This window comes from Myotis myotis, unplaced genomic scaffold, assembly GCF_014108235.1.
Source record: "Myotis myotis isolate mMyoMyo1 unplaced genomic scaffold, mMyoMyo1.p scaffold_m19_p_18, whole genome shotgun sequence".
Lineage (NCBI taxonomy): Eukaryota > Metazoa > Chordata > Mammalia > Chiroptera > Vespertilionidae > Myotis > Myotis myotis.
In genome coordinates, this window is record NW_023416322.1 from 26,790,020 (window position 1) to 27,060,468 (window position 270,449).

General features: G+C 44.0%; 9 protein-coding genes and 1 long non-coding RNA gene across 51 annotated transcripts; 7 read left to right on the plus strand and 3 right to left on the minus strand.

Annotated features, from left to right (window-relative positions):
* Positions 1-5,117: 5,117 nt before the first annotated feature.
* On the plus strand, positions 5,118-33,770 carry SCYL3 (SCY1 like pseudokinase 3). 15 transcript variants are annotated; one of them, XM_036342417.1, is made up of 16 exons: positions 5,118-5,359; positions 10,247-10,457; positions 12,458-12,643; positions 16,972-17,085; positions 18,964-19,020; positions 20,346-20,448; positions 21,567-21,672; positions 23,324-23,401; positions 24,843-24,982; positions 26,324-26,508; positions 29,367-29,538; positions 30,629-30,673; positions 31,386-31,553; positions 32,234-32,886; positions 33,206-33,273; positions 33,389-33,770. In XM_036342417.1, the coding sequence occupies exons 2-15, from the start codon at positions 10,293-10,295 to the stop codon at positions 33,263-33,265; spliced, it is 2,232 nt and encodes a 743-aa protein (XP_036198310.1). In that variant the 5' UTR covers positions 5,118-5,359; positions 10,247-10,292; the 3' UTR covers positions 33,266-33,273; positions 33,389-33,770. The 15 variants fall into 15 exon arrangements, with proteins under 15 accessions (XP_036198310.1, XP_036198309.1, XP_036198313.1 ...); XM_036342416.1 differs by having other exon boundaries at positions 5,119-5,359; positions 33,206-33,760; XM_036342410.1 differs by adding an exon at positions 6,930-7,106 and having other exon boundaries at positions 5,150-5,359; positions 32,234-33,765.
* Positions 33,160-74,881, minus strand: CUNH1orf112 (chromosome unknown C1orf112 homolog). 9 transcript variants are annotated; one of them, XM_036342401.1, is made up of 25 exons: positions 74,752-74,881; positions 71,415-71,454; positions 70,046-70,134; positions 67,821-67,925; positions 67,238-67,378; positions 65,341-65,506; positions 63,120-63,204; positions 61,400-61,538; positions 58,782-58,862; positions 56,204-56,268; positions 52,414-52,562; positions 51,600-51,729; positions 50,365-50,551; positions 49,486-49,568; positions 49,117-49,168; positions 48,082-48,171; positions 44,195-44,380; positions 42,072-42,194; positions 40,924-41,019; positions 38,231-38,344; positions 36,433-36,537; positions 35,562-35,642; positions 35,016-35,135; positions 33,861-34,096; positions 33,160-33,285 (listed from the first exon to the last, which is right to left on the minus strand). In XM_036342401.1, the coding sequence occupies exons 1-24, from the start codon at positions 74,860-74,862 to the stop codon at positions 33,896-33,898; spliced, it is 2,739 nt and encodes a 912-aa protein (XP_036198294.1). In that variant the 5' UTR covers positions 74,863-74,881; the 3' UTR covers positions 33,160-33,285; positions 33,861-33,895. The 9 variants fall into 9 exon arrangements, 7 of the variants coding, with proteins under 7 accessions (XP_036198294.1, XP_036198295.1, XP_036198299.1 ...); XM_036342402.1 differs by lacking the exon at positions 35,016-35,135; XM_036342406.1 differs by lacking the exons at positions 67,821-67,925; positions 70,046-70,134; positions 71,415-71,454; positions 74,752-74,881 and having other exon boundaries at positions 65,341-65,463; positions 67,238-67,372.
* Positions 74,882-75,000: 119 nt separating this feature from the next.
* On the plus strand, positions 75,001-77,355 carry LOC118672724 (histidine protein methyltransferase 1 homolog). Its single transcript, XM_036342425.1, has 2 exons — positions 75,001-75,138; positions 75,997-77,355. The coding sequence occupies exon 2, from the start codon at positions 76,193-76,195 to the stop codon at positions 77,309-77,311; it is 1,119 nt and encodes a 372-aa protein (XP_036198318.1). The 5' UTR covers positions 75,001-75,138; positions 75,997-76,192; the 3' UTR covers positions 77,312-77,355.
* A 1,753-nt stretch (positions 77,356-79,108) lies between these two features.
* On the minus strand, positions 79,109-121,864 carry CHD1L (chromodomain helicase DNA binding protein 1 like). 6 transcript variants are annotated; one of them, XM_036344038.1, is made up of 23 exons: positions 121,678-121,864; positions 119,518-119,630; positions 116,505-116,611; positions 115,871-115,985; positions 115,338-115,369; positions 110,874-110,955; positions 106,389-106,551; positions 104,943-105,098; positions 104,123-104,215; positions 102,721-102,817; positions 100,524-100,597; positions 98,477-98,587; positions 97,714-97,828; positions 96,973-97,126; positions 95,911-96,076; positions 92,922-93,070; positions 90,701-90,864; positions 89,752-89,957; positions 88,105-88,203; positions 82,907-82,977; positions 80,672-80,786; positions 79,817-79,925; positions 79,109-79,472 (listed from the first exon to the last, which is right to left on the minus strand). In XM_036344038.1, the coding sequence occupies exons 1-23, from the start codon at positions 121,817-121,819 to the stop codon at positions 79,394-79,396; spliced, it is 2,712 nt and encodes a 903-aa protein (XP_036199931.1). In that variant the 5' UTR covers positions 121,820-121,864; the 3' UTR covers positions 79,109-79,393. The 6 variants fall into 6 exon arrangements, 4 of the variants coding, with proteins under 4 accessions (XP_036199931.1, XP_036199932.1, XP_036199934.1 ...); XM_036344039.1 differs by lacking the exon at positions 88,105-88,203; XR_004973353.1 differs by lacking the exons at positions 79,109-79,472; positions 82,907-82,977.
* LOC118673357 (flavin-containing monooxygenase 5) lies at positions 120,954-158,805 on the plus strand. 7 transcript variants are annotated; one of them, XM_036344045.1, is made up of 10 exons: positions 121,209-121,502; positions 127,555-127,728; positions 138,793-138,971; positions 145,602-145,790; positions 149,744-149,906; positions 150,651-150,793; positions 151,698-151,897; positions 153,319-153,671; positions 154,944-155,016; positions 157,350-158,805. In XM_036344045.1, exons 3-10 carry the CDS (start codon positions 138,837-138,839, stop codon positions 157,693-157,695), a joined length of 1,602 nt encoding a protein of 533 aa, XP_036199938.1. In that variant the 5' UTR covers positions 121,209-121,502; positions 127,555-127,728; positions 138,793-138,836; the 3' UTR covers positions 157,696-158,805. The 7 variants fall into 7 exon arrangements, with proteins under 7 accessions (XP_036199941.1, XP_036199938.1, XP_036199940.1 ...); XM_036344047.1 differs by having other exon boundaries at positions 127,555-127,722; XM_036344048.1 differs by lacking the exons at positions 121,209-121,502; positions 127,555-127,728 and adding an exon at positions 120,954-120,976.
* Positions 149,329-166,634, minus strand: LOC118673359. Its single transcript, XR_004973355.1, has 4 exons — positions 166,439-166,634; positions 165,126-165,235; positions 153,317-153,512; positions 149,329-149,813 (listed from the first exon to the last, which is right to left on the minus strand). It is a non-coding gene; the product is annotated as an uncharacterized LOC118673359 (long non-coding RNA).
* Positions 166,635-166,766: 132 nt separating this feature from the next.
* Positions 166,767-186,133, plus strand: PRKAB2 (protein kinase AMP-activated non-catalytic subunit beta 2). 5 transcript variants are annotated; one of them, XM_036344054.1, is made up of 9 exons: positions 167,227-167,362; positions 170,416-170,477; positions 170,608-170,724; positions 172,219-172,385; positions 173,394-173,487; positions 173,727-173,847; positions 177,301-177,434; positions 178,187-178,255; positions 181,344-186,133. In XM_036344054.1, exons 3-9 carry the CDS (start codon positions 170,722-170,724, stop codon positions 181,419-181,421), a joined length of 666 nt encoding a protein of 221 aa, XP_036199947.1. In that variant the 5' UTR covers positions 167,227-167,362; positions 170,416-170,477; positions 170,608-170,721; the 3' UTR covers positions 181,422-186,133. The 5 variants fall into 5 exon arrangements, with proteins under 5 accessions (XP_036199944.1, XP_036199943.1, XP_036199945.1 ...); XM_036344051.1 differs by lacking the exons at positions 170,416-170,477; positions 170,608-170,724 and adding an exon at positions 166,767-166,896 and having other exon boundaries at positions 167,182-167,362; XM_036344052.1 differs by lacking the exons at positions 170,416-170,477; positions 170,608-170,724 and adding an exon at positions 180,246-180,282 and having other exon boundaries at positions 166,934-167,362.
* A 23,490-nt stretch (positions 186,134-209,623) lies between these two features.
* Positions 209,624-222,637, plus strand: ETV3 (ETS variant transcription factor 3). Of its 4 annotated transcripts, none has more exons than XM_036342628.1 (6): positions 209,632-209,761; positions 211,744-211,802; positions 212,383-212,620; positions 213,875-213,990; positions 214,136-214,197; positions 219,023-219,120. In XM_036342628.1, exons 2-5 carry the CDS (start codon positions 211,757-211,759, stop codon positions 214,186-214,188), a joined length of 453 nt encoding a protein of 150 aa, XP_036198521.1. In that variant the 5' UTR covers positions 209,632-209,761; positions 211,744-211,756; the 3' UTR covers positions 214,189-214,197; positions 219,023-219,120. The 4 variants fall into 4 exon arrangements, with proteins under 4 accessions (XP_036198520.1, XP_036198521.1, XP_036198522.1 ...); XM_036342629.1 differs by having other exon boundaries at positions 214,136-214,192; positions 219,023-219,109; XM_036342627.1 differs by lacking the exon at positions 214,136-214,197 and having other exon boundaries at positions 209,624-209,761; positions 211,747-211,802; positions 219,023-222,637.
* LOC118672791 lies at positions 209,661-211,085 on the plus strand. Of its 2 annotated transcripts, none has more exons than XM_036342630.1 (2): positions 209,661-210,768; positions 210,894-211,085. In XM_036342630.1, the coding sequence occupies exon 1, from the start codon at positions 209,699-209,701 to the stop codon at positions 210,602-210,604; it is 906 nt and encodes a 301-aa protein (XP_036198523.1). In that variant the 5' UTR covers positions 209,661-209,698; the 3' UTR covers positions 210,605-210,768; positions 210,894-211,085. The 2 variants fall into 2 exon arrangements, with proteins under 2 accessions (XP_036198523.1, XP_036198525.1); XM_036342632.1 differs by having other exon boundaries at positions 210,922-211,085.
* A 20,031-nt stretch (positions 222,638-242,668) lies between the features above and the next one.
* ETV3L (ETS variant transcription factor 3 like) lies at positions 242,669-249,067 on the plus strand. Its single transcript, XM_036343859.1, has 4 exons — positions 242,669-244,369; positions 244,604-244,772; positions 245,171-245,291; positions 248,375-249,067. The coding sequence occupies exons 1-4, from the start codon at positions 243,996-243,998 to the stop codon at positions 248,833-248,835; spliced, it is 1,125 nt and encodes a 374-aa protein (XP_036199752.1). The 5' UTR covers positions 242,669-243,995; the 3' UTR covers positions 248,836-249,067.
* The last annotated feature ends 21,382 nt before the right edge of the window (positions 249,068-270,449 follow it).

Genomic DNA, 270,449 nt, shown 5'->3' on the forward strand with positions numbered 1-270,449 from the left:
GATTTTAATATAGAAAGTCTGTGACATCTATTAGTATGCATGAAACTAGATTAGTATTGGGCTTTTAAATTTTATGATTTGTGAAATTTAAAGTATGGAAAAGCTAAATTTTCTCTCTTGAGGAAAACTAAGAACAATATTTTGCTCACTAAGATACTTGTTTCCCATTTGTTCCCTTGTTGTTAGAAGATAGATTAGGTAGTAAGAAATGGAAAGACTTTATAATTAATCATGAGTTTTGAAAATAGCTCAATGTTATAATGCTTAAAATTTACTTAAGCAAGTAAAATAACAATAATCTGTAGCTATTTCCTTGAGCACTTGCTGTGGAAGGAATTATGTAAGGCTTTGAAGGGAATGCATAGATCAAAGACAACTTCTGTCCTTGAGTTTTAGATCTCATTGATCTACTGCTCTGTTTATTGGCTTGATTTATATTTAAGAAACAGTAGAGCTGGAAAGAGCCTTTGAAATAACTCAGTCTATCTACCTATTTGAGAAACCAATCACATAAAAATGTTCAATATAATCAACAGATTTTTAAACTACTGCGTATGTCTAAGAATATGATACTTCTGAGGGAATATGTAACTCTGAAATATGATTTGTGTCTTTGAACTTACAACCTAATTGATCTTTCTGAAAACATACATTTGTCTTAGTTTCTATTTTAATCATAGAATATTAAAACTGGAAAAGGCCCTAAAAACAACCCTGTCAGATTCTTTCAGTTGAAAAAACTGTGGCCAGGAGAGATGAAATGATTTGCCCAAGCTTATCTATTTGGCCAGTGACATAATCTGTCTCCCTGCTTCCAACCCAGTAACCTCAACATTAAGCATCTTGCCTTGTTATTTGTCATATGTACAAAGATTAAATACACATAATAAGTGACATTAATAGAAAGATAAAGCAAATATGCTAAAGCTTAACTTCCCACATATAATTTCAAAGTGATTTAGGAAGAACATCATATGAAGTATCTAACACAGTAAGTACTAAAACACGTGTTATTCTTATTACATTAACTTGTTTTATTTTTTTCATAGAATTTACATTAGCTGAACTTATCTTTGTTCATTTGTATGCTTATTGTCTCTCTGTCCCCGTAACCCCCACGATGTGGTGAGAGCAGGGAAGTTGTTTTGTGCTGGTGTCTCCCTTGTCTGTAGGGTGGAAGCTGGCGCAGGGAGTCCTTCACAATGAATAAGGAGCGAATGTCAGGGAAATTGTAGAGTCGTTTAGCTCAGGTCCAGATCCACAGACAGTAGCAGTAGTTAAACATTAGTGTGGGCAGGCATTTTGAAAAACTAAAATAACATTCCTAGGACTATGGTACTAGCCCATCTTCAATCCCTTAAACAAAAAGGGGGGGCTTTATTTGGGCCCCTCAAACAACCCACTTTTCTGTAACGATTGTTCCTTCTTTTCTTAGTGGTCAGCACAGTGCATGGCACAGAAAGGGTGTGTGTTAAATGCCTGTGGAATAAACATAGCCTATAACATGAGGTTACAAGTTCTGGAACATTTATAGTGTCTAAAACACAGGGCAATCTTTCTTACAGCAACATGGGTGTCACGATGTCTGTGGTTGACTTTAAATTTTCTCAGCATAGGCAGTGTGAAGTTCTCTGTGGTTTAATTGGTTCCAGGTATACCATAGAGGCAGCTAGCATTCTAGTAATCAGAACGCACACTCCAGGGGTAGCTAGTAGCATCATACCAGAAAGGCCACGTTCCAGAGATGGAGCTACAAATACTTTAACCACCTTGATCTCTGAAGACACAGATGTTTTACTAATTATCGTAATATCAGAAATGGGTTTTTATTGGCAAAATTAACATCTTATAATCACAATCTACATTAGAAATGAGGTCTAAAAAGAATTCAAGATAGGTGACTTGTTCAACATATTTTAGAAAAGGTTCTGTACTCCTGAATAAACAGTGTCTAAACATTCAAGGAGACCTCCACCTATGGAGATGCCATCTGAGGCCTCGTCCTAGCTCTGTCACTGGTCTCGAAGATTTCTGGTTGCCAAATGCTGATGCTGACGACCACGATGATAACAATCCTGCCCCCCAGCAGTGGTACCTCTGCTGCTCAACTTTCTAGTGCAAAGTGATGGTCGGGCCTCTAGAACTGTGCTCCCCAACATGGTAATCACCAACCATGTGTGACCACTGAGCATGAAAATATGGCTAGTCCAAATTCTAAAAATAAACTTCAGAGAAACCAAGATGGCAGCATAGGTTAATGCCGGAGTTTGCTGCCTCGAACAACCACTTCCAAAATACAACTAAAAGACGGAACGGACATCATCCAGAACCACAGGAAGGCTGGCTGAGTGGAAGTTCTACAACTAGGAGGAAAGAGAATAGCATACCAAGACTCAGAGGAGGCGCAGTGCTGAAGTAAAATACTAAGGTGCGGAGGGGGCTGGCGGCGGAGGGCGTGGTTGTCTGTTTCAATCGGGAGGGAGTCTCCAACTCTGAGCTCCAGATCCGGGCGAGTCTCTAGGGACCCAGACTCAAATGGGACTGTCTGGCTTCAGTCGGAACTCGAAGGCAGCTTTCTCTCTGAGGTTTGCAGCGGTTGCTGGGACTCTGAGAGGCAGAGCCCCTGGGGACAGGACTGAGAGCAGCCATAACAGCTCGTTCCCCGCCCTGTAGATCCCCCGGGACCCGCCCCGCCCAAGCCCTGCACAGAGGCATTTGCGGGATAGCCTTAGGCAAAGGCTAGATTAGCACCGCCCTAGAGATCCAGCACAGAAGTTCTCCCACTGCAGACACAGCTGATTCTCATAGCCAGTTGGCCTGGAGGTCAAATCACCCCCAGTGATACCGACAACAATCAAGGCTTAACTACAACAAGACTGCACACAAAGACCACAAGGAGGTGCACCAAGAAAGCATAAAAAATTCGGAGACAAAGAAACATGACAGAAATGGAGGATATAGAGCTCAAAACCGCACTTTTAAGGTCTTTCAATAATTTTCTAGAAACTGCCGATAATGAGATCTACAAGAAATCTAATGAGACCCTCGATGTTGTGATAAAGAACCAACTAGAAATTAAGCATACACTGACTGAAATAAAGAATATTATACAGACACCCAACAGCAGACCAGAGGAGCGCAAGAATCAAGTCAAAGATTTGAAATGCGAAGAAGCAAAAAACACCCAACCGGAAAAGCAAAATGAAAAAAGAATCCGAAAATACAAAGATAGTGTAAGGAGCCTCTGGGACAGCTTCAAGCGTACCAACATCAGAATTATAGGGGTGCCAGAAGATGAGAGAGAGCAAGATATTAAAAACCTATTTGAAGAAATAATGACAGAAAACTTCCCCCACCTGGTGAAAGAAATAGACTTACAGGTCCAGGAAGCACAGAGAACCCCAAACAAAAGGAATCCAAAGAGGACCACACCAAGACACATCATAATTAAAATGCCAAGAGCAAAAGACAAAGGGAGAATCCTAAAAGCAGCAAGAGAAAGAAACTTAGTTAACTACAAGGGAATACCCATACGACTATCAGCGGATTTCTCAACAGAAACTTTGCAGGCCAGAAGGGAGTGGCAAGAAATATTCAAAGTGATGAATGCCAAGAACCTACAACCAAGATTACTTTATCCAGCAAAGCTATCATTCAGAATTGAAGGTCAGATAAAGAGCTTCACAGATAAGGAAAAGCTAAAGGAGTTCATCACCACCAAACCAGTATTATATGAAATGCTGAAAGGTATCCTTAAGAAGAGGAAGAAGAAGAAAAAGGTAAAGATACAAATTATGAACAACAAATATGCATCTATCAACAAGTGAATCTAAGAATCAAGTGAATAAATAATCTGATGTACAGAATGAACTGGTGATTATAATAGAATCAGGGACATAGAAAGGGAATGGACTGACTATTCTTGGGGGGAAAGGGGTGTGGGAGATGCGGGAAGAGACTGGCCAAAAATCGTGCACCTATGGATGAGGACAGTGGGTGGGGAGTGAGGGCGGAGGGTGGGGGAGAATGGGAGGAGGGGAGGTATGGGGGGGGGGAAAGAGGAACAAATGTAATAATCTGAACAATAAAGATTTAATTTTAAAAAAATAAACTTCAGTTTTGAAGATAGTACAAAATGTAAAGAATCTCAATTTTTCATATCGAGTGCATGTGGAAATGACAGTCTTCTTGGATCTACTTAGTTAAAACAATATTAAAATTACCTTCATTCTGTTTTTAATGTGGCTACTAGAAAATTTAAAGTTACCTATGTGACTCAAATTCTATTTCTATAGGGCAGCACTGATCTAGTACACAACTCTGCCTTCATCAAACTATTAGGACAGATGAAATGCTATTTGTGTCTGCCTCCTTCTAAGTATTTAATACATTTCTGAATAAGGGACAACATTTAGTCTGCTAGTTGCTTTCACTTAACTTGAAGAAACTGTGGGCTCCTTTATCTAAAAGTTTCAGCGACTGTTATCGATTAGAAAGAACCTAAACGTTTTAGATGATGGGATGCTTTGGGTCAGCTGTCATCTGTGAAGTTGTAGACGCCTTGAGTAGGAGTGATGATGACCACGACCATGCAGCTGACAACAGGGAAATTAAGATCGTATTTACACCGAGTTATGTAGTTTTAAAACTATTACGTACATTCACTTTATTCTCACAACAGCCTATTAATTAGAAACCATTAATATTCATTACAGGTCCTATAGTATCCATTTGACTCCACTGAATTACGTGTAACTTCAGACTTCCCTGTGCAGAGCCCAGACACCGTTCCAATGCACCACTTCGGGCCACGCGGCTCGGCCAATCAGAGCTGCGGCTCTCATGACGTCACTCCAATTGCCAGCCCCCACTTCTTTCCGCTCCGCCCTTTTGCTGTTTGTTAGAAGCGACTGGGGGCCATTTTTGATTAGGGCGGAAATTAAATGAAAACTCAGGGTCGAAAGCCTGAACATTACTCTCAAGACGAACTTGCGTATTTAACGGCAGAGCTAATGGAGGAGCCCTGTTCACAGCCCAACAAGCTGCTGGGCGCGGTGAGGGAGTGGCGGGTGGGCACGGCGCCCACACTCAAGATGGCGCCGGCCTGAGCGTCACCCGGCCGGCCGCTCTAGCTCGGTTCCGGGTGCGTGCGCCTCGGTGGTGGCGTCGGCGGGCCGCAGGCTGGCATTCTGTCCGGCTTCCGGATCCGTCTCTATGGTGGCGGAGGGACCAGACCCCCGAAGACTGTGGGTGTAGTGGCCGGAGCCTCACGGGGGAGGCGAGGGTGGTTGGTGCCAACTGGGGGCGAAGAGGGGACCGGAGCCAAGACCCTCGGCCACCGCCCGCTGCCCTCTGGCAGGTAACAGGGCGCCGCGTCCCTGTCCGTGCGGCCCGGGCGCGGGGAGGGGCGGGGAGCGGGGCGGTATGGGCGGTGGGCGCGCGCCCGGCTCGCGGGTCCGCGCTTCGGGGCGAGCTCGGCGCGGCGCCGCTGCCGGTTGAGCCCCGCCAGCAGCCCCCTGCGGCCTGCGGGACGGCCTCTCCGTGGGGCTGGCGGGGGCCCGGCCCGGGGGGAAGCGCGTGGCGGGGCCTCGCGGGCAGGTGAGGGGCCGCCCAGCGACACCGCCCGCCCTGCCCCGAGCGCCCCTGAGCGGCCGCGGCTGGACCCCGTGGCCGGACCCCGTGGCCCCGAGCCGGGCGGGATGGGGCGGGCGGCCGCCCCGAGACCCCGCCTCCACTCTGGCCCCCGAGGCCCGGTGCAGCCTGTCTGTGCGTCGTGCTCTGTATTTAGAATAAAGATGAAACGTTTGTAGGAAAGCACGTGCACCTTCAGAGTCGCCCCGAATTCTGGACTCCCTGGCACCGCCGTTCTTAGGACCCGCGAGCAGCCCCGCCGCGTCTCCTCTCGGCTGAAGTCTGAAGCCGTGGTGGGTCCATCGAGGCTTCGTTTGTATCGGGGACCCCTAGCAGGTCACCCCGAGCTCCAGGCGGGGATGCACCTGAAACAGAGCGGAGCAGAGGACCCCGAGTCACGTTGTCACCAGACGACAAAACGCCGGCCCTGACGGCTGACCTTGGCGCTCACAGCGCAGGCCGTTCGTTATGTTCATTATCCCCGGCTCTCGCCGCCAGGACCCGGAGCCCTCATGTCCGGGCTGATGGGGGAAGCGCAGGGGGAGAGCTGTACCCCAGAGAAGGGGGGTGAGTTGCCCGGTGACCCAGTCCAGAGCTTTGGGGTCCACAGGTGGCCCAGAAACTTGGGGTGCCGCCCGGGAAAGCCAAGGGTGGAGGACGGTGGGCTGATGCGTTTCTCAGGACAAGACTGTGGTGCATCTTCAGGCCAGAAACAGCCTCCGTGATAAAACTCCGAAGCGTGTCGTTGAGGAGGAGAGGGTAGTCTGCAAAGCACTCGTGCGCACAGCACAGGGTCAGCGCGGCCTCCTCTGCCTTCTCGTGGCATATTTTAAAGCCAAAAGAGTTTGTGTTTTCCCCCTCACGCCTCGGAACAAGAAAGAACATTTTAGAAACCCAGGTGTTACTGTGTAACCGTCTCACCTTGCAGTGAGTCCACATGAACCCAATTAAGAATTGCAGTTTTTAAAGCGCTGCTGATAGCAACAGCTTTAGTGTGCCTTAGGATACAATTGTGTGGAAGTTAAGAATTACTGACTTTAAGACATCCTCAAATTGCCGTCAACGGCACATCTTATTTCCCCCTGGACACAGGGTAGAACCCTTCTGTCAGCATTAATCACGTGTTTCAGAAATGGCGTCTTTCTCTTCAGTTCTCTCAAGAAAGGGAGTCATTCCCTTTTAGTTTTTCAGTGATATTTCTTAGGGCTGAGACCCAAAATGTTCACTGCTAAGAAAAATCACCCATTTTAACCTCTTGCTAAAGTGTTTGTGACCCTACGCTGTTAATTATCTCATAGGAGAATTCCTGATACTGAGTCCAAGGTGAATAGATGTTGCAAGGCCCATATTGCCACAAGGACGCATCTGCTGTTTGGAAATGACTAAGTAATCCCTCAGCCAGAGCAGGGCCTGGATCCTGGTGGCCCTCTTATCTGCTGTGGGGATTCATGTGAAAACTACGTAAACAGCACAAGGCAGGTTTTCATTTTCTTGTTGATTTTTCAGGAAGCCTTTGTGGCTACAGGAGTTAGGCCAGCTTCAGGGAGACACTTCAGAGGAACACTTCTCGAACTCATTGCTCTAGTCCGACTGGTTTTGCAGACCAGACGGGAGGTGTTAGAGAAGAGAGAGGAGCGGAGTTCTGCTTATGAAACAACAGCTGGTTCCAAAGAGCACAGACCCCTCAGCTCCCTGAGTGTACCTGAGGCTCCCTGCATGAGGTGGGGCGGGGGATGGATGTAGAATTTGGGGGGAGTAACGTGCCCGTAAGTGCCACTAAGCTCCCCTCCTGATGCCCCCAGGCTTCCTCTGTGCCTGCCAGGTGTCTGCCTCCACGTGGCGTTGGCTTGCCATAGCCAACTGTACCTCATGGCACCCATTTTACCTGCTGATGGACAAAATACCTTTTGTTCATTCAGATTCCTGAGGAGACAACCAGACCACGGGCCCCAGAGATGGCTAATGTGTAGAGATGGCCCTTCTGTGCTGAGTAGACACGTGACCCATTAACTGTCCAAGAAGAGGAGAGCAAGATCCAAGTGCTACCCTTGACCCTCCCTACTCAGCTGGGGTGGGAGTTTTGTCACCGGCTGGGCAGGCACTGCACCTTCTCCGGAATAAGAATTAACATGGTTGCTTTTCTTCATGATCCTACATGCACATTTCTCATCCCCATAGAAAGGGGAATGTTGCATGTAGTTCTTTTAATACTATTTTGTGTTTTTAACGCCTATTCTTTTTTTTCTTTTTTTTAATATATTTTATTGATTTTTTACAGAGAGGAGGGGAGAGGGATAGAGAGTTAGAAACATCGATCAGCTGCCTCTTGCACGCCCCCTACTGGAGATGTGCCTGCAACCAAGGTACTTGCCCTTGACCGGAATCGAACCTGGGACCCTTGAGTCCGCAGGCTGACGCTCTATCCGCTGAGCCAAACCGGTTAGGGCTTAACTCCTATTCTTAGGAAAGGTGCATTGCTAGGTGGGCAGGAACTCAGTGGATTTGTTACAAAGTTGATATCCATCTTTTTTTTTTTTAATTCTCACCCAATATGTTTTTTTACTGATTTTAGAGAGAGAGAAATATCAATATGAGAGAGAAACATTGATTAGTTGCCTTCCATATGTGCCCAGACTGGGAATTGAACCTCAGCCTTTTGGTGTATGGGACAATGCTCCAATCAACGGAGCCACCAGCCAGGGCCTAGCTTCCTTTTTATCTCCAGAAGGTCCCTGGATTTTGAAAGACTTCCGTTTTGGCTAGCCTTGGCCCTTGTCCGTGTGTTCCTTGTACAGTGGTGCACGTGTGTCTCAGACATGTGTCTGGAGTAGCATGACTCCGATAACAGAAGGCGTGTGGGTCTTCACCAAGTAGAGGGACTGTGTGTAATGATTATTTGGTTATATTTATCCAAAGGAGGCAGATTTTAAACTAAAATTTTAAAGGTCTACATAGAGTGTTTGGCCATGCTATCTGTTTGCCAGAATTAGTAAGAACTCTCTATTTTTTAAATTATGGTAAAGCCAGAACTGAAGTCTGCCACTTATTTTTCAGACATGCTGTTTGGCCTATACAGGCATTAATAAATTTTTTTGAGCCAACATTGTAAAACAGGGACATTTCCCCGTAAATACGCTGGCTCTTGCCTCCTCCTGATCAAGGGCACAACCTGGCAACTCTGGGCCTCAGTCCTGGCTGGCACTCAGTGAGGGCGCAGGGCTGTCTCCCAGCAGGTCCTGTGCCCACGCCACAGACCCTGTGCTGCTGGACTGCTGGGCATCACCTGCTGTGACCTTGTGAGCTGTGTCTCTGTTGTAAAGACAGGTCTGGACGGGGCAGGTCCACTGTGCATGTCTGCGTGCGCGGGCATCACCGTGATCTGACACCCTCGGCATAGCTCTGTTCACACTTCAGCATGTTTTTTGTATGCACTTTAGATAGGGATAGGCAGACAGGATAAGTTTCTTTTTAAATCACCTTTACTGAAGTATAATTGACATACAATAAGCTGGACATATTTAAAGGGTGCGGCCGAAACTGGTTTGGCTCAGTGGATAGAGCGTCTGCCTGCGGACTGAAAGGTCCCAGGTTCGATTCCGGTCAAGGGCATGTATCTTGGTTGCGGGCACATCCCCAGTAGGAGATGTGCAGGAGGCAGCTGATCGATGTTTCTCGCTCATCGATGTTTCTAACTCTCTATCTCTCTCTCTCCCTTCCTCTCTGTAAAAAATCAATAAAATATATTTTAAAAAATAATAATAATAAATAAATAAATAAATAAAGGGTACGATTTTACAGGTTTTGACATTTGTAGTCACCCATCACTGTGTTCATTATAATCAAGATAATGTATCCATTCCCCCCAAAGTGTCCTTATACCCCTTTGCCATCCTGTCCCCTCCGGTCCCTCTGACTGGGCCCCCTCACCAGGAAAGCATGGATCTGTTTGTGTTATTACGAGTAGTTTGCATTTTCTGGAATCTCGTGTGTGTGCATGGGGGTGGGGTTAGCATTTGAGATGACAAGTTTGCACTTTCCCCTCATTACTCAGCACAGCACTGAAGAGCAGAGGGACTGCCCTTTTTCTTCTGCTTGTTGTCGTTTGTATTCAGTGCCCTGTCCGTTTCCTGTCCCAGTTCTCCCCTGGGGTTTTACTTGGTCTAAATGAGCTCCCCATTTGTTAACGTGTTTTCATCACTGTTAGAAATAGTCTCTAGTTTGTATTGTTTCCTTTATAATTGCAGTTATTTTAGATATAGAGAAGTTTTAGTACTCCAGTTTTGCAACCCTTTCCCCTGTGAGGCGGGTGTGGGAGTGGGTTAGGGACGGGAGTGACCCTCGTCTGTGTTTGGTTGCCCATCACCCACCCTGAACATCAGGTGTGCGTGCTGGGGGTTGGCGGCAGTTGCTTCACGAACTGTTCAGTTCAAATGCACTTTTTAGAGCTGTCAGCTGATCACTGGCAGCATCGCTGGGACCGTGCCGAGCCTTTACCTTTTCACTGTCAGGTGGCCTAGGTTATTGTAGAAACTGGCAGGTTGGCAAGGCTGCGCCTGGATCCTTGGCTCATGTTGCAGAGACTTGAGGTTTGACCCTGTTCTCTGTTTCCTTTCAGGTCCGTGGCTTTGGGGAGGGGCTGCACGTGGCCCCCCGCCCCAGGGATGGGAGCGGAGAGCAGCGCTCTGAAGAGCTGTGCGCTGAAGGGGCCCCCGGTCACACTGCCCTCGGGACTCGCCGTGTTCCCTGCAGAGCTGCAGGATGGCAGAGTCGCGTCGGTGTTTGTGTACAAGAGAGAGAACGAAGACAAAGTCAACAAGGCTGCCAAGGTACGCAGTGTGGTCTCTTAATAGTTAGTACTTTTTTTTAGAGAGAGGAAGGAAGAGGGATAGATAAAAACATCAATGAGAGAGGAGGTCATCAATTGGCTGCCTCCTGTACTGCCCCCACTGGGGATCAAGCCCACAACCCAGGCGTATGCCCTAATCAGGGATGGAACCAGCAATCTCTTGGTTCCTGGGTCGATGCTCAACCACTGAGTCACACCAGCCGGGCAATAGTTAGTACTTTTTCTATGAAAAATATAAAATGAATAAAGGCCAAGGGAGGTGGGTCATAATCATGGCCTTTAAAAACGTAGCTGTCCTTACTTCATGGGACTGTCCCCAACTTGCATGACATGGTCAAGGACCACAGCGATAGTCAGAAGCTCCAGAAGCTCAGTGCGGTGGCGTCCCATATCAGGTTGTACTTTGTAGCGAGAAGGTTGGGCGGTGACATCATGAGCTCTTCACGGTGTAAGGTGGAGAGCTCACCCAACTCAGCTCAGGTGCTCTAAGTATTGACAGCCTTTCAGTAGTGCAGTGACCGCGGGCCTGGAAGTAATGTTTTAGGGACTGCTATTTTCTCTTCCTGAGGTATCGCAATGCAGCGGGCATTTTAAAGACAATGTTCATCATCCTGTCTCAGATTTGCATCTTAGGAAGAATATTTCTCCCTGAAATTTCATGCTCTCTAGTTTATGGTGTTATATTTCTTTAATAGGATGAAATGATGGCTTTCTCCCTGTCTAAAACCGGCAAGTGAACTCACACTATAGTTAAGAACTACTGCTCTGTGTAATTTAAAGTGAAGTAAATCCGAGGTAGAAGGGTAATAAAAAGTTAAGCCCAAAGGCTTGAGTTAAGTCTCTGTATCCCTGAGTCATAACTTATTCCTGAAACATGGGCCCAGTTTCTCGTCAAGGCTGGCTCTCACTCAGCCCGGGTAAGGATGCATCCTGACCAGTCACTAGTCCCGCTCCTGCTGGGCAGTGAGGTCCTTCCTTACTCAGAGCCCAGCACCAGGACAGCAGGTGGTGGGCCAGTTGTCAGGAACTTCGGGACCAGTGCTTTCAAGGCACTGTCATTAGTCACAGGCACCTTCCTCCCCCAGGACCAGCACTGTTTCTCTCTCCAGTTGGTGCCCGTTAGGAGCCTGTCCGAGTCACATTCAGCAAGGGCACCTTGTGCTCCCTCTGTTCTCTGGAGCAGACGCTAGAATTAAGAAATGTTCCTCTTTGAGTGCTGACTGTGAGCCTTTCCCATGAATCTGTGTGCAGAATGCATGCAGAATTGTGCCAGGGGTGCCCCAAACAGGGTTCTTGCTCAGGATCAGGCAATGAGCGTTTTCTTCCTTCGGTAAAAAACAAGGAGCCACTTTGGACCTAGAATTTTGGTGGGCATGCAGGGTTCAAAATAAACAGAAACGAAAGTGAAATTTATTTTTTCACTTATTAACCAGGTGAACATTTATCAACTGTGTTTCTAGGCCAGCACTGACCAAGTAGCATTCCTTTGGCATATTGTTCTGCCTTGAGCCTGAGAAGAATAAAAGATGGTGCATAAAACCAACAGAAAATAATTAGACCTAAGACAGAAAAGCAAAATGAAGAATTTTCTTTGGAGGCAAAAGTGAAGGAAACTCACCCCTTGGGTCTTCTTCCCAGAGCTGACTCCCCTCTAGTCTGCATGCTTCCCTTTACTTTTCAGAGTCAGGTGGTTGCTTTGGGCACTTTCCAGTTCAGAGCAGTAATTCTCAAGAGGTATGGGCTGTCGGGCTCACGCTGCACAATAGCATTAGACGTCCCTGAAGTGTTATTTAAATGTTGGTAAAGTCGATAAAGTCACAGCAAGTCCAAGATTCTCCTTTGTCTTATTTGACATATGGGGGGAGGGAGGGAGCTGAAAAGGAGCTTGAATGCAAGTCTCCATCTCTTAACTTTCCTGTGTCCTGTATGAATGTGGGTTTGAGTCGTTAACCTCAGACTCTTCTGTTTGTACTTTTAAAGCACCTGAAGACACTCCGGCACCCCTGCTTGCTGAGATTCTTATCTTGCACGGTGGAGGCAGATGGCATTCATCTGGTCACTGAGCGAGTGCAGCCTCTGGAAGTGGCCTTAGAAACACTGTCCTCCCCTGAGGTCTGTGCCGGGATCTACGACATCCTGCTGGCTCTGATCTTCCTTCACGACAGAGTGAGTGGCCTGAACACAGCGGGGGGGTGAACGGTAAATTATGCTGCACATAGAAGTCATAAGTTCCTGTTGCATGGAATTAAGCAGTTAGTGACAGACTATTTCAGTTTACTATTTCAGTTTAGTCTCCCCCAATTCTGGGTAAGTCTTTATCTATAGACTTAGATAAATAAGGCTGCAGCTGTTACTTGTTAATAAAATCAAAACAAAAGTTTAACATCAGGCCTGTGGACCAAAGTTCCTCTTCATTTTCAGCAGTTTTATTCCATTTTCAATTTTGAAAAGAAATGATAATTTCTCAAACACTTGGAGGCTAAATAGCATGCTATTAAACAACGATTGGATTACCAAAGAGATCAAAGAAGAAATTAAAAACATCCTGAAAACACAACAATCCAAAATCTATGGGACACAGTGAAAACAGTCCTGAGAGGTAAGTTCATAGCTCTACAAGCCTACCTCAAAAAACAAGAAAAAAAAAATGGTAATAAAGAGAGCAACAAGAAAAGCCCAGAGTGAGCAGAAGGAAGGAAATAATAAAGATCAGAGTGGAAATAAACAACATAGAGACCAAAAGAACAATACAAAAGGTCAATGAAACCAAGAGCTTGTTCTTTGAAAGGATAAACAAGATTAATGAACCTCTAGCCAGAAACAAAGAGAGAGGACCCAAATAAAATCAGAAATGAAAGAGGTGAAGTAACAGCCGACCCCACAGAAATACTAAGAATCATAAAAAAATTCTATGAGCAATTCTATCCCAACAATCTAGTCAACCTAGAAGAAATGTGACCTTATTCCTAGAAAAATACAACCTTCCAAAACTCAACCAGGAGGAATAAAAATATCTGAATAGGCTCATATCTATGGAGGAAATTGAAGCAGTAATAAAAAAACTTCCAACAAACAAAAGCCCTGGACCAGACAGCTTCACAGCAGAGTTTTATCAAACATTCAAAGAAGAAATAAAACCTGTCCTTCGCAGACTATTTCAAAAAATTCAAGAGGAAGGCACACTTCCAAGTGGGAATAGAGAGACCATACCTCAACATAATAAAAGCCTTATATGACAAACCTACAGCCAACATCATACTCAATGGGCAAAAATTAAAACTATTTCCCCTAAGAACAGGAACAAGACAGGGATGCCCACTTTCACCACTCGTGTTCAACGTAGTACTGGAGGTGCTAGCCATAGTGATCAGACAAGAAGAAGAAATAAAAGGCTTCCAAATTGGAAAAGAAGTAGTAAAATTGTCATTTGCAGATGATATGATATTGTACATAGAAAACCCTAAGGACTTCATCAAAAAACTACTAGAAATAATAAATGAATACAGCAATGTAGCAGGAATCAAAATTAATACCCAGAAATCTATGGCTTTTTATATACCAATAATGAACTCACAGAAGGAGAAACTAAAAAAACAATCCTGTTTACCATTGCAAAAAAAAAAGTAAGATACCTAGGAATAAATTTAACCAAGAAGGTAAAGGACCTATACTCAGAAAATTATAGGATGCTGAAAAAAGAGATAGCGGAAGACATAAACAAATGGAAGACATTAACCTAAGACAAGAAATCATAAAAATCCTAGAAGAAGCCATAGGCAGCAAAATAGCAGACATTTGTTGTAGCAATATCTTTATTGATACAGCTTTAGGGCAATGGAAACTAAAGAGGAAATAAACAAATGGGACTACATCAAAATAAAAAGCTTCTGCACAGCAAAAGAAACCTGCAAAACTACAGGAAAGCCCACTGCATGGGTGAACATATTTGCCAATGTTATCACTGATAAGGGTTTAATCTCCAAATCCTTATGTAAGTTGTATAGGGAACTCATACAACTTAGCAAAAGGAAGATAAACAGTCCAATCAAAAAAATGCCCAAAAGACCTAAATAGACACTTTTCGAAAGAGGACATTCAGAAAGCCAAGAGACATGAAAACATGCTCAAATCATCCAAGAGATGCAAATCAAAACAACGATGAGGTACCATCTCACACCTGCCAGAATGGCTGTCATCAACAAGCGACAAGTGCTGGAGAGGATGCAGAGAAAAAGGAACCCTCATGCACTGCTGGTGGGAATGCAGACTGGTGCAGCCACTGTGAAAAACAGTGGCATTTCTTCAAAAAATTAAAAATGAAGCTTCCATTTGACCCAACAATCCCACTTCTCAGAATATATCCCAAGAAAACAGAAACACCAATCAGACAGGATATATGCACCCCAGTGTTCATAGCAGCTAAGATTTGGAAACAGCATAAGTACCCATCAGCAGATGAGTGGATTAGAAAACTGTGGTACATTTACACAATGGAATACTACGCTGCTGTAAAAAAAGAAGGAATTCTTACCATTTGCAACAGCATGGATGGAACTGGAGAGCATTATGCTGAGTGAAGTAAGCCAGTTAGAGAAAGATAAATATCACATGATCTCACTCATTTGTGGATTATAATGAACAACATAAACTGATGAACAAAAATAGAACCAGAGACAGAGAAGCATTGAATGGACTGTTCAACCTATGAGGGAACGCAGGGGGTGAGGAGGTAAGAGATCAACCGAAGGACTTGTATGCATGCATATGAGCATAACCAATGGACACAGATAGTAGGGGGGTGAGGGCATGTGCTGGAGGGTGGGGGTGGCCAAGGAGAGTACAATGGGGGAAAAAGGAGACTTATATAATACTGTAAACAATAAAGAATTTTAAAAAAATAAAAAAGCAATAATTTCTTAGAGGCAGAGTTTTACACATCTCTTCCCATTCAAGTAGGTTGTACCAGTGAGAGACTCTGTGGCAACGTTTTCAGTTGAGGAATAAAGTGGCCACTCCTGGGTCACTGCTGGGTCGTGTCTAGACGGGTTAGAGTTACTGTTGCTTAGTGGAGTTTACACACTGATGTGGTAGGACCAGCCCCCAAGATTAAAAACACCAGTCACAGGTTAGAAACACTTGCATTTAACTCATCTTAATGTTTGTTTTTAAATTTTTTCCTATTAATGGGAGACTGAGTCTCCAAATATCACTTTGGGTTTATCTTCTCTTAAAAGTGTGTCTGAGATTCACATAGAGGAATTACTCATGCTTCGCTGTGGATATGCCCTTTGATGGAGGAGTGTGTGCACGTGCTGAAGAGTTTGACTAGTGTAGTGAGCGTAAGGTAAAGTCAGCCCTCGCCCTCCTTAAATGCAATGTCCTGTTTCATCCTTGGTGCTCAGGCTTTAATCCGGGAAGTTTGTACGGGTAAAGCGAACCTCTGTGTGCTGGTTCTCCTTCATTTTTTCTCAAATGGAAATGTACCATTCACACTATTCTAAATCTTCCTTTAAAATATATGTACCTTGCGCCTGGCCAGTGTGGCTCAGTGGTTGAGCATTGATCGACCTATGAACCAGGAGGTCACAGTTTGATTCCCGGTCAGGGCACATGCCCAGGTTGCAGGCTCGATCCCCAGAGTGGGACATGAAGGAGGCAGCCAATCAATGACTCTCTGTCATCATTGATGTTTCTATCTCTCCCTCTCCCTTCCTCTCTGAAACCAATAAAAATATATTTTTTAAAATAATAATAAAATAAAATATATATACTTTGGAGTGTTTTATATAGAAGTAGGTACATATTTGCTCTACTGGGTAAAATATTTAAAATGTACTTGTGTCTGGAATGATTTCTAGTTTGGAAAAGAAACCTTTACTTCATCCCCGTTCTCAGGTTCTTCCTCCCTCTGACGTGTTTGTCTGCCCTGCTTGTCTAGTGTGGACTCTGGCTCTGCTGTGCTCTGTGGTGTTTCTGGTCATCCAGAGTATCTCGTTCCTCCTCTTCGGGCGGGATTTTCTCATGCTTACTGGGCTAGGACTTAAGGTGACATGGGTCTGGGTTCCTGATAGAAAGTGGGCAAGAGAGAATTGAGAGATTAAAACAGGAACCTGTGGGAGCCAAGAAACTTGATGTTTAAAGGCATCGGAGGCAAACGCACAGGATGTGAAGATGGGGATTCGGGTTTAGGGATGTGCATCTCCTGACGCCCGTGGGAACGGGATGTGGTATCTGAGCAGTGGCCTCGGTGTCTTATTAACCTGCCAGGCTGGGGGGGAGGGAGTAACAGAAACCCGTCCCTGGCGTCTCCCCTTCCCCTGACTTCAGTGCTGAACAGGCTCCTTCGGCCTCTCATGCCCAAAGTCAGACTTCCACTTAGGATGCCACAAGAGGAAGACTGGCCAGGCCTTTTTCTTGGTGATTAGTATTTAGTTTTTTTAAATTTCTACTTCAAAAATTGGAGTGGCAGTCTTCTTCCTGTTCCTCTTTTCCAGGGCCACCTAACGCATAACAACGTCTGCTTGTCCTCTGTGTTTGTGAGTGAAGATGGGCACTGGAAGCTGGGAGGGATGGAGACAGTCTGCCGCGTCCCCCAGGCCACCCCGGAGGTAAGCGGTGACGGCGCGGTATCAGAACTGGAGAGCGGGCTGGTGTGGTCTCCGCAGGGACCTCCTTCAGTGTGGGGCGATCTTAGGTTTGGAGACGTGACGTTGTTGTCAGTGCTCGTGTCCTAGAATTGTGGGCGTTTATCCTTACGAGGCCACTGGCGTCATTTATTTTCTCCTCATTTTGTAGCTGAGGAGCCTGAGGCTGAGAGTATAATGGCTTAGTCAGATTTTCAGTTTTACGTCCCTCCTCTCTGCTCCTGAAGTTAATGATTCCACGTCATGTTGAACGTTGAACTGACCCGCATGAGTCTGTCTTGGCCGGCGTGACAGTGTCTACACTTATCTTTACAGCTCCTCCCGGATGGTGCTGGCACATATTACATACAGCCTGTTCGAGGCACAATCATCGAGGTTGTCCCAAGTTACACATTATGTCCTAGGAGCTGGACTCAGGGCCTGTGCATCGGAAACCCCCCTCAACCCCCCTCCCCCCAGCCCCCGCGGCCTTGTGGCTGCCTGTGGCGTGTCGTATAATTTGTCCAGCACAGATCTTCTTTCCAACGTCCCTCCTGGGCTGCCAAACCTCTTTTGAGTCTTCTTTCTTGTTTTCACCATGCTGCATGTTGCCAGGAGACTCACTCTTTCTGAGAAAAGAAAGCCCACCTGTCGTAACATCCCCACTGAAGCCTTGCCACCCCCTCACCTCTACCCACCGTCCCCTCCGTGGAGCGTCCGCAGGGGCCTCACCCAGTCCTCACCTTCGTGGGCTCTCACTCATTCAGGTGCCATTTTACCACAAGGACACTCTGATTATCATTCTTGCCCGTTGATCACTTCCTCCCAGACTTCACCTTATACTCAGCATGTAGTGCCTTCGGGGACAGATTCCAGACTCTTCCCCCAGCCGCCCTCGGGCTCCATCGCCGCTCACACTCCCTTGCTGAGTCCCACCCTGAGTGGTCTCAGGTGTGCGGCGCCCTTCCCCTCTGGCTGTGGCGCTGTTGCTGGGCACCCCCTTGCGGAGGGCTCTCTGGGAGATGTGAGGCGCCACAGTGTAAGATAGCTCAGTGTCCCTCCCCAACATGAGTCCCTCTGTGCCTCTGGCCCTCTGCTGTGTGACTGAGACTAGTTCATGTTCTGGGATGAGCGCACCTGCAGGGGGCAGCGAGCTGATTGCCTTCAGTTTCTATTCCTGGTGCCCTGAATGGTGGGAGGGACTTACGAATTTTTGAAAAATAATCTTTATGTCAGTGAAAGAATGTACTGTTCTGTGATTTTGGTTTTCTCTTGATAAGATCCTCAACTTTTTAAAAAATATATTTTTATTGATTTCAGAAAGGAGGGGAGAGGGAGGGAGAGATAGAAACATCAATGATGAGAATCATTGACTGGCTGCCTCCTGCAAGCCCCACCCTGGGGGTTGAGCCCACAACCTGGGCATGTGCTCTGACCAGGAATCAAACTGTGACCTCCTGGTTCATAGGCTGATGCTCAACACTGAGCCACGCTGGCCAGGCAAGATCCTCAACTTTTATAGCTCACGTGGCAGCGAACCTTACAACTGACTCAATGCAGTGAGAAGATGGGTGACAGATCCCCCTGCTGGGGAGCCTCTCACTGGTTTATGTCCTTGCAGGAGGGAGAAGGTTCTGGGTTTGTTTCCATGTGGGACAGCAAGGGTGTCTGTTAGACCAGCTGAAGGGGGACGATGGAACTGACATTTTTTCAGTGAGGAAGTTGAATGTGTATATTTGATGGGTGGCGGTATTGGACGGTGTCGTGGCTACTGTTTCCAGTGCTCGTGGCTTTTGTCGCTTGATGTCATATGGTTCACCAAACATCCACATGAATCCCTCTCTGTACTTTATTTCTGTCTAGTTTCTGCGGAGCATTCAGTCAGTGAGAGACCCGGCTTGTATCCCTCCTGAAGAGACGGTAAGATGCTACATGCCCTTTGTGTAGCGAGTGTGACACTTCACAACAGCCCTTCTCTGCCCACCCCTTCCTTTGCTGAATTACAGAGGCCGAAATTCCGGTGGCCTCGAAGGCTTCTGAGGGTATCTCATCACCAGCAGACAGCCTTTTCTTGACACTCGGCTGACATTTTGGTCCTACAGACACTGGTGACATTGCTTAAAGGTGGAGGGAGCTCACTGATAAGTGAAATCCAAAGAACAAAATAAACAGACAAAAATAGAAACAGACTCATAGCTACAAAAAACAGACTGACAGTTGCAGGTTGCCAGAGGGGAGGGGGTCTGGGGGCTGGGTGGAAACGGTGAAGGGATGAAGAAGTACACATTGGTAGTTGCAGAATAGTCACAGGATGTCAAGTACAGCAGGGGATACAGTCAGTGGTATTGCGGTAACGATGTATGTGCCAGGCGGGTACTAGCAATATCAGGCATCACTTCGTGAAGTATGTGATTGTCTAACCATTGTGCTGTACACCTGACAGTAATACAGAATAATGTGGAATATAAACTGTAATTTAAAAAAAAGAGGGGCCTCAGTTTGGACAAGATAGCTTGGCCTGTCTAGCCATCACTTAGGAATCCGAGATGCAGACAAGAGTGACCATTGCATCTGTGTGCTGGTGAAGGAAACTGTCCTGACCTGTGAAGTCGAAGCAGCTGCTCTCTAGGCTGTTCTCATGACCACTGTAAACAAATACTGATCCCCAGAGCACGTCTGCAGGTGCTTTACAGGAAATGCAAACCCAACTAGAAAAACAAACTTAAATAGAAACCTAAGACTTGAGAAAAATCAGGGTTATCCAAATCAGTGTTATGTGTTCTTCTGATGATAGGTGGGTTTTAAATCAATTTAAGGGTTCTAACTAGCGGGGGAGAGGTGGGGAATAGAAAATATCATTGGGCATCTTAGGTAGGTAGCAGTGTTTAGTACTGTTTTATAAAACTTTTATTTCCATTACGTATTTATACGTATGTGTATACTGATGATAATCTATAATAATAAAAGCGTAATATGCTAATTAGACTGGACAGCCAAACGACCTTCCAGAGGGCCAAGGCAAGCCGCCATGGCTGCAAGGGCCGAGCTCCTTGCACGAATTTCGTGCATCGGGCCTCTAGTGAATAAAATATGTATTGTTTACTCTGGGTTGCTGTCAAACCTATTTTGAAAGCCACAGCCATTAAGAGCCTGTAAACTGGAGTGTGGCAGCCTCTGGTTAGCTCTGAGTGTAGTAAATGCAAAACAGGGAGAGCAGTGGTTTTAATGGCCTCCCCTGCTTCTAGGCTCCAGAATTCACAACTCTGCCAGAGTTGCACGGGCACGCACGGGACGCCTACGCCTTTGGGATGCTGGTGGAAAGGCTGCTCACGGACATGAAGGGACAGGGTGAGTTGGTATTTAACTGCTGCAGCCACAGAACAAGTGGGACCACCCCCAGCCTGCTCTGCGTGGGCTCAGGCCTCCATGGCACGGAGGACCCTATGCTTGCCAGTGGCCTGTGGGCAGATCTGAGCAGCAGAGGAGAGAAGCCAGCCCCAACAAGAACACAGTAAAAGAACCTCAGTAGGAAGCACCTTGAACTCCAGCTGTCAGGATCATGTTACTGTCTTATTAACTGGTGTCGGTGGTGATGGTCTGACCTTTCACACCGGTTGGCGATTGCTGGTTTGAAGAGTTTGAAGCAGCCAGTGAGTGGTTACAGACTGTTATCTGTAACAATCAGATGAGCAGAGTATGGTTCAGAATCTCTTTCTAAGTCAGGCTCGACATGTTTTATCTTTATTCTTTCAGAATCCTTTTGAATTTTTTCATCTTGCTGTAACTGACTCATGACCTTTTCCCTTTGTTGACCGATAAAGCCCAGACTACTGAACAAGCATTTTCCCGAGTCCTCTCATGGCAGGCTTGGCAGCTGTGTCCCTGCCCTGCAGCCACTCCAGGCCTTCAGGGTCTGCCCGTTAAACCCCCCAGTGGCTTGTACCCCACTGCTGAGGCTTCGTGCAGTCCTAACCCAGCCTCTGCCGCCAGGCGGATGCCGCAACCTGGAGTTGCAGGCACCGTCCCGGTCAGCCCTAAACTGTCCTGGCCTCGGCACTCGAGAACGGAACCCTCAGGCCTTGGCAGGCACCCCTGTGGGGAGTGGATCCTGCCCTCCACGGTCAGGAATGGTGACAGTATGTGCCGTCCGTGGGAGAATTGAAAATACCGTCATTCACGTAACTCCATGTTCTGTGGATGAGCCGCCCCAGTTGACAAGGCCTGCACCTCCTTAGGCCCGAGCTGAGTCAGACAATCAGGAATGAGGGGGCGAGGAGGGGAGGCACCTGGGGGTGGCAGGACAATTCCCTGCACCTGCCAGGGAGTTTGGCTTAAGGGCTGGAAGCTGTTTCTGTTTGTTTGGGTTTTACAGGTTGGTTTTTGCTCCTGTCAGTCTCCAGCTAGAGAGGCCCTGAGAGGAGGGAGGAGCCTTGGGAACTAACTCTTGCTCTGGATTTCCGTTTCAGCAGACGCTCTCCTCAGCTTCCGACAGGCCTTGCACTCAGCTCTGCTGAACCCCATCCCACAGCGCCGGCCAGCGCTCTGCACCTTACTGTCCCATGACTTCTTCAGGTGAGGGGCCGGTGGGACGCCTGTCCGCTCTCCGTGAACCAGGGGGGGTTGCGTTGTGTCCACTGGGGAATAGGGAGGTCAGGTCACCTCTCCGGGTCCTGTTGTCAAAAGGCCGGGCCAAGGCATTTTAGCTGAATCCTTAGAGCAGTGGTTCTCAACCTTCTGGCCCTTTAAATACCATTCCTCATCTTGTGACCCAACCATAAAATTATTTTCATTGCTACTTCATAACTGTAATGTTGCTACTGTTAGGAATCGTAATGTAAATATCTGATAAGCAGGATGGTCTTAGGCGACCCCTGTGAAAGGGTCGTTCCACCGCCAAAGGGGTCGCGACCCACAGGTTGAGAACCGCTGCCCTAGAGCATCTGGTGGGGAAGAAGGGAGGCTGCGGCCTGGGCTCAGTTGTAATTGAGAAAGTTAATGAGCATGGCCGCACCTCCTGCCGCCACTGTGTGGTCAGGGTGAGTTTGCTGTTGAAATTTTCTTGTTGGGGCTGGAGAGGAGCTTACTTTTGTTCAGGCAAAGATTGTTTCTGTGTTTAGTAAGACGGGCTGGGGCCGTGGTGGGCTGAGGGACGGGCACAGGGAACACTGTCGCAGGCTCAGGTGTTTCCGAGCCTCTCAAGGTTGGTTTGAGTTTTGCGCCCTTCACTTCTTTATTTCCATGAGCTGCTCAGGTTAATGTCCACGTTCATGACTTTTGTTAGCAAAGCCAACCCTGTGTCAGTTTTGAAACTAAAACTCCTCGTTTGCAGTCGGACCCCGAGAGAAAAGGAGGCGAAGGGAAGCTGATGCTCCCCCAGGGAGCACTTCCCTGCAGGACAGGGTGGGAGCAGCTGTTACTCAGCCAGAGGGCAGTTTCCTTGTAGTTACTGGGTTTTGTCATTTGTTTCCAAGAAACTGCCCAAATCTTTTCCCTTACAGGAGTGTTAGCCAAGGTGTCGCCACGTCCGGCGGGTGATCCATAGTCATATTGTACTTACCCTGATGCAAGGCCATGCTTCACAGGACGAGGTTCCTCATCACTGTGCGTGCGACGTCCTTAGAACTCGCACTAGAAAGGCAGCGGCAAGGGAGAGACTCACACCTGCTCCTCCCAGAGCCGGGGCGGCGTCTCCCTCGGAGGCGTTAGACTCGCTAGGACACCTGGGCTTTTTCTCTGCTGCTGAGCCCTGGGAAGCGGCTGAGGGTGAGCTGTGGGGCCTCGTCCCAGGCCCCTGAGAACTGACCACGCCTCGCCCTCTTCCCTGCCTGGCTGGAAGAGTGACTTACTACGTCTACCGCAGCAGGAATAATAGGCTTCTTTGACGTGTAGAGAAAGCCCCTCCCCACCCCTTGTTCACAGTTTTCGCTTCAGCACAGGCTTGAGGACCATTTGTAATGAGAACCGTTTCTCCCCAGTAGCTCCTCTGACCACATCCCATTGGGGCCTGGATACGGTGTGTCCTCCCACAGGTCTGATTCTCAGTGTCAGGTTTCCTTGTTCCGTAGCATTTGTCTCAGGAGCTGCTTAGTTGTAACGGAGCCTTTTAAATGGTACAGGAGCGTGTTCCTTGTTGAGTTTCTTACAGTGTCGTCTGGTTGTGCTTCAGTGTTTGACATGCCTTCTCTAATCTGTTGTCCCGCATTTTTTCCTTCTTGGCATGTAGGAATGATTTTCTAGAAGTTGTGAATTTCTTGAAAAGTTTAACAATGAAGAGTGAAGAGGAAAAAACTGAATTCTTTAAGTAAGTTCAGAAAGTTAACACTTAAAATTCAGTAACTCGGGCTAAGTCCGTGGAATCGGTGGGTCACACATTTGGTCTGTTACTGAAGGTTATTGGTGTTGCTCCGAGTTAGGCTTCCTGCTGGGCCCTGCAGCCTAGATCTGGTGAGGGAAGCAGGTGAGGGACCGCTGCTTTAGCCTGACCCTAGGCAGTGAAGGCAGTAAACGTGAGGCTCCGTGTACAGAGGCACTGCGATAAGAAAGACCTAAAAGGTAAAATTGCAAGCTCTAGTGACCGTCACCAAGTGAATTGGGATCTGGGCTGAGGACCTCATGTGCAGGAAATGCTGCCGGGATGGGCAGCGTGTCCGTGGGACTCCAGAGGAGATGTGCCTGGGCTCCTGCCGGTGGGTCTGAGCGCAGGAGAGAAGGTTTAAGGTGAAGAGCTGGAGATGACTGTTCGGGTTCATCAGCCTGAAGGTGGTGACACTCTCCCAGAGAAGGTGGGAGCAGGAAAACGACAGTGGGTCCAAATTGTAGCCCCGGAGACCCAACCTCGTCAGGAGCTGGAAGGGAAGGAGTGGCTGACGAGCGAGACACGAGACAAGGGACCGGTGGTCGCGGGAAACTCAGCAGGAAGGAAGGCTGGGCTTCCCGGGAGAGGAGCCTGTCAGGAAGTGGGGTCGGCAGGAAAGCACTGGCAGCTCCTCTCAGGAGCTGCTTCCCCCAGTGAGCGGGGCAGTGACCTCGGAAGTGAAGGCAAGGGGAGGAGGCAGACGTTGGGTAAAACCGCCTGCGTAGTTGGGAGCAGGGAGCACGGAGAGCCGCTGAGGAAGGGAATGGAGTTGAGGTGGATGTTTTTAAGGCGGGAAGAGGAGGGGAGGGGCAGTTAAAGCTGCAGGCATGCCGGGGGCAGGAAGGGGAGGGAACTTGGGGCGGTGGCTGGTGGGTGGCCTTCAGTAAGAGGAGACCCTCACCCTTTGGTACCTGGGAAGGCGGGAGGGATGAGTAGGGATGTGGATAGTGGCCTATTTCCTAGTAAACTGGGAGGCAGGATCCGAGGAGGCTGATGGAATAGCGGGGGCATATTAACATTAATATCCTTCCTAACCAAGGGCTTTTACATGTGCTGTTTGAATCTGGTAAGTTTAGTAACAAAAGCCTGTGCTTTGTTTCCTGTGGGAAGTTTGGATCCTCTAACATCCTCCATCTTTTACATCAGGGAAGCACCTTTTATTGACTCAAAAGCCCTGGCTAAGGGGGGGGACGCTTCTGCTGTTGACGAGGGCAGTGTGCTGGAACATTGCCTCGCTCGGCGTGGAGGTCTGAGTGCTGATGAGCTGGCCTTGCCTCTCGCCTGCATTCTTCTTCCTGCCTGAGAGACCGACCTCGCTCACTTGGGGATGCATCAGCCCGATGGTGTGGGGGTGCCCCGTTCCCAGGCTTCTCTGCCCCGCCCGCAGGTTTCTGCTGGACAGACTCAGCTGCTTGTCGGAGGAGCTGATCGCCTCACGGCTGGTGCCTCTGCTGCTGAATCAGCTGGTGTTTGCGGAGCCAGTGGCTGTGAAGAGTTTCCTCCCTCATCTGCTTGGCCCAAAAAAAGGTGAATTTTTTTCCAAACTGTTATTGGTCATTGAGGAATGTGGGGATTATTAGTCCGTATTTGAGCAGCGAGATTACCGCACGGTGTCGTTAATGTTGCTTCTAGGCCTGGGGAGCAGTATTGGTCCCTGACTCAGACCTGGGTCCCAGAGCCCACAGCATAGACATGGCGTCTCCTGGAGAGTCAGACCCTGTGGTCAGCAGGATATCGCACACGTGTGCACACACATGCACACAGGACTAGCATATGAAAAGCACGTCTTCAGGGACTTGCGCATTTGCAGTGACTTCCAGAGCAAAGATGGAAAAGCACTGAGATCACTTTACTTCTTGGGGCTCCAGGTTTTTTTCGGATTGTGAAATGAGCCTATTGCTTTGAAACTTTGTAACTTTATCAGCACTGTAGATGGCAACATATCAGAGTATAGCTTTAATATGACTAGAATTTTGAGTTGGGGAGAATCCTGCTTTTAGAATTTATTTTCTTAGTCTAAATCCAAGCAAACAGTGTTGCAGGTACTTAACTAGAGTTTCCTTATATTCTCCTTTGATGTCATTCCCTTAGCCATGAACTGTTCGCTAGAGCGCTTCGATCCCATTATTCAGATCTTAGGTGGGGGTGTACTTCTGAGTCACCTGGGGAGCTTTTTAAGATTTTGTCTGTGCATGGTCCCCTGGTTCAGGGGTATTAGACATATTTTAAAGGTTCCCACTTCCTCAACCAGAACAGCTCTCCAGCACCAAGTCTGGTGGTTTCAACACCTTCAGCAGATAGGATTGCAACAACAGTATCAATCTAATGTAGCATATAAAATTCCTCACTGAGTAAGCATAAATGTATAGAGTTATTGATTCCGGATTCTATTAAAAGCTTTCTTTGTAGTACATTAAGAATGACACAGCCCTAGCTGGTTTGGCTCAGTGGATAGAGCGTCGGCCTGAAGGGTCCCAGGTTCGATTCTGGTCAAGGGCATGTACCTCGGTTGCGGGCACATCCCCAGTGGGGGGCATCCAGGAGGCAGCCGATCAATGATTCTCTCTCATCAATGATGTTTCTCTCTCTCTCTCTCTCCTTTCCTCTCTAAAATCAATAGAAATATTTTTTAAGAAAGAAAAAAAAAATGACACAGTATGTTTAAAACACTTCTGTCAGATGGAGTGTATTTATAATTCAGCCTTGAGAGGAAATTCGGGTCCACAAAGCTGCCCTTTGGTTTGGGGCCTGAGGACTTAGCGAGTCCTGAGTGTGTCCGGTTCTCGGCTGAGTTTGTGAGTCATGCTTAGCACCCTTCACTGAAATGGCAGTTTGTGTTTCATCCGTCCCACCTCTGCTCTGGGGTAGACCATGGGCCCGAAGAGACCCCTCGCCTGCTGTCCCCGGCCCTGTTCCGCGCGCGGGTGGTCCCCGTGCTGCTGCAGCTGTTCGAGGTGCACGAGGAGCACGTGCGCACGGTGCTGCTGTCTCACCTGGAGGCCTACGTGGAGCACTTCACTCCGGAGCAGCTGAGGACAGTCATCCTGCCGCAGGTCAGAGGCCGTCGGCGCCCGGGGATCCTGGAGCTGGGAGGCCAGGGCGTGGGCACCGCGGGTGCTGGTCAGCGAGGCTGAAGAAGGGGCTGTGGCTTTCAGAGGAGAGCACAGGAGGCCCTGAGGCAGCAATTAGGTTGAAATTAAAGCTACGTGGTGATCCCATTCGCAAAGGCCAGTCGGTTAAACTAACGGATTTGCTCTGAAGCTGAGAAAACGATAATTGTTTGCTAATTCTTCGGGGAAGAAGAGCCAGCATCCTTGGTGCAATGCTTTGTGAACAGACTGTTCATAATGAGTATAAAATAATGATAACTGAGTGGGACGGATGTTGAGATTCAGGGCTTTTCAGCCTCTGGCTCAGCCACCACGGAGCCTCGTTAGGATTTGCCCACTTGAAGGCTCGGCTTGTGGGTTTCCTGAGTGATGAACAAGTGACTGAAAATGGTGTGGCTTATAACAGGAGACTCCTCTCGGCTCTGGAGGCAGAAGTGCAAACAGGTGTGGGCAGACCCGAGCTTGAAGGCTCCAGGTTCCAGTCCTCCCTCCCAGCTTCTGTGGCTCCTCGGCCTTTCTTGGTGTTGACTGTGTCACTCCAACCTCTGCTTCCGTTGTCACGTGGCCTTTTTATAAGGACCAGGCATTAGGTGTCGGGCCCACTCTAACCCAGTATGACTTCATTTTAAGGTCACATTCTGGGGGGACATGAATTTTGGGGTGACACTATTCAACTCAGTCTGCAGTTTTGTTGGTTTCCTTTCCTGTGCAAAAACTTTTATGTATTTTTTCTTTTGTTGCCTGTGCCCAAGGGGACATATCCCAAAAAATATTACCGAGAGCCAAGTCAGAGTTCACTGCCTGTTTTCTTCTAGGGGTTCTATGGTTTCAGGTCTTACATTTAAGTCGTTAATCCATTTTGAGTTTATTCTTGTGTGTGGAGTAAGGAGGTGATCTAGTTTCATTTTTTTGTATGTATCTGCCTAGTTTTCCCAGTACCATTTATTGAGAGACTGTCCTTACCTCATTGAATATTCTTGCCTCATTTGTCATAGATTAATTGACCATATAGGCATGGGTTTATTTCTGGGCTGTTTTGTTCCATTGATCTATATGCCTGTTTTTATGCCAGTGCCAGGCTGTGTTGATTACTATGGGCTTGTAGTATAATTTGATATCCAAGAGTGTGATACCTCCAACTTTCTCATAGGGTCCTTTGTGAATCCATATAAATTCTAGGATTATTTATGCAAGTTCTGTGAAAAGTGCCATTAGTATTTTGATAGGATTGCATTGAATCTGTGGATTACTTTGTTCAGTGTGGAAATTTTAATCTTAATTTTCCTTACCCATGAGTGGTTGTGGTTGTGGACCTTTGAGAGGTTTTATGCTAATTACAGAGGGAAAGGGAGATGGGGGAGCTTAAAGGGGGTAAGGAGGATAAATGGTGATGGAAGGAGACTTGACTTGGTGAACACACAATACAATGTACAGATGATATGCACCTGAGACCTATATAATCTTATTAACGTCACCGCAGTAAATTCAATAAACATTAAAAACGTCCACAGCACAGGCCAAGGCCAGTGGCTTATGAGAAACAGGCTTATGAGGTTTGGGTCCGGGCAGAAGTTGGGTGGCTGGAGCCTCTCGGAATCAGCAGGGCGAGCCATGAGCCAGGTTGATGGCGACTCAGGCATAGTGCCTGTGCCCGAAGGCTGAGTTGGGGGAGGGCTCAATGCAGGAACAGTGGCACCTGCCAGGACCTGTCTTGGAGAAAGCTGCCTCTCCAGCCCTTGCCCTGAAGTCAGTTGTTTCCCGAGTGTCCCTGGCCCTTTTTGAGCTGCTGTCCCCCTGCTATAACATAGGGTAAGCTGTTGTGAGGGGGGCTGAGCTCTGGTGCCAGCTGAATCCGCCTTTCAGGTGTGTTGTTGGTGGAGCTGTTTGGGTGGTGCTTGGTAAGCCAAGCCACCAGGTGTTTGTGCTGGAGCCTCTTGACCATGTGGGCCAAGGTCAGCCTCCACATGTGCCTGGCTTGGGACCACCTGGTGGGAGCTACAAACTGATCTGCAATTGGTTGATGCTTGTGCAGTGAGAGACTGTGCTGCAGACAGGCCACTGCCACTAGTGCCAGGCCTGGGACCCTTTGGTGAGCACCATGATTGGAGCTGAGGGCAGACGATCACCTGTGCCAGGCTTGTGGCCACTTGGTTGAAGCTGTGTTCCAAGTCAGCACTGGTTGCAGCTGATGCCAGGCTTGGGGCGTCCGATGTGAGCTACCGTGCAAGTTGAGGCCAGTCGCAGCCTGTGTCTAAGGCTTTGGGTAGCGTAGCAGCTGGTGCAGGGCATGCTGAGGCCAGCCCGCTTGTTCGATTTGTGGACCTAGAGATTTTAGGAAAGTCTGCAGCGTGAACTGACACGGGTCACGTGTGTGGAGGAGCTGCTGGAAGAGGTTCCCCGGGGCCGACTTGGGTGGAGTTTCAGGGCCTCACCAGGGAGGTGAAAGGTGTTAGCAGGCTAATGAGACTCAGATTTGCCACATCCATAATGATAGGACTTCTGCTCAGCTAGTTGTCAGGTGGTCCTTAAGGGTGGTGGTCTGTAATTTAACTGTAACTTTGATGTGGTTACAGGAGGAGGCGAGCACAGCATTTTCCTGCCCACAGGTGGCCATTACACCTTCCGTCGTTTTTAAATCCACTCTGCGCTGGATTGGGAGGGGAAATGTTGGTCCTTAACCACAGATAGTATGCCAGCTACGGCCCCAGAACATGTGTCTAAGAAATGAAATTCATCTGAGCAAACACAGCCTGATTGCAGGCAGTGTGGTTGTCGACACTCACTACCCTGTCTGCTCCTAGGTGTTACTGGGCCTGCGTGATACCAGCAGCTCCATTGTGGCAATCACGCTTCACAGCCTGGCTGTGCTGGTCTCCCTACTTGGACCAGAGGTGGTTGTGGGAGGACAGAGAACCAAGGTCTTCAAACGCACTGCCCCAAGTTTTACAAAAACTACTGACCTTTCCCCAGAAGGTAAGAATGATTTAAAAGCCCTCTTTATTGTGTGAAGTATTGTTAGATTTTTAACATTGTACAAATGAAACAGGTGGTTGTATGTAGTCATGACATAGAGAAGTGTAGGGAACAGCTGGTAATTTCCTTCCCAGCTCCTTCTGGGGACAGGAAACCAATTTTAATAGCTGAGTGGGAAGCCTCTCATCCCTTTCTCAAAAGCCACAAAAAGACAAATGTGTATTTACACACACAGCTTTTTATTTTTTAAAATATACTAGTATTTTATTGATTTTTTTTTTTTTTTTTTTTTAAGAGAGGAAAGGAGAGGGATAGAGAATTAGAAACATCGATGAGAGAGAAACGTCAATCAGCTGCCTCCTGCACACCCCCTACTAGGGATCAAGCCTGCAACCAAGATACATGCTCTTGACCAGAATCAAACCTAGGACCTTTCAGTCCACAAGCCGATGCTCTATCCACTGAGCCAAACTGGTCAGGGCTACACACAGTTTTTTTTAATACATTTTGGAAGGAGAGGGGATAGAAACATCAGTGATGAGAAACAATCACTGATTGGCTGCCTCCTGCATGCCCCCTACTGGGGATTGAGCCTGCAAGCTGGGCATGTGCTTTTGACCGGAAGTGAACCCAGGACTCAAGTCCACAGGCCAGTGCTTTACCCACTGAGTCAAACCAGCTAGGGCTTCACAGTTTTTTTAAACGATGAGAAAAACTGTCCACAATTGTACGGCTTGTTTTTTGTTGTTGTTTTGTGTGGGGTTTTTTTCATGTAGCAGTTTATGAGGGACCAGCCTCCAGGTCAGCATAAACTCGAGCTCGTCTTTGTGAAAGCTGCTTTATGTTCCATTGAGTGTAATTCACGCAGTGATCTCCCTGTTGATGGCTATTACACCCATTTCTGGCTTTTTAACCCCTACCCACATATTGCACTAGACGGCCTTAGAAATAGTGTTATTGCTATAGGATCATGTCTGGGAGTAGACTTACGGAGTCACAGGAATATGTGTTATTTAAAATTTTAGTAGATATTGTCAGTTTCCATAAATGCTTTAGTAGTTAAGTTCTTTTGACTTTGTTGGCCCATTAGGTGAAAAGCTGTTGGTGTTTAGGTACTTCAAGAAGCCGTATTTCCGTATGTTCCCACTGGACGTTACCTGGGAGGTGGCAGTCATTTCTGGTCTTTAGAGGCTGTACAGGGTTGCTTCCTGCTCCTTATGTGACCCTGCGTAGGAAGGACAGTGACATCGTGAAACTGGCTAATCCAGTCCTCCCTGATAGTTGGCAGATGCAGGGAAAGTTATTAGAAAAGAGCCATCAGATAGACTAGGCTCTAATTTGATGCCAAGATAATTTTAAAGCAATTCCTGCTTCCCAAACCTTTGAGAGCTCAGACGAGACTGGGTCGGGGGGCTCTGAGAGGACGTAGAACTGCTGCCACCTCTACAGCTGTGACGTGCACTCATCAGACTGGGTGAGGTCTGTGCTGCCAAATAGCAAGTGAGAGGTTGGCAAAGGAAGTAGCCAAAATTGTGTTTGAATCCTTTTGAGCAATGCCAACTCTTGAGTATGAACTTTCTGGCTTTACAGGCTGTAGCTTTTCTAACTAGGTGTCATCCTAAGGGTTCTGTCTCTCTAGTCCAACTGCACCAGGTGGACACTCAGCCTGTCCTCACACACCCCTAGGACAGGCAACCCAGTCCAATACTAGGTACATTTCTCCCTGCACTTTATCTTTTATTTGTGTTAAATATACCCGTTTCCCTTAACTGTTGCTCACCTACCATGTGTGCTAGAGCAAGACAGTTTACCGTCCCTCACTGTTTGGAGTTTCTGTTTATCTTCAGATTCTCCCACGCATGTGGCCTGCAGCCAGCACAGGCAGACCTCCCCCGGCTTGGAGAGCCCCTCCAGGGTATTCCCTAAAGGGTTCTTTCCTGACGACAGGCCCATCGGCAGCAAGAAGCACAAACAGCAAGATTCCTACACCACTCTTCCCCAGACAGGTAGAAATAGTAAGTTTATACAGCTTTTCCATTGCTCGGGTGAACGTTTTCTTGAGTAGTAAGTTTAAATTCTGAAAATTAAGGGCACTTTGGGAACAGTTGAGACTGACTACAAGAGAAGTCAGCTCGGGTGCCACCTTGCCTCTCTAGGCCACAGGGTGACAAACTACCTTTGCTTACGGCTGGCAGAGGGGCAGGTCAGCACTGCTTGAATCTGTTACTACAGACACTTTCTTTACTTTGGACTTTTGAGCCTCAGTGTAGCATTTTCCAAATTGTATCAGAGCAACAGCTCTGGGAGATGACAGGTATGCGCGAGAAAGGTGTGGTGGTTCAGGAAGCCCAGGGACAGGCTGTAGTCACTGCACAGGCTTCTCCAGGCCGAGCACAAAGGCAACTGTTCAAGGGAAGGTACGTTGACTGAGGCAGACTTACTTGGCCACACACACAGTTTGAGGGTGCACATAACTGACATTGCAAGGGTAACATCGGCTGTCTTCACACTTCTATGTTTGTTTATAGATAACTGTGCCCACAGCATTTGTTTATTTAGTAAAAGAAACTCTAATTGTTGCTTTTGTGGTTTAGTGTGCAAGGATATTTCTAAAAACTTACACTGTACATTTCCCTAAATATATTCTTGATTTTAACCAACATTTAGGAGAGTAATTCTTGCACATGTCCCACAGGCGATCGATTTTCTCAGCCCAGGACATTTCCCATGAATGGACTTTCAGACGCGAAAGATACCTCAGGAGACAGTGAAAACTTCCTGCCAAGTCCCCAAGTGTCAGAGGAGTGGCCGGACTGGAGCGAGCCGGGGGAGCCTGAAGGGAGAACTGTGAGCACACAGGTGTGGCCTCCAGAGCCTGCCAGGTCCCCGCCCACGGACTTGAAGGTGGTGCAGACGGGGGACGACCTTAAGCACAGCAGCCTCCGCGATGCAGTGAGCCCGGGAGGTGGAAGCTCTGGTGCCTTGGGGGAGCACAAGGCCATTCCCACTTCTCTTCCGCTCACAGAGGAGGCCACGCCTTTGGCATCAAGCCAACCCCAAAAGACCAGTCCTAGCCCAGCCCGGCCCCCAAAAGTATCATCACGAGAACGGCGCCCTAAGGTTCCATCAGAACTTGGTTTAGGAGAGGAGTTCACCATCCAAGTGAAGAAGAAGCTGGCGCAGGACCCTGAGTTGGACTGGTTTGCTGACATGATCCCCGAAATTAAGCCTTCGGGTGCTGTTCTCGTTCTACCCGACCTGAGGACAGAAACCGTGATCCCCAACACAGATGGTATCTCACCAGGGATGCAGTTTTCCTCAAAATTTGCTGCAGCAGAAATGACTGAGGTAAGGATTCCCTTGTGGGTACCAGCTGCCTTGTCCCCTCCTAACAGACACCTGTGCCCAGTCAAAGCGGCAAGTAAAGTCACTTCCTGTTACCGTCTTTCCTTCCCCAGAAAAATGCAGCAGTGTGGCTAAGTGTTCAGTGGCACTAGTAAATAGTCACCTTTTTACTTGGAAAAGGGAGAAGAGCAGGTGGACTTCATTGGATTAGATGGTGCTTAGAAAGCAATTTTACTTATTTGCACAAGGAACTATAAACTGCTGACCTTTCGAATGTGGAGACGCTGTCCCAGCAGCTGCCCTTGGCTTTATGTCGTTGCAGGCGGAGTCTGAAGGCTGGGGAGATGCCGGGGAGCTGAACTGGGGAGACAGCAGCTGGTGACAATGGCTGTGAGTTAAACTCTAGGAAAAAGGATTCCTTTTTTAAAAAAAAATCAAACTAATACCTCAAAAGCAGGCTCTGCAGACAAGAAAACCCCAAAGCATCCTGTTTTTCTCATACCAGGAGCTTTTCCAGTCTGTGCCAAGGAAGCGAGAGACCCTGGGTGTGGCCCTCAGCTGGGGAAGAGCCTGTGCCTCCAAGGCCGGGTCATTCTGGAAGTAAAGGAAATAAACGCAAGACCTTCCAACTGATTAGCTTAATTCTGTGCCATTTCTTTACCGGTGAGAAGAGTGCGCTCTATTATGAAATGCAACACCTGGAAAACATTTACTATGAAGGACGTAAATGACTTTTAAATCGCTAAGGTTTCCTTCGGCAGCTTATTTATTTGTTTACAGTTATTCCCACATATATTATGTGGACCAAAGTTCTTCATAAGAAATATTCCCCATAATCCTGTTCTCTAAACATCCAATAAAGACTATTTTCACTAGATGCAACTTTACAGAAGTTGTTTTATGTGTTAGAAAATGTATAAACATAATTTACATAAATATTTTCACTTACAAACTACATTGTAGAATGATAGTCATACCCAGTTCTGTCTAGTGATGGTCTGGTCCGGTCCATTCAAGTTTCATCCTGGAGCCCGCGGCGTCTCAGCTCGCCAGTCTTTTCCTGGAGCAGCTGCATCTCTGTGGGGAGCCAGTCGGGAGCAGGGGACTTCTGGAGCAGTGACTCGATTGCCTCCAGGGCCCCCGCTGCGGCCTGCAGTGCTGACCTGTACTCTTCCTCCACAGGGGGCTCGTGGCGGGCTCTTTTGGCACAAGGCTGGCAAACGAGAAAAACGTGGTGGGAATGTCCTACCTGTTCTAAAAACTGCCAAGAACTCTGTCGCGGACTAGAGCAAAGCTTATTAGAACAAGTTCTAAAACTAGTCATTGGTTCACAAGAGCAGCAGCACCGTCCCCTGGAAAGACACGCGCAGGTGTTTTTGTCTGTCAGTGACGCAGGAGCTGACGCCTCCCCTCCAGCACTTCAGTGAGCAGCTCTAGACACACCCAACGTGTCCTACCACAGAGCCCGTTCGATTTATGCTTCCTTTCATGTGAATGCCAAGTTTATAACTACCGCCCAGGAAAAGGGGTTGAGGGCCCCCTTATGCTACTGATAGATATTTAACTTTACAGACTTCAGGCTTAAGAGTCTTGAAAACAAGTTATTAAAACTTACAAGAACGTTGTTGTTCTTGTGGGTTGCAATTCCTAATATACTGTCAGTACTCAAAAAACAACATAAAAAAAACATTTTAAATATCCCTAATGGATACTTAATAATAGGCAGATGTGATTTTGAGGCACTGCCAAAAGTTATTCGGCTGATTTAAAGAACGAGGCAGGGTGTCTGGTAGATAAACACTCTGGAAGGTAAGTTCTCTGGTTTCCTCTCTGGGTCACAAACTGGGAAAGAGGCAGCTACAGGTAACAGGTGTGTCGACAGCGTATTTGGTATGATGTTCAAAGCTTACTCTGTAGTCCTGTTTTTAGGTGTTCAAAACTTTTTAGGGGGGGAAAAATTATTTTTTAGAGAGCATTGAGCATAAAACAGAACTTTACATGTCTAGATCTACTTTTTATATGCAACATGAGAACAAGAACCTACTAGTTTGTTTTGCTTACTCATTAAGTACTAAGAGCAGACTTTCTCTTAAAAAAAAACTTGACCCATATTGTAATGCAATAGCCCATACCTGTGAAGATGACCACTTTGCTTCCTCTGACGTAGCTGTTGCCCAGGATCCCCAGAAAATCCCCTTTTCCTGTTTCACACGCTCCACTCTAGCAGCTCCCGTCTCGTCTGCAAATCCCGTCTGCAGAGATCATGAAAGGCCAGGTAAACAGCCCGGGTGATAAAACTGCTCCCGGTGTTAGGTGACCGTGGTTTAACTATCATTCTCTGAGGCTTCACCTAACACGGTCCCCATGAAAGTGACAAAGGATGCACAGATGTGGGAGCCGTAGGATTGAGTCAAACTAAAAAGTCTGTGTCCTGGTCTGTCAGTGCAGAGAAACCGTGCCTCAGTTACGTCCGAACCACAGCGGTGCACATTAGCATCTATCACGGTCACTAACAGTCGGGGTCCTCACTGCTACAGGCAGTGACTCCACGTGTCTGACTTCTGTGATGTGTCACCACTGTGCAAAAGGTGAAGCTAGGGAGATAACCTGTTTAAAAAGTCACCCGATAAAGAACAGTGACACCATTGTTTTGATTCTGTATAAAATAAAATAAATACCTTCTCCAGAAAGGACACCACTTTGTTCTTGGTTTCTTCAGAACTGAGGCACTGGGGGACTATCTCTTCATTACTTGTTCCCTATTAAACATTGATAAGAAATTTTAATATATTTCAGTAAGTTGAAAAGACACATGAGTTTTAGGGCCACCTTACTCAAAAAAGCATTTTAACCCACTGTATGCCATAAGCGTCTGTAGATGCAAGCGGCAGACCTTCCCCACACGCCACAGGCGTCTATTAAAAATATTGGTCCTAAGTGGCAGCCCTGGCCAACTTTAAAATCATTTTTTGTGAGAATTTTCAGCTGAAAATATTCAAGAACATCCGAATTGTAATATATTTATTTTTATAATATTCATTGCAAATTGATTTTTTTATTAAATTCAAAATATTGTGGCGTGTGGGGATGGTTTCTGTTTTGGATGCATGGTAGTTAACTGGTTAAGAGAAAACAGTGCAGGGGACACTCAGGAGATGATTAGCTCGTAGTTCTTTCAGGTGCCTTAGAGCAATACCCCATTCTGCAATGTATACAGTGGGAAGGAGCCGTCCACGCCAGATCACCTTCTCCACAGAACCAAGTTAATAGGTCTGTGTTCATCAACCTGACCCCAGGATAGTTTGAGGTGGTATGTATTATCGACCAACCCAAAAACTGCATCGAGGAGACTGCCCGGATTAGCAGACCTGGTTAGAATGCCTGTTGGGTTGTTACTACCCACAGGCCCTTAGGAATCACTTCTTGATGCCTCATCTTTAGAAATATCTCCTGCAGCAGAACATTTTACAACTAAGATGCGGAAGCAGCTCATCACTGTTCTGGGGTGTCTGAAATGCTTTGCAGGTCACAGCCATAGGTGGGTCTTACCTCTGCAAACTGAGTAAATGCCTCCAAGGCATGTTGTTCTATCAGCCAGTTCCTGTCGGCCAGCAGCAAAGCAAAAATGGAACACAGGTTGGGCACAATTTTGTCCTAAAGAGAGAACCAAGCAGAGTAAATGCAATATGCGTAATGTTGTATTAAAACACATGCTGGTCCTGTCACTCCTTTGCTCAAGTTTTCCATTTCGCTCGTATAAATCAGGGTCCTGACCTTGGCCGGCAAGCCCGCCGCCTCTGTTCATGACATTGATGCATCCTCAGTGCACCAGACAGACTCCCAGGTCAGAGCCTCTCTACCTGCCTTTCCCCTGCTCCCTCGGCTTGTCTTAGTGTCACCACTGACTGTACCACCCCACTTAGAGCTGTGCCCCATGTCCACATGCTCTCTTCCCTGCTCTTCCCCCACCCCCCCACCCCCAGCACTCACACCATCCCATACACTGCACATGTCACCACTTCTCTGGTCTGCAGTCTCTCAGTGGGGGATTCGTTGGGTTCATTATTGAATCCCCAGTGATTAAAACAGTGCCTGATACACATATAGAAACTCAGTAATTTTTTTTTCTTAAATGAATATATGAATCAATCTTATCTAATGGTTTTAAATGCCTCTCGTTTGCTGATGAATCCCCAAAATTTCTTCAGGCCTTAACTTCACTCCTGGAAATAGATATATTTCTAGAAACATACAAGGTAATTTCTGCTAATAAAAACATCTGTTCTGCCCTGGCCGGTTTGGCTCCGTGGATAGAGCGTCAGCCTGCGGACTGAAGGGTCCCAGGTTCGATTCTGGTCAGGGGCATGTACCATGGTTGCGGGCACATCCCCAGTGGGGGGTATGCAGGAGGCAGCTGATCCATGTTTCTCAGTGATGTTTCTAACTCTCTCTCTCTCTCCCTTCCTCTCTGTAAAAAATCAATAAAATATATTTAAAAAAAAAATCTGTTCTATAGGTCCTGGGCACATTATGGTCCAAATGCAGACGCATTCTTGGAAAACACTCTAATTCTAGAAAGATTTGGCTACTTTTGCCCACAGACTAGAAAACAAACTGACAACAGCTATACTTATCTCTTGAAACACAACCTGATGTGATGGAAACAAATGGAGCAGCATCATTTACCTGGGAACAAAGGAGATAGTCCCTTAGAAACTAACCAGGTAAATTTTTGGGTTGCAAAGATTTTAATCAACCTGTAATGTCAATTATGGTTTTGCTCCATTTACATAAAAGGTCCTCATCAGTGAGCTCGTCTCCCCTGTGGAGGAGGGAAAAGTCAATTGTCTGGAACTGCTGGGTGGTGACGGCAGCAGCAAGGAAGGTGAGGCTGAGGAGGACGATCTCCTTCAACAGAAGTGCACTGCCAGGCCCTCCCAGGATGATGCCATAAATACACACCCAAGTGTCAACTACATATACTTCGCAACATATCCAAAACAAACAGGCTCCCTTTCATGGGTATAAAACCAAAAGAGTAACTTGAGTAAGTTACCCAACTTCCTCATTATACACTATGTTTTCTTTGCTCAGAAACTTTGTGGGCACAAAGAAAATCTCAGACTACGTGTGTGTGCGCGCGCGCGCGTGTCAATATATATTTTTCTGAAAAATAAAATGAGTTCTACTTTGATAGTCACTCTCTATTCATAAAACACATTTCCCCCCCCCCCAACTTTCATTGTAATCAATACAGAGAACTGAAGAAATCAAAAGCCTAAAAATCCCTTAGTCATTCATTCTTGCAGCGTTTTTGTAAAAACGAGAACAGAATGAAGAGTTTTACCTGGATAGCTGGAGATATGAAAAGTTTTCCTAGAGAAGACACAAAATCAAGGACTGCCAAGCGAACATGGTCTGGAGGCTCTAATTTCAGAAGTGAGGCCTGCAGAGTTACTACCTAAGAGGCAAAGACCAAAGAACAGTTATTTTGCAGAAACCTCCTGACTATGATTTTGATGGGCGTTTGGGAGGGGAAACAAAGCAAAACCCACAACAGCCAAACACTCCACAAACCCTAAACTTCTGAATAAAACAAATTGAGTCAGTTACTTCAGCATTCTTCCTACCAACCACTGTGTAAAAAAAAAAAAAAGTTCCTGAAAAAGTATATACCAGTGCTCTTCCTTCAAACCTTTAAAAATTATTTTGTATTTTAAATTCTAGTAAGAGAAGTTCTTTATTATTAGCAGGGGATGGTCAGTATTTTTAGGCTTTGCAGCAACATGTGTTCCCTGCTGCATACTTTATTGTATTTTATTTTATAAACCTTCAAGAAAGTAAAAATCCTTAGCTCTTGTGCTGAAAGCAGGGCAGAATCTAGCCAGGAGATTTGCCAACCCCTGATTTAAGGGAACAATGAGAGAAAGTCTTCTGTAAAACGGAAAATGCCTAAATGAACAATTACGTTGAAATTTTATAACTTTAGTTATTTGGATTTTTTTAAAGGTAGGCACAATTATATTAAAATTAGCATTTGATTTTTCATAAAAGAATAATAGAACCTTCAGAATCAACAAATTCAACATGTTGCATTCAGTATAATTTGAGTGAATGATTTTTACCACATTCTCATTATTATTCAGTAATACATTACATATACAGAAATTTTAACACATTTCGTACGGCTCAGGAGTTTTCTCATGTTTCGCGCGCCATCTGTTAAGGACCGCTCACGAGTGTTCTCGTTTTTCACGCCCATGGAAAAAGGAGCGAATCTAGATACTTATGTAAATTTTGTTTGGTCCCTCTTCATAGAGGAAAATGTTTTACGCAGTACCATACGTTAAAAAAGTACTAGGAACTTTAGTTGTTTAATTGTTTTTGTAAATAAAAATGTCATAATTATTGAAAAACAACACCTAAAGTGCATTATGATGATTTAAATAACATGTAGTTTGCCCAAAAACGTGTGGTCCCTGGCGTATATCTTAGAGATTTCTATGCGGTACGCAATGTGTTAAAATATACCTAATTAGCCCTAGCCGACTTGGCTCAGTGGATAGAGCGTCAGCCTGCGGACCGATAGGTCCCAGGTTCGATTCCGGCAGGGGGCACATGCCTGGGTTGCGGGCTCCATCCCCGGTGGGGGGTGTGCAGGAGGCAGCAGATGTTTCTATCTCTCTCTCCTTCTCCCTTCCTCTCTGAAATCAATAAAGAAGTATATTTAAAAAAACATATATATATATTTATATATACCTAATTAGACCTGGCCTATGTGTCTCAGAGGTTAGAGCGTCTGCCCACGCACTGAACTGAAACGTGCCAGGTTCAATTCCCCGTCAAGGGCACACACCTGGGTTCGCTCCCAGAGTTGGGAGGCAACCAGTCAATGTGTCTCATATCAATGTTTCTCTCCCTCCCTCTCTCCCACTCTCTCTGAAAAGCAATGGGAAAACATCCTCAGGTGAGGATTAACAAAAAATAAAACATATACCTAATTAGCAAATATTTAAATTTCTCATGTATACAGCCACTCACCAGAGCTTCCCACGTCTACTGCGCCAGGATATTACCTTCCATCATCCAGCCTCCGGAATAACCAGGGACAGTCTTATTTCATAACAGCTTTTCTTTCTGTTTGTTTCTTGTGTGACTAAGCACAAGCCAACTCTTGACTTGGTGGATCATTCTGTCCAGTCTGGACTCATTCCAGAGCCTCTAGAGCAGGGGTCCTCAAACTTTTTAAGCAGGGGGCCAGTTCACTGTCCTTCAGACTGTTGGAGGGCTGGACTATAGTTTAAAAAAAAAACTATGAACAAATGCCTATGCACACTGCACATATCTTATTTTGAAGTAAAAAAACAAAATGAGAACAAATACAATATTTGTATTTGCATGTGGCCCACGGGCTGTAGTTTGAGGACCCCTGCTCTAGACCACTTCAGATAAGATGAAGTCTTTCCTTCTCTCTCCGCGCACTGGCCTAGAACCTCCCAAATGGGGCATAACTGAGCAACACCCCAGGCTCCCCCGACAGTAACCCCAGTTCTGCCTGTCCCAGACATGCATGCTGGGGTCAGAGAAAACTCAGCATTGTCTTTCTTCAAAACCATCTTATTTCCTTGAAGAAACAGGATTAGCCTTCATCCATGTTGGTTACAGTCCTGGCTGCCAGGGCTGTGAAATGCCTTTGAAAGTGCTAGGAATGCAGGTCCCACACTCTGACTCAACCACAGGGATTTTCTGGGCAGTTAACAGCAACAGGAAAGTTCGGCCTCTCCCCGATCAAGGAGATAAGGATGACAGATAAAGGCTGGATTAATAGCCCAACAGACTAACAATCCACCACTAGAAGGAAGAAGCAATGAGGAGACATCCCTGGACAAGCAATTTGTGGCTGCTATGTGCAACTCCACAAGAAAGGTAACAAGCAAACTGCGCAAGAAATCATTAAAAAGGAGTTTCTAGAAAGTTATTTTAAGTCACCCCAGTTTAACAACTTCCTCAACAAAGTATCCACTTGCTCACTATTCTTACCTGACTGATCAGCTGAGGATCTAGAGTTTGAATGAAAAATCCCAACAGTGGAAATAAAAGGCTGAGTGTCCGTTGAACATAAGGTTGACCTGTTACCTTAAATAAGAAACAAAATAATCTTGTTGAAAATGTTCAATAACATGTGAATAGCAGCCTTTTAATCAGCATTTACTCTATATCTAGGTTCTTTCTGTTTATCAACTCACTTATGCCTTACAGATCTCTGAGGCAGGTACTCCCCTCAGCTTACTAAGGACGGGGGCAGGTCACACCATCTGCTCACAACCATGTCGCTAGTAAAAAGCAGAGACATGATGCAAACCCAGATCTAATTACTTCCGTCTGCCTCTGTACTTGGATATCCTCAGTCTTAAAATTCCACTCCTCTCTCCATAACTATCTGTCATGATATTGTAAGCTATGTCACCAGCAGAGAGGTTAAATAACCTGCTGAACTCAAGTTTTAGGTCATACATAGAAGATTTATTCAATTTTAGAAAACAGGTCTTTTATGAATATTTATTGAGTGATTTGTGAGGACTGGGGGGAAGTACTTGTTTAAGCGAAAATATGCAGATGGGAAATCTGACCACACAAACTTTATGTTGAACCACCTGCAAAACCATGTCTATTATTTCCCACAAGTGCGACTGTTGCTTTCTGCTTTCACAGGCGGGACAGCCAAAGGTCAACATTTATTTCTACTCAGTCAAAGAAATCAAATTTCATATTTAGATTTTTCAAACTGCAATAACGTGCAGGACACATATACTATTTCCAGCCCACTCATCGCTAGGCTTTGTCTTTGCTGGGTCATCCATCTACCTTTAAGCCCAAAAGATATTATTAACGGAGAATCACAAAACAGGCTAAACTAACCCAAGAGAGAAGATAATAATAGGGTAAGAAATTAAAAAAAAAAAAAATGGGTCCAACTGGTCCTAAAACTGTTACCTGGACTGTCACCATCTTGACTAGGTTCTGGCTTTACTAATCTAATTCAATCGTACAAGTAAGTTGTAATCACAAGCTTTACCCAGCACCTAAAGAAATGAGATCCCTTTTACTCTACAGGGAAATTTCAATACTATTCTCTTCTGTCGATACATTATTTTTTCTTCAGGGAAATCATCAGTTGTGTTCCTTACCAGATTAGTGTTTAGAAAAGCCCAAAGCTGACTTCCGGCTTCCATAAGTGCAGTTTGTTGTCCAATATCCAGAGCTTCGCTCGCAGAATTCTTCACAGCAAGCAAAGCAGACAGCGCCGTGTTCTACGGAGAGACAGGAAAAGGACCTGGGTTTAGACACCAGCCTCATGGAACTGAGGCCAATTACCTAGAGGTTATGAGTTACTCATAACTCTTCATAAAAACCCATGTGCAATTATATTCCTAAGACCCAAAGCCATCTTTTCAGCTATTTCTTTAATATATTTTAATAAAACTAATTTTCCTTAACATAGAATCATTAGCTTCATTTTTTAAAATAAACCTTTTTCCTTTTAGGTTAAAAACTTACTAAGATAATAAAAAGAACATTTTATCTTAAGTTTGATACAAATAGTCAGTATGGCCAAGCTAATTTATAATAGTCATCAACTTAGACCTGGTCAGTGTATTTCAGCTGGTTGGAGCATCGTCCTGTACACTGAAAGGTTGCGGATTCAATCCCATCAGGGAATGCACAGAAAACTGACAGACGTTTCTCTCTCACATCAATGTTTCTCTCTCTCTAAAAGTCAATAAACTATTCTTTTTAAAAAAATGTAAGAAGAAGTAGTGCACTATCTAGAATAGGGGTCCTCAAACTTTTTAAACAGGGGGCCAGTTCGCTGTCCCTCAGACCGTTGGAGGGCCGGACTATAGTTTAAAAAAAAAACCATGAACAAATTCCTGTGCACACTGCACATATCTTATTTTGAAGTAAAAAAAACAAAACGGGAACAAATACAATATTTGCATTTGCATGTGGCCCACGGGCCGTAGTTTGAGGATCCCTGATCTAGAATCACAGACTAAAAACAACCTTTTCTTGATTCACTCTTAATTACATATTCCACCTTAGCCCCCCAACCCTCCCCGCCCCCACCAGGTGTGGGCTTGGTTGGGTGTGAAGGCCATGAGAATGGAACGACAGTAACAATGCCTTTCACCCATTATATGTCAACAACCCCTTAATTTTATGTAATTACCATACAGCTCTTTATTTACAATTTACCCATTTCTTTTTATAAATAAACAGGTTAAGTAACCTGCTGAACTAAAGTTTTTGGTCATACATAAAAGATTTATTCAATTTTAGAAAACAGGTGCTTTTATTTTACCCAATACAAAATATTTTTTGTCTTTACTATAGAAACTAGTTGCCCAATAAATGCAAAACATGAACCACTTAGCCTACTCCTAACTAGGTATTTAATAGTTCTGCCAAATAAAGGCACATAAATATGTTTATTTCCTTTAGATACATGCAAATGTCATTATAATTGTGGTCAAGTGCCATAAAATAGAGCGTATTAGAACATTTACACTCAGAAATGAAATATAAACCCCTCAGAAATCCTGAACTTACCAGTCCCCAACCTTTTGAAGGCCCTGTCCCAATCCTTGCTTGTTTTTCTTCATCTTATCACAAACTGATAATCATACTTACCAGTTATTTTACTACCTTGCTAAGCTAGAATGTAAGTCCCTGAGAGGAGGAATTCTTGCTCTGCTCCCTGAGATACCCAATGCCTAGAACAAAGCTTGGCACACAAGAGCACTCAAAATAGGTTTGAGTAAATGAATGAGCAAATGAACACTAAACTGGAAAATTCAACTCCATGTATTATAATCCATTCTTCAAAATTGTAATTATTACTTCTTACAGATGAACTTCTTTTTTATTGCATTATTTTAAGAGGGAGCATTCTAAATAGAAAGGTACATAAAGGCTCAGAATAGGTATACATAATAGGGGTTGTATCCTGTCAAACAGAAGGACCTAGAGCTGTGTCAGCAAAAATACTAGATAAAGGAATTTCGTAATGTGTTTCACAATGTTCAGTGTGTCTTGAGCTTCAGACACTCACCCTCCATATAATTTATAATTTACATCATTCAAGACAGGATGTTTCCCAGAGCCTTTCACAGAATGTAGAAATCTGAAAATCTCACAAGTTTCTAACCTGAGGGCCGAGACTGGTCCATCTTATAACAACCCACCCATTCCTAAAACGGTGCTCACCAACCACTACTGAAAAATCAAATCAATCAAACTGATTACTTGCCAGCCACTCGAGTTCCCCCACAGTGCGACTGCCACCAAGCCACCTCCTGCTCTGTGCAGCGCCTATTCTGACAACCTCATGAGCAGTTTGCTTCCTTAGCTCAGCGGGGAAAGCCTGGAAAGAAATATGTTGCCACAGAGGCAGATTTTCCGCTTCTTTTGGGGCAAATTTCTGGATAAATTCCACCTGAAATAAATTGTTAAAGAAACATGAGTAATTTAATATATTATTTAATATATTTATTTTTAAAGTTTTTAATTAAACAGTGTTATCACAAGGTACCAGATTCAAGGTTAACTAAAATGAACACTTATTATTTTTGTTGTTGCATTTGTCTCCATCAGGAACATTATGAAAATGCACTGAGAATGTTAAAGAATATATTTAAGAATATATTTCCTTAATAGTCAGGTCAGCTATTTTATAAGGCTCCTACCCAGTAAGCCTACTATTTTTTTCAAATATATTTTTATTGGTTTCAGAGAGGAAGGGAGAGGGAGAGAAAGATAGAAACATCAATGATGAGAGAATCATTGATCGGCTGCCTCCTGCACTAGAGATGGAGCCTGCAACCTGGGCATTGCCCTTGACCAGAATCGAACCTGGGACCCTTCAGCCCGCAGGCCAACGCTCTACCCACTGAGCCAAACCAGCTAGGACAAGCCTACTATTTTCCTACGAATTCATACTATCATCACCTTATACAGTTAAGTCAGAAGTAATATTCCCAACACAGCAACAGGAACTTAAAGAAGCAAAGGTCGTAGAGTCAGTTTTCCAGTGGGAACGGGCTCTGCTCTACTTGAGACAACGCAGGACTAGCTTGGCATGTTATGGGTGTTTGGGAAGTTCTTTAATTTCTGAATCACTGTTTCTTCATCTGTATCCCTTGTACAAGGCTGACATGAGGACCAAAACAGTTTGAGTGCCTGATATAAAGCCCGGTCCACATTACAGTCTCCAAAAATGTCTGTACCCTCCGTCCTTCCTCTAGAGGAGTAGCCATGTCTTAGGAAAAAGAGCTGAACAGGGCAGAAGTGACACTTGGTCAATGCTCACTTCAAACCTCACAGCTGCCATCAGAATAAGCCTCAGTATCTCAATGTCAGGACCAATGAACACTCCCAAGGACTTGAAGAACAGGGATTCAAATTCAGATTTGTCCTTTAATTGTTAACTTTTTTTTTTTTTTTGCTAATCCTCACCCGAGGATATTTTCTCCATTGGTTTTTAGAGTCGAAGGGAGGGGTAAAGACAGAGAGAGAGAAACATCAGGTGAGAGACACATAGATTGGTGGCCTCCGGAATGAGCACAAAAGGTGCCAGGCATGCAGCCCGCAAACAAGGTATGTGCCCTTGACCCAAATCAAACCTGGGCCCCTTCAGTCCACAGGCCAACGCTCTACCCACTGAGCCAAGCTGGCTAGGGCTATCTTTTAATTGTAAATTTTAGCATAGTAACTTGCTCATAGCAGAAAATCAGTATTTGATAACTGAAGGAAAAAATTAAAAACCCCTCATTTACCCATAACATATATCTGATAGCCTCAATTATTGGGGAAAACTTAGAAAATGGAGATGAAAGATGTCTAAAATTAGAGTTTATCTCCTTTATTTATAACAAAGCTTCTAGACCTCACTTAGAGCCAATTTGTTGTGAGTTGTATTATTCTAAAAGTTAAAATTTCACAACAACCCTGGAAACGAATACTTTTATTCCTATTTTCTATGTGAGAAACTGAGGTTAAGAGGACCTTTTCCCTCCCCCCATGAAGAGCAATGTACCAAGAACCTAGGACAAGGCCTCTGACAGGAGAGTGAGGAGAGGAAAATTCAAAGGGACCTGAGCAGACCCCTAGGCTAGAGCTGGGAGGAAGGACAGCGTGACTTCTCGAGTGCTCACGGTCGGCCTCAGGTGCTTCTGCCTTGAGGAGGCTAGAAGGTTGGTGCGGTTCTCCCAGGGCCCAGCCAGCCTCTCTAGGGCAGGAAAGAAGACTGCGGACTCAGGCCAAATACTCTAGGGCAGTGGTTCTCAACCTTCTGGCCCTTTAAATACAGTTCCTCACGTTGTGACCCAACCAGAAAATTATTTTCGTTGCTACTTCATAACTGTAATGTTGCTACTGTTATGAATCGTAATGTAAATATCTGATATGCAGGATGGTCTTGGGCGACCCCTGTGAAAGGGTCGTTCGACCGCCAAAGGGGTCGCGACCCACAGGTTGAGAGCCGCTGCTCTAGTGAGAGTAACTCCCTGCGTTTACTGGGCACCCCTCCAGTGCTAGTGTCTTACAGATATTACTAAGTCCTTACAAAACTTTTCAAAACTTGTTATATATCTCCACCACTTTGTAGACAGGGAAACTGAGGTTCAGAAAGGATGACCTATCCAAGGTCATACTAAACCAGGATTCAAACAGAGGCCTGTAACCCTTTCGCTAACCTAGTGTTCCCAAGCGTGTATCCCTGTCAGATTCATATAGGAATTTAACAATAGTAACAAAAACAAATTACTAAGCCTCACTTCATAGCCACCACTCCATACCAAGATGAAGGTTGGGAACCTGTTTTTTGTTGTTGTTGTTTCCTTTCTTTATTGATTAAGGTATTACATGTGTCCTTATCCCCCATTGCCCGCCCCCTCATGCCCTCACCCCCCTGGGTGTCCACTGGTTATGCTTATATGCATGCATACAAGTCCTTTGATTGATCTCTCCCCGGAACCCCCACTCTACCCTACCTTCCTCAGGCCCTCCCAAGTGGCCAGTCAGAGGGACTGCCCGAGGCTACCAGGCCCTGTAACTGCAGAGCCTCCTCCATCACAGCTTGTTTCCTCACAACCTCAACAGCTACGGCCATCCTACTTTCGATTTCCCCTGCATGTTAAACTCATTTACTGAAGAAAAAAGATACCATTAAGGGCATAAACAATATTCTAGCTCTTCAAATTAGTTACAGAGGCAGGAAACATAGAACCATTTCAAGTATCTTAAATGCACGAGAAACAAGAGGGAAGATGTTTCAGGAAGAGAGAATTAGAACTATTATCTAACTTGCAGCAAAGGCACTGACAAACTTAAGTCAGGCTCCTCTGAGCCTTCTTATGACTAGCCTTCGACCTTGGGCTGTCCCCTATGCTGGGCCTGCATCATCCAGTGTCAGCAGGAATCCTGCAGTCAGTTTAAAAAGAATCTCTCCCCCTTGCTATCTGAGCACCTGGTCTGTGTTCAGCAAGAATCTTGTCAAGTCAGTTTAGCAAAACTCACCCGCCCCGACGTTTCATCTCACTAATTCTGACGTCCACTTGCTCCCTGACTCTGAGCCTCACCTGTCTGTGCGGAATTCAGAACTGAGCCAGCTGCACACTGAGGTCTCTGTCTCCTATCGTGACAGTTCCTGAATAAAATCTGCATTTACCACTTTAACTACTGTGTAGCTCTGGTTTTTCTTTAACATCAAAATCTAAACTCACCTAAAAGCAATAAGCAATGATACATTAAAAAGTGTGTTCTTAGTGCCCTGGCTGGTATGCTCAGTGGTTAGAGCATCAACCCATGCACCAAAGGGTCATGAGTTTGATTCCTAGTCAAGGGCACACACTTGGGTTGCAGGTTCAATCCCCAGCCCGTCAGGGTACACGTGTGGAAAGCAACCAATCCATTTGTGTCTCTCACATCGATGTTTCTTTCCTCTCTCTCCTCTTTCCTCCCTTCCACTCTCTCTAAAAATCAATGGGGAAAAAGATCCTTGGGTGAAGACTATTAAAAAAAATTTTGTTATGCCAACATTTAAACACAGTATAAATGGGGGGAGGAAAAAGTTTTAAAAAGAGTCTGAACCCAATCCTCAGCAGCTGCTCAAAGACGTGACAACAAGGACATTCTTGCCTGGTGGGGTGGGGCCATGAAGAAGAAGAGACGCCGCAGCAGTATCGACAGCTTGGTGAGCTGATGGCATTCTCCAGGGCAGGACTTTATCTGGGAAAAGACAGGAGATTGATTGGCCTAAAATCTTATCTTTTATAAGCTTTTATATGCCAAGTGTTAACAGTAGCTCTTTCTGGGAGATAAGATTATAGGTAAGTTAATTTTTTTTTTCCATGAACGTAGATTACTTTTATACTGAAAGAAGTATTTTGATGTTATATTTAAAACACCACTTTGGAATCTTGGTTTCAAATTATCATTTGATGACAATCTCCTACTCAAAAACAATTCATGGAATGTTTTCAGATCTAAGCACAACAGTGCAGAGGTGGGTATAATTCTGTAAGATGGAACCATAATTAAAAGATTTATAAACTCAATTTTCTGGAAATCAATTCCTTGCATAATATACTAAGGCCAGGGGCAAAATAAATAAATAAATAACGAATAGGGCATGACCATCTTCAATGGAATGTATCAAACATCTCAGAATTAAAAGTAAAAAAGGTCAATGTGAAAAGATTAAATCATCACTAAATCATTCTCTCTTTGTAGCCATCGACAAAGCATTGCTTCTTTTCCCAAAAGGCATTAATCACTATCACATTTAGTCCCTCTTGACTAAAAGAGATACAACAATTCAAGAGTTAGCTTGTCTAAGTCATATTAGAGAGAGAGAGAGAGAGAGAACTCTTGGTCATCAACATTAAACTCTTCTCTCCTGATTTTCTATTTTGCATTCAATTTTAAATTAATTCTCAACCTAGTCTTTATTTCTCAGGACAATTAATGGAACTCCATAAAATTTTGAAAATATGAGACAATTTCCCCAGTTTTACACTGTTTCTAGTCTATCTCTCTCAACAGCATCAACAAACTGTCAAAATAATTTAGCTGCCATGTATTTCTCCGTTCAATATCCACTTTCTTTAGATTAGCGTATCTCCAAAGGAACTTCATGGGCAGTGGTTGCATTAGGCCTGCAATTCTACTCACCAGGTGAGCCACTATGGTGACATGGTGCGCACAGAGCTCAGCAGTCCCATATCTGCAATGTACATAAAGGAGGGAGTCTTTATACAATTACCGAGAAAAGCAAGGAGACGAACTTCCATAAAGCACCAACTATTCTAAACCGCAGTTATTCCCAGGATCAAGGACTATCACGACATTCAAAGCCACCTAAGCACTAGTCGTCTATGACTTCAAACATAGAAAGGAGAGAGGAACCCGGTTCCTAACTGAGTGCTGTGATAAGAAACCAGAGTTATTGAGACAGAACTTTTCTATAAACGTACAAATCTAAAATAATTTACTGTCGGTCACGACTATAAACCAACCCAAAAACAAAGCAGCATGCTGTACCGAGCAAGGAAGCACCAGGCGTCCATGGCTAACAAGGAGGAGATCATGTTAGCACTGAGCACCGCACTCAGCAGAGCGGCATCCTGAGGAGAAACACAGTCCGGGTAAGTTACCACTCACGTTACACTTCTCAAATGAAACAAACCCTCACGACACACCCAGCAACAGATCTCAAGGGAGAGGCTCTATTTCCTAGAATCTGAAGGAGCCCATGCTGTCTGCCCGTCTTCAGCACCTATCATATCGAGCATTGTGCTGGGCTACGGGGATTCAGAACTGGTTTTAATTGTGGTAACTCAATCTCTGGGATCCACCAGAATTCTCTGAGTAGCTGAAATCATTAAAACCACATAGTAACATATAAGCCTATACTTTTGTTTCTGCCTTTAACCATCCAAATACAGTATTTAATATGGCTGATATGCCCACTGTAAAATATCTTAAATGATACGGATACTTAAATAATTTCTAAAAAATTTTCCCAAGAATTTCAACATCTTTTCTAATCTAATTCCACTTAAAAAAAATCTTTATCATACCAAAGATCTACAGGAGACTTAGTGCTGCATAGGACTCTATACTTCTTTTCTTTATGAAACTGAGGCAGATAAAATCCACCTTGCAGTCTTTCTATACCTTCCCACCCAAAAATGTTTCCTCAAATGTTTTAGGATACTACATCTGAATACTGTTGGGCTCTAGGATTACATTTTCTAGGACACAACTGAGTTAAAGAATAAAAGGTGTAAGCTGAGAAAACAACGGTCAAAAGAACATACATTAATTATTCCCACTTTTTTCTGTATATAAATCACAGTTTCAGTGAAACAAAAAATGCAAAAGAGCAACCTTGGCTTAGCCAACAAGTAACACACTTACCAGTTCTGGAAACAGCGAGGGATGAAAGGCAGTAATGAATGCACACAGGTGAACACAGACATGCTGATACAAGGGGACGGCAACCTCCACGTGCCCTTTACCCTCCACTCCCTGTAAATGGACAGGTAGAGAGAGTTCACCAGAACACTGCTCAAAACTGCAGAAAATGGCTTTGAGTAGAGATACCCTGCAGGGAAATTGAGAATATGGAACCCAACATTATTAACATTTAATAATTAGTAGGTATAATAATATAACATATCATGGGTTGTTTTAGCAAAGCAAAATGTCTCAAGAGGTATACATTTCCAATGTGTGAACATGTATAATAAAAACAAAATACAGTCACTATTAGAGAAAGTCCTTAAAGGATAAGAATTTGCCTGGACATTTTGTATCACTGACTTAAGTGTTTATCACACAACTAAACTATTCAAAGACAAAATTCATGAAGAAACTTTATTTTTAAATAGCTAGATAGCATATATAAACTAGAATATTACTGTTCAGACAGGGAGAGGGCATTTTATGATTGAAATGGTTTAGGAAATCTTCGTAGAGGACTTAAATTAAAAATACAAAAAGATATAAATAGGTAAAGACAACAAAAGCATGAGTACAAGGTAAACATGAGTAACAAACAGGTCTGACAGAAAACAAGCAAAAGGATGAAGAGCAAAAGTAGAAATTGGCAACAGAATGGGATGACCTTTCAACCCAAAGCTGAGAAGTCCGACATATCAGCTTTAGTTTCGAGCACGGAATTTTGGGTTTGAAAACAGGGAGCTCAGAGCTGGGGGTTAGGGAGACTGACGAGGCAGTGGTACAAAGAATGGACTAAAATCGGGTGAAAAATCCAAGAACAGCAATAATCCAAGGGAGGAGGATGGATACAAGTGAAAATTCCCAAGAGGTAATGTACAGTGTCTAGCAGTCTCTTCATCAGAGCTCATTGGCATGTTACTAATTACATCGCACCCATTACACTCAATGTTCATAACACTACTAGGCAATACCTTCTAAAACACTGAACAAAATTAAAATAGCTTTAGTATCTATAGATTCATATATTTTATATGTGTATTTTTATAAACTAGCAACATATGAATGAGGTCTACAGTAATTATTAACTAGAATATCTGACACAACAAAAAACGTAATTTCAAGATCTTTCCACGCGAGAGGGCATTCTAAACCGTCGTAACATGACAGGGTCGAAACAGCACATCTGCTACCTGGACACAGCTCCTGAGACCCGGCTCTCGGTGCACCACAGGGTCTGCACGTCCAGGGGCTGAGAGGGCAGCTTATCCATGATGACAACCAGCAGGAGACACTGCGGGAACTGTAGTTCGCATGGCAGCTCTTATAGCAGTAAAAACACATTCATCGTGTTACAACAAATTGGTAAAAACATATTGATTCTACATCTTTTCAGCAGAAACCTGATGTGATATGTAAAGAAATTAGAGGCATAATTTCTTTAAATGAGAAATATGTTCCAAGAAGAAAAAAGAGAAATTTTAAATAAAACGTTTGAAACTTAAAAAGATAATTACATAAGGGAAGGGAAGGCTGTCTCTAACATGTCATCTATTTAATAAAAGCCCAGCAACCATATTGGCAGAACTAGAATGACCACTCAACCAGTCACTATGAGGTGTACTGACCACCTCTCGGTCCCTTTCCCCGGCCAGCAGGCTCCGATCGCCAATGGTGATCGGGCACCCAGGGTGGGTGGTGGGGGATGCGGGCGGTGCCAGGCCAAGGTTCCCGTGCCTCTGGTGGCCCCACACACAGAAGGCAACCTGCAGTGAGCAGGCAGGAACAGCTGACTTCTCGGTCCCTCCCCCGGCCATCAGGCTCCCATCGCTGGATGGGGAACCAAGGTGAGTGGCAGTGGGGGGCGGGGCCGGCTGCCAGCAGCTGGGGAAGATGGCCCTGATCACAGACTAGGTCTAGGGACCATACTTGCGTACAATTTTATGTGCTGGGCCTCTAGTAATTAGTAAGAGCCGTTTTAACATTAATTCTGTTTTGAAGCTTTACCTAATTTACTGTCCAAAACCACGTTCATGAAAGGCTGGAAGGTGAGAAGCTGAGTGATGAGTGGATCCAGGGTAATTAGGAAAGTGCCCGCTATCTCCTCCCGCTGGGCTTGAGAAATCCCAGCAGCATACAGGCTGGGAGGAAACTTGCTGGAAAGGGAGGGAAACAGTTATTAACAGCTAACTTCTAATTTCAGGAAAAGGTAAATACTGCAAACAGATGTTCTAGCAGTGAAAATATATAAAAAATAAGTAGCATGCGTTTTATTAAACAAAATTTAGACTACGGAAATGACACTATAACTATGAAGAACCTCAGAACTAAATAACAAGGCTCTAACAAGAAATTTAGAATCTTAGTGAAATCTTTGTTGTCATTTTAATACCCATTTTGACAATGATGTCTTTTAAAAATACTGCAAAAATATGAATTTAAATAACTAGTAAAAACATATGTAAAAAGATTTCTGATAAATTCTGGCATAATCACTTCTATTAAACATTGTTTTAAAGTAGATGGAATGCTGAATATACTATGAATTAATGCTCAGTTTCTCAGGAGCAAGAGCTTTACAATAACTAAACTGGATGAAGATATGTATTCAGTATTTTTTGCCACATTATCTTAATTGTGGCACACTTTAAATGTAGGAACACCCTGTCCTGCAGGGGATAAATAACATTTAAAAGGGTCCACTTAAGCCCAGGTCGGGTGGGTGGAACGTTGGTTGGAACGTTGTCCCATACACCAAAAGGTTACAAGTTCGATTTCCACGCAGGGCACATATGGAAGGCAACTGATTGATGTTCTCTCTCATCAATGTATCTGTCTGTCTGTCTCTCTTCTCCTCTAAAATCAATAAGCATATCCTCTGTGAGGATTAAAAAAAAATAAAAGGATGGGCTTAAGATAAACATCAGGGTCTCTGTAGTATGACAGAAAAAGCACCCTCTACCAGTGATTTCTGGATCATTCATTTGACCTCCCTGAGCCTCTCAGTTTCTTCACTTGTGACACTGATCTGGAGTTGTGAGGATTAAATTATAAGTAAGGTGAAAGACATATATAAATAAAAGGTAATGAAACTCCACAGACATGAACTACAGCTACTGAGCATCAAAGTGTTTGCATTTCAATCAAATAATGTGTTGTCAATTTATTTATTTGACAAACCTTTACTAAATGCCTATGGATAGATGCCACGCACTGTTACAGGATACAGCAGTAAACAAAATACACAAAATCACTGCCTTTATGGAGGGTCCATTCCAACGAAGGGAGGCAGTTAACCAACAAGGGAGCAAGCAAGTTCATAGCATAGCAGGGGGAATAAGTGCTGTGAAGAAAACACAAGGTATGGTGGACAGGAAGCTCTACTGAATTCTATTTGAATATTGAGTCATTTGAGGGTCTGCACAGAAGTCAAATGATCTAATTTATGTTTTGTCACTCGCTCTGGCTACTGTACAGAGAACAGCCTAGAGCAGCGGTTCTCAACCTGTGGGTCGCGACCCCTTTGGGGTCAAACGACCCTTTCACAGGGGTCGCCTAAGACCATCAGAAAACACATATATAATTACATATTGTTTTTGTGATTAATCACTATGCTTTAATTATGTTCAATCTGTAACAATGAAAATACATCCTGCATATCAGATATTTACATTACAATTCATAACAGTAGTAACATTACAGTTATGAAGTAGCACCAAAAATAATTTTTTGGTTGGGGGTCACCACAACATGAGGAACTGTATTAAAGGGTCGCGGCATTAGGAAGGTTGAGAACCACTGGCCTAGAGTGAAATGAAGGTGGAAGCAGATAGTGGGCTGGATGCTCCTTTCCAAAAATCCAGGCAAGAAAATAATAGTGGATAGGACTGGATGGTAAGTTAAGGTGGGAAAAATGGTTGCATTCTGTATACACATAGTGAATATATGTATTTATACTAAAGATGAAAATAAGAGAGTTTTGCAAATTAACCACATGGAGGGTTATGAGAACAAAGTTAAAGGTGACGGCAAGAATTTGGAGTCAGATCAATGCAAAAAAGGAAGCTGCTATTTAAACTAAAATGAGGAAGCCACAGAGGTGCAGATTTGGGGAAGATGGAGGGAAGGTGAATGAAATGGGTGGGAAACAAGAGTTTAGTTTGGGTCAGTTTAAGTGCAGTTACATTAAAGGGAGATATGAATTTAGTCTTGAGACCAAATGACCACAGAGAAGGGGCCTGCGGACCGGGGAAACCCAACCTAAAGAAGCTGGGGAGAAGAGGAACCTGCCGAACCTGCTGAGGAAGAGCAGCCAGTGAGATCCGAAGAGAACCAAGAAGGAGGGGTGTCCCTGAAGTCAACAAAAGGAAGCGTTCAAAAAAAAGGGCGAAGCACTGCTGACAGGTTGGTAGGTGAGGCCTAACACTGACCACTGGATGTAGCAACATGGAAGTCACAGATGACCTGACCTTGACAAGAGTTGTTTTGGTGAAGTGGTGGAATAGAAGGTCTCACTGGAATAGGATTAAGAAAGAAAGGACAGTTGACCCTTGAACAATGCATGGGTTAGGAGCACAAATTCCCTGCACTGTCAAAAGTCTGTGTATAACTTCTAACTCCCCAGAAACTTTACTAATAGCCTGCTGCTGACTGGAAGTATTACCGATAATATGAACAGTCAATTAACACATATTTTGTATGCTATATGTATTATATACTATATTCTTATAATAAAGTAAGCTAGAGAAAATGTTAAGAAAATCATGAGAAATTACATTTACAGTATTTATTGAAAAAAATCCACATATAAGTAAGTGTACCTGTGCAGTTCAAACCTATGTGGTTTAAGGGTCAGCTGCAGACATAGTGGAGTAGGCAAAGCTTTCTAGTTTTGTTGTAAACATTTTTCGAGGAAGAGAAATGGGAAGGAATTTGGTGGATATAGAGTTGAGAGAGTTTGTTTTGTATTATTCTTAAGGTGGAAAAAATAACAGCATGTTGGTACATTCATGGGAATGATACAACAGGGAGGGAAGGCTGATGATGTGAGGGGAAAGGGGATAATTGCTAGAGTGAGGTCCCTGCGCATGTGAGAGGATGGAATCCAATGCACAAATCGGGGGGGGGGGGGGGGGGGGGGGGGGCGGGTCTCATAGAGTTCATCCACGGGAACAAGGGCCTAAATCTCAGGGCTAAAGGCAGGCAGAGTGGCTGTGCTGGGAGTGTATGGAAGCTCTCTTCCATGTGCTTCTTTTTTCTCAGTGACGTACAAAGTGAGGATACTGACTGACGATGAGGAATAGGTCAAAGGTGCTGGAAACGGGAAGTCTGAAGAGGGAGTGGCATGAAAAAGGTTTCTAGGAGACTACACGGATCAGGCAGAGCTGAGAGGACCTGGATAAGTGAGTTGACAGATTATTTTAGTGTCAAATTAGGGGCTCTTCTGAGGTAACTGTCAATTTCAAATATCACTTAGCCCCTATCTAACGTAATACCTTCCTGTAATTCACACAAGTGTGTGAATAATCTCTTTCTTTTTGGCCTTTGGTATTTATCAACACACTAGTTATTCACCACTTGGTATAATGTACTAGTTAAGAATAGAAAGATATGCAAAACCCACATGGAATCTATTTTTTTAAAAGCTGTTATCTCCAATTATTTTAAGCAAGCAGATAAAAATTTACTAAATATTAAGAAAAATTACTCTGTTTTATTTTAAAATGATATATACTTAATCTTTGCCTGATTCAAATGGCATTGTTACATTTTAATAATTACATGGCATTCTTCTTACCTGTGTATCTGCAGATAAAGCTGGTGCAATGTACAACAAGAATCAGAGAGGAAAGGAAGAAATTCCTAAAATAAAACAACTATATTCATTCTTTATATACAATGTACCTTTCTAATACACATCTCTCACGAGGACATGCAAAAAGTAAAATAATATCCTGCACAGACAATAGTGTGGTGAAGGCCTGGGGGGGGGGGGGTGAGGAGGGGAGGGCAGGACAGGATGGAGGGGTTAATGTGGGGGGAGGGGAACATCTGTAATCCTTGGAACAATAAAGATAAATTTTTAAAAAATAAAAGAAATTTGCCAAATAAACAATAATGATAATATCCTCGATGTGCCACATTAAAATAAATTCTTGCATGAGAATATATAGGAGGATTAAGCTAAGCATCTAAAATTCTTTACTGTACCCTAGCTGGTTTGGCTCAGTGGATAGAGCGTTGGCCTGCGGAGTGAAGGGTTCTGGGTTCGATTCTGATCAAGGGCACATGTCCGCGTTGCAGGCTCAATCCATAGGAGGGGGCATGCAGAAGGCAACTGAGATCAATGATTCTCATCATTGATGTTTCTATCTCTCCCTCTCTCTCTCTGAAATCAATAAAAATATTTTTTAAAAAAAAATTCTTTACTGTTAAGACTATCAGCAAAATGACAATTAGCAACTATCACACACAGAGCACTAAGTGCTCAGCAGACATATTGCAAGGACTTTATGTACATCAGTTTACTTAGTATCAGTGCCTCAAAAATCCCAAGGCGTGTCATTGTCCCCAGAACACCAAGCTGAAGCTAAGGTATCCAGTAATGTGATCAAGAACTCCGTTAAAAACCAGCAAGGCTGGGCTTTAGGTACAGTTGTGACTGCTACACCCATTATGGTAGGCTATCTCTTAGAAAGTTAAGGAATTACTTCTATTGTTATAGGACATAGAAAAACAGCTGATGCTTAAATTTTAAAAATTAAAAAAAATCCCCTGGTAGAAAAGGATTAAAAAATGGCATAACTAGGACTTCTAGTCAAGATGGACTTCTAGTCAAGTGGAGTAGGTAAATGCTGTGCTCGTCTCCTCCCACAACCACATCAAAATTACAACTAAAGTAGAAATAATCATCATTGCGAACCACCTAGAGACTCGTTAAACTAGTCTCCTACAAGTAAGGATATAAAGAAGCCATGAGGGAAAAAAAAAAAGAAGCCATGAGAAGATTGGTAGGAGGGATAGAGGCGCATCAGGCAGGTCCCACACCCCCTAACAGGAGAGAACCTGAATAGACATTTCAAATCCCAAGAGTACAGATGACCAACAGACATATGAAAAAATAACATCACTAATCATCAGGGAAATGCAAATTAAAATGGCTATCATCAATAAATCAACAAACAAGTGTTGGCAAGAACATGTAGAAAAGGGAAACCTTGTGCACTATTAGAATTATAAACTGAGGAAGCTACAATGGAAAACAGTATGGCGGTCCCACAAAAAATTACAAATAGAACTACCAGTTGACCCAGCAATTCTACAGCTGGATATTTATCCGAAGAAACCCAATACATGAATTCAAAAAGACATAGCACCCATGTTCATTGAAGCACTATTTACAATAGCCAAAATATGGAAGCAGTCTAAGTATCCATCAATATACGAATGCATAAAAAACTATGATGCATATATACAATGGACTATTGCTCAGCCACAAAAATGAATGAGATCTTGCCATTTGTGACAACATGGATGACTGAGGGTATTATGCTAAGTAAAATGAGTCAGAAAAAGACAAATACCATATGAATTCACTTATATATGGAATAAAAATAAAATAAAAGAACATACAAAATAGAAACTCATAGATACCAAGAAACATTTTGATGATTGTCAGATGGGAGCGAAGTTGGCGACTGGCACTTATAAAAGTCGTCTTGGGGATACAAAGTATAACATACTAGCAAAGTATAACTAGTATGGCAGCAGATGGGGGCTAGACTTACCAGGGTGATCACTTCATAAATTACATAAATGTCTAATCACTATGTTTTATCCCTAATCTCTGTTTTTTTTAATCACTAATATCTACTACTAATGATATTTCTTTAACTGGCTGCCGTAAGCACTCCCTGCTCATCTCTCCAAACAAATAATCTCCCTGGATGACTACTCTATTCTATCCACATATCTTCAACTATCACTGCTCTCCTGATGACTCCCAAATATGCAGGTCTTCTTAAAATTATTATACAGTTTTAAAGATATGAACATTTAAACTCTAAAACCTAATTTAGAAATATGATAGAAATAATATATAAACCATATTTGAATACAGATTTTCTGAAAATTAATTTGAGATTACAGAAATAATTTTATTCATGTTTATATTAAATAATTTTTCAGATAATTGAAGAACAATGATGATAGCCACTTAAATAATTTCACAGATGCTCAATATTTCACAGTTAACAATACTAAACAAACAAAAACCCAAAAAATATACTCTTGACAAAACAAACTTCAAAAGATTGTCCTGACAGGAATGATAAAAATATGCTACCTTATAATTTATTTAAAAAAATAAGCCTTACCTTAGTGTAGTGTAGAAGAGAGTTGGCAAGGAAACGACACAATTTGAGTATTTTCTGAAATAACCTGTTGTCAGCAGTATCCTGATTCAAAAAAGGAAATAAGAAAGCATATAAATAAGAATAGAATATGGAATTAGCTTAACTTGTAAATGAGACCATTTTTTCTGAAAAGTCTATACTAAAAAGTCTAATACAATATTCTCATTTTGAAAACGAATTCAAGACTTAATAGAGAATGAGTATCTTGTCAATTTTAGCGGCTATTATGGAATGAACAACGTCCCCCAAAATGATATGCTGAAGTCCTAACAGAGAATATAATTTTATTTGGAAATACGGTCATTGCAGATTTAATTAGTTAAGATGAGGTGATACAGGAATAGGATGTGCCCTTAATCCAGCTGACTGGGTCCTCTAGAAAGATACGAAGACACCACCATGTGGAGGCAGAGATCAGTGTTACACAGAACGCCAGCCACACCAGAAGCTAAGGGACAGGCACAGAGCACACTCTTCCCGTGTCTTTGAGAGAACAAGGCCCTGCTGACACATTTCAGACTTCCATCCTCTAGAACTGAGACAGAATAAAAGTTGGTTTTATTTAAGCCACCTAGTTTGTGGTAATTTGCTACTGCAGCCTAGGAAACAAATACAGGGACTGACACATCAATAATCCCTCCATTAATAGCACACAACAAATTAACTCTAGTGTTTTTAGCTAGACATTTTTTAAACCACTACCTGGAAAACTTTAATAGTTTGATTCTTGAATAAATACCAATAGTGAACACGAGAGGGTGCTGCTGATCAGAATTTAGAGTAAAGAACACAGAAACTCTACAGACCATGGCAAAGCTCCATTTCAGCCAATGGGTAGTGTAGGGATAGTCAATATCAACCCCAAATGTTCACAAATAAGGAAAAACATGAAAATATGCTTGGACATTAGGAGAATTTACAATTTAAATTCCCTGGTTTTCACCTGCAGACAGCTGATATGAGCTGAACTTATATAATTTAGTACAAACAGCCACCTGGCCAGGCACCCTCTGGTCTTCTCTTTTCTCTTCCACTACAGACTATCCTGTTGCATGGACTTTCCATGTTTCACTCCTGTCCAGGAGCCTCCGTCTAACTTTACTCTCCAAGCACTAGCTGTGGGTGCTGTGGTGTCAGGATAAGCAAAAGAAACTGGGTAAAGAGGAGGTTGGGGCTGAGGATACAGATATACGTGATAGAGGTGGCAGAGTGGACCTTCCTACCATGACACTGGATGCCCAACCAAATGCCTATCCATTCAATAAGGTCAGGGGAAACCACAAAGTGTACACGAATGAAGTGGGGGTGGAAAAAATAAAAGGGAAAAGAAAGAAGAGATGTAAGGGGGTGGGGAGCAGAGGGTGGATAAGAGAAAAAGAAGAGCCCTAGCTGGTTTTGCTCAGTGGATAGAGCATCAGCCTGGGTTCAATTCCAGTCAAGGGTACATGCCCGGGTTGCAGGCTTGGTCCCCAGTTGGGGACGTGCAGGAGACAGCCAATCAATGATTCTCTCTCATCATTGATGTTTCAATCTCTCTCCCTCTCCCTTCCTGTCTGAAATCAATAAAAAAAAAAAATTAAATTTAAAAAAATAAAAAGAGGGAAAGAAGAGACGAGGGGAAAGGTCAGTCCCTTCCTAAGCTACCTCTCACCTCCTTAGCAACTCCAGAACTCCTTTCCACACTTCCATCCTCTGCTAGCAGCTGTCTTCCCAGATCATCCCTGCCCCAGCAGTTGCGACCAGTATTTAGGGACTAGATGAATCCTTATACCTCCTTCCCCATAGGTACTTGGCAGGGAAGAGTATAGGTACAAAGAATCCCCTATGATAGCTTGTAGTGCTACAGCTAGAGGAACATGTTCCTGTTACTCTAGGAAGAAATATTTAATTCATTTTTCCATTGAAATATGTAACTGTTAGGCCCCGAATACTATTAATCCTTTAATTTAGGGCTTTATGAGTTAAATAAAATTGAAAGGGCTAATCTGAGAATAAAAGGCCCTAGGTATAACATTGTCAGAGGAAAAGGAACTACAATTACCAGTAAGCTTAGGGTGAGCAAATTAAATTTTTAGAATATAATGGTTCATAAATGGGATACCAATTCAACACTACAACTTTTGAAATAAAAATAAATGCAAGCGTCTATCAATTTTAAAACACACACACACACGAGTTGTATATTGCCTTACTGCAGGCTGCATGGGATTGGTGAAGAAAAGGCTAGGTGTGGCTCTATCAAGGCAATCCTAAATAAATATAGGACTAAAGAATTAGACTTTTGTTTTAGGGTTCAAAAGAATGAAAGAATGGTGAGGAGAACGACCAACCAATAAGTAAGTAAAGAGGAGGGACAGATGGAACCTACAGAGAATGAGAGCAGACAGGAGCCTAATGCAATGTTCTGGGTGAAAAGTGATTATGAGCTATAATTTCATCTAATAAACTGAAAAATAAACAAACACAAATGAAACAAATTAAAACCCTCAGAAGTAAAGTGATCCATAGATTCAAACTCGATTCAGTAACTGCCAAAGGAAGTAAGAGCCACCATCTAAGTGCTGTGGGAGCATACGTACCTGTGCCCTTGACTGGGCCATCTGCTCTGCTAACTGTAAACAAGACTGGAAGGAGCACAGAATGTCTTCACACAAGCTGGTGATGATTTCTTTGTGTCTCAGCTGACTCTTTATAACGGACTGGTGCTTAAGGCTCTGCCTAAATTAGTAAAAAGAGCAGTCACCATGAGTAACTTAGGACCATGAAAATATGAAGGAATATGTAAAAAATCAGTGCACACATATGAGACATGACATAATTAAGATGTGCCGACTTTATCTATTAAGCAGTTATGTCAATTTAAGTTACTACGTATTTTATTTCTCCATGTAAAATATTAATTGAAGTCTTACTCTGTGCCAGTCACTCTGCTAGGCTCTGGGGATACAGAAGTGAAAGAAGACACAACCTCTGCCCTGTCTGCACAGAGCGTGTGAGCCAGCCCGAGGGAGACCATTAATAATTAACTATGGCTGTGATCACTGTGAAGAAGGAAAAAGCCAGTGTGCTACTACAGAGAGGTCTATTCTAACTTCTTAGGGTGAGCAAATCAAAAAATGCTACCATGAAGACATAGTACCTAAGCTGAGAAATGAAAAATAAGCAGGGGTTAGCAAGGTATAGAGAACAAGAAGGAGCATCCCAACAGAGGAAGAAGCCATGACAAGGTTCTAGGACAGGAGAGTCCAGTACGTTTGAGGAACTAAGAGCAGAGAGAGAGCAGCGGAGATGAGCTGGTGAAGAAGGCAGAGCCCAGAGAGGATTAGGTGGTTACTCTTAGTAAAATGGGGAGTGATCTGATTACATTTGTAAGAGATCAGTCTGAATTCTGGGTAGAAAGTGAATTGGAAGGGGTTAAGAGTGGAAGTTATTTGATAATGGTGATGATGATGATACAGCTAATTCATTGAGCACCATGTGCCATGCACCCATTCTAACCATTTCACCCTTATAAACTCAACTCCATTACAACCACCAAAAAAGTGCCACTGTTACTACTCCTATTGTCAGATAAGCAAACTAAGGTTCAGAGAAGTTAACCAAATTGCCCAAATGTCCAGGAGGAGTAAGTTATTTCAGAATAGACTCAAGCAAAATACAGCATGGCTCTGAGCTGACACTTCTGACCTCTGCTGTTACTTGGTAAGTTAATGACCTGGTGGTACAAAAGCACCCAAGACCTGAAAGTACTACAATGTCCTTTAATACAAAGAATTACGCATGTGTGTAAAGTGGAGGTTCTTAACTGTATCTCGTCTGGCACCTAAGAAACTGATAAACACTGTGCGCACTCTCCCTAGTAATACTACCCTTTGTAATGCTCTACTTAAAAATCACTTTATAAATGGAATTCAAGTTGAACAACTCAAAAGCCTATAATGAAGGGATTATATATTCAGCTCTAATTATAATTACTAATTTATCTCAGCCTGAAAATAGGATACTTAATAGTCTATTGAACAATAGTAACAGCAGGCAAGTGGTTAAGGTTTAGTCTGACCATGGTCCATTATTTCAGAATTACTAGCTAACTAGGAAGAATTTTTTTTTTTTAATTGTAGAGGCAGCAGGGTCAAGTCCAATTTGGTTTGGGAGCTATATGTAGGATTATCTGGATTACCAGACAGCAGGGTCAGTGAACATTATATACACCTACAGGAACTGTTTTAAATGCAATCTGATATGAATAATAAGATTTAAGATATGGAAAATTACAAAAATAAAAACAAAATAACTTACTTAATTATAAATTTCCAAGTATTTGCATGAAATGCATGGTCCATACTGGAAATAACAGAGCAGATGTCCAACAATGAATGAATAACTACAAAGAAAGATAACAAAACTCTTAAAACATTCAGATGTCATGAGTATCATCTACATTTAAAATTATCTACTGAACAATTTGACATTTGTTAAAATAGATAATGCAGGCCCTGACCAGTTTGGCTCAGTGGATTGAGCATCAGCCTGCGGACTCAAGGGTCCCAGGTTCGATTCCAGTCAAGGGCATGTACCTTGGTTGTGGGCACATCCCCAGTGGGGAGTGTGCAGAAGGCAGCCGGTCGATGTTTCTCTCTCATTGATGTTTCTAACTCTCTATCCATCTCCCTTCCTCTCTCTGAAAAACCAATAAAATATATTTAAAAATATATATAGGTAATGCAGTTTGCAAAAATTGTGTCAAAATAATTACTGAAAACAAGGGGCCCGGTGCACGAAATTCATGCGCGGGTACAGTCCCTAGACCTAGCCTGCGATCAGGGCCATCTTCCCTGGCTGCAGGAAGCCGGCCCCACCACCACCACCACCACCACCACCACCACCACCACCAAGCCCCAGTTCCCATTTGCCATCGGGTGATTGGAGCCTGCCGGCTGGGGGAGCCATCAGCCGTTTCCACCTGCTTGCCGGTCCCACCTCCATTGCAAGTCGCCCTCTGTGTGTAGGGCAACCGGTGGGGCAGGGGCCTTGGCCTAGCACTGCCTGCGTCCCCCGCCACCCACCCCCAGTTCCCCATTCGCCATCGGGCAATGGGAGCCTGCCGACCTGGGAAAGGGACCGAGAGGTGGTCAGTGTGCCTCATAATGACTGGTGGAGCGGTTGTTCTGGTCATTACGCTGTTAGGGTCAATCTGCATATTACCCTTTTATTATATAGGATAAGTGTCACATTTTTAAGATTGTTAGAAATTAGGGAAAATTAACTTTTGAAGATTATACCTATCCATGACCTAAACAAAACTAAAATGTTTAATGGAATAAAGTTGTACCCTGTCATAACTGAAATATTCTATATGTATATTTCTATTCTAAAATGACAAAATGAACCTAAAGAAAGAAAACCTAACGAGAAAGAATTAGAACTAATTTGCACAGTTCTCATATAAGGCCCCTACTCTGTCTGTGGCAGATTATTTATAAAAATGGCCACAATAACTTCCCTTTGTGTGTCCACACTCTTGGGCAATCCCCTTCCACAGACTCTGGGCTTAGCCATATGATCCTCTTTGGCCAACAGACCAATAAGTGTAAGACAAGCAGACTTGAAAAGTTCTTATGTACTGGGGGTTGCCCTCTTTTGCTGCTCTTGGAAACCCTTAGACCACATCAGCTCAGAGCCCGGCTAGCCTGATCGATGATACGCTACATATGGCTGGCTCAGTACTTCTGCCTTTTCCAATAGCCAGACTGAGTGAGGCCACTGACCACACACACAAGTGAGCCACTCCTGCCAAGTGGAACAGAGAAAGCTATCTCAGCTGAGCCCAGCCTAAACTGCTGACTCACAGAGTCATGAATAAATAAAACAGTGGTTTTTTATTTTAATCCAATAATTTTGGAGTGGTTTGTTATGGAATAAAAATTACCTAATATGCTGCACAAAACCAATTTAGTATCTTCAGACTGAACTGATGAATACAATCTTTGGGTATTGCTTTCCAAACTCTGGGTCATAACTTATTAGTGAGTGAAGTCAATCCTTTAAAAATTAAACAAAATATAACAAAATATATCACATGTAATATGGATTGTATTTCATGTATAATAAATGTGATACACATATACACACTGACAAACATACCCATATATATAATTATATGTGCTCTGAAAAGGAATGCAAACTACATTTCATACTATGAGTATAGTTTAAAAACTCTTTAAAGCCACTGTCTTTGAATCTGAACTACTTCAGAGGGTATAAAGTTGCATACCTTTTTTTTGTTAATCACTGTGGGGAAATTACCTATGAACATTAACTGAATATATAAATCTAATGTTAAGACATCAAATCTCAGTTTTAAATTCTAAAATTTAAAAGATTAAAAATTTATCTGGTAGGATTTTTTCCATGTAAGATATCATGAATCATTAAAACAATGGTAGGTTCAATAATTTAACTGATATACAGGGTCCAGTCAGTTCACATCATATATTGGGTAATAAGTTTCTTTACTCACCAAGTACCATATTCAAAATGTCATCGTTCTCATCAACTCCAGGGTCCATGCAGACCATATCCAGCAGTTCCATTAGCTGCTTCTGAAGAGAATAGGCCTCCTTGAAAAGAGCCTGGAGAAGGTCTGAAACGAGGTGTAAGCGCCCAGAATAGACAGATTCACTATTCTGCTCAAATAAATAAAAATGAGAGAAGAGGCAAATCAGAAAAAGCTCAAAAGCCAAATTTACTTTCACTCATACTAGCAGAGGTCATCATTAATGCTTTTCACTGAATCACATATTCATTCATTAAACAAATGTTTAGTGAACATCCATTAAATACAGTGTACTTCATGCAAGAGATGCAAGCATGTGTTAAATGATATGACTTCCAAGACCCTGCAAATACAGAACTAAAAGGGAGATAAATAACAGTAGGTCAAGTGCATGACAACGTAGAACCCTATCACCAAAGAGAAGCTTTAATTAACTAACACTTTTCATTCACCCAACAAATAGCAGTATCAAAACTTCCTGGGATGCACAAATCATAGGCCAACTTTTATACTTAAAGCTGCCTCGGGAATACCGAGATGAACTAACAGGGGTTAATGTCCTTTCACGACACCTAATCATTAAGGAATTCATCCCCAACACCATAACAGAACTATTTCAGGATCCCTGTGACCCAACACAAATCCTATCACTTCTTTCTTTATACAGAGGAAACATGATAAAGCAAACCAAAGGCAAAAACCCACTTTTTATTACTTCCTTATCGTCACTTATTTTAAAAGATTTACATACATGCTTTTATTTCTATAACAAAGTCTATTCCAAGAATACAAAATTTTATATATAAACTAGAAACTCCCGAAATTCATGCACGGGAGGAGGGGGGAGGAGTGTCCCTCAGCCTGGCCTGCACTCGCTCCAATCCAGGAACCCTTGGGAGATGTTTGACTGCTGGTATAGGCCCAATCACTGTGGGATTGGGCCTAAACCAGCAGTCAGACATCCCTCTCGCAATCCAGGACTGCTGGCTCTTAACTGCTTACCTGCCTGCCTGCCTGATCGCCCTAACCACTTCTGCTTGCCAGCCTGATGCCCCTAACTGCTCCCCTGCTGGCCTGATCGCCCCTAACCACCTCTGCCTGCTGGCCTTATCACCCCTAACTGCCCTCCCCCACCAGCCTAATCACCCTTAACTGCTCTCCCCTGCCGGCCTGATCACCCCCTAACTGCCCTCCCCTGCCGGCCTGATTGCCCCCTAACTGCCCTCCTCTCCCGGCCTGATCACCCCTAACCACCTCTACCTCTGCCACCGTGGCTTTGTCCAGAAGGACGTCCGGAAGATGTCTGGAAGATGTCCAGTCTGATTAGCATATTACCCTTTTATTAGTATAGATACTATTGTACTCAGCCCTTTTTTTTTTCAGTCTAAAGTTTTACATATTTCTCCTTTTTCCCCAATTGACCCCCCCACTCCAGCCATTCCCACCCCAGGCAAGCCCCCACCGCCCCAGTATCTGTGTTCATTGTTTATGCTAATACGCATGCATACAAGTTCTTTGGTTGCTCTCTAACCCCCCTTCCCCTTCCATTTGTCTCTAGATCAATCTATTCTTGTTCATCAAATTATGTTGATTATTATATCCCACATATGAGTAAGATCATGTGATATTTATCTTTCTCCAACTGGCTTATTTTGCTTAGCATAATGCTCTCCAGTTCCATCCATGTTGTTGCAAATAGTAAAAGTTCCTTCTTTTTCATAGCGACATAGTATTCCATTGTGTTGCTATGAACATAGGGGTGCATATATCCTTTCTGATTGGTGTTTCTGGTTTCTTGTACTCAGCCCTTTTGCCCATGGATCCTAGGCCACTGAAAGTGAACCTGGGCCCATTTACTCACCTTACAATGTACAAAGGTACTTCTGATTACACGTAGGACTGAGGAGGGGAGACTCTGAATATTTTCTAGAATGATGGACTCCTGTGTGGCACAGACATGCTGAACACATCCTGTAAGAGCTCCTAAAACCTGCACCATTGTCTGGGAATAAGCAAAGACATTTAATTCAGAATATATTTTTTGTGTATCTAAGAACTATCAGACTGAGTGCTAGGGTAGAGCAGTGAACAAAATGGACACTCTGTACCTCCATTCATAGAACTTCAGTCTATCAGAATTACAAATACTGGAACATTTAGCTAACCATTTGGTTAAAAAAAAAAAGTTGGAATCCTAACCCATATGCTTTGAAATTACAGGTAAGGCATGCTATCTCAAGTACTTGTCTTTCTTTAAGAGTTTAGATGTTTATTCAGCACGAAAATTTTCAAAATTTATGTTTCTGTATTTATATCTTTAATTCTATAGACATAATTCCAGTACTGGGGCATCACATAAAGAATACAAGACTAACTCATATCAGTATAAAAATCTCACACTCTTTGAGCTCCCTGTCTCCCCTTTTCTAATAAATTTGACATACTTGTAAAATATTCCTTAGCGTCGTCTGGATTTCTAAGTTTTGGCTTGTTAGCTCTCTGGCTTGACTGGTTAACTCATACATCATATCATCAAATAATTTCACAGTCTGTAAAAACAAAGCATGTTATTACTATAAACAGAAATCACTAGAAAAGGAAAGATATCTTTTAAAAAATGAGATTTATTTTTGCATCAGTAACACCCTTGGGATATTATCTAGCTTAACAATTGCACCTAATTAAGTTTAGAATATATATGCTATATATACAGGGAGGGGCAAAAGTAGGTTTACAATTGCATGTGAAACAGCATTTATTCTTGTATTATTTATTATTGTACTGTTTTCCATATGGACAACTGTAAAACTACTTTTGCCCCACCCTGTATAATATAGTAATTTTACAGTACAGTTGCTTAAAAAAAGAAAGACTTCAGACAGAAATTGACTTATTTTCCATTTCTATGGTTTGAATCTAATAACAATTAAAAAATAATTCATAGCCAGCACCGGTTTGGCTCAGTGGATAGAGCGTCGGCCTGCGGACTGAAGGGTCCCAGATTCGATTCCGGTCAAGGGCATGTACCTGGGTTGCGGGCACATACCCAGTAGGGGGTGTGCAGGAGGCAGCTGGTCGATGTTTCTCTCTCATCGATGTTTCTGACTCTCTATCCCTCTCCCTTCCTCTCTGTAAAAAATCAATAAAATATATTTTAAAAAATAATAATAATAATTCATAGTTCATTTTTTGGTGACGTCACAAACATAAGTGCTACTCTTGTCGTAATAAAAGATGATGGTCTTAACCAATCAACATTCATATGGGCATTTATAAGGATAATTCCTGATAGGGTAATGAACTTGTGCTGAATCTCCTATTCACTTGTATTCTAACTAGTTTCCCTTTTCAACCAACTCAAAATACAGTTCCTGGGCATAGTATGTGACCTCAGAACTAAGTATTTTGTCTGTGAAAAGTTAGCCACCTTAAGATCTTAATACTAAGATCTTTCTAAACTATTTAAATGACCTACCATTGCAGGAATAAGCACACCGGCAACAAGACCAGGTAATTAAAGAGGATAGTTTCCCACTGCTTCCCACAGGCCTATTGATGCTCATCCTGTTTTCACGTACACAGCAGCTGACCTTTCCTGCTGGTCAAGAACAAATTCTAACAGCAGCTGACCCTTCCTGCTGGTCAAGAACAAATCCTAACAGCAGCTGACCCTTCCTGCTGGTCAAGAACAAATCCTAACAGCAGCTGACCCTTCCTGCTGGTCAAGAACAAATCCTAACAGCAGCTGACCCTTCCTGCTGGTCAAGAACAAATCCTAAGAAGCTTTTCAGATACAGAATAACCATGTGAATATGAGTAAAAGGAATTCTGATGGTTATCTGCCTCAAAGCTAAACTTAGAACTCCATTCCAATAAGAGAATAAGTTATCGTAAATATATTTCATTTTGGCGCCAAAGTACCTTTAATTCTCTCAATCAAAAAACAAAACAAAACATGGCTTTTCAGAGAAAAAGTATATCAGACATCTAAAAAGTAATAATATAGTCTGTAAATACAATGTTTTCTCTTAGTTATTTGATTTTACCAGTATTCCAGCCTTTTTTATCCTAAGACTTCTTTAATAAACCGTGGGTCCATTTCTTCAGACAGTGCTATTTAATAATTACTAATACTAGTAAACCCTTCAGAGAAGACACAACAAAGGGACTCACTACCTTTATCATCCATCCCAAATTTTCATTTAATAGCATTAAAATACAAGAGCATTTAAAACTAACTACAAATAATTTAAATTCAGTTAGTAAAGGATCCATATTATCTGAAAATAGTTTTTCATTGCCTACTCTAACACAGGGTGGGGAAACTTTTTTCTGCCAAGGGCCATTTGGATATTTATAACATCATTCTCAGGCCATACAAAATTATCAACTTAAAAATTAGCCTGCTATATTTGGCCAAAACATTTAATTAACTCACCCCTAATGCCCTGACAGGGCCAAACCAAATGACTTTGAAGGCCTTATGTGGCCCTCGAGCCAGGCATTCCCCACCACCATATTCTCACATGAGATCTATTTTTTACTACTTTATCTGTATGACAAATATGTTTGATATATTTTTTAAAAAGCCACAATTAAGAATGCTCTAAAACAGAGGTTAGATTTTAACAGGCTTTGTTTTATATCCTGAGTATTAATAGTACTGTACCTTTGGCAGCACTTGAGAAAAGAAAGTCTGTTCCAATGTCAGGTGGTTCATATGAGGTAAAAACATTTGTACAATGGTTTTCAGAATTTCTATAAAGCAAAATAGTAACACGTTTTGTAGGAATATTAATCACGTCAGCCAACAAAGATCACTGCTCTTTCCAAATGGGGACATATGTAAGCACAATCAACAGAAAGCGTTGTACAGCTTCAAATGCCATAATCTGTGTAGAGAAAATATTAAAGTGAAGTAATAACAAAAAAAGGGAAAATATGTCCAGCATTTGACCACTTAATGGATGTGGGTACCTTTACTGAACAGGATCTGTAAATGATTCTTCAGAGGTTATTTAAAAACCATAAAAAATGTTTACAGAACTGGCCTGGTCAGTGTGGCTCAGTGCTTGAGGAGGTCACAGTTCAATTCCCGGTCCAGGAACATGCCTGAGTTGTGGTCTCATGCAGGAGGCAGCCAATCAATGATTCTCTTTCATCACTGATGTCTCTCTCTCTCTTTCCCTTCCTCTCTGAAATCAATAAAAATATATTTTTTGAATGTTTACAGTGCTTTAAAATTAAGCATAAAGGTCTCAAAATAGTATCCCAATTTTATTATATGTAAACATGTACATACAAAGAATAATAGGTAATCTGGCAGGAATGTACAGAAATGGGATGAGAATATTCTCTATTAAAATCTTAACCATTTCAGATCCATAGGTGTCTTCTGGTTTTTTTTCTGTATGTTTCATATTTTCTACAATGAATATGTGTGACTCATGCTCAGTATAAAAAATAATTCTGTTCCTAACATAGATTCAAAATTATAAACAAATATTCCACAACCATTCTAATTCAAAATAAATGTAAACTACTGTCTAGTCTTTACTCTTCACCACCTCTCCTGGCTAAATAAGCAAATCACATCAAATAAGGGTAATGAAGACAGATAAAGATGAGAAAGACAACTTTTTCCAAATGACAAACGTGTCATCACCTAAATAATCAGCTTTCTGTAACCTAGAACCTATTTTCTAAAGCTACTTCACATGTTAGAGGCTGAAAGCAAAAGACTGCAAGTTTGTTTCATAGAGGTTAACCACGGTTTAACAACTAACATTTAAAGTTTGCATTGTGCTTACATACACATTATTAAACAGAATATATTTGCTATCTATCAAAAATGGGATTTAAAACTTTAAGTACTGTAATTAGAAGTAATTTGGGCATTTTAAGTAATTGAAAGTTACAGAGACTGTAACAGGACAATAGGAAATGATTCGATTTGAAGGGAATACAATGCTGTATTGATAAGTATGATTCACATCTTAACATCAAAATAAATCATACAGTAAGATAGTTTGACTTACGAATATGCTCAATCCAACTGTCAGAATGTTGATACATGGAGTAAAATAATTAAGGAAAATCATACTATTAGGATGTTCACTACTGAAAACAAATTTAAAAGGACCATTCTTGAAGTTTAAGCAATAATCAGTAAGAGACTGAAGCTAGACTCAAATTACTGGCATAATTTTGCTTTTAAAAAGTTAAAACTTGCCCTGGCCGGTTTGGCTCAGTGGATAGAGCGTCGGCCTGTGGACTGAAGGGTGCCAGGTTTGATTCTGGTCAAGGGCACGTACCTCGATTGCAGGCTCCCAGCCCTGGTCAGGGGATATGTGGGAGGGAACCAATCAATGTGTCTCTCTCACATGGGTGGTTCTCAGTCTCTTCCTCTCCCTTCCACTCTCTCTAAAAATCAATGGGGGAAAAAATATCCTCGGGTGATGATAAAAAATAAATAAACAAAAAGTTGAAGCTTTTAGATTAAAAAAACAATTGCTCCAGGGATATTCTTGCCTTTTCAAGCTATTAGATAAAATATCTTTGACAGCTGACAAACAATGCCACAATAAGCCATGGATTTCTGGTTTCTCAGGCAGAAAAGAAATTTCTCCCTCCTCAGCATTTCTATAGTACTTTATCTGTAGCTGCCTTAAGTCACTCACCACTTTCTATCTTCTTTTCATATTATTTTCATACCTTTCTTACCAACCTTACCAGACTGAAACTCTTCTGCACATAACAGAAGCCTACAAAATATGTCACAGTACATTATCCTAACAGTAATCAAATTATAAAACATAGACTTATAGCCCGGCCAGTATGGCTCATTGGATTGAGCATCATCCTGTGCACCAAGAGCTCAATGGTTCAATCCCTGGTCAGGGCACATGACCGGGTTGCAGGCTCGATCCCCATTGGGGGATGTGCAGAAGGCAGCCGATCAATGATTCTCTCTCATCATTGATGTTTCTATCATCCTCTCCCTTCCTCTCTGAAAGCAATAAACACTTTTTCAAATAAACAAAACAAGATGATTTTCGTTAATGATAAAGTACTCTTTAGAAAACAGGACAAAGTAATAAAAGTGTTGCAGATTGGGTTTGTGGGAATTACCTAAAGTTGAGGGCTCTGAAAAGGGCCGAATAAGGTGAAATTTGAGCCAAGACCCGAATGATGAGCTGCACAAAAGGCTGGAGAACAAGGGAGGCTGAGGGAGCAGCAAGCATGAAGACCTCGAGGTGGGGAATTCATGCCTTCGTGGACAGAATGTAGTGAGCTAAGCAGGAGGAAAAGGCAAGGCTTATATTACATGGGGCCTTACGGTAACTTGGCGGGGGGGGGGGGGGGGGGGGGATGTGTTTAAAAAGGAAATGACAGGTCTTTCACCCACAACTATTTTTGGAGAATGGATTATAAGAGGACATAAGGAAACTATTAACAACAGTCCAGGTGATGGATGTTTAGAATAAAATGATAGCAACTGGGGATGGAGTTAAGTGGATGCAATCAAGATACAGCTTGAAGTCAGAGACAAAAGAACTTGCTGATTAGATGTAAGGATTCAAGGTTTGCGAAACCATTTACAGTTAAGTCCTCACTTAATTTATCAATAGATTCTGTGATTTAAAGAAATACAAAAACACTTTTTCCATTCCTATTTTCTAATGAAATGACTTGGAATGAAATCATGTTATTCTAAGACCTGCTGTATTTCAATGAAGAACACTGGGGGAAGAACAGGTTTGGGTCTTTCTGAATGTTAAGTGTGAGATGCAAAACCAGGTGGGAATGTTCACTTTCAATTACTGAGGTTCCCCTGTAACAGCGGTTCTCAACCTGTGGGTCACGACCCCTTTGGGGGTCGAACGACCCTTTCACGGGGGTCGCCTAAGACCATCGGAAAACATATCTATAATTACATATTGTTTTTGTGATTAATCACTATGCTTTAATTATGTTCAATTTGTAACAATGAAATTGGGGGTCACCACAACATGAGGAACTGTATTAGAGGGTCGCGGCATTAGGAAGGTTGAGAACCACTGCCCTATAAGTTTGAGGGGAAGAAGAGGAACCATGTTCCTTATCTTTGTTACTCCAAAGCCTGCCATCCTGCCTGCTACACCCAGTTAAGGACCCAGGACATGTCTATGAGAAGGATAGCTATTTCGTTTCCCAAGTCAAAATCCTGTGGGGTTTTTTTTTCAAGTCCAAATCCTTGAGGATGGGGATTCCTTATCTGCACAACGACTAACAAAGGGGCTCTGGTACCTAGTGGGAGTGTGCCACTGCCTAGAGTCCTAGACGAATGACGTCTATGGGATGGCAACATTTGTGTTTGGCTTTAACTGTAAACATTATTTATGCAGGGTGTGGACGCTCTCAAATAAAGGTCATTTTTCCTCTTCAGTGTAGTTTTATGTTGAAGGTGAGCGAAAAAGCATTAAAAAAAAAAATTACCTTTTACCATGAACGGCCAGGGCTCGAGGCACACTGACAACCACAAAGGCACGAGACTACTAAGGAATGGTCCGCACCTGGGCAACCCAGGCTGCCAGCCCCTCCACCCCGGCAGGTGGAACCAACAAGCCGCTCCTCCCAGCCAGCGCTGCAGGACAGGGGGTGGGCGAGGGAGGGAGCAGCACTTCCACACCCCCCGCCTCTGCAGTCCTCACAATCCCGGGGAAGGTGTCGTTCAGATCCGCCGCGCATCTTAGAGCTGACACAGCTCAGAGGGACTCTGCCTCATCCCGCTTGCAGCGGTTCTCAACCTGTGGGTCGCGACCCCTTTGGGGGTCTAACGACCCTTTCAAAGGGTTCGCCTAAGACCATCCTGCATATCAGATATTTACATTATGATAACAGTAGCAACATGACAGTTATGAAGTAGCAACGAAAATAATTTTATGGCTGGGTCACAACATGAGGAACTATTGTATTTAAAGGGCCAGAAGGTTGAGAACCACTGGCTTAGAGTCAGGTCTCGCCTTACCGCTCGGGTCCCAGTCCTTGCCTCTCCCACTCTCCTGTGCAAAAGTCGTGAGGCGCACAGAAAAACTCCCCGGCACAGAGCAATGGACGAAAAGGCCACTCGCACCTCCACCATCGAGGGGCAGAGGGCACCTCTGCGAGCCCGAGCAGTCCGTCCCAAAGCCAGGCATGCCCTGGCTCTCGGGCACACGGTCCCCGCTCGCCCGCCGTCCCCTCGCGGCTCCATCTCGCTCACCGACAAAGAACCGGGAGATTTCAGGCCGCGGGAACGCAACACGAGCTGGCGGCGGGTGTGGCCCGGCTGAGGGGAAAGAGGCAACACCTGCCGCCCACTCCCCTCTGGGTGCAAGCGACAGCGAAGGATATGAGGAGCCGAGGCAGGACAGTCGGCAGCTCCCGGCGGCACAGCTCCTCGGGCCAGGTGCTCAATTCCTCCAGGGGGACGGCGCTCGCCGAGACGGCGCCCTCCTGAGACATGTTTTTGCCGAGGAACCAGCTTCAAATACGTCCCGCCACCGCCGAGACCGGAAACGCCGCCGTCCCGGCAGGCCTTGCTTGCTCTCCGACGACACCAATACCATAGAGAGTGAGCGGGCTGCGTTCCTAGTTGAGCCCGGGCCTTGCGCGGCTGAGAAAAACCGGGCCTCTCTGGCCCGCGGAGGACTCGACTCACTGGTGCACGCTTTCAGCCCCGAGCATCTGGCGTGACATGAGGTTTCTACACGCGGCCGTGAGCTGGGAACTGGCGGAGCTGTGAGTATCCCAAGGTCTAGATTACTGTATTTGTTGTTACGTTGAGGCGCTTTGGGGAGGTGAAGGCCGTAAGTCCCCAGATTTGCTACCGTCGATCCCAGGGGACTTTGAGATTGCACATCTGATGGGGTTGGATCCGGTTCCTGTCCACTTCACCGTGTGATCCTACTTTGTACGTCTTGTTGAATGGGAACAGAGACCCCACCTGCCAGAATTGTACGATCTGAAGCAGGTCTAGTACCGTGAGAGTCTCGGTAAAGTTGCTTCTACTGTCCACAGGCCTCTCCAACCGTTCAGTGTCCTTACTGTGTGTTTGTTCTGCCGCCAAACTGACCTTTACTGATTACTCCAAAATCACCCACTCCCATGCACTTAGGGCTGCTGATATCCACTAAGTGTTGTGAGGTCATTTGCATGAACTTGCACCAGAGTAGAACCGTGCAGGTTTTTACAGGGCTACACATTTACCAAAATAAACTCTTGATTTCCTGTTACTTGAAAGAGGAACAGACTGGGTGAAGAGATGCTGTCAGTTTAGTAGGTAAATATGTTTGGACAGGGTCATGACAGGTGACGGACACCAAGCAGCTAGACTTGTCAGTTCCTTCCCGAAAATATGGGACTTTGTTTTTTCTAGTTGTTGCTGCTGCAGTTCTATTATTTGTTTTTACTCTTCATTCTCTAATCCAGCTTTTGACCCCTGCAGGGTTGTGTGTTTCCAAATCTCCTTATTTCCCTCAAAACTTGTATAGAAAAAGTAGCTAGCTGAGGGGATTGGGATGATTACTGTTTAATATTATATTTTAAGGAAATGTGTCATTTTGCTATTTACTAACGATTTTATTTTTTTTCCTCCAGAGTTAAACGGAAAGAAAAGCAAAGACCTCTGGAAAGTCATTTGGAAACATCTCTAAATATTTTAATTGTATAAGCCACTACAGAGAAAGTGACCCAAACAAAACTACTTAAATAACTGAAACAGGTTCATGTTCTGTGTCATCAATTCTATCCAGAAGCTGAGGAGTCTCCCTTTGAACTGAAGGATTGTACGAGGATGACCTTCCAATTTAATTTCACTATAGAAGACAATCTAGATAATGAATTAACGCCCCCTGGAGATGGAACTTTGACCCCTAATTCCTCAAAAGAGTCTTCAGTCTCAGAAAGTCAAAAAGGTAAACACAGGGACACAAAATGTTCTACAGAGCAGTCTGTCTTGCCTCCGAATCACTCGTGGGGACCTACGTCAGTGGGACATGCAGCTCCCTCCCAAGACACATGCAACTCACTCCATGCAGCTCACAGTTCAGGGAACTTAGAGCCTCATGAAAAACAGCCTTGCTTGAGACTTGCCAAAGAGCATGCTGTACCTAAAGATTTAAAGAAAGTGTTAGAAAATAAAGTCATAGAAACATTACCAGGTCTCCAGCACGTTAACATATCAGTAGTGAAAACCGTCTCGTTGAAAGAGAACTTCCCTGGAGAAAACATCGTTTCAAAGACCATTTCTTCTCACTCTGATCTGATTACCGGTGTTTATGAAGGAGGTTTAAAAATCTGGGAATGTACCTTTGACCTCCTGGCTTATTTTGCAAAGGCTCAAGTGAAATTTGCTGGGGGGAAAGTGTTGGATCTTGGCTGTGGATCAGGGTTGCTGGGTTTAATTGCACTCAAGGAAGGGGCCAAAGAAGTTCATTTTCAAGATTATAACAGTTTGGTGATTGACGAAGTAACTTTACCTAACATGGTGGCTAACTCCACTTTGGAAGATGAAGAAAATGACGGAAATGAGCCAGATGTGAAAAGATGCAGGAAATCAAAAGTAGCACAAAAACTAGGTCAATGCCGGTTCTTTTCGGGGGAGTGGTCTAAGTTTTGTAAGCTTGTAACCAGTGAAAAACATTTTGAAAAATATGACCTCATTCTCACCTCAGAAACGATTTACAATCCGGATTACTATGATACTTTGCACCAAACATTCCTTCAATTGTTAGGTAAAAATGGGCGGGTGCTTTTGGCCAGCAAAGCACATTATTTTGGTGTAGGTGGAGGTGTTCATCTCTTTCAGAAGTTTGTAGAAGAAAGGAATGTATTTAAGACTAGAACACTTGAAATAATTGACGAAGGACTAAAAAGATTCCTAATTGAAATGACTTTTAAGTATCCCAGTTAATGTCCACAGAGTGTCCTAAGTAAAATAAACAGAATAACTAAAAACTTGTTGAGAATGTTTAATTTCTGCTTTGCTACTTTTTATAATACAATTAGCAAGGGTCTTATTTTTTAATATGTATTTTTATTGTTGATGGTATTACAGATGTCTCCCATTTTCTCGCCCTTTCCCCGCTCCTCCCAGGCCCTCCTCCCTCCCCCCCAGGTCTTCACCATCCTATTGCCCATGTCCATGGGCTATGCATATAAATCATTGGGTTTATCTCTTCTCGTCCCCCCCAACCCCACATCAAAGTATGTCAGTCTGTTCCATGCCTCCATGCTTCGGGTCTTATTTTGAGAAATTAGGATTCAATAAAATATATTTACTGGACATCTGTTAACTAGGTACTTTGTATAGCATCTTGCTTAATATCTATAACCTTATGAGGCATATAGCATCCTCATTTTAATAATGGTCACAATAGCTAAGAGTTCTCAGTGTTTACTATGTGCAGGGCAGAAGAGCTTTATATATACTAACATTTAATATTAATAACAGCCCTGAATTAGGTTCTGGTTCAGGTTATAAATAGTACTTCCATTTTATAAAGAAATTGAGAGTCAAGGAAGTAATTAAATCCCCATCACATTTCTCACCTTGAACCAGAATCTGAACTGATGTCTATTTAAAAGCTTTTCTTTTTTTTAATTTTTATTTTTTTTTTTATTTCAGAGAGGAAGGGAGAGGGAGAGAGAGATAGAAACATCAATGATTCGAGAGAATCACTGATCAGCTGCCTCCTGCACGCTTCCTATTGGGGATCAAGCCCGCAACCCCTGGCATGTGCCCTTGACCGGAATTGAACCTGGGACCCTTTGATCCGCACGCTGATGCTCTATCTACTGAGCCAAACCAGCTAGGGCTTAAAAGCTTTTCTTACCACCCCAGTGGTCTCAACCTTACCACTGCCTGTTTTTCATCACAAATATTTCTTAGCACCCTTGTATTATTCTGAAATGGAAGTCACAGTTAAAGAATCTTATTTACGCCCATCATTAAAAACTGTATATATTATACATAAATCCCTAATGTGTGTATATATAGTCATATTATAAACATATCATGTATATAAGTTTAGTTAATATCCATTATCTCATATGGATACAAAAAAAAAATAAGAGAAAAAGAAAACAATGTTTTTTTTCCTTCTGAAGGGAACTTTTAGGGTGTACTTTCTTTAACAACTTTTATATATACCAGGGGTGGAGAACCTTTTTTCAGCCAAGGGCCATTTGGATATTTATAACATCATTCTTGGGCCATAGAAAATTACCAACTTGAAAATTAGCCTGCTATATGTGGTCAAATATTTAACTCACCCCTAATGCCTTGGTAGAGCCAGACCAAATGATTTTATCTTCCCCCCTCCCTCCAATGATTAGATAGTTGTCTTAACCCCATCTACGTGTATCCTTCCATTGCCCATTTCTGTACAAGTAGTAACCTGTTTTAATCAGTGTACCTATATAATGAAATTTTATCTGTCAGGCAAGACTTGCTCTTTCCTTTTCAAACCTTTCTCTTTGTTGTTGAAGGTACAGTGTATGATATTTACTATGTATATATGTTTATTTTTCCCAAGTAAATTCTACAATCATTCTGACAATTTAAACAATTCCTTTGGTATTTTGGTTGATATTATATTAAATATATAGCTTAAGTTGGTGGCAATTAGAACACTTAGACTATTACATATTCTAATCCAGTCTGACAGAGGAGAAGAAATCTAGATTGGGGGAAAGAAAGCAATGAAACCATCAGAGATAGAAATTTTATTATTATTCAAATAGCTATGCCAACTGGGGCCCTGAGAAGCTGCCAAAGGACTTTCCCAACTAACGTATACATCCCTGTATTACAGGTACCAATCAAAGCAACACATCCAGAACAAAATTAGAATTTAAAAAAAAAGAGGCCCACCTTTCAGATCCCAATTCCTTTCAAAATATTCTATTACAGTAGTTCTGAGCAAAACCCTTAGCTAGCGGCTGAAGGCTGGGGCTGGGCTGGGGCTGGGCTGGGCTGAGCCGGGGCTGGTTCTCAGGGCGGCAGCTGTCCTGAGGAGGAAGATGAGGACTGTGAATGAGGGGCGGCAGCCTTGTTTCTGGGAAAGTAGTATCTGGTAAGGACAGTCAAGGAAGATGCATCTCATCACTTTAAAATCAACTTTACTAGAACTACTAGTTGTCTAGTTTAGACATTGTTGAGATAACCACTCCAGAAGTAGACTGCCTTTAATTCCCTTTCACCATATTACAAATCCTTCAGATGTTGATAGTACTTATTATTGCTTTTGCTCATGTACTAGAATGCTTTTGATACTGCTTGAATTATGCAAGAGTATAAAACATGACTTCTCTACTAAGTTTTTATAGTAACTTAAATACCTTGAAAACCAACACTGAGTGAATAATTTTCCCTTTTGAAGTGGAAGGGGTCACTATTAGAGTAACAAAAGGATACACATAAGTTGGGATGCCTTTTGCAGCCAAGTATTTCCGTATAAGTCGCTCAGTACCATACCAGTTGAAACCTTTCGTAGCATGCCCAATGCGTGGGAGATGGACACTTGCTGTTGAAAAGAAGAAAGAATAGATTATGATGTCTTCCTTCATCAAAAATGGATTGGTGGATATATATATATATATATATATATATATACACAAAGGAGAAAATAATGTTTACTCTTAGTCTCTCTGTGGTTTCCAATGGACCAAACGTACATAATCATGGAGCATCCCACTCAAAGCATACAATTATAACATCAAGAATATTCTGGGGAGGGATGTAATACGGAAAAATAATTCTGTTGAACACAAGGACTGACCTACAGGTAGGCCCTGGAAAGAAGTAGGTACAATGGAAACAGAATATATGATCAATGGTAGAGATGTAATCAAAATCAGCAAAGGTTCTTTAACTGGTCAATCAGTTCAACAAACTCTGAGATATACAAGGTTTGGAAACAACACTAAACTATGGTTTTTGACAGAGAACTGTCTGCTGATGTGGACTGGGACTCTCCAAGAGAGGACATTTCCCAACTGCATATGACCAGTTTACTTCACCTCTGGTGCCTCCTTCCTCATCTGCGGGACACAAGTCCCGCAGTGGATGCAGATGGTACACAGAGATCACAGATACAGGGATACAGAAAAAGGGCTTTACAAGTACAAGATGACAAGGTGGTACTTCTCTCGCCTCTCACATCGGGACTTACCTTTCTATGTATACTGAACAGGTTCTTGACATTTCTCACCCCTTAAAAACCGTATCACAGAAATCCATCTACTCCTGAGGACAAATGGAGGAGCTCACCTTTCTTTTTCTTTGCTGCTAAAGAAATCTTCTTCAGGCCCTCTTCTAGGGCTGTCATCTTAATGCCGGACAGGACATTGGAGCGATCACGGTGCTGAGCCACAATCAAGGCCAACTAGGAGAAACCATCATTAATAGCTGACACGGCATGAGATGGCTACACAGCCAACTAAGTGGCCTGCCGTTGGAGGGGGTGTGAGCAGTCCCCCAGTAGGCATAGCCCTATATGGATCACTCAAGATAGCTCCACCTCTTCTGAATGCTCTGCCTGAGTAGCCATATACTACCAAATCTATGATTTCACACCCCATTGTAATTGTTTTATCTTATTTTGTGGCAACTTTATATAAGCTTTTCTTACTCTTTTTAAGATATGTTAAAACCTGACGCCCAGCTGGCGTGGCTCAGTGGTTGAGCGTCGACCTATGAACCAGGTGGTCACGGTTCAATTCCCACTCAGGGCACATGCCCGGGTTGCGGGCTCAATTCCCAGTGAGGGACATGCATGAGGCAGCCAATCAATGATTCTCTCTCATCATTGATGTTTCTATCTGTCTCTCCCTCTCCCTTCCTCTCTGAAATAAAAATATATTTTAAAATTAGAAGAAAAAAAAAAAAAACCTGAGTCCAAGACATGTTGGCCTTTCTAAATGCTCTCAAGGATAAAGAAGGAATTTTCCAGAGTCTTTGGAGCAGAAAGGCCTTTCGAGGTTCTTGTACTCCAGCCCACTAGCTGATGCTCAGGTAAGCTCTGCAACCACCAGGATAAGCTGTCATTCTATCTCTGTTCACAATGCCAACTATCTCCACCCTCCTAATCAAAGAGGGGTAGAGCTGGAGAGTGTGTCAAGGCAATATCTGGGACTTACACCAGTAGTTACATCATAGTCTTGATTGTACTCACTGTAAACAGTTTTTTCTGAGTCACTGGCTTCCGAGCTTATGCACAACCACTGTGTCATTCTCATTTCTTAGCATTTTAGAAATGACTAAATGACTAAACAAGCAGAAACCACTTTGTTGTTAGGCACACAGGCCATTAACCTCAAGAAAAGGTCCCCTCAGCCTACTTTCTAAATGTCTTGTTTAAGTCAGTGAAGTTTTCGTTTTTTTAATCCTCACCCAAGGACATGTTCATTGAATTTTAGAGAGAGAGAGAAGGAAGAGAGAGAAACACTGATGTGAGAGGAAAAAAAAATCGATTGGTTGCCTCCCACATGTGCCCCAACTGGGGCTTGAACCCATGACCTTTTGGTATATGGGACAAGGCTCCTACCAACTGAGCCACACCAGTCAGGGCTAAGTCAGTGAAGTTTGGCCCCAAATTTGAATGAATTCAGGCCCTGGAGAAAGCTAAGTTAGTGGTAAATAAAACATTTTACAATAATTCCAAATGACAGGCAAGTGGGAGACACTTCTGATACAAAAGAAGAATTTTAATGCAGGCAGAGGAAATGTGGATTGGTTCTTCTTGGCTTATGACTGGCTAGAAAACAAGGTCTTTTATAGAACTTTTCATGTAACAAATGACAAAACGGTCAAGAGTTTTTTTAGTCATGTTTTCCTATTCATTCAGCAAGTGTTTATTGAGCATTTCCTATTAGCCATACTGCATGCAATATTGAGGATAAAAAGACAAAATTAAACTCTGCAATTAGGAGGGGCCTGTCCTCTATATCACTGGAGAGAAGGAGGAATTGGGGGATAGTGTTCCAGAAGCTGTGATGAACAGAAGCACGGGGGATGGCAGAGTGCAGCAGAAGGTGAGGTTCAACCTGCTTAAGGGCTGAATTGTGTCCCCCAAAATTCGTATGTGGAAGCCCTAACCCTCAGTACTTCAAAATGTGACTGTATCTGGAGAGAAGACCTTTAAACAGGTAATCAAATTGAAAAGGTCTTTAAGGTGGGGCTAATCCAATCTGACCGACATCCTTACAGGAAGAAGAAATCTGGGCACAGAGGAAAGACCATGTCCTCACATGGCATGAAGCCAACCACCTGCAGGCCAAGCAGAGGAAACCACCCTTCCCAGCACCTTCATCTTGGACTTGTGGCCTCCAGAACTGTGAGAAAATAAGTTTCAGTTTCTGAAGCCACCCAGCCTGTGGTACTTTGCGGCAGCCCTGGCAAACGAATTACAGTGACAGAGGCCAGTGGGAGCAGGAGCGGTTTCAAGGGGAGGTGATAGGAGCCATATTTTAGCTCTGATCTGAGATGTGTGTTTGTTCCACTTACCAAGTCTTGCCCTTGGTTTCTTGACTCTCTATCATCAATAGGAAATAAAAGGACACCTCCCAAACTCAAGTCTGCGGTAAAAGAAAAAGGAGCAACAGAAAGATCATTAAGTTCGCTGCAGGCTGAGTTCAATCGGGTTTCAAATTTGCCTTTTCTCACTCGCCTGGACCCAGCCACTGTCTCAGCTGGGTACTCCCTTTTTCCCCCTCAAAAACATTTTTTCTACTTTGTATTTATTTTACAAAAGTTTACTACTGACGTTATTGAACACCCTACTATTCCAGGCATTGTGCTCTAAGCCTGGGGATTCAGACATGAACGTGACGACATTCTCTGTAAGTGCCCTAACTTCTGTGTTCAGTCCACGCAGAGGCTTCTGCACTCCATTCAGGAGCACCAGGGCCTTTGGGAAGCGGAGCCATTTTTGCCCAATGTTTATGTCTACCACTGTCATAAAGAGATGGCTTCGTTCCCCAAAAAGCTCAAGTTTTACGAAAAATTGAGATCCTGGCACAGTACTTTACATATAAAAAATAATACTTTTTAAATAGAAATTACTCAGCTAAGGTAGATTAACATATTTCTTTCCTGGCTCATGTACAAGGTTTTATTGTATAAAAAATACTCTTCTTTATTCAGAAATATAAATGGAATCAGTAAGAACTGAAAGAAAAGTGCCTGTTAAATCTGTTCAAATAACATCTGATAAGTTTGAGCTCTCTAGGTAGAGTCCATAATTGAAATAATTCACGTAAACAAATTGGCAATTCAATTTTTGATTGCTTGTCTATAGGAAAATAAAATCAAGGAGATGAGTGTTACCTTTTAAAATTCTCTGCAAGCAATTAAAAAGGTGCATTTTTTGGTAAGACTCAGAACAAGTCACCTGTTTCTTGGGCAAGGACTTAATACTCATGTTTGGCTGCAGAGGGCCTGACCATATTCTGGAACTCACAGTTAGCATTAGGTTATAAAGGTATTTTTACATGTTTTTCCCCTACTCTGTGGCCAGAATGTTGAAGTGAGGAAGACTGTCAGAAGCACGTTAAGTTTTTATTATTTTCTTCCCATCCTCCCACCCCACCTTCCTTTTGGGCAGCCATCAGCTTTTTCTCTATAAATATGGATGTTTCTATTTTGTTTTTGTTTATTCATTTTGTGGGTGTGTGTTGTTTTGTAGATTCCACATATAAGTTAAATCACACGGTATTTCTCTGTCTGACTTATTTAACCTAGCATAGTATCCAGTAGGTCCAACCATGGTGTCACAAATGACAAAATTTCATTCTTTTTTATTGCTGAGTAATATGTACCACATCTTTCTTCATTCATCTACCGATGAACATTTTGGTTGCGTCCATATCTTGGCTATTACTAATAATGCTGCTATAAACATAGGGTTGCATATCTCTTTTCAAATCAGTGTGTGTTTTTTCTTTGGATAAATACCCAGAAGTGGAATTGCTGGATCACATGAAGGCTCTATTTTTATTTTGGGAGGACTTTCCATACTGTTTTCCATAATGGCTGCACTAATTTATAATCCCACCAACAGTGCACAAGAGTTCCATTTTCTCTATATCCTAACTAACACGTATTTGTTCATTTATTGATGAGAGCTATTCTGACAGGTGTGAGGTGATACTGTGGTTTTAATTTACATTTCCCTGATAATTAGTCATGTTGGTCATCTGTATGTCCTCTTTGGAGAAATGTCTATTCAGGTCCTCTGCCCATTTTTTAATTGGATTGTCTGGGTGTTTGTTTTTTAATCCTCACCCGAAGATATGTTCTTATTGATTTCAGAAAGAGAGGAAGGAAGAGGGATACAGAAACATTGACGTGAGAGAGAAACATCAACTGGCTGCCTTCCGTACGCACCCTGACTAGGAGTCGAACCCACAACCTTTCAGTGTTTGGGATGATGCTCCAACTGAGCCACATCGACCAGTGCAAATGGGATTGTCTGGAGGTTTTTTTGGTGTTAAGTTGTGCGAGTTCCTTACATATTTTGGCTTTTAATCCTTTATCGGTGTATCATTTGTAAATATCTTCTCCCGTTCAGTCAGTTGTCTTTTCACTTTGTTAATGGTTTCCTTCGCTATGCAAAAACTTTTTAGTTTATTTTTTTCTTTTGTTTCCCTTGCTGAGAAAGCAACAATAATAATAGTTTACTGCTTACGTTTTCTTCTAGGAGTTTTATGGCTTCAGGTCTTACATTTAAGTAAGTAATCTATTTTGAGGGGTTCATTTATATGGTATAAGTGGTCTGATGTCATTCTTTTGCATGTATCCATCCAGTTTTCCCAACACCTCTTATTGAAGACAGTCTACAAACGTATCCATTAAGGGTTATCTAATTTGATGGCATATAATTGTTCAGAGTAGTCTCTTATGATTCTATGTATTTCTGTAGGTTCAGTTACAATTTTTCCTCTTTTATTTCTGATTTGAGTCTTCTTTATTTATTTTTTCTTTTAAACATATTTTTATTGGTTTCAGAGAGGAAGGGAGGGAGTTAGAAACATCAATGATAAGAGAGAATCATTGACTGGCTGCCTCCTGCACGCCCCTACTGGGGTTTGAGCCTGCAACCCGGGCATGTGCCCTTGACTAGAACCTAACCAGGGACCCTTCATGCTGCAGGCTGACGCTCTACCCACTGAGCCAAACTGGCTAGGGTAAGTCTTCTTTATTTCTTAGTCTCACTAAAGTTTTCTCAATTTTATTTCTTTTTGAAATGATAAACAGATTTGTTAATTTTTTTCTATTGTTTCTCTGGTCTCTAATTTACTTCCATTCTAATCTTTGCTATCTCCTTCCCTTCTGCTAATTTTGGGCTTAATTTGTTTTTCTTCTCTAGGTCCTTGAGGTGTAACATTAGGTGGATTATTTTCGATCTTTCTAGTTTTTTAATATATTCATTTATCACTATAAACTGCCCTCTCAAACTGCTTTTGCAGCATCCCATAGTTTCTTGTATGCTGTGTTCACTTTTTTGAGATATTCTTTGGCTTTCCTTTTAATTTCTTCTTTGACCCATTGGTTGTTCAGGAATGTGTTGTTTAGTTTCCATGTGATTTTCCAGCTTTCCTCATGTTGTTGATTTCTAGTTTTATACCACTGTAGTCAGAAAAGATGCTTGGTATGATTTCAATTTCCTTATTTTGCTTGGTATGATTTCAATTTTCTTGTCTTGCTAAGACTTGTTTGGTGCCCTATCATATGATCTATCCCGGAAAATGTTCCATACGCACTTAAGAAGAAAGTATATACTGCTGCTCTTGGATGGAATATTCTATACGTGTTAGGTTTGTTTGATCTAATGTCTGGTTCAAACCCATCATTTCCTTGTTGATTTTTTTATCTGGAGAGAGCATATCCATGGCTGAAACTGAGATATTGACATCTCCTATTATTATTGAATTGTTGTCTATTTCTCCCTTCATATCTGTTAATATTTGCTTAATATCCTTAGGTGTGATATGTACTTAGGGTACATATATATTTATGACTGTTCTATTTTCTTGATGAATTGATCCCTTTATCATTATATAATGACCTTCATCATCTCTTATTACCATTTTTGGCTTAAAGGCTATTTTGTCTCATATAAGTATAGCAAACTCTTCTTTCTTTTGGTTTCCACTTAGATGGAATATCTTTTTCCATCCCTTCAATTCCAGTCTGTGTGTTTTTAAGGCTCAAGTGGGTCTCTTGTAGGAGGCATATAGTTGGGTCTTTTCTTTTAATTTTTTAATCCATCCAACCATTCTGTGCCTTTTAATTCATGAATCCAATCTATTTACATTTAAAGTAATTACTGATATATAAAAATAACTTACTAATACCATCTTATTAACTGTTTCCTGGTTGTTTTGCATTTCCACTGTTTCTTCTTTTCCCTCTGTTTCTGCCTATCTTTCTAAATTGGTTATTTTCTATGCTGGTATGCTCTTTTTCCCCTTTCTTTGTTTTTGTTTTTGTTTTTATCTGCTCTAGGTTTCTGCTTTGTGGTTACCATGGGGTTTACATAAACTTCTTATAAAAGGAACAGTGCATTTTAGGCTGTTAGGACATGCATTCCATCCTAGATTCATATCTCCCTCTTGGTTTCAAACAAGGATCCAAACAGATCCTCCTCCATCTGCACCTCTAGCTCTGACCTCCTCTGGGCTTTTCTAACTGCCCAATCCATATCTAGACCTGGGTTAATTGTTTCAACACATATTAAAAGCCATCTTCCAGTAATCTGTTTTAGTAGAAAGAGTATTTTACTCATTCTAAGTCCATTCTAGAGAACTGAGCAGAATTTAAAAAAAAAACAAACAAAAAAAAAAACGATCTCTGAGAAATGTGAAGGGCCCTTCTCTATTGAATAAGGTCGTTTAGCCTCTCAAGTTCTTTGGGAAATAATTTTACTCTTTTCGCCACTTTGTGATTTCTGCTCATAAGAGGAGGTGCCCTTACCCCCTCTCTATGCCAAGGGAGAATACTGTTCAGACTTCCAAATCCCCCGGCACCAAACAGCTTCACCCCCTCCTGTGCTCTTTATAAGACAGCCTCCTTCCCTTCAGCACCCAGCTTCTGTTAGCACTTTAATGGTGTGTCTGATTTCTCTCCCATAGGCTCTCACACTTTCATGAGAGATTCCCTTACTGCCGTGGTCGGCAAACTGCGGCTCGCGAGCCACATGCGGCTCTTTGGCCCCTTGAGTGTGGCTCTTCCTAAGCCTTAGGGGTACCCTAATTAAGTTAATAACAATGTACCTACCTATATAGTTTAAGTTTAAAAAATTTGGCTCTCAAAAGAAATTTCAATCGTTGTCCTGTTGACATTTGGCTCTGTTGACTAATGAGTTTGCCGACCACTGCCTTAAGAAGATGGGGTGAGTTGGATTAAGCAATGAAATCCTAAACTTTAACAAGCATGCAGGGATCAACATTTATCAAAGCAGTTGCACATTCATTATCCTCATTATAGTCCCATTATTCACAAATTATAATTGAGAAAACAGGCACAGGGAGGGGAAGGGACTGCCTCAAAGTCACATTACAACTAGCTAACTGATGACAGAATTCAGACTCCTTATCCAGCTCTTCCGACTCCTTATCTACTGCTTTTTAAACCCACATGATGCGTACCCTAAGTGTCCTCTCGTAATCCATCCCCAGCCCTTCTCGCTGCTTGCTCCTTACCTTTCATTCTCCCAGCCAGCTCATATACTTTTCTTGGCTCAGCGGATCGGTTTTCCAGAGCTGTGAATAAACCACCTCTGCCCCAGTGGCCAGAGTCATCTGACAGAAGAAAGAGAACATTTTCTTCTATAGGAGGCAAAGTCCAGTCCACAATTAAAAAAAAACAACAAAGTTACACCAAATAGACTTCTAGAACAGTGGTTCTCAACCGGTGGGTCGCGAACAATGAAAATACATCCTGCATCTCAGATATTTACATGACGATTCATAACAGTAGCAAAATTACAGTTATGAAGTAGCAACGAAAATAATTTTAGCCGAACAGGTTTGGCTCAGTGGATAGAGCGTCGGCCTGCGGACTCAAGGGTCCCGGGTTCGATTCCGGTCAAGGGCATGTACCCTGGTTGCGGGCACATCCCCAGTGGGGGGCGTGCAGGAGGCAGCTGATCGATCTCTCTCATCAATGTTTCTAACTCTCTATCCCTCTCCCTTCTTCTCTGTAAAAAATCAATAAAATATATTTTAAAAAAAAAGAAAGAAAATAATTTTATGGTTGGGGGTGACCACAACATGAGGAACTGTATTAAAGGGTCGTGGCATTAGGAAGGTTGAGAACCACTGTTCTAGAAGGAAGTTTCTTCTTCCCTTTGAAAAATCAATCTAATCTCCTAGGAATACCACAGGTTGGATTTCTCAAATATGTTTAGATTTTCTCTAATATACCCGGCCATCATAACAGGAAAGCATCGAAAAAATTAGTGTTCTGAAAGAGCAAAATCTCTGTAGAACTTCTGTAATTCCTGGGAGATGACCAAAGAAGAGTGGAGAGTTGACGTAACAAAACAAAGAGAGTTGTAGCACTAGTACTTACAACAATACGTGACTCCCATTTTACAGGTAAGGAAGAGGAAAGGTTAAATGATTCATTCAAGCTGGTGTTAACATAGCTGGTTAGTACCTTGCATTTAGAGTCATTCATTCATATTACAAATATTTGTTAGCATGTATTACGTGTCAGGCATTGTTCTAAGCACCAGGGTTATAGCAGTGGACATCAAACCTTGCTCCCATGAAGCTTATTTTCTAGTGCAATCAAACAGTCAAATACATAATGTCAGATGGTGATATGTGTCATCAAATAAAATAAGGTAGGAAAGGAGATAGAGAAATGGAGGCGTGAGGAAGGGGTCTGTTCTGTATAAGGCAAGCAAGGGAGATCTCTCTGACACACAGACATCTGAACAATGCTTGATGGTGGCTAACTGGGGAAAGAGGGTTCCAGGCAGAGGAAGTAAAAAAGTGCAAAGATTGTGAGGGGGAAACATGCTTGGAATTCTGCTTTTACTCAAAGGATTCATTTGTCTTATGGATGTTGCCTCCTTTCACTCTCTTAAAAACCTTGTGAAGAGAATACTGTAGATAGTATCATCCCATTATACGGATAAGGAAGTTGAGGCCCAGGGAGGTTGGGTTACTCAACCAGGTAAACGAGAGACAAGAGTCAAATCCAAGTCTCTTGACGCTAAAATTCACACTTTTTTTTGACCACACAAGACTGCGCTAGGCCAGGGTTCTGCTTCCTCCTCCCCAGTTCTTAGCACCATAAAGACTGAGGCCCCCACCCTGAGCCCGCACCATTTCTCCTACCTACGCAGTGCACGATCACAGCATCCTCCGCACCGGCCTGTGGGTGGGTGACATCACCACTAACATACTTGATGGAGGTCGAGTCTGAATCTTCATAGTCCAGTTGGACTGAGCTCTCTTCTTCCCCGTCCTCTAGATTCTCAGGTTCACTCTCCTCGGAAGGCAGGCAGGAGGACTGGTAATTATTGGACTCCCACCAGGCCATCCTTCAACAGGCCAGAGAGAAAAGGAATTTAATCAGGCAAATCACCATTTCCCGTGGAGCACGTTTTGTATTGCTATTCACAAACATTTGAGTGCCAAGTGGAAATGCAATTAGAAACTCACCCTGATTTGAGTTTTTGCCCATCTGTTAATAAACAAGAAGGCTTACCCATTAAACTTGACTGCTTCCTGTCTATACTGCAATAATGAGCAGCCACCAGATGTCCCTGTTCTTAAGAACATGACTGAAAGGGACTGTGAGTAAACTACTTTTTATTAGCTACAATAAGATCTTAAATTTTCTTGCCTCAACTGAATGTATCTTCTCTGCCTAGGCACTCAGGACTTTTCACCTCCGCAATCTGTTTAGGTTAAAGTTCAAACATTATAAAAATATTGTTACCAGTAGGAGCTGCCAGCTTTATAAAAGTTTTCTGCAATTTTTCCCCCTGCAATTTTAAAATGATGTCCTAGCCCCAGCGGGGTAGCTCAGTTGATTAGAGCGTCATCCCAATACACCAAAGTTGCGGGTTCAATCCCTAGTCAGGGCACATACAAGAATCAAGCAGTAAATGCGTAAGTAGAACAACAAATGATGTCTCTTTCTCTCTCCTCTCTCTCAAATCAATCAATACTTTTTTTTTAAAGTGATGTTCAACTGTGGACTCAGTATACAGTAGTGATTCTTTTACCAACTGTGATCCTCAGCTTTACTGATTAATGCAGTCAAATAACGCCCACATACTTTTTCTTATGTTCCACCTCTTCCTTTCTCCTCTTCTTCTCTTCTATTAGTTTCTTTCTCTTGGCCGCTGCTTCTTGTCTTTTCTTCCTTCTCTCCTCCAGCTCTTCAGGACTTAGAATCCGCTTCCTCTTGGCAGAACCCTCCACAAGGCCTGGCATGAGAACCTGTAGGAAGAACAAGATCTATAACCAAGAAGTTTGTGGGCTGCCTGTTCCTTCATGAGTTTCGTTCCTCCCGAGAACACACTCTGTATGGCAGCAACATGCTTAATATTTCACAAAACGCTGCATCTCCACGCCACTTCAATTTACTCTTCCATCACACATCTCAAAGGCATGGCGACCAGGACACTGAGCTCTGAACTCAGCCAAAGGACTGGCATGGTTGGTAAAGCTATACGTCATTTTGATTAATTTCATTAATAATCAGGCACTTCAGAAAAATCACTTTTTAAAAATGGAAAGCATACCTTGCAGGATGCCATTTTAGGTTTAACCATTTTTTTAATGAAAATCCTCATACAATGTATTGTATTTCTTTCTTAAACAGAATATTTCAACATCATGATTGTCTTAATTATAGCTAGCATTCAACGAGTACATATTAAGTGCCCATAAATAATATGGACATTAGAGATATAGTGTGATTGCGCTCCTCTCCTACTGACATGGGGTCGTGATCATCGAGAGAAGGGTATGTATATCGCTGTAACCCAGTGATTCCAGGGGTGGCTTAAGTGGACAAGCTGCTTTCACCTGCAGTAAGAGGCAAAATAAATTCTCCTTCCTAATGTTTTTTTATGCCAACTTTTTACATAGTTTTTATATTACAGTACAGTTAATCATACTTATATTCCTTGTTTTTAGTGATTATGTATATACCTTATTGCTACATTAGAAATAAACTGTAAGAAGCTGCAAAAGCATGTCACTTCGTAAAGATTAGAGAGCAATGGAAGCATCCAGCCTAGAAGGTTACAAGTGGTTCATCCTACAGAGGGTGCAAGGACTACACACACGAAGGCCATCAATGCGAGGTTAAACACCACCTGCCAGCTGGAATTTATGCAGCAATGAGGAGTTTAAAAATGTATGTAAGAGAACACTGGTTACCCCTGACTCTTAGCCAGGGCGTATGAGTGAGAAGACATCAGATGATGCCTAAAATCTCTACAACACAAAAACAAGCCCAAATCCAAGACATTCAGGCAATGCTGAAATTTGTTCTTCAGACAAGATTGTTTTATAATATTTGAACACACTCCTTCTCTGCTGGATAGTTTCCTTTGGGGAGAGAATAATTTTTTCTTTGGTATTAATTTTCTTCAGTTTTGACTTGTCAAACTTCACTTCAGACAAGTCAGGCTTATCACTCATCTTGACTAAAAGAAAGACTGAAGGCTTGAAGGCTGGAGAAAGGCAGACGGCGAGGGGGAGACCACTCCACACACTGGCCAAGGTAATTATACTTATATTTCAACAAATGCTTACAATTTATTTCTTAATAAATCACATCCAGCCCAGCCGGTGTTACTCAGTGGTTGTTAGGGCTCATGAACCAGAATGTTAGGGTTCAGTTCCCAGTCAGGGCACTTGCCCGGGTTGCAGGCTCGATCCCCAGTAGGGGCATGCAAGAGGCAGCCGATGGATGATTCTCATCATTGATGTTTCTCTCTCCCTCTCCCTTCCTCTCTCTGAAATCAATAAGAATATATTTTTACTACCAAAAAAAAAATCACACCCAGTATAATTTTTTATTCACTTAGAATGAAAAATTGAAAGAACTTATTCTTTTATATAAATTAACTAGAGCTGAAACCGGTTTGGCTCAGTGGATAGAGCGTCGGCTTGCGGACTGAAAGGTCCCAGGTTCGATTCCGGTCAAGGGCATGTACCTGGGTTGCGGGCACATCCCCCATAGGAGATGTGCAGGAGGCAGCTGATCGATGTTTCTCTCTCATCAATGTTTCTAACTCTCTATCTCTCTCCCTTCCTCTCTGTAAAAAATCAATAAAATATATTTAAACAAATAATAATAATAAATTAACTAGAGGCCTGATGTATGAAATTCGTGCAAGGGGCTCGGCCTCACAGCCGGGGGCCGGGCTGCGGTGGCTGCCTCAGCCCTCACAGCCCGGGCTTTGTCTGGAAGGATGTCCAGAAGGTGGTCCGCTGTCGGTCTAATTAGCATATTACGCTTTTATTATTATAGATAGTCTTACACTGCCTTTATTTCGGAGTAACGGGCCCTCTTGACTAGTTTTCTCCAAAAGGATTTTCTGAAGATTCACCAGTTGCTCAAATGATTTTCTGTCTTCTTTGCTGGGCTCCTTAGAATAGTCTTTCCCTTCAAATAAGTACATGTGATTTTCTAAGAATATAAAACATAAAAAGAGAAACGTTAGATATTTATAGAAAATTGATTAGTTCTATTCAGAGCAATAACCAGGGTGAACAAAGAACAGCCTATATTCTAAATGAGCCAAGACCAGGTTGTGATGAAGGTGCTGCATTTCCGATCCCACTGACACCGATGGCTCTGGATCCAAATGGAGATCTCACACATTTATTTTTCAAAGGCGAGAGCATGGCTAAAGCCCTTTTGGTCATCTCTACATGGTCCGTGAGTACCTTCATCCTGTTGAGTTTTGAATCACTCATCACTCATTCATGCCACACTATTCCTCAGCATAAACCTCCCGACATTAGTAACTAAGAACATATTCTGAACACATTTTTAATACTCAACTCTTTCCCCCCTTTTCTGTAATATTAAAAAAGCAAGTGGCAAACTGATGAGAAAAATGAGGAATCATAAACATAATCCCTTAGATTTACGGTAGTCTTTCCAGATCTCAAAAAGCATTTTCATGAGCCTCACCACAATCATGGTGTAACTAACCCCTTCACTTAAGAAAGGGAAAATGGAGACAGACCAAGACAGGGATTAAGGGACTCCCCAATGTTTACTGTTAATAAATAAGGCAGAATTTTCTGACTCTAAGGCCAGTGTACTCTTTTCAGTATATTACTGTGTCTATAGGAGAAGAGATAACAGGCCAATTACAATAACAGCAATAGTGTAATCTTGAATTAGCATGTTATGCTATCAGGGCACTTTCACATCATTATCACACTAGATTTCTACAATTGTTTAAAAGAGAGAAGCGGACATTAACAGCACCATTTTACAGATGGGAACACAAAGGCTCAAAGAGGTTGGGTGACCTGCCAAGATCATGAGTCACTGATAAAGGAAACTCATGACAAGACTAGCAACCACAGAGAGGTGAAATGATGATTCTAAACTGAAGTGTATTTAATAGTATATGTCACCAAAGCATATATTTTCACAGCATTATGAAATCAGCTATGTTTTCTCTAGAGAGTACAAAAGCAAAATATTTTTATTCTCCAGAGATCAATTGCTTCACACGTACACCCAAATACAACCATCTGTAATTCTAATTGGCACCTGCTAATTAAATCAACAGTGGGCTTCCAATGAGGTGCTCTATCAACATGTGGAAACAAATAAAGAGCTGAAAAAAACAAAGAGCCGAGAACTGTCAAATATGATCAACATACGTAGCTTCATATTACAGGCAATTCTCAACTTACAAACATGCTGGGCTGCCTGACAGAGTAATTGCTTTTTGGCAGTTGGACAACTTAGAAGGGGCAGACATGCCTTGGCTGCATTATGGCTAAAGGTAGGAAGGAAGCAAGTGATGAAAACTCAGGGTCATACAGAGACAAGAGAACCCAAGACCAGAAGTCACATCAACCCTACTCCCCACCAAAAAGGAGGAGGCCCCGTCCAGTAAAGACACTGGCCCTGATCTCTGCACCCATGGGATAAGGTTCTCTTGAATTAAGAAGCCTAGTTAGACTCTCAAACCTCTCACCCAAGTCCACGCTGAATCCTTGTTGCCACTGGTACAAAAAAATAAAGTCCTTTCTAAACAATCATAAGACATCAGGGAACACCCTTACAAAGCTACTATGTGAAAAAAAAAAAAAGAAAAAAAAAACTTCAAATCAGAAATTCAAATATTCAGAATAGAAACAGACAAATGTTAACCAAACTCAGAAAAAATTAAGAGAATGACCAAATCATCTCATGATTTACATGTATTGCTTCGTTAAAAAACTAAAATGAATTGGTGCCTGCACCTCGTAGGGTATTGTGAAGAGTAAATGGAAAATTAGGTGTATAAAGCACATGACAGAGTACACACTTTTGATTGAGCACAGAGCACTCAGTGATAACTGAATAGTAACTTAAGTTACTGAATAGTAACTTAAAAAACATACTATTCAGAAAAGGAATCACTATATGGAAAGCACCATACTAAGGACAGTCGGATTTACTAATAAAGAAGACGATGCTTGCAACCAAGGGAGGAAAAGTACAAACTAAGACCCTTGAGGTTGATACTACATAAGCATCAATATCATTACTTTGATTCAAAGTTCAGCTATAAGAGAATAGCCAGCCCTGACCAGTTTGGCTCAGTGGATAGAGCGTCTGCCTGTGGGCTGAAGTGTCCCAGGTTCCATTCTGGTCAAGGGCATGTACCTTGGTTGTGGGCACATTCCCAGTGTGGGGTGTGCAGGAGGCAGCTGATTGATGTTTCTCTCTCATCCATGTTTCTAACTCTCTATCCCTCTCCCTTCCTCTCTATAAAAAAATCAATAAAATATATTTTAAAAATAAAAATAAAATAAATAAATAAATAATAAAAAGGCAATATCATTAGTTGCTTTAACAATATTTTAAAAAGAAAAAAAAAAAAAGGTAATAGCCAGATAATGCCCAGTCAGTCTGGAAAGAGTTCCTGGACCAAGTCAGTCTTAAACAGTGTGCCCAAGATGAGAACAGGCTGGGTAGGAAAAAGACGTCCCAGAGAGCAGTACTGAGGACCTTCCGCAGGGGTCCTCAAACTTTTTAAACAGGGGGCCAGTTCACTGTCCCTCAGACCGTTGGAGGGCCGGACTATAGTTTAAAAAAAAAACAATGAACAAATTCCTATGCACACTGCACATATCTTATTTTGAAGTAAAAAAACAAAACGGGAACAAATACAATATTTGTATTTGCATGTGGCCCGCGGGCCGTAGTTTGAGGACCCCTGTTCCATGGGGACTCATCTCGTGTCCTAGCCTAGGGGGGCTGTGCCCCTTGTGCTGCTCTCACCCCCGACTTACTTCCTTCCTCTTGCTCTCTGCTTCCTTCCTCTGCGGTCGGCAAGGCATCAGACACCCACTGGCCATCTTTTGTTTCTCCCAGGATAGACTCCAGGTCTATTTCATCCACGGTGCTCCCCTCAGAGGACAGCAGTTTATCCAAACCGAATTTGAGTATCTCACCCAGCTTGAATGGAGAAAACAAAGTCCAGTCAGTTCTCGTGAAGTCAAACACCGGGATGTCAGGGATTTGCCAAGTGACACCGGGTATATTCCTTCCCTGACGGTGGGCCGTTTCTTCTCTCCCCATGATAAGAAACCAACAGAGCCATTTAACAATTGAATGATGGCTAAATAGAAAGTATGATAAATGATGGCCAGAAATGTTGATTTTGACAATTCTCATAATAAAAACAAGTTATGAGCCTCCAATTATTTTTTTTGAAGAATAATAGTAATTTCTTGCATTACCATTGCCTTCCTGACCGAGTCCTTTTCATAGGCATTCTCAACAGCCACAGAGAAGTCAGAGACCCTGTTAGAGCTAAGAGGTTAAGATATCTGCTCAGAGCCACAGAGTCAACAAGTGACAAAGCCTGGATTTGAGCCCAAGTCAGATGGATCCAAAGCACATCGTTATTCTTTATTCTGCTGCCTTTCTATATCATATTCATTTCTAGCTCCTACAGCAGCCTGCATGCAATAGGTACTAGAGGAGGAAGAGTTTGGCCAGAGACCAAACGTATAGTTGAGGAGAGTGGGTGATTAATGCTAGTCTTTTAAAAAATATTTTTGTTGATTTATAGAGAGAGAGCAATGGAGAGGGAGCGAGAAAGAGAAACATCTATGTGAGAAACATCAATAGGCTGCCTCCTGCATGCCCCTACTGGGACTGAGCCCACAAACCGGACAGGTGTCCTGACCAGGAACCGAACCAGCAACCTTCTGGTCCATAGGACAACGCCCCACTCACTGAGCCATACCAGCCAGGGCGATGCTCGTTTTTTCACTTACATTCTCATCCACAGAGAGCACTGACTACAAACCCTGACATATTCTGAAGTGAAGAACAACCTACTATACCTGGAGGTCAGCATCAACTGCAGGCTTCCGGGCTCCCAGGGTAAAATGCCCTCCCTCCATGATTGCGCTGGTGAGCTGCAGCTTGGAGGCGGCTTTCCTACAAACTATCTCTTCCACGGTGTCTCTGCCGATCAGCCGAATAACCTTAACAGACCTGTACAGAAGTCAAAGGAGAGGAGTGTGCTACCGGAGTCTGCAAAGATGGTGCAAGCATACAAGGCTGATGCACCGAAAAGGACATAAACCCAAAATGCCATGTTTGGGGCACATTTAAAGGGACATTGTTATCCGTGGACAGAGCCACTGTTAAGAGAGATCTGACCTCACATAGGATCTCACTAAACTTTTCCAAAAGAGTTAAGGAAGGAATGATGAGACGGTCAGAACTGGGATTCCTTATCTGTGGCAGATTATCTTCAGGTCAAAGGGTAAGACCCATCTTTTTGGCTTAGTTCCATAACACCACAAATTTTTTAACTGAGTTAGACCCTAACTCAGGCACGATGAGTTAAATAACTTCTGAAGGTTCCTTCTAGTCCTTTCACAATTTGATTTTGCTCTGTTTAACAAAGCAAGTCTTGAGTGAGAACGTGCCCTGCCCAGTCAGCAGCAAACCTGGGCTAACCCCTAGCAGTCTCTCAGCCTCCAGTCTGGGACTATCACAGGATTACCACCTTCCTCCCCAAACCAGACTGCTGAGTAGCCAACAAGTGGAAACACGCCGCTGCTTAAATCTCTTACTTGTTCTGGCCTATTCGGTGAGCCCTGGAGGCTGCTTGCAAGTCATTCTGAGGATTGAAATCACTGTCAACAAAAATAACGGTGTCTGCTGCCGTTAGGTTCATGCCAACTCCACCTGAAAACAATGCACAAAGGAGAATGATCGACAGTATGAGGACCAGAGACTAGAAAAGACACAAGGCTACAGAGGTCAGATTGATAAACTGAACTGTCAAAATATCGGGCTTCTTCCTTCAAACTCACCCCAATCTCTAACTCCAGAAACTTGCAGTGTTTTCAAACTGCTCCCTGAGCTCCTAGCGCCTGACTTGGGAAAATTTAACGACGGAAAGTAACAGAATGAGGGGAGTAGGAGAAAGCAGCACAAGTGGACACGTAAGTAGTGGACAGATTCCGATTTCATTTCACAAATTCATGGCTGGGGAGGAGAGCTACCTCTGCTAAATTAGGAATAAAACTGTCCACAAAATTATTGAAATCTGGGGCAATCCCAGGTCAATGGTTAAAGCAGATTAGAATCACTCCCTGACCACCCCAGGTTTCAGCCTTACTTCTCTAATGAGATGACAGCTAAGAAAGGCTGGCTGCAATAGAAACCATGCCAGAAGGCCAGTACCTTGGTAAACTTATGGCAGCGACCTAAAAGTCCCATTTTTTATACTCCTCAGGACTGACCTACACTTTCAGAGAAATAAGGAAAAACATACTAAGTGCTGAGATGTAAAAGTCCTTATTTGCCTTTGTCAATGCCAATGTGACTTACCTGCCCTGGTACTCAGAAGAAATACAAAAATGGGCTGCTGTCCGAAGTTCTTAATGGCCAGGTATCTCTCCTCGCCTCTCACGGAACCATCCACACGCTCGTAACTGTAGCCTTCACATGCGAGAAGAAAACAGATACTAACCCTTTTCAGATACTCGAATAAAGCACTGTCAGCTCAAAACCAAACGCTAATTTTGTCCCTTTCCCTACACAAGCATGCCCCAATTTTAAGCGAATCCCACAGGCAAAATTTAAAGTGTAGGGGTCATTTTATTGTCTTACCAAGGAACTTTCCATAATGTACTCCTCCGGCTCTTTTAAATACATGCAGTTGGTAAGATATACTTGGCATTCCTGGACTCAATGTTCAATCCTGACTCTCTCTCAAGCACACTGAGGACCATGCTGTGCAGCGGTTCCCCGTTTGGCTATGACATAACTCTCAGTTATGTGAGCGGCAAGACAAGCGCTTGGGAGCTGATGAGTGAGCCTGCCAGATGGCTTCCGGCTTCACCGCAGACCCATGTTGGAGAGGGGAATTATGTGCCCACGCCATGTTTACAAACCTGGGGATTCCTCAATGTGCCAATGGCATTTCCTGCAAGTGTCCACTGGACCGGTTTACAGTACCTGGGGGGCATCAAGTGGCTCTGGGAGACTGTCTATGAGTTCTTTTCCTTTTTTCTTAAATAATTTTTTTATTGTTCAATTATAGTTGACATACAATATTATATTAGTTTAAGGTGTACACCCCAGTGACTGAACATTCTATAACTTACTAGGTGACTATCCCAATAAATCTTATACCCAATGACACCATATATAGTTATTAGAATATTATTGACTACATTCCCTATGCTGTACATCTCCATGACTACTGTGTAACAACCAATTTGTACTTCTTAATCCCTTCACCTTTTTCACCCATCTCCCCATCCCCCTCCCATCTTGCAACTATCAGAATTGTCTGTGTCTATGAGTCTGTTTCTGTTCTGCTTGTTCATTTGTTTTTTAGATTCAATTGCTGACAGATAAGTATTTGTTGCCATTTTATTGTTCATATTTTTTTTTGTTCATATTTTTTAATCCCTTCCTCCTCCTCCTCCTCCTCCTCCTCCTCCTCCTCCTCCTCCTTCAAGAGCCTTTAACATTATATAATGGTTTGGTGGTGATGAACTCCTTTAGCTTTTTCTTGTCTGGGAAGCTCTTTTAATGTCCTTTGATTCTAAATAACCGCTTTGCTGGGTAAAGTAATCTTGGTTGTAGGTCCTTGCTTTTCATCACTTTGAATATTTCTTGCTACTCCCTTCTGGCCTGCAAAATTTTTGTTGAGAAATCAGTTGACAGTCTTATAGGTAACTAGCTATAGGAGATGCCTTGTAGGTAACTAACTACTTTTCTCTTGCTACTTTTAATATTCTTTGTCTTGCCTGTCTGGTGTGGCTCAGTGGTTGAGTGTTGACCTACGAACCAGGAAGTCATGGTTTGATTCCAAGTCGGGGCACATGCGTGCAGGAGGCAGCTAATCAGTGATTCTCTTTCATCATTGGTGTTTCTCTCTCTCCTCCTCCTTCTCTCTGAAATCAATAAAAATATCTATTTTTTAAAAATTCCATTTACCTCTTTCTTGGTTGCTATGTGGGCTCTCTGTAATTTCAGTACCCATCTCTTCCACTGACCTTGAACAGGTACTCAACTGTTGAGTTGAATGTTGCAGGACCCTGATAGCTCCCTTCACTAAAACTATTTATCATACATTGCAAAAATTCTCAACATTTCTGCAATACACATTTTCTCCAGGACCCGTATTTGTAAATCACATCACCGATGGGAATGTGTGTTTATTTCTGCCCACGTGTTTGCACCCTGCTGTCAATCCCTGCGTCACACACTTTTCTCCTGACTTTTAATCTGCCTTTGCCTCTGAGTAATGTTCTTCTATGCTTTCCTCTGTAACATCCCCACACCCTCAATTACTCTTCATGAACCTATCTGGGCCGTTAAGTCCGAAAAAGGCTGGAGAAATGTAGTGGCCATGGGACGTCACCTCTATAATCCATGTAGTCCTGGAGAATATCCAACATCTGGGTCATTTGGGAGAAAAGTAAAACTCGATGGCCCCTGGCAAGAAAAAGAAAAGCTTCAAGTGAAATTTACCAAAGAATGCAAGTTTATAAATAAATGAAATGCTGAAGCAGAAGTATAAATGTCAAGGTCATTTACAGAGATTTCCTCTGAAATGCTAAATGCCTTATGGAAGGACATAGGTCCAAACGCAGCCATATCCTTCACAGTAGTTCTCAAGGCAGAGAGGGAATACCCCCAGGGGCATGTGTCAGTGCACCATCGAGTGTATGCAGCCCTAGGATAACCAAGGTGCCTCGCTCTGTAAGATCAATTTACCAAGTGGGAAGAGAATCTTAGTTTAACAGCAAATAAAAGACATTAGAAGAGTAAGATGCAAAATGCAAATGCACCAAAAAAGCAGAAAGCACTGAAGAGTTTGGGGTCAGCCATCTACATCTACTTGAGGGTGTAAAGTCACTATCCTCTCTTTAGAGCTATGCTGGTTGAAGTCTATCGAGCATTAGAGAAGCAAGGGGCAGGGGATATCTCATAAGATACATGAGAGAACTTACGTATAGGGAGAGGAGTGAAGAGAGGAGGAGGCAAAATGGGGTAGGCCAAGAATGAAGTCAAGCCGAGAGCCCCATGATATCAGTTATTTTAAGCTGTCATACACAAAGAAGTATGGCACTGTCAAAACAACATTTTCATTTCATCTGAGCTTACAATGGGTACAACAGGAAGAATTACAAAGAATTCCTTCAAGACTCTAGCCCCAAATAGGAAAAGGCATTAAACTTGAAGCTGAAGGCCTCAATTCTAATCCCATCTCTACCAACTGTTGACTGGCTGACTTTAGACAAGTCACACAACCACTCTGGGTCGGTTTCAACACCTATGAAATAAAATGGTTAGAGAGAAGATATTTATGGATCCTCTCCAACTCTAACACACTCACAATATATATATATCAGAGCCAATAGAATATAAAAAGACATGCAATTATTTGACTAGCACATTCCTAATGGTGGGTGCTTTTGCCAAATCTGAGTTTTAGGTTGGTTCAGGCCCACTTGGGGAAATAGTCCCAAGAACTTCTAAATTCTTTGGAAGCTAGGACTTCTCTAGACTACTCTGTCCCTCTGGAGACTAGGACTAGGAGGATCAGGTACCGGCTGAACATCAGGCTACTGATCACTTAGCTGAACTTTTAGAGGCTCCAGAAATGACCTGGTCTCCCAAGGCCCAATTCATGTCTCTGAGATAGAACCTCCCAAGATTTTGCTGACATCACAGGCTCGGCCAGCTTGGCACAGTGGTTGAGCATCAACCTATAAACCAGGAGATCACGGTTCAATTCCCAGTCAGGGCATATGCCCAAGTTGCGAGCTCGAACCCCAGTGTGGGGTGTGCAGGAAGCAGCCGATCAATGATCTTCTCTCATCATTGATATTTCTCTCTCCCCCCCCCCCCTTCCTTCTCTGAAGTCAATTTAAAAAAAACATTAAAAAAATAATAAAACATCACAGGGTTAACAAAAGTAAATATTTATTAAGCCTTACTATGTGCCAATTCAATACAAGGTACCAGCAGGCAATTAAAAAGAAATGCTTGACGTTATCTCTGTCCCTGTGGAACTAAATATAGCTTGAGTGATTTGGTTAATATACACCAATTAAGGCAGTGCATGGCCAAGTACTAGATTAAGACCCTAAGTCAGTGATGGCGAACCTATGACACGAGTGTCAGAGGTGACACGCGAACTCATTTTTGGGGTTGATTTTTCTTTGTTAAATGGCATTTAAATATATAAAACAAATATCAAAAATATAAATCTTTGTTTTACTATGGTTGCAAATATCAAAAAATTTTTATATGTGACACGGCACCAGAGTTAAGTTAGGGTTTTTCAAAATGCTGACACGCCGAGCTCAAAAGGTTCGCCATCACTGCCCTAAGTGCTGTAATAATTCAAGAAAGGAAAGGATGATTATGGAGTTGATGGGGTAGGATGGGAAGGAATGAGGGTAGGAGGTGTCATTGCATAGGTAGAACCTGAATCAGGGTCTTGAGAACTGCAAAACTGGAATTAATCTCAAGAAATCGGTGAGTTCCTGATTATACTAGTTTTTTAACAGTCACCAGCTCAGAGCACAAAACATGAGCCTACCACCTACCTAGAATATAGGTATGCCAGCAGCTTATCCAGCAGGTGAAGTTTCCCACTGGCCTCAATCAGGTGGTCTCCAATTTCAAAAGGCTCTGGTTCCACACCTGGACAAGAGAGAACTCACTCTCAATCGTGTCTCCCCAGTCAGGCCAGACTCCATGAATGGTGAAACCCATGGCCAGGCTACAGCAAGAGGCCCAGCTCCTCCCAACTGATAATTGGCCCACATCTCATCTCTCTCTGAGGCAATTTATAATTGTTTGTTTGCACGATCACCTCGGTGCTGCTTAACATCTATCACAGAGCCTGGCACACCCAATATGCCTAACAAATGTTTATCCAAGGAACAAACTGACTCTAGGATACTGAGGCACAGGGAGATGCTAAAGGCCAAAGAGACCCAAAATTAATATCTTGAGGCTTTAACTCTAGAAAACAAATTAAGAAATAGGCTTAGTTGTAATCTCTAGTTAAGTCTCAAGTTGGGGAAGGCAGTGAGGTTAACCTGGAGGGCTGCTTTCAAAATGTACATGTTCCCAACACCCGCCTCCTTGGAAAAAAAAAGTTCTGATATGCACCTAATTAAGGTGCTGTGACGTTTTTAAACAATGCATAGTGCTACTTGGCAAAGACCCCCTTAAAATTACTGCAGCAAACCTTCTGCATTGTTCCTATCCCTACTAGAGCCCCCACAGACACAGAAGTCCTGTAATTGTCCCAAAGACTACCCATTAGATCAGCAGTTCTCAACCTGTGGGTCGCGACCCCTTTGGCGGTCAAACGACCCTTTCACAGGGGTCGCCTAAGACCATCCTGCCTATCAGATATAAGAGAAAGTGCTGCCCCGAAACCCACGTGAAGAACACGGAAGATGTGATCAGCTGTGTCAAAGGTTTTGAGAGATTAATTAAAATGTGAACTGACAATCACTGGTTGGGCCACATGGAGATCACTGATAAGCTAGGAAAAACAGTGGTGAAAGGCTGACAAAGTTCAAGACAAAGGGACATCTTGTTATATAAATATTATCAGATGAATCCAGGTTATAAGACATCCCCTAAAACAAATGGCCTTGATTCTTTCATTGCCAATTTCATGAAAGACAAAAAATGGCCACCACAATAAAAGTGAGAGATATTTCTAAATTACAGGAAAACAGAGACATGACAAATGCAAGCAAGATCTATGACTGGGTCTTGAATTTAAAAAAAAAAAGTAGTCATCAGTGATATTATAGAGGACAACTGCAGAAATTTGAATATGATCAATATATTAGATAACATCAACATAAAAATATTAATAAAGTGGAGGGAAAATAGACAGTAAATACAGGCAATTCTTTTGAAGAATTCCGCCAACATGGTGGCCACAGAAATGTTAACAGAGTAAGTGAAAAGACACTGCCTTACCATCAAACAAATATGGGTGATCCACACACTTTCGAAGCTGGGATAAGACGTTTTGAAGTTTAACTTTCTTTGCCATCTCATTTTCAAATGCATCTGGAATTTTTAGAGAGAGAGAGAGAGAGATGAATTGCTGAACAGCAAAAAAGGAACCAAACATATGTTTCCATATATAATCTTATTCGTTTTAATAATATGTCTTTCAAACCTATATTAACCTCCCAAATTTCATTAAATCGCATCAAGAATTAACAGCACGTCCACAGGAAGTCTCCTTAACCATCGTTTTGTTTTAAGAAGGGCACTAACTATAAATTGAACTCAGGAGCACTTTGCTATTCTTTTGAAAATTCTAAATTTCCTTCTTTAACTGCTGCTCAGGAGCCAAGGGATGAGAGAGAGAGAGAGAGAAAGAGAGAGAGAGAGAGAGAGAGAGAGAGAGAGAGAGAGAGAGAGAGAGACTGTTCCACTCCTATCTCTCCCGTTCACTCCCAATTCCTCCCAATGAATTTGATTCAACAAAAACGTTTTGAAATGTAAATATCTAAGAGGGTGGGAAAATTAAAGGCATGACTGGAACACCTACAAGTGTTTGCAATAAGGAAAACTGAGTGTGGGAGAGGTGGGGGAGGGAATTTCACAGCTGCAGCAGCCAACAAGTCTGAGTTATACCGAAGCTATTCCTTCCAGCCAGTTTCACTGTAGCTGACCTGAATATATTCAGAATACAAAATTCCAGCCCATCGTCTTGCTGTACAAAGTGAGTGTGATTATACAATATTTCCCTGCATGAAGACCACACAGGCAAGTGCCCTCTGATTACCTAGGTCTTTCATCAAAATGGCCTTGTAGTACTTTTTCTGCAGTGCCGACATGCCATGGTATATCACTACTTCTGTCTTCTTGGGAAGATCCGTAGCTACCTCAGATTTCACTCGCCTCAGCAGAAACGGCTGCAAGAGTTTGTGTAGTTCACTTGCTGTGTAAGAAAAAAACACCCAGGAAGTGTGGGATCGACGTAAGACCAATTGCTAGAGAACATACAGCAATTTTTTTTTCTCTCATTTTCATGCCCATTCTGCATTCTAAGCCAATATGGTAATTTTTCAGTGTTTCTTCCTTCACTGGGTTCTTCCCAATTCCTTCTGAAATCATTACCAGCTCTGAAGAACTAGAAATACCCAACAAACTTGATTCTTACTGATAATCTCATTGATCAGCATAACATCTGAGAAATGCACAGGCCAAGTAAGTAGTATTTCCCCATTTTCAGAATGACGTGAGGCTCAGGAAAATTAAGCATCTTATCCAAAGTCACACAGCTAGATGCTACTGTTGCTAGCATTCAAACTTAGTTCTTCTGACACCAACTCCCTTGTTCCTCCCCTAAGTGTGGTCAACTTCAAAATTAGCCAAAATTGGCATTACACCGCATGTACAGTTGCCACATACAGCAAATGAAAATACAAGACTTCAGTTAAATTTGAATTTCAGATGATGTGTTAATACAAGTATGTCCCATGTATTATTTGACGAGGCGTCATATATTTTATCTGGCAAGCCTAAACATGAGCAACCAACATCAGAGCAGGTTCCTCAAGGAATCCTCAGCCTGAGGGGTGGGGATTTTTGTGTGAGAAGGCTTTCCAATTCATACTCACCGAGTACACTCACACCCACTAGTAGAACGCCTACCATCTGTTTTGAATAATCGGCCTGGCATAAGATCATAGGGCTATACAGATAACTCTATGAGGCAGAGGTGCACAGATGCGAGGAAGCAGCCCACAACAGGCAACTGTATGAATGAGGAAGGCTTTCCTCCCTCACTCCCACCGCACAGCCATCCCAGACTTTTCGTCTCAGTGCAATGTTGATAGAAGAGCCAATGTTGTGGAACGCTGAGCAGCAGTGGAGGGCTATCGCACCCATATACTGTTCTGCCTCAGGAAGTAGCACAGAAAGTTAACAAGTCCTTACAGAAATTATATGTCCAAGTCTGACTATTAGCAGACACTTCCTATTTCTTCCAAAATTCACCCAAAGAAGCCCTCAGGTAGAATCATGTTACAAATAGGAGAGTCATGAATAGCAGACAACTGGGAACAACATGAGAAATCTACCAACATCTGATTTTGGTGTGGCTCTTTATCTTCCTGGAAGGTATCCTCTGGTTATTGATTCTTTCTTTTCTATCGATAACCTATTTGCACTAGGCCAGTTTCTGGGTCCAGACCTCTTGGGAACAATTTGTCAGAAGGGCACTTGCCTGACTCAAACTCTTTCTCAATATTCTGGTAACGCTGAACAAAATCTTCCACCTGCTCCTTGGAAAAGAGATCAGGCTCCACAAAACTGAGGAGGGAGTAGAGCTCTTGGAGGCTGTTCTGGATGGGAGTACCGGTCAGCAGGAGATTGAAGACTACTGAGAACTCAAATACATAAAGAAATAGAGTAAAAAATCTATAATATTGGAAAGCAAGGCAGACTTAGCTATCACAACCTTTACTCGTATATAAACAGAGATATGATTTAATGGAATGGCCACAGGGACATGAAATCAAAAGGCTCAGGTTCAAGTTGCATACTATCTGTTTGACGTAGGAAATAACACCTCTTCAGTTTCAACTATTAAAAGGGGATAGGAATTGTGATGGAGATACCATTGTAAGAATGTAAATAAAATCACTTTGTGAACTCTGAAGTACTACATGAGTACTCAACATGGTCATTATTATTCCATGTATGTGGGGATTCAAGCTATATCATCACCGATGTGGGGGAGTCCACTGAGGCACCAGAGGTGCACAGCATATACCCATGCAGTTTGAAAAGCCCAAAGTTATAGCAGCAGGCCCCACTGCTATAAGCACAAACAAAATCTATACTAAAAGAACGTCCTTTTATAAAACTTCACAGTGCATCACACGTAACACATCAAGACTTCCGGACATTTCTAGACACAGGGTCATATACAGCCCAAAATGCAAAGAAAGTCTGTCCAGTTTGAGCAAAGATGATAACACCAAGAATAAGTGACTAATGAAGTAAAAGTTTAGGAAAAACAGCAACTACAGACCTGATGGTCAAGCAAAAAACAACCTCAAACCTCACATTACCAAGAACGTACACCATTTGAATTAAATAGTACAGCAAAATGGGACAGCCATATCCTATGTATGTGTATTGTTTTAATTTTTAAAATAGGTTATTATGCAAATATATGTTTGGGTGTATAAATATATATATATATATATATGTGTGTGTGTGTGTATATATATATATATATATATATGTATATGGCAAAGGATATGGTAGTAATAAATACCAAATGTTAATAAATACAGAGGAGTAGAATATTTGGGGGTTTTTACTTTCATCTTGTCTTCATATATTTTGTTTTGGGAGAAAGTCATAAGAAGATACTATTTTGTCATAAGAAAAGGTAATAGATGAATTAACACAATCAATTAAAACTGACTTGAATATGTTTTGCTTTTTTTGGTAATCTTTTTGTTTTTTTTGTTTTTCTGAAAACAGCACCTTAGAAAGGGAGGAGTTACAATAGTGCCCTCTTATGGACATTCTAAGAACAGCACCCTAGTAAGAAATTCTGCCAGTCTATGAAATCCCTATTGATAGACCTAGAAGGCTCTCGTCCTGCAGGGAAAAGTTGCAATAGTGCCGTCTTGTGGACATTCTTAGAACAGCACCCTAATAAGAAATTCTGCCAGTCTATGAAATCCCTATTGATAGACCTAGAAGGCTCTCGTCCTGCAGGGAAAAGTTGCAATAGTGCCGTCTTGTGGACATTCTTAGAACAGCAACCTAGTAATGAATTCTACCAATCTGAAAACACACCATTTTTATTTAATTTTTTAAATATATTTTTATTGATTTCAGAGAGGAAGGAAGAGGGAGAGAAAGACAGAAACATCAATGATGAGAGAGAATCATGGATCGGCTGTTTCCTGCACGGCAGTGGGGATCGAGCCTGCAACCTGGGCATGTGCCCTTGACTGGAATTGAACCCGGGACCCTTCAGTCCACAGGTCGATGCTCTAACCAATGAGCAACACCAGCTAGGGCACAACACTATTTTTTTAAAAATATTGTTGCCAGGCCAAGGTAGCTCAGTGGTTGAGTGTCGACTTATGAACCAGGAGGTGTCAGTTCAATTCACAGTCAGGGCACATGCCAGGTTGTGGGCTCAATCCCCAGTAGTGGGTGTGCAGGAGGCAGCTAATCAATGATTCTCTTTCATCATTGATGTTTCTATCTCTCTCCCCCTACTTCTTCTCTGAAATCAATAAAAAAACTTATTGTTGAAAGTATTACATATGTCCCCTTTTTTCCCCCATTGACCCCCCTCCAGCCCACCATCTTTCCCCCACCCCCGACCTTCACCACCCCATTGTCTGTGTCCATGGGTTATGCATAAATGCATATAAGTTCTTTGGTTGATCACCTCCCACCCACCCACCCTCCCCAGGCTTCCCTCCAAGATATTGTTTCTTTTTAAAATGTCTAATAGTGTCCACCCATTCATGCCTGGTCTACTTTTGGGGCAAAGTTTTCATAGTATTTCAAGTATGGGAACTGGCCAAAAATAAGTTTCCAATAACCAGATCAGATTTTTGCAATGTGTGTTCACCAGGCAAAAGGACGAGATGACCTAACAGATATGAGGTCACAAAACCAAGGCTGTTTGGTCACTACAATCAACTTACACTATCACATAAGTTAACATTTTTATTTAAAGTAATGTCTGTTTTGGCATCAAAACTTATAAATGGGTAAAAAAAAAAATCCAGAGACAATTCATTTGTGTACATATATATATTGTTAATCCTCACCCAAGGATATTTTTCCACTGATTTTTTTTTTTTTAAGAGAGTGGAAGGGAGGGGGAGAGACAGAGAGAGAAACATGGATGTGAGAGAGACACACAGATTGGTTGCCTCCCGCATGCACCCTGACCAGGGCCAGGATCGAGCCTGCAACCAAGGTACGTGCCTTTGACTGGAATCAAACCCACAACCCTTCAGTCCCTGGGCCAATGCTCTAACCACTGCACAAACTGGCTAGGGCTATGTATAATATCTTGTAAACTTTTTTGTGCAAAATATTTTACAAATATTTTCCATGTTATTAAATATCCTTCTACCTAATTTTTCATGGTAAACTTACTTTGTAAATGTAGTATATGAATATAGCATAAATTATACAATCAATTATATTTCACATTTAGGTTGTTTCCAACTTTTTATAAACAAGCTGAAAACGTTATTAGGAAGGAGAATAAAGGCAGTAACCTCCCCACTTCTCAGCCCAATCAGTACTAGTAAATGTATTTTTTCAACCAATGCGTTAACTGCAATTGAAACCTCACCTAAAAAGAATGCATGATGCCCTAACCGGTTTGGCTCAGTGGATAGAGCGTCGGCCTGCGGACTGAAGGGTCCCCGGTTCGATTCCGGTCAAGGGCATGTACCTTGGTTGCGGGCACATCCCCAGTAGGGGGTGTGCAGGAGGCAGCTGATCGATGTTTCTCTCTCATTGATGTTTCTAACTCTCTATCCCTCTCCCTTCCTCCCTGTAAAAAAATCAATAAAATATATTTTTTAAAAAAGAATGCATGATGACAGAGAACAACTTCCTTACTTAATCGCTGAGGCCAGCCACAGAACTTAGTTTCCCCACTCCAAGCGTAGTGTTCTTTTACTACACCTGCTTTTCTTCTCCCCTTGCAAATCAGTAAACCAACTTGGTAGTGTATAAAGCAGTCTCTTACACGATTAGGCACCAGCATATGTAAACCTCTTGGGCAAGAGAGACACTGTTACAAGTCCCTAAAAAGAAGGCAAAGGACAACGAAGCAGCAAGGGACTCACCACAGGAGAGCAATCTTGTGACTGAGCTAATGATGGATAGTGGCCATATCTGCATGAAAATGCTAAAAACTGTGACTTTCAGCCAGTAAGTATAAAATCCAGGCTTCTCTTCCAATGACCTCTAGATTTACTAACTGCTCACAGGACAGGGACCAAACTTCAAGGACGGTCACAGAAATTCGCACACGTGGTCTCATGAATGAACAAGGCTTTACTTGATTACGGAGACGGGCACTTCCTATGCACAAGCTGCCCCACTGGGTCCGCGGGAGACAGCAAACCTCGGGCCGTAACAACAGTTCTCATCTGCTTTGCCAGAACAATGGTCAGAGATCAAGAGAAGGAAATGAGATCAAGGGTGTCATACTCATGAGTATGACCAAGACAAGAAAGGCTGACGGTAATATTCAATGGCATGAGGTCAGTCTCTTTGTGACTCTGTGTGAACTGCTCAATTTTTGTTACCAGGTAGGGGAAGGGGGTACAATAGATCAGATGTAGTATCTGCTATTGCAGACAGAAGAATTATAATAAAACTTTTTTTTTAAAGAAACTGCCCCTTTAAAGAGAGGGTTGAAACATTTCCAAAAATACAATGTATTTTATTGGTGTAGAAACTTATTACTTCTTCACTGGATAGCCAGATTTTAGAAAACATCTCCTCTGTAAAAGACTAGAGGAAGAAGAAGTGAGGCCGTATTAAGTACCTGCTGTCACCCACGAAATGCTCATTCAGCTCTGCAGGAATGTGACTGAAAGAACGTTTTCAACGTAACTGGCTCTATGCAAGCCTAAACTGATGTTGTTTTTTTTTTTATAAGGAAGTTATATTAAAAACTAAAACTAGCCTGTGAGTTTACCTCTGAAAGTGTCTTATGCAGCAAGGAGCTTTGATTTTTCAACCTGTGAGCTTCATCCACAACAAGAACGCTCCAATGGAAGCTGTGAGAGAAAAATCCAAGCTTTCAGTTTTGTGGAACTCAAACACATATCTCACATTCAACAGTCTCACGACACAGCTGTGGGTATTGTTGGGAAGATGACTATTAATCCCCATCTATTAGGAACACACTCAAATCGCCTTCTTATCTGAGAGCCTACCATGTACATGTGACAATATCCAGATAAGGTACTTAAAATAAAAGGAATTTTTCCCAAGATAGGAAAGAGCCAAAGACAGAAAGCAAAATGAAACATTTAGGACCACCTACTGTGTGCCGGACACTGAGCCTGGCTCGTTATGTATGTTACTTAATCTATCAGAATATGGTGAGTACAGCAAACCCTCGATTTTGCAGACCTTGATTTAATGGACTTCGGATTTAACGGACGAAATTTCCAGTCCGTATGTCACATGTGAAAATTAACACCCTGTTAATTTTAAAATGCTTTTAACAAAGATTTGCTTGTAATTAAATTAACAGAGATTTTTTTTTTGTTTTGTTTTGTTACTAATTCACTGTTATTTTTAACAAATTTTAGCAAATAGGCCATGTGTTGGGAAAAAAACACTGTAGTAATTTTGCCGACATAAATAAATATTACATATCTACAACTATCGTCTACATATTTAAATCTAAGAGTCACCACTCGCAAACAATGTTCAGGGAATGATTAGCACGTGACCACATGCAGAGTAGTTGGCTCTGTTGTCTCCTGGCGTGACTCTGCAGCAGTTTTAATGAAGTTCTGACATGTGCTCAGCCACACCTCAACCGTGTGCATTTGTTTACTCGTGGTGGCTGGTGAATGCACACATTTACTCGACCTATTCATTATAAATTTAAAATGACAGTAATTTTATAGATAACTTTTCGGTGAACTCAAGCTTTTCAAACATACCTAATTTTAATTATATAAATGTGTCAAATAAGTAAAAACAGATAAATGAACTGATTTGTCAATTTTTTATCATACGCATTTGGAAAACCTACTTTATTATATAACGGACTTTCAGCATTAAAGGACACCGCCCCACCTCACCCAAATTAGTCCATTATAGCAAGGTTTTACTGTAGACATTATTGTTGTGCTCATTTTACCAACAAGGAGACTGAAAGCTCAGAAAGACTAGGTGACTTGGTCAAGGTCATAGAGGCAGAGCTGAGATTCAGACTGAGAAGAAAACAGACAATGGTGTCACAACAGCTAAAAAAAGTATGATGTTAAAATGAGGAAGTGGTGAATAGGACCAAATGTTATGGATGTCTGGAAGATACATCCTCTGGGTTGTTACAATGGAAGTCACTGGCTGCCAGAGCACATTTTGTAGCATAGCATGGTATAACAATTTCCCCCCCACAAACAATTCAAAATATTTTTTAAAGGTATGTCTGCATATGTTTCCAGCTGCATTATTTAAAATAGAAAAAAATCATAATAGATCCAATTATAGGTTATAAAATATTATACAGCATTTTAAATAATAAAGATGATTATGTTGCAATAAGATAGGCCTATATCCTTTTTCACAAATGTGTAAACCATTCAAAAGATAATAAAATGAAAGCTATAAGATTTTTTTAATATATATATATATATATATATTATTGATTTTTTACAGAGAGGAAGGGAGAGGGATAGAGAGTTAGAAACACCGATGAGAGAGAGACATCGATTTAGCTGCCTCCTGCACACCCCCTACTGGGGATGTACCCACAACCAAGGTACATGCCCTTAACCGGAATCGAACCTGGGACCCTTTAGTCTGCAGGCCGACGCTCTATCCACTGAGCCAAACCGGTTAGGGCTATAAGATTTTTTTTAACTCTTTATTTTGTTTGTAAACATTCTGGAATTCCATTACATTAATTTAGACTTAAAAAAACTAAATGTATATACAAGTAAAACAGAATATTGGAAAGATCGTGGGCATGGGAATAAAAATCCCTAAAAAATTAGAAAAAGACCTTGAGCAGAGGTTGGCCTTACAAAAGGGAAGCCCTCTTCCTCTGAGGCTACAGTGAAAAATCCAGAAAATGGCACAGAAACAGACACCCAGTACCATTCACTTTCTGAGGGTGGTACAGGTGGAGAGAGATTGGGGGTCCAAAGAGAACACAGGAATTGGGGTCATTCCCACTGGAAAGGATGAGCAAGGGATGCATTTAAGGATTACCAGGAACAGAGTCTAGCTGAAGTTGGACACTGGTCATAGATAAGGTGTGAAAGTGGCCACAGTATAAAGCTGTGTGCCTGAATGAATTAGCATTCAAAACAGATTAGGTCCTAGTCCCTTGTGAAGAACCAGATATTTAGGTTTTTACACACAGCAAGCAGGCACCCAATAAAAGCTCGCTCAATGCAACGGGCTACAGGGAGATGGATTTGGGCTCAGTAAAAGGAAGCAGGTAACGGCACTCATCAAAGGATACTGAACGATGCTCCATGGAAAGCAAGAGGTGGAGGAAATTCTAGCTCTCAGGGATTGAATAAGTCTGTTGCCTAGCATAAAAATTTTTTCCTATTTTTCATATTGTTACATGCACAGTCTTAACTCCCCATAATAAACCTCGTTAGGGCAGAGATTACATTACACTTCCCACGTATTCTGAGTGTGCAATACAGTAATACAGTGTACCCTTGCCAAATACAGGGTGGGGCAAAAGTCGGTTTACAGTCATTTGCAGAGAAAATAATGCAATGATTAGCAAATAAGAATATAAGAATAAACTGTGTTTTGTGTACCCACAACTGTCAAACTCCTTTTGCCCACTCCTGTTATCAAAAGAACATATCTGTGTATTGGGGATTCATACTATGAGTCAACGTTACAAATGTCCCTTCATTTACTTAGGTTCTTCAATTCACCTGGAATGGATTCAAGACAGACAATCTGCCTTAGAAAGGTTGCATTTCTGCTGAACAAGGTGAGACTCCAGTGCACCTAGATCCTCCGAGAAGCACGCTTCAAAGAAGGCTCCACAGCACTCGTGCTGGGTCTGGGTGTCGAGCTCGTTTAGTGTATATTAAAACTGTTCTCTACAACTTACTAGTGGGTAGGTTACCTGATCTCATTTCCTCAGCTATCAACTAGATGGTAACATCCCTTGTAGGGTTGTCATGAGGACTAAATAGGATGATGGACATAAAGTACCGAATACCATGTATCCCTCAATCTTTTCATTGTTTGAGATGCCCCGTATATTGCCTTGTATTATGGATAGCTATATATCTTTTATCCCTCTCCTGGAGTTAATGTCCTCTTAGGGTAGCTCTATGGCTTATCTTCCTGGTATTGCTCCCAGAACAGTGTCGTTCCAGAGGAGAAATCTTCGACAAATATTAAGTTGGATATTAATAAATAAACAAAAGAGAGGCAAAGCATGTCCTCTCCTAAAGAAAAATAAGATCACATGCTCACTTAAGTGAAAAGTGAAACAAAATACTGGGTGGGAGTCATTTTGAAATCTATGACTGGGCCTTTAGTATTTCAAAATAAGATAAAAAAGAAATTCAACTCTAAAGAACCTGAATGAGAAATAACATTTAAAATATTGATAAGCACTTTGAAAACAAAAGTTTCAGAATGTTAAAGATGCAAATCCCCACCTAACCACGTCATAACTACACATGCAACGGAGAATGCGAAACTGTCAACATACATTCTTTTCTTATTCGCCTAAAGCTTAGCTCTTGTTTAATTTATATTGTAACTGTTATCCTGACCCTATACTGCAACATGTCAGCCTTATTATCAGGTGGTACTAAGTTAAATCTAAGTTTCCTGTACTTCATGAGCACATATGAAGCCTGAAAACTAATTCATTAGAAGTCTTAACACTCCCTTTCTAAAACGTTAATTTTGTAGGCTCAAATCAGTCACTTCCTATATTATAGGAAAATCTCCAAACAGCAGTCCTGAAGGTGTCTATGCAAGTTGCAATTGAAAGAATCTAATATCTGTTAACCTCTCACCAGGCACATCTTATTTCATTTAATCCTCACAACAGCCATCCAAGGTAAGAGAGTTAATCATCCCCATTTTACACATGAAGAGTCTGAGGTTCATGGAGATTAAGTAACTAACCCAAGGACATACAATCTAGGGAGCTAGATTGTAGGACTCCTACAATGCCTCCTCTTATATAATAAAAGCGTAGTATGCAAATTGTCCCCTCAACCAGGGCACAGGGTGGCTGGGGGAAGGGAGGGAAGCCCTGGCTAGCAGCCAGTAGCCGCTAGGGACCCTACCAGTGCACAAATTTCATGCATTGGGCCTCTAGTTTGTAAATAAGACTCATGGAAGACATACAGGAAAGAAGAAAAGACATGAGTATCATGATACATTTAACACAATTTCTGAAGAAGTGTAACATACTCACGATCTTAGAAATGCTGCATCTTTCAAAGAAATCTGAAAATTTAAGGAGAATACATTATAAAGGCTGGTACTAGTATAACTCTGAGATTAATAAGAGTTAAGTCTTATTCATTCACTCAGTAAAAAGAGTTATGAACATAATTTCTAAGTTGCAAAGGAGGCAAAAGGAGGCAGTACGTCCTGCTTACAGTGACTCGGTCTTACCATGAAGAACAAGGACTTAAAAGGGACAGGAACTAAGTGTCCTCCATTCCCATCCTCAAGTAACAGAGACCAGGCCTCAGCCCACAAACCCTTTCCCCTGCCTGTCTGTCTGCCTCCTATTCATCAATCAAGAAGCAGCTCCAGTGCCACCTCCCTGGGAAGCCTTCCCCTTCACTTCTTTGGTCACACCCCCACTCTGACAATCTAATTGAACTAGACTGTCCCAGAAAAATGTGTGTTCTCAAAAATCATTAAATACAATTCCAATGGATTTTACAACTTCCAGGGTCCCAAGTTAAGAGTTCTTGCTGTAGAGGAACAAATGGGTACCTCATAGGTAGTCAGCAACACATGAAAACATGGCTTCTGTCTTAGGTCTGGCTGTAGGTTGGCTCTCTCCTCTTTGTCACCTGTATATGTTACACAGGAAAGACCTGGAGCAAATCTGAATCCAAGAAAAGAAGCAGATGAACACAAACACAGAGCCATGGGAAAGGGCATGCATAGCTGGAAAAGTACATTTCATGGAAGGACTGCAGATGTGCAGGCCTCAGGATGCCCTGCAATCCTATGCAGAGTATCGGATAAGTTCTTGTGTACACAGGTGGGAGGGTCTGAGGAACATCTAAAAAAAAGGGTCTTGTGCTAACTCTAAAAACAAAATATTTTTTTCCATATTGGTTACTCCATATGTCACTATGAAAAAGATGGTTTCTCCTTTAGTTCAGCAAAATTTACTAAAAATGAGGACTGACCTTCAAATTGCCAAATAGTAACAATAACATGGGACCCTCCTCCCATCAGATCCTCAGTCTTTGTCTACATTACCTCAGGTTAGAGTTTTCTGGAAAAAAATACACTCACTGTTTAGGGCAATTCGTTGTTTTATCACACTTCACACATCACTCAGAAAAAAACCTTAATCAATGCAAAAAATAAAATTTCAGCTACATCTGCTCTGTACCTTTCTATCTCTTCTTTCCAGTTGCTCAACACAGACAAGGGACAAAGAATGAGAAATGGTCCTTCATCATTTAATCTTCCTGCCAAGTAAATGAAGAAAGCAATAGTCTGAAACACAGAAAAAGAAGGCAGTGTTGATCACATTTCCATATGAGAAACGACCACAAAGTTCCCACAACCTTGTAGAGAACACAAATGCTTACAGAACACTTGGTTTACAAAAACATGATGTACACATTAGGAGAGGCATCCATTCCTAGAGTGAAATCATGTAAGCTTCAAAATAATTGCCAAAGAAATCTGTGGCACTCAATCATATCAACAGTTAACAAGCAATGGTGCTCGATATTTATGCAGTTGAACCTCTAATGCAAAGAAAAAAATCGGGAAACACAACAGAAATCAATGAAAACGATGCAAAGAATGTACAAGAGGTCAGGAATACTCCGAAAACATACAGCAAGTGTCAGGGTGTGACTGTGAAAATGACCAACCACGTGATGGCCTCTGCTGCTTCCCAGGTTCTCTTTCCTGCCTAACTTCCTCCCTCCTGTCTGAATTTATAGAGCACCTTCTACTTGCTAGGCTACTATGCTGAGCTCTGGTATATAACAGTGAACAAAAGAGATAAAACTACTAGCTCTCCTGCTGTAGACATTTAGTGTGAAAAACAATAAGTACTGCCTCATAAGCTTAAGTAGGGGTATAAAACGAAAATTTTTGTAAAGCCAAATTTTTGTAAAGTGGATATGGCTGTACACACTTTCGACTAGAAAAGTTTCTTTAGAAGACTGCTGTGATATACAGAGAAAATAGCTCTCTTTTATAAAACAAAAAGTCTGAGAAGCCTCCATCCCCACATGCTAAACTGTTTCTGAAAAAAACCTATCCTAAGGATATAATCCAAAATACTGAGAAAGCCAATACCCAAAGGTGTTCCCACTGAGGTTAATTTAAGTAGCACAACAAAAAAGGAACTCGCCGAAACTGGTTTGGCTCAGTGGATAGAGCGTCGGCCTGCGGACTGAAGGGTCCCAGGTTCGATTCCGGTCAGGGGCGTGTGCCTGGGTTGCGGGCACATCCCCCAGTGGGAGATGTGCAGGAGGCAGCTGATCGATGTTCCTCTCTCATCGATGTTTCTGACTATCTCTCTCCCTTCCTCTCTGTGAAAAATCAATAAAATATATTTTAAAAAAAAACACAAACTATAAGTGCACTATAATTTCAACCATTGTAAAACATACACTACTATTTATGGCTATGGTTAGAGTACTGTGGTTATGGGTTGGTAGTTTTTTTTTAACTGAAATTACATTAATTTTATAATAGAAATAATTTTCTTTTTTAATTACCTATCACTTTCCAATCCAGATTGTGCTCAGAAAAATCATCCCATAAATAAGTACTTATTGGATTAAAAGCACTCTGTCTAGCTTTTGCTGAGGATACTACTTACAAAAAACTTACCTTTTGTAACTCTAAACCAGATATATCTACAAAATTAATTTGGATTATTTAGTGAATTATACCAAACATTTAAGAAAAAAAAACAGTGACAATTCTACATAAAATTCTAATACTCAACTCATCCCATGGGTCCAGCTTTCCCACAATACCAAAACCAGACAAAGATATTACAAGAGAAGGAAATTACAGACCAATATCCTTCAAGAACACAGATGCAAAAATGCTAAACAAATTTCAGCATGACGAATTTTAGCAAGAGAGGTGCAGTGCTTTCAAGACTGAAATGATGTTGATGAATTTGGAGGTGTAATATTTTTGGGGCACTTAAATGTAGAACTACATGAACACCCTGGGGAAAGGCAAAGGACACGTGAAATTTGCTGGCTCTGAATTTGCTGGAGTCAGGACAATGCCAATGTCCACCGCAAAGCTGGCTGCAGGGAAGGCCTTGTACCTGGTCCAAGAGTCTGTCAGCCTGGCTCCCAGAGACATCAGGAAACCTATCTTTGTTCTCGTTCACAACTCTCAATTTGGGAATATACTAGAATCAGATGTATCTGCCTAAGAAATATCCCCATATGACCATACTTGCAGGTCATATGGTATTCTGAGTAACCCCAAGATTCATGAGGTGTACCTGCCTCAGTCCCCGACACATGGTCAGGCTAGTCTACCTGCAGAACTGCTCCAGCTTGATGCTGTGTATGTGAGGTTAGAGCTGGAGGGAGCACTGAGGTTCCAAAAGGACTAATGAGACCTTCACTCATTCTGTGTGTTCATTGGTGAGACCCGTACCTCTACGGTTTCTGATCAAGTTGCCGCTGCTGTGTCCTGACTGCACTGGCTTTCTTTGGTATCCTGTAGACAAGAAAACCTTCTATAGTATAGAAGGGGTCGCCTAAGACCATCGGAAAACACATGTATAATTACATATTGTTTTTGTGATTAATCACTGTGCTTTAACTATGTTCAATTTGTAACAATGAAAATACATCCTGCATATCAGATATTTACATGACGATTCATAACAGTAGCAACATTACAGTTATCAAGTAGCAACGAAAATAATATTATGGTTGGGGGTCACCACAACATGAGGAACTGTATTAAAGGGTCGCGGCATTAGGAAGGTTGAGAACCACTGTGCTAGAGAAATGAGAAGTGGTCCTCTACTCACTGGGGAAGGGAAATTAATATTAGAAGTGATCCAGCTAACTTAATTCATTAGAGTATTGCTAAGGAAGACAGAAACAATTTGATCCCTGAGACAGGTATATTTGCTTTACAAGAGAAAAACCCTGCCCAGGAACTAAAATAAGGGTAGTGACACAGTTCAAAACTGTCCCCTGATCAGAAAAGTCAGCTCCCATGTCAGAATCTCTAAATGAAGGTTCAGGCATTTCACCACCTCATATAAAAATGCATCCTAGTAACTAAAGATAGTAATGAGTTGTAAGAAGGTATTTCGGTGAAGGTGAGACCACCCTGCAGTGTCAGTGGGGAGCCAGTACTCTCACCCTCAACCAGAGGGTAAGTGAGTGACATACCTGGCAGGTCTTTCCCAGGCCCATCTCATCTCCCAGGATGCAGCCATTCTGACAATGGAAGCGCTGGGCTAGCCAGTTGACTCCCTCCAGTTGGTAAGAGCGTAGGTTAATCCCTAGAAATAAAAAAACACAGCCAGTGCCAACGGCAAATATTTCAGCACACACACACACAGGCTACATTCTAAGACTTCAACTGAAGGATATGGCCTAAACCCCTACACCCCCAACATTACTGGCCATATCCTCTGCTGGGAAGTTACAAATATGTAAACATCTGCTGACTTCCAAACTACTTTTTCAGCAGATGCAGCCACCATTATATTCAAAGCCCAGTATTATGGGATCCACATGACAGATGAAAAAGTCAACTTGGGAGTTGGCCTCTAATACTGCCTGACTCTCATGCTAGTGTCCATTCTAGGAAATGAGGCATTACTGATGCAACATAACCACAAACAACAACACATGAACTGTACCTGTGTCTGCTTGCTTAATTGAAACCATTTGAATTTTGCAAAAAAAATAAAAATAAAAAATAAGTAAATAAGAAAAGACTAGATTAAATTAATGCTTCAAGAGAGACACAGTGCTTTTAAGATTGAAATGATGTTGCACAGAGGGTGTTTAACAGTGTGCCAGGGCCAGAGGAAACGTCTGCGATCCACTGTGGAGCTTCTGCTGTCTCTCCTCTCCCCCTTGGGGAAAGAATATCCAATTTCAGAAAACAGCTACATTCTGGGAGAAGGGAGGACCCCAAGAATACTGCTAACGATGAACAAAACTGTAATTTTCTGCTTTGAACTCACGACCTTTAAAAAGAAACTAGGTCATATATGCTAATTGTAGAACATCTGGGGGGGGGGGGGATGTTATTTTTATTAAGCACTTACTAAATACCAGGGAGAGCAGTAAACACTTTATATAAGTTACCTCCTTTAATACTTATAATAACCCCATGTAGTCAGTATTATCTCCACTTTGTACGTTAGAAAATTCAACTAATCAAAGAAGACTAAAATGTGAAAGACCAACATGGCTTCTGGGAAGATAGAGGTTTTCTTTTCACCATTCCTCTTGTTAATGCAACTAAAAATCCTGAATGTTACAAACAAACATAAGTCAACTCTGAAAAGGGGGAGAGAAGAGGCAGCCCAGCTGGTGACCTCAGGACCCAAGGAACAAGGTGATGAGTTCCAGGTTTCCTTTTGCCTCATACCTCCCAGACTTGGAGGCGAAAAAATTAACGACCCAGAAATGCCTGGACTCTGCCCCTAGGAGATCATATGAGCCCTCTCCAATACCCGCCTCGAAAGCGGTGTCACAGGAGGCCTTGTGGAGACTCAAGACCTTTATCATTGTCCAGAGGTAATGAGACCAACTGGGGAGCCACACTCTCACCCGCACCCAGAGGTGAGGGGGCGCCCCCTCCCTACCCTCGGGCGTCAACAGAGGCTGAAAGGTTTGTTCTTCGTTGAGTTTGGGGAAGGAAGGGCTAGTAAAGGTAAGAGGGACAGTTATGTGCGGTGATGAACTGATCAACTTGGCTTGGATGCATATTTTAAAATACAGCAGGGGGGAGGAAAGGGAGGGAGCTAGCTGGAGGGGAGGAGTGAGTGGGGGGGAGGGAATTTGCCGCGGGTAATTCTCCAAGAACTGCGCATGCACAGTAAATAAGAAACCTGCAGCTGGGAGCCGAGTTCTGATCGTTTCACGGAACTAACGACGGAAACCCCAAGAACAGGCCTGCAACCCCAGCGGCACAGAAACTGCGAACCCCAGCCCGCGGGCGTCAGGACATCCGCCGCCTCCTCAGAGGAAGGTCTCCCCATGAGGACAAGGCCTCACCAAGCTCCCCCTCCGCTGCGCCCCGTGCCGGGGGCCCGGAATCCCTCTCCAGCTGCGCCCGCCAACCCCGCGCGCGGCACCGGCGGGGCCATGGCCACCTGGCCCCAGGAGGGGCTCCTGCCCGCCCGGCCCCGCGGCAGGTGCGGGAAGGGAAGGGAAGGGAAGGGAAGGTCCTGAGTCCGCAGGAAAACAGCCCCCAGGACGGTCCCCTCGCGGTGCGGCGCCCAGCACCGCTCGTGGCGCGGGGTCCTGACCGGGGAGCGGCGCGTCCCGGCGAGGTGTCGGCCGGGCGGAAGTGCGCCCGGGGCCACTGACCTGTCAGGCCCCACCGCCTCAGGTCCTCCTCCTGCACCCGCGCCGCCGCCCGCGCCGCCTCTGCGCGGCTCTGGGTCTGCAGGGTCTGCAAGAAGCCGGGATGGTCGCCCTGGCGGGTCGCGGCGTCCGCGCGCTCCTCCATCGGCCCGGAGCGTTCCGCCGCGCGTCTCCCGCGTCGCTTCCTTCCCGACGCAACTGGGTCCACCCGCCGCCAGGGGGCGCGTCCGGCGGGCGGGCCGCAGGCTGCGCGCTCCTGTGCTCCCGGTGGTGCTCACGCGCGCTCCCAGCGACTGGCGGCCGGAAAACGCTCCCCCGGGGGGTCAGCATGTGCCGGCCATTCACCTGCTCAGGTTGACTGCCCCCGCCAGGTGCTCGGCTAGGCTCTGGGGCTATAGAATTCAATGAGACGTCGTCCCTGCTGCCCTCCCGCGATTCCCGGCGAGATTGTAAAGGCTGGAGTGCTGTCAGTTGACACTAATCATAAATTCCTTTCGGCCCTGAATTCTTAATTTGCTTCCTGTTGACTGTAGGCCATAGTTAGGAAACCCCCCCCCCCGCCCCCCAATGGTAGTCAAGTCACCAAAGCTTGTGCTACAATGGATTTCTCAAGTGAATTATGGGGAGCAAGCTGAAGCAATGTGTTGTGAGATTAGGGGTCACCAAGACTCAACATGAGCTTTGAGTGGATTTATGATGTGGTAATTTATGATTAGTAGTGTACCACCAATACAAATATTATAACAACCACGTAGCTGCATTTATTGATGCCGTTAGAGGCTCTGCCCTAAGGCCTTAACATGTGTTTGTTTTCTCATTTAACCCTCATAATAACCCTATAAAAGTCCTATCATTGTCCCCACATTACAGATGAGGAAACTGTGAATGGTCATTGGCAACGCTGGAATGGGGAACCATGTTATTCTCTGGATAATGTCATTCGAATACTCTTCTCACTTACATTAATCGTGATGCTTCTGTCTTCGGTAAACTCAGACTGAAGTTGCACTTTACCCCATCCTCACCTACCCTCAAAATAGAAGGGAGAAATTAGTTGTGAGCTACAAAAGAAATGACTTTGGGTTGATTTATAAAAACTCAAACACAAAGCACTGTTTTGGGAAGCTAACTTTGTGTCTTTTTTATTTATTTTTGTTTTGTTTTGTGTTTTTTTCCTTAATTAAATCTTTATTGTTCAGATTATTACATTTGTTCCTCTTTTTTCCCCCTATAACTCCCCTCCTCCCAGTTCCCGCCCCACCATCCGCCCTCACTCCTCACCCACTGTCCTCATCCATAGGTGCACGATTTTTGTCCAGTCTCTTCCTGCATCTCCCACACCCCTTTCCCCCCCAAGAATAGTCAGTCCATTCCCTTTCTATGTCCCTGATTCTATTATGATCACCAGATTATTTATTCACTTGATTCTTAGACTCACTTGTTGATAGATGCATGTTTGTTGTTCATAATTTGTATCTTTACCTTTTTCTCCTTCTTCCTCTTCTTCTTAAAGGATACCTTTCAGCATTTCATATAATACTGGTTTGGTGGTGATGAACTCCTTTAGCTTTTCCTTATCTGTGAAGCTCTTTATCCGACCTTCAATTCTGAATGATAGCTTTGCTGGATAAAGTAATCTTGGTTGTAGGTTCTTGGTATTCATCACTTTGAATATTTCTTGCCATTCCCTTCTGGCCTGCAAGGTTTCTGTTGAGAAATCAGCTGACAGTCGTGTGGGTATTCCCTTGTAGGTAACTGAGTTTCTTTCTCTTGCTGCTCTTAAGAGTCTCTCTTTGTCTTTTGCTCTTGGCATTTTAATTATGATGTGTCTTGGTGTGGTCCTCTTTGGATTCCTTTTGTTTGGGGTTCTCCGTGCTTCCTGGACTTGTAAGTCTATTTCTTTCACCAGATAGGGGGAGTTTTCTGTCATTATTTCTTCAAATAGGTTTTCAATATCTTGGTCTCTCTCATCTTCTGGTACCCCTATAATTCTGATGTTGGTACGCTTGAAGCTGTCCCAGAGGCTCCTTACACTATCTTCGTATTTTTGGATTCTTTTTTCATTTTGCTTTTCCGGTTGGGTGTTTTTAGCTCCTTCACATTTCAAATCTTTGCCTTGATTCTTGCGGTCCTCTGGTCTGCTGTTGGGAGTCTGTATAATATTCGTTATTTCAGTCCGTGTATGTTTAATTTCTAGTTGGTTCTTTATCATAACATCGAGGGTCTCATTAGATTTGTTGAGGATCTCACTAAGTTTATCAGCGGCTTCTAGACAGTTCTTGAGAGACCTTAAAAGTGTGGTTCTGAACTGAATATCCTCCATTGACAGTTTTGTCCTGTTTCTTTGTCTCCGCATTTTTTATGCTTTCTTGGTGCACCCCTAGTGGTCTTTGTGTGCAGTCCTCCTGTAGTTAAGCCTTGATTGTTGTAGTTAATACTGGGGGGATTTGACCTCCAGGGCAGCTGGCTGTGAGAATCAGCTGTGTCTGCAGTGGGAAAACTTCTGTCCTCTAGGGAGGTGCTAATCTAGCCTTTGCCTGAGGCTATCTGGCAAATGGCTCTGTGCAAGGCTTGGGCGGGGCGGGTCACACGGGCTCGAGATCAACAGGGTGGGCTGGAGAGAGCAATTATGGCGGCTCTCAGTTCCGTCCCTAGAGGCTCTGCCTCACAGAGTCCCAGCAACCGCTGCAAACCTCGGAGAGAAAGCTGCCTTCGAGTTCTGACTGAAGCCAGATAGTCCTGCTTCTCCCGTTTGAGTCTTGGTCCCTAGAGACTCGCCCGGATCTGGAGCTCAGAATCTGAGACTCCCTCCCGATTGAAAGCACCAACTGCGCCCTCCGCCGCCAGCCCGCTCGTGCGCACTCCGCACCTGAGTATTTCACTTCAGCACTGCGCCTCCTCTGAGTCTGGGTATGATATTCTCTTTCCTCCTAGTTGTAGAATTTCCCCTCAGCCACCCTTCCTGTGGTTCTGGATGATGTCCGTTCCGTCTTTTAGGTGTGTTTTGATTTGGTTGTTCAAGGCAGCAATCTCCGGCGTTAACCTATGCCGCCATCTTGGTTCTCTCTCAATTTTGTGTCTTGAGTCATTTTGTAAATACTGACTGAGCACCTACCATGTGCCAAGTGCTCTGTCAGCACTGGAGACAGAGGCCACTCGTCACAAACTTAATGTAAGCAAATCAAATTAAGCTTATATTTTAAAAAGGAGGAGACAGGCAAAGGAGGAAACCCAAGCAGTGATCAATGTTAAGAAGGAGAGCCCTAACCGGTTTGGCTCAGTGGATAGAGTGTCGGCCTGCGGACTGAAGGGTCCCAGGTTCAATTCCAGTCAAGGGCATGTACCTTGGTTGCAGGGATATCCCCAGTAGGGGCTGTGCAGGAGGCAGCTGATCGATGTTTCTCTCTCATTGATATTTCTAACTCTCTATCTCTCTCCCTTCCTCTCTGTAAAAAATCAATAAAATATATTTTAAAAAAAAGAAGAAGAAGGAGGAGGAGGAGAAACAGAGTCATAGAATAGGACTACATTGATTTCCTACTGGGGTATTTTCTCAAAACCTTAAGATAGATTTATATCCTTTGCTGGCTTCTCTTGAGGGGCTTCTGTCCTAAGTAGCTGTTGTAAATGGATTATGAGTCCTGGTGCCTACATTGGACTTATTTTCTCCCTTCAAGACTTTGTGGGTAGACATCTACTAAAGCACCAATATTAACCACCTGCCACTCAAACCAACGGGTGTTTATTATTGTCAACTTAACGTACGCTTGTTTTAGCCTTATACTAGAGATGGGGTCCTCGCTGTAAGCTAAGTGTTCTGTTGGTATATTGAGTCTGGCATCTAAAATATAGCTAAGTGCCCGGTTAGTGTGGCTCAGTGTTTGAGCATCAACCCATGAACCAGAAGGTCACGGTTCAATTCCCATTCAGGGCACATGCCTGGGTTGTGGGCTTGATCCCCAGTAGGGAGCCTGCAGGAGGCAGCCAATTGATGATTCTCTCTCATCATTGATATGTGTGTCTCTCTCTCCCTCTCCCTTCCTCTCTCTGAAATCAATAAAAACATATTTTAAAAAATAAATCAATCAAAATAAAATACAGCTAAGAGAAGTAGCTGAGAAACTCCAAGTCAGTTAGTGAGATGATGCCTCTAAGAGTTTTATTTGGATGCTGTATGAAAAGAGTATATAGAAAGGGACAAGGTAAAAGCAGGGAGACCCTGAGGGAAACTACTGTGGGAGTCTGGGCAAGAGATGACAGTTGTTGGGCCAGCCTGGTGGCAGTGGAGGTCTGAGTAGTGGTCAGATATTAGATATATTGCTAAGGAAGAGCCTGTAAGATATCCTGATTGAGCATCTGAGAGAAGTAGAGAAATCAAGGATGATTTCAGGGATTTGACCTGAGCAAATAGTAGAATAGTTTCCATTTATGGATGGGGGAAGACTGAGAATGAGGAGTTTTGAGGAACATCAAGAATTCATTTTTAGACAGAGTAGCATAAAAAAAGTTATTAGATATCCAAGTAGAGATGGTGAATAATCAAATAGATTAATTTGAAGTTCAGGGGGAAAATATATAAATATGGAAGTCATGATTATAGAATGGACCTTAAACCTTGGTACTAGATGCCACACCCTAAGGGAGGACAGGAATTATAAAAGAGACAAAGCCTTGTACACGAAACTAATATTTAGAAGTCAAGAAGATGAGGAAGAACCAGCAGAAGAGACTAAGAGCAGCTTATGTGATAACTAGAGGCCCGCTGCAAGAAGATTCCTGCAAGAATAGGGCTTCCTGTGGCTGGAGCGAAGCAGAGAAGGGAGCAAAGCCCACCGAGGGCTTTGCTCCCTTCTCCGCTGCCTTGCTCCCTCCCGTCTCCGCTGCCTCGGCTCCCTGCCTTCTCCGTGCTTTGCTCCCTTCTGCAGCAATTGGCTTCCTTCTACGCTGTCTTCAGTCTTGGCTCTGAGCCTGCATATGCAAATTAACTGCCATCTGTGTTGGGTTAATTTGCATACTCATCCTGATTGGCTGGTGGGCGTAGTGGAGTGACACCAATTTGCATGTTTCTCTTTTATTAGTGTAGATATGAGAGGCAAGAGTGTGGTGTCCCTGAAGCCAAATGATGAGGAGTTACAAAAAGAAGGGAGTGGATTGTCTGTGTCAAATGTAAAGATAAGGTAGAGAAATAACCACTGGATTGGGTAATATGGTGGTCATTCATGACCTCAACAAGAACAACTTCTGTATATTGTGGAATAAAAAGCCTGACTGGAGTGGATTTTTAAAAGAGAATAGGAGGAAAGCAAGTAGAGGCAGAGTGTCTCACAACTCTTTCAGAGAGTTTTGCTATAAAAGGGAGCAGAATACTGGGAGCAGTAACTGAAAGGGGATCTAGAGCTAGTGGGAGGTCTGAAGGACAGATGTGACTGCTGCCAGACCTATGAGCTGGACCCAGGCCAGAACGGAGATTGCTTAACACACACACACCCCTTAGAAACGGTCTGATCATAATTGAGATTCATTCTGCCCCTCCCCTGTCTCCCTCTACATGCTGGTTCCTGGTCATTGTCCTGACCAGATCAAGCATGTAATTTCCTGTATATGGTACCCTTACTATCCCCCCTTTTATCTTCTATAATTCTTTGAGGCCTATCAAATGGTACAGAGACTTGTTTTGTCTTGTAGGCCACCCAAGACACACCTCATATGTAGGTTTCCCGTAATAAACTCTACCATTTATGAAACTAGAGTGACCAGCCTCTTTCCTCAGTTTTTCCATACCCTCTGCTTATGGAGGCAGTTTTTACATTCTTGGGAATTTTCCCTGGGTCTGCATGTACTAACAGGAGGATTCTTTTGTTTCCACATCATTGATATTAGAGTATGTTGAATGCTCATACGAACAATCCAGTAGAGAGAAGAACGGATGCTGCTGCAGGAGTGCTGTCCATGACTGAGCAGAGGTGTGACCAGTGCACAAGTGGAGGGGTTGGCCTCGGTAGGAGTACGGACAGTCATGCACTGGAACATGCAGAGGACAGACTTGTGGTGAGTGTAAGTACGTGGAAGATCTCTTCTGATTGTTTTAGTTATCTAGGTGAAATAAGAAACAAGGTCATCAGATGAGCTTTAGGAAGGAGAAGGAGTCTTTGGAGGGTTGAGGAGGGAAAGGTATGAAATAGCTGTCTGGGGAAGGGGGAGAGTGAAATGATTAGAGAAATGTGGTAGCATTGCCAAGCAGCAGCAAGGGACACTTGAAGTTTATGGTCATGAGACCAGTCAGCATGGTGTGTGTTAGGTGCAGGAGGGGAACAGTTAGAGAACTGGATCTTACCAGGGTTGGATTTTTGCCAGATGAGTACAGCAGAGAGTGATTACACTGACCATATATCCGGTGTCTCGAACAGAAGTGAACGAGGCAGATAAGATCCCTGCATTTATGGAGCTTAGATTCTAGTGATGGAGACAGACAAAAAGGAAGGGGCTAAAAAAATAAGTTATCCGTATTAGTATTAGTGCTAATAAGACAATAAAACAGTGTGATGAGCTTAAGAACAGGGTGGGATGCAGCGCTTGATGAGTTGAGAAACATGTCGTGAAGAAAATGACATTTGAGCTAAGATCCAAATGATAATCAGGAAGAAGAGTGTTCAAGGCAGAGACCGGAAGGGTATAGACATTGAGGCAGAGTTAGCAAGGAAGTAATAGATTTTTAGGAAGGAAACTAAGATGGCGGCATAGGTAAACACCGGGAAATTGCCGCCTCTCACAACAATTGAAAATTACCGCAAAGGACAGAGCAAACATCGTCCAGAACAACAGGAAGGCTGGCTGAGTGTAAATTCTACAACTAGGAGGAAAGAAAAGCACGCTGAGAGCCAGAGGAGCTGCAGAGGTGAAGTGCAGAGGTACAAGTGCAGAGGTACAAGTGCAGAGGTACGGCGGCTCGCGCGCACGCGCGCTCGCTCGCGCGAGGAAAGGGGGTGGCACCTGAGGACGCGGCTGTCTTTTTGAATCACAAGCTCCCGACTGCTCTGAACTCCGGTTCCAGGAAGTCTCTCGGGACCCAGGACTCATACGGGGAGAAGCTGGTCTGTCCGGCAGCGGGCGAACTTGAAGGCGGCTTTCCCTCAGAGGTGCTTGCAGCAATTAGCGGGTCACTGAGACCCGCGACTCCGGGCAGAGAATCAGCCATAGCTCCTTGATCCGCCCTTTGATTCCCTGAGACCCCGCCCCACCAGGCTGCAGCAGAGGCTTTTGCATGTGAATGTACCTAACTGGAGCCTAGCCAGGCAGACCCGGAACTTCCAAGAGAAGGCCCAAGGCCCCGCAGCGGCTTGCATTGCTTCACAGCTGAGCCTCTTCCTGGCTCCTGCTGTGTGGCCTCAGGCAGAGGCTGAATTAGCACCTCCTTAGATCCAGGAGCCACTGTACCCAGTGGTCAGAGGGGGACCATCCAGATTGCAACTCCTCAGATCCATAAGGGACACACTCAGGGAGCAGACTCAGTGAGCACCAAAGCCCCACTGAAGCAAGTCTTGCCCCAGAAGGGTGTCTTCAGCACAGAAGTTTTCCCACTTTAGACACAGCTGATTCTCACAGCCAATTGGCCTGGAGGTCAATTCCTCCTAGTGATCCTACAACAACCAAGGCACCAAGAATGCACCAAGAGTGTCCACCCCAGGTAACTGGGGAGGCTGAGCTACTGGGCCCTACGGGACACCTGGCGCACAGGGCCACTCTATCAACACAGGGAAGCTGCCAAAATGCGGAGACAAAGAAACAGGTCACAAATGGCAGAAATGGAGGAAAGCAAACGACTGGATATAGAGTTCAAGGCCACGTTTATAAAGTTTTTCAAAAATTTTATGGAAACCGCCGATAAATTTAATGAATCCCTCAATAAGTATAGTGAGACCATGGAGGACATGAAAAAGGACCAACTAGAAATTAAGCATACACTGACTGAAATAAAGAATAAATTACAGAGATCCAGCAGCAGACAAGAGGATCCCAAGAATCAAGTCAAAGATTTGAAATACAAAGAAACAAAAAATACCCAACCGAAAAAGAAAAAAGAAAAGAGATTCCAAAAATATGAAGATAGTGTAAGGAACCTCTGGGACAACTTCAAGCGTACCAACATCAGAATTATAGGGGTACCAGAAGGAGAGAGAGGGCAAGATATTGAAAACCTTTTTGAAGAAATAATGACAGAAAACTTCCCCTACCTGGTGAAAGAAATGGACTTACAAGTCCAGGAAGCGCAGAGAACCCCAAACAAAAGGAATCCAAAGAGGACCACACCAAGACACATCATAATTAAAATGCCAAGAGCAAAAGATAAAGAGAGAATCTTAAAAGCAGCAAGAGAAAGACAGTCAGTTACCTACAAGGGAGTACCCATACGACTGTCAGCTGATTTCTCAACAGAAACCATGCAGGCCAGAAGAGAGTGGCAAGAAATATTCAAAGTGATGAATAGCAAGAACCTGCAACCAAGATTACTTTATCCAGCAAAGCTATCATTCAGAATAGAAGGTCAGATAAAGAGCTTCACGGATAAGAAAAAGCTAAAGGAGTTCATCACCACCAAACCAGCATTATATGAAATGCTGAAAGGTATTCTTTAAGAAGAGGAAGAAGAAAAAGGAACTCTTACCATTTGCCACAGCATGGATGGAACTGGAGAGTGGATAAATACCACAGGATCTCACTCATTTGTGGAATATAATGAACAACATAAACTGATGAACAAGGACTGATCCAGAGACGGAGAGGCATTGATTGGACTGTCGGGACTTGGAGGGAAGGTAGGGGAGGGTGGGGGTAAGGGGGAAAGATCAACCAAAGGACTTATATGCAAGCATATAGGCCTAATCAATGGACATGGACAACGGGGGGGTGAGGGCATGAGCGGGGGGGGTGGGGGGGTAGAGGGTAACATGGGGACAAGGACACATATGTAATGTCTTAATCAATAAAAAATAGATTTAAAAAAATAGATTTTTAAATCGGTGAGGGTACACTTGAGGGGACTTGTCACTGATTGGTTATAGGGCTGAGAGAAAGAGATATGTTGAGATTGACTAGCAGAGCCTTGGATAACTGGGTGGATATTGATACCACTGCTGAGACAGGGAATACAGGAGATAAAAGATAATAATTTCACTTTTACGATGGGTTGAATTTGTACCTAAACAGTGACTGGCACAGAGTATGCACTCAGTAAGTATAGTTGAATGTTTGAATGAGGTGTCTGTTGAACAATTCTGAAATCCAGGACCTGACTGTTATAACCTCACTGTACAGAGAGGACATTTCACAGATGGGCAAACCAAGGCACCAAAAGTTTAGGCAACTTGTCCAATTTTCCTAGTGCGCCCGTGTTAACTGCCAGAAGAGCGTCCTGCCCCAACTCCTTTTCATTCTTTGTCCAGGTTATATAATCATGGTGTTCATATTAATTCTTTATTTTATAACTTCACTGAGTGGGTACACACCTGGCAACAGCAACTCAATAGGATTAACGGTAATCAAATCACGCTAACGATAGGCCTTTGTATCTGCCAATCCCACCAAAGCAAGCCTGAGGAAGCACAGATTGGCGAACAAGTATGTTTGCTATCCATTATGTCCCTGACCTGGTGGGTCAAAGTAGGATGCCAGCTGGCAACATCTAGTCGGTTAGATATGGAGCTTGAGTAAAAGCTGTGGCCATGGGTGAAAATGTGTACAAACCTCTCTTTGAGTACATAAACTTAGACCTTTGGGTTCAGGTTAGGATTAGGTCAGTGCCCTATGGTGGAGCAATCACTGTACTGGAGTGAAAGAGAGTTGAGTTTTTTTCTGCCCCAAAAAGGAAAAACTGTATTTTGACATTTGACATAATTATACATTTTTAGCATCAAATCACACATTAATTTAAAATGAAGAGCCCTGACTGGTTTGGCTCAGTGGATAGAGTGTCGGCCTGCAGACTGAAAGGTCCCAGGTTCGATTCCAGTCAAGGGCATGTACCTTGGTTGCGGGCACATCCCCAGTGGGGGGTGTGCAGGAGGCAGCTGATCGATGTTTCTCTCTCATTGATGTTCCTGACTCTCTATCTCTCTCCCTTTCTCTCTGGGGGAAATCAATAAAATACATATATTAAAAAAAATAAAATAAAATGAAGAAAACCAGGGAAATATATTTAAAAAGAGTGCCCCTTTAAATATATCAACAAAGTAAGTCTGCTTTATAGGGCTCTTACTCAGTCTCATCAGAAAATTGCCACTCCCTTTTATACCAAAGGTAATGCTTTAACACTAGAATATTATCAAGTAATCTTGGAGGACAAAATCCAGAGATTGTAAACTATCAGCTGTGCACCAAAATTTGCCCACAGTTCTGTTTACTAGTATTTTCCTTAACTAATGCCTTTTGATTATCAATCATGCCTTGCCACCAAGTTAGTGAGACCCAATTTTATTCTTTGTTGGGTTTTTTTTGTTTTTTTTTTAAATATATTTTATTGATTTTTTACAGAGAGGAAGGGAGAGAGACAGAGAGTCAGAAACATCGATGAGAGAGAAACATCGACCAGCTGCCTCCTGCACATCTCCTACTGGAGATGTGCCCGCAACCCAGGTACATGCCCTTGACCGGAATCGAACCCGGGACCCTTCAGTCCGCAGGCCGACGCTCTATCCACTGAGCCAAACCGGTTTCGGCTCTTTCTGTTTTTTGAAAAATATTTTTTTATTGATTTCAGAGAAGAAGGGAGAGGGAGAGATAGAAACATCAATGATGAGAGAGAATCATTGATCGGATGTCTCCTGTATGCTCCACCCTGGGGATAGAACCCGCAGCCTGGACCTGTGCCTTGACTGGGGATCAAACTGTGACCTCCTGGTTCATGGGTCAGCACTCATCCACTAAGCTACACCTGCCAGGAATCCACCTAGTTAATCCCAAGCTTTTGAGTTTTCCAGTTAACTTTTGTGATGTATTTCCACAGAAGGAGCAGGACATCTCAATAATAAAACCAGGAAGCTAAACGTTTCTATTGACTCATTCTACAATGAAATATTGTTAAACAACGTGATTTTGCTCCCAGAGGCTCTGAGTCTAAGATCTCTCTCCTTCTCTGGTTGGCAAGATCCCAAACCCATATTATACCCTAACCCCACAAACTTTGGGTCTTAGGTTTGACAAATGAGCACACTTGTTGCACACATGTCTGTATTCTGAAGCACTGTTATGAATTTGATGAAAAGGAGTCCTCCCTGCTCCATTCCCCCAAACTGGTCAAAATTGGTATGCACAATTGTTCTTCATAATCAAAGAATTGTTTTTTTAAATATATATTTACTAGAGGCCTGATGCATGAAATTCGTTCAAGAGTAGGCCTTCCTTCCCCAGCTGCCAGCACCAGCTTCCCTCTGGCACCTGGGATCTGAGCTTCCCTTGCAGCCCCCGCTTGGTCCGGAAGGTCATCCGGAAGGATGTCTGGTCTAATTAGCATATTACATTTTTATTATTATAGATTGATTTCAGAGAGGGAGATGGAGAGAGAAATAGAAATATCAATAGAGAGAATCATTGATTGGCTGCCTCCTGCATGTCCCCCACCGGGGATGGCGCCTGCCACCTGGGCATGTGCCCTGCTCCTGGGCATGTGCCCTGACCTGGAATCAAATCGTGACCTGGTTCATAGGTCAACGCTCAACCACTGAACCACACCAGCCAGCCGGGTCATAACCAGAGCTTTAACAATCAGAGAATGCTTTTGGAAGGCCTATGATACATAATAACTTATAGTGGGAATAATAACAGCTACCCTATAATAATGTGTGAAAATTAAATAATTTTTACAAGGAACTAAACACAAATCTGAATGTCCAGGGTATTGTGAAGGACCAAAAACTTAAGTTGGGAATGAGCCTGGTGATCACCCAAGCATCTGCCTCTCACCTGTGGAGACACAGGACATTGCGAGTTATACCTCCTATTGAGTTCCAATCATAACCTCATTTTCTTGGGGAATCCACATCCAAATATTCCACAGTGTTTTTTCTTACATGCATGACCCATAAATACAGGAAACACACACACACACACACACACACACACACACACACACACACAGTGTGTGGAATATCTACTCGTGGATAGTTGGCTTTGGCAGACTGTACTACTGTTCCTACCATTCCCTTTCTCCCTATTAAAATGATTGTACATCCATGCCTTCACCATGTGACTAAAGTGCCTTCCAAAAAGCAGAGTCCATGTGATTTGCCTTGGTGAGTGAAATTCAAGTGGATGTGATGTATTCTAGTCTCGTATATGAACTAAAACCTTAAATGTGCTTGCTTAGGCTGTTTCTACCCTTTGCCATGAGAACTATACAAAACCAAAATAGGGGTCATGCTGGTTAAAACCTTGCCCAATCTTTCCATGTCAGAATAAACTCACCTCATTAAAAATAAACTTTTAAAAATGTCATATATATATATATATATATATATATATATATATATATATATTAATCCATAATATGGTATCTCAGAGTCCTTCCCCATCTTGAAGAACATTCATTAAGTTATTTCAAAATGTTTACTATTAATGCTAGCTAACACTTGTTGAACTCTATGTGCCAGGCCATGTGCTGAGCACCTTGCAACAACCTCATTTTACAGATGAGAAAACTTAAATACAAAATGTTAACTTGCTTTCGGTTAGAAAACTAACTAGTGGTAGAGTACACACAGTCTGGCTCTATCATCTAAGTTAAACCCCAAACAATTCTGCAATAAACATTTTTTTTGTTTTTACAAATCTTGCAAGGGAATTGATGGATAAAAGGAACTTACGATTTTGATAAAATTGTTCCACATGAAGGCTTAATCAATTTATCTTCCACCCACAGTGGAACGCCTATGTCCATCGCTTTCCAATTCTGAATATGACCAATCTTTTCGTTTTATTTTGTTTTGTTTTTCTGTCTGAGAATAGACATCTCATTGCCTAAAATTTGGTTACACATCTAAATGAAGATCTTTTCATAAACTGATAGGCCATTTTTAATTTCTTCTTTTAAAAAAATATATTTTTATTGATTTCAGAGAGTGAGGGAGAGGGAGAGAGAGAGAGATAGAAACATCAAGGATGAGAGAAAATCATCAATTGGCTGCCTCCTGCACATCCCACACTGGGGAACAACCCAGCATGTTCCCTGACCAGAAATCAAACTGTGACCTCCTGGTTCATAGGTCGATGCTCAACCACTGAGCCATGATGGTCAGAGTCCATCCTTTTTTTTTATAGCTGAGTAATATTCTATGGTATATATGTACCACATCTTCTTTATCTACTCATTTATCGATGGGCATTTGGGTTGCTTCCATAGCTTGGTTATTGTAAATAGGACAGCAGGTGGGAATGCAGACTGTGGAAAACAGCATGGCGTTTCCTCAAATAATTAAAAATGGAACTGCCATTTGACCAAGTAATACCACTTCTAGGAATATATCCCAAGAAAACAGAAACACCAATCAGAAAAGATATGTGTACCCCTATGTTCATAGCAGCACAATTTACCATAGCTAAGATTTGGAAACAGCCTAAATGCCCATCAGCAGATGAGTGGAGTAGAAAACTGTCATCTGCACAATGGAATACTACGCTGCTGTAAAAAAGAAGGAATTCTTACCATTTGCAACAGCATGGATGGACCTGGAGAGCATTATGCTAAGTGAAATAAGCCAGTCAGAGAAAGATAAATATCACATGAGCTCACTCATATGTGAGATATACTGCTACACATAATTTGATGAACAAGAATAGATCCAGAGCCCTGACGGGTTTGGCTCAGAGGAAAGAGCCTCAGCCTGCAGACTGAAGGGTCCCAGGTTCGATTCCAGTCAAGGGCATGTACCTTAGTTTCACAGAAGTGCCCAGTAGGGGGTGTGCAGGAGGCAGCAGATCGATGTTTCTCTCTCATCAATGTTTCTAACTCTCTATCCCTCTCCATTCGTCTCAGGGAAAAATCAATAAAATATATATATTTTTAAAAGAATAGGTCCAGAGACAAATGGCAGGGGAGGGGGGCGTGGTTAGAGAGCAATCAAAGGACTTATATGCATGCATATTAGCATAACCAATGGACACAGACACTGGGGCAATGGGGACTTGCCCGAGGTGGGAATGGCTGGTGGGGGTGTCCAATCGAGAAAAAAGGAGACATATGTAAAACTTTAGACAATAAATATTAAAAAAAAGAAAGATAAATACCACATGATCTCACTCATTTATGGAATGAATATAAGGACATTATAAACTGATGAACAAAAATAGATATAGAGGCAAAGAAGCATCGAACAGACTGTCAAACTATAGCAGGAAGGCAGGGGAGGGTTGGGGGGGGCGGCAAGAGATCAAATGAAGGACTTGTATGTATGCATATAAGCATAACCAATGGACACAAGACGGGGGAGGGGCATGTGCGGGGGGGGGGGGGGGGGGATAGAGGAGGCGGGGGGAGGTCAATGGGAAAAAAAGGAGACATATGTACTACTATTTGTAATACTTTAAACAATCTAAATAAATAAATAAATAAATGCAGTTCAACTAGAGTGTTGTAAAGGCAGAAGTTAGGCAAAAAGAAAAGGATGCAAAAAGAAAGGAGATGAGAAATGGAAGGACTTGTGACTAAATTAGAAGTAAAAATGTCCTCCTAGCCCTAGCTAGTTTGTCTCAGTGGAGAGAGCATTGGCCTGCTTACGAAGGCTCCCAGGTTTGATTCCAGTCAAGGGCATGTACCTCTGTTGCAGGCTCCTCCCTGGCCTAGGCCCTGGTCAGGGCTGGTGCAGGAGGCAACCAATCGATGTGTTTCTCTCACATCGATATTTCTCTCTGTCTTTCCCTCTCTCTTCCACTCTCTCTAAAAGATCAATGGGAAAATATCCTTGGATCAGGATTAAAAATATATCTATAATAATAAAAGGGTAATATGCTAATTAAACCAGACGTCCTTTCAGATGACCTTCTGGAAGAAGCCAGGGCTGTGAGGGAAGCCCGGGTCCTGGGTGCCAGAGGGAAATCAGTGCCGGCAGCGGGGGTGGGGGTGGGGGTGGCAGGGCGAGGCCTACTCTTGCACGAATTTCGTGCATCAGGCCTCTAGTATATATAGATTTATCCTCCTAAAGGGGCAGTATGCACAGTGATGGAAAGCTCAGGCTTGTAGTTAGACTGCCTGGCTTGCATCCCTTCCCACTTACTTGCGAAATGGGGATAATGATAGTATTGCCTCAGGGTTGCTGAGAAGGTTGTGTCCATTCCCATTTAGCCATTTGAACCATTCCAGGTAAGCCCTTGAGAAAAGATAAGCATTAACTCCATAAACAATACCTGTAAGGTGAGACCAGTAAGCCAAAACCCAGGGCTGCCATTGGCATCCAACCATCTCGAGCAAAGTTGACTCAGAGTAGTAGAAGATGAGCAAAGACGGATTGCATCAGCCATAGCCTTCCTCCCCAACAACCCATCAGAACAGATTCCTGGGATGGGCCCTGATTGCAACCCAGCGAGTGAAATTATATTTGAAAAATTTAAGTTACATTTTAAAAGCAGATATGTGGTGGTTTTAAGTCCACATGCAATGGCATAAAACACTTTTTAGAAGTATTTTTGTTTTATTGAAATTTCCAGCCTGTGCTTTGGTCTTCTCCACCAAACTACAAGCTCCTCTAAGTGGGAACTGTAATCCACTCGGCACCCTAGGCCAGCACCCAGCTCAGTGAGTGGGTATTTTAGAGTAAATGTCCGTCAGTACAAAGAACCGAAGATCCAATCTGTGAAGTGGGGGTCAGGCTGTGGGGCGGACGAGGGACCGGGGCCTGATTTTTTGATTTTATATATATATATATTTGATTTTTTACAGAGAGGAAGGGAGCGGGATAGAGAGTTAGAAACATTGATGAGAGAGAAACATCGATCAGCTGCCCCCTGTACACCCCCCACTGGGGATGTGCCCGCAACCAAGGTCCATACCTCTGACCAGAACCGAACCCGGGACCCTTCAGTCCGCAGGCCGGTGCTCTATCCACTGAGCCAAACCGGTTAGGGCGCGGGACCTGTTTGTAACAGATCTGAAAGATTGGGGTTCTCCACTTACAAGCTGTTGGAGCAAGACTTGCTGTGGGGAGGGTGACGGTTCCCCTGCAGCAGGAGGAGTTTGTCGCTTTAAGGGGAAAACCAGGAAGTTCGCAGCGGGTGCGGAGGGGCGGGGAGCGATGGAGACACCAGGCCTCGCTCCGGAGAGAGTGGTCGGGAGGGCGGGCAACTGCACCGACAAACCGGGAAGTTGCAGGACTAATTATTTCGTCTGCCCGAAGCAGACTTCGCCCGCCTTTCATTCCCCGCATCCCTCCGCCCTACCCTCACCGCCACCCGAGAGAGGGAGTGGGGGCGGCTGACGGCGCGGGGTGCGGGCTGAAAGGGGCGGGGCGGCGCAGCCCCTCCCAGTTGGCTGTTGCTGTTGTTTGCACTTAGTTGCTTTATATTTCGGTGGAAACAGTCGAAAGTGCAGTGGAGCCTCCGGATTGCAGCTGACGCATCTGCCGCATCTGCCGGGTGCAGGAGGAAAGGTAGTGAGACCGCCTGTGACAGCTGAGCTCTCGGCGCCCGCATCTGCCGGGTGCAGGAGGAAAGGTAGTGAGACCGCCTGTGACAGCTGAGCTCTCGGCGCCCGCATCTGCCGGGTGCAGGAGGAAAGGTAGTGAGACCGCCTGTGACAGCTGAGCTCTCGGCGCCCGCATCTGCCGGGTGCAGGAGGAAAGGTAGTGAGACCGCGTGTGACAGCTGAGCTCTCGGCGCCCGCATCTGCCGGGTGCAGGAGGAAAGGTAGTGAGATCGCGTGTGACAGCTGAGCTCTCAGCGCCGGGCCTCCGCTTGGAGGCGCGGGGCTCCCGGGCCCCGGGAGTAGCCTTTCCCAGCGGCGGAGACCAGACCGCAGACTCTGGCTTCCCCCGGAGACACCTGTTGCTGCCAGTTTTGTGTGGATGCCTTGGGCCAGGGTCTTTTCTTGAAAGGTGTTCACTGCCGTGTGCTTTCTGTCTTTTGTCATCCATTCTTCAGGACAGATTAGGGGGGACCCAGCCCTGCGAAGTGCTCCCGAGACCATGACCAACAAAAGAATTGCCGTGATTGGGGCAGGTGTGAGCGGGCTCACGTCTATCAAGTGCTGCCTAGACGAAGGCTTGGAGCCCGTCTGCTTTGAAAGGACAGATGACATCGGGGGGCTCTGGAGGTTCCAGGTAAGTCTCCGGGGGTTAAGCATATGTGGGACCCTCACTGTAAGTTGGTACATGAGATATTTTATCTTGTGTCAGGGAATATGATGGCCTTGACGGTGACTTAAATCTGCGACAGTTCAGCCTGCTGACCTCTTCTTAGCAGCCATCGCCTCTATCCAGGTTCCTCTTTCCCCAGGCTGGCAGCAAAGTAGAATATAGGCATCATTTGTCTTTCCTTTACTGATGTCCAGAAAAATGGCACAGAGATCATTTTCGGTTATTGAGTTTTGCTGCTGTCCAGAAGAGGGTGGTGTGAGGGGAGAACAAAATAACAAACAGAAAAATGTAGCCCTGACCGGTTTGGCTCAGTGGATAGAGCGTGGGCCTGCGGACTGAAGGGTCCCGGGTTCGATTCCGGTCAAGGGCATGTACCTTGGTTAGGGCACATCCCCAGTAAGGGGGTGTACAGGAGGCAGCTGATGGATGTTTCTCTCTCATGATGTTTGTAACTCTCTATCCCTCTCCCTTCCTCTCTGTAAAAATCAATAAAATATATTTTTAAAAAACACACAAAAAAACAGAAAATGTAAAGTGATGAGAAATTTTAGAGTGGTTGTTCCTAGTCCATATTAACAGGTAAGTGATGTAGATTACCTGCTTACAACAACTCCTCCTCCTCCTCCTCCTCCTCCTCCTCCTCCTCCTCTCCCTCTTCTTTCTCCTCCTCCTCCCCCCATCTCTTTTTTTTTTTTTTGAATTCTGGTTCACTTTAGATAATTCTTTCAAAATCCTAGTCCTTCCGTAGAATATAAAATCTGGCCACCTTCTCTCCTTTGAACTTATACTTCACTGGAGAAATCAAATCAGTAGATCAAAGTCCTTGTCTTCAGAAGAAGGCAGAGGACACCTGCAACTGGACTTTCTTGTCTTTGCAAATATTCAGTTTTAGAGTTGAGTTGCTTTAATATGCACACCCAGCCCTGTAACTTGTTACTAAAAGTTAAGGTATCACCTACTTACACGATAGTTAAGCTTATTATATGCCAAAGAATATTAACCTCCTTTCCTGATCTCCAAAGTAGCATGCGTTGGGTTTGTTTTTAAACTCACTTTCTAAACCAGCGAATGGTTTTGGGGTATCCAAATATGTTTCCTATTTCATAAAAGCTAACAGTGTTGACCAGCTATGTAAAAAGAAGTGGCTTCAGAGAGAAGGTGAAGTGATACTGGAAGCAGAGGTCAGAGCGATGCCATTGCTGGAAGGGGGCCACGAGCCAAGGAATGCAGACAGCCTCTGGAAGGTGCAAAAGTCAAGGGGAAGAGCCTATCGGCTTCCGTAGGATTGGAACCCAGCCTGCTCCTGGACTTTAGCCCAGTGAGATCCATGTCAGACGTCTGATCTTCAGAACTATTGGAGATTACATTTCAGGGGAAGTTTACACAGGAACTTGGTATTCAGTGTTGAATGCATATCCCAGGAATGAGTGGGAGCGCTTGAAAATTTTGACTCTCGTTTAAACCTTTCTAGAATGATGGTCAGGGTTTAATCACATCTTGAAACCATATTCTGAAGATCATGGGAAACTGGAGGATGTGTTGCAAGGAGAAAACAGGGCTGTAAAGATAGTATGGTCTCGAAGCCCAAAGAGGCCCATTATTCAGAAAATACAGTTTGAGAGCAGACTAAGGACAGGACATGCTTTTTTTTTTATTTTTTATTTTTTATTGTTTAAAGTATTACATGTGTCTTCTTTTTCCCCAATTGACCCCCCCCCCCCGCCACTCCTGCCCCAAGGGCAAGCCCCCACCGCCCCAGTGTCTGTGTCCATTGGTTATGCTAATGTGCATGCATACAAGTCCTCTGGATATACCACTATTTTTTAAAAAATCTATTTACCAATTGATAGACATTTGGATTGCTTTAGTTTGGAGATGTTATGAATGTGGCTGTCCATATTTGGGTGTTAGAAATAATTGACATACACACTTTCCTGTAGACACATTTTCATGTCTTGTGGCAATGACTAGGACTGGCATTACTAGGCCAAGTGGTAAACTCATGTTTAAGTTTATAAGGTACTGCCATGTTGTCTTCTAAAGGGCAGTTCCTCAGACTGACATACCTCGATGTGGGGTTGGGGAGATGAGAAGAGACAAACCAAAGAACTTATATACTTACTAGAGGCCTGATGCATGAAATTCGTGCGGGGTGGTGGTGGTGTGTGGAGTGGGTGGGGTCCCTCAGCCCAGCCTGCACCCTCTCACAATCTGGGACCCCTCACTCTTAACGGCCTGCCTGCTCATTCCCTACTGCTTGGCTCGCTGCTCCTTAGCGCTGCTGCTGAGGCAGGAGAGGCTCGCCCCACCACCCCTGCACTCACCAGCTGTTGTGAGCCCTGAGGGTGCTCCCGCTGTGGGAGCACACTGACCACCAGGGGGCAGCTCCTGTGTTGAGCATCTGCCTCCTGGTGGTCGGTGCGCATCATAGCAACCGGTCATTTTGGTCGTTCTGCCATAAGGGTCTCTGGGCTTTTATATATATAGACTAGTGGCCCAGTGCATGAATTTCGTGCATGGGGGCGGTGGTTGTCCTTCAGCCTGGCCTGCACCCTCTCCAATCTGGGATCTGCTGGGGTCCAACCCCAGCACGTCCAGGGGTTCCCAAAGGTGAAGAAGGAATGACACAGAGGCAGCGTTCAGGTGATCATCATAGCCGGGTTCTCTTGTCAGGGTCTCCAGCCAGGTTCTCCAGGTTCTCCAGCCAGGTTCTGTAGCCATGTTCCCTTGCTAGGTTCTCCAGCCAGGTTCTGTCCAGGTTCTCCAGCCAGGTTCAGTCACCAGGTTCTAGTCAGGTTCTCTTGCCATGTTCTATCCAGGTTCTGTAGCCAGGTTCTGTCTCTAGGTTCTTCAGCCAGGTTCTCTCGCTAGGTTCTGTGTCTAGGTTCTGTGGCCAGTTTCTGTCCAGGATCTTTTGCCATGTTCTCTCCAGCGAAGTTCTTCTGTCTCTAGGTTCTGTGTAGGTTCTGTGTCTAGGTTCTGTCAGGACAGGACATGCTTTGATTTGGTTGCTGTGCCTGGACCCTGACCCCCTCTGGAAGTTTGCTTCAGTTTTGACCATTCTCTGGTCCCTGGAACAGGTTGAGATGTTTTTAACACCATACAAGATTAGCCACCTTGGTGTTCGACTTCAAGTTCCTGGAGGCAGACACAGACTGCAGACCCTAAAACCCCCCTCACCCTGCCTCATTGCACATAGCTATTTTCCCTTACCCCTGTATAATCATCCAGCTGGCAGGAGAAGGGGAGGAGGAGTTTTTTCCCCAGGACATGAAGCCCACTACTCACTCCATATTGCCAGCAATATTAAATAAATGCTGCTCATTTGTGTGTTTTTTAAGTGGCTTCATACATTCCTTACTTGAGGAGCGGTACAGTTCTTTGCATCTGGGCTCTGTCTTTGGGGACTAACTCTATTTAACAATAGTCCTTATTAGTTCATGAGCGGATACCCCTTAGAAAACCACATCCCCCACGCCTCTGTCATAATTGGTTTTGGGCATGGGCTGAAAAGGTGGTTCATTAGTATGTAGTAATCAACAGAACATGCTATTTTTGGTATCCAGCCACAACTTAGTGTAGAGGTTAACAGCATAGTCTTGGTTCAACTCCTATATCGGCACCTACCAGCAGTGTGATGTTGGGGAAGATCAGTAAATCTCTCTGTACCTCTGTTTCTTCATCTTTAAGAAGGAGATAGTTTTTTTAAAAAGGAGATGATAATAATATACACTTCATAGAGTTATTGTGGGGATTAAATACATGAATAATTGTGTCATTCTTTAATAACAATGCCAGTTGTATAGTAAGTGCTGCATGCCAGTTATTATTCAGTAGGCCTGGAGTGGGGTTCAGGTAACTGACTTTTATCTCCATAGTCGTCTAACCTTATTCTTTGTTAAAGACTTGGGATTTTTTTCTGATTATCTTCTTGGCAAAATTTCAATGCCTTATAAACTACTTCCTTGAAAATAAGCTATATTTCATCATAACTATCTGACTTACATTAAGACAGACCACATCTGTGTCTATATATATATATATATATATATATATATATATATATATATATATATATTGCAGAAATATCTGTTCTTTTGTGACAGGTCCCAGGGATTTAGTATGATTATTTTTCTTCTCAAATACCACCACTTGCATTTTCTTTTCTCTATTCCATCTGCCAAACAGAAGGAGGATTCACTACTTGCCTCCTTCTTGTTATTGTTGAAGCTTTATAGTAATAACTAGAGGCCCAGTGCACAAAATTTGGGCACTCGGGGTGGGGGGTCCCTCAGCCCAGATTGTGAGAGGGCTCAGGCCAGGCCAAGGGATCTCACTGGTGCAGGATCAGAGCTGGGGAGGGACGTAGGAAGTTGGCCAGCTGGAGAGGGACCATGGGAGGGCTCTAGGGCATGTCTGGCCTGTCTCACTCAGTCCCAATCGGCTGGACCCCAGCAGCAAGCTAACCAACCGGTCGGAGCATCTGCTCCCTGGTGGTCAATGCACATCATAGCAACTTATCGACCAGTTGACTATATGCCCCCTGGTGGTCAGTGCATGTCATAGCAAGTGGTTGAGCAGCCTTAGCATATCATTAGCATATTAGGCTTTGATTGGTTGACTGGCTGACTGGACAACTGGACACAGCATATTAGGCTTTTATTATATAGGATTATCCCTCTTACCCATGGGGAATACATTTCAGGATCCCCATTGAATGCCTGAAACCACAGATAGTACCAAATCCTATATATAGTCTGTTTTTTCCTATACATACATACATACCTATGATAAAGTTTAATTTATAAATTAGGCACAGAAGAGATTAACAATAATAAGAATAAAGTAGAGAAATTATACTGTAAAAAAGTTATATCAATGTGGACTCTCTTTTAACATATCTTACCGTATTGTACTCAACTTTACACTTAAAGGAATCACTTTATGGCTTCTCTTTGGCATGTCAGACTCGCCAGCATCACTACTCTTGCACTTTGGGGCCATTATTAACTAAAATAGGGTTCCTTGAGTCCTTGAACACAAGCACTGTGATACTGCTGACAGTCGATCTGATAACCAGGATGACTTACCAGTGATTAACTTGTGGGGAGCATATACAGCATGGACATGCTAGACCAGTGGTTCTCAACCTTCCTAATGCCACGACCCTTTAATACAGTTCCTCATGTTGTGGTGACCCCCAACCATAAAATTATTTTCGTTGCTACTTCATAACTGTAATGTTGCTACTGTTATGAATCATAATGTAAATATCTGATATGCAGGATGTATTTAGGCGACCCCTGTGAAAGGGTTGTTCAACCCTCAAAGGGGTCGCGACCCACAGGTTGAGAACCGCTGTGCTAGACAAAGGGATAATTCATGCCATGGGCAGGTTGGAGAAGAACAGAATGAGATTTCATCATGCTGCTCAGAACAGCCCAAAATTTAAAACTTAGGAATTGTTTATTTCTGAAAGTTACCATTTAATATTTTCAGACAGCGAGTAACTAAAATCATAGAAAGCAGATAAGGGGAGGGGGGTACTGCATATATAAATTCTCAAAATATTAATTTCAATCAATTCTTGATCTCATCACTAATGTTAAGTAAGACTGATGGTGGAAAAGTACATTCTTCTAACTCACACTTGCTCCAGCATAAGTTCCAATTTCACCTCATTTTTGCTAACACTGAGTAATTTTGTCTTTTAAATTAATAAAAAATGAGGTAAAATGGGGACATATACTGGACAGAACTTAAGTTAGTACAATGATTCCTGGAGAGCAGCCTCATAAGTATATGAAAACCCTCAAAACTTACCTAGGCTTTGAAATATATAAAGTAGTTAAGACTAGCCCTAACTGGTTTGGCTCAGTGGCTAGAGCGTCAGCCTGTGGACTGAAGGGTCCCAGGTTCGATTCCGGTCAAGGGCATGTACCTTGGTTGTGGGCACATCCCCAGTAGAGGGTGTGCAGGAGGCAGCTGATCGATGTTTCTCTCTCATCGATGTTTCTAACTCTCCCTCTCCCTTCCTCTTTGTAAAAAAATCAATAAAATATATTTAAAAAAATAGTTAAGACTATTACTCAGATGGGCAGTTCTCACTTGGAATTTCAGGTCATTGCAATTAGGTGACAACTGATACTGGACATCTGCTATGGTCTCTTTGCTCAAGTGTTTAGAACCCCACTGGGATAACTAGAACTTCTGGGAACTGGCTCTATCTCATACATTCTCTTCATGTGACCAGCTTCCTCACAGTATGGTAATCTCAGGGTAGTTGGACTTTTTACACGACTCCTGACTTCTATGAGAACAAGCTTTCTAAGAGACGTAGGCAGTGGCTGCAAGACTACTTATGACAGTTTTGGAAGCCATTCAGTATCGTCCCAACTGCATGCTGTTGGTCAAAAGCAAGTCATAAAGACAGCTCAGATTCAAGGGGAAGAGATTACACAAAGGCACAAATACTTGGAGATGTAGAGGTGTGTGTAACTTTAAAAAAAAAAAAGCTTTTGAAGTGTTTATTGACTGTTTATAAACCATGAAGTTAATTCTCAAGTGGCTACGAATGCTTCTTATTTACTGCAGGAAAATCCTGAAGAAGGAAGAGCCAGTATTTATAAATCAGTGATCATCAATACTTCTAAGGAGATGATGTGCTTCAGTGACTATCCTATTCCAGATCATTTTCCTAACTTCATGCACAACTCCCAGGTCCTGGAGTATTTCAGGATGTATGCCAAAGAATTTGACCTTCTAAAGTATATCCGATTGAAGGTAGGGAATTTTGTGGGTACCTTTGTGTTTGAGGTTGTTTGTCAATTACATGAACAGTGTGGTTTCATTTACCAGTGCTTACCCATAAATATTGGTTTGATATCAATGTATCTATCCTATCTGGACAAAGACTGCACTCTTTGTCTTCTCTGTGCCTGAAAAATATTCACAGAAAGGTCTTTGGCTGCAGCTCCAGCAAGCCACCTGCCAGAATGTTTTCATTGCCTGCATTTTATACTATTTGATTGCAATAAAACAAATGAGGGGGAATGTTTTTCCAGTCATAGAGGGAAACTGACAGGTATGGGAACTTTAAAATCCTCTGGTTCTACAACTTGTCCACTAGTGCTTAGCCCTTTTATACTTTTCTGAAGTATTTTCCAATGCATTATTTTATGTAATCACAGCAACGCAGTGAAGTGGTCATTGGGAAGTTACTAACAAAGCAAAAAAGTTAACTCTGGTGAAGAGGGAAGAACACTGAATTGGGCAACAAAAACTTGAATTCTAGTCTTTGTTCTATTACTAATCATCGTGTGACCTCAGAAAAGTTCCTAAACTTCCACGTGTCTTAATTTTCTTTTCCGTAAAACAAGATGCTTGTACTAGGTCACTTGTTTCTTCCTGCTGTAAAGTCTTCCATACCTTTCTATAGTTTTTAGCCACATTTACACATAAATATGCAACAAGCCTGAATCTTCTGCCTTTTTTTCCTTGGATGAAAATGCTGCCAGAGGAGTACATGAGTGGGAACCATCGTTGTCGGGTTCCTGGGGCACGGCTGAACTAAACATTTTCAGAAGCCTCCATGGGAGGATGAGTGGTGGCAGTAGATTGTATTGGCACAGAGTTACATTCCTCTGGTTCCAATGTCCCTTTTCCCCAAAACCAGTCCTGGAAGAGGGGCAGCTGGAAGTTCATCAGAGCTGGAAAGAGAGTGAGCGTCCAGAGTTTCCCTTCTGTGTTGCAGCTGTGTCTGGTTCAGCATTCAGACTAGATTATAGTCCATTAGTCTATGTGTGGAGTCCAACATGGCTGTGGGCCATGTGGGTGAAAGGTAGCTCAGTCCAACACCAGCAGCAGTCCCAAGAGGCCTAAGGCTAGCGAGTGTGTGTGTGTGTGTGAGAGAGAGAGAGAGAGAGAGAGAGAGAGAGAGAGAGAGAGAGAGAGAGAGAGAGAATGCTAGAGTGAGCCAAGTGCTCACTTCTTTGTTTAGAAGTTTAAATATTTTAGGTTTTGTGCACACTTCAGTGGCCATGCTCATCCTGGCCAGTTACCTGTTTCCAGGTGTGATTGATAGGCAAGTATTTCCCACATCACTCAGACCCTACTGGGCACATATCTTAACTGCCTCTGTCTAGTCCCTTCCCCCATCAATGAGTGGGGAACAGGTTAGGACAGTGTTGAATGTAGCTTTTTGGCATAGCCATATAAATGGCATGCCTATATCTTTTGGCCTCCCCTTTCACCTCTTTCCTGTTAAATAATAACCAAGTTATTACAACGGTATCAAAAACTCTTAGAATCTACTCTCATAACAACTTTCAAATACTGGTATACCATACAGCAATGTTAGCTATAGTTACATGTAGTATATTACATCCCTTGTACTTATTTATCTTATAACTGGAAGTTTGTACCTTTTGACCATCTTAATTCAATTCCCCTATCCCCACCTCCCTTCTACTTTCTGATCATTCTGCTAAATCATGCCTTTTTCTGTTTGACAACAATAATAAAACAGCAACATCCAGTGATAACTTCCAAAGTAAGTCATTTTCAGCCCAGTAGTACTTCTCTTTGCTTGTTTAAACACTTATTGAACATGTTTGTTACCATTCTAAGTAGTGAAGATACAAAAACGAAAATAAAACAGAACCCAGTGATTGCACAGTCTAGTTAAAGAGATAGAAAAATGAAGAAAATTTTTTATTAGAAATGTAAGTAATAAAAACAAAAAAAATGTTGACCTTAAAAAGTTAGCCAGATATTTCTCCAGCAAAATGGGTTTATTCAGGTACAACAAAGAGTTGCAATCTGGAACAGGCAACCATGGTGGGCCACATGCAAGTCTGCTAAAAAAGAGAGAGAGTGAAAGAGAGAGAGAGAGAGAGAAAAGGAACTCTTTTATAGAGGGGAAGAAGAAATTGGGAGGGCAGTTACAAAGAGTTCTCCCTTTTATGCTTCATGATTGACACAGGGCATGACAGATCCCCTCCCCCCACTTCCCACTTCATTTTGAATAAGATTTGTATTTACTTTTTTTTTTTTTTTTTTTTTTTTTACAAGTGTTACAAAGCGATAAATGCTATAGAGATCTATATATCACAGCTCAGAGGAGGGATGTTTAACTCTTCTGGGCATCAGTCATCAGGCACCAGGGAAGTTTTCCTAGAGGAGATAATTAAAGGCTGAAGGGTGAGCAGGAATCAGTCAAATGAAAAAGGTATTATAAAGATGATCCAGACAGAGGCACCAGCATGTGCAAAAGCAAGAACGATAAATAGTGCAAGATGGCTAGAGTATAAGGTGTCGTGTCCCTAATAGACATGGTCATAGACCAGGGGTGGGCAAACTTTTTGACTCGAGGGCCACAATGGGTTCTTAAACTGGACCGGAGGGCCGGAACAAAAGCATGGATGGAGTGTTTGTGTGAACTAATATAAATTCAAAGTAAACATCATTACATAAAAGGGTACGGTCTTTTTTTTTTTTTTAGTTTTATTCATTTCAAACGGGCCAGATCCGGCCAGCGGGCCGTAGTTTGTCAAAGGCTGTCATAGACCCTAGAAGCACATAGGAATACATTCTTAATGTTTCCTTAGGCTGGGTAGAATAACAGTTATTTGTTTGTTTGTTTAAAAACAACAAATTAATACCACTTACTACCCCATTTCACAACTTCTTCTTTTATAGTTATTTGTGAAATAGACATTTATGGGAGCCACTGAGATGTTTTTCTACTCTACTAAGAATGGGAGCCCTATAGCTCAGTCACAAGTTTAAAGTTAGACAATGAGAACAAGGCTTGGGGTAAGAAGACATCAGAGTCTCAGGATGTTTGGGGGTCAGAGGAGGAATAGGCATTTATTACATAGAGCAGTGGTTCTCAACCTTCCTAATGCTGCAACCCTTTAATACAGTTCCTCATGTTGTGGTGACACCCAACCATAAAATTATTTCTGTTGCTACTTCATAGCTGTAATGTTGCTACTGTTATGAATCGTAATGTAAATATCTGATATGCAGGATGTATTTAGGCGACCCCTGTGAAAGGGTCGTTCGACCCCCAAAGGGGTCGCGACCCACAGGTTGGGAACCGCTGACATAGAGTATCTTAGAAGCACAAGAGAAGTCTAAGCTTTATTCAAGTGTTGCATTGCCTTAGGGTAGTGATTTTCAGCCTTTTTTCATCTCCTGGCACATGTACTAATTACTAAAATTTTGCAGCACACCAAAAAATATATTTTTTGCCAATCTGACAAAAAGTAGGTATAATTTCAATTCATTCACACCAGATGGCTATTGTTGTGTTGGCTGTTGTCATTCATTTTTTTACTTGACAGTCTCAGGGAAAAGAGGTCAGTGCCTCTGACTAAATAGTCAGGTATTGCATGTTTTAAAAATTCTCGCAGCACACCACTTGAAAATCGCTGCCTTAGGGCATAATCCAAGAGACCTAGTAATCTGCACTTTTCTAGAAGCTGAGAAGAGTGCGTCATTAGCCTGCCAACTCTATTTTATTTAGCCTCTCTCATGGAAGCTTTCTCGCTCTGACCACATCTCACAAAAATGTTCTTACTTGTGGAGTATGGAAATCAAATACCCCTGCATGAGCCTTCTTGTGTGATATCAGCCCTTTGTGTCACTCTGCAAGGAGAGTCAGCTCAGGAAAGATGTCCACTGCAGAGGCTGTGGTTACCGTCCCCTGTTGCTGTCACTTTCCTTTTCAGACCAGTGTGTGCAGTGTGAAAAAGCGGCCCGATTTCTCCACGTCAGGCCAATGGGAGGTGGTCACGGAATCTGGAGGGAAAAAGGAGATGAATGTCTTCGATGGAGTCATGGTTTGCACCGGCCATCATACCAATGCTCACTTACCCTTGGAGAGCTTCCCTGGTGAGTAGCCTACCAGGAAGAAAGACCCTTGACCCATACCTGCAACCATGTCCCTGAGCAATGGGGGGATTTCATTCTGAGTGATTCTGACCTTGGGATGAAATAAGGCTCATCCTAATTCTGTATGTCCTCCTAAAAGATGTTGGGAGGTAGAGATAATGGTAACTTGGAGACTAGGGGAAAGTTATATTTAGTTTCACAATGACTTTAGTTTTTCTAAGAATCAAAAGAAAAAAAGGTGGAGTTGATGTGTATTAGGATTCTCAGCAATCAAGGAAACAAACAGAAATACTGAGTTTATAAGGAAGAAATTAAAGCTTAAGGAAAGAATTTATTACTGTTTGGGGCCTGGAATTTTAGGCTCAAGAGCGGTCTATGTATATTCTAGAGTTCATAAAAATATATAGTCCAATTGAAATGGGAGTAGGTATTTAAAGAGGATGAGAAGACAAAAGAGAATGGAGGTTTTCTGAAGCCATTTGTATATCTGAGTCTACCAGTCCAAAGTACAAACATCCTGGTTGAAGCAGACTATTTATGATACAGAAGTCACAAGGTTCTGCCCCGAGGCGATGGGGGGGGGGGTGGAATAGGCAAAAATATTCAGAAAGGCAAGTGTGCATCTGAGTAAAGGGAGAACATGTGGAGAGTATATGTTTTAAACTCTACACACTGCAAAAAAAAGATTTGTCAAATGATATCAGATAAACTATCACCTGATAATTATTTTCCCTTATCTTGCAGGAATTGAGAAGTTCAAAGGACAGTACTTCCATAGTCGAGATTATAAGAATCCAGAGAGTTTCACTGGAAAGAGAGTCATTGTAATTGGCATTGGGAATTCTGGAGGCGATCTGGCTGTGGAGATTAGCCACACAGCCAAGCAGGTTTGAATCAGCAAATTATTTACTTTGCTTCTCCAAGAAAGTATATTAAATTGTACTTATGAGAGGTGGTTTGTAAATCAAACATCCTATATAATAAAAGTCTAATATGCAAATTGACCATACAGCGGGAACGACCGGTGGAATGACCAGTCACTATGACGCACACTGACCACCAGGGGGCAGATGCTCAACGCAGGGGCTGCCCCCAGCCCGCAGGTCCCAGGCTGGCCAAGGCAGGTGCCAGCGGGGGCCCCACAACCACCCCGATTGCCCTGTAAGTCGCCCCACAAATTGGCCCTGATCGCCAGCCAGGCCTAGGGATCCTACCCATGCATGAATTTTGTGCACTGGGCCTCTACTTTTAAATAAAACTATAAATGTCAGAGTATCAAGGACATTTTATTACAAGAATTCTTGTGCTATAATGCTTTTGTGAAGAGAAAACATTCCTTTCTTTTTTTCCTAATCTACTTTTTATAAAATATGTTTCTATTGATTTTAGAGAGAGGAAGGGAGAGGGAGAGAAAGATAGGAACTTCAATGATAACAGAATCATCCATCAGCTGCCTCCTGCATGCCCCCTACTGGTTAGGGCTTGATCTGGATCTTAAAAATAATAGGTTTTGGAGCATTAAGAGGATAGGGGCTTTTCAAGGAGGTGTGATGACATTAAACAAAAAGCAGTGGTGATTAAGAGCAAGACATATTCTTGGTCAGTGAATACATCAATTTAATTGTAAGCTTAGAATCTGAGAAGGAAAATAGCAGGACATAAAAAAAGATTGTGCAGGCGCTGAAAACCCAGACTAATGAGTTTAAAGTGACTCTTGAGGAAAACAGGGTACTTTTAAAGGATTATGAACCAAAGAATGGTAAAAGCAAATAATTTTTTCCTATGCCCCAGGTTTTCCTCAGCACCAGGAGAGGGGCTTGGATCCTGAATCGTGTAGGAGACCAAGGATATCCTTTTGACGTGTTGTTCAACTCTCGACTTAAACATTTTTTGTCGAAGATTTGTGGTCAATCATTAGCAAACACATATTTGGAAAAAAGGATGAACCAAAGGTTTAACCACAAAATGTATGGCCTAAAGCCTAAACACAGGTATGTTCTCAGGATGGGATCAAACTCACAACCTGCGTCTGTGCCCTGACCAGGAATCAAACCTGCCACCTTTTGGTGTATGGGATGACACTCCAACCAACTGAGCCACACCAGCCAGAGAGGTACTAGTTCTTTTTACATGATGTCCAACAACAACAAAATCGTGGTAGAGAGCAGTGCATGAATCATTCATTCATTCATTCATTCGTCCAACAAACATTGAGCACCTCTTACAAGCCAAGCATTATACTGGGCATGAACTTACAGATATTAGAGATCTAATAGTAAAACTAATACAAATAATAACACCTTACCTTTTTAAGGACTTAATATGACAAGCACAGTACTAAATGAGTAATATGCATTATCTCACAACAGTCCTATAGATTGGCGTTTTCCCTCCATTTTACAAACATTGATATTTAGAGAAACTATCCCAAGAGCACACAAGAAATAAGTGGCAGATTCAAGAAGTGGATTTTACCTTAAATACTCTAATGGTTAGACAGACAATAGGATAAGATGGAGAAATGCATGGCATGCTATGAGGGCATCAAGGATGGAATCCTCACACAGCCAAGGAAGGAGAATGAAAGCATTTTTAGACACTGATTTTAAATCCAACTTTTTTCCCCCTCCAACTTTTTATTGTTCAAATGTTCAGATTTACTTCATACAAAATAGTAAGGATAATGAGCACCACTACCTTTTACTTAGATTCACTATATTTGCTTTCTCTCTCTCCCCCTCTCTCTAAAGATAGATCCACACATGTATATCATACATACTACATACATACATATTTTTTCTGAACCATTTAAATAGTAAGTTGCAATCATTAAGACACTTTACCCTAAATTATTCCGCATACGTTGCCTGCGAAAAAGGACATTCTCCTATATAAACATGAGACAATTATCACACTTGGAAAATTTAATATTGATAAAATATCATTATCTAATATATTCAAATTTACCAAGTTGCCCCAATAATATATATTTATAGCTTTTTTTAAAATCTAAAATCCTATCAGATATTGCATTTAGCTGTCCTGTCTCTTTAATTTCTCTTCATTTGAAATAATTCTCCTTTTTTAAAAAGATCCAAGCCAATTGTTTTGCAGAAAGTCGAGAAACCATACATGCACTCTCCAAATAAAACCATTCTTCCTTCACTTCTCTAACATCTTTCCTTTCAGTGCCATCCAGGGTACAACTTCTGCTCTGAGATCCTGATCTGTGCCAATATCCATTAGACCTTTCCCAAATTCCATGGATAGACCAAGATGGAGGCCTTTGGCATCTTGTTTAACCGCCTCCATCAAAACGGAATTTTACTTCCATGTTATTGATTTCTCTCTCCCTCCCTGCCCCCATGATCATTCTTCTTTCTTTATTTTTGGTCTTCATCACTACTCACAGAGCTCTGAGTCAGCATCCAACAGTCAATGATGACCTGCCAAATCGTATAATTTCTGGCTTGGTGAAGGTGAAAGGAAATGTCCAGGAATTCACGGAGACGGCTGCCATATTTGAAGACGGCTCCAGGGAGGATGACATTGATGCTGTGATCTTTGCCACAGGCTATAGCTTCGCATTTCCTTTCCTTGAAGATTCTGTCAGGGTAGTAAGAAACAAGATATCCCTGTATAAAAAAGTCTTCCCTCCTAGCCTGGAAAAGCCAACTCTTGCCATTATAGGGTTGATCCAGCCCTTGGGTGCCATTATGCCCATTTCAGAGCTCCAAGGACGCTGGGCCACTCAAGTATTTAAAGGTAAGTAACCATGCAACTTGACTACTTAGTAATTACTTGTAGTATGTTTAATTCTATTTATGTTCTTGCTTTTATTTTTTTAGTTAAAATTTTCAATGTTGTCATAATTGCAGGGATCCCCATTTTCACCACACTTCCCTCACCTCCACCGCTCCCCTCCCCACCCCGCCTTCCCGCTCTCCCTCCCTTCCACTCTCTCTGAAAAGCAATGGAAAAAAATATCCTCAGGTGAGGATTAAAGAAAAAAAATAATAGTAAACTGATAACTTAAAATAAGAAGAGGAAGATAAAAAAATGTGGTGAAAATATAATACGTATCCGAACGAGTAAACACTGCAAGAACAGTATCAATGAATTAAGAAAGAATTGTACCACAGGATATTGTATATGTTAATAGAAGTTTTTCTTTATTTTTAATTTTTTGCTTTTGATAAATTGGCTGCCTCTCCAAGGCAAGAAATATACCTCCTTCCCATAATGTTTCTAGTTAATAGAAGTAAAAGTTATGGTTGTACTATAAGAAGCAATTTGGAAATCAACTCTCAGAATATGTTTCACAAGCTTCATAAGGGACCTCTGCTTAATCTCAAGTGAAGCATTTCAGTGTTCCCTCATCAACTTACGAATATAAGTAATAATTCCCAAATGAGAAAGCACATGGCAAAATACAGGAGTCTATTTCTTGAGTGTTGAATTTCTGAGTCTCACATTTTAAGAGGGACACCAGGAGAATAACTGGCGTGTGCCCAGAGGATGGCAACCAACATGGCAGAGCATGTGAAACCTATGATGTCAGGAACTGGTGCTCTGCTGATGATGATAAGATTTGAATTAGTTATGACAGTTGTTTTCAAATATTTGAAGGCCTGTCATATAAGATTAGACTCCGTGGCTTCAAAAGGCAGAGCTAAGTCCAACGGTGCAAGTTGCATGGAAGTAGATTTGGGGATCAATAAAAAGAGTATGTTCCAGCAACTAGAGCAGCCACGCAATTAAATCATCTCCTCAGAAGGTAATGAGATCCCTGTCAGCAAAGTATCTTAAGCAAGTATCTTCCAAAGACAAAGTAGAATAGAGAATGCTACTGTTGTTAATTTATATTATTATATTATGGTGGTGCTAGGATAAAGTGATCAAGTGAAGGTTTAACCTCCTTGAGTACAGAAAACTATCCTGTATTTCTTTGAATTCTCCAAAACACAGTAATTGTTAATAGGATTATTGTTCCTACTGAGGTAGCTTTACACTTACATCTTTGTTGTTTCTCTTTAGGGCTAAAGACATTGCCCTCACAAAGTGAAATGATAACAGAAATAACTAAGGAACAAGAGCAAATGGCAAAAAGGTGAGAAATTCTCCCAGGGAAATATGTGCTTAATTTTTCCATTTAATAAGAACAATATTGTACTATCTTTATCTTCATTGTGTTTGTTAGTTGAAGGATTTAGATTGTATTGCGAAGGAAAAGGAAATAATAGTTTGTGACAACAGAATGAAGAAATAGTACCAAGTGGTTTAGATATGGATGGGAAAGAAGAGACAAGCTTAAGAAAAGTGTTTTAAATCCTATATGTAGGGCCTAAAAGCAATTGTCAAGTAGGAAAAAACCCTTGAAGAGAAAATGGTTTTTATAACTATTATTTGAAATGCTAAGTAGAGCCGCCAGAGAAAGGAAGAGTGAGAATGAATTGAGTGATAGATATGGTTGAATTCCAAATCCACCGGTAGGCTTACAAAACTGCAGAGGCCACTATTCTCACTGGCTCCTGGTATGAATAGTCTGTGTGATTTGCAAAGGCGGTAGCATCAGCCAGCTGCTTAGTGCTTGGGCGGACACAGTAATTTGAGCAATCTGAATTTCAGAACTGAGCTTATTCACTGGTCAATTTTATTTGGACACAGTGGAAGTTGATGGTTAAGTTCCTAAAATTTTGTGCTCAAGTCAGAGGCACAATCATCCAAGCCTAAAGACGTAGTTTTTCTTGAATTGGTTATACTAGCGTACCTCTTCCCTACGTTGGAGGAGAAAGAGTTTTTATTTAACCCTGATACCCTTTCCAGGTCTTCTAGTTTCCTCTTTCCTTTCACTGCCAAATGTCTGCAATAAATATTCTGCATTGTATGCTCTAAATTCTCACCCTTTCCTCCTCCGAAGGTCCCTGCATTGTAACTCCTTGCTACGGCTCCCTTCAAAGTCATCCATGCCCAACTTCATTTTCCTTCCTGAGTTTGACACTTTTAAACATCTCATCCTTCTTGGAGTGCTTGCTTTCCTTGCTCTTCTGGTACTAAAATATCTTATTTCAACTTTTCTGTTCCCCTTACTTTGACTTATTTTTGTCTGGCCACCTGACTGAGCAGTCCCTAAGGATATAATTTTCCCTTTAGTGAGGGTCCGTTATGTACATACACTAAATGGTTTATATGTATGAGTTTATCTATCCCTCATAACAACCCTACAAGGCAGGTACTAGTGAATCTCTTTGTGAAAGATGCATGAATACTACAGCTTGCAACCCAGTAGAGGATAAATGTATGTCTATAAATACTTGAGCCAACATAACATCCGTAAGGAACACCTCCCAAATTCTGTCCTGTCTTATCTTCTCTTCGAAACTTTAGAATCTGTCAGTTCCTGTGGAATTTCATTTACCAGTTCTACTTCAAATTTATTTTCTATTTTTTCCCCCTGTCCTTGTTTTGGAGTCTCTTAATAAGCCCATCTAATTTCAATTCATTTGACTTGGCTTTTTCTCTTCCTTTCTGTCCCACTGCTCTTTGTTTTATTTTTATTCTAGAAAATAAATAAAATAAAATAAAATAAAATAAAATAAAATAAAATAAAATAAAATAAAATAAAATAAAAAGAAAGTTACCAGTTAGCTCTCTAAATCTCAATCCTTCCACACAGGTATCATCATTACCACATTTTCCCTCTAAAAATCCCTTTTAGCTTTTCAAATCTGCACGTGGTGTAATCATCCCACCTGGCTCTATTTGGAGCGTTACTTCCTCTTGTGGAATAAGTCATCCGCCCCCCTCCTTTCAAGATTCTGAATTAACGTTGGCCATCCGAAGTTGTGCTCTGTGGACCCCATTACCACTGCCCCCATGAAACAGTTGAGAGTCCACAACTTCAGAATGTTTATGATGGGTTCTCTCTTTCTGATAAAATCAGAGTCCTCTGTATCTGGAACTGCTATACTTGCCTCTCTCTATCCATCCTTGTTTTCCACAACATTCCTCCCCTACTGTAAGGCAGTGCCTACAGATATTTTGTACTTACATCCTACTCTCATTCCTGCTTAATTCCTTCACCCTGCTGTCCCCCTGACTTGTAAGACTTTCCTCTTTGTTGTCAGCTTGTTTGTATCTTCCACATCCTTCGAGGACTTATTATGGTCCTATTTTAACTACCCTCTTCTACATTTTTATTTAGCAGTGTAAGATCACATGATTTTCCAAAAGTCTTATATTCTATGTTTCATGTGTGTCTATCTTATATTCTTGTCCTTCAGAATAGAGACAATATCTTATCTTTCTTCTCTATTTTCCATATACCTCCTAGTATACAGGATACTAATAACAGATACTTAGAAAGCACTGATTAATTGACTGACTGATTGGCTGATTGACGAAATTGTTGATAGGCCATGGCTTTTGTCTTCTCTGCTTCAGGTATGTGGAGAGTCAGCGCCATACCATTCAGGCAGACTATATGGACACCATGGAGGAGCTTGCTGAGCTGGTGGGCGTTAGGCCCAATCTGCTGTCTCTTGCTTTCACCGACCCCATCCTGGCATGGCAGTTATTATGGGGACCCTCTACTCCAATCCAGTATCGTCTACAGGGTCCCGGAAAGTGGAGTGGAGCTCGAAAAGCCATCCTCACCACAGAAGATCGCATCAGGAAGCCTATGATGACAAGAGTAGTTGAAAGCAGCGATTCCATGACTTCAACAATAACAATGGCCAGGTTTATGCTAGCCATTGTTATCTTTGCTATCATGATAACCTATTTTTAGCTGTCCCATTGGGGAGCTGGATCTAGAGATGCCTTCAGAATCTGACAAGATTGAACAACTCTTGAGTTTCACCTTGCCCAGAAATCTTTTATTTCTCTTTCCAAAGCATTAATCCTCTTTCCTCTTTCCCCTACAAGGAAATTCCAGCTTTTCATTCATATTGACTTATCTCCCTTCTTCTTATGACCCATCATATTTTCCTGCCAGCCATCCCTAGTCTGTGAGCTCTGATACTCTGTTAGTCATCTTTTTATGTCCTTAGCAGAATTATTACATGATGGGTGCTTAATAAATGTTTGTTGTTATCAAATATTATGGTGGGGAGCAGAAGTCAATATCTGTATAAGAAATGGGTGACTCCATGTAACTCAGCTTCTGATAGGATTTCGTTTTCTATCAGAAGCTCAATCTTTTGTTTGTTTTTAATATTGTAATTAAATGTGTTTCCTGGGGATAAAAAGAAATAACGGTCTTGTAACAGTTGTATATACCTAAGATATATACACACTTAAACATTTCGTCTCATTAGCTATTCACTAGTGTATCTGATATCTGGTCTTTTTGACTCTTTTTCCCTCAGCAAAAGGTCTTTATTATCTCAATGAAGAAACTACCTTAAACTTTCTAGGCTCATGGGTCATTCCAATCATCTAGCATTTGTCAGAAAGTTCAACTTTGTTGGAAAACTTGAGATTTTAAATTAGCTGTCCTATCTTTTTTGATCTTAGTTCTCATGTTAGAATCCAACAAGACCTTACCTTGGGAAACATGATACGTAACTGCCTACTGTTGTAGTGTGGCCTAACAAATGTTATTTGGTTTGTCTCCCACCACTCCTGTGTTTTCTCTTCCAACCCTTCTCACACATAAATAAGAAGTATTTGAAAATGTCATTTCTACATTAAATTAGAATTGATATTAATTAACTATAGGGGCATTCAGAGGAAAGGGTGGTGTGGAGGAAGTAAAGAGTAAAGGTGATCAAATATATGATGATGGAAGAAATTTGACTTTGGCTGGTGGGCACCGATGATATAGCATAGAATTGTACACTTGAAATCTATTTAATTTTATTAACCAATGTCTCCCCAATAAATTTAATTAAAAAGATGCCTGGCAAGTGTGGATCAGTGGTTGAGTGTTGACCCATGAACCAGGAGGTCACCATTCAATTCCCAGTCAAGGCGCATGCCTGGGTTTTGGGCCCAATCTCCAGTAGGGGGCGTGCAGGAGGCAGCCGATCAACTATTCTCTCTCATCATTGATGTTTCTCTCTCTTCCTCCTCCTTTCTCTCTCTGAAAAAAAAATTTAATTAAAAAGGAAAAATAAATATAAAGTCATTCTGCTTATAACAGTTCTCCTTGTATCATATAGTGTAGTTCTGAAAAACAGCAAATGAAATGAAAAGCAAGGACTCCAGCTCTGACCAGTGCCATTGTTGATTCTGTTTTCTAATCGGTAGAAGTTATGCTGTGTGTTTGTCTCACAGAGAAGTTAATTAAGTGTTAGCTGTTAGGCACACTTAGTTTCATGAATTAAGGTACTGCGTATACTAGCCAGATGTATGTTCATAAGTAACTGTTGTGCAATACATTTTGGGATCAATGCCTATTACTCAGCAAAAGATAAATTTGAAAAACTGAAAGAACAACATTTGAAATTATTATCTTTCCCAATATAAATACACATAAGAGAACCAAAAAGTGAGAATCACAACTTCTTTCTAAGCATATAATTATTTGGACAATTTCCTGCCCTTTGGCCTAATTTACCTATGACAATGCCTTTTGGTAATTAGAGAATTAACAACCAATATTACTTCGTAGGTCTTTTTCCTTCCCTAATCCTTATGATGCTGGGGATTTATAATCTATTAAAATGGACCTAGTATCTTTTAATCTGTAGATTACTTCAAAAGTAAATTGAAGGTTGCTTGTTATTTTTTTATTTCTTTCTTTTAACGTGTCAGTGTTCCTCTTTCAGCGAGTAAGTTTGTGAATTAATAGTCCTTTCATAATATAATTCCTAATTATCAGCAACAACACCCTAGTTTGCTTTGAAAACTTTTTTATTCTAAATTCATTAACTGTCTCATTCTCCTTATAATTTGAAAGGTTACAAAAAAAATCACTGGTTAACTTCTAAACCAAGCTAAAAGTAAAATATGAATAGGAAACCGAACTCAAAACAATTCAGTTACTACAAACCCATAATAACTAATAAATATGCACTAATATTCATCAATTTATCATATCTTGCAATTATACAAAATGGTCATATTATTTCTCCTATTAGATTATACAATAGAATGCATCCATATAGAGCCAAAAAGTATGGACATGCTCAAAAAGCAAACTGATGGGGTATGTCAAAGCCACACGGAAGCCCACTGAAGGTGTCCCCAATGGTCAAATATGTAACAATTTAAGCAATAAAATAAATCACCTGATACTAGATTATAAAAAATACCCATGAGTCTGTATTAATACAAATCTCTATATACAAAAGGCTAAAATGCAACGTGTCCCCGTGGGAGTTTGACTGGGAGACCAAAAGTTCTATTGCTCGCTATGATGTGTGCTGACCACCAGGGGGAAGCACAGAACAAAGGAAGGCCCTGGCCAGCAGCTGGCAGCTGGGGAAGGGAGGCTCAGGCTGACAGCTGGAAGGTCCCAATCAGCCCTGATCACCAGCCAGGCCTAGGGATCCTACCCATGCACGAATTTCATGCACCGGGCCTCTAGTGTTTTAATAAATTATTAAGAGGGGAAGAATACACAAATCTCCAACCCAGAATTCCAAATAATTTATGTAGACACTCTGCCTTTGTCAGACTATATATCACTTGGTTCTCTCACCTGTTTCCTTCTTGAGCTAGTAAATTCCATAGAGGAAGATACTTTGTAAGTAATCTGTATGTTGCTAGTGCTGCCTAAAACACATGACCTGAGTTCGGTAATGATTACTTAATTGAATAAATAAATTTGACATAAGAAGTAAAAGTATGAATGTATTTTTAAAGGATGAAATAATATAGTGAATATATCTCAACATAAATAAATACACACATACATAAAAAGTATTATTGAAGAGAGTAAGGAGTGCTTAACATTTTGCAATGTCTGTGGGGCAAGACTGTTCTAGAAAATATTCTGGAATAGATCACTGATCTGAGTCAGCACGTCATCTCTAATGTCCTGTTTGGTTTGAAACACAAATGATATGTCCTGTCTATAACTTATAGGCATACCTTAGAGATAGTGTGATTTCAGTTCCAGACCACCATAATAAAACAAGTACTGCAATAAATTGAGTCTTAGTCATTTTGCTGGTGGAGGGTCTTGCCCTCAATTTTTTAAAAAATGCAACACCTCTGAGACTCAATCAAGCAAAGCACAGTAAAATGAGGTATTCTGTAAATTCTCAAACACACATCTACTACTCCTTCTTGCCTGTGAAAGTCAGTATCTTGAGGAGAAACTAAGATGGCGGCATAGATAAACACCGGGAAATTGCCGCTCCCACAACAATTGAAAAATACCCTAAAGGACAGAGTGGACATCACCCAGAACAACAGAAAGGCTGGCTGAGTGTAAATTCTACAACTAGAAGGAAAGAAAAGCACGCTGAGAGCCAGAGGCGCTGCGGAGGTGAAGTGCAGAGGTACGGCGGCGCGCGCGCGCGGGCAGAAAGGGGGTGGCACCTGAGGACGCGGCTGTTTTTTTGAATCACAAGCTCCTGACTGCTCTGAACTCCGGTTCTGGGAAGTCTCTGGGGACTCAGGACTCATACGGGGAGGAGCGGACTCTCGGGCAGCGGGCGAACTTGAGTGCGGCTTTCCCTCAGAGGTGCTTGCAGCCACTACCGGGACACTGAGACCCGCGACTCCCGGCGGAGAATCGGCCGTAGCTGCTTTCTCTGCTCTTTGACTCCCTGAGACCCCGCCCCACCCAGGCTGCGGCAGAGGCTTTTGCATGTGAATGTACCTAACTGCAGCCGAACCAGGCAGACCCGGAACTTCCAAGAGAAGGCCCAAGGCCCCGCAGCGGCTTGCATTGCTTCACAGCTGAGCCTCTTCCTGGCTCCTGCTGTGTGGCCTCAGGCAGAGGCTGAATTAGCACCTCCTTAGATCCAGGAGCCACTGTACCCAGTGGTCAGAGAGGGACCATCCAGATTGCAATTCCTCAGATCCATAAGGGACACACTCAGGGAGCAGACTCAGTGAGCACCAAAGCCCCACTGAAGCAAGTCTTGCCCCAGAAGGGTGTCTTCAGCACAGAAGTTCTCCCACTTTAGACACAGCTGATTCTCACAGCCAATTGGCCTGGAGGTCAATTCCTCCCAGTGATCCTACAACAACCAAGGCACCAAGAGTGCACCAAGAGTGTCCACCCCAGGTAACTGGGGAGGCTGAGCCACTGGGCCCTACAGGACACCTGGCACGCAGGGCCACTCTATCAACACAGGGAAGCAGCCAAAATGCGGAGACAAAGAAACAGGGCACAAATGGCAGAAATGGAGGAAAGCAAACGACTGGATATAGAGTTCAAGGCCACGTTTATAAGGTTTTTCAAGAATTTTATGGAAACCGCCGATAAATTTAATGAATCCCTCAATAAGTATAGTGAGACCATGGAGGACATGAAAAAGGACCAACTAGAAATTAAGCATACACTGACTGAAATAAAGAATAATTTACAGAGATCCAACAGCAGACAAGAGGATCCCAAGAATCAAGTCAAAGATTTGAAATACAAAGAAACAAAAAATACCCAACCGAAAAAGAAAAAAGAAAAGAGATTCCAAAAATATGAAGATAGTGTAAAGAACCTCTGGGACAACTTCAAGCGTACCAACATCAGAATTATAGGGGTACCAGAAGGAGAGAGAGGGCAAGATATTGAAGAAATATGACAGAAAACCTTTTTGAAGAAATAATGACAGAAAACTTCCCCTACCTGGTGAAAGAAATGGACTTACAAGTCCAGGAAGCGCAGAGAACCCCAAACAAAAGGAATCCAAAGAGGACCACACCAAGACACATCATAATTAAAATGCCAAGAGCAAAAGATAAAGAGAGAATCTTAAAAGCAGCAAGAGAAAGACAGTCAGTTACCTACAAGGGAGTACCCATACAACTGTCAGCTGATTTCTCAACAGAAACCATGCAGGCCAGAAGAGACTGGCAAGAAATATTCAAAGTGATGAATAGCAAGAACCTGCAACCAAGATTGCTTTATCCAGCAAAGCTATCATTCAGAATAGAAGGTCAGATAAAGAGCTTCACGGATAAGAAAAAGCTAAAGGAGTTCATCACCACCAAACCAGCATTATATGAAATGCTGAAAGGTATTCTTTAAGAAGAGGAAGAAGAAAAAGGAACTCTTACCATTTGCCACAGCATGGATGGAACTGGAGAGCGGATAAATACCACAGGATCTCACTCATTTGTGGAATATAATGAACAACATAAACTGATGAACAAGGACTGATCCAGAGATGGAGAGGCATTGATTGGACTGTCGGGCCTTGGAGGGAAGGTAGGGGAGGGTAGGGGTAAGGGGGAAAGATCAACCAAAGGACTTATATGCAAGCATATAGGCCTAACCAATGGACACGGACAACGGGGGGGTGAGGGCATGAGCCGGGGGGGGCGGGGGGGTAGAGGGTAACGTGGGGACAAGGACACATATGTAATATCTTAATCAATAAAAAATATATTATATATAAAAAAAAAAAAGAAAGTCAGTATCTTACCACAAGAAAGAAGGAGTGGTAGATGTCTTCCTTGGTCGTCACTGCTGCCTTGATCCTCACAGCTGCTTCTCCCTGCTTTCTCAAACTCCCACCTTCTTGAAGCACCCGCTATCTCTAGCTCAGTGGTTCTCGACCCTCCTAATGCCGCGACCCTTTAATACAGTTCCTCATGTTGTGGTGACCCCCAACCATAAAATTATTTTCGTTGCTACTTCATAACTGTAATTTTGCTACTGTTATGGATCGTATTGTAAATACTAGCTGATTAACACAAAAACATACTTCTATTATTTTCCAGTAGGTGGAGCTGGATCACAAGGTTTTTAGCTCTGTGAGATCTCAGCATTGTCTGCCTTGACCTCTCTCTGGTCAGTGTAGCCAGGATGCCTTGGGGTGGGCTGGGGAATCCCTACACTCCTTTGTTGTTTTATAGTCGTTTTTGTTGTTGTTGTTGTTTTACATTCAGTAATGGAGACCTCGGTCCTCTGCCAGGGTCCTCCCTGTGTTCTGGTTAAAGAGTGTACCCTTTGCTTAGGGAGAAATGTGATTCTGCAGTATTAGGTGTGTGCCCTTGGGCACGCAGTTAATGTGGTCTACAACCTGACATCAAGGGCAAAGGGAGGCAACCTCTGGGAGGTTAAGGGTAGGCGGCCAGGCTTTGTGGCTTTGCTTCGCTGTCTGAATTGCCAACAGCCCGACAACTGTGGCCGCTCTCCCTTGGTGTGTTTTTGCCCAGGTCTCTGTGCTCAGCTGCAGCTATTGCTGCTCATTCCTGCAGGAGTGTTCATGTACCAGCCGTGGGCAAACTATGGCCCGCGGGCCAGATCCGGCCTGTTTGAAATGAATAAAACTAAAAAAAAAAAAGACCGTACCCTTTTATGTAATGATGTTTACTTTGAATTTATATTAGTTCACACAAACACTCTAGCCATGCTTTTGTTCCGGCCCTCCGGTCCAGAGTTTAAGAACCCATTGTGGCCCTGGAGTCAAAAAGTTTGCCCACCCCTGATCTCTGCTCCTCCCAGATGAATGGTGTGTCGGTGACAACCAGATTCCTCTCTCCCTGGATGAGCTCCTGGCTACTGGGCTGTGTTTCTGGCTCGTATTGTCAGTGTAGGTAGCTAGTTCTTGCTATGAGGAAATAGCTAGTTATTAATATAAGGAGAAATGCAAAGGGGAACTAAAAAAATCTTAATAAACTGGGAAGCAGAAGCAGGTAACAGAGCAGAATTCCATCTAGTTTACTGGTAAACACTCATTCACACACTCCAGAGAACCGCCCCCCCAAAACTCCCCCCACTCCTCACCAGGAGACTTAATTCTCGGAACAGGATAGGAAAAGCTAGCCTGGGAACAATCAAAAAGGTGATCAGATTGGATAGAGTGGATAGAGGACATGAAACCCCAAGAAAACTTACTGGGAAGAGGGCCCAATCCAGGCCTGGAAAAGTTAGGAATTTGGGCTGGATAGTGTGGTTCTTTGTTCTTTACCTAAACCTAGAAGATATATGGAGGATTAATAGGAGCCTGTGGCAGTGCTTTAGAGCTCACCCTCTATGTCCCCCAAGGTGTATTAATTCCCCTTAATCCTATATAATAAAAGCCTAATATGCAAATCGAGCAAACGGCGGGACAACTGGTGGAACAACCAGTTGCTATGACTCACACTTACCACCAGATGTTCAACGCAGAAGCTGCCCCAGCCCGCAGGCCACAGGCCAGCCAAGACGGGTGCAAGCGGGGGATGCACAGTTGCCCCACTGGTTGCCCCACAAATTGGCCCTGTGACAGAAAAAGACATTTGGAACAATCTCTTAGGTGGTCTGTGTAACATGTGTGAGTGACAAGGGTTGGTAGTACGGAATGAGACATCCATCTATAATAATAAAAGCGTAATATGCTAATTACCCACAAAGCTCCAGCAGGTGGGACTGTAGCAGCAGCGGTAGGCGGGGGGCGGGGCCCGGGGGCCAAGGCCCTTGCACGTGCATCAGGCCTCTAGTATAATAATAACACAAAGTAAGAATTGTTAAATACCATTCATTATCAGTAAAAGCCTGGATTTGTCCCAAATCCAGGACTATCTTTGCCCTCTTCTGCCTAGTATTTATTCCTCGGTTGTTTTTGTTGTTGCTCTCTTTCTTGAATTTCATTTCTTCTGGGGTTGCTCACTGCATATACTGTTTCTTAGCTTGGAATAGCTTTCCCCTTCTTTTTAGGTGGGCATTTTACTAATTTAAGGTTATTTCCTAATCACCCCTTCCCTGGGCCCCCAAACTGACTGCTCCCTACAGCACTTAGGGGTTTTTGTTTTTTTACTTATTGAGGCTCAGTGCACAAAATTCGTGCACTAGAGAGGTGGGTCCCTCAGCCTGGCCTGAATCCTCTCGCAGTCCTCGACCCCTCGGGGGATGTCTGGCGTAAGCTGGCAGTCAGACATCCCTCTTGCAGCCCGGGGCTCTTGCAGTGGAGGACCCCTTGCTCCTTACCACCTGCCTGCAGTGGAGGTGGGAGAGGCTCCCACCACCGCTATCACACTCTCCAGGTGAGCCCAGCTTTTGGCTGAGCAGCACTCCCCCTTTGGGAGCACACTGACCATCAGGGAACAGCTCCTACTTTGAGCGTCTGCCCCCTTGTGGTCAGTGGAGTCATAGCGACCCATCATTCTGCTGCTCGGTTGATTTGCATATTACGGTTTTATTATATAGGGTTGATTTTTTACAGAGAGGAAGGGAGAGGGATAGAGAGTTAGAAACATCCATGAGAGAGAACCATCCATCAGCTGCCTCCTGCACACTCCCTACTGGGGATGTGCCCGCAACCAAGGTCCATGCCCTTGACCGGAATGGAACCCGGGACCCTTTAGTCCACAGGCCGACGCTCTATCCACTGAGCCAAACAGGTCAGGGCCAGCCCTTAGTTTTAACCTCGAGCAATCCTGCCGTCAGTGGGAAGCCCGGGTTCTTATTCCCTCTAGGAACCCACCTCTCCGGGTCGCCTACGACCAAGAAACCGCTTTTGGCGAAACTGAGGCCAGGTGAGCGGCCGGGAAGAAAGCACCGGTCCTCCGGGTACTGAACACGGGAGACTGGGTGGCAGCCCGAGTGACGTTCGGGGACCGCGTCCATCCGCACGCGAGGCCCGGACTCAGCGAACCGCTCCCCAGGGCAGTCCCGCGCGCAGAGGCGCCGGTGCGGCCCCTGGTTGACTGCGGCGGACGCCCCGCCCGGCGCCGGAGGCTGCGCGCGGCTGCCCACCATCGAGGCGGCAGCGCTAGAGAGGCCGGCGGGCACGGGCACAGCGCGGCCGCAGGGAACGCGCGCGGGTGGGGCGGGCTGTAGCCATTTTAGGAGGAATCCCGGATTGCTACCCGGGCGCGGCTTCAATTTCAATAACTTTATTGGTGGCCTTTTCCTCGGAACACCCATCGCATCGGCGGCCGGGTAGGCGGGAGCGCGTCGCGGGCGGGGGTCGGGGTGCGGGCGTGAGCGTGGGGATGCCTGGGGGTTCCCGACAGCGGGATTCCTGGGCTGCGCGCAGCGAGGGAGCGAGGCGGCTGGAGACGGGTGCGCACGGCGTTCCCGGAGGCCCGGGAGGGTAGCGACCCCGAGCCGGCTTCCCTGCGGCGGGGATTCCCTGAACCGGAACCCCGGGCGAAGGGGCGGGGCCGGAGGTGCCCCTGACGCGCCGCCGGGGTGTTCCCCGCCCCGGGTTGTTCCCCACGACAGGTGGCCCCCGACGCGAGCCGCAGCCATGGGCAACACCGCCAGCGACCGGGTGGCCGGGGAGCGCCACGGCGCCAAGGCTGCGCGCGCGGAGGGCGCCGGCGGCCCGGGCCCGGGCAAGGAGCACAAGATCATGGTGGGCAGCACCGACGACCCCAGCGTCTTCAGCCTGCCCGACGCCAAGGTGAGCGAGCCCACGCCCCCCGCGGGCGGCGATCCTGCGGCGGCCTGGGCGCCGCTGGTCCAGGTGACGGCGTTTGTGAATTCAGGGGATTTTCCGGGGGTGGAGATGTTGGATGGCGATTCCTCTTGCAGTGCTGCCTCCAAACAGAAGTGAGATTTTTCTCGTTTTCCGGCCGCTCTGTTGGCCACTTTTTTAGGATGACAAGGAGGACGCTCGCCCCCTTATCTTTGATTCTCTAACAGGAAGGTGTCCTCTTCCAAAGTATTGGTGATTATATAGGTTGTAAGCGCCGGTGGAAAACTCCAGTGTCTCACATTTGCCCCGAGGTGGGGAAACGAATGTCATGTTTACCCTTCCAGGAGCTCAGCACTTCGGGTCCTTTTCCCTTTGGCTTGGCGGTGAGTGGCAACCGCCTGCTTACTTGAGTACTTTCTCCTGGCAGTGGGGCTCCATCAAGGACATCGCTGCTCGGTTTCTGCCCCATACTCTGGCCGTCTGCAGTGACTGAGGTTGTGCTTCTCTCCTGCCCAGCTGCTCCTCAAGCGGCAGAGCAAATAATTCCAGGCTTTCCCCGTTTCCCCGTAGCAGTACTTCATAATGCTACCATGGCTGAGAAGGACCACCCACAGCTGCTCCGGAGAACTTGCTCTCCGTTCCTAGGTCTTTCAGGAAAGCAGTAACCTGTGTTCACTCTACAGCAAGGACCGATGGAGCTGACAGCAGTATGATTACCATCCAAATGCTTCTAATCACTTTTAGAGCTGTCAGCATTAAATGCATTATGAAGTTAAAAAAAATGGAGAGATTGAGGAGATTGGAGTGTGTTTGAAGTTTCTTATTTCTTCAACAGAGAATGATCTGCCTAGTTGGTGGCGCATAGAATTTGGTTATTTTCTTGGATCCCAACTGAGAACGTCATCAGAGAAAGGAGGACTGAGGGTGATTAAAGGGACCATTTCTTGGGGTTTCTTTTCTGTTCCTTTCTTCTCCCACTTCTGGACTCCTTCCTCATCATTTGGGCTGTCCATCCAGCCATCAGAATTTACTCATTCCAGGTTTCTCAATGTGATCTACCTCCCTGTATTTTTCCCATTTTCCTACATTGATGACTCAGGAATTAAGAATAGCGTTTTTGTCAAACTGTGAGTGTGGTAATCGGTGTTCCTGGATTGAAGCCAGGTGGCTCTATCTGAAATGGAGCCTATTTCGGATCATTCTTTCCCTTCCCTCGGTCTTGCCATTTGTGAAATAAGAAAATTGGTTCAGGTCATTCCTAAGATCTCTACCAAATCTAAAATTTTACAGTTCTCAAGTTACTGTCTTCTTCCCTCAATGTTTTACTTGAACATTTCATACTGTAATTCTAATTGTCTCTTTCCCTGATGACTTTGCTGACAATTTAACTTGGAGTAAACAGTCTTTCTGCTAGTCAGCTGTACTCATATCTACCACAGAAATGTCATGTCATACATGGAAGGGCTTTCTTCCAAAGCTAGGCATATTAATAGTTTGTAGCTTTCAAATTCTAAATCGAAAATCCTAAATCATAAAAGTAACTGATAGAAACAGTGGCAGTGGGGCCTACATTGGTTTGAATGCCAACCTTCTTCAGTTCTCAATTCTGTTTGCACATGAAAATCAGCTGATATTTGTTTAAACACTTTATGGAAAATTTGAAACATTTTCCATGTTTCGAAGTTTAGGAAGAACAATGTAATGAACTCCTAAATACCTGTCACCCAGTTTAAACAATGATCACATCATGAATGAATTTATATAACCTATATCCATTCACTCTCCCCACCAATTATTTTGAAGCAAATTCCAGACATGTCATATGTTATTTTATCTATTTTAGGACAGATCTCTAAAAATGAGGGGTGTTTTTTTTCTTTGTTTAACATTATTATATGGGAAACTTAAAAGAGATTCCCAGGCCCTATCTTTGAATCAGAATCTGAGAATTATTCTTAGACATACGTAGACATTTTGTAATTCTAATGCAGCTTGTCAGACAAGAGTGCATTGCTTTAAGAATATGGAGACCAGGTTTTCTCTTAAGCCATTTATATAATGTGCAAGTGCCTTCATTTCTCTTTCTCTGTTTACTTCAGATTATACAGCTACTGGTGACTCAGTGCAGTTTTGAGGACGATCGAGAGGCAGTGTGGAAGGTAGACTGCCGCAGCCATTTTGAAAATAAAGCCCAAATGAATAAGCTAGCCCTTTAAAAAAAAAAAGACAACATTACTTTATTTGATAATCTCCTTTTAAAATATGTTTTATTGATTCTAAAGAGAAAGGAAGGGAGAGGGAGAGACAGAGAAACACCAATGTGAGAGAGAAACATTGGTTGGCTGCCTCCTGCACACCCCCCAACTAGGGATCGAGCCTGCAACCTGGGCATGTGCCCTGACCAGGAATCCAACAGGCAGCCTTTCAGTGCATGGGATGGTGCCCAACCGACTGAGTCACCTGGCCAGGGCTATTTGGTAATCTTTTCACTTGATACTGTACAGTCTATTTTCTCTACTTACCGACGTCATTTAAGCCTATGTAAAGTGGGGCTCAGCAAACTTTTTTCTGTAAAGAGCCAGGTAGTAAATATTTTAGACTTTGCAGACCATATAGGCTCTCACAACTACCCGTTTCTGCCACTATAGCATGAAAACAGCTGAGAGATACTAAGTAAGTAAATGAATACTAAGTAAATGAATGAGTGTGCTATTTTCCAATAAAACTTTATTTATAAAACATCTGGCTTACTGGCCATAGTTTGCCAACTCTCCTTCAAAAGGATGGTGTGTGGAGAGACTATTCTAAGACATGTCCTCTACCTACATCCAGCTAGATCCCCGCCAGAACAGAGATTGCTTCCTGTAAATCCGCTCAGAGATTGTTTGATTGACCCCTCCCATAGGTCCCAGGTGTACTGGTTCCAGAACAAGTCCTTGCCCTGCCCTGGGCAGGCACTAAGGCTATTTCACCTTATCTAGGGCGGCTCCTGCCCCAGTACTCCTATCCATTTTGCTCTGTTCTATATATTTCTTCAGTGCCTGCTGCAGGGCTTGGAGTTTATCCACATTATCTTGCTGAAGCCCAAGATGAACCTCATGTAAGTTCCCTTAATAAACTCTGATGTAATGATGGCAGCACTGTCAACCTCTTTCTTCAGTCTCTCAGTCCCAGGAAATTTCCCAACGTGGTAATGAAAAGAAACTAAGTAAGGAGTCCATATTTTTCAGAGCCCGACAGACCTCATTTGATACTGGAACTGCTTTTGTTGAAGGAAGCTGTGTTTTTGACCTGATGTTTCTTGAGGCTCCGGAATTTTCATTCCTACTCCTGAAATAATTAGTATGGTGGGTAAATAAGAGTTCATAACCAATTCTCAAAACTTAAGAAAACAATGATCTGGTTTTTATGTTTTTAATGCCCTTTGTAACCTATTAGCTAAAATGGAGTTTATGAATTATTTATGAAATTCAGTATCTCTATCTTCCATTGCAACTGATAATTGAGAGCTGTTCATACTTGCACGTGAAAAATACATGGCGAATGTAATTATTTTTTAAAGAACCACTAGAGGCCCGGTGCACGAAATTCATGCACAGGTAGGGTACCTAGGCCTGGCCGGCGATCAGGGCCGATATGTGGGGTGACTGGGGATGGGGGACCTGCAGGCACTCGCCTTGGCTGGCCTGGCACTGCCCACTCGCTGGCCCCGCTCCCCACTGCCAGTGGTTGCCTCCCTCTGTGGGGCGATTGGGGGGGCCCCCACTGGCACCTGCCTTGGCCAGCCTGGTATCGCCCGCTCGCCGGCCCCACCCTCTGCCACCGGTTGCCTCCCTCTGTGGGGAAACAGGCGTGGTGATTAGGGGGCTCCCGCTGGCACCCTCCTTGGCTTGCCTGGGGCCTGCGGGCTGGGGGCAGCTCCTGCATTGAGTGTCTGCCCCTGGTGGTCAGTGCACGACATAGCGACCAGTCATTCCTCTGGTCGTTCCGCTGTTTGGTCGATTTGCATATTAGGCTTTTATTATATGGGAGTAGAGGCCCAGTGCATGAATCCATGCAGGGGTGGGGTTTCTTGCCCTGGCCAGCTATTGGGGTGGCTGGCCTGGGGGAGGGACCTCGAGAGGTAGGCCTGCTGGCCCAGGGGAAGGACCACGGGAGGTTGGCTGTGGGAGTGCATTGACCACCACGGGGCAGCTCCTGCATTGAGCATCTGACCCCTAGTGGTCAGTGCCGTCATAGCGACCGGTCGACCAGTCGTTAGGTCACTTAGGCTTTTATATATATAGATACTTCATTTTCACATTTTTTCTCTTACGCACTCAGAAGCATATCATAGTTGCCTGCCTGTGAGTTAATGTGGTAACAGGAAACAGACTTGGAAGTTAGGATGTGATTTGGGCAGCCCTTGAGCATAAGCCATTTATTTGACCATATTGGTCCTAGATGAGTTATTAGCCTATAGCCGTGCTCAGCAAACCGCGGCTCGTGAGCCACATGCGGCTCTTTGGCCCCTTGAGTGTGACTCTGCCACAAAATACCGACTTCTGCGCATGGGCCACGAAGTTTCAATCGCACTGTACGTGTGCATCCACACGTGGTATTTTGTGGATGAGCCACACTCAAGGGGCCAAAGAGCCACATGTGGTTCGCGAGCCGCGGTTTGCCGAGACGCAGTTTGCCAACCACTGGTCTATAGTATGTTCAAAACCACACTTGCTCATTTCAGGGCTTATTGATTGATCCTTAGCAGAAACCTAGCACCGCTCTCTGCTCTAGGGACGAGAGTGACCTTTTAAGAATTCCTGGGTCACAATTTAGGGATGACCTAATCCTTCTTACAGCTCCCTGGGGACAAAGAGTTTGTATCGTGGCAGCAGGATCTGGAGGACTCCGTAAAGCCCACACAGCAGGCCCGACCCACTGTTATCCGCTGGTCTGAAGGAGGCAAGGAGGTCTTCATCTCTGGGTCCTTCAACAATTGGAGCGCCAAGATTCCACTGATTAAGAGGTGAAGACAAGTCTCTTGATTGAGTCTACAGAGTCCAGGAGTAGAGACCTGGCGGGACTACTCTCTACCTGCCAGGGACTCTTGAACATTTTCTGTGACCAGTGACTATATCTGCGACTTTTTTTATTTTAATTTCATAGTGAGTCAGAGGTGTTTTACTACTCAGAGGTATTTATAGTTTTGTGGGCACATTCTTTAGGACTGTATTAATTCAAATCCTTTCTACGCTTGTAGGAAGTGTTTTATATAACTAGCTGAGTCTAGTTGCTCTGACTTCTGCACTAAAACGAAACACACTGTGAAGTTCTAATGTTATTTGTTGCCTCCAGGGCAATAATGAATTATTTAACTGGTTATCAGAATGGCCTACCTATCAGTATGTAATTTTCCAAAAGATCCTCACCAAAATATGGAAAGGGTACCTTGAGCCACTTCCGTATCCTGAACCTACCTGCTATCTTTTTTTTTTTTTTAATATATTTTATTGATTTTTTACAGAGAGGAAGGGAGAGAGATAGTTAGAAACATCGATGAGAGAGAAACATCGATCAGCTGCCTCCTGCACATCTCCTACTGGGGATATGCCCGCAACCCAGGTACATACCCTTGACCGGAATCGAACCTGGGACCTTTCAGTCCGCAGGCCGACGCTCTATCCACTGAGCCAAACCGGTTTCGGCCCTGCTATCTTATTTACACTTGTGAGGGGTCTGTTCTGCTGAAGCAAAATACTTGTACTAAGGTGAACCATTTGGGGAGATGAACATTTTTTTATTATTCTTTTCCAGACATTAGTTAAGAACTAAAGTTATTGGGAGGGGTTGGCAAATACATGCTGAACATGATATAGGAAAGGAAACTGGGTTTATAAATTACCTCAGAGGCTATAATCACCTAGCAGTGTAGAGGATAATTGGTATGATATTTTGATGGCCTCATGGTTTTTACATTTACTTTCTGTCTTCTGATAAGAACTTGGCCTGTTTAACTTTCTGTTTTCTTCTGTAGCCATAATGACTTTGTGGCCATCCTGGACCTCCCTGAGGGAGAGCATCAGTACAAGTTCTTTGTGGATGGACAGTGGGTTCATGATCCATCGGAGGTAAGGCCTTGACCTCCAAGGGTAAGCACTGACTCAGTCTCCTCCTAGCTGTTATTCCCCTGGGTGTCAAACTTCACTGCTGTCAGGTTGCTGGGCAGCAACTCTCCTGCACTGGAGGATTTATCTCCTGACAAAAGGTGGAGGTGGCGAGTATGATCATTTTCAAAAAAGAGGAGAGTTGAATGGAAGAGATGGATTTGAAACAGGGACTCATAAATTTTTCCCATTCACTGTTTCAGCCTGTGGTTACCAGTCAGCTTGGCACAATTAACAATTTGATCCATGTCAAAAAGTCTGATTTTGAGGTGTTTGATGCTTTAAAACTAGATTCAATGGAAAGCTCGGAGACATCTTGTCGAGGTAATTTTGTAGTATTTGTTCTTTCTTGATGTTTTTCTTATAATGCATGTTCCTTCCCAAGAGTGGTTTTTATTTTTTGTAAAGAATTTTTGTTGCGTTTATTTGTGTGTTTTATTTTCATTTTCTCTTCAGGAATCTTCTAAATTATATACAGGGTGAGGCAAAGGTAGGTTTATAGTTGTGGGTATGCGAAATACAGAGTTTATGCTTGTATTATTATTTATCGTTTTTATTATTTTCCATACAGTGTAAACCTACTTTTTGCCCCATCCTATGTAATTCTGTAAGCATTTTGGTCCCATGCTCTGAGATTAAAAAAAAAAATCTCAGTTTAGAGTAGTTGATTTCAAACTTAATCAGGATCTGCAGTAAAACTTTGGATTTACATTATAACCCAACACACACACACACACACACACACACACACACACACACACACACCTCTACTAGTATAATACAAGTCTTGCAGAACAGTGTTTGCCTTTTCTACATATGATGCACTCTGTTTTCTATTTTATCCTTTCCTTTTTGGCAAATAATGGGCTATGACCTATAGTTGAAAAATCCATTTCTAACAATATTTCAAGTTTTTCATTGACCTTTGGCCCGGGGCTAGATGTTGTCTGGTTTGCCTCCAGTGTTATAGGACCCTACAGGAATGGCAGTCTTTGGGGAAAGAGGGGTTTCAAAACCCCACAATTCTTGTGTGTGTATGTTAACTGAAGTTTTGTGTTTCTTTCTTTCTTCTTCTTCTTTTTTTTTTTTTTAAATGCCTTGGAAGAGTAAAAGGCCTGTATCCTTTTGTTCTCCCAATATTTTTTCCAAGGAAGGCCCTCATCTCTAGGTGCATTTGCTGCAGCACCAGATGGGTGACTTGCTAACCACACTCAGTTACCATTTTGTTACTTTACAATAAAGGCTATGGCTGCCTACAGAACTGTGTGCAGTTTCCAGTGAGCGCACTTTTCCCTGTGGGCGCAAAGCCTGCCTCTGCTACTGACTAGCTTTGCCATCTTGGACAAGTCCTTCAACCTTTTTGGTTCTCTGTTCCTTATGAATAAAATTGGAGGCTTAGATTCTCAATGATTCTCAATTGAGGAGACACAGTACCTGAAATGGGGCATATTAGAATCTCAGGGCACAAAGTGTGGCTGTGAATAAAAAGGGTTTAAAAATACTGAATTAAACTAAAAAAAAAAAAAAAAAAAAAAAAAAAATACTGAATTAAATCATGAGGCCACTTGTAACTAAATTTTTGTATTTCATTATTCTGACAAAGCAGCCAGTAAATACTAGACATATAGTCATAATTATATAGAGAGAGGACTAGCATACTTTTGATATTTCTTTCTTCCCTCTTTTACCCAATTTCCTGATCCACTGAGGTAAAGTTTAAAATACATTTTATTAGGAATCTGCACTCAGTGAACATCTTGCTAAGTACGTACCTTTGGGCAAATGACTTAACCAGTTTGTTTTTTTAATTTTGAATGAAAGGGAAATAAAAACTTTCTAAGTACTTCCATGGGGTGTTTTGTGGATCACATGACAAAATTACAGTATTCTGAAAAATTTCAAGTTCTACATAGTTTTAAGATGTTTCTTGATATAACAATATTATTGCTACTCTTTTGCCTCTCATATATTCAACTGAAATATGAGTTCTTATACTGGTTATTTTTTCACTAGAAACTATAAACATATTAAAATTTGTTAAGCAAACAGTTATAGTTCTCTTTATTTTTATATATTTTCTTCTATTCTGGTTTATACTTTTTTTGTTGTTGTTAATCCTCATCCGAGAATATTTTTCCATTGATTTTTAGAGAGAGTGGAAGGGAGAGGGAGAGTCAGAGAGAGAAACATTGATGTGAGAGAGACACATTGAGTGGCCGCCTACCACACACACCCTGACCGGCACCGAAGCCCACAACCGAAGTATGCGCCCTTGGCCAAAATCCACCTGGGACCCTTCAGTCCCCAGGCGGATGCTCTATCCACTGTGCCAAACCGGCCAGGACCATTATTCATTTTTTTTCACATTCATAAAACTTACCCTTAAAGTGTAAGGGTAATTTTTGTATATTCAGTAATTTTTGTATATTCACAGAGTTGTGTAACCATCACCACTGTCTAATTGTAGGGTATTTTATCACCCCAGAAAGAAATCCCATAACTATCAGCAGTCCCTAGCAACCACAAATCCACTTTGTATCTATGGATTTGCCTGTTTGGGACATTTCATGTAAATGGGATTATGCAATAGGTGGTCTTTTGTGTTTGTCTTCTTTCACTTAATATGGTCATCCATGTTGTAATATGTATCAGTATTTTATTCCTTTTATAGCCGAATAAAATTCTACTGTATGAATTTTATTCTACTGTATAACATATATATAGTTATATATAGATATCATATATAGATATATATCATTATAGTTTCTTTTTCCTAGGGCTGAGTTGTGACTTTGCCAGGTACTGATATCAAAATTCATAGTTGTCTCTGCTTCAAGTAATTCAGGCCCAGAGCTATGGATTACTAGAACCAGTTTCGGGAACTTATATCATTTGTTTTGTTTACCCATTCATTAGCTGATGGACATTTGGATTTGTTACTGCTTTTAGTCCATTATAAATAATGCTGTTTTGAACATTTGTGTTCAAGTTTTTGTGTAGACATATGTTTTCATTTCTCTTGGGTATATACCCAGGAATATAATTTCTGGGTCATATGGTAACTTTATGTTTAACCTTTGAAGAAACTACCAAACTGTTCAAAGCAGCTGCACCACTTTACATGCCCTCCAGCAATGGGAACAGTACAAAGGTTCCAATTTCTCCACATACTTGCCAACAATTATTGTTCTTGTCAGTCTTTTTTATCATAGTCATCTAAATGCGTGTTAAGTGGTATTTTATTGTGGTTTTTATTTGCATTTCCCTAATGACTACTATATTATTAGTAATTTTGTCCTCATTGTTGCAATCATGGTAATATAAGTAATCTTAGAGTGTATAACCTTGTCTGTTTTTTTGGGTGGGAAAAAAAGAAGAAATCTAATCTTCTTATACTGTTTTACAGTTACAAGGCATTGTCACATTTGTTTTCTTATTTGAGTCCTTTAAAAACATTGTGAAATAGGGTAGAGATTCTTTTTATTTTATGAATGAGGAAACTGACAAATGGAGTACTTCTTCCCAAAACCTGCCTCTTTTCCCCTCATCGCCTCCTGTGTCCTCCATATCATGTTGCCAGGTTGAGGAACTTCCTAATTTATGTTCAGGATAACTCAGACTTTTTCTTGTCTGCCTTACAGTGGTAGACCCAACATGTCACAAGTTTATGATTCGTGACTTCTATGTATTTATTATTAGATGCCATGATGATATTTTTTTCATGCATTTTTACTAGTTCTCTTAACTTTCCCTTATATTTGGATAAATGTCTTCCAGACCTTTCCAGCTCACCCCCAGGCCCTTATAGTCAAGAAATGTATGTGTTTCGATCTGAGGAGAGATTCAAATCCCCGCCCATCTTGCCTCCTCACCTTCTCCAAGTTATTCTTAACAAGGACACTAATATTTCTGTGAGTATCCTGAGAGTATTGCTGGGGCATCTTGAGGTCACTGGGACCATTTGAGGTAAAGTTTACTGATCCTAGAGGTTGGGATTATTACAAAGATGTGTAAAGAGAAAACATCACATATATGGGAAAAAAAAGAAATCTAATCTTTTCATATTGTTATCATACATATAATTATATATAGATATCATATATAGATACATATATCATTAGTTTCTTTTTTCTAGGGCTGAGTTGTGACTTTTCCAGGTACTGATATCAGAATTCATAGTTGTCTTCTGCTTCAAGGAATTCAGAGCTATGGATTACTAGAACCAGTTTCGGGAACTTATGTCATTTGTTTGGGGCACATTTATCATTTGAGGATATAGAAAAGAAGTGTAAAGTGTTCTTTTTTGTGTGTGGTTTTCATATAATTTACATCTCTAGTCAATTCACATGATTCCCATTAAGATTACTGTTGCCTCTTAAGCCTGTATCTTCTATGTGTGTTGTGGGCAACGTTTTTGTCTTAGCTCTATTAAGGAAGATGAATTGATGCTGAGGCTTAGCATTTCTGTCCTGGACTCAGAATTTTCCTGATTTCCTGTAATGAGACTGTATTATTGACGTATACAAGGATGAGTGCAGTATGTAAAAGGAACAATATATAATAGTTTAGTTTCTCAACAATCCCAAAGGGCTTGGAGGAAGAATAAACTGCCTGCTTAAGACTGTGCATTTAACCCCACTTAGGGATTTTTTTTTTCTCTTAGTGTGATCCAGCCTTGCTGCCTGAACCAAATCATGTTATGCTGAACCATCTCTATGCGTTGTCCATAAAGGTAAGTGGTGGGGCTGGCTCTTCACAGAGCTCCCCAAGATGGATTTCACTTTTATATCCCACACATAAGGGTAACACATGTTTTCCAGTGATTACTTGCTCTGCTACTTCACTGAAGCTGAGGCTGGCAGTAACGGTCAAATTATAAGAAACTTATTTTTTCCCCAAAAAAATAAGTTTTTATTGATTTTTTAGAGAGAGAGGAAGGGAGAGGGACAGAGAGATAGAAATATCAGTGAGAGAGAAACGTCATCCATTGGCTGCCTCCTGCATGCCCCATACTGGGGATTGAGCCTGCAACCCAGACATGTGTCCTGATCAGGAATGGAACGGGTGACCGCTTGGTTCCTGGGTCAACACTCAACCACTGAGCAACACTGGCCAGGCATATAAAGAAATAACTTATTTACTTATTTTTTTAGGCCACCAAAAATTTTTGTTGCCTCCCCCTCCCCCCCCCAAAAAAATTGGGGGAGAGAGAGAAAGAACTTTTTTAAATAGTGGGTGGGGTTTTTTGTGTGTCTTGTTTTTTTGTGTTTTTTTTTAAATCTTAGTTTCAAAAAACTCTGCACAGCAAGAGAAACCGCCAAAACTAAAAGGCAATCAATGGAGTAGATGATTTTTGCAAACAACAGCTCCAATAAGGGGTTAATATACAAAATACTTAAAGAACTCATGCAACTCAACACCAAACAAACAAATAATCCAATTAACAATGGGCAGAGGACCTGGACAGACACTTGAAAGAAAACATTCAAATGGCCAACAGATATATGAAAAGATGTTCAACTTCACTAGCTATTAGGGAAATGCAAATCAAAACTACAATGAGATACCACCTCATACCTGTTAGAATGGCTATTATCAACAAGACAAATATTGGAGAGGTTGTGGGGGAAAAAGGAACCCTCATTCACTGCTGGTGGGAATGTAAACTGGTATAGCCACTATAGAAAACAGTACGGTGGCTCCTCAAAAAATTAAGAATAGAGTTACCATATGACCCAGCAATCCTTCTTCTGAGTCTCTACCTGCAAACTTTGAAAACATTCATTTGCAAAGATCTATATATACACATATGTTCATTGCAGCATTATACATAGAGGCCAAGACATGGAAACAACCAAAGTGTTCTTTGATGGATTATTGGATAAAGGATGTGAGATACACACACACACACACAATGGAATACTACTGAGCCATAAGAAAAGGTGAAATATTGCCATTTGTGATAACATGGATGGACCTTGAGAATATTTTGCTAAGCAAAATAAATCAGTCAGAAAAAGCTAAGAACCATATAATTCTTACGTGTGGAATATAAAACTGAAACTCATAGATACAGACATACGTGTTCTTAGCTTACCCTGTGGGTAGCTATAACCACTGTATTACCTACTTAACTAAGTTTGAGTACATAGCACTAAAATTCCACTTGCACAAAAATCAAGTTTAGCTTCAATTCAAAGAATACCTAAATGTGATATCAAAGCCCTCACTTTTTAAAGGTGGACACAGCTGCTTTCAGGTGCCTCATTCATAGATACCCAAGTGGTTGCATCTCCTATATTGGGAGAAATGTGACCAGATTTGCAATGTCCCCTCCAATTCTTACAGTCCTTCTTAATTTCTCTGCTGTTTTAGAGTCTAGGTTGGAGATAGTCATTCAGTCTAGTCATGTCTTTGTGGTTTGGCTATTGGAATAAAGTTTTGCTCTACAGTTACCAGATGGTCATCACCTGGGGAGTTTGTAAAAATACAGATTCCCAGGCTACATCCCAGGGATTTTGAATAAGTGCATCTAGGATGGGCCCTAATCATCTTTTTAAGCTGCTTATATTTCTTAGATGTGCATCAGATAAGGGAAATCATTGATACAGCTTCTTTAACAGGTTAATGACTTCTTTCACAGGTACTTTAAAAATATAACAGATTTTATTTTTTATAATAACCTTGTGTGGTAAGTATTATTTTTAACCCCTGTTTTATAGATAAAGAAACTAAGGCTCAGAGAAGGTCATGTTGCCAGTAAGTACCAGAGAAAGGACTGAAGTCCAACCCTATCTTCATTCCATATTCTTTCCTAGATATTACTGTGCCAGGTCTTTCCCAGTAGGTCTTTCTCTCACTGCCCCTCATTTCTACCAAACCCTTCTTGGAGTTGAACTTTTTACCTGCCTTGCTTATGTCATATTTAGGCTGGGATCAGCATTCTCTGGTCACAAAATGTTAATCTGGGAAGCATTGATTGTGGACAAACAGTATAGGGGGAAATAGGAAGATGCACTGGTTTCTCAATTGGATCTGCTTGGGTTCTTTGGGATCTGACTGAACTTTTGCCTCCTGTTACTGCTCCTTAACTATATCAATGGATGTCCACAGGCCTGTGCTCTTCTCTTGTGGTACACAGCCTGGGAAATTGTACCTTTTACTTTTCACACTGGTCTTGAGTATTGTGATTCACCTTGGCCTTGACCCAGATTGTTTAGGCTGTTTGGAATTAATCAGTTGGATTGGGTGTCTTTCCTAGGAGGATTTTGGGGTCTACTTTATTCAAAGATAGAAGGGGATTCCTGAGTCCCCTCTTGATCAAAGAAGACTTTTTAAATGGAAATTAGACCTGCTGCAGGGCTTGAAAATGGTTTTCTAAAAAGATCACTGCCCTTTCTTCTCATTGCATTTAAGATTCCTTCCATAAATGGATTGCCAGGGTGTTTCTTTCTTTTTTTCTTTGCTAGATTTAAACCCAATATTCACATTTAAAATGGGGAAGGAGTGAAATAGGAGACTAATCTTTCTTCAACACCAGCACCTATTATGCGTCAGGTACTATGCCAGATATTCTGATGTAAACCTCAGAGCCACCTTAATGGGAGGTATTATCCTTTTAATGATGAGAAAAAAGACTTACAGACATGAAGTAGATTATTCAAGGTCACAGAGTAACAGTAGGATTCAGGATCAGACTTCAGTTGATTTGACTCTAAAACCAAACTCCTTTTATAATATCAAACTATGTCTCTTAAAAGCGAGCAACTGTGTACCACTTGAACTGATGAAATAGCTGCGTATGTTTCTTTTCCTTGCAGGACAGTGTGATGGTCCTTAGTGCAACCCATCGCTACAAGAAGAAGTATGTCACGACTCTGCTGTACAAGCCCATCTGAAGGGACCCCTTTCGGCCTCCCAGGCTCCAGAAGCAGTTTCCTTGCCTTTCTGGACTAGACTCGTCTGACCTGAGACTGGAAGGCTGATTTGCTTTGAGGCTGATATGTGTGTTTCAGAGCCTCTGAGTAGGATGCTCTGCTTTTGCATTTGATTGAAGATGCGGGGTTTATGAATTCATGGCGTTCATTTTAAGAAAAAAATTCATATATGTATACGTATGAGAGGAAGGTTAGTGGACGCCTCCTAGCTAGATGTATTCTCTCTGCCTCTAGGGATGCACCAAGAGCTGATTGGGGATGCTGCAGGAAGAGCCTTCATTATAGGAAGCTTTTTTTACTAAAATGAAGAGCAAACTCAGTATCCTTGATGGGTGGAGAGTCTATCACTGCTACCTTGGCTCTCCAAGGGATGGACTTGTGCCCTACTCGGGGCTCTACTTACAGCTGCCTCCTTTCAGGGGCAGCTTTTCTTGCATGGGTTTTCTGTATTCCCAGAGTATATGGCACAACACAGTTGCTAGTTGGTTGGTTTGTTTTGTGGTGGTCTTTTTTTTATCCTCACCTGAGGATACACTCTGGGTTTTTTATATAATACCAGATGCCCCACAAAAATCCTTTTTTCCTCTCATTTACGTTCTTGCTTTGATAACCTCTTTCAGATCCTATACATGACCCTCCCCTAACACAAAAACTCACTGGGTAAATGACTCCTTTCAAAGTCTGTATGATATCTGACCCTCCTCAGAGACTAGGGCTGCCAGAAAGTCCTTTTTAGCCCAGCACAGGCCAAGGCTACTTTGTTATCACTTGCTCTAACTTCTACTAAGGAAAATGGCTCAGCATTATAAGAAAGGCAGGAAGCCCTGGCCAGTGTTCTCACGAAGGGTCATGGGTTTTATTTCCGGTCAAGGGCACATACCTGGGTTGCACGTTCAATCCCTGGCCCTGGTTGAGGTGCATGTGGAAGGCAACTCATCGATGTGTCTCTCTCACATCGATTTTTCTCTCCCCTTCCCTTCCACTCTATAAAAATCAATGGAAAAAAAGTATCATTGGGTGAGGATTAACAAGAAAAATAAAGGCAGGAATGCAGAAGGTCTACGTTCTTGTTTTAGTTTGATGCCACAGCTTGGGCCGTATTGGCACATCCCTATGGGTTTTCCTACCTGGCCTGGCCCTGCTCCATGTTCTCTTTCTCCGAGCAGACAGCCTTGAAGGTGGGAGTGAGCCAGGGAAAACTTTCATGTCTTTCATCCTTGAAAGATTTTTATGTGCCTACATTTTTCTTTAATTAAAAATGCCTTTTCATTGGTCTTATGAGACTTCATAGGAGAATTCTTGATAAAGGGTTCCCAAGATTTTCTTCCCTAGTCTAGTTCTTAATCTTACAGTAAGTAATGTAGCTAACCCTGTGCACATCATTACACTAAATACTGCTCTAGGTACAGATTTATTCAGGCTCATTTGATGCACCTAAAAGGTAACCTCAACTTAAGATGTGTTAGGCCAAAAAGCAAGAAAGCACCCTTGGTGTTCTCAACCATCATTTTGTACTGCCTCTTTTCAAAAAAACATATTTGATAATGAGGTGGGGTCAGTGATTTCCATTTGTGGAATGAAAAGTAGCATTCAATCTATTCTTGGGGTTCAAAGATAAAGCATATTTTCCAGGTATCTGTGGCTCTTCCATTACAGGTAAATGCACGTCAAACATTCAACACCGAAGGAGTCCAAACTTGATGCTTGAGAGACTCCTTGACTGCTCAGGTGAGCCCAGCCACACTGAGGGCATCCACAGGTCAGTTTAGTTACCTCCTGCTTTCCCATACAAAGCTGAAGGCAGTTATCTTTGGGTATGTAGACCTCTTAGATCCCCATATGAGGCAGTAGGGTCTGGTGGTGGTGTTTTGCTGGGAATGCAAATTGCTAAGTACTTTGGTGGTTAATTGCTGAGAATAAATACTGCTTTAGCCACTTAAGGCCACTTTCTGCAGCAAAAAGCTTTTGTGGAGAACTTTTATACTCCCAACCACTTTTTGAATAGTGTGCCATTTAAAAAAAATCCAGGCCAAATCCTATTTTAACCAACTCTTAGGATCTATGTCATCTTCAGTTAATCTAGAATTTTGTTTTTATCTAACACCCATTAAATAAGTGGGCCAATTAGGGGGATTCAGAATCTTGGTGGTTAATAAAGGATTTTGTTGCACTCACATTTCTGGTCAACAGTATTGAAATGTAATTGCCTATGTGTTCATGTATGAAGATTTTTGTTCCACACAGGTATGTCAGTCGAGGGGGCAGGAAAAGAGATCCCTTCAATTTCTTTCCGGCCAAAGGCTTTGATGAATTGGGTCTGGCTTCAGTGACAGTAGGTTTTGGTGCTGGTGACCTTCACATCTTTCTAATCAGGAAAGATGCCGAGGGCGTCAGTTTCCCAAATTCTGAGGTAATCTCTCAGCCAGATGTGACAGGGGAGCCTAATAGCTGGTATGGAAGGTGTGGGTGAGAGGAACTGGATGATGGCTCCTTGAGTATTGTTCCTTTTTATACCGCTAATACGTCCCGTGGCCCTGGGAAGCCGTGTCACGCTCTGTCCCCAAGAAACTGTTTTAGAAGGTAGATAGGGAGGGAGGAAGGTAGCCCCAAGTATAGCCACTCATTCTTTTGTATTGGTTAAAGGAATAGTTTACTTTCTGCAGAATAGAGTTTAGCAGATTTGATAAATGAATAAAAGCAAGAAAAAATATTTTTAGCTCTTTTGGGAGGGACTATAGCAGTTTCACAAGAGTCAAAAGAATAAGGAAGTAGCTCTCAGGAGGATTAATCCTTAAAGAACTACATCGTGGTTTTGGGATTATGGGGGGGAAAGAACGACTGAGTTGAGGAGTAATACTAGAAAAATAAAGACTTGAATAACTGAGAACTATCCTTTTTTAAAAAAATTAAATCAGACACAACATATTGGTGTCTTTGGATTTCACTGTATAGAATTTACTATAAAAAACATCATTCCTTCACCTCTTGTTCCTGTTCTCTATCCTTTTTTTCTATATTCTGATGCAACTTCATTTGTCAGGCAGACTTTATCAGGGTCTCAAGTCAAACATTACCTAAAATAAATGTTAGGCATCTTGCTGGTATGGAGAAGGTTCAAGTCATGCTTAGCGTTGAATGGGATTCAACCACTATCAGCAACACCCGTGAAGGGCACACTTGGCCTTAATAGTTTGGCTTTTTTTAAACAATGCTTACATGGTAAAGAAATCCTATAAAAGAAGAATCTAAGAGAAGTTCCTGAGAGAATCCCACAAACCCTGGCCTACTTACTCCCCTCCAGTTATTTCTAGTCTCTTGATGACCTACTGAATCTGAGATAAAACCTTTGAAAAGTATTGGTACTCCATGTTTGCTGCTAAAATGAAGTTAAACTTTGAAAGAAGTGTTACCTCCAGACTGGGCTTATATTATTGTGGGCTATAAATGAAGGTGACATACTAATGGTAGAATTTCCTGCTTTTAACTGGGGAAACAGGGCTTTTAAAATTTTGACCTCAACTAAAAATGATATGCAATAGTCTCTGTGTGTGTGTGTGTTTGAAATACATTCTGTTCTCAAAGGTTTCTAAATCCTCATGTTCTAGTGATTTGGGGCATGGGCTTACTCGCAGATACAGTTTGTTCCTACATTATTCTGACTCATCCTTAAAGCCAAGTTCTTGCTGTCTTCTGCCAGGGACTGCTGATTCCAGTTACCAATGGGATGGTGGACCTGGGAGGGGACGGGGTTAAGGTCTGTCTTTTAAAAGTCTGGACCTAGGCATTTGTCTCTTCTTAAGCGCCATTCTCAATTGGAGCTTGAAGGGCTGTGATTTCTGCAATGAACCCAAACTTTTGGAGTAAAAGAATTTATTTTTAAATTTAAATTATAAGCAGAAAGAAAGAAGAAAAGAAAAAAAATTAAATCTGCTACTTATGAACTCCAATTCTTAGTAATGGAATCTCTCTAGGATTCATATTTGGGCTTTGTCTTGATTTGCTTTTCTCAATTGAGCTTTGAAGTGAGTAAGTTTTGTTAAAAATTGAAATTTTTATTGGTTTTAACATTAATTGGAAATGGATTGTGTGTAGTACAGTACTTTTGCAGTAAGATTGGTGTGAAAATATACTAAACACTGGATTTTGTAGTCAGGTTAAATGGTCAAGGGATACCTACCATTTCAATATCAATATCAATATGTATTGATCATCTTACTTTTCTGTTTTCGTCTACAGAGCACTAACCTTAACCAGGTTCAGGTTTTAGAACAGCCAAGCTCACTGATGTTATTAATTCTAATTCCACACTGAGCCCCCTATGTAAGACTTGTTTGAATAATGGTAAATTGGAGGATGTTGGTTATTGTTATACTGAAGCATTTTGGATTAGTGAAGTTCTGTCATAAAGGGGAAATAATACTATAATTTGAAAAGAATTAAATATGTGAGTCCCTTAAATGGTGCTTTTTGTAACCTTTAGTGCTGAGGTGCAGAGCTGCTTTTCAATATTTCATAGAGGAGTAACACACAAGAATGGGTTTGAAAACTTTTCTCCAAATGGATTTTGTCACTGAACTCTGATGTGTCTGAAAGTTGTGATGTTGCACATACAGAAATTGTTTTTCTCCATAAAACTGTTGAATAAAAGTATTATGCAGCAATATTGAATTCTTCATTGATTACTGATTATATTATCAAGATCTGTCTGCTGCCTTGGACGATGTGGTTCAGTTGCTTGGGCATCACCCGAACCAGTACTGAAAGATTGCTGGTTCTATTCCCAGTCAGGGCACATGCCTGAGTTGTGGGCTCGATCCCTGATAGGGGTGTGCAGAAAATAGTTGATTGCTGTTTTTCATATCAGTGTTTCTCCCTCTCCCTCTCTCTAAAATTCAATTTTTAAAAATCTTAAGCCTGGCCCATGTGGCTCAGTAGTTGAGTGTCTACCCATGAACTAGGAGGTCAGGTTTTGATGCCTGGTCAGGGCACACGCTGGGGGTTGTGGGCTCGATCCCCAGTAGTGGATGCACAAGAGGCAGCCAATTAATGATTTTCTCTCATCATTGATGTTCCTATCTCCATCTCCCTTCCTCTCTGAAATCAATAAAAAGTGTATTTTAAAAAAGAGATCTATCTGCCTTGGTAGTCTCAGGACCTAAAGAATGTAAATTGCCACACAGGCACATTTAAATGAGAGAATTTACAGGGTAGAACACAAGTGATGTCATCTTTACATCTGCCACTTTTTCTTTTCTTTTTGTTCCGGGGTATGCTGACATTAGCTAGAGAAGTGCAAACCCTATGATTTAATTTTCAGCACTTTCTGTAAACTGTACACTTAGCCATCCCGGGGTGGATTAGCTCAAGTCCTAGATTAATTTTTTCACCCTTGGTACACATGCGTATAAACTATGCAGATTCCATAAAAATACTGATGCCCAGTCTACTACCTTTACCTCAATTAAATGAAAATTTCTGGTATGGGGTTCAGGCATCTATATTTAAAATCCCCAGATTACTCTAATATACATCCGGGGATAAGAACCACTGTCCTTTCCCTGCCAGACATATACTTCATTATACATGAAAACAGATTATATACTTCATTCTGACAGCAAATCACTCCTCAGATGGCTTTGTTCAGGGCCATAATTATACCAGGGTAATTTTTGTTTTTCTTTTGTCTTATTTTTTTAAAATATATTTTTATTGGTTCAGAGAGGAAGGGTGAGGGAGAGACAGAAACATCAGTGATGAATCATTGACCAAGTGCCTCCTACACGCCCCCTACTGGGGATCGAGCCTGGGACCCTTTAGTCCAGGGGTGGACAAACTTTTTGACTCGAGGGCCACAATGGGTTCTTAAACTGGACCGGAGGGCCGGAACAAAAGCATGGATGGAGTGTTTGTGTGAACTAATATAAATTCAAAGTAAACATCATTACATAAAAGGGCACGGTTTGTTTTTTTTTTTTTTTTTAGTTTTATTCATTTCAAACGGGCCAGATCCGGCCCGCGGGCCGTAGTTTGCCCACGGCTGCTTTAGTCCATAGTCTGATGCTCTATCCACTGAGCCAAACCAGCTAGGGCTAATTTTTATTTTCTATCTCTTTGTTTCACTATGTTTTTCTTTTTTATTTTTTTATAAGTATATTTTATTGATTTTTTACAGAGAGGAAGGGAGAGAGATAGAGAGTTAGAAACATCGATGACAGAGAAACATTGATCAGCTGCCTCCTGCACATCTCCTACTGGGGATGTGCCCGCAACCCAGGTACATGCCCTTGACCAGAATCGAACCTGGGACCTTTCAGTCCGCAGGCCGACGCTCTATCCACTGAGCCAAAGCGGTATCGGCTTCACTATGTTTTTCATATCTGGCCTCTGGACTTTTCCAAAAGCAACACAGCCAGTCTCCTTTATATTTGCTGCTCTAAAGATTTAACTGAATTAAATTTTGTTAAGGGGGAGAGGAGAAGGACACTGTGGGAGTAACTAGAGGGTGAGAATAGGGTGAGTTGAAAGAAGTGGAGACACATAGTAGGACAGGTAATGAAGGCCTGTGAAGGAAACAGACTGAAACAGTGAACCTCAAACCTTTAACAGCAGATCAAGTTATGCCTGCAGGCTTTAGGTAGAGAGTGGTAGATGTCATGTGACCCAGCCTGTGGCAGAATGGTCTACACTTCATGTACCCTGGTCACGGAAACAACAAATGGCACCAGAATTCTTTTTGGTGTTCCAGTGGTCTCTAACTTGACGAGGCAACCTCTTCAAACTGGCTTCTGTGACCGTTTGACATGTCCTAACTAATCTTTAGGCACAATAAGATATTCTCGGTTCACCTTGTATGTTTAGTCCCCCAATCCCAAAGCAGGCATTTCTACAATGAATCATAATTTTTTCATGGGAAATGGTATTCAGAAACCAAGCACTAAATATGCTGTTTTTAAATTTTTTAAAATCTATTTTTATTGATTTCAGAGAAGGGAGAGGGAGAGAGAGATAGAAACATCAATGATGAGAGAGAATCATTGATTGGCAACCTCCTGCACGCCCCACACTGGGGATCAAGCACGCATCCCGGGCATATGCCCTGACTGGGAATCAAACCCTAACCTCCTGTTTCAGAGGTCGACGCTCAACCACTGTGCCACACCGGGCTCACTGTTTTTAGACCCTGTCAGTGGGTATCGTGAGGTGATACTGATATCTCCAATTCCAGCCCAACACCATAGGGTTCTTCCTCAACTTTTCCCTTTTTCCAAGATGATAACCCTGATTCCTGACAATATCAACTCTTTTTACTAATTTGCTCTATCCTACAAAACACACAAAACGGCTTCACAATTATGCTAATTCCACTACCAACAGTAAACCTACTGCCCTAGCCGGTTTGGCTCAGTGGATAGAGCATCGGCCTGCAGACTGAAGGGTCCTGGGTTCAATTCTAGTCAAGGGCACATGCGTGGATTGCAGGCTCAATCCCTGGTGGAGGTCATGTAGGAGGCAGCTGATCAGTGATTCTCTCTCATCATTGATGTTTCTCTCTCTCCCTCTCCCTTCCTCTCTGAAATCAAAAAACAAAAAACAAACTAACAAAAAAAAAAAACACCCAATCAACCTACTAAGTAAAGCTCAAGATGTCTTTAAGATGGACTCCACTATGGGTATACAGACAAAAACTACCTTCAAAATTTACTTAATTATATTCTATGTGATGTTATTATCATTTCATATATAATTAAATTCATTTGTTCGGCTTTTGTTTTTCAGTTTTAAGAGCTTTTTCAATCTCTTGGAATATGTAAAACATTAACATTGTTTAAAAATAAAAACTGTAGTAAAAAATAAAACTAGAAAAAAGCCCCTCCCATCTCTATATCTTATACTCCATTCCCATGCATCCCTAGATAAAAAAAATTTTTTCATTATTTTCTGACCTATTCTTCCTGTAAAACAAGCATATCTATTGCTCCTTTTCCTTGTACAGAGGAGTGTATACTGTGTACACACTCTTTTGTACTTGCAGTTTTCACATAAAAAAACATTCTGAACCATATCCGTTCACAGAGGTATTTCTCATATTTATGGTTGCAAAGCACTGCACTGTGTGTATTAACTGGCCATTCTTAAGTGGGGGAAGTGGGATCCAATCATTAGGAAACCATTAACCCTTGTGATCAAACCCTCATTTCACAAGCACAGACAAGCCTTAGGAGGGGGAAGGTGATTTTAAGAACCAGTGAGAGAGTCAGAGGGTGGGGCTAAATCCCTAAAGAACCCACCTGTGGGAGAATGCTACTCAGCCCAATGCCTGAACCTCCTTCCTCCGCTCCAGTTGGCCCCAATGTATAGGGGGAAATTCAATTCCCTAAGAGCAGCCACTGTTAACAGGATATAAACCAGAGCAGAGGCTTATTTAACATCCGCCACTGAATCTGACCAGTACTAGTATACTTAAGTCTAAGGGACAAAACCTGTTCTCCTCGCCCCTTTCCCACCCAATGAGTCTAAGACCCCTCTCTCTAGGGTCCAGACGCTTAGCTGTTGGGTGGTGCACAGACGGGGGCAAGAGAGCGCCCGCCGGGTCCCTGCACTTCAGGAAGTGTAAAACTAGAGGGCTGGGTGCGCAGGTAGGGGCTTCTATGGCTCGTTAGCCTTTCTCCTGCCCGGCAATGATCCTCGGGCTCGAATGTGTGGGACTATCCGCGTTCTGAACCCTAAAACACTAGACAGTTGCTTTTGCAAACCCCGCTTGTAGCCAGGAGAGAGGAACAACTTTTTTTCTTCGGGCTTTCGTCAGTAGCTCGTTGGACATTTCATTTCAAGGACCCCCGAGGATCACCCGGTGCTGCGCGGATCACTGTGTGCCGCACTGACTTGGCCACGAGGGGCGCTGCCTTTTCTCAGTGGATGCCGGAAAGGAGCGCCTGGCAGGCGGTTCGGTTTCCCGGGATTACACCCATCAACGGGGAGCGGCGCGGAAGCCGATGTTCTTTACTGTGGGGTCACCCGGGATTCGGGGAGGTCCTGGGCCGGCAGGAGGGCCACACTGCCCAGGCCTCGAGCACTGGCTGTGGATGCTCTGCTTTCTGTCTCTCGCGTAAAGATCCCCTAAGATTACTGGAGGGGTCGCGCAGTCCCTTCCTGTGTCCCGAGAGCCCGGGCTGTGTCAGGGAAGCAGGGACGGGGGGGGGGGGGGGGGGGTAGGAAAGGAGATGAGGGAAGCGGGAAGGAAAAGGAAGAGGTGCAGCGGGGAGTGAGGAGGGGAATCCCAGGAAGTCCCACGTCCTGTTCTGAAGTCATGAGAGCACGCAGGACGGTGCGGGGAGGACAACTGCAAAGGAAAGGAGAGGCATATTTTTTCATTCTGGCAGGAATTTTGCCTCGGGGCAGGAGCCTCCAGGGATCCAGGTCTTTACCCTGGCTGCCCAAACAGTGTTTCCTCTGGAAGCACTTCTCCAAGAGGCACTGGAATGGAACTTGATTCCTGGACAGTTTTTTTTATTTTATTTTCTTTTCCCCAAACCCAACTCTTACTAAAGCAGACCTTGTCTGGGCCCTGTGCAGGGCTGTACGCTCCACTCTCTCCAAATGTCTAGGGAAGAATGCCCAGGTAGCCACAGCAGCAGGGCTGGGAGACCTGGCTCTGGGTAGCAGCTGCAACACTTTCCACCAGGGGGCGCTGGCCCAATGCACAGCTACTCCCTATACCCCTGGCTCCACAATGCTGCCCCCACCACGTCTGACCCTGACCTCAGCCCACCCGGTGGTTCCTTCCCACGTACTTGCCCCTTTGTCTCAGTTTCTCTCTCTTCCCACCGCCCCATGCCAGCCCCAAGAGCCCTGAAAAGGGGACCCCAGCCTGAATTTGAGGAGCAGAGTGGGAGATGAGGAAGGGAAGGCCCGAGGGGCTGGCATGGGCAGTGTGCAATGTGACAGTCACCAGTGCGGTCTGCTCTGCTCCCTGGGGGCTGACTCTTGCTCTTTTCCTGATGTGTTTGCTGCTGAGGGATCCCCAGGGGCTCATCTGGAGCCAGGCAACGGGGCAAACTGGGTAAGGGCAGAGGTGAGACTCAGAGAAGAGTGAGGAGTCCGCCGTGCCTGCGAGGCCTTTTCTGGGCCAGAGCCACTGGAAAAGGAGGCCACTCCTCACAGCCCCATCCACAGAGTTTATGAGCTTCCAATAGCAACAGCTCAAGAGCAGGGGAAACTGAGGCACCAGAGAACAAGGCTGGCTTCCAGGAACCCTCCCTTCCTGCACCTAATCCCTGGATGTCTCAGGATGAGACCTGTGTGGACTCCACCCACACGGCAGCTCTACTCTAGGGCTATACCTGGGTTCCCCCAGGGGCTGGAGAGGGTGGTACTGCTGCTACAGGCCCCTTACCAACCATGTGTGTGCCCAGGCCATGCCCCCCTAGCATACACTCCCTACTGGGTTAGGGAAGACCGTCCTGAGACATTCCCCCTCCCAGCCTACTGCTGGACAAGCCAAGGGACAGGTAACCAGCAGGCAGGTCAGCATAAAGTCTCTCTCACCCCACTGCTCTCCAGCCCTCCTTCTCCCTCTGCCTCCATCTGACCTTGCTCTCTGGGCCTCTGAGGCCCGAAACCATGAACCTGAATAGTAGAGGTCAGTGGGAGTCCCCAGCTGACCAGGGAAACAGGCTCCTCCCCTGAACTTTGGTCTTGCTTAGTATCTGGCCTCAGGCCAAGAATAAGGTTTCCCCTCCCCAAGGCAGACTTCCTGCTGGCTGTAAACGGGAAATCCCAGAAGCTGAACTCACAGCCAGGCCAGGGCAGGGAGCTCTGTGCCCTCCTGCAGGCAGAGGGGGTACCAGGTACTAGGGCTCTCAGCCCTAGGAGAAAAGGCTGAGGGCTGGGCTAGGGCATACCAAGGAGGAGGGACTAGGGGATGAGAGAGGGGACTGGGGAGAAACCAGGGGATAAACCCAAGATGGAGCATTCTTGTGTATAGGGGTTTTATTATTGTCTGCCAGCTCAAGGGAGGGGATGGGGGCTGGGGGAAGAGTGGAAGGAGAGGTGGGGGCTGGGGAAATGTAAAAGGAGGGGGTGAGGGCTGTGGGGGAGAGTGGAGGGAGAGAAGGGGGCTGGAGGAAAAGTGGAGGGATGGGTGGAGGCTGAGAGATAAGGCAGTATGCCAGATTTGTCTGTCAGGACCAGAGTGGGTGCTGCCAGCCCAGAAGAAAGGGATCATGATGGGCAGAGGTGAGGGTGAAGACAACTGGCAAGCCCATTTTCGCCCCCACCCCCCCGCCCAATCTGCTGGGGTAGAAAGATGGGGTATGGAGAAAAGAGGGAATGGGGCAGAGGGGTGGCCACGACACCGAAAGCAAAATCTCCACAGGGAGAGAAGGTAGCAGAGTGTGGAGTGGTGCTGGGCATTAGAAGGATTATTCTTGTCCTGTTTCCCTAGTGATCTCTTTCTGGGCCCCCTCACAACAGCTGTGCTGTGCTCTTCCTCAGCACTCCCGCAGATGGATTAGGGGACCATGCCCAGAATCCCAGTCAGGGGCAGGAAGCCAAGTCTTCCTTGCAGTGAGCACCACCCCTGATCCCCATTCTCTCTCCCTCTTTTGCAGCCTACTGGCCCCCCTTGGCCAAAACTAGGCCTCCTTCTCCTCCTCCTCCAAAAAGCTCTCCCAGACTGACCCCTCCACACCCCACTCACTCCAAGGCTCCTCGTCCTCACCACAATGAACAAACACCTTTTTCAGTTCTGGATGTTGATAAGTGGTCTGAGCACTGTGGTTTTCTGGGTGTGTCTCAGGTCTCTCCCATTAGAAGCAACTCCAGAGCAGGAACTTGGACTGGTCACAAGCCAGTCCTCAGGGAGGGGGTTGGAAAGCTGCCAGTACATGTTTACAGTACACAATCCTAATTAAATGGCCCCCATCTCTCCATACTACCTATCTAAACCTAACCTTTGCATCTCCCCTTTCCTCACTTTCTTCTTAAGCCCAAGCCATCAACTTTCCCCACTTCCTGTTCTTTGCCAAGAGTCCAGCCCTTCTCGCACTCACCCAGACTAGAAACCTGGAGTCTTCTTTCACTCTTTCCTCTGATACCCCAGATACAGGCTCATATCAAGCCCTGCCTTTTCCAGGGCTCTAGTCCCAATCACCTCACTTCGAGTCAACAAGCATTCCTGAGCACCTTCCAGGGGCTGGCTGATGTCAGGTACAGGTACACAAAAGGTGGGTTAGACACCAGCCTCAGAGGCAGTCAGCGCAGTCTAAATCAGACTATAAAAAGTGTTATACTAGCTGGCAGTACAGAGAGCTTTGGAATCAGAGAGACTAATTCCCACCTGGGGGATGAGGAAGGTAGTTTGGACTGTTTCTGTTTTTCTTTCGTTGAAAGGATGAAGTTCTGGCTCACAAGTGACTGGCTGGGTGGCCTTGAGCAATTTTCTCAACCTCTGTGTCTGTTTCCTTAACAACAATAAGTGAATGATAAAAATCTTTGCAGGATTTGGGTAGGATCAGCTAGAACAATAGCAAGCATTTATTAGTTCTTCTTAGGTACCAAGCTCTGCCTTAAGTGTTTTACATTTATGTAGTTTGTCATTTTAACCTGGCAACCCCCCTATGAGGTTGGTGACATTATCATCCCTATTTTTAGATGAAGAAACTTGGGGAGGTTAGGTAAATTGTTCAATTCAGCCCAACTAAAAAAGAAGAAAAAAAAAATGGAGTTGATGCAAGACAGTGTTTCATAATCTAATCCTACTCACCCATGCAAGTTTATCTTCAAAATAATTGTAATAATAGCTAATTTTTTTTTTGAGCTCTACTCTGTGCCAGGCTCTATGTCAATTACTTTACTTGCATTTAGTCCTTAGCCTAATCCTGAATGACAGATATTATCATATTATGAGACAGTTGAGGATTGGAAAGGTTAAGCAATGTTTAAAATAACACAGCTCGTTCCCTGAAGAGCCAGGATGAAATCTGAGTCTGCCAGCACTCACCTGTGGCTCAGCCTGTCGTGTCACCTCCTAGACTCACACAGTCATTATTGCTTGTTCTCCCTTCTGACCTTGTTAACACTCCCATCCACCCTCCACATCACCTGACTTGCCTCTTCCCTTCTTCAGATTCCCACTCACTGTTCAAAGCCCAACTCAAACACAACTCTCTTGGGAAGCTCTGCATGCTAATTCATGCAAGCCACCCTGGCCTCTCCTCCTCCAGACAAGCACATAGCACGTTCGTGATATATATTTTGGCACCTGCTCATATTTAATTGACAGTGTGTTTATATGTAATTTGGGATTGTCTTCTAATTATTTAATGTTTACAAATCTTAGATCCCCAATCAGAGTGCAAAAATTCCTTGAGGGCAAGAACCTTGACTTTCCCTTCACTTATTCTGTCTTCTCCCCTCATCAGCTTGCAGAGTGCTGGACACACAGAAAGAGTTCCTCCAGTAAATAGACACTTAAAAGAGCACTAAGAGGCAAGAATTCCCAAGTTATTCATCACCTTCATATCTTATCATATGGTTGTATATCTACACAGGATGTTACCCTGGCTGGATGCAGCAAAAACCTCACCTGAAGGCAGCTTTCCCAAGGGTTTCTGGGAGCTAGGGGTCCTTTGAGGACAGATCAGCCAAAGGACAGCTTCACCCACTGACAATGTGTCGAGTCATTGTCCTTCCCTCCTCCTTTGTTCTCTCTGAATGACAGTGCTGAGAGATTTACCTAAGGGGAGGAGAAGCATAATGATAGGGCAGGGAGGGCATATGGGAGCTGCCACAGCACTCAAGCCCAGGGTATCTCACCCTCCTGTGTCCCTGCAGTAACCACATAATCAGGCCAGGTTTTGTAGGGAGACAATCCACACAGTGGCATTCAGAGGGATCTTGAAATTCTTCAAGATATTTGCTGTCGTCATCTTGAAATTCTTCATCATATTTGAACATTTTCATTTTGCACTGGGCCCAGCAAATTATGCAGCCAGTCCTGCATATAATTCCTTCCACAACCCGGAGCCCAAGCAGATGAAGGTGGAAACACAGACTGGGGCCAACAGCCTGGACTCCTTCCTGGCTCTGCTACTTATGAGTGACAAGGGACTCATGGGACCAGTTGCCAGACCTCTCTCGACCAGCTCCCAGCTGTGTCACAGTTCCACAGTTTCCTCATCTATAAAGTGCAGATTCCCATAGTGTTTCCAGGAGGGTCATATAAGAATCTGCATGTAAAGAGCTCCCTGTAGCGCCCAGCACATAGGAATCACTTGATAAATGGCAGTGTTGTGGATGCTACTGAGATTACTGCTGAGGCAGGAGACACAGATGGGAGTTAGAAACACAGATGACACTAGAAAGAGCTGGAGGTTTGGGCCTTGGGACCAGGTGCCTCATACTCTGATTCAGAGATAAGAGTCCTAAGAGTCCAGGATCTCCCTCCATTATTAATTCAACTTTCTCTTCCTCCACTTTTCTTATCACACCTGTCCTGCTTCCTCAGCAGGGCTGTGTGCTATCTCTGGGAATTTTCTTATCGTGTCTGGAACATGAATATGGAAACTTGGCACAAAATATTTGTCCCTAGACCTCTCTCTCTCCCCTTTCCAATGAGCACCTACCACCTCTTCCAAGAGGCCTTCGCTGACTAGTGCCTCTCTACGCCTCTCCTTGACTCCAGGACCAGTATTAAATTGCAGTTGCCCATACCTTGCTTAGCCGTAGCTTCTCCCACCCCTGAGTAGAAGCAGATACCATTTCCCCATTAGAATAGAACTGCCTGAGGACAGACAACTGGCCCCTCTGAAATTCTCTCAACATCAGAATGTCTCTTTCTGAGCTATGAGCTCTGTACAAGCCCACTTCTCCGTGCTCAGTTGTCATTTTTGTCAAAGATAGGGGAACATGCCTGCCCCTTTCTCACCATCTCAGGGTGATGGGAGGTAACTCAGAAAAACAAGCTGAACCTCTGGGAGTCAGGGTTCCAGAGAACTGCCAGATAAACATTACTGACATGTGCTCTATCCTCAGCAACAAGGCTAGAGGAAACAGCATGGTGCAGTAGAAAAATCCCTCAGCAAGAGAGCCCAGGGGAGCCAGGATCTGAATTCCAGCTCTACTACTGACATGTTAGGTCCTGAGCAAGAAACTTCTCCATTGCTTAGTTTTCCTGATTTTGGGTCCTGAGTCTTGGGGATGATGTCAACACATCCTAGACTGTGTATATGGCTGGCTCCTCCAAGATACGTTGGGCAGAGCTTTTATTTGTGTACTTATGATTGGAGGAAAATAGAGCTGGCCCTAAACTCAAGTTCTGGAAACTGTTTTGCTGTCTTCCTTTTCAGTCCTTTTACCCTCTTCCAATATTTGGTGGGAGGGGAAAAGAAGGCCTCCTCTCCCAAATATTTCCCTAAATGTTTCTATGCAAACATGAAATAATTTTAATTAGTAGAGTCTACTCTTGTAGGAGTGAGATTAGTTTCGGTTAAGTGCCTTCCTAGATCAATTGAACTTTAGGCCTTTAATCAGTAACAGTGATGTGACTGACTGTATTCCATATTCCAATAATTATCTCTGTGAATATTTTGATGGAGAAATAATGGGGAGCCCTGAAATTCCTTGTGCCCATTCAAAATATTGCAAATAAAATATGCTGCAAATAAATCTTTTTTTGTTCTCATTTGGTTCTGTTATCTATTGCTATATAATAAACCACCCTAAAATTTAGCAGCCTAAAGCTGGAGCCATTTTGATATATGTCAGAATTTAATGGGTCAGGAACTTGGACAAGACTTAGCTGGGTGATTACTCTGCTCCATATGGCATAGACTACAGCTACCCAGTAGTATTCAGATGGTGGCTCAGCTGGGCTGGACAGTCCAAGATGACTTTTCTCAGATGGGTGGTATCTTGTCTGAGATGGTGGAAAGGCTGGACTCAGCTGGGTGCCTTTCCCTTTCCTTGTGGTCTCAAGGTCTTTGTATGTGCTTTCTCTTAGAAGGGGGACTGGACTTCTTTGATGGTAGTTCAGGGTTTACAAGAGAAAAAAGTGGAAGCTGCAAGTCTTCTTAAAGATTAGGCCCCAAACTCACACAGTGTCACTTCTGCTGTATCCTGTTGGTCAAGTCAGTCAAAGCCCAACCAAAATAAAGGAGGAGGGGGAAAGGACCCCACCTGTCCAGGGAAGGAGTGTCAGAGAGTGTGTGGCCATGTTTAATTCATCACAAAGGTGTGTGGGAAAGGAGACCCGAGATGAAAAAGGCTAGGACAATTGCTTTATATGAAAGTTTAAGTTTCAGACACGGCTGAGTTCCCTGAAGAAGGTAGTAAACATCTCAGCCTCTGAGATATCTGCCCTCTCTCCACCCTAAACCCAGCCAAGACTGATCAGGTCCCAAGAGTTGTTCTTACTGGATAATTCAAATCCAGCCTGTAATCTAGAACCCACTCTACCCAAACACCCAATCCTCTTCTAGGATCCCCTACTTCCCATCTCCAAACAACTCCTGTCTTCTCCTTTGCCTTAAGGAATTCGGACCCTGCACTCCTTAGTCTTACTACCTTACAGGACTGGTTTCTCTAACCAGCATCATCACCATCTTCCATTTCATGGATGCTTACTTTGTGCCCGGGTCTGTGCTGAGTACTTTATTATGACATTGACTCCTTGCATCAGGTTTACTCTTATTTTACAGATGATGAAATTGAGATCCAAAGAAATTATGCAACACACCTAAGTTCAAGTGGTCCAACTTAAAAGCAGGTTTTAAGCACAATGCTAAACAACTCCTCATCACTATCTACTGTTTAAATAAACCACCCCATGTGAGGGCATTTGCTGGGAGTGGTCAGAGAGAGGTCAATGGAGGAAAAAAAATAATATTGTAATAGCTATGTATGGGCCAGGGGGTACTTGAAATATTAGGGGGACTACTCTGCAAAGTATATGATTGTCTAACCACTATGTTGTGCACCTGAAACTAATCAGAATAATATTGAACGTGAACTATAATGGAAAAAAAGATGGAAAATTATATATGTTTCTCATCATCATAATAAATAAGTAAACAAACAAACAAACAAACCACCCCATATCCTTAAACCTGGATCTTATATTCTAGGCTCCCACAGTCAGTCTGAGGGGCTAAAAGCCTCTCAACATGCTAATTAAGGGCCTTTGTAGAAGGGTCCCTAAATCCTTAAAGGAGGGAACGCACGGAATATCTCTACTGAAAAGTTAGACTCAAGATTTTTTTTTTCTTTTGGTCTTAACTTATGTCATGGTATGTGGTCAGTGGTGAGACTAAATCTATACATGATATCATAGGAAACTGGTTACAGAGAGATAAAAGAGAACTAAGCAGGAAGAGGGAAAACTGAACAGTTCATTTGGCAGTATAAAAGCACCGTCGTTACACCTCTCTTAACTGGAGGTCACGCTCCGACTACCTCAATTCTGTGGAATGCAGCACCAAATCCAGAAGTGAAAGAGGCCTGTAAGCACCCAAAATAGCTGACACGAATCTCCTGAATCAAAGCCAGATCCTTAGGGTTCCATGCAGACTCTTACTAGTTACACACTGAACAAAGTATTTTGAGGTTGACCTGGCTTCCCAGCCCTTGGCTCTTGGAGGACAGGTGGGTGTGGGTGAAAGCCTTGAGACGGAAGCATTTTTGAGCCGAGACAGAAAACAACCTAACAGCAAAGGACAATAGGACTCAAGAGTAGACACAGTATTGTGTTGTATGTCACTTCACTCTAGAAAATGGATTATAATGCCTCATTGTATGGTGCCTGATGGTTTATCAAGCCCTTTCGCACACATTATCTCACTTCATCTCCACAGCAAGCCTATGAAGTAGGCAGCCAAGGAGAAGATAAATATTCAGAGGCTTAGTGACTTTTCTATGATCACACAGATTTGTGAGTAGAGCTGGGAATAAACCCACATCTTATTATATCTAACACAGAGCCCTTTCCCTCTGCACCATGATGCCTCCTTTTTCATAATGATGACCATGAGTCATCGAGAAAAGGTCAGTTTACATCTAGTAAAGTCTGTTGAAGAAAACAGGGAAGTCGGCAATACATTTTTAAAAAATTTTCATAAAAATGATACAAATAGACAAAGTTTGGCATTTAGGGTAAAGTTCAGTTTTCTATTCTCAGTTACATTATAAATTATAGTCATTTCCTTTTTATGCCTAATTGCCATACAGCACGACAACGTTGATGTACCTCACCCCAGTGTGTCTGCTGAACTTTCTGGTACCTGTCCTCCAAGGGCCAAGGGCTGGGAAGCCAGGTCAACCTCCATCTCTATTCTACCACCTTCATTCTGTTCCCTCCTCTCTCTCCTGAACTTTCATAAACCTCCCGATTAGGATTCCTGCCTTCAGTTCTGACCCCTCAACTTTATCCTCTACTCACAGCATTTTGACCTAGCCAATAGAAAAAAGTCACAGATTGGAGGGGGGTTAAAAAGGTCACAGATCTTAGCAGCAACCAAGGCCTCTCTCCATGATCCAACCCCTGCCAACCTCCACATCCTCCTTCTTGCCCCTCCCGACTCCCACAACACCAAAGCCTTGTAGCTACTAAGTTTCTCCTACATATCTGGTGGCTTCTGCTCTTGTTATGATCCTCGCTTTCTGAAATGCCCTCTGTTCAGTCATCTACTTGATTAATTTCTGCACATCTTTAAAGGGTCAAGCTTAGCTGTCACCTAGACACCTCTTCTTGGTGTCCCTGCAATAATACCCTATCTCCATACCACAATGCACCTATCCTTGAAGGTATCAATTAGGATGCCTGTGGTTTGGGGTAACAAAATTCCACACCTAAAGCTGCTTTAAAGAGTAAGGGCTTATTATCTCTTTACCAGTAATCTTGAAGTAGATGGTTTCAAAGTTGGCTCAGTGATGTCAGGGTTCTAAGCTGGCAGTTCCACAATTCTCTTGGCTCTTCCACAATATGGTTACAGTGTCTCCAAACTCATGATGACGTCCAAAATCAGGAAAGATGTATTAGTTTGCTAGGGCTTTCATAATAAAGTACTATAGACTGTCTGTCTTAAACAATAGGACTTTATTTTCTCATAATTCTGGAGGTTAGAAGTTCAAGATCAAGGTGTTGGCAAGTTGGTTTCTTCTGAGGCCTTTTTTCATAGCTTAGATGACCCTCTTCTCCCTGTGTCCTTACATGGTCTTTCCCCTGTGTATGTGTCTGTGTCCACATTTCTTTTTCTTTATAAGAACACCAGTCATGTTGAATTAGGGTCCATGCTAATGGCCTATTTTAATTACCTCTTTAAAGACCCAAACACAGTCACATCCTGAGGTACTGGAAGTTAGGACTTCAACATGAATATTAGGGGTGACACAATTCAGTTCACAACAAAAGAAGACACAGGAATAGGAGTTCCACTCTGGGAATCTCTCTTTTCAGGTGAAAAATCTTTCCTAGCGCCCTTCCAGTAGACTCACAGAGCAGGACTTAGTAAAATGTCCTTTTTCTAGTTTACAAGGAAGTCTAGGAAAACATTTTCACCTATTTACTGGAGAAGGGCCCTGCCAGCTACAAAGAAAGAACTGAGAATAATAATTGGGTGAGTTACCAAACTGTCTGCTGCACTACGTTTCACATTGTGTCAAGGTTGTCTGCTTATGTGTCTACCTCTCCCATTAGATTCCCAGCTCTCTGAAGAAGAGACCAGCATTTCAATCATCAGTGTACCCTTAGTGACTAACTGTTTCTGGCTCATAGAAGGTTCTCAGCTAGTATCTACTAAAGAAATGAAAGAATAGTATTTAATGAAGTAGATGAACCTGTTTATGTTATGTTTGATTATAACATGAAACTCTGTTCAAATGTTTGGCTTAGTCTGTGATTCACAGCTTTAAATAATTGTAGGGAATACTGCTAATGGAACTGTTATTACAATCAGAGGAGACCTAGCTCCATGAGGTTTGTCTCCCCAACGTCTGGCATAGTGCATGGTATTTAGCAACTGCTACATGAAGTGTTAGGAAATAAATAATGGATGAATGAATAATTATAATATTTAAATGCTTTTAAAAAATATTACATAAACTTAAGAAGTTATTATGTTTTCTGGAAAACCCTTCCAGAACTGGGCATCCATTCTGCTCTGTTGGTACTTGTAAAGGTGGCATGTCACCAGGTATTTATATCACCTATTTCTATTGTATTCTATTTTAATAAAGAATGCTCCTGCCCTACCCAGTTTGGCTCAGTGGACAGAGCCTCAGTCTTCAGACTGGACTGAAGAAGGGTCCCGGGTTTGATTCTGGTCAAAGGCACAAGCCGGAGTTGTAGGCTTGATCCCAGTAGGGGGCGTGCAGGAGACAGCCAATCAATGATTCTCTCTCATCACTGATGTTTCTATCTCTCCCTCTCCTTTTCCCTCTGAAATCAATAAAAATATATTTTAAAAGAAAAAGAAGAATCCTGACGAACTTGGCCAATGGGCCCATAATAAAGAAATTTCATCTAAAAGTAAAGATATATTCATAAGTGTAAAGTGGATCTGTTTAAAAGGGTGTTTGATTTTGGATCTGTGGAGTTTCAAGGCACATGTCACAAATCCACACAACGCACTGCTGGATTTCAGCATGTCACTTTTGCTCCACTTATCTGACCTTTCACGTTCTACAGAATAGGGAAAAGCAAAATCCCTACCTAATGAATGGCGTTAGTTGTGGGGTAAGTGACTGATTTAGTGATGGTTCCCCAATTTCTGGCCACCCCCCATACTAGAGAGACTCTCGTGATTCTCATCTAATGCCTACTTCCCTCTCTGCATCAAGGTGAGAGGATGCAGGAAGTTATAGTGTGAATTATGTAGAGTAAATGAGGAGCAGGGAAGGCAAAAAAATAATCAAAGTTGTCGCAAGTAACGGGGTTCCCAGAGGCAGTGTATTTTGGCACCAGGAGACAGTGTAACCGAGAGCTGAGCCTCCTCTCATTCTATTTCAGACCCAAGGGACCCACACTTCCCTCAACACAGTTCAAGTAATGAGGCTCAATTCAAATGCTCAGGTTCAATTAGTGCAGTGATGGCGAACCTTTTGAGCTCGGCGTGTCACCATTTTGAAAAACCCTAACTTAACTCTGGTGCCGTGTCACATTTAGAAATTTTTTGATATTTGCAACCATAGTAAAACAAAGACTTATATTTTTGATATTTATTTTATATACTTAAATGCCATTTAACAAAGAAAAATCAACCAAAAAAATGAGTTCGCGTGTCATAGGTTCACCATCACTGAATTAGTGTTTCAGGGCTTCGGGGGCAGTGTCAGGGCAAAGTATTTCCCACGAGAAACTAGCACTGCTCGGGACCAGATTGGCATGTAGGGGCAGACGAGGACTTGGTCTGTAACCAGCATCTGCATAATGTAGAAGCTGGACAAGATGGCGTGTGCGCGCACGAGTGTGAGTGAGTGTGAGTGTGTGAGTGTGAGTGTGTGTGTGTGTGTGTGTGTGTGTGTGCCTCTGCAGTGCATGTTCTCTATGCCCCAGGTGCTTTCCTGACAGCCAAGAGGAGGTATATGTTACGGTGTTTTTCTTCCAAGCGTTGAGTTTTTCTTCTCCTAAAATATTAGCAGCCCAGATTTTTGCTGCAAAATCAAGACCTGTTATTATAATGATAGTTATTTTTAAAATTGTGCCAATAAACCTGGCCTTAAAACATTATTGCAAGCACATTAACCAAGCTCATTACAATAATTTATTGTTAAGAGAAAAAATATCCTGGCGGTACATGTATCTAGACGTTCCACCCTCTGAATTGATGCCAAAATATGACAGATTCTCAGTTCCTTATGATGTCCAACTACTGTACCTGAACTCCCACTCCTCTCTCCCTGCTGCCAGCATAATGACTAGCTTTACTTTGATGCTCTCTGCTTTCCACAGTAGCTTTAACTCTCTGCCAGAGTCTCATGCACTAAAGCACACTGCTATTTGGAATCTCATTACCTGCAACTCCACTAACTGGCATCCCACAGATCAAAGGCACAATAATTGAGGAGACACTGCAAGATCCTGCAGTGACTTCTGAACGATTTAGAAAATATTATGTTCAGAATAGTTTAACATTGGCATTTTAATGTATTCTGCAGAAGTGTTTTTCACGCTTGCTCCAATGAGAGTCTCTCTGTCAATAAATTATACAATAAAGCATTCTAATAAATTAAGATGATATAGACAGGCTGGCATGAATCACAGACCAAAACCAACCAAATAAAATTGACAAGAATTCATGTAATCAATGTAAAGTCTGGCATTTAGATTTCAAAACTACTTAACAGAAGAGACCTGGGTTAACAGTCTTTGTACGAAAACTATGGGAATTTTTACTATCTACTCAGCAGTGTACAATGGCCTCTGAAACAGTCAATCCTATCCAAGGCCATCTTACAGAGAATTTTGCTAGTCAGACCAGGTCTGTAGAGGACTACGTACAATTATTGAAGACACATTTGAATAAGCACAGAATTAAAGATGTTTCTTCTAGCAATTCCTTATGAAACATCCCATCAAATAGCCAATGGGCTGTCACGTGGAAAAAGCATTACATTGAATCTGCATAGCCCCAGTGCCCAGAATTAGGAATCATCGGTAGATGTGTCAATGGAACACATTTCAGCTCCATATAAGGAAGAACAATTAGGGTGATCTGAACATTGAACTTGGATGAAATCAGGAGGGGCAAAGAAGACATCTAAGGTATGGTAATTTCTCAACTTTGCCTGGGTGGTAGGTACTTAAGTACTTGGTTTTGTTATTGCTCTTCAACACATATATTCTCATATATTTTTGTAGGCATGATACATTTTACAATGCAAAACTAGGTTGATTAGGTGTTGGGAAAAGCAGTGAACTCCTTGTCATTGTGAGGGTTCAAGAGGCTGGTGGCACTTAGTGAGAGGATAGGATAGATGACCTCTGACATTCATTCCAACTCTAAAATTCTACAAGTCCCAAAATACGTGAGTAATTACTAAAGTAAAATTTTTAAAAATATTTTAAGGTGATTGACTTTTAATTAATTTTATTCAAGACCTTATTCCATTATTCACTACAACCATTACTAGCATTTGTTAGACTATGATTATCAAGTCTCTATTACAGTGATTATCATTTTATTGGCTATTATATAATGAGAACTAGATAGACACAGTATCTGACTTCTTAGGATTACAAATGACGTAGACAGTCATAAAGAGAACACAGTGAAAGCCAGATATGAACAGTAAATAAACACAAAAGACAGCAAAAAGTTTACGTGGCAAACAGGTCAAGGTTTCGGGTCTTACAAGAGGAGGGAACAAATACAGGACCTTGAAAAACACATCCTACATAAGTTAAAAGAAGCTAGCCCCCTGTTCCAATTAATTTTAGCAGGCTTCCTAGAAGAAGTGAGCCTTCAGAAAGATATAAATTCTAGCAATCAAACATTTGGTTAGGGGAACCTTGCTCCTAAGCTGCCAGGAAAAAAAAAAAAAAAAAAAAAAAGGCCAACTATCTTACGTGGCCATTTCCTCAGTAAATACTGTCCCATGCTGTTCTTTCGTGATCTCTCCACTACCCTCTCCACTGCACCAATGTGAGATGGGGGAACCAAGACCTAAAAAAGGGAAATGAGAGGAAGGGGTATTTGTGGACTGTAATGGACGTGGAATCCGGGAGAGTCCTTGAATCCCCAAGTCACCGCTGAATAAACAGCAGCCTCTCTGCTCCTTCTGGTGGAGCTGTGACTTTGGACAAAGTTACTTCTGCTTTGGACTCACTTAACCTTTAATCTGGGGATCCCCACACATGTTACTGACATTAAGTCCTTTACCCTCACAACAACCTTGAGCTGATGGGAAAAATAAACCAAAACACAAGATCATATGAGCTTCTCAAGTCCAATGTGGTAAAATGCAACTAATACTTACTAAAAGCTTATTCTCTTATTATAATTTACCTTCACTTTAGGGAAAATTGAGTCACAAAGCATAGAAATAAGTCCAATTTTTGTGTGTCCTGATCCATTCTTCTTTTTTTTTTTTAAAATCCTCACCCAAGGATATTTTTCCATTGATTTTTAGAGAGAGGGGAAGAGAGAGGGAAAGATAGAGAGCAATATCGATGTGAGAGAAACACATGCCCCGACCTGCACAGGCCCTAACCAGGGCGGGGGCCAGGGCGACGCCTGCAACCGAGGTATGTGCCCTGGACCAGAATCAAACCTGGGACCCTTCAGTCCGCAGGCCAACGATCTATCCACCGAGCCAAACCGGCTAGGGCTTTTTCCTGTCCATCTTTAAAGAGAGAGGAAGGGAGGGAGGGAAGGACAGACAGACATCGATGTGAGAGAGACACATCGATTGGTTGCCTCCCACAGGGGCCCGACCAAATCTGGGGGATAGAACCTGCAACCCAGGTACCTGCCCTTGATCAGGAATTGAACGTGTGACCCTTCAGTGTGAGGGCCGACACTCTAACCACTGAGCACACCGGAAGGAAAGAAATTGGTCAATTTTAATACACTCTTCAGTTTTTACTTTATCAATATAATGTTTTAATGTTACAGTATATTTCTTTCTGGGAGTTCTTATCACAGGCATTTTATGAATAGGGAAACTGAGGCACAGCGTGATTGAAATGTATTGCCTCTTGGTAGGCCTTATAAAATAGTGCCTAGATGGAAAACTCAGGAACCCCATTTTTCAAGGCAAAATTCTTTTTCCATTAGATTCCTACCCAAGTTTGAAACATTAAATCCACTCAAAGTTAATGAAATGAGGTGGTAGCTGCTGTAAAGTTTGCGTTCTTGATACCAACCACACTGTAGGGTCTGGAGTGACAGCCAGAGTAATCATGATCCTTGACCTCTGTAAAAGGGTTTCATCCTTTACAAGCATTCCACAACCGCTGTTACACTCTGTCCTCATCCAGGACATCAACAGTGTCCCCCTTTTACAGATGAAGGTGAGGAGGCCACAACTCAGAGACATTAAGCAACTTGTCGAAAATAGAGATAGCAAAGGGCAGAAGTAGGAATGAAACTCAGGTTTTCTGAATCCAAGGTCAAAGAGAACACAGTTTAGGGGAAAGAGGCGACCAGCTTTTTGCTGGGAGACTCAGAGGAGACGGAGGGAGGTGGGAAGTAGCCGGTGCCAGTAGCACATACGCCCGTGTGGCACAGAAAAGGAAACTGTCATCATTAGGCATTTCAAGTGATGACACAGAACTGCCCTGGGCACTGCAGGGATCTACAGGCTGCAGCTCCGAGCTCTGAGAGCCCGCAATCTAAGACAAACACACTTAGAAGAACAAAGATATACATAACACACAAACAGTATCTGCTGCAGTAAATCAACCACAGTGATCTACCACGAGGGTAGAAAGGCATTTCTATCACGCACTGGGGTGGGCAAGGGCAGGTTTACAGTTGTAAGTATGTGAAACACAGAGTTTATCCTTGTATTATCATTTACTAATTTGTAATTGTTCATGTGAACAACTGTAAGCCTACTGCTGCCAACCCCTGTATATGGCCAGGTAAGTTTGGAATGTGGAAAATACAAGTTCTTAAATGAAAAGAGGAGAGATACAGAAAAGCAAGCCAGGGAAGAAACATACACACACACACCAAGCCAGGAAGGGTTTTTAAAGGAACATTAATTTTAGATGTTCTTTCTCTCTCTCTCTCTCTCTCTCTTTTAAATTTCAGAAGCAATGGAGTAGCTGTGTTGCATCAAGAGCTGAGCTGGGAGAGGGAGATTTGGAACAGAAACTTATCCTAGGCCTATGGAACAATTATAAAGATGGGTTGGAAGTGGGGCAGCGGGCAGTGTCAGTGGACAAAGAAGGCTTTGAGCAAGTGGAAATTCAAGAGAGATTACAACCTGTCTTGACTCCTAGACTGTGCCTAAGTGTTTCCACCCCAAGGCTTTCAGAAAGCTCACGCTCTCCCTATTCCAGCAACAGAAGAATCTCCGCATTGTGAAAGCCCCTCGGCAGCAGATGAAGAAGGCAAACAGTGCTGCGGTAAAGGAGATAGCGGATAGGGACCTCGGAGACAGCGGGCAAGCAGTCCCCAGCCATCTATCCACATCTCCCCAGATACTACCGTCACAGCAGCTCCTAGTGCAAAACCCATGTATCTGGACCCACCAATTGGGAAGGAATTTCCAGTTGGCTTCATCAAACCCAAATCGGCCTGTTGAGTTTCGGGTCAGGGATTAGATTCTTTTCTTCAATATATATATATTTTATTGATTTTTTACAGAGAGGAAGGGAGAGGAATAGAGAGGTAGAAACATCATGAGGGAGAAACATCGATCAGCTGCCTCCTGCACACCTCCTACTGGGGCTGTGCCCGCAACCCAGATACATGCCCTCAACCGGAATCGAACCTGGGACCCTTCAGTCCGCAGGCCGACGCTCTATCCACTCAGCCAAATAGGTTAGGGCAGGGATTAGATTCTTAATGTAGGAATTATGTTGAGCTCTCTGGCACAGAAACATTTCCCAGTATACCAACTCAGACTCCAGCCAGGTAGAGAGACCTGTTTGCCTGTTAATTGTGTTTACTCAAGTTGTCCTCTCTGACTCTAATTAATCAGAGAAGCTGCAGCCCAGAACCGCTGGGAGACGGGAGGGAACGAATAAGAATATGCATACAGAGTCCCTATATGCTGGATTCTGGCTCTTTGCAAAACACAGGGTCCTTGGAGGGTAAGTGCTGGCTCGAACCATGACAATTTGAGCCCCGAGCCAAAGGCTAGGAACTCCAGACTTTCAGCAGAAGAAGCTGCTCACCCTGGTTTCCACGTTGACACAAGTATTAAGACGTGCCTGGGTGGTATGAAAATTTGAGGGGTTTTTAATGTAATGACTTTTAATTATTTTGGGGGGGCCAACATTTGTCCGTCTGCCATTTCACAACGTGCCATCCTCTGCTCTAACCGCTCTACATGTATCAACACATTCCATACAACCAGCTGAGCCGATACTATGGCTATTTTGCTCATCCGGATGAGAAGTGGACACAGAGAGGTCAGGTGACTTAACCAAAGTCACACAGCTCCTTGATGAAGGCATCAGGTCCATTGGTGATAGGATCTATCACCGATGCTATTACCCTTTCTTTCTAAACGGGCAACTTTCAGCTCAGAAGGGCCCAACGTGCTGGTTAATTTATCAACAGCTAGAGAGTGGCCAGGAGCGAACCCCAAACTGGAATTTTCCTAACAACTTACCCTGCCGTCTCCACGTGCCCGGTGGCCTGCGCGCGTTCTCGGAACAACGGTACAAGACGAAGGTGACTGCTTTGTCCCAGAGCGTTGTTCCGATTCTCTTCAATTCCATCTCTTCTTCTTCCCTTCTAATCTGTATTCCTTATCCTAACTCATTTAACCTTTCATGACCCCCACTCTCCCTCCTGCCTGCCTCGGGGGTGAAACTAAGCCTGGACACCACCCAGCCCTCGGGGGCCGGGGAAGGAGATACAGCTGAGCCGCTCGGGAGCCTTGACCCCCGAGCCCGACATGCTTTGGACAAGTGACTCGCCATTGCTTCCGCGGGAACAGGAGGTGGAGGGAGAAGAAGGGGTAGATGTTAACTGAATGACTGAGGTGGACTCTCAAGCTGCTTAGATATGGACACAGTCACACTCATGTGTCCGTTTCTCAGTAACTGAAAGGGGTGGGGGGTGCCGAGAACGCCCTCTGAGTCTGGGGTCCTCTGCCCATTGCGCACACGCTCCTCCCGGCGGTCGGGGCGGCCTTCATCCCGGCGCCTCGGCCCTTCCAGGGGCCTCTGCGACCCCCTCCCGCGACCCACGGGCCGCGCCTCGCCTGTGCGGGGTTGGCCGTCAAGCGCCACACACCCTTCGTGCCGCCTCACACACCAGCCCGCGACCCGGCGGGGCCGCGGCTAGGTCGGGCCTCCCGCCGTGAGCGTGCGTAACGTGCCCCCGCAGCGTGACGCACGCGCCGCTCCTGGGCGGCTTGCGTGAGCCGGGCGGCTACGTGGGCTTCGGGGCCGGAGCGGCGCCGTGGGCGGAGTGCGGGCGGAAGTCGGCGTCCGCGGACCGCGATCGGGAAGGGAGGCGCGGCCGGGAGACCCGCGGGGAGGGCGCCGCCTCCTCCCCGCCCTGTCTGCTGAGGATGGAAGTGACGACAGCAGCCGGAGAGGTCACTTCCTGCTGGGGTGGATGAGGAGGAGCCGGCGACGCCGCGGAGGAGACCGGACCGAAGACGGACCTTGCCGGGGAGAGGTGAGTCCTGGCCTCGCCGCCCGACCCCTCCGATGGACCCCCCCGAGTCTCGGCGGGATCGGCCTCCCTGGGGTTGGGGATGCCCAGCGGGCCACGTCCCAACCCAGCTGGCCTCACCCAGGACGTGGGGGGGAGGCTCGGGGGAGGGAGGGCGCCCGGGTGCCTGTGCGGCGATGGGGGGACCCAGGGCAGCGTTCGTGCCACGGGGCTAGGGAGACCCTACCGGGAAGCCAGCGGAAAAGAGGCTGTGCGGGCCGCGAGCCGAGCCGGGAGCCGCAGCGCCAAACTCTGGGTGCTTCACTCTTCGGGGTGCTTCACTCTTGGGGGGTGGTCGGCGTCCGAGGCAGGGCGCGAGGGGCCTCGGTGGGGTTCGCAGAGCTGGAACGAGTGGCCCTCCTTGGACAGGGGCCTCGGAGTGAATGTATGAAACTCTGCAGAGGCGCCTCGGGGCTCCTGGGAGGGGAACCTTTATGGGGGAGACCGGGGGGGGGGGGGGCGGATCGGGAGCTGGGGTGTCAGGACAGAGCTCCCTGGTCCAGATACTGTTGCATCGGGGTTGGGGCCCGAGTCTCGGAGGTGGAAGGCCATTGCTGTGGCCGGATAGAGGCCCTGCGACCCGACGGAGCCACCCCGGAGGAGCCGGAGTCGGAATCCAGGGCAGCTTCCTGCAGCCGCGGGGAAATTCGTGTTTTTCCTCCCTCATTGTCACGGAGATGGAAGCAGCTGGAGAGGAAGCGCCTGCCTGGGCTCCGAGGCCTTGTGATTGTGTATCGTGTGTCTGTGGCTGCGTGTCCCTGTTTTCTTCCTTTGGGGTGCTTATGTCATCCTCTTTCCCTCGCCTGACAGACTGAAACTTGCCGGTTTTCTTAATGTGTATGGCGTGGGGGGGAGAATTCAAAGGATCTAGAGGAATCCTGGGTTGGGTGAGATTTCCAAGACTGGGAATTGGTCCCCACGCCACCCTGAGGCCATGGAGGCACCTCCATTTCCTCCAGGCTCCCGCGGAGGTGGGTGCTGAGGGCCTGTCATCCACCCTGGGGAGCAGGGAGGGTAGAGCTGCCCCTCCTGCCCACATCTCTCTCTCTCTCTCTCTCTCTCTCTCTCTCTCTCTCTCTCTCTCTCTCTCTGGCAGTTTCACCCTCCCCTTCTTTTTGCGAAAGGATTGACTGATACAAAGCTACGTGCTGCCAGGAACAGGAAATGCATGGAGGTGCTGGGAATCTGGATGGAGTGAATTCAGATCACACTAAGACTCCCTCCACCTTTTGGACAAAGGCTCTCAGAAATGCTTGTGTTCCCCCCCCCCCCCCCCCCCCCCCGCTTTCTATTAAAGGGAGAAAATGTAATTTTTTTCTGTCAAAAAGATTTTGGTATTGTGTGTGTTTCTTGTATAGAGTAACTGTACACACACTGTGTTTACTCTGTATCCGGGAGTGTTTTCCAAGGAGGAGGGGGCAGTTTCTGACTGGGAGTTTTCCTTCTCCCATCTCACATAATTCAGTAAAATAAATCAAAATCAGATGTTCTTTCTTGAGTGGCAATCAGTTGGATTTGGATTTTTTTTTCTTCTTCACTCTTCTTTAAACTGGTACATCTGGGTGAGCTCAAGCGTGTATATCTTGGCATCTGGACCTGTCCAGCAATAGAAGACAAACTGACTTATTTTGGCTGCCTCTTTGGACCCATTTATCTGGTACCCTTACTTTCCAAAGGGCTGATGAGGAGGAAGAAAGCAAATATTAAAGGGAGTGTTTCCCCTAGGTAGTTTAAAGTCAGGTGAGAGATAATCACGGCCTTTGAAGCTGATGACCTGAGGACCATCATTTGATGACTTGAAGATTAGCAGTTTGGAGGGGACATGTTTGACAGAAAGAGGATTACATAAGGAGGAAAAGATAAAGAAAGGAAGTTTGGTGGAAGGCTGTGCCAGAAATCTTAGGAAGATAATAAAAAGTAATTGATGTGGCTTTATATTCTCTCAGCAGGAGGGCGAAAATGAAAGCGGGCTGTAGCATCGTGGAAAAGCCAGAAGGAGGTGGAGGTGAGCAGAAGTGAATCATCTCTGGTCTACTTGGAATGTCCCTCCATGGTTCTTTTTCTCTCCACTTGGGCTCTGTCCACAAATGCCAGGCCATGACTGACAGCCTCTTGACTGGGTGGATCCTGCTAGGACAGTTGTAGGCTTGTTTCCTATGTTTGTATATCTAACATGTCTGGTCACAACATTTTTATCCCAAGCTTTAGAATCTCTCTGTTAGAGAGACAGTTCTAATCTTGGGGGTAAGGGTTTTCAGCTGTATTTCCCTAAAACATTCATTTATTTTTCCTATTTGTTCCTTTTGGAACTTTCCTGCCTTCATAGAAAGTAAGTTAAGTAATGTATGGAAGGGTAAGAGATTAGGACACCTGGGTGCTGCTACCCAGCTCTTATCAGATTTGGTGATTGTCATAAGGAAAGATAACCTCTCTCTGCTTTCCTCTCCCCAGCTGACCGAAGGGGTGTTTATAGTATACTTGCACAGCACTCTAGAGATTCTGAGCATTGGAATGTGAAGTCAGAGATACTGGAATGTATGTACCTAGCTCCTGACAACTTTGATCTTGCCCTTTTCACATTAAAGGGTATCAGTTTCCTGATTGGGCCTATAAAACAGAGTCATCCCCAGGCTCCCGGCAGATCCAGCTGTGGCACTTCATCCTGGAGTTGCTGCAGAAGGAAGAGTTCCGCCATGTCATCGCCTGGCAGCAGGGAGAGTACGGGGAGTTTGTCATCAAGGATCCAGACGAGGTGGCCCGCCTCTGGGGTCGCAGGAAGTGCAAACCACAGATGAATTATGACAAGCTGAGCCGGGCCCTCAGGTAACAGAAAGGATCCCCAAATCCATGCTGTCAGTAGGTTGAAAGGAGACTAAGCAGTGTGATGAGTGTTAGGTAAAAAGAGTATCAGGTGACAAGAGACTATGTTACCTAAGTAAGTAATGTGTAGTTTTCAACTGGGAGTAGAAGAGCTGTTGAGTCTGAGTAGCAGAGGCACAAAAGGAGAAAAGGCATGTCTTTGGTTATATGCAGGAAGGAATTCCAATGTTGGCACTGGCTTCTGAAAGACACTGATTCTGTTCTGTAGTGGGTGAGAGTGTGTGGTAAAATGTGGACTGTAGCTCATTTATAATTCAAAAGATTTAGTTTAGACTTTCCCTATTGGAAATCTATTAGAATTTCTCTTCTTTAGGTTTTTCTGGAAGAACCTAGAAAAAGAGTGAAGCAAACTCATAGGAGGATTCACTGAATGGTACTGACCTAGCTACAGTATTTAAGAACCATATCTGTGAGTTCAGTTGTCAGTCCATTAGTTGCTCCAACATGTCCAAGATTGATCTATAAGTTTTCTTAGCTTCTCTTTTCCACTTGTCAGTCTTTATATTTCATAACCCTTAGCCCTCCAGGGGCCAGAAGGCAGTTTATGACCTGTGCTAATGAACAGACGCGAGGCTAAAGGTTCCGGATACATTGAAGCTCCCTGAATGAAGTTTTTTCATTCTTAGTGACCCTGAATGTAAAATGTGGGTGGCAGCTTTGCTGGAACCTCTCACATCACCTTTAAAAGTGAAGCAGACCAAGTTCGGTGCTGTTTTCCAGATCAGGCTATACCATTGTTTGACCTGCCACCATAAAACAGTTCCACATTCCTTCATCTGTGGCCTCTAGACTAGCCACATCAGGTGTCCCAAGATACTTGTCTGGCCCCAGCTGGGTAAGGCAGAAAAGAGAAACTAGCTTAGTGACATATAGTGGAACAGGAAGGAAATGTACTATTGGGTTGAAGCTAGAGAGAGATGGAAACGAAAGGTGGTTGGGGCTAGGATAGGTGTTCAGGATCTTAAAATGAGATTGTTTTTGTAAAGCTCTGGCCAATGTTCAGAACTCAGTTGAAAATTGAATGAAAAGTAAGCTCCTAGGTCTCCCAACCCTAACCTTAGGGGCAAATCAGCAAAAGAATGATAGTGATGTTTGCAAGTAATACTTAGAACAAGAATTGTTGCTCTTAGCGATTACCTAAGTGTACTAACCGTCCGTAGGTGGAAGATAGATTGACATGCATTTCTGTTTTTACAGATACTATTACAACAAGAGGATCCTTCATAAAACAAAAGGGAAAAGGTTTACTTATAAATTTAACTTTAACAAGCTGGTGACGCCCAACTACCCGTTCATCAACATTCGGTCAAATGGTAAGATGCAAAGTCTCTTGGTGGGGAAAGAATTTTGAGTTGAAAAGGAACCCTGAAAACCCAGGACTAAGACTGGCATGTTTTAAGAGGTTTTCAGAAACACTAAAATAATGTGACTCCTTGAATTGCCTCTGTTCTTGCTCAGGTGTTTCCATTCATCTCGTACCAAGAGTGATAAGCTCTGCAGCATCAAGATAAATGGGTTTGGTTTGTTGTTTTGGTTCCCTTTTTTGCATATTTGTAATTTCCTAGATACTGTTACTCTATCTTCTTTAGGAATGATGTTCTGTAGGTTTGTGTTGATCTTTAAGTTCAGGACTCGGAGCTTTAACATTCTACCCAGGGGCTCTTTCATAGATAAGAACCTGTTCCTACAAGCACTTCCGATTTTCTATGAAACTACCAAACTCTCCCTTATCAAGTGAATATCATCAAAACCACAGCATCCTTGATCACAGAAGGGGATGTTCATATGTTTACAGTAAAAAGCAGTGTCTTTGATCTGTACCAACAGCACCTCAGAACAAGACTTGGGGGTTAGTTGACCTTCTCTCAAGTGCAGCAAGGTTTCCCCTCTAGGATATCTGGTGACAGCTTTTCACCACAGCTCTTCACAGAGGTTTCGGGTCTGCCTCTCTCAAAGCAGAAAGCACTCTCTTATAAGAGTGCGTTTGTTTGTTGGTGCAAATCGTAACCCTGCCCAATAAAACATTGTATTAACCAGTTTCTAACCAGCCATCAGTACAGTCTTTGTGGCATTGTATGTTAAGGCAAAGAAATCTAATTGTGATTCTGCAATATTGCAACTTCTCACAGAAAAGTTGGAAACAACCTGAAAAATTAGAACGGGGGTGTGGCTGAGAGAATATAAAGCTGAGATCCATTGCAGATACCTAATTACTATACACAACAAGTTAGAGCAGTTTTAGCTTGATGCAGCTATCATTACATTTCCATCTTACAGCCACTCCCTCCTGTCCCTGGGGCATACATTTAAAAAAAAAGTGGTATTGGAATGTATCTCTCTAATTACAACCTGTTTTCTTTCCTTGTGCCTGAGGGAGAGGCGTTAGGAAATCAAACCTGTTCTAGCCACTGGAATTCCATTTCCTCTATTCACTCTTGCTCCTTCCTTGTACATCTAGAGTAATTGGGACTCTAAGTAGGCATACCAGCAATTTTGAAGAAGGTGTTGGTGTTCACTGCCATACCACTCCCCCAAAAAGGGCTTTAATGGTCTTGTTCTTCTGTCTTGCACCCATTCTTGTCTGTTGAAAACTCAGAAGTCTAGCCATTGGACAACCTGGAATGGGGCATCCATCAGCCCTTGGGAGTAATATGCTTTTCCAAGGCAAGGAAATCTGGAGTCTCACTTTGTGAAGACTCTGGTCTAGAGACCTAACAGTAGTAGCTTGGCACAACTCATTCTGCCTGAAGGCAATGGAACCAACATTGACCCTCAGCTAAGCTCCAAGATCCTAATCAGGGAAGTCACAGGAAAAGCAGAGCAGTGTGTATTTCCTTTAGGCACACTGCGGGGTTGCTTACTCCTGGATACGGATAGCTCCAAAGAACATCATTTGTTCACAGAGACCTTTTACCCAGATAGACCAAATGTTGTTTCAGCTTAACTTTTTATGACAAAAGAAATACAACATTTATTGAACATACATCTACTTAACAAAGGTACCTTAGTGTTTAGTGAATTATTTCATTCAACTCTGCTAGTTGGGTAAAGTATATGTCTCGGTATCATTTTATAAATGATAAAATTAAGGATGACATCAGTCAAAGATTGATCAGGATGGTTTGAATACAGTTAGCTGTTGAACAGCTTCTTAGGAAACAACACCTGAGAAATAGAGCTACTGAAATTCAGTTCTTATTTACTAAATCAACCATTCTTCCTCTGGATTGAGATTCATTCATTTAGTCAACACATAATGTATTAAACCCTAGAGACCAAAAAATAAAAATTAGGGAGAGGCACTCTTTCCTCGAGGAACTTATAGTTTATCAGGAGAGATAAGATATAGTAGGTTTAATACAATTCAGAGTGTGGAATGTGATAAGCACTCTAAGAAGTGGGGCTGTATGGATTTAGATCTTGGAGGCCAGAGAGATCATGTCTAAATGGTAGGTTGATATAGTTGGCCTGTTTTGATCTGTGTGTTTTTAAGCATGAGGCAATACGTGCTGGTTGTAACATATCCAAATAATACAGAAGTTCATAGAGTAAAAGTAAAGTGAATGTTCTCCCTTCCCCACAATCTTACTCTTAACAGTTTAGGGGAAAGTACTTAACATTTGAATAGTATTGAAAATACTTCTACATATAGTATCTCATTTTTTACCATTAAAAGTGTCTTGTAAAATATTAAATATATCTTAAATATTTACTTGCATAATAAACAAAAGAGAGATACAGAAGATACTAGTAAAAGTGATAACCCCAAAAGAATTTAAAAAAAAAAGATAGCCTGTCAGAGTGTGGGGGCAGGACATACCAGTTCAAGGATGGACTTGAGCCCTCACTCTATGCCTCCCACCACCACCCCAAGTTCTTTATATATACCTTTATTTTAGAAAACTTTAAACCTACAGAAAAATTGGTAAAACAGTAAACAGCCACATGTTTAAGTCTTGAGATTAAGTTGTGAACATCATGACACTTCGCGCCCATATACTTCAGCGTGGATCTCCCAGGTACAAGGACTGGGAGATTCACCTCCATAACCACAGTAATATTACAACTCCCCAGGAAGTTTAACATTGCTCTAATACTATTATCTAATATATGGTCCATATTCAAATGATATATGCCTTTTAAAAGTTATTACTTTTGAACCATGATTATCATCTAATAAATTACTTATTTTAAAAAATACGTATATGCCTTTTGCTATGAGCTGATCTATTTTAAGATAAAATTATTTAGGAGGACAGGACCTTCTACATTATGCTTAATGTTATTCAGTCCTTCAGAACACATAAAAGTGGGGATTTTTTTACTTTTGATTTGATGTGCTCTTATTTTAAAAATCAAGATAGAAAAGACTCAAAAAGAATGGAATTTTAGCCACTGTTATAGACTGGAAGAAGAGAAACTTTTGGCCTGGGACCCTTGTGACTCTACTCAAACCTAATTGTAAGATTCAATCAGTGGCTGTAGGGAAAACAGTCCTGTATTTTCTGTGAAGCATCAGTTTGGGAAGTGCTGCTCTGGCAGAGTATTACTTAGTCACATGTGCCTAGAAAGCTAGTCTTGTACACACCAGCAGACTCCAGAGTCATATCTGAGGATGACTCCATTATACAAATAGCAGAAGGCAACTGTTTGGAAGTGATGCCTCACCACACTGTCTTATGTGCTTTTTTGTTTCTTCTACATCACCATACTTTTACTTATTTGGATTTTTCTTACCTTTTTCTTTGCCCTTTTTTCCGTCTCCCTTATCTCTGTGTCAGAATGAAAAGAGCCCTCCTGACATCTGCAGTGATAGATATCGATAATTTTCTCTGGGAACCCAAAGGGTCTCTGAGGCCTTGACTTGCAACCCCTTCCTTATGCCCTTTTTTATCAGAAGGGCCTTTTGGGGAGTTGAGAACTTATATGAGTGTCTGAAGTTGACATGTCTAGCATGCTGTTGGTAGCTTAGAGCTTCACATTTTAGCAGGTAGCCTTGGTAGAGTGAGTATTAGGTCCTGGATTTCACCCAGTCTTCTCCATGCTTGTAAAGTATTGAAAGCAGGTTTGGAATGGAGATCATTATATAAATTTGTTAGAGAAATATAGATTTAGAGAGATTGAAACATTTAAATTTCTATAAAGTGGTTATTGTATATCAGAAATGATAAAACATATACCATAAGAACTTAATAAACATGGCTTTTGTTTTAAAATCTGTTTTTATTCTTAAAATATGCCTTGTTTGTGCCCATATATGTTAGGTGCAGGGTCTTTGGTCTTTTTTGTTGTTGTTAATCCTCACCAAGGAGATTTTTCCATTGATTTTTAGAGAGAGTGGAAGGGAAGGGGAGAGATGGAGAGCAAGGAACATTGATGTGAGAGAGACACATTAATTGGTTACCTCCTGCACGTGCCCCGACCAGGGTCCGGGATTGAGCTTGCAACTGAGGTACATGCCCTTGACTGGAATCGAACCCTGGACCCCTTCGGTCTGTAGGCCAACGATCTATCAACTGAGCCAAACCAGCTAGGGCAGTGGTCGGCAAACTGCGGCTCGCGAGCCACATGCGGCTCTTTGGCCCCTTGAGTGTGGCTCTTCCACAAAATACCACGTGCGGGCGCGCACGTACTGTGCAATTGAAACTTCGTGGCCCATGCGCAGAAGTCGGTATTTTGTGGCAGAGCCACACTCAAGGGGCCAAAGAGCCGCGTGTGGCTCGCGAGCCGCAGTTTGCCGACCACTGAGCTAGGGCATCTTTGGTCTTTTAATGCATTGCTTTACATGAATGTAATTTTTAATTTTGTTTGTGGATTTATTTTTTTTATTTATTTTTTTTTTTTGGTTTGGTGTGTTTGCTTGCTTTATAGATAGGGCCAAAATTGTGAAAATAAGAAAAAACTATTTGCAAAGCTGAGAATTAAAGCAGGTGATATACACACAGTATTTAGAGTTGCAGAGGGGAAGGCTCTTGTATCCATTCATTCATTCAACTAATAGTTATTGAGCACTTACTCATTGTTAAGCCCCAAACTGCTGGAAATGTAGTTGTGAACAATTGGAAGTCCCTGCCTTTGTGGAATTTATGTTTTAGAACACAGATAAACAGGTAAATCATATTTCAGATAGCAGAGCGTACTGTGAAGATAACGTGAGTAAGAGGCTACAGAAAGATGGCAACTAAATTGAGAAGAGGAGGCTAAGCAGTAGTTACTAGGGAGACAGGGAGCCAAGGGAATCGGTCCAGCTGGAGTGTTTCCTGTTGTTCCTAAACATCCTGTACTTGTTTAGCGTAAGTAAAAGTGATGATCATGAATTACCTTTTGTTTTTTCTTCCTCCACAGGTGTGGTTCCCCAGAGTGCACCACCGGTTCCAACAGCCTCTTCCCGGTTCCATTTCCCACCTCTGGACACTCATTCTCCAACTAGTGACGTGCAGCCGGGGCGGTTCTCTGCTAGCTCCCTAGCTGCTGGCCAGGAGTTGAGCAATGGCACAGAGAGAAAGGCGGAGCTTTCGGAGCTGGAGGACGGCTCCACCGCTGACTGGCGCCGGGGTGTGGATCTCATGTCCTCCCGGAATGCTGTTGGTGGAGGAGGGATTGGCCATCAGAAACGCAAGCCTGACATCATGCTCCCTCTGTTCAGTAGGCCAGGGATCTACCCTGACCCCCATAGTCCCTTTGCTGTCTCTCCAATCCCTGGCCGAGGAGGTGTCCTTAATGTTCCCATTTCACCAGCCCTCTCCCTGACTCCCACTATCTTCTCCTATAGCCCTTCACCAGGCCTGAGCCCTTTCACCAGCAGCAGTTGCTTTTCCTTCAACCCTGAGGAAATGAAACACTACCTTCATTCTCAAGCCTGTTCTGTGTTCAACTACCATCTGAGTCCCCGGACATTTCCCCGTTACCCAGGGCTCATGGTTCCACCACTGCAGTGCCAAATGCATCCTGAAGAGTCAACCCAGTTTTCTATCAAGCTGCAGCCCCCACCAGTTGGGCGCAAGAACCGGGAGAGGGTAGAGAGCAGGGAGGAGTCAGCACCTGTCACTGTTCCCACCATGGCGCCTGTGCCCCCAAGAATTAAGGTAGAGCCAACCTCTGAAAAGGATCCTGAGAGTCTCAGGCAGTCAGCCCAAGAGAAGGAGGAGCACTCTCAAGAGGGCACTGTGCCAAGCAGGACCATAGAGGAGGAAAAAGGCACCATCTTTGCCCGCCCAGAGGCACCACCTGTCTGGCCCTCTGTACCCAGTAGCACACCAAGTGAAGAACCCCTAGAAGTGACTGAAGACAGTGAAGATAGGCCTAGCAAAGAGCCCAGTGCGCCTGAGAAGAAAGAAGATGCCCTGATGCCCCCCAAGCTTCGATTGAAGCGGCGCTGGAACGACGACCCTGAAGCCCGAGAGCTGAGAAAGGATGGCAAGTTCCTCTGGAATGGGTCAGGACCACAGGGCTTGGCGACGGCAGCTGCTGATGCTTAGAACTGCAAGTGGATTGAGAGCTGTTTATACTATAATCATATACATGTATTTATGTAGCAAGATTTTGGGGCTGGGGGGAGGGCATTAGCTGGTTTGATCATTCTAGGAGCATAGACTTGTATTTTTATGTTTGGGGAATGGGATTGGGCATCTTCTGTTGTAAATTAGGTGAGATATGAACACACTTTTTTTCCTGGTGAGGAGGACACAGGAAGGGTATTGAACTGAAAGGAGAAAGGGCCTCTATTTCCTATTGAGGCTAATACTTTCTGAACAAACTCCCAAAGGGCCAAGACACTGTTTGGTCCTATGATGTTCAGGTTCCAGACTTCTTTCTTTTCTACTGTATTTATATATAGGAAAGCCATTAATGAGTTTATTTTGCTCTGAGAGTTACATATAAAGGGGGAAGGGCATGGTTGGGAGGCGAAAGACCATTAATGCTCAGTATTTGCCTGAGATGTTTCTTTGTAATTATTTCAGGGGGAGAATAAGATATTCTCATCTTACTGGGGTAGGGCGATTGGGGTGTTCAGATGTTGCTTTTTTCTTTTTTCCTTTGTTGTTTGGCATTTTTTTCTTTTCCTCTAAAAAATGTTTTCAGGAAACATGAAACATACTGCCAGTTAGAGTAGAGCAGGCACTGAGCCTGGCCGCATGGTTGAGACAGGAAGCCCTGCTGTGAATTTCTTGGACTTTTCACCTTCACCTATTAAGAAGCCATGAGGAGTAGTAAACTCTTATTCAGGGAAGAATGAAGAGGGCAGGAGGAAGTAACCCAACGCCTTTACAAACAAAACACAAAAATATCCTTTATTTTTCCTTTTCCATCATGGGTCTGGGGAGCCAAACCAGAAAAGGCTGTAGCGAGTTCACTGAAAGGCATGACACTGGTAAAGACGTGTTTTTGTTGTCTGGCTCTGTTATCATTTTCTTCAGCCAAGCCTTAACAGTGAACATACTTTAACATGATACGGGTCTGTCAAAATAAACCTATAAAAGGACATGAACAACTTTTCAGATAACCCAAGAATTTTGAAGCATGATTAAAGTTTGAGCTAATATTTAGTCATCCTTTCTAGATGTTATTGGGATGGATAGTAAAAAGGCAGGATTATAGGAATGAAAGACAGATGATACCTGGAAATGCAGAAGGTAGCTGGGGGTACAAGTGGAGGTTTATTGAATCTGAAGGAATAGTTAGATAAAGAAAGCAACCAGATGTCAAAAGGCCTGATATGAATGAAAGTTGGTGTTTGTCCCGTTGTGGCATTACCATTCTTGCCATACCATTTCCCTAGCCCAGTGGTCGGCAAACCGTGGCTCGCGAGCCCCATGCGGCTCTTCGGCCCTGTGGCATGGGCCACGAAGTTTCATTCGCACTGTACGTGCACGCCCGCACGTGGTATTTTGTGGAAGAGCCACACTCAAGGGGCCAGTTTGCCGACCACTGCCCTAGCCCATTCTAATACTCATGATCAATTGACTGCCCTATATGAGACTCCAGTTTACAGACAATGAGGAATTGTTCCATCAACTTCAAAGGAATGGGGAAGTACTGATTTTCTAGGAAGGGAAAGGAACCTGGACTAGAGGCAGAGAGAGAAGCCACAGCCAGCTCTGAATGCATGTGCCCATGTAACTAGTATGTGGAAACACCTAACTGTGGCTCAAAACACCTGGCAGCAGGGGGAGAAGGAACTCCATATCGGATAGGGGCAAGGAGTGGGCACAGAGATGCTGTCGAGGAATGGAGAAATTCCTGACTCCACCTTTACCTACGTGAGCTCTTCTAAGAAGCATTGGAGGGTTGTCTTTCAACGTTGGCAGGTGGTGGTTCTTTTTTAAAGGAAAGCATGCATGAGGGGCTCAGGGAAGGTTAGAGCAGGTGAGTGAGTTACTAGGTGGTTCGGGATGATGAGTCCATCATGCAGATTTTTGGGGTAAGTGCCCTCCCCCTTGTTTAATTCAAATTCCATGAGTAACCTGTCTTTCCCTGGGAAAGGGACTGACGGAGCAGTCCCTAAGGACTCAGGCTTTGGTCAGGCTGCATAGGGCTCCCTGTTCAGGGTATCTTTGGTTGGTTATGTTTTTGTCAGTTACTTTCTCTGCACCTCAACTTACCTCTAATCGGAAAGCAAGCCCGGGCATGTGGAGGAGGTATGTCTTCTTGTCATTGCCCAATCTAACCAGGGAGGCTGGCTGGCCACCCTCCCTGTCCACTAGAGGGGAGAGCCAGCAGGTATCGGTATTAACTCAGGAATAGAAACATGAGGCCTTTAAATAAGAGGGAAAGAAATCCATGTTGCATACCTGTGACCCCCTAGAACCCAAGTGCCAGAATTCCTAGATGCTGCTTCTGTTTGAACAAAAAGTCACTGCTTTTACACTTGAAAAAAAAAAAAAAAAAACACTCAAAAAATGTTCAAGTCCATGAAAATGTTTTTGGCTTTAAGAAATTATTTGGTGTTTAACTGTTTCCTTTGATTGCCATTCCACCAGTAAATTGTTGGTCAGTTTGCACTGCACACTGGGGTTGGGGTGGAGGGGAGGGTCCTTTATAATAGAGCCAAACTTGGGCTTGCTCAGGAAGTGGACCAGGGAATGTGGAGGTGGGTCATTCCTGGGGTGAAGGGGTGGGAGTTACTTTTTCTCCCCCCAGCCTGCTCCTGGCAGCACCTGTCACCAGCCTGGCACAAAGCCAGCCTTTACTTTTCTGTGAGCATCTTATCACTGTCCAACAGCAGATAGAAAAAAGGGGGGTGAAACCAGACCTATTTTCTCCCTCAGTTTTTCTGAATTTTGCTGTGCCAAATGTTTAAAACTTTACAAATATGAATCTTGAAGTCTTATTAAGAATTTGTGCAGACAATTTGCTTTTTTTTTTGACTATTGAAAAGAGAGAATAGTAGAGGTCAATCTTAAACAATTCACCAATCCCTTCACCCCCACATTTTCAAGCTGCACTGCATTAAACCCAACTCACTAACAGGGAATTACTGCACCCTAGTCCTCCATGGGCCAAGAAACTCAGAAGCATTAAAAATATAGTTGTATTTCACTTCTCACCAAGTGGGTAGAGTGCGTTGGCTATTTGTCCCCCTTTTTTAAAAAATTTCCCTAATTATGTTTGTGCTTTTTGTTTTATAAACAGTAAAGAAATTTTAATTCTGTTAAAGAGAACTTTGATCCAGTCTTTTAAGAACTGTTCCATTTTTAGTTACTTGTTGAAAAAAAAAAAAGTTACCGTTTAATTTGTTTTTAAATATTTAGGCATTATTTGAGTTATAAAATTGTGATGCAGGGAATTGTGAGATATTCACATGTGAAAAATGACTTCACTAGTTAGCTTAAGCAGAATAAAGTGTGTATATGTACATAAAATGTAAGTAATCTTAACTCCATTGTGCAGTGCCTTTTAGATGTTCCGCTTTCTATAAAGTCTTCAAATTTTTGCATATATATTATATATATGATGTAATGTTATAGAAATATATGTATAATATACATATTTTTTTCCAGGGGTATCTGATAGCTCTGTATTTTGTTATGGAAGTTGAAAGAAAAAAGTATTTTACCTCAGAAATTAAATAAAAAAATACTTTTAAATACGGAGTGTTGTTGTCGTTGACACACTAAGCCAGGGTGTTTAAGCCAGAGGTTTTGCAGAGTCTGCTTTTATTCCTTTGATATAGGCACCAGCATATCGTGAGAAGATAGGTCTCCTAATAGTTCTGAAGTGCCAGTTTTCTTGAGTCAATGGCTACCGCTAGGTAGAGGGCACAGAAGCCTGGGACACAAGTGAGGAGGGAAGTTTCTACCTCTAGATTGAGGATGCATTGAGAGCACATGCACAGCCAGCCACAACAGGCCGCACTTTGTATGGTTCTATAGCATGTCCAGAGCAGACAAATCCATAGAGATAGGATATAGATTAGTGGTTGCCAAGAAGAGTGGAGAGTGATGCCGATGGGTTACATTTTTGTTTGGGAGATGATGAAAATGTTCTGGAATTAGTGGTGATAGTTGTACAATTTGGATAAGTGAAACACACTGAATTACAATCACTCTAAAGTGAACTTTATGGTGTGTGAATAATATCAGTAAAGGTGGTTTTGGTGGTGGTGGTGGTTTAAGTACATGGCAAGCCAGTAGAGGACAGGAATCCAGAGGGTAGGAGGAGATCTTGGTGGGGTACTGAACATCACAGAACACACCCTAAGAAAAATGCTGCCAGACCGAGTAACCTCATTTCATCCTGGAGATAGTGACCTAAAGATCCTAACGTTTGTAGAATCAAAGCCAGGTGTTCATTTGACTTCCATGTAAGAGTCCTGTGGGTCAGGAAGGCTGGAATTGAGGGCGAATCTGAAGAAGACAACCAGGACGGATTACGGAGGGTCTGAGGAGATGCCAGAGTTTACATTTTATCTCACTAGTAATGGGCATCCCCAATATTTTGCAGAAGCGTTTGGGGTAGGCCAATGAACACGAAGGCCACAGCCCTGAGAAACTGTAACCAGCCTGTTAATGTCTGCTCAAGAAGACTATTCAACTCATTAAAGTGGGGAAAAGTGAAGTGACCAGGCTGACGGGTTGATTCTCTGAAGCAGACCAAGTCCAGCTCAGAATGGGCTTGGATGGAGACCCTCCTGCTAAGAAAACTTCCTGCTTCTTTCCCTTTCTCATGCCACTGAAAGCGAAAGGAGACTTCCGTTAGAAGCGAAATTGCATCTAGTTTTGAGATCAGATCCCAGGTATCTGTTTCTGCCACCCTCTGTTGACCGCTCATTGCATAGAATTGGATGATAATGATTCATATTCAGAGCCTGGGAGTGAGGGTGGCCAGAAGGGAAGAAGTGGTGAGGGAACAGATGGGGTCTGAGGGTGCGAACACTGTATGGGGACAGAGGGTGATAGGAAAGGGTGTCTCAGAGCCTGTCAAGATAAGTGAGTAGGGAATACAGCTTTAAGTGGCTCCCTATTTACAGTCCTTGGTGTAGTTTAGAAGGCCCTTCATAATCTGGCCCCTTAATCACACACAGGTACATGCGCATACACTCCCACCCCACACATTGCCAAAGTGACTGCAGCCCCAACATCCAGTGAACAGAGAGCATTTGCCACGTGTCGGGCACAATTAAGGGCGTCTCATTAACTCATTTAATCCTCATGAGGAGAACAATGAGTCACAGAGACATTAACTGATATGAACAGGGTTCAAGCCCCAGAACCGGTGCCTCAATTATCTGCCATAAATCCTCTTGACCCTGCTGAACTGCTGCTGATCTGGTCTCTCTCACTGCCTGGACCACCCTTTTTCCTCCACTTCCCGCAGCCCATTGCATCTTATCCTTCAGAATCCCACTCAGGTCATCGCCTCCGGGGGCCTTTCCTGGGCACTCTTCTGCGTTGTGCCACAGCCCATGTTGACCTCTGCACCATCGCCCTTCCATGCTGTTGTTAATGCTCTACTGGTCCAGCTTGGTCACAGGGTAGCTGAAAGGCTGGCACAGGGTCAGCACATCTTTCTCTAGTACCCAGCACATTGTCTGGAGCCAAGGATGTTTGATAACAGTTTGTTGGATGGATGGGTGACAGATATACAAAGGAAGTTTGATTGTTGGGATAGAGGATGCAGGTTTGGAATATGAAGACAGGAGAAGGCCTGCTGTCTCAGACTTCACTCCCCCCCAACCCCCCCAGCACCCCGACACTTCTTGTTGTGGCTTCTGCTCCCCTCCTCTCACAGGAGCTGGGTGTTAACTCCCTGAGGAAGGGAGATAAACTGTAATCCCATAGTCCCACCCCTGCCATTCTACTGGCTATTACATAGGCAATTTACAGAAGTTCTCTATGCTTCAACTTCCTGCTTTTATAGGATTGTCCTTAGTATTAAATGATGCCTATAAAGCATGTAGTACTCAAATCCTTGTTTAATAAGTGGCCAAGGTGTTTGGGGGAGGTTCCGCTCCACCATCATGGTTCTTGTACTCTATGGGCCCTTGTTCCTGCGCATCACTCTTTCACTGGCCCTGCCCCTGCTACGATCCTTGTTTCACAGATGAGAAAAGAGGCCCCCGGTGACTCAAACTGGTCTCCTCACTCTGAATCCCACACTTTAACTAGTCATTGCTTTGAATTTCTGAGGAAGAGTAACAACACTTCCTCCCAGCTTCTTAAGAATCAGACGTGCTGATTTGGAAGTATTCTGGGGGACCACAACTTGAGTGTTTCTTCAAGTGTCAGGCTCTGTGTCCCCATCAGGAGGGCAGGAGGGGGAGCTAGCTCCTGTGATCAAATAGGCTCCAGGGGCTTTGCTGTGGGACTGGCCAAGGAGGGATAAAGATCAAAGATCAAACCTTCCCAGAATGCAGATGAGCCCAACCCTGACTGATAGGGAAGTAGCTCCCGTATCTGAGGATGTAGTCTAGGCAGACAATGGGGCGGGTGCAGCCCAAACAATGGGCTGAGACTGGGAAGTGAAGGTCTGAAGCCAAGAGACAGCAGGCCTCTCTACCTCAGTGTCAGTGCCTCTTGCCTTCGTCATCAAGGCTGGCTCCAGTCCAACTCCAGTCCAAAGACTAGTCTTGGAGAACACTTAGAGCCTTACAACCTTGGTGCCAGAGAGCTAAGGTCCAGCGAGGAACCTCTCACCTGGAGTCCTGCAGGGACCACACCAGGGAGGAGAGGGAAGAAGGGAGGAGAATGGAAAGACCATTCTCTCCAGGAGGCAGAAGTCAGCCTTGAAACCAAGATCCTGGCTCCCAGGGCAGGGACCTTATTAAGACTTTCTCTGGTCCACCCCCCAAACCCACCCACTCCATTCCTCAAAGAGTAACATAAATAGGTGAGAGGGAGGGGAGCCAGCCACAATGTGGTGTTTGGGGCTGTGTCTTCTTTCATGACTTTGCCCTCTGGGTATTAGAACTTAACTGAAAGAAAAGGGGGAGGGCCCAAAAAGGGGTTTGGCTCAGTTGATAGAAGGTCAGACTTCGGACTCAAGGCTCCCAGGTTCGATTCCGGTCAAGGGCATGTACCTTGGTTGCGGGCACATCCCCAGTAGGGGGTGTGCAGGAGGCAGCTGATCCATGTTTCTCTCTCATTGATGTTTCTAACTATCCCTCTCCCTTCCTCTCTGTAAAAAATCAATAAAATATATTTAAAAAAAAGAAAAGAAAAGGGGAAGGGAAACTGAGGTGTGTGGATTCAGGCTATCTGTGGAATATCACAGGTAAAGAAAGTTTGTTTTCACGCTCCTGCTCCTGGCCCAGCTGAAAAACAATCTTTATCTGCATTTGTAAAAATGTTGTTCTTCTGCTGAGCAACCCCTCCTACCCTCATATTGAAAATAACAACGAACATTTGTCCATTATGTTCACTTCATCTGAATAGCCCTCTGCTTAATGTATCATTGTTATCCCCATTTTGCAGATGAAGAAAACAAAGGTCAAAGAAGCTAAGTGAATTGCCCTCGGTCAACATAGCTAGGGAGTAACTAACCAGGCTCACCCCGAGTTTCTGACTCCAAAGTCCGTGTTTTTTCTCAAATACCTCCCTGCCTCTCAGAGGTGACACATAGAGGGCAGAAGAAAGGGGGGCAGGGGATTGGGTTGCCTTAAAGAGGCCTCTGGTTTCTCTAAGGGAACTTGTGGAATCATTGCTGGTGTGAGCTCCCCTGGATGGAACTACACCAGGCCAGAGAGGGAGGGGCACCTATACATACCTTCATTCATTCATTCGTGAAACAAACCTGGCAGGCCATGTGCTGAGAGACACAGCAGGTTCTGCTCTCTAGTGACTAACATTTTAGGTGGGGAAACAAGCCAACATAATGAACTGAGGTACAAGGCGGACTGTGGCAAGGTGACGACAGTCATTCATTTGTTCAACTAACATTTCCTGAGTGCCTACTGGATGTCAGGCTCCGTCCTGGGCTTTCACAGCCAAATAAAGTCACTCCCTACCTGCCAGGATCCTCCAGTCCAACGTGATGGAGGAAGAGTCATTAGAAGGCCTTCCTTCCCACAATGCTACGGCCCTTCTCCTCATCTCCCAGTGAGCTGTAGCTTTCCTGGTTGCCAGAGAATCTTTAATACTGACTTGGGAAGGTAGGAACTCATGTTCCCACATTCTGGGGGTGTTCTCAGTTCTCACTCTCCCCCACACCCCTTCTTTGAAAATAACCAGAGCCCCAAGACCCTCTTCTAGGCAGACCCAGATGGCCTACTAGCCTTCACTACTGTCAGCACCCACTGTGTCCCCTTTGGTTTGGCAGGGATCCTCCTCCAGCTTCTTGCCTCAGAGTCCGGCTCAGCCTGCAACCTAGCATATAAGGAGTAGGGGAAGACTTGGTCCCTGAAAACCTAGTTCTTGTCCTTAGCAAGTGCCTATCAGATAGGGGAGAGGTGGAACCACCTCCCCCTACCTGTTCCCAGGACACGGATGTGGGCAGCTGGCAACCCAGCTGGCTTGGGCTATGGACCCCAATGAGTGGGAAGGGGGGCAGGGATGGAGGAAGATGGAGAAAGATGTGGAGGCATCAACCTAGAGGGCTGTTGAGAGAAGGGGATCGATTTGGGAAGGGAAAAGCTGAAGAGAAAGTCTTGGGCAGCCTTTGGGGGGACCAGAGTTCAAGGCTGGATGCAAGGCAGACGTAGAGTGAATTCCTGGAGTGCAGGGAGGAGCGGGGGGCGGGGAGGACTAAAGTGGGTGAGGGGGGCTGCAGCAGGAGTAGTCCAGAGATGAGGACTGAGAGCATGGAGCACCCCTCAGCCTCCTGCCCAGGGTATTGATTTGCTAGATTACTCAATTTCACCCATATTGATCAGGTAATTGCTTTATCTCAGGTCTCATTTGAGCTCTGCATTCTCCTGGCCCCTTCTCTCTCCCTCTTATTCTTTCCTATCAGCCTGACACAGGGCTTGTTGATACTGAATATATATACAAAAGTTTGGTTGGCCTGCCCCAAGTTTGTGTTGGGGTGGGGGTCAGGGTTAGATGGAGGAGAGGGTGACCAGCATCCTCCTTGGAGTCCCTGAGTTCTCCTCTGCCAAGAAATCCTTCTGGCTCCAGACAGTGGAAATGTCTGCCCATCTCGTGTCCTCAAAGGTCCAGAACAGAGCTGGGGAAGTAGAATTAGTGGGCAACAGCCGCAATCTGCCTTTTCACACTGTGACCCCCCACAACCCTCCTCTGCCCACCCCACTCCTAAGCCAGGCTTTTGGACGTCCCTTCACTAAGGTTGCACAGCCTTGCCTGCACCCTCTTGCTATGTGTGATGTCAGTTTCTTCCTGCCCTCTCTGTGGCCCTGTGTGTGTGCGTGTCCTTGCTGCCTGCCTTCCTCATACTGTCACCCTCCCCCCTTCCTCGTTATTTTCAGGGAGCCTTGGCCAAATCTCTGCCATGCTCACCCCTAACACTCCCCACCTCCCTGCCCCAGGGCTCAGACGAGGAAGAGGAACTAGGGAAGGAGACAGCCCCTCCCAGGGAGTCTACAGACTAAGAAAGGAGGGATTCCCACCCTGACCCCTAGTCTGCAGCCAGGCAACCCCTAGTCTGATGGAGGAGATACCATTTCCTCAGGAAGCCAACAGTTCCTGGCTTCCCAAAGCCCCCAGTCTGAGGGAAGAGACAAAACCCATCTGAGAAATAGACAAGAAGAGCCACACAAAAGGTAAAATGACATGGCCCAAAGGAGAGTGAACACAGTAGGATCCTGGGCAAGATTCCGTTCTCCCACTGTCTTCCAGAGCTTAGCCCAGGGCCCAGCTCATAGACCAGCAAGGCAGGGGACCAACAAATACTGCAACTGTAATTTGCAAACAGCACTGCCCCCAGCCCAGGTGTGGAGTTTTTGGGGTCAAGAGGACATGCCCACCTTCAGCCATGTCCCTTATTCCAGCCCACAGTCTGGGTTCGTGGAATTACCTGCTCAGCGTCCCCGACCCTGAGGAGCACCCAGGCGTGCACAGTCTCTGCCCTGGGCACGATCTCCTGACTCTTCCTCACAGAGGCACCTACAGATGTCAGGAGTGGCCCAGGGTGCAGAGATTCTTATCATTAAAGCTCTATTTTCAGAACTTCTACTGAGAGCCCAGTTTATGGAACAGATAAAAGCCTGTGTGACCCCTCAAAGGCAGTTTCCTCTTCATGGCGATTGGTGTAACCCTCTCAAACACCTCGAAGTGCCGAAGAGCCAGTGTCGGGGCGATTTGAAAACACTACGTTGCCCGAGCCGGTTTGGCTCAGTGAGTAAAGCATCAGCCTGCAGACTGAAGGGTCCCAGCTTCGATTCGGTCAAGGGCACATGCCTCGGTTGCAGGCTTGATCCCCAGGAGGCGGCGTACAGGAGGCAGCCGATCAATGATGGATCTCTCATCATTGATGTTTCTGTCTCTCTCTCTCCCTCTTCCTTCCTCTCTGAAATTAATAAAAATATATTTTTTTAAAAAAAAAAAAAGAAAAGAAAGAAAAGCACTACGTTGAGACAAAACTATAGGGGACAACTTTCAGCAGAGACTGGAGGCCCCTCGCAGGAGCCCAGTGTGCCTAACCTTCAGCGACTCTGCAGGAACGTGATTTGCTGGGCAGGGCTCACCTGTGAGGCTCAAGGCCGGAGAAGGCAGGAGTGAGGAGTGGCAGGATGGGGCTGAGAGAAGGAACAGCCAGAGACTCTTTCTCATCCATCCCCTGAGAGGAGGACAGCTAACACACCCAGGAGCCAGGGCAAAGCTACGAATTTCATCAAAAAAGTTTCCTGAGAGCCCAGCTGGCCATGACTCAGTGGTTGAGCATTGACCTTTGAACCAGGAGATCACAGTTTGATTCCCAGTCATGGCACATGCCTGGGTTGCATGTGGGAGGCAGCCAGTCAATGATTCTCTCTCATCATTGCTGTTTCTATCTCTCTCTCCCCCTCTTCCTTCCTCTCTGAAATCAATAAAGATATAAAATAAAATAAAAAGTTTCCTGAGAGACTGCTATGCGCCAGGCACTGAGGTAGGGACTGCAGGTTCCATGGTGAACACAATGGATGAGGCTACAGTCTTCCTGTGGAGTTTTAAAGACTCTAGGACAGTGGTTCTCAATCTGTGGATCTCGACCCCTTTGGGGGTTGAACAACCCTTTCACAGGGGTCGCCTAAATACATCCTGCATATCAGATATTTACATTACGATTCATAACAGTAGCAACATTACAGTTATGAAGTAGCAACAAAAATAATTTTATGGTTGGGGGTCACCACAACATGAGGAACTGTATTAAAGGGTTGCGGCATTAGGAAGGTTGAGAACCACTGCTCTAGGACATTATAAACCAACTCTCCCTCCCACAGCCTCCTGACCCTCTACCTCATCAATGCCCACCACCCAAGGCCATCCAGGTCCCCATCCCTGTTCCCTTTGAAGAAGGGAGCCCACCAGGCAGAGAAGGGATTCAAAGCAGGGCATCCCCACACACTGTACTATGGGACAGAGCAGACAGTGAGGGTGTGCAGGAGGGTAGGAGCCCCCACGAAGGGGCTACCTGCTGGCCAGCAGCCGCACTCTGCCAGGGCCCCCCACAGAGCCCAACATGACTCTTCATCGGAGTTTATCCCCGCAGAGAACAACCCATCCTCCTTATCTCCTACCTTAGTTTCTGGAGTCCCACCTCTGTACCCTGGGGAAGTTCTTCCTTTAGTCTAACTAGCATTCCTCCTACTGCTCCCACGGCCTGTTATTTCTTCTTTTTTTTTTTTTCTAGTTCCTCTTCCATTCAAATGTCTCAATCTTTCTAGCTTCTCCTCTAACTCTCCCCACCCCACCTTTCTCCCATCCTTCCTTCCCGGACACCTGCCCCACTATTCACTTTGGCCTCCGTGTGTCCTGGAAGGAGTGTGCCCGTGCCCTGGTTTGTCTGGGACTGCCCCAGTTTCAGCACTGAGCGTAGTACTGAGAGTCTTGTGTCTGGGGAAATAGCTCAGTTCCAGGGACAGTGGACACCCTACCTGCAAGGTAGGACACTGCCTGAGGCCCAGCTCCAGAGGCCGGATTGGGGCAGGGTTTGGGTGCAAAAATTACTAAGAGGCCAGCAGCATTTTCCCACACGCACAGGAGACAAAGCCAGTCACGATTCCCAACCCCCCACACAGATGCATATACACAGAGACACCTACAGTCTCCAAAACAGAGCACAGCCCACACACCCAGCAGCAGACACCCACAGGAACACAGATACACACACTCAGACTCACGCAGGCAACTCATGCTCACAGACCCACGTTCCCAGAAGCGGGGGGGGCGGGGGGAGGGGACACGGATAGGCACACACAGTCCACTAACAACACACGCTGGAAACAAAACACCTACGCACAGAACCACACGGTCGTAAAGACAGACTCTGCAGAGAGACATTCATTTCATGAATCCTCAGACACACACAGACGTACACCTACTAACAGAGACAGACAGACACACATTCTGACACCCACACCGGCCCAGGCACACAAAGAGGCCTTCACCAGCACCTGGGGTAAGCTGATCAGCAAATCCAGAGCTTTTCCCTGTTCTGCCTTGGAAATACCCACAGGGGTTGGGAGGCGAGCCCCACTCCTCCTCACCTGAGAGGAGCTGGTAGCCCCGGTGGAAGGCAGCAGACCCTGGGCCCGAGCCTCAAGGAGCCAGATAACACACGCCCCAACCCTGCTGAAGACTCCTTTCAGGCTTGGGGTCCCTACCCCGTCCCAGTACCAGGGCTGGGACCGTTCTGAGAGCAGCCGTGCTGGAGAGGGGGTCAGATGTGGGAAGCCCTCGCTCCCTCTCTTGGGGTTGGCTGGTGGGGGTGGAGAAGTGTGAGCGAAATGGGTTTATTACTGGGAGTCTGTTGCCTCAATTGGTATCGATCCCTGCATGTCACCTTCCATTGCCACTAATGGAACCTGAAGAGTCTCCACCGACACCACAGCCACTGGACACACACACACACACACACACACGCAGTCTCCCTGGCCCTAGCCCTCATATCCACTTGCTGCACATCTCAGGGCTGCCTCCCTTGCCTCCTGCTCACCTCCTCCTCCATCTCTAGTCTCCTCTCTTCCCTCTGCCTCACCTACTCCTTCCCCTAGTCCTCTTCTCCTCCCTCTTCTTTGTCTCCCAAAGGCTGATTTTCTCCTCCTTCCAAAAGCATACCTGGCACTTCCTCTCCTTTCCTCTTCCTGGCCCCCTGGGACCTTCTCCCTCTATTCAGGGGTGTCTCTTTCCCTCTCCTTCCTTCACCTCTTCTCACTCCTCTAAATCAAGTCTGTCACCATCACTGCCCTCTGTCCTTCTGATGAGGGTGCACTGGGCCCCATCCTGCCTTGGGGAGCGGCTGGGAGATTCAAGGGAATGAGCCCGTGGGAATGACCCCTCTCTCACCAGCAGCTGGCAAGGGGTGTTTATAAAGGAATATTCTCCTTCTGTCACACTGGCCTGGCCCGACAGACCCTCTGGGAACAAGCCACGTCCCCTGTCCCTTCAACCCTGGACCCCAGACCAGTCCTGGCAGAAGAGCAAGGAGGGCAAGGAAGAGGAGACTTCTTCTTCCCCATTCCTCAGGGAAGAGATGACACCACCTCCTCACTCCACCCTGCCTGGCAACCCCCAATCCTGTGCAGCCTCCAGAGAAGCCCTCCCCAGGCTCTGACCCCATCCCTGTGTCTTTGGTCCCGCCCATTTGAAAGGCACAAGTGAGGCCCGAGAGGACCCATTCAGTATGTCAGACAGTGTCGATAGGCTCAGAATTTAGCAGATCATGCTGATTACTCAAACACTGTATGAAAAAAGTCACTAACTAGGAAAGTGACTTTTGAGGCTCAAATAGAGCATTTCTGGCTTTGCTGCTGTGAAGGCACTCAACATGCCTGAGCCTGTGCATTAAGCCCTGGGGGCTGGCAGAGGAGCGGAGAGGGTTCCCTCCAGCCCCCACCTGGCCCTCCCTCAGCCCAACAGGCCTCTCTCCCTGTGGACTCTGAGAGACACCCAGAGCCAGCTCTTAGCCCCAAAGCAGGGAGGGCTGCCTCCTGCAGACTCCGGTCTCCAGACAGGGATTCGATCTCCACCCCAGCTCACTTGGCCTCTATCAATGTATCAGTTTGTCAGGGAGTTTGTGGGCTGATCAGTCCAGGTACAGTTACTGGACACGAAGATGGGGATTTTGAAGGCAGTTTAAAATGTGTTGAGGCTGCATGTTGCAAGTTAGGATATTTGAAGTTTCTTTTTAAAGATATATTTTTATTGATTTCAGAGAGGAAGGGAGAGGGAGAAAGAGATAGAAACATCAATGATGAGAGAGAATCATTGATCGGCTGCCTCCTGCACGCCCCCTGCTGGGGATCGAGCCCACAACCCAGGCATGTGCCCTGACCAGGAATCGAGCCATGAACTCCTTGTTCATAGGACATAGGTGAATGCTCAAACACTGAGCCACACTGGCTGGGCGAGTTAGGGTATTTGGATTGGCTAGAGTGTGGAGAGCTGGTTGGGGTACTTTATGGTTTATTTATTTGGCAATCACTGTAGAACAGCCCCACACCCAGGCACTGTGCCAGACGCAGGGATGCACATGGAGATGCTCATGAGAGCAAAGAAAGGGCTGGATTTGGACAGAGGACTCCCCCTCCCCACAGACCACCAGGCCATTTGCCTATGTCTTGGGGAAGAAAGAGGCCCAGTGGGCCACCCCAGAAGCCAATGTCTGTGCCAATGTCAGCACCTGACTTCCTAATCTCATGCCCAGCCTCCTCTACAGTGTGACTAGGACAGGGAGGGCAGGGAGGACAGGGAGGGCAGGGAGAGGCGTGGCTTTGATCAGGTTACAGGAATAGGAGAGGAGGAAGGTAGGGACAGTGTGTGGAACAGCATAAGAGAAAAGGTAAAAACCTAATTGTCACCGAAGCAGCTGCTCTGTTCTCACAAGGACTTGAAGTGAGCAACATGAGGGACTTGCCTAGGGGCTGGGATGGCGGCAGAAAGTGGGAAAGCAGAAGAGCCTTCCAGAGGCTACCCTCCCCGGAGAGCTGGGGAGGCAGGAGGTGGGCCAAGGTCCTTGTGAAGCCCAGGCCCGAGGTCCAGGCCCAGGCCCCAGTTCTCCCACTTCAGATTCTGTTGCGACACCTTCATGGAGAGGAAGGGAGGGGTCCTTTCTCCCAGGAGCATCTTCCTGCTCCTAACGCAAATGGTCCTTAAGTGGAGGAAGTGGGATGGGGAGAAGGTGAGCGAAGGGGTAGGACCAGCTCTCCAGGTGAGGAAATACCAAGGACACCTAAGGAAAACACCCGCATACTGCATCTTGGCACTAACCTCAGTCTTCTTTGCAGCTCCCCGTCCTCTGTGGACATCAAGTTTGCCTCATCCTCGCTATAATATTCACCTCCCTGGGACAGTATTCTGGGCCATCCCTCCCTTTGTAGCCCTTTTCCTATGCCCTCAGTGGGCTGGGAGCCCTGTCTGCCTGCCTCCCCCTAACCCTCAGCTCCTGTCTCTTCCATCACTCAGCCTCTCTCTCTCACTTCCATTATGTTAGCTTCGGTTGATTTAACCAGAAAACAACCCCCAGAATTTAATTCCGTGGCCCTCTATTCCCATCTCGATCAGCTCGGGGCTGGGAGAGGTTGTGTAATGATGGAGGAGGAGGGGAGAGAAGCTTGGCCTCCCAGAGTCAAGGAGAGGGAAAAAAAAAAAAAGAAAATCATATTGATTCCCCAGTGACAGCCATCAATCTTTCCCTCCCCACTAGGGATTAGGCGATTGGACACAGGCCCACCCACCCAGCTCCAGGGTTGCTTGGTCCCCAGGACTTTAGAGACAGAGGCTCTGGTCTTTGACACCCACCCTCCAGTTTCCCCGAAGAAGTCTCTCTTGCGGTCAATTACCTAAATCCTTCATCCCTTCCCCAGTGTATTTTGGAATTCTATCCCTGGTCGTGTTCCTATCATGTCCTTAGCAGGGTATCTGATGACCATGCAGTTACTCTCTCCTGTCTGGTTTATGCCTTATTTAGAAGTTCTTCTTGCTGTCTAACTTTGAGTCATATTAATAAAGAAAAGGAAAAATCACTTTCTAGAACTCTAAAAGGAAAGAGACATACGAGTGCTTAAACATCCTTAGAAGAAGGTAATTAGGAAAACTATTCATATCGTTTTAATACTCGAGACTAAGAGGAAAAGCCACAGATTGTGAAGATTTGGCAGCAGTATGTGAGCACAGGTGGGCCTGGGACTCAGAAAGAAACTGGGAGGGAGGTGATGTGAAGTGTCAGAGGTTGCAAAGGGAGCTCTGATCCAGGCCTAGATTCCTTCTATCTCCGCAGAAAGTCCCTTGAGAGGAAAGCTAGCTTATATGGGGAGGGTAGACTGCTAGAAGGACTTCCCGGCTGTCCAGTGTCCCCTTTCTCAGAACAGCAGAAGGTGCAGCCCTCTCACCAGTCCTTCTGTTGGTTGCTGTTTGGGGAGTTGTCAGCCACAGAGGTAGGCGCTGGAGGATGCAAAGGACCCAGAGAGAGAGACTCCCTCCCACTCCACCCCCACAGAGGTGGAGGGGGCGCGTGTCTGTCGTGCCACTGGCCCCGAAGGGTTAATTCTATTGTCTGAAAACCACATCGGTTCCCCTGAGAGCTTGGAGATCCCGCTCTCATTGTAAGTAACCCTAACTCAGTGTGTGATGAGCCAGGGGTTGCTGGGCGTGGAGTGAGCCCGAAGGAGCTGCTGGACAGAGCACGGACCAGACAGAGGATGCACTGAGGTAAGCGCCTCTGGGGGCAGGTCTGCGGCTGGGACTGGCCTTCTCTGCTGCCACCCCCACCCCCCCAGCCGTGGAGCCAGTTGTGGGGCAATTGGGAGGGGAGAGGTAAGGAGAGGAGAACCCAAGGGCCACACTAAAGCCACCTGCGGGGGTCGAGTGTGGGACAGCGCAGAGCCAGGTGTTAGGCAGTCAAGGAAGAGAGAGGTGGGGAGCACATAAAGACAGCGAGTCCAGCAGGGTGGCAGGCTCTTCCCCGCAGAGGGGGCACAGCCAGGGCCAGGTGTTACTCACTGGAGCAGACTCCTGGGATGAATGGGGTTAGGGGGGCCCTTGGGGCCCTGTTGTGAACATATAGGGAGCTCTGCACCTCAGTGAGCTCACGGGGGGTCCATCCATGTGGCCAGGGTTGAAGGAAAGTGGGTGAGAACTAGCCCTGAGGGTGTGGGCATCACAGCATGGGGATGGGAGGAAACAGGATGGGCAGAGGCTCCCAAAGAGGGAAGAGTTAAGGCCATGCTCCCATGGGAGGCAGGCTGGCGTGACCTGCATGGAGACCTCTGATGGCGTAAGAGGTTTCTGCCCCATCCTGCTCTCCCCTTCCCAGACTCCCGGGATCCTTCCCAAAGAACTAGGACCAAGAAGCCTGGGATCTGAGAGCCCCGGTGACTGTGGGGATGGATGTGGGCCGTGGAGAGGCGCTGCGGTGAGGCTTTGATGAGAGAAGTCCCGCTCCTCTCTCCTCAGCCCGTTCCCCATGGATAGGAGAAGGGCTGTGGAAGAGTGCGGTGCCCCCGCCACTCCACCTTCGAGCCCCTTCCTGGCCCTGCTCAAGGGTTAGCGAGAGGGTCAGTCGGGAGAGAGGCCAGGACACATGGATGGAGCCTCAGGGCTTAGTGGAAGTTGAAGTTAGGGTTGTGTTAAGATTGGGGTTGAGCCCTAGCCAGTTTGGCTCAGTGGATAGGAGCGTCGACCTTCGACTAAAGGGTCCCAGGTTCAATTCCGGTCAAGGGCACATGCCTGGGTTGCAGGGTCGATCCCCAGTGGGGGCCATGAAGGAGGCAGCCGATCAATGATTCCCTCTCATCATTGATGTTTCTATCTCTCTCTCCCTCTTCCTTCCTCTCTGACATAAAAAATAATAAAAAAGATTGGGGTTGAGGTGGAGGCTGGAAGTGGATGCAGGATTGAGGGTTGGGGGTGGAGGCAGCAGAGGCCCCCAGCGAGTGAGAGCGCCCCACAGGCCTGCTGCATTCCTGGTCCCTGGTTACTCAGCCTCACGCTGGCTGCCAGCTCACCCCGGCTCAGCATTTGGCTGGGAGCTTTCACTTCCTCTGGCTGGCCTGGCTCCTCAGCTACCTCAGCCCGGCTGGAGGGGATTTCTTGTCTCTGTGTTGGGGAGACAAAGGGAAGGATGGGGGGTATCCAGACAGGGGGATCCCCTGGGCACAGTTGATGGGCATGAGATGAAAAGAACCAGCTGAGGTTGCCACTGGGGGCGGGGCAAGGTGCTGGAGGGCTTTGGGAAGAAAAGAGTGGGGAGCAGGAGGTGGGCTGAAAGAGCCAGGGCCAGGAAGCTGGGAGGCCTGGGTTCCTGGGTTCAGTTTCCAGCTCTGAAGCATTGAAAAGAGACTGGGGGGCAAGGGGCGGGGGGAACCTGGAGAAAGAGAACAAAATAACAATGAGAGACAGTGACCGAGACAGCAAGACAGAGAGAGCCAGTGGGACATGACGTGTAGACACAAGAAGTACAGATAGGAATGGAGAGACCAATGGAAACTGAGACAGAAAAGGATGGACAGGACAAGGGGGAGAACAGAAAGGGAAATGGGAAAAAGGAAGAAGAGGTAGACCGAGAGGAAGGAGGAGAGAAACAGCAATGAAAGAGGAAATGAGCTGAAGACGGAAAGGTCAAACAACGTGAAACAGAGACCTGGAGGGGCCAGAGAAAGGGGTGGGTGCGGAGCTGGAAGAGGCCTCCTGACACCCCGTTTCCCATGCCCTAACCTCCGCATCCCTGAGGTGGTGTGTACTTTCCCCGTGACTTTCAACTGCCCTTAGTGACTGGTCTTGGGCCACGGGGGTATCTGGGTTTGGATTTCTACTCCACTGAGTTACACAAACCTTTTAAATCCCACAGCCCCAGGGGACTGCAAAGACTATCCTTGGAGGCATCTGCACTGGGCAGGGGCAGGGAGGAGAGGGGGATGGGCAGAGTAACTGCGGGATGGCTACCGAAGCAGAGTGAGAAGGGGCCTGGGAGGGGGCACAGGGCCGAGGAGTAAGAAGGAGGGGGCTGGACCCTGGGGTGGGGAGGAGTGGCAGGGAGGGAGGGGGCTCTCCCAGGTGGGGGGCGATGGCTGGAAGGGCAGAGCTGCAGGAGGGACATGGGGTTCAGATGGCTAGATTCCCAGCCACAGAGCATCAATCAGGAGTCTGTTCTGCCCTAGGCCTGGGCTCTCTGGGGGCGGGGGGGGGGGGGGGGGGGGCGGGGGGGCTGTGGCAGAAGGAGGAACAAGATGCCCTGGGGTCTCTGTGAAGAGAAGACATCCATCCCTGCACCTTCCTCCTAATTCCCCAAGTGAGAAAGTGATTGGACCTGCCCTCCCCAGGCCCCAGCCCATCTTGCTCTCCTCCTAAGCAGCTTTAGCTAATCGCATTAAGGGAGGTCTCAGGACGAACACTCTCCACGTGGGGCTGAGATCAAGGGGAGAAACCAGAGGCTTCTAATCAGATCCAGGATTTGGGGATGGCCGTTTGCTCGGTACTAACAAGCATAAAATCCCCCTCCTCACACCCCAGCCGCCATCTCTGTATTAACACTGCTGCCCTTCTGATCTCCCCCCGCCAACTTGTGTACCTGGATCTCACCTGTGCCCACAGTCCCTTTCCACAACTCTATTTCTCTGTTGCATTCTCTCTGACTCTCTTTCTTGCTGATTCTCTTGCTCTGCCTCTTTCCCTCCACCTTTGTGTTTAGAAACAGCCCCGTTTTCCCACTGAATCAATCAAGCAGTCTCTAGACTTGGTTGTGTCCAGTCCATCAGCTCCTGCAGCCCCTCCGAAAGCCCCACAACAAAATGACTTTTGATGCAAGTTTCTACTTTGCAGAGATGCAGTGTTGGTCTTGAACTCTCGCCCCCCCTGTCCCCCCGCCCCTCCATGTGTTTCTGTCTTTCTCATCCTTTCTGTATTCCACTCTGCCCATCGGACTGCCCTCTGGCGTCCTGGGTCCTCCACGGATCATTTTTCTGGCAAACAGCCCACTTCTTAGGTTTACACTGGGTGCCTCCTTCAGCGCCCATGGCCTCCTGCCAGCCTCCTCTCTCTGCTCCCAAGTTTCAACTTCAACTTTTCTGCCACGATGGACAGATTACAGCTGGGAGCCTCGAGTCAGACAGACCTGTTCCCATCCGGCTCCACCACTTGCCCGAGGATCTTATGCAAGTCTCGGAATCGTCTGAGCCTCGATTTCCTAGGCTTGCAAAACAGAGATAACAATACCCACCTCAAAGGGTTATTGTGAAGACTTGGGGAAGTAACACATGACCAAAGGAGTGTCAAACCCAATGCTGAGTGCATGATAGGGACCCAACGCATATTAACTAAACTCTTAAAAAGGTAAACTCTACTCTTGACATTTCCTTGGGCTCCAAGGTCTCGTTTAAAGCATACTCCCTATGGTTATCATCATGATCTCTCTTGCTTCTAATAAATAATGACCTAAAACCTACATGTGTTGTAATATGCACTTGTGTTGGCCAAGGGAATTTATCTTATTATCAGTAACCAGATGGTGATGACAATAATGATTGCTCACTGCTATAACCCTTCGAGAAACACCAGGCACTTAAGTGCAGCCTCTCAGATGATTCAAGATTGGGTTATAATCCTTCTTGATTTCTAGTTCTCAATGCGTATCCTCATAGGACTGTAGGGACTACGCAGAGCCTGGTAGAGCCGCCCCAAGCTTTGCACAGATAGCTCACAGCACAGGAGGGAGGGAGCTGGGAGATGGGGAGGGAGACAGAGTGGGACTATCTACCTCACTCAGCCTTGGAGCATCACCAGGAGTATGGGTTAAAATGGAAGCACAAGGTATTAAGGTTAAACACCAAGAATAATTCTTGAGCAAGAAGGCAGAACTAAAATCTGCTCCTCTCTGGGGTACCCAAGGTTTCTCAGCTCAAAAAGGAAGGACTTGAGGGGAGACCTTTGGCAAGACTTGCCAGCAGTCAGTATTTCCACATCCAGAACCGGTGAGCTCCTCAGAGACTTAGGATTCCAGGAGGGACTCTCAGACACCACCAGGCCAGGGAGGGGCTGCGGGCATTCAGGTATTCCTCAGACACCCAGAAGCTTAACCCACTTTGATTCTGTATTTTGGTGTTTTGTTTTTTCTTCTTCTTTTGGCGCAGAAGACAGGGTGTTTGTAGGCTACCTACATGGCGGATCATCAATCTTGATTTAAGGTCTTGCTTTCCACTTTTGCACTTGGAGTTGCATGGCCTTAGAGAAGTTACTCCACCCCTCTGAGCTCCAGCCTGTCTGATACTTTCTGAGAGGTTCAGGGCCTGTCAGCTCCTCAGCACAGTGCAGGGGCGCTGAGTATCTGCTTCGAGGCAGATTATCAATCTCTTCTTGCCAGATCCTAAATCTACGCCAAGGTCTCAAACCTTCCAGACCAGGACGTACCCTCAGATCCAGCAGGCACTGGGGCAGTCACAGGAACTTTATCAGCTTCCCTCAAGGAAGAGTTTTCCCTGGAATCGCTCCCTGCTGCAATGCCCACTTCCCAACCCATTTTTCTAAGGTGAGGAAGGAGAAGGTAGATGGAGGAGGAGCTTCCCCTAAGGACGGGGCAGGAAATGAGGAGGAGGAAAGGGGGTCTGCTTCAGGGGAGAGAAGGAAGGAGAGAAGAGGATTCTAGAATGTCAGCTGTCATTTTAGAGAGAGAGGGATGTATGGAAAACCTATTCACCCAAATTCAGAGTGGCATTGACCTAATCATTGCCCTAATTTCCAGAGATGTTCTCTGCTCAGGCCAGACTGGGGGCCCCAGAAGCACCTGCCCCCCTGCCCACCATGAGCGTCCATTCTTTCAGTTGACCTCCCTGGGAAAGGGAGAGCAAGAGACCCCATGGCCTCTTGGTGTGGGGGTGGGGAGAGCAGGAAGGGTCTTAACACCTGTGGTGCTTGGGATCCCTTGGCTTTCTAACACCCACAGCTCCGTGTTGCTGTATCCCATGTATTCTTGTTACTCAAAGTATGGTCCATCGGCCAGTAGCAGGGGCACCACCCAGGAGCTTGTTAGAAATGCAGAATCTCAGGTTCCACCAAGTTCCACTGAGTCAGAATCTGCACTTAAAGAGATCCTCAGGGGATTCTTATGCACATTAGAGTTTCAGTAGCACGACTACAGATTTTTTTTTTTTTAAGTCTTGAAGCATCACTTTGAAAAATGAGAAAAGAGTCCTTATTGGTTTGGCTTAGTGGATGGAGTGGACTGAAGGGTCCCAGGTTTGATTCCGGTCAAAGGGCACATACGTCAGTTGTAGGCTCCAATCCTGGCCCCAGTTGGTGCACAGGAGGCAACCAGTCGATGTGTTGCTCTCACATCAATGTTTCTCTCTCTCTGTGTGTCTCTACCCCTCCCTTCCAATCTCTCTTAAAAAAATCAATGGAAAAGTATCCTTAAGTGAGGATTAACAAAATAAATAAATAAATAAACAAACAAACAAACAAATAAATAAATAAAACGAGAAATGAGAAAGTGCTGTGGATTAGGAGTGGGGGTATAGCAGTTAAACACCATGTGTCAGCTGCTTTCCCTCTCTGAGCCTGGACTGGAGAGGGAGGCAGCTACTCCAGCCAAACACTCACATGCCCTCCAGACCTTAGCACCTAGTAAGTTCCAGTAGAGAATGAAGCTCACCTGACACCCATGTATCAGAGATGGGAACCCAGCACCCAGGCCTTGTAAACCCATCCCCTGTTTACAAGGGGTCCTTCCGTCCAGGTAACCCCTCTAGGTCCACCCCCAGGAGCAGGCTGCGTCCTGCCATCCCCATGGCAAGCTCTCCCATCCCTCCGCAGCCCTCTTGCTCATCGTTTCCTCTTCCACTAGTGACAGAGGGTGCCAGCCTTTCGGCACCAGCCTCAGTCCCACCCAAAGGCTTTGGGACTTAGACATTTTCTCTCCTCCCTTCGCCTGCATCACACTGGGGCTCATTCAACCATCTTCTCCCCATCTGACTGCCACCCACCCACCATGCCGAATTGGGAATCAACGAATTCCCTTCTTCCTTGCTCATGTTCATTAATCCAACAAATATTTACGGAGCACCTGGGAGTGCAAGGCCCTGGGCTAGGATGGGCTCTAGGGAACCGGCAGGGAACAAGACAGCTGGGGTTCCAGACCTCATGGAGCTAACACACTGAGGGAGAAGGCAGGTGTTAATCACATGGAGGCACCATTGATCAATTCAGTACCATTCATTGATGGTATCAACAATCATTTCTTGAACACCTATGATGTGCCAGATACTTTCTTAGGCACTTGAGACTCATCAGTGAAAAAAAACACACACAAAAATTCTGCTCTTCTCAAATGTAAAATTAGTCTAAGTACAATGATGGCAGGGGTTCTCTGTGTCTGCCATCTCCTCCCATTCAAGATTTAGAAAGAGCCAATAATTAATTAATTACATTTGGTCTTATCTTGGGAAAAACTCCAATCCTATTAAGCCCTGCAAAGAGATCTCCTCTGTCTAAATCCTCCCGTGGGGGCAGGATATAGGACCCTTTGCCTTCCTTTCCATCTATATAAGTGACTCAGCATCTTGGGGTCAGCTCCTGGCCAGTGAGGAGGTTGCCAGAGGAGGGGGGCGTGGGGGAGCTTCCTGCCCCAGACCCTGCTCCCCTGCCTCAGTCTCCCTTTTCTCCCCTCATCTCTTCCCTCTTATCTCCTTCCTTCTCTTCCTCCCTCCTCCCGCCCTCTTCCACCTCCCTCTCCCTTGCCTTCTCCTTTGCCTTCTTCTTCCCCCCAAAGCCCAGACACAGTTCCAGACTGGAACATGTACCGCAGCTGCTTGGCAGAGGGCGTCCCCACCGTTGCGGGCAACTCCTGGATCTCAGGTGAGCCTCTGCCAGGTCTCCCACCCATGGTCCACCAGGGCGCTGGAGGCATTCACACTGCCCTCTCTGCCCCAGGCTTGGCCTTCCCTGACTGGGCCTACAAAGCCGAGTCGTCCCCAGGCTCCCGGCAGATCCAGCTGTGGCACTTCATCCTGGAGTTGCTGCAGAAGGAAGAGTTCCGCCATGTCATCGCCTGGCAGCAGGGAGAGTACGGGGAGTTTGTCATCAAGGATCCAGACGAGGTGGCCCGCCTCTGGGGCCGCAGGAAGTGCAAACCACAGATGAATTATGACAAGCTGAGCCGGGCCCTCAGGTGAGAGAAGACAGCTCCAGTGGCCAGTCAGGGCAGAGTTCAGAGAAAAGGGCTGTGGTTTCTGGCACTCCACCTGATTCCTGCCCCTTCAAGGCTTGGGAAATGATCATGAGTGGTTATGCAGGAACAGCTTGGGGTTAGCCTTGCTGGCCTGGGGAGGGGACATAGGTGGGTCTCAGACTACATTCCCTGTCCATTGGGCCAACTCTCCATTCTCATCCTTGGGATCTCCAGATATTACTACAATAAGAAGATCCTGCACAAGACCAAAGGCAAAAGGTTCACTTACAAGTTCAACTTAAGCAAGCTCATTGTAGTCAACTGTCCTCTATGGGAGGTACGGGCAATGCCGGCCCCCAACTTGTTTCGGCCAACCCTGGTGCCCATGGGCATGCAGAGTAAGGTAAGTGTGAAGGCAGCCCCTTGCCCCGGGCTCCACCAGAGACCAATCTTCCTGCCTAGCCCGCCCCCAGCCCTCCTTTCTGCCTCAGGGGCCCAGCAGCTTCCCATGTCCTTCTTCCCTTGCATCCTAGTCCCTGAGTGCCCAGGGTTAATACTCTAAATCTTCTAAGATACTCTAAAATATCCCTGTGCTAGGCATCACGCCTTTAGGGGTGCATCACAGGGAACGAGTGGGGGGTCTCAGGCAAGGGTCCAAGGCATGTGGGCAGGGGTGATTTAACAACCATTATGAGAGCATTTCATTGTTTTAACAACTGGTTGTTAAAACAGTAAGTCCTGGGGAATGTGTGCCAGGGAGAGCCCATCCCTCCCCCACACCTGCTGCTCCTCGCTCCGCAGCTCCTACACAGCATGCTGTTCACCCGCTGGGCCATGGTGGAGCAGCTGGCTGGACAGTGGGCCCTCCGAGGGCCACCAAAGGCCTCTGAGGATAAGAAGGGGAGCAGCAGCCGTATCTACCGTGAGTGCCTGGGACTGGGAAGGGCCCAGGGAGTACCCTCCTGGGTGAACACATGGGCGAGGGAGCACGAGACAAGCCTAGCAGGACATTTGGTTTAGTCCAAAACACTCACACCTCAAGGTCCCTGAGATTTGATCCTGTCCAAAATGTCCATGGAGCCCGACCGGCCGTGGCTCAGAGGTTGAGTGTCGACCTATGAACCAGGAGGTCATGGTTTGATTCCCGGTCAGGGCACATGCCTGGGTTGAGGGCTTAAACCCCAGGGCGGGGCATGCAGGAGGCAGCCAATCAATGATCCTCTCATCATGGATGTTTCTCTCTCTCTCCCTCTCCCTTCCTCTCTGAAATCAATAAAAATATATATATATATATTTTTAAAAAAAGATGTTCAGAGACTAGTGGGGAGAAAAGATGGGAGTACAGCCAGTGACAGATCAGAGGTTCGGGGAAGCACAGGTGCTACAGGAATGCAGAGAAGGAGTTGGGGCTTCCAGGGGAAGCAGGTGGAGAAAGATGCCTGGGTACAGAATAGCATTTGTAAAGCAAAAGGCTGTGAGTGAGGGTAGCAAATCTGAAGAACTGCTGGTAGCTTGCCATGAGCAGAGCGGAGTTATGTGATGGTGGGGACACGGAGGAAGGTGACAGATGAGGCTAGCAAGGCAAACAGGTGTCCAGTCACAGAGGTCCTCTGAAGCCATGCTAAGGGGATGGACTTTATCCTGGGAGCAGGAGGGGTCCGGGAGGGAGAGGCATGTTGAGATCTTCATTTTACGAAGATGGCTTGGGTTCATGTTGACTTTGGGTTGGGGTAGGCATAGGACTGGTATTGGGAGGCTTTTGAAGAGACTCTAGACTGACGATGATGGGACCCGCACAAGGAAGGGCCATGGGATGGAGGAGACTCAACCAGGAAAAGGCAAATGTGGCAGCATATAGTGACCTGAGCGGGAGAAGGTCGGACTGTATGCAGAGGCCAGCACTTACAGGGCTGTATGCTAGGAAGTGACAAAAATCAGATTTTCTGTGGAAAAGATCACACAGACACAGACGCTTATGCAGAAGCCCACAGCCCACCCCTCTATCCCTTGGCGATTTCTTGGAATGAGAATTCTTGGCCTTAGCCCCAGCCCCAGTGTAGCTGGGGACGCAGAGGTCCCACCTCTCAGAGAATGCAGGATGCCTGGCTCTGGGCCCCTGTGGGTGCAGCTGAGGTTGTGGGCGTGGGGCGGCCCAGGGCCTGCTGGGACTCATCAGGCAGCCTGGAGCTAAACAGCACCTGAACAGCTCTCCCTGTTCTTCCACCCCAGCCACCTCTCCCCAGCTCTAGGAATGCCTTGGGCACAGCGCTTCTCTCTTTGGGAAACTATGGGGGGGGGGGGGTTCCCTGGATTGGAGTGGGCTATTTTGCACCTCTCTGGCCCAGGTACACACACACACACACACACCCGCCTGTGCTTGGGCCCCGAGGGGTGCTAAGCAGGTTTAGGTCACCAGAAGACCAGTAGCAGCCCCATGCCTTACCTGTGGATGGTGATTCCAGAAGGCTGTGCCAGCCCCTAACCTCCACCTTCGTGAGAGCACTCGGAGCCAAGGGAGGAAGCTCTCCAGGACTATTAAGGCAGAGGCAGAAGGTGCAAGACTGGTGCTAGGAAGGGGTGGGGGAGAAACAGTACTGTCTCCTCCACATGCCTATTCTGCTGTGGCTCTGCAAGGGCAGACACAGCCTTGACCTCAGAGGTCAGGGGACACACCTTCCTGGTGCAAAACAGCAGCCTCCACCTCATGTAAGAACCCTGGGAAAGGACAGTGGCCAGGAGAGGGTCCTCTGGCAGAGGACTCTGATTTTCCTAATGACGTATCAAGTTTTTTAAAAATATTTTTTAATTGATTTCAGAGATGAAGGGAGAGGGAGAGAGAGAGAGAGAGACATCAATGATGAGAGAGAATCATTGACCGGCTGCCTCCTGCACGCCCCCTACTGGGGATCAAGCCTGCAACCGGGGTATGTGCCCTGACCAGGAATTGAACCAGCAACCTCCTGGCTCATAGGTAGACGCTCAACCACGGAGCCATGTCAGCCAGGCGACGGATCACTTTTTACTGTTTTCCCCTTACATAGATCCAGCTTCAGAAATATTGTTTCTATTAAATAAATCAGTTATATTGTCATAACCAATTTGTTTTTCCAGTGTTTATCAGCAATAGCCCCACCAATGTGATCACATTGGGTTGGTACTTGCTCTCCTAGTTAAATGATAGCCTCACTAAGAAAAATGTAGAACTGGTGTTAGGTTTTTTTGGGTTTTGTTTTTTGAAATATACAAAGTGAAGTGAAGTTCTATATAGCCACCCCCAGGGACCCCAGCTTGGGAGCCCCTATGTAGGATCCTGGGGAAAGAGGACAGATTTGGAAGGACTAGAAGGAGGGAAGGCTCCTTGGAGGAGGAGAGTGATGGGCCGGAGCCATCTGGAGAAGAGGAAGACTGGGTCAGGCCACGTGCACTGGGCCCTTGGCTCTGTGGGCCCCTTCTTACTGATGACGTCGCCTGTTCTTACCTGGGAGAGGAGTGTTTATGAAGAAACAGGCCTGAGAATTTAAACGACAAGCATCAGGCCATGCAGCCAGTTCCTTGCCCAGCTAACCCTGGAGCCCCCTGCTACAGGGAGAGTGAAGGATGGATTCGCTGGGTATAGGGCAAAGGATATCTTCATTCATTCATTCCACACATTTTTATTGAGCCCTTTGATATGTGCCAGGTTGGGCTGGATTCAGAGGAAAATAAAACAGACTGTTCCTGCCCCCACAGAGCTATAATCACACAAATGACCGCCTGGTGCTAACGGGGCGGAGGGCCCTGCAGGAGAGGTGCTGGGGGTCACGAGGAGCGGCTGGGGCTCTTGCCCAGACTGGGGGGGGTCTCAGAGGTTTCCCCCTGAGGAAGTGACATTTACAATGAGACAGGAAGCAAAGAAGAAAGGAAGGCACACAGGATGGGGGAGAGGAAGTTTCAGCAAGAGGAAAAAGAAATGGGAAATGGGAGAAGAAAGGGGACCCTCTCGTGACCCGTTCTCTCTTTCTCTAGGACTTGGCTCTGCCTCCACCCACTGCCTGCTCAGCCCTTGCTGCCATTTGGGGGGCCTCCCAGAAGAGCAGCCCCGTTTTGCCTCCTTCACGCCTCCCCTCCCACCCTCTCTCTCCTCAGGGACCCTCTTGGCCCCACTTCTCCCAGAGCAGCAGTTTCCAGGGTCCCCCACGACAGACACCCTGCTCCCAGGGCCCACCTGCCCCCCAGCGACCTGGCATTTCCCGGGACTTCCCCTGCTGGCTAGGCTGGGCCAGGGGGGCGGTGAGAGGCTCAGGCTCTTGTTCCTTAGGCCAGAGGGGCTGGAGGTAAAGGCCCATCCCCTGATGGGGGAAAAGGGGTACCTGGATCCCTGGGAGGGCTTCTTCGCAGAGATGCAAAGACCCAAACCTGGGGAGGAAAGTCTTAGGTCCCCTAATTTGGAGAATTTTGAAGCAGAGTGGCCCTTGGATCCTCCTTAACTGAGGAGGAAGATGTGACGTGGGCCCCCAAGCTCCACCTCTTCCTCTGGCCCACCTCCCTGCCTGCTTTGCACCTCCCTGGGTGGAAATAAGTCTAAATTGTGGGAGGATTTGAATGGATGGAGTTGGATCCGAGGAGGTGGGGGGCATTGCCGAGAAGGAGCATATGTGGAGACGGGACAAACTGAGGCAGGGTGCCCCCTCCATCCCACTACATTGCTAATCAGATTAAGGAGATATTCTTTTTTTTTTTTTTTTCTTTTTTTTAATTTCAGAGAGGAAGGGAGAGGAAGAGAGAGATAGACACATCAATGATGAGAGAGAATCATCAATTGGTTGCCTCCTACACTCCCCACACTGGGGACTGATCCTGTAACCCAGGCATGTGCCCCGACCGGGAATCAAACAGTGACCTCCTGGTTCATAGGTCAATGCTCAACCACTGAGCCACGCTGGCTGGGCCTAAGGAGACATTCTGAATCTCAACTTATTTTGAGGGAGATGAGAAGAAGGTTTCCATCATTTGAAGCACCCCATACCTACCCCCATGAGGGGGAAATCAGAGGTCTAGCTTGGGAAGGGGATCAGGAATTGATTTGTTCCCTGAACATCAGGGCAACTCCTTTCTTCTCTGGGGCCCAAGTCCCTTACCCAGTCTCCCTGCTGCCCCTCCACATCCTTGTTTTCCATCCCTTTGATTTCTGTGACCTTGGGACGTGCATGCAGGCCCGTCCTTCTAGCTCCATTTCCCCAAGACCCAAGCAAGTGGGGTAGGGAGGTTCTCTGTAACACTCTACTGCAGACCATGAATAAAATGCCCTTGGCAAACTGGCCCCTTGGCTGACATTTCTGCTGCCCTCTGATGTGGTGTGGATCTAAACAGCACCCAAGATTCCTGATGGGAAGAGCGAGGGGGCTAGGGATGAGGCCTCAGTCGTGGAGCAGAAGTGGAAATGAAGCCAACCAGTCTCCTCCCTCCTGCTGTCATCACGTCCCAGAGAGAAAGGCTGAAAGCAGCCACTCTGGCCACGCAGACAGCCAGCCTCAAGGGGAGAACAGCAGCAGAGCAGGGCTTCTTCACAGAATGACCCTCAGATCCTGCCCTGGGTCTCTAAGCAGAGCTCTAAGGGGCTGGGGGTGAAGGAGGGTGTTGGCAGGGGTCCCTCCTGCTCTGAGCCCCAGGTCCTAAGAGTGATGGGAGGAGGTGAGGAAGCATTGGATGGCTAGGGAAGGGGAGACACATTAGGGTTTTTTGCTTAACCAAGGAAATGCCAAGGGGATTGAACCCTATTGCTCTCCTATCTCCAGGCTCGTCAATAACAGGGTCAGGATTTGTCTCCACTTATTTCTATTATGAGGAACAGAGACCGAGGAGGTACAGAGGACCTTTTTGTCCATCTTTTTTCCCCTCACTCAAAGAGTAAGGGTGCTTCCCTGTCCCTGGGATCCTTACATTTTGCTTTCTGTTACCTCTCGGTCCTTCCTTGTGGCAGCTGTGTCACTGTCAGGAGTGGAATGGGAAGGAGAAACCCAGAGTAGGACAGGGTTAGGCCTCACCCCACAGGAAGACTGAGGAAAGCAAGGAACCCAAACCCTGGGTTTCCAAGCTAGATATAGGCTGTAGCTTCCTGGTCAAGCTGCCCAGATGACCATGCTTATAATGCCTGGCCTCCCCATTGCTCTCCTCCTATTATTAATATTAATAACTAGCCAATCATGATGGAAGCTACAGCTTCACGCTCCCCAGGAAGCCACTGGCCCATTCCCTGCAGACCCCTGGAGGAAGGGATTGAACAAAGGGGGAGACGGGCACATGCACAACGAAGTTGGGGTGATGTAGGGAAGGTGCTTGTCTGTCCGTCTAGCCTGGAAAAAAGGTCATCCGTGAGGAGGGTAGAGCCACTGCAAACATACAAAATCACGGAAGGATAAAATCCCGAGTCCCCGCTCCCTTTTCTCTCTTGCTACGTGACCTGCACTCACCCTCCATGTGGCCTTAAGCAGCTGCACGGCCCATGGCCAGGCGGACCCCCCACACAATGGACTGCAGCTGGGAACACAGGCTAAGCCAGCCAGATGCTGGAATGGACTGGACTTGAATACGGAGCAGAAGTTCTGGGCAATGGCCTCCTAGCCCTGCTGAAGACAAGACTGGACTTCTTTCGTGGCAAGATGGATGGAGACTGGACCTCGGAGGGAAACCCTCTTGATTTTACATCGTCAATAAAGCTTTGCACGAAACCCCATCCTCCCATAGGAGCCTGGGAAATTATTTTCCTTTCAGCACCCCAAGAACTCCACTCCCACCGATAACAACCGCAGGGGCTGTAGAGAAAACTACTTCCGCCTCCTCCCAAAGCCGTAGGCCCGACTCCAGGGCTGTCCCAGCAACCTGCCCAGTTTGAGAAGACAGAGTTAGCATTGTCTGCTCTGGGAAGAGGGGCTTGAGCCCAGTTTAGAGAGGCCAGCCCCAGGGACAGGGCCCTATCATGGAAACCAGTGTGCCCGCTGCCTGACCCCTCCTCCTCTCCAGTGGTTTGTGGCTTCTGTGACCCACCACATTTCAGGCAGTGCTTCACGGCCACTATTCTAAAATTGCCCTTCGGGGTCGGTGAGTTCAGGAGACTGAAAACCCGGTTCCAGGGGACATCCGTGTCCAGGCGATGCACTCTGCATGTTAGACAACAGGTGCACGTAGAGCAGAGCTCCTCAGCCTCAGCGCCATTGACATGTTGGCTGCAAAATTCTCTGTTGTCAGGGGCTGTCTGTACATTCTAGAATGTTTAGTATGTCCCTGGCCCCTAGATAGCAATAGCACCCCCCCCCCCACACACACACACACACACACACTCCCTGCCTTCTCCAGACATTGTGAAATATCCCCTGGTGGGGGAAAAATCAACTCTGGTTGAGAATTTTTTTTTTTTTTTTTAGAATAGTTTATTGATTTTTAGAGAGAGAGGAAGGGAGAAGCGAGAAACATTGATGTGAGAGCGTAACATCATTGGCTGCCTCCTGCACGCTCCCCACAGTGGATCAAGCCTGCAACCCAGGCATGTGTCCTGACCAGGAATCGAACCAGCAACCTTTCCGTGCACAAAGGACACCCAACCAACTGAGCCACACCGGCCAGGACGGTTGAGAGTCTCTTAACCCGAGTATGGCTTCAGCAACTCAGGTTGTTCTGGCAAAGAGACCCAGGCGCCACAGAGAACTGTCGGTTCCCACATTGCAAGAATGCCCTCTGGTGGCCAGAGTTAATATCAGCGCTAGGAAGAGCTCAGAGCTCTGGACTGGTCTAGGGGGGTAGATCCCATGGGGGGCACTGTTTGAGGTGAAGGGATGATGGGTGCCTTAGAGTCTTCTGAAAACAGGAAGCAAGTTAGAGGACAAAAGCATTTTATAATAATCCTGCTGTTTTCAACTCCTTTTGCGAATCATGGACTAGTCACCCAAGGATCAGCAGGTCTAAGGTGACAACAGACTGCGGGTTGTCAGTTCCTCAGGCACATAATCGATGCTGCTATCAGTTCTAGACCACACTTTCTGGTCACCTGTGGGGGAACTGTGGACCCTGAGAAAGAAAATACCTCTAAGAAGGACTCTCAGTGACTTAACTGGGCTCAAGTTTAAAAAACAGAGCCTAGCAGCTATTTCTACACAGGCAAACCTCTCACAAAAACTACACTTCAGGGGGAAACCTGCACTAAACTGCCTGCCTCCCCACCCTGAACTGCCTGCCTGCACTGACAGTCAACTGAACCAGCCTTTATAAAGGAGTTCCTGGAATCCTATTTCAACCAATAGGACTGGGGCTTTCCCCATCCAATTGGCCCTATGCAGCTGTATTTCCATCAGCATATTTTTTTTAATATATTTTATTGATTTTTTACAGAGAGGAAGGGAGAGAGAGAGTTAGAAACATCGATGAGAGAGAAACATCGATCAGCTGCCTCCTGCACATCTCCCACTGGGGATATGCCCGCAACCCAGGTACATGCCCCCAACCGGAATCGAACCTGGGACCCTTCAGTCCGCAGGCCGACGCTCTATCCACTGAGCCAAACCGGTTTCGGCTCCATCAGCATATTTATGGACCAATCAGGGTGATGCCTTTGGGGCCAATCAAACTGCAGGGATTTGGAGTCCTCATTTGCATGAGGACCAATCAGGGACCAGGGGCAGGACTTCTGTCTATGTAAGTCAGCTCCCCTTTGGCTCTGGGACCACACTTTCCCTTTCCACCAAAGACCATTGATGGTCTCCTTGCTGGAGCTGAAGCAGAAACATTAAAGATGAAACACCAAAGATGTCTCAGCAGACCAGGGCCGGAGCAGAGGAGAGCTATCCCGCTAGAGAGGGCCCTGGTAGCCATGGTGTCCCACAAACTGTACTGCTTCATAACTGAGTGGTAACACGATGGGACTGCTCCACAGCTGTCCTCTGTTCACAGCCTTACTGTATCACAGTTCAGCTGTCTGCACTGAATAGTTTCCTTCTTCACTGCACCCCAAATTAGGGAATCCTGTTGGTGTTGAATTGGCATCAACAACCATCAGTTGACAGAACCAAGACAAGACTCAGCTTAGTCAGCTCACCAACCACCCCTGCTCCTGGGCCTTCAGGTCAATCACACCAAGGACAAAGACAGAAACACTCACTCAAGCAGAATTTTAGGGAGCCAGACTTGCAAGCTTCATGAAGCTTAGACTGTTAGGAGCCAGAGGGATCTTTGAGATCATCAAGTCCAACCCCTTAATTTTATAGGCCCAGAGAGAGGAATGGACTTGCTCAAAATTGTGCATGTAGAGGAGCCAGATTTAGAATGTAAATTTCCTAATTATCAGTTAATGTTCTTTCCATCTCACCATAATTACTTGGGCTGAGAGTGTAAGAGGTCCTTAAAATTCCTCAGAAATAAAAAGTATATTATATATTGAGAAAGAAATTTAAAAAGTCATTCCTGTGTGATATTTTTATTGTTTTGTTAATCCTCACCCAAGGATATTTTTTCCATTGATTTTTAAAGAGAGTGGAAAGAAGAGAGGAGGGAGGCAAAGAGAGAGAGAGAGAGAGAGAGAGAGAGAGAGAGAGAGAAACATCAATGTGAGAGACACATCAATTGTTTGCCTCCAGAATATACTAGTACCTCTACAGGGGATAGGGATCAAACCTGCAACCCATGTATATGCCCTTGACTAGGAATTGAACCCAAAATCCTTCGGTCTGCAGGCCGACTCTCTAACCACTGAGAAAACTGGCCAAGGCCTGTGTGATTTCGAATATGACCATAGTAGCAAAGATTTCCCTTTTTGTATGCATTTTGGCATTTGATTACTTATTGTCTGGTGCTGTTCTCTAATTGTTGGTGTGCATTAATATACTGTCCCTGTAAAGCCATATTGTCAGGTTAGTGCAGCTCATTCTTGTTAAATGGAAAGTGTTGTCACCAGAGCACGTGGAGATTTAAAAACAAAACAAAAGCAAAGCATTTGCTAATCTGAGTTGCTGGTGGCAATGAGGATAATCTCTACCCCCTCACCCCTTTTTTCCCAGTGAGGACCCTGACCAACAGGGGAGAAAAAGTCAAGTGCCAACCATGATTTACACACACACACACACACACACACACACACACACACACACAGCATTCTTGTTAAATGGAAAGTGTTGTCACCAGAGCACATGGAGATTTAAAAACAAAACAAAAGCAAAGCATTTGCTACTCTGAGTTGCTGGTGGCAATGAGGATAATCTCTACCCCCTCACCCCTTTTTTCCCAGTGAGGACCCTGACCAACAGGGGAGAAAAAGTCAAGTGCCAACCATGATTTACATACACACACACACACACACACACACACACACACACACACAGTACAACAAATATTTCTTAAATGCCTACTCCATGCCAAACACTGTGCTGCCAGGCAATGAGGCGCAGGGTATCTGTGTCACAGGAGCATGACAGAGGTCAGTGCATCGCATAGGGAGTAAGTGAGTTTGCATTCAAGATGGGGGTGGGGTGGGTAGTGCAGGTACTTGGCAGTCAGGGGACTGCGTACAGAGCGCTTGAGAGGCAAGTTTTCTTATAAGTGTTTAACACCTAATTTGAATATAAATTTTATTTACTTTTCATAGTCAATCAACCTACTTTGAACACCTACAGGTAATTCTTAAGAAGTCATTTCTAGCCCTGGCTGGTGTAGCTCAGTTGGCTGAGCTTTGTCCTATGTAACAAAAGGTCACCAGTTTGATTCCTGGTCAGGGCACCTGCCCGGGTTGCAGGCTTGATCCCCAGTAGGGGGTGTGTAGGAGGCAGTTGATCGATGATTCTCTCTCATCACTGATGTTTTTGTCTCTCTCTTCCTCTCCCTTCCTCTCTCTGAAATGAATTTAAAAAAATTTTTTTAAATAAAAACATAGTAAAATCTCAAATGTTTTTATTTAAATGTTTTTGCTGATATGTTGTTGAGGGCAAGGGAAACACAGGAAAAGATAAACAAATGGGACTACATCAAGCTAAAAAGCTTCTGCACAGCAAAAGAAGCCATGGACAAAATGAAAAGAGAACTCGCTGTATGGAAGAACATCCTCACCAATGATACATCCGATAAGGGGTTCGTTTCCAAAACATATGAAGAACTTGTAGAGCTCAACACCAGGAAGACAAACAATCCAATTAAAAAGCCACATGTATGCACCCCTTACTTTGAGGCAGCCGTGTCGTAAATGCTTCACACACATCAACTCCTCCAAGGCCCACAAGAGTTTTAGGAGGTAAATGTGATTTTCAGCCCATTTCACAGAAGAGGACATTGAGGCAGAGAGAAGTAAAACAACTTGCTCAAGGCCACGTTCCCGGCAATACAATATTTATAAGCAGTTGTGTCTATAAACCGGCCCTCACGCGCTGGCCTATGATTCCAGCAGTAAAGTCTGAGTTCTCCTGGAGCCTCAGCAGCTGCCTTCTCCCACTGCTATGTCATTACTACCTTCCCCTGTATGTCTTTAGTAAATGGGGAGGGCAAATGAATGGCTGTATGCTGGTTTGCTTTTTATAACTTTGAAATTATACAAAGGGAGCAAGGACTACCTCACTACTTCAATATTTAAAAGATACTTTAAATTTATATCGTGGCCAGCTAAGGATGGAGGGAGAAAATAGAGATAGGTGAAAAAGAGGAAGAAAAAAAGAGAGCGCTCTTTAGGAAGTTTTGAGAAAGTGGGGGAGAAATGTCCCAGGCACCAGGCTAGGCATCACTTACCTCATTTAGTGTAAAAGAAAAAAAAACAAACACAACAGAAAGGATACGGAAATTACTTTTCTAAGACCCTTCCCTGGTCACTTGGACTGAGAGCTGCTATTTCCATTTGAAATGTTAATAATGTAGCTAATTAATACTGTTGGTAATTTTTCGTTGCTTTGTTCTTAACCTTTAAGAGGCTCTGATCAGTCAGGACAAGGCACTAGGGAGAACTGAGGGAGCACAGCAGTAATTGCCTGGAGGATTCAGCCCGAGGAACGCAAGCAATAAGTGAGATCTGGTCTCTGAGCCAGAGGTTTTGCCTCCAAATGGAATGAGACTAAAACAGCAGAGTCCCCATGAACCACTGCCAGGAACTTAGCCCATCTATTTTCCAGCTGAGGGTTCAAATGTGCCTGAAAATAAGTTGTCTTGAGTTGCCAGGAACAGCAAAACCTGTTTATCAATCCCTATGTATTGAGCCCATTCACTTTTCCTACCCCCCTGTGCTATGGACTGATGGAGAGAATGCCACACCTATGGGACTTGGCGCTACCATCAAGCCACCCTCTCCAACCTCATCGGGGCCATCACAAGTCTGCCAGTCAGCATCCGTTCTAAATCTGCTCTCTTACCTATATCCCCCACTAGTTTCTCTCGACTCACTTTTTTAAATACGTATTTTTATTGATTTCAGAAAGGAAAGGAGAAAGATAGAAACATCAATGATGAGAGAGAATCATAGATTGGCTGCCTCCTGCAGGCCCCACAGCTGGGATCAAGCCCATAACTGGGGCATGTGCCCTGACCAGGAATCGAACCATGACTTCCTGGCTCACAGGTCAATGCTCAACCACTGAGCCATGTTGGCCGGGCTCAACTCACTTCTTACTAGAGCTTCCCTCCCCTGCTCTGGTCCATTCATTATTCCAGTCCCAGGAAGAGGTTGTCTCCCCAGCGGTAAAACCCCTCCCACCGGCACTTAACAAGGAAGGTCAGGCAAGGTTGTAGTATTCTATTCGGGGCCTAGGAAGGGGAGTGGTGCCCTGTTTCTTCAATGACTTCCATACTGAGCACAGTTTTGTCCTTATCTTATTCAACTGCTCCCCTGCATGCAACACTGTTGACAACCCTGTGTTCCACTAGTTGCCAAGATCATTCCCTTCCCAGCTCTCCCATTCCTAAGACTGTTCCTTTTCAAATTCCTTACTGGGCTCCCCTCTGCACCCCCATTTCCTGTTTTCTCAACATTGGCCACATCTCTGTTTATTCTACACACGCTTCCTAGATGGTTTCAATTATGTCTTCTCTTCTTGCCTTAACCACCATTAAATGCTGACTGTTCTCATCTACACAACCAGCCATGACCTCTGACTCGAGCTTCAGGCTCATTGGTCTAATGGAGCATCTCTGCCTGGATATTCCACAGGCACCTCAAATATATCATGTCCCAAATGGAATTCTTTGCCTCATCATCCAGTGCTGCCACTCACTCCCCTTTACTCTGGGTTTCTTGAGTTAATGACACCACAATATATCCAACTACACCCAAGTAGAAACTAGGGTGGAAGGCCATGCTTCCCTCTCGCTCTCACCTCCTACACCCAGTCAGTCACCCAATCCTACCAGTTTCACCTCCTAAGCATTTCTCACATCTACCCTCTTCTGGGCAACTCTGCACTGACCTCAATTAGGTCCTCACCAGCCTCTTAGAGAGTCTAAGCTTGTCCCTTTCTAATTCATATTCTGTACTGCCAGGATGCTCTGTTTAAAATGCCAGTTTGATCATGTGACTTAAAACCCTTAAGTTCATCTGCAGGGAAGTGGGGGGATGTTCTCTGTACCCCCACGGTTGGTAATTTATTTGGACTATAATGTCATTTAAATGGATGCAGATATAATATTAGGTATAAATATGTATTTATGGCACATAAAACTACAAGAGCAATGACAATTTACCAATTGAATAAAAACAAAACTATAAAATCAATACATTTTAAAAATAAAATATGTTCATTTATTGCAACAGATGATTGCTGAAACCAATTGCTGCACAAACTGTGATAGTAGAATGAATCCCTCCAGTGGGGGTCCTTGGAGTTGGGTGAGGGCGTGTGATGACTCACTTCTCCCACTGCTTTTCTCTCTTAGAACTTGTGCTAACCCTGTGTTCACTCACCATGCTGGGAGGACATTTGGCCTCCTCTAGGGCACAAACGCATCATTTACATATTAAGTCCTCCTTTTGTTCTCTTCCCATTAGCTGAGACAATGAAAGCAGCACTACTTGGTGCCAACTCATCACACAGTGGCAAAGACAGACACTGAAATCATTTGACAATATAGGTGTTAGTGTAGGTAACTACATATTAAAAAAGGAAGGGAGCGAATGGAACCAGACATTAAGAAGCCTCATCTACTAGGAAACTACAGCTTCACACACTGCCCAGGAGATGGCAGAATGGCCCGAAAAAGGTGATTAACACCCCTCCCGCCCCCATGTAGGGCCAAAGAACCAGTGCCAGCCCAGGAAAGCTTGGGGCTTTGATTGGTTAGTTTTGAAGAAGCACCTGATCCTTTCCCAAGACTGAGATAATATATTCAGCCTAACAGCCAGAGCTTCCATTCCATGGTGCAGTCGGGTGTAGTTCAGCATGCAAACTAATTAAAGTCCATTAGTCTATGGGTAGAGCAGGGTTAAAGTCCATTAGTCTATGGGTAGAGCAAGGGAGCATATCTCCTGCCAAAGGAGCGTCAGGAACCCATTGGGGGGAGGGAGGGAGGGAGGGAGGGAGGGAGGGTGGGAAAGAGAGAGAGAAAGAGAGAGAGAGAGAGAGAGAGAGAGAGAGAGAGAGAGAGAGAGAGAAAAGAGAAGAGAAGAGAAGAGAAGAGAAGAGAAGAGAAGAGAAGAGAAGAGAAGAGAAGAGAAGAGAGAAGAGAGAAGAGAGAAGAGAGAAGAGAGAAGAGAGGAAGTGTGTGCTTTTTAATCTACCTTCCTCTACTGAAAACATATATTCTATTTTCCATATATGGTCATTTTGTCTTGTCCTGATTATTTTCTTGTAGTTTTGTAAAAAACCATAGCTCTTTTACAAATCAATTTTGGCAAGGGAACTTCTACAGCAGTCTGCATTTTTAAAAGACCTCTTCTTTTTCCTTCAGTTTTTGTAGGCAATGTTTTAGTTCCTGTGTGTTTACATTTCAAAGACATGATAAGAGTTACAACTTTTAGAGACAAAGAAAGACTGTAAGTTTTTTAGCGTGATTTATTTGACAATGCTTCCTGTGTAATTTAAAATACCATATAGGCCTGGCCAGTGTGGTTCAGTGGTTGAACATCAGCCTATGAACCAGGAGGTCATGGCACATGCCAGGGTTTCCGGTTTGATTCCCAGCAGGGGATGTGCAGGAGGCAGCTGATCAAATGATTCTCTCCCATTATTGATGTTTCTATCTCCCTCTCCCTTCCTCTCTGAAATCAATGAAAATAAAAAGTAAAATGTGTTTAAAATGCCAAATAGGCCTTTTATAAAGAGAAAAAACAAATCTTTGAGGTGTTTTAAGGATCCTTCTGAGAAATTACAGTTCTTAAAAACCTCAAAGATCAAGAAAATGACTAATTTTGAATCTTGGGAAGTTTGTCAAATATATCAAAAGTTTTAAAAACTTTGTTCAAATGGTCATACGTCCTTGTGGAACTGAAACCAGAAAAGTCAGCATTCATGCTGCCTGTCACTACCAGGCCAATAAGGAGAGACAAGAATTGAATCTTTATGGGCCCTTTATTCGGATGGCTGGTGATCTGAGAAGATGGTGGGCTGTGTACCCTAAAGACCGTCTTACATCTCGTCTCAAGCTGATCTTTTTTATAAGGAGAAGAAAAGTGTAGGTAAAGGGGTTGGGATTCGGAAAAAGGGGTTTGAAATTTAGGGAAAAGGTTAATCAGATAAAAGCGATTTTCTTAACATCCCTTCATCTGCTGACCTGGCGTCTTTATCTGTGTCCCAGGCAGTGGCTGTTCTCTACCTAGAGCACAATGGCTCAGATACCATCTTGATTGCTTATGGTTCTCCTGGGCCACAAAGGTCAAATTGCTGGTGGGTCTCCTGGAGTCAGCGTAGGTCTGGTCATACATTTCAGTTCCTGGGACAACAGCTTTCTACATGCATTAGTTACCAAGCCTAATCAATTCCCAACGACAAACACAATAAAAGCAAAAGTGGCATTTATCCCAGAAATACAAGGCTACTTCAACAATGAAAATCTACAATATCAACAGACTAAAGAAGAAAAATCATACGATCATCTCAATCAATCCAGAGAAAGAATTGATAAAATACAAACATTCTATCTAATAACAACAACAAAGCCTTTCAGTATACTAGGAATACAAGGGAATTTCCACAATCTGATAGAAAAGCATCGATAAGTGATCTGCATAGGACGTCATATTTAATGCTGAAAATAGCATATACTTTCCTCCTAAGATCAGAAAGAAGACATGGATGTTTGCTCTTGTTGGCAACATTGCCCTGGAGTTCTAGCTATCATAATAAGACAGGAAAAGGAAATACATATTGGAAAGGAAGGAGAAAATTGTCTTTTTCTCAGACAACATGATCATCCATATAAAAAAAATCTGATGAAATCTACAAAATACCTACTGAACTAATAAGTGGGATTAGCAAAACTATAGGACACAGAATCAATATATAAAAATAATTGTATTTCTATGTCATACAAGCAATTAGAAATTGAAAATTTAAAAATACCATTCAGCAATAAATGGATATAGTCAACAACATGGATGAATCTAAGTAAAAGTTACACAAGAAAGAATACATACTTTATTTCATTTATATAAAATTCTAAAATAGGCAAACTAAGCTATAGGAACAAAAAGTAGATCAGTGATTGCCCAGGGAGAAGGAGTGAGAGGGAAGAATTAGAAAGGAGCAAAATTAAGTTTTGAGGTACTAAATAAATTCTTTATCTTGATTGTGATGATTGTTTCATGTATGCATAAGTGTCAAAACTTATCAAGTTGTACATATTAACTATGTGTAATTTATTGTATGTCAATATATATATTTTTTTAATTTTAAAGGACTTTTTTTCAGTTTTTAAAGCAGGCTTCCAGCAGTTTTGTTATTTTTTTTAATCATCCCTTTGACATTTCACCTTTTTGGTATCTCACATTGAATCCTGGGAACTCTTTCTTATCTGTAGGGGAAAAAATAATACACATACACACCCAACTTCCCAAAATATTAGCCTTCAATCTAAAACTGGTTTTCTTTCACACATTTTCCTTATGTATCTTGGCACCTTCCCTGTTATTCAATTCGTGTCAGATACTCAGGGTGTTGATGGGAGAGAGCTGGTTTCTAAGGTAACCACAGACAGGAAGGTAACAAGCTTGGGAGACTCAAGTGCATACCTGGGAGGTGACCTCTCAGACAATACAGACCTCTGCTCAGTGGGAGTTAAGGTGGGAGGCCCCTTCTCCAGGAAGTGCCTTGAGATCCTCAGAAGTCACGAGGGGGCAAATTTCTGGGGGTGATATCTCAGGGACACGGAGAGGGGAGACAAAGAATTGAGAGCACTACAGTAAGATTTGCTGGTGACTGCACCATGGGAAAAATAACTCTCTGGGGGGCTGAAGAGTTAAACCACTGACTTCTCCTTCCAGTCCCACTGGCCCCTGTTTCTCCTCCATAAGCCCTGTACCTCTTCATCTTCCTGAGAAGTGTCTGCCTGTGCATTGTTCTTTGGTTCTGTCTTTCCCCCCAGCACCTGACATAGCACCTGTAACATAGAGGCAGTATTGTTGACAGCTAAGCACAGACTCTGAGGCCAGACTGCCTGGATTGCCAGCTCCGTGACCCTAAGCAAGTTACCGGACCTCTGGGCCTCTGTTTCCCACCTGAAAATGGGGCTAATAATAACTACCTCCAAAGGTTGCTGAGATGAGCTAATGATTAATACTTGGTTTGTTTAGAACAGTATTTACATAGGAAGCACTATATACGTATGTTTTGGGTATTATACAGGCATAACTCAGAGACATTGCAGGTTCAATTCCAGAACATTGCACTAAAGTGAATCCTATATAATAAAACCCTAATATGCAAATAGACCAGTCGAATGACTGGTCGCTATGACGCGCACTAACCACCAGGGGCAAGATGCTCAATGCAGGAAGCTGGGCTCAGCCAGAAGCCGGGCTCACAGTTGGCGAGCGCAGAGGCGGTGGCGGGGGGCCTCTCTCCTACCTCCGCTGCAGGCAGGTGGTAAGGAGCGAGGGGTCCTGGACTGCGGGAGCCCCGGACTGTGAGAGGACACAGGCTGGGCTGAGGGAGCCCCCCTCCAGTGCGCAAATTTCGTGCACCGGGTTTTCTGTATAACAATAAAGTGAGTCACATTAATTTTTTGGTTTCCCAGTGCACATAAAAATTTATGTTTATACTATACTGTACTCTACTGTAGTCTACGTGTGCAATATAGCATTATGTCTAAAAAAGCAATGTACACCCCTGGCTGTGTTTGCTCAGTGGTTACAAGTATCGGCCTGTGAACTGGACCAAAGGTTGCAAGTTTCATTCCTGGTCAAGAGCACGTAGCTCAGTTGCAGGTTTCCTAGCCCCGGTGGCACATGTGAGAGGCAACCAATCAATGTGGCTCCACTCTCTCTAGAAGTGGATGGAGCGAATAGCCTTGAGTGAGGATTTAAAAAATAAATTAAGAAAATTAAAAGGCCATGTACATACCTTAATTTAAAAATATTTTATGGCTTAAAAATGGTAACCATCATCCGAGCCTTTAGCACGTCATGATCTTTTGGCTGGTGGAGGATTTTGCCCTGAATTTGTAAAAAATAACAATTAAAAACGCAGTATTGAGAAGAATGGCAGCATCAGAGATCTCCTCGGCTTCTCCCCCGAAACATCAACAAGTTAATCAACTATAACTCAACAAAGGATCTCCTGCTCCACAGAGAAGCACACCTGAGAGATCTGCACATGGAAGCATCCAAAAATGGGCAACTGGGAATAAATGGGGAGGTAAGACGGGAGGAGGGCCCAGATGGCCACGGATGCAGCCCTGGAAAAGAGAGGAAGCCAGTGGCAGCAGGCGCCTCTGTGGGCTGGGAGAAACAGAGAGTTGCAGTGGGCTCTCCAGCATTGCGAATGGTGCCAACGGCTGCTGAACACAGAACAGGGGTTCTGCCGTGGCTGTCCACTGTTGGGCAGTTGTGTTTCAGACAAAGAAATGGAGCCACAGAGCCCTGCCGCCCCTTGGAGAGCCCACTGAGACTCTCTTCCAGTTGCCTTTGGTGTTGGGTCAAGGAGTACATTATCTGGAAACAAAGAACTATTGCAGTAGAATCCCTGCTTTCCCTCCGTGGTTGATGCCCAGCTGGGGCACACTGGGAGCACCCCCTGGAGGTCCCGGGGTCGCCATTATGGTGAGGGCAAAACAAATCCCATCCCAAAGCAGCTGTACTGTCTGACAGAAGCTGAGGAGGGCAGCTTTGGGAGGTCACAGAGTAAAATTCTTGTGGTTCAGTGCCACCTACTGGAAAATAGTAGAAAGACCTTTTCACAGAAAGCTGGAGAAAGGTCAGTAATAAAACAGATGCCGAGACAAAGGAGACCAGCAAATACCATGAATATTCCACGATAATGAGGAAACTCAGAAAGAAAATGAAAGACCTCCAGAAAGCAAGCTGGGGCACATGGAAACATGTGATATATATATGACAGAGAGTTCAAGATTGCAGTTCTGAAAATCCTCAATGAGATGTGAGAAAATATAGACAGGCAGGTCAATGTACTCAGAAAACAAATTAATGAACAAAGTGAGTACTTTAACAATGAGATTGAGACTTTTTAAAAGAACCAATCAGAAATCCTGGAAAGGAAGCATGCAATTAAGGAGGTTAGGAGCAAACTACTGAGTATAGGTAACAGAGCCGACCAGATGGAGGAAAGGATTAGTGACATCAAAGACAGGAAGCTAGAAAAGACACAGAAGGAAAAAGAGAGAGACCAGAACATTAAAAAAAAAAAAAAAAAGAGCTCTATGAGAACTACCTGACTTCATCAGAAAAAGCAATATAAGAATTATAGGCATACCAGCAGAGGAAGGGAGGCAGAAAGGCATGGAGAGCCTATTCAAACAAATAGTGGGTGAGAACTTCTCAATCCCATGAAAAGAACTAGATCCTCAATTCCAAGAAGCAAACCGAACACTCAGATGCCTCAATCCAAAGAGGCCCTCTCCAAAGCACACTGTATTAAAACTGTCAAAAATTAATGACAAAGAAAAAATTCTCAACACAGCCAAGGAAAAGAAGGAAGTGACCTACAAAGGAAAACCCATCAGAATGTCAACCTACTTCTTGGCAGAAACTCTACACAAGCCAGAAGAGAGTGGAAGCAAATATTCAAATGACTGAAAGAGAGAAATTACCAGCCAAGAATAATATACCCAGCAACATTATTCTTTAACTATGAAGGAGATAAAAAGACTTTCCCATAGATACAAAAGCTGAGTGATTTTTATCAACAGAAAACCTCCACGCAGGAAATACTCAAGGGAGTTATTCTACCCGAAAGAGCATAAGGTCACAACACTACAAGTAAGATCACCAACAACAGACAGCATAAACAGGGATGATTTGTGATGACAAAAACACAAAAGGGGAGGGGATAAATGCCTGAACTGGGAAATGAGGATGGAGATCAGATGTACTCAAAACAAAAAAATACTACTGTATATATGCAACTTTAATTTTCAAAAACCTAAAAGTAACCACACCAACCCCCCCCCCCCAAATTACAAAACATAGCTTTAAAAATGAGGAAACAGCCGAAACTGGTTTGGCTCGGTGGATAGAGCGTCAGCCTGCGGACTCAAGGGTCCCAGGTTCGATTCCAGTCAAGGGCATGTACCTGGGTTGCGGGCACATCCCCAGTGGGAGATGTGCAGGAGGCAGCTGATCGATGTTTCTCTCTCATCGATGTTTCTAACTCTCTATCTCTCTCCCTTCCTCTCTGTAAAAAATCAATAAAATATATTAAAAAAAAATAAAAAAAAAATAAAAATGAGGAAACAGAGGGGGGAAAGTATGAAATACCACAAAACAAAAACAACAGACAGAAACACAAAGGAAAAGAGCCAATGGATGCACAGAGCTATCAGAAAACAAAAGATAAAATGGCTATAGGAAATCCTCGAACATCAATAATTACTCTAAATGTAAATTTGACTGAATTCACCAATAATGAGGCACAGAATAGCAGAGTGGTTCAAAAAACAAAATCTAACCATATGCTGCCTCCAGGAGACACATCTAAGCTGCAAAGACAAAGATAGGTTCAAAGTGAAAGGGTGGAAAATGAGTCTCCAAGCAAATAGCACCCACAGAAAAGCAGGCGTAGCCATCCTTATACCTGACGAAATAGAATTCAAGATAAAAAAGGTAACAAGAGACAAAAATGAACATTTTTTAAAAATATATTTTATTTGATTTTTTACAGAGAGGAAGGGAGAGGTATAGAGAGAGTCAGAAACATTGATGAGAGAGAAACATCGATCAGCTGCCTCCTGCACACTCCCCACTGGGTATGTGCCCGCAACCGAGGTACATGCCCTTGACCGGAATCGAACCTGGGACCCTTGAGTCCGCAGGCCGACGCTCTATCTACTGAGCCAAACTGGCTGGGGCCAAAAATGAACATTTTATAATGATAAAAGTGATACTATATTAAGAAGACATAACACTTCTTAATATATATGCACCTAATCAGGGAACAGCATGGTACTGCCTGGCTGGTGTGGCCCAGTGGTTGAACGTCAATGATTGTGTTTTAGCCTATCTCTCCCTCTAATTCTGTTAGTAGTTGCTTTATATATTTCGGTGTTTCTCTCTCTCTATCCTTCTCCCTTTCTCTCTCTCTAAAAGCAATAAAAGCATATTAAAAAACAAAGAAACAAAAAACAGCATGGGATTGGCAGAAAAACAGACATACATTGGAACAGAATATAAAAACATATGTATATGGGCAGATTCTTTTCAACTAAGGAACCAGAAACACACAATGGAGTAAAGAAAGGCTCTTCAATAAATGATGCTGGGAAAACTGGAAAGCCACATGCAAAAGAATGAAACTGGATTTGTCCCCATGTACAAAAATTAACTCAAAATGGATCAAAGACCTAAATATAAGATCTGAAACAATAAATTACATAGAAGAAAGCATAGGTACTAAACGTATGGACCTTGGTCATAGAGAACATTGTATGAACTTGACCCCAAAGGCGAGGAAAGTAAAGGCAAAAATAAATGAATGGGACTATATCAAACTAAAAAGCTTCTGCACAGCAAAAGAAACCAACAACAAAACAAAGAGGCAGCCGACCAAATGGGAGATGATGTTTGCAAACAATAGCTCAGACAAAGGTTTAATATCCAAAATATACAGAGAACTCATAAAACTCAACATCAAACAAACAATCCAATTGAAAAATGGGCAGAGGATTTGAACAGACACCTCTCCCAAGAAGACATACTAACAGCCGACAGATATATGAAAGGATTTTCAACCTCACTAGCAATTAGGGAAATGCAAATAAAAACTATAATGAGAAACCACCTCACACCTGCTAGAATAGCTATTACCAACAAGACAAGTAATAACTGGTGTTGGAGAGGTTGTGGAGAAAAGGGAACCCTCATTCACTGCTGGTGGGAATGTAGATTGGGACATCGACTATGAAAAATGGTCTGGAGATTCCTAAAAAAATTAAGAATAGACTTACCATATGACCCAGCAATCCCTCTTCTAGGTATGTACTGAAAAACTAAAAAACATGTGTTTGCAAACATATATAAGTCCCTATGTTCATTTCAGCATTGTTCACAGTGGCCAAGACATGGAGACAACAGAGGTGACCTTCAATAGAGGATTGGATTAAGATGTGGTACATAGCCCTAGCTGGTTTGGCTCAGTGGATAGAGCGTCGGCCTGTGGACTGAAGGATCCTGGGTTTGATTCTGGTCAAGGGCACAGGACCAGGTTATGGGCTAGATCCCCAATGGGTGGTGTGTAGGAGGCAGCCGATCAATGATCCTATTTCATCATTGATGTTTCTATTGCTCTCTTCCTCTCCCTTCCTCTGTGAATATATATATATATATATATATATATATATACACACACACACACACATATATATGTGTGTGTGTGTGTGTATGGTACATATAAACAATGGAATACTACTCAGCCATAAAAAAAGATGAAATACTGCCATTTGTGACAACATGGATGGACCTTGAGAATAACAGCTAAGTGAAATAAGTCAGGCAGAAAAATCTAAGAATCATATGTGGGATATAAAACTGAAACTCATGGACACAAACAGCAGTGTGGTGGTTGCCAAACGGAAGAGGGTAGAGCAGTGGTCCTCAACCTTCTGGCCCTTTAAATACAATTCCTCATGTTGTGACCCAACCATAAAATTATTTTCGTTGCTACTTCATAACTGTCATGTTGCTACTGTTATGAATCATAATGTAAATATCTGATAGGCAGGATGGTCTTAGGCGACCCCTGTGAAAGGGTCGTTCGACCGCCAAAGGGGTCGCGACCCACAGGTTGAGAACCACTGGGGTAGAGGGTTGGGGATGATGGGGCCTAATGTATGGTGATGGAAAATGATTTGACTTTGGGTGGTGGGCACACAGTGCAATATACAAATCTTGTAACATAGAAATCCATATGATCCTATTAATCCATGTCAACCCAATAAATTTAGATAAAAAATAATTTAAAAAATTAGCCCTCACCAGTTTGGCTCAATGGATAGAGTGTCAGCCTGCGCCTGAAGAGTCACGGGTTCGATTCCGGTCAAAGGCACATGCCTGGGTTGCGGGCTCGATCCCTCACAGGGGGCGTGCAGGAGGTGGCCGATCAATGATTCTTTCTGTCATCATTGATATTTTTATCTCTCTCTCCCTCTCTGAAATAAATAAAAATATATTTAAAAATGCAGTATCCGTGAAACACAATAAATTGGGGTGCAATAAAACAAAATATGCCTGTACTTCATATTAAAATTTTATTGGGAACCCAACAGGTTGAATGAATAGAATATTCTGAGTGACAATAAAATAATGTCTGTAACACAGGCTTAATATCGTTATTACAGCTACCTAGAAGCATTCTGGAGGAATCTAAATCAGCTAAAAAAAATAAACCACAAAGCGTTCTCAGCCTTAGGACTAAACGATAATTAAGCAAGCTTTTCCACGTCATTTTTCCAGTTGATAAAAGTTAAAGAAGGTGAAGGATCTCCAAGAAACGGGCACTATTCGTCCTGTGGTGACTTTATTTTGCTAGGCCTATCCCCTAACTGCATGCCAGAAGGAGAATAACTAAATAACAGCAACCTGAAGTCCGTTTTTCTATAAAATACATGTGTTTGGGGCTGGGGATATTTACCCATGAATGAGAAGCTGCTTCTCTAGAATTCACAATGTGAACCATTCCCGTACCCCACTGCTGTCCCTCAGCTATTTGGTTAAATAATCAGCTTCTAGAATCTGTCTCAGCAAATAAAAGTTAACCATACCCGTTTTTTTCTTTTGCTTCTCACTCTTTTTTTTTTTTTTTAATATATTTTATTGATTTTTCACAGAGAGGAAGGGAGAGAGATAGAGTTAGAAACATCGATCAGCTGCCTCTTGCACATCCCCCACCGGGGATGTGCCCGCAACCCAGGTACATGCCCTTGACCGGAATCGAACCCGGGACCTCTCAGTCCGCAGGCTGACGCTCTATCCACTGAGCCAAACCGGTTTCGGCTGCTTCTCACTCTTAAAAATGAGGAGGTATGAATTCTATCAATTAATAGATTTCATGCAAATCACCTAAAATTCTTCTTTGCCATTGTTTCCCGAGTGTGAATGAACTTACCATAACAACTCATGACCATAAGGACTAATGTCCTACCACAGGATGTTGGGCAGAGAAAAGGATTTATTTATGAAGAATTCTGTGGAAAAAAGTTGAAAGGACTATGTCAATTCAAAATCACTTCTTAACATTTATACTGGTTTTCCTGCCCAGCACTATAGTTTACGGAGGCCAGGCTCTATCTTAATCCTTAGGTAACAAAGCTAGGAAAGCATACAGTCCAAAACAAATTCACTCAGTCCATTGGACTCCTTGTCTAGTGCTCTTTCCATGGACCAATTCCTACGTTGTAGGAATTTCGGGCACAATATAATCTCCTTTCCCCCTTAACCTGAGATTTGCAATTTGCTTACATAGCCAGCTAACTTCAGGGGACTCTATCCTGCTAAAGCCACCCCATCCCCTTAAGAATGCATTTACAATTGTATTTAACTATAGTAAAAACGATTATTTAAGCTTTATTAACACTAATTTTTTTTTATATATATATTTTATTGATTTTTCACAGAGAGGAAGGGAGAGAGATAGAAAGTTAGAAACATCGATGAGAGAGAAACATCGATCAGCTGCCTCCTGCACATCTCCTACTGGGGATGTGCCCGCAACCCAGGTACATGCCCTTGACCGGAATCGAACCTGGGACCTTTCAGTCCGCAGGCCGACGCTCTATCCACTGAGCCAAACCGGCTTCGGCTATTAACACTAATTTTTAACATACAGACTGGCCTACCACTTTTACTGGGTCACTACTTTAGAAGCCAAGCCATCTGTCTCATGCAATATGTGAGATTTTCCCAGGAACCAGTGGAAATGCCATGCACAGATATTCCTTTTCTGCATAATGCTTGTCCATCCACTGGACAAAATTAAGCCTATTCATTGCTACAAACTTTACAGTTCTTAGTAAAGACAGGGCGAATGACCATGAAAAAATCTTTGTTCTACAGAAACTCATTGGTTATCTCCTGGGGAAAGGCCTCAGAAGAGATATTGAGCATAGAGGAGATACACGTTTTTATTTTACAATGTTCTATGATTAGAAATGGCCGGCAAGAGTTTCCTATCTACCACTTACTTTCAAAGACAAACAACAAAAATCTATGTAATCTGTGCCTTAAAGTGAAGATGACAGTCTATGAATGAGTGAGAAAGTCATTGCTTTTCTTTTTACTGAAGAATAGTTTATTGATTTTGAGAGAGAGAAAGGGAGAAGAGAGAAACATGGATAAGAGAGCGTCAGATCGGTAAGCTGCCTCCCGCAGGCCCCACCAAATCAACCAAGTGAAGGTCCCTTTCCCCAAAGTCGCTGGGTGTTAGAAGTGGGGAGGGCCCCCAAATGGGAGGAAGCCGTCAAAGAGCTCCTGACTCCCAGGAAGGGGGCCTGA

Excerpts from the sequence above, each read along its gene's own strand:
- SCYL3 (XM_036342410.1), top strand. The coding sequence starts at position 10,293 with ATGGGAGCGGAGAGCAGCGCTCTGAAGAGCTGTGCGCTGAAGGGGCCC. Across the intron at positions 12,644-16,971 it reads TGATCTTCCTTCACGACAGA|GGCCACCTAACGCATAACAA; the intron begins GTGAGTGGCCTG and ends CCTCTTTTCCAG. Across the intron at positions 30,674-31,385 it reads CTTCAAGAAGCCGTATTTCC|ATTCTCCCACGCATGTGGCC; the intron begins GTATGTTCCCAC and ends GTTTATCTTCAG.
- CUNH1orf112 (XM_036342401.1), bottom strand. The coding sequence starts at position 74,862 with ATGTCTCAGGAGGGCGCCGTCTCGGCGAGCGCCGTCCCCCTGGAGGAA. Across the intron at positions 58,863-61,399 it reads TGGCCCAGTCAAGGGCACAG|GATACTGCTGACAACAGGTT; the intron begins GTACGTATGCTC and ends TTTTTGAATCAG. Across the intron at positions 38,345-40,923 it reads ATCCTCAGCTGATCAGTCAG|GTAGTAACTCTGCAGGCCTC; the intron begins GTAAGAATAGTG and ends TTTGCCTCTTAG.
- LOC118672724 (XM_036342425.1), top strand. The coding sequence starts at position 76,193 with ATGACCTTCCAATTTAATTTCACTATAGAAGACAATCTAGATAATGAA.
- CHD1L (XM_036344038.1), bottom strand. The coding sequence starts at position 121,819 with ATGGAGGAGCGCGCGGACGCCGCGACCCGCCAGGGCGACCATCCCGGC. Across the intron at positions 96,077-96,972 it reads CAGTTGATGCTGACCTCCAG|CTGGGTGAGATACTCAAATT; the intron begins GTATAGTAGGTT and ends TCTCCATTCAAG. Across the intron at positions 80,787-82,906 it reads GAAACCAAGGGCAAGACTTG|TTGGCCTTGATTGTGGCTCA; the intron begins GTAAGTGGAACA and ends GGTTTCTCCTAG.
- LOC118673357 (XM_036344048.1), top strand. The coding sequence starts at position 138,837 with ATGACCAACAAAAGAATTGCCGTGATTGGGGCAGGTGTGAGCGGGCTC. Across the intron at positions 145,791-149,743 it reads TAAAGTATATCCGATTGAAG|ACCAGTGTGTGCAGTGTGAA; the intron begins GTAGGGAATTTT and ends TTTCCTTTTCAG. Across the intron at positions 149,907-150,650 it reads ACCCTTGGAGAGCTTCCCTG|GAATTGAGAAGTTCAAAGGA; the intron begins GTGAGTAGCCTA and ends CTTATCTTGCAG.
- PRKAB2 (XM_036344051.1), top strand. The coding sequence starts at position 167,207 with ATGGGCAACACCGCCAGCGACCGGGTGGCCGGGGAGCGCCACGGCGCC. Across the intron at positions 167,363-172,218 it reads TCAGCCTGCCCGACGCCAAG|CTCCCTGGGGACAAAGAGTT; the intron begins GTGAGCGAGCCC and ends TCCTTCTTACAG. Across the intron at positions 178,256-181,343 it reads TCTATGCGTTGTCCATAAAG|GACAGTGTGATGGTCCTTAG; the intron begins GTAAGTGGTGGG and ends TTTTCCTTGCAG.
- LOC118672791 (XM_036342630.1), top strand. The coding sequence starts at position 209,699 with ATGAGGAGGAGCCGGCGACGCCGCGGAGGAGACCGGACCGAAGACGGA.
- ETV3 (XM_036342627.1), top strand. The coding sequence starts at position 211,757 with ATGAAAGCGGGCTGTAGCATCGTGGAAAAGCCAGAAGGAGGTGGAG. Across the intron at positions 211,803-212,382 it reads AAAGCCAGAAGGAGGTGGAG|GGTATCAGTTTCCTGATTGG; the intron begins GTGAGCAGAAGT and ends TTCACATTAAAG. Across the intron at positions 212,621-213,874 it reads AAGCTGAGCCGGGCCCTCAG|ATACTATTACAACAAGAGGA; the intron begins GTAACAGAAAGG and ends CTGTTTTTACAG.
- ETV3L (XM_036343859.1), top strand. The coding sequence starts at position 243,996 with ATGTACCGCAGCTGCTTGGCAGAGGGCGTCCCCACCGTTGCGGGCAAC. Across the intron at positions 244,773-245,170 it reads CCATGGGCATGCAGAGTAAG|CTCCTACACAGCATGCTGTT; the intron begins GTAAGTGTGAAG and ends CTCGCTCCGCAG. Across the intron at positions 245,292-248,374 it reads GAGCAGCAGCCGTATCTACC|GACTTGGCTCTGCCTCCACC; the intron begins GTGAGTGCCTGG and ends CTCTTTCTCTAG.